At 43.8% G+C, this 258,762-nt stretch overlaps 10 protein-coding genes, 4 long non-coding RNA genes, 11 other non-coding genes and 3 pseudogenes across 43 annotated transcripts; 17 read left to right on the top strand and 11 right to left on the bottom strand.

The window, feature by feature from the left end:
- Nucleotides 1-20,676: 20,676 nt before the first annotated feature.
- Nucleotides 20,677-21,371, bottom strand: LOC101101243 (histone H3-like). The gene has a single exon (XM_023259102.2). The coding sequence runs from the start codon at nucleotides 21,307-21,309 to the stop codon at nucleotides 20,734-20,736; it is 576 nt and encodes a 191-aa protein (XP_023114870.1). The 5' UTR covers nucleotides 21,310-21,371; the 3' UTR covers nucleotides 20,677-20,733.
- Nucleotides 21,372-22,100: 729 nt separating this feature from the next.
- LOC101101494 (histone H2A type 2-A) lies at nucleotides 22,101-22,670 on the bottom strand. The gene has a single exon (XM_003990554.6). The coding sequence runs from the start codon at nucleotides 22,599-22,601 to the stop codon at nucleotides 22,209-22,211; it is 393 nt and encodes a 130-aa protein (XP_003990603.1). The 5' UTR covers nucleotides 22,602-22,670; the 3' UTR covers nucleotides 22,101-22,208.
- Nucleotides 22,671-22,813: 143 nt separating this feature from the next.
- LOC101088681 (histone H2B type 2-E-like) lies at nucleotides 22,814-23,503 on the top strand. The gene has a single exon (XM_019837760.3). The coding sequence runs from the start codon at nucleotides 22,957-22,959 to the stop codon at nucleotides 23,335-23,337; it is 381 nt and encodes a 126-aa protein (XP_019693319.1). The 5' UTR covers nucleotides 22,814-22,956; the 3' UTR covers nucleotides 23,338-23,503.
- Nucleotides 23,504-32,573: 9,070 nt separating this feature from the next.
- LOC101080314 (histone H2B type 2-E) lies at nucleotides 32,574-33,567 on the bottom strand. The gene has a single exon (XM_019839103.3). The coding sequence runs from the start codon at nucleotides 33,426-33,428 to the stop codon at nucleotides 33,048-33,050; it is 381 nt and encodes a 126-aa protein (XP_019694662.3). The 5' UTR covers nucleotides 33,429-33,567; the 3' UTR covers nucleotides 32,574-33,047.
- A 77-nt stretch (nucleotides 33,568-33,644) lies between these two features.
- On the top strand, nucleotides 33,645-34,284 carry LOC111561817 (annotated as a pseudogene).
- A 15,643-nt stretch (nucleotides 34,285-49,927) lies between these two features.
- LOC101088423 (histone H4) lies at nucleotides 49,928-50,353 on the bottom strand. The gene has a single exon (XM_006935068.5). The coding sequence runs from the start codon at nucleotides 50,292-50,294 to the stop codon at nucleotides 49,983-49,985; it is 312 nt and encodes a 103-aa protein (XP_006935130.1). The 5' UTR covers nucleotides 50,295-50,353; the 3' UTR covers nucleotides 49,928-49,982.
- Nucleotides 50,354-59,961: 9,608 nt separating this feature from the next.
- On the top strand, nucleotides 59,962-61,282 carry LOC101100989 (histone H2B type 2-F). Its single transcript, XM_006935069.5, has one exon. The coding sequence runs from the start codon at nucleotides 60,365-60,367 to the stop codon at nucleotides 60,743-60,745; it is 381 nt and encodes a 126-aa protein (XP_006935131.1). The 5' UTR covers nucleotides 59,962-60,364; the 3' UTR covers nucleotides 60,746-61,282.
- Nucleotides 61,283-64,813: 3,531 nt separating this feature from the next.
- LOC111562204 lies at nucleotides 64,814-65,007 on the top strand. The gene has a single exon (XR_002745240.1). It is a non-coding gene; the product is annotated as a U2 spliceosomal RNA (small nuclear RNA).
- Nucleotides 65,008-82,976: 17,969 nt separating this feature from the next.
- FCGR1A (Fc gamma receptor Ia) lies at nucleotides 82,977-109,402 on the bottom strand. The gene is given in 8 exon segments (XM_023259101.2): nucleotides 82,977-83,202; nucleotides 83,205-83,407; nucleotides 84,404-84,688; nucleotides 86,113-86,364; nucleotides 91,279-91,533; nucleotides 92,267-92,287; nucleotides 92,692-92,753; nucleotides 109,263-109,402. Coding segments are annotated over 7 exon segments (1,125 nt in total). The 5' UTR covers nucleotides 92,723-92,753; nucleotides 109,263-109,402; the 3' UTR covers nucleotides 82,977-83,124.
- On the top strand, nucleotides 86,244-87,072 carry LOC109502587. Its single transcript, XR_002161271.2, has 2 exons — nucleotides 86,244-86,386; nucleotides 86,765-87,072. It is a non-coding gene; the product is annotated as an uncharacterized LOC109502587 (long non-coding RNA).
- On the top strand, nucleotides 96,587-97,966 carry LOC123379050. Its single transcript, XR_006583009.1, has 2 exons — nucleotides 96,587-97,241; nucleotides 97,855-97,966. It is a non-coding gene; the product is annotated as an uncharacterized LOC123379050 (long non-coding RNA).
- On the top strand, nucleotides 102,488-102,558 carry TRNAG-CCC. The gene has a single exon. It is a non-coding gene; the product is annotated as a tRNA-Gly (tRNA).
- Nucleotides 108,761-108,832, bottom strand: TRNAE-UUC. The gene has a single exon. It is a non-coding gene; the product is annotated as a tRNA-Glu (tRNA).
- Nucleotides 109,403-109,766: 364 nt separating the features above from the next.
- Nucleotides 109,767-156,891, top strand: LOC101100497 (myomegalin). Of its 9 annotated transcripts, none has more exons than XM_045033432.1 (10): nucleotides 109,773-110,033; nucleotides 136,103-136,250; nucleotides 144,400-144,489; nucleotides 146,661-146,896; nucleotides 147,995-148,046; nucleotides 149,083-149,270; nucleotides 153,716-153,949; nucleotides 155,243-155,374; nucleotides 156,276-156,347; nucleotides 156,660-156,891. In XM_045033432.1, the coding sequence occupies exons 2-10, from the start codon at nucleotides 136,132-136,134 to the stop codon at nucleotides 156,749-156,751; spliced, it is 1,215 nt and encodes a 404-aa protein (XP_044889367.1). In that variant the 5' UTR covers nucleotides 109,773-110,033; nucleotides 136,103-136,131; the 3' UTR covers nucleotides 156,752-156,891. The 9 variants fall into 9 exon arrangements, with proteins under 9 accessions (XP_044889373.1, XP_044889372.1, XP_044889371.1 ...); XM_023259095.2 differs by having other exon boundaries at nucleotides 156,273-156,347; XM_023259094.2 differs by having other exon boundaries at nucleotides 136,033-136,250; nucleotides 156,273-156,347.
- On the top strand, nucleotides 111,959-114,092 carry LOC123379044 (60S ribosomal protein L35a-like). The gene has a single exon (XM_045033444.1). The coding sequence runs from the start codon at nucleotides 113,718-113,720 to the stop codon at nucleotides 114,057-114,059; it is 342 nt and encodes a 113-aa protein (XP_044889379.1). The 5' UTR covers nucleotides 111,959-113,717; the 3' UTR covers nucleotides 114,060-114,092.
- Nucleotides 117,279-117,350, bottom strand: TRNAH-GUG. Its single transcript has one exon. It is a non-coding gene; the product is annotated as a tRNA-His (tRNA).
- On the top strand, nucleotides 118,336-118,409 carry TRNAN-GUU. The gene has a single exon. It is a non-coding gene; the product is annotated as a tRNA-Asn (tRNA).
- Nucleotides 156,892-159,003: 2,112 nt separating the features above from the next.
- Nucleotides 159,004-160,975, bottom strand: LOC101087677 (annotated as a pseudogene).
- Nucleotides 160,976-172,234: 11,259 nt separating this feature from the next.
- On the top strand, nucleotides 172,235-176,183 carry LOC111561816. 4 transcript variants are annotated; one of them, XR_002744713.2, is made up of 3 exons: nucleotides 172,235-172,370; nucleotides 174,105-174,224; nucleotides 175,785-176,183. It is a non-coding gene; the product is annotated as an uncharacterized LOC111561816 (long non-coding RNA). The 4 variants fall into 4 exon arrangements; XR_006583006.1 differs by having other exon boundaries at nucleotides 175,711-175,855; XR_002744715.2 differs by having other exon boundaries at nucleotides 172,242-172,374; nucleotides 174,113-174,224.
- Nucleotides 176,184-189,924: 13,741 nt separating this feature from the next.
- TRNAE-UUC lies at nucleotides 189,925-189,996 on the bottom strand. The gene has a single exon. It is a non-coding gene; the product is annotated as a tRNA-Glu (tRNA).
- A 2,188-nt stretch (nucleotides 189,997-192,184) lies between these two features.
- Nucleotides 192,185-192,257, top strand: TRNAV-CAC. The gene has a single exon. It is a non-coding gene; the product is annotated as a tRNA-Val (tRNA).
- Nucleotides 192,258-194,463: 2,206 nt separating this feature from the next.
- Nucleotides 194,464-195,452, top strand: LOC101100238 (annotated as a pseudogene).
- A 1,408-nt stretch (nucleotides 195,453-196,860) lies between these two features.
- TRNAN-GUU lies at nucleotides 196,861-196,934 on the bottom strand. The gene has a single exon. It is a non-coding gene; the product is annotated as a tRNA-Asn (tRNA).
- Nucleotides 196,935-197,637: 703 nt separating this feature from the next.
- TRNAH-GUG lies at nucleotides 197,638-197,709 on the top strand. Its single transcript has one exon. It is a non-coding gene; the product is annotated as a tRNA-His (tRNA).
- Nucleotides 197,710-201,604: 3,895 nt separating this feature from the next.
- On the top strand, nucleotides 201,605-220,622 carry LOC111561814. Of its 3 annotated transcripts, XR_006583004.1 has the most exons (4): nucleotides 201,605-203,149; nucleotides 215,408-216,497; nucleotides 219,788-219,929; nucleotides 220,488-220,622. It is a non-coding gene; the product is annotated as an uncharacterized LOC111561814 (long non-coding RNA). The 3 variants fall into 3 exon arrangements; XR_006583005.1 differs by lacking the exon at nucleotides 201,605-203,149 and having other exon boundaries at nucleotides 215,148-216,497; nucleotides 219,791-219,929; XR_006583002.1 differs by lacking the exon at nucleotides 201,605-203,149 and having other exon boundaries at nucleotides 215,148-216,497.
- On the top strand, nucleotides 203,218-203,291 carry TRNAN-GUU. The gene has a single exon. It is a non-coding gene; the product is annotated as a tRNA-Asn (tRNA).
- Nucleotides 216,730-216,802, bottom strand: TRNAV-CAC. Its single transcript has one exon. It is a non-coding gene; the product is annotated as a tRNA-Val (tRNA).
- A 5,527-nt stretch (nucleotides 220,623-226,149) lies between the features above and the next one.
- Nucleotides 226,150-252,555, top strand: LOC101087418 (neuroblastoma breakpoint family member 6-like protein). Of its 6 annotated transcripts, none has more exons than XM_019837757.3 (9): nucleotides 226,150-226,583; nucleotides 235,357-235,565; nucleotides 237,474-237,573; nucleotides 239,212-239,447; nucleotides 242,955-243,006; nucleotides 243,954-244,117; nucleotides 245,619-245,774; nucleotides 246,557-246,676; nucleotides 252,083-252,555. In XM_019837757.3, exons 2-9 carry the CDS (start codon nucleotides 235,388-235,390, stop codon nucleotides 252,091-252,093), a joined length of 1,017 nt encoding a protein of 338 aa, XP_019693316.2. In that variant the 5' UTR covers nucleotides 226,150-226,583; nucleotides 235,357-235,387; the 3' UTR covers nucleotides 252,094-252,555. The 6 variants fall into 6 exon arrangements, with proteins under 6 accessions (XP_019693316.2, XP_019693318.2, XP_019693315.2 ...); XM_019837759.3 differs by lacking the exon at nucleotides 226,150-226,583 and adding an exon at nucleotides 234,819-234,980 and having other exon boundaries at nucleotides 245,670-245,774; XM_019837756.3 differs by lacking the exon at nucleotides 226,150-226,583 and adding an exon at nucleotides 234,819-234,980.
- Nucleotides 252,556-258,762: the final 6,207 nt, after the last annotated feature.

Below are 258,762 nucleotides of genomic sequence, written 5' to 3'. Positions count from 1 at the left end.
GCTCACAATACAGGTAATCAGTAATTCTGACACAGAGAGTAGTAAGCCTGAAGGGCAGCTCTGTTTGGGTTTCAGCAAGTGACCCTTAACTGCAAGACTGTCCCTGTGCCTAGGGAGACTAGGTTTCATCATTCATTTCATATGGGCAATGGAAAATCTTTGTCTACTAATTTTGTAAATCTATTAAGTATCTATTGATATTAAGTTCTATAAGAAAGGCTCTCTAGGATCATTCCTCTTCTCTGACTCCTAAGCATTGCTAGATATGATATCATTGATTCATTTTTTCATTCAAAAATTGGTTGAGTGTGTTAGATATCAGGCAATCTGCTGGGCAGTGAGCATACAAGATTCAACAGAATAGAGTGGCTTCTGCCTCCCTGGACTTTTAGTGCCTAGGAGAGAAGTTGGATATTAAACCAGTGACTATAATAAAGTGTGATGAGTGTTAAGTGGGATAAGTGCCGGCACAGATAGTGCAATGGAGGGAGGCCTAACTTGACATTGGTGGGGGCGAGGAAGGCCTCTGGGAGGAGGGGACTTTAGGATGAGGCCTGAGGTGGATGGGAAGGAAGAGTGTTCCAGGCCATGGGTGGCATGGGCAAAGGCCTGGGGGAGAGCAAAAGCCAGCTGGCTCAGAGAAGTAGGAGGAACTTCAAGAAGCAGTTTAGAGGGCAAGTTTAGGTAGCGTTTGGAGGGCAAGGAGGAGAGCACAGTAAAACGAGTTTACACCGGAAGGTAGAGCCCAGACCTTGCCAGATTAGACCAGACATATGGAAACAGACTTTAGAAAACCCCATTAGCTTCTAAGCTAATGTGACTATGGAGACAGGAAGGAGCCAAATGGCAGTGAAAACACAAATGGCAGTGAAAACACAGTCTCAGAGGCCACAGGGTCTATGTCCATTAAAGCACCTTCTGGGGCAGATGGCACCCTGGCCCTCAAATGGGTATCCATTCACTGCAGTGGGGTATCCCTTAACATAGAAATGGCTGCATCAGGCCATCCAGGCCGATACCAGCCACCATGGCGCTCTGAGGAACCATGAGATTTCGAGGGGTCTGTGAGATTCATAATAGGTCAAATGTAAAGATTTGCTAATGCCCAGTGCTGGTTAAGGTTAGAGAAATGGGGTAATCTTATACACTATTAGTGGGAGAAGAATGTGGTGCAAACTTTTTAGTGGGTAATGTAACAATAACTATCACAATTCCCTTTTCATATACGAAACAAAACAAAAATGTCTAAACAAAATCCTCCAAGATACTTATGCAGGGAGGGTAAATAGCAGCTTTTTATTTCTATTTTCTATTTTTTCCTACTTTTTTTATTATTAAAAAATTGTTTTTAAAGTTTATTTTGAGAGAGCGCGCGCATGCGCACAAGCGGGGGAGGGGGGCAAAGAGGGAAGACAGAATCTCACACAAGCTCTGTGCCATCAGCGCACAGCCAGATTCGGAGCTCGTACTCACCAACCAACCACGAGATCATGACCTGAGCCGAAATGGGAGTCAGACACTTAATTGACTGAGCCACCCAGGCACCCCTCTACTTTTTAAAAAGTTTATTTATTTTTATTAAAATTTTTTTAACGTTTTATTTTTGAGACAGGAAGAGACAGAGTATGAACAGGGGAGGGTCAGAGAGAGGGAGACACAGAATCTGAAACAAGCTCCAGGCTCTGAGCTGTCAGCACTCGAACTCATGGACGGTGAGATCATGACCTGAGCCGAAGTCGGCCGCTTAACCGACTGAGCCACCCAGGCGCCCCTATTTATTTATTTTTGAAAGAGAGAGAGAGAGTGTGTGGGTGCGGGAGCCAGGGAGGAGCAGAGACAGAGGAACAGAATTCCAAGCGCAGAGCAAAGTTTGGAAGTCACAAACTGAGATCATGACCTGAACCTAAATCAAAAGACGGCCGCTTAACCGACTGAGCCACCCAGGTGTCCCAACAGCAGCTTTTTATTAAAAGCATATTTTTAATTCTTGATAATTGAGAAATTAAAACATATACACAGAGGGGAAGATACCCATTACCCAACTTCATCAATTACCAACTTAAGACTGTCCTGTATCATTTTGAAGCAGATCACAGACAGCATATTATTTCATCCATAAATATTTCCTTATGTATCTCTAAAAGATAAGGACCACAATACCAAGTCACATCTAAACAAATTAACAATAGTTCCTTAATTCATCAAATATCCAGTTGGTGTTAAACTTAATCTACATGTCACAGCTTTAAAAAAATGCTTGGTTTAAATCTGAATCCAAATAGGTTCTGAACATAATGGTTGGTTGACACGTCTTTCAACTCTAATATATGTTTCCCATCCATCTCTATTTTTTTCTTTTTTCTTTTTTTAATTATTAAAAAATTTTTTTTAATGTTTATTCATTTTTGAGAGAGAGAGAGAGCATGAGCAGGGAAGGGGCAGAGAGAGAGGGAGACACAATCTGAAGCAAGCTCCAGGCCCCCAGCTGTCAGCACAGACCCCGACGCGGGCTTGAACTCACAAACTGTGTGATCATAACCTGAGCCAGAGTCAGACGCTCAACCGACTGAGCCACCCAGGTGCCCCCTTTTTTTCTTTTTTAAATGTTTGTTTATTTTTGAGAGTGAGAGAGAGTGCGTGAGTAGGGGAGGGGTAGAGAGAGAAGGAGACACAGAATCAGAAGCAGGCTCCAGGCTCCGAGCTGTCAGCCCAGAGCCCGACACTGGGCTCGAACCCATGAACTGAGAGATGATGCCCTGAGCTGGAGTCAGACGCTTAATCGCTTGACCGACTGAGCCTCCCCAGGTGCCGCCATCCTTATTTTCGTGTAATTTCTTTGTTAAAGAGACATGGTTGTTTTTCCTGTAGAGTTTTCCAGTTGGGATTTTGCCTATGGCTTCTCTGTGATGTAGTTTGTTGTGATTCTTTGTCCCTTTACGTTTCCTGTAGAAACAGAATAAATGGAGCAGAAGGTGATTAGATTTAGATTCATTTTTGTACTTTCTGGCAAGACTGCTGCACAGGTGGTGCTATTTTTTTTTTTTTCTCTATCAGGAGACACACAATGTGTAGTTGCTCCCCTTTTTGTGACAATAGCTGTTGATGCTTAATGCTTGGATCCTTTAATTCATTAGTGGCTGCAAAATGATATTCTAGCACTCCTCAATTTTATTAGCTGGCAAGCTTCAATAAAGAGAAAGCAGTATTATTTTTAATATTAAACACTCAGAAAGTACTTAACTATCTAATAGGTGAAAAGAGAGTGACAGGATCCCTTTTGATATAAATAAAAAAGTGTATGTATGTATTGGTATGTGTACATGCATACATGAAGGAAACATTTTTCTGGAATTTCATATGATAAAACTCATAATAGTGGCTAGTCATAAGGAGAAGGGTTTGGGTAGCCCAGAAGGAGGATTTTACTTTTTCTTTATATCTTTCAATATTATTTGAATTTTTGATGAATGTATGCTTGAAATCATTGTCAGCAGAGGTTATTTGGACAGTGGGGTTATTGGCCTTAAGGAAAAACAAAAACAAAAACAAAAACCCGGTGCTGTGAGAATATTTTTGGTGAAAATAATGCTTCAAATACCTATCCTAATGCTTGGCATCTAGTAGACCCTCAATTCATCTTCATTAATTCTGAAAAACAGTTTAAAAAATCTTCAAGAGGGGTGCCTGGGTGGCTAGTCAGTTAAGCACCTGACTTAAGCTCAGGTCAAGATCTGTTTGTGGGTTCGAGCCCTGTGTTGGGCTCTGTACTGACAGCTCAGAGCCTTGAGCTGCTTCAGATTCTGCGTCTCCTTCTCTCTCTGCCCCTCCTCTGCTTGCGATCTGTCTCTCTCTCTGTCTCAAAAATAAATAAACGTTAAAATTTTTAAATAAAAAAAATAAATAAAACATCTTCAACAATATAACCAGCACTCAATCTAGACAGCAACAATGGACTCCAAGTGTTCCTGGGACTTGTGTATGGACCTACAGGTCTGGGATTGGGACTCTGCTAGTACAATCACTTAAAAAATCGTGAACATCAACTTTGAAAGAGTTATGCTCTGAAGTGATTTTCCTGACTAGTCAATTTTGCTGCTGAGGCCTCTGTCATAGATTAGGTTCTCAGCCAGGTCAGGAGAGCCAGTCAGGCTCTTTAAGGAGGACTGACTGGGTCATGGAGGGGTGTGAAATCAGGTGATGAGAGTACAGAGGATTGGCCCTGGACAGTTGGCATGGGTTACTGAGCAAGTCAAGAGCAGTATTTGGGGAAGGTTATTCTGACCCTCTTAATCTTTACTCTGACTGAGCCATGCAGGATAAATTGGTGCTCCTAAATGTTACTCTTATTTTTCTGAAATTTGCAAATCACACATAATCTGAGGATCTTTTACTGTATTTGCTGTATATATTTAGTAGAACCACTGCCCTTTTTTCTTATTATTCCTTTGTATGTTTATTTTTTACTCCCTTGCAGACAATCATTCTAATTTTGCTTCTATGTGTTTGTGCAAAAGGTGTATTGCTTTCTATGCATTAAAAATAATTATTCTTGGGGTGCCTGGGTGGCTCAGTGGGTTAGGCATCCAATTTCAGCTCAGGTCACGATCTCGCACTCTGTGAGTTCGAGCCCTGTGTCAGGCTGTGTGCTGACAGCTTGGAGCCTGAAGCCTGCTTCAGATGTTGTATCTCCTTCTCTCTCTGCCCCTCCCCGCTAGCGTGCTCGCTCTTTCTCTCTCTCTCTCTCTCTCTCAAAAATAAACATTAAAAAATTAAAAAAAATTATCCTTGCATACTATATATTGCATTTATATGGTATTTTTGAAATAATAAATTACAGAGATGAATAGATTAATGGTTTCCAGGGAATGGGGGTGAGATGGGAGGTGGTTGGGAAGACACTGGGAAGTTCTTTTGAGATGACTGAATGGGACGGTATCTTGATTGTGGTGGTGGTTACACGAATTTACACATGGAATAAAATTGCATAGAATTACATGCACACACGCACATGAACTCAGGTTAAAAAAACATGTGAGAAGTCATTAAGGTCTGCATATTAGTTAACAGTAATGTACCAATGTCAATTTTCTGGTTTTTGCTATTGCATTGCAGGTATTTAACACACCACCATGGGGAAAGGCTTAGTGAGGGGCACATGGAACTCTTTGTACTGTTTTTGCAACTTCCTGTGAGTCTATTACCATTTCAAAATAAAAACTAAAAAGCTACAGAACATACTTTACTAGTAATTAAATAGATGCAAAGGTAAAATAGAATGTCATATATATTGTTTTCAATAGAAAAATTCTTCTTTGGTGCCAGACAATGTTTTAAACACTTTACACGGATTACCTCATTTAAAAAATTTTTTTTTAACATTTATTCATTTTTTGAGAGACAGAGAGAGAGCACAAGCAGGGGAGAGGCAGAGAAAGGGGGAGACACAGAATCCGAAGCAGGCTCCAGGCTCTGCGCTGTCAGCACAGAGCCCAGTGCAGGGCTTGAACCCATGAAACATAAGATCATGACCTGAGCTGAAGTCGGATGCTTAAACGACTGAGCCACCCAGGCGCCCCTGGATTACCTCATTTTATTCCCCTAATCTAATAACCTAATAACACTATCAGCAGGTAGCATCATTATTTCCATTGTACAGATGTGGAGACAGAACCACTGAGGGGTTAAGTCACATGTCAGTAAGTGGCCAAGCCAAGATTAAAAGTCAGAGTCTCTTTTCAGTCATTATGCTGTACTACTAATGTCAAAGAAGCAAGATATTGAGGCAGCATTTACAGCAGTTAACAATATTGTAAATAACCAAAAATGTAGGAATGCTGAAATAAATATAGGAAAAAAAATCATCCTATCTCAATCAACCTGCAACCAGCACTTAGCTATTTATTGATATCAAGCCATATTTACTGACTAGTTTTCAAAGAGGAAGAACATATACTAGAGAAACAGTGAAGCGTCTCACCAAACAAGGAAAAACTAGAGTTAATAGGTTGTGGGGAAGCATGGACTGTAGAGTTTTGATGGGCTTAAAGCAAAACAGGGCTGTGTGAAAGGATGGACATCAGAATTAGGCTTTGAAGTGTATCCAGGTTCCTGTTTCCTTGGAAACCACAAAGTTAAGATAAAGATGAATGTTGTGTTTAAAAACCTCTTATTGAAGTTTTGTACTTGGGTTGAAAATCAAGGTCTGTGTCAAAGTGATTTAGGTCCTCTTGGCGGGAGGGGGATGTTTCATTCTAGTTGATGTGATTTCAAACTGAAAAGGTTCTGGTAGTCTGTGACTTTTAGAACAGATTTCTCAGTGAATAAGAAAGCAGTAGTCATTCAAAGAAGGGGATCGTGACAATATAGCTGCAGCATGTCCTTGAGACCTATGTTTCCTGCTATTTCTTTGGCTAGCTGTGTCTATTATCCCAGACTGATGAATAGCAGAACACATTTTTACTTTCTCAGTTCTAGTTAATTTCTACTCTCTGAGAATGTATGTAAGTGGGATCGTGTTTTATATCTTATTCTATGTTTTACTTTTCCCCTTCTCTAATCCTATTTTAAAAATTGGCCTTTCCTGCTCATTCATCTCCCACAGAACGCAACCTGTGTCTGTGCTATCCCTGTTGTGATGTGAACATTCAATCTGTTGATTGAACTGCTGCATTAAACTGCATGATGGGCAAAACCACATTTCATCTCCTCACTCTCAGTGACAAACATCCAGGTTTGCTCTAACTCCCCATCACAAAAAGTGCTACAATGAACATTGTTGTACATTTCCCTTATGGACCTAGGTAAGAATATCTTTTAGATAAAAACCCAGGAACAGAACTGCTTATTGGGATCCGTTTATTCTTTTTTTTTTTTTTTAATTTTTTAATGTGTATTTTTGAGAGAGACAGAGATAGAGACAGTGTGAGCAGGGGTGGCGGAGGGGCAGGAAGAGAGGGAGACACAGAACTGCAAGCAGGCTCCAGGTTCTGCACTGTCAGCACAGAGCCGGATGCAGGGTTCGAACTTACGAACTGTGAGATCATGACCCCAGCCAAAGCCTAGCTTAACTGACTGAGCCACCAGGCAAGCCCAGAATCTGTTTATTCTTAACTGAACAAAGAGTACCAAGCTCCCCTCCAGAATGGTTGCCCCAGACTTCCAACACCATGGTATCAGTGCTCCTCTGAGCCTACTTCTAGACCAACCCTTGGGTCATCCAACTTTATGAGTTTTTCTACACTCGCTGGTGTAAAGTGATATCTCATTATTCTTTTCATTTTTGTTTCTTTGATTATTAATCAGTTCAAGCATCTCTACATGAGTTCAATAGCTTTTGTGTTTGTTCTCTTGTATATTGCCTGTTCATATCCTTTGCTCCAACATTGTTTCTAGAATAAAACCTAGCCTCTCCCTAGTTTGGCATGGAGTCCCTGGTACTAAAAGCTCACTTTTTTTTTTTTAAGATTTTTTTTTTAAGTAATCTCTACACCTACATGGGGCTCAAACTCACAACCCTGAGATCAAGAGTTGCATGCTCTATTGACTGAGCCAGAGGCACTCCTAAAGCTCACTTCTTGTCACTGCCCTTTGCCCATGCTACATGTGGCCCCATAAAAGTTCTTCTTTGTTTTCATTGTCTGTTCTGCCTGGATTACACCACCTTCTCCTAGCCCCCAATCTAAACATGCCTCAAAACCTAAATACTCTTTAGAACCCAGCTCAAAATATCACCACCATATTTGCTCAGCTGGAATGGACCTTTTCCTCTCAGCTCCCACAGAGCTCAACCTACATTTCCTTTAGTCATCTACCACGATAAGCCTTCCACTCTAGCTACTGAGGTGGGTATTACCTCCCTACAAAGACAGGCATAGGTTTGTGCAAGCATAGAGAGATTCAGAAGGCATATGCAGAGAAATATTAAGATTTATTAAACATGAGTAAGATGATTTTTACTTTGTTCTTTGTAGTTTCCTGTAGCCAGTGGTTTTTTCCTAACTATAGATTGTAAACCATTAGTGGGTTATGAAATTGATTTACTTGATAGAGGTCATCTTTTTACTTTTCCCTTTTTTTAAGAAGAAGATAGAGTATATCACAAATAGTATCATTTTGTGAAGCTTGTTGCAATTTATATATATATTTTTAATATTTATTTTATTTTTGAGAGAGAGAAAGAGAGAGAGAGACAGAGTGCGAGCAGGGGAGGGTCAGAGAGAGAGGGAGACACAGAATCTGAAGCAGGCTCCACCGCTCTGAGCTATCAGCACAGAGCCTGAAGCGGGGCTCGAACCCATGAAGCGTGAGATCATGACCTGAGCTGAAGTTGAACGCTTAACCGACTAAGCCACCCAGGTGCCCCTTCAATTTATATTCTTGTGTAAAGGCAATGTAAAATGAATTTCTTACTGTGAGTTGAGGTCGAGAGGTTTGTTCTACTGTGCGGAAGGGTCACAGAACATATTCCCCCAATATATGCTCCTTTGGCATATTGATATTTTGAGCTGTAGGCTCAAACAACAATGTAAGGACAGATTTTCTCTGACCCTCCCCTCACTTACCTGCCTCAAGATACAGCCTTCAGAAGGAACTCAGTTGTCATAAGTCCCTTTCCTGGGAGTTTCATCAAGCAGGGAATATTACCCCTTATCAGAGGAGAACTCGACACCACAGTCAGACAAACTTTGTCACAAACTCTCATATCTCCTGTGTATTCTTCTAAGGGCCCATTCATCTTTTAAAAAGGCATTTACTGTCTCCTAAGAGGCCTCCAGTTCCCCTCCTCTTTCACTATTAAGATGGTATTTATGTCTGAATTCTAAGCCACCTTGGGGAGTTAATTATTTTTCCCTGGGTGTCTCCCATGTATACATGAGGTATGCATGCTAATAAACTTCTGTTTACAGGTACCTGGGTGGCTCTGTTGGTTGAGTGTCCAACTTTGGCTCAGGTCACTTTCTCACTGTCTGTGAGTTTCAGCCCCGTGCCAGGCTCTGTGCTGACAGCTCAGAGCCTGGAGCCTGCTTCGGATTCTGTGTCTCCCTCTCTCTCTGCCCCTCCCCTGCTCGCATTCTGTCTCTCTCTCTCAAAAATAAAATAAACATTAAAAAAATATATTAAAATAAATAAATACATAAACTTCTGTTTGATTTTCTTTTGTTAATCTGTCTTTTATTATGGGAGTCTCAGCTAGGAATGCAGAAGGACAGAGGGAAAATTATTTTCTCTTCTCTATAGTACAAATATATATATATATTTAATGTTTATTTATTTTTAAGAGAGAGACAGAGTGTGAGTGGGGGAGGGGCAGAGAGAGAGGGAGACACAGAATCGGAAGCAGGCTCCAGGCTCCGAGCTGTCAGCACAGAGCCTGGTGCGGGGCTTGAACCCACACACTGCAAGATCATGACCTCAGCCAAAGTTGGATGCTTAACGGACTGAGCCACCCAGTTACCTCCCCTACAGTACAAATATTGATATTATTTGTATCTATGTGTAATCACTTTCCCTGGAAAGCTTGAACCTAATACAAAAGAAAAGTAAAACACAAAGCGTAGGCTCAAATTCCATCCTGGTCACTTTTTAGCTGGGTGACCCGTATCCCCAAGGGGCTCATCTTCACCAGAAATTTCCCTATCTGTAAAACAGGAATAAAAAGACCTACTTCCTTTCCAGGGTTATTGTAGAATCAAATGAGAAGACATAAGGGGAAGGCTTTTGTGAGTCACAAAACATCCAGGAACCCAAATATTCTTATTGTCTGGGTCACAGTCTAGAAGAATCTCTAGATGCTACTCCTCTAGATTATGTAATGTACCCATTGTTTCCTGTGAGTCTTTCCACATCCTGATTGTGAGGTTCCCAAGGTAAAGATCTAGGACTTGCACTAGTTAGTGTTTATCAGAATGTTAATGAAATGACTAATAATTATTACTTTATTGCCATGTTGAGATTCTGCCCTAAGTACTTTGCATGGACTGTGTTTATCTCATTTCATCCCTATGGTAATCCTATGAGGTATGTACCTTTCTTGTCACTATTTTACAGATATTCAAACTGCAACATCAAGCCCCGGTTGTAGTAGCTCTGTCTTTTCTCTTCCAGTTTTTCCCAGACAAGTGAATCTGGGGAACAGTTTCCTAGTTGTCCAGTTTGGGCCTTCCCCAGGTCACCAGAGGTATCTAGCCAAGGGCCACAGACGTCTCTGTGTATTGCTCTGAAGGCTGGAGTTTTCTAAGTGGATACACAGCCTCCTCTCTGGCCCCCACACTGTCGGACACAGGGGGTGTGAGTAAAAATGCAAATCTGTTCCTCGTGGTTTATACTCAGGTGTTACTGACAGACAGAAGGGCCTTTTGGAGATGGAAAGTGCAGGGGCACCTAAAAAGAGAAAATTAGGGGAAGTCTGGTTCTGCTTTGAGAAGGCCCTCTAAGAGGCTCTGAGCTCAGAATCTGCAGTGAATAGTGTCCTCCCAAAAGTCATGTCCACCTGGAAGCTCAAAATGTGACCCTATTTAGAAATAAGGTCTTTGCAGATGTAATTAAGGATGTTTAGATGAAATTCTCCTGGATGTAGGATGGAATAAGAGAAAGGAGTAGGAAAAGAAGACATCCAGATGGCCAACAGACAAATGAAAAAATGAAATGAAAAATGAAAAACTGTTCAACATCCCTCATCATCAGGGAAATACAAATTAAAACCAGATGTTGGTGAGGATGCAGAGAAGGAGGATCTCTTTTGCACTGCTGGTGGGAATGCAAACTGGTGCAGCCACTCTGGAAAACAGTATGGAGCTTCCTCAAAAAGTTAAAAATAGAATGACCCTATGACCCAGCAATTGCACTGCTTGGTATTTATCCATGGGATACAGGTGTGCTGTTTCGAAGGGACATATGCACCCCCATGTTTATAGCAGCACTATCAACAATAGCTAAAGTATGGAAAGAGCCCAAATGTCCATCGATGGATGAATGGATAGAGATGTGAGATATATATATATATATATATATATATATATATACACACACATACACACAATGGAGTATTACTCGGCAATCAAAAAGAATGAAATCTTGCCTGTGCAGCTACATGGATGAAACTGGAGGGTATTATGCTAAGAGAAATTAGTCAGAGAAAGACAAATATCATATGACTTCACTCATATGAAGGCTTTAAGATACAAAACAGATGAACATAAGGGAAGGGAAGGGAAGCAAAAATAATATAAAAACAGGGAGGGGGACAAAACATAAGAGGCTCTTAAATGCAAAGAACAAACTGAGGGTTTCTGGAGGGGTTGTGGGTAGGGGGACGGGATAAATGGGTAAGGGGCATTAAGGAGGACACTTGTTGGGATGAGCACTATGGGTGTTACGCATAGGGGATGAATCACTGGAATCTACTCCTGAAATCGTTATTGCACTCTATGCTAACTGACGTAGATGTAAATTTAAAAAATAAATAAATAAAATTAAAAATAAATAAATAAGTAAATAAAAAGAAACAGACATGGGACTCAGGAAAAAAAAGACAGAGAGAGAGAGAGAGAGAAAGGAGCGGGAAAGACACAGGGGAGAAGGCCATATGAAGACACAGGCAGAGATTGGAGATTTTGCTGCCAGAAGCCAAGGAAAGCCAGGAGCCACTTGAAGTTGAAAAAGGTGAGGAAGCCCCGCCCTCTTCCCCCTCCCCCCCCCTCCCCCCCTCCGCCAGGGGAAGCTTTGGAGAAAGCCTGGCCCTGCTGATACTTCGGTACTTTGGATGGACCACTCGTCTCCAGAAATGTGAGAATATGAATTCCTGTTGCTTCAAGCTACCTAGTTTGTGGGAATCTTGGCAGCCCTAGGACCCTAACAGGTTCTAGCAGCAGTTTGGGTGTGAGCTTTCCTCAAAAGCAAGAAGAGCTTGGCCACTGCTACAAGCCCACGGTGAAGGTGAAGCGAGTCTGGGTTCTTCCTGCCCCGCATGGCCTTGGGGAGCCCTACAGAGGCCCAGGTCTGGGAGAGGCCAAGCAGTGTCTGGGAGCGCTCAGCGCCGCTCATGAAGACGGAAGCCTTGAGGAACTCCGGGCCAAGCAGGTCAGGGAGGCTGGTCAGGCTCGTGGAGGAGCCAACCTGTTCACTGTGGAACACCAGGTCTCCCAGACCCCTTTTTCCTCCTCAGCCACATCTTCCTCCACCCCACCCCCACTCCTTTCTGCAAGTACACTTCCTACTCTGCTCCTGATGACACTCAGATCCCCCCTCCCTTCACAAGTTAAAAGAACCTGGCGTCTTTGATGAATGAAAAGGACCGTGTGTATCCTTTTCCTGCTTTAACAAACGACCCCAAATTTATTCTCTTATAGTCTCTAGGTCAAAATCCCAAAATGAGTCTTAAGGGGCGAAAATCAGTGTCAGAAGGACTGATTCCTTCTGGAGGCTCTAGAGAGGGAATCCATTCCTGTCTCTTTCAGCTTCTAGAGGCTGCTAGCCTCTCTTGGCCCCTGGCCTCAGCACTGTCATTACTTTGCCTTCTCCCCATTAGACCTCTTGCCTCTTTCTAATAAGGCCAGTTGTGATGATATTTAGGGCCCACCCAGATAATCCAGGATAAATTTTGCCTCAGGGTCCTGAATTTAATCACAGCTGCAAAGTCCCTTTGCTATATAAAGTAACATATTCACAGGTTGCAGGGATCATGATGTGGACATCTTGGTGGGGGGGGGGGGGCTGTCCAATTTACCACAAATGTGCCCCCCTCCCTAAAGAATCGCCCTTGAAGCACTGATTCCATTGAGGGGATCAGTGGTGGTGAACTCTGCCTTCAGCTAAGGTCACAGAAACAGGCTAGTGGTGGCTTTAGCCATTTGTGGACAAGGGTTACAACCTGTAGGAAGTTCCTTCCAGGGTACAGGCTAGGCCTGCTCCTGACCTGCAAATTCCTGAGAGTTCCCTGAGAGGCGGGTGAGTTGTGGGTGGGATGAGAGTGTGGGTACTGGGTGGTGTGTCCTTTCGAGTAAAGATTCAGAGGCCAAGGTTTTTAGGTCCTTCATGAGGCATTCCCTGACCGTCTAGGCAGTCAGGATGCTGACTTACAGAAATGAATAAGACAAAATGCCCATCCCGAAGGAACTCAGAATCTGATGGGGAAACTGGAAGGATAAACAATACCAGAGGAACTGCTAAAACAGAGGAGAGCATATGCTTGTTAGAACCTGAGGAAAGTGCTGTTGGTCTGAGGAGGAGGAGCAGGGGTGGTGGGGTGGGGGGGCACATGAGGAGAGCATCACAGGGCTGAATTTTACAGACTAAACAGTAAACCTGCAAAGTGGGGGACATACGTGGACAGAAGGAAGGGTTATGCCCAGTCATGGGAGTAGCTGTGAATTGCAGACATTGGGTAGGGAGAGAACAAACTTGTGTCAACAGGGGAATGGCTAATGAGCATCTAATTAAAAGCCAGGGAAGGTTTGCAATTTGGGAATTGTAAGGGTATTTACCTTCATAATTTTGTTTCAACTTTTCTAAATAGCTAATGATAGTCTTACATATTTTCCCTATTGTTTATTTTGGATCAGACGTGGGCTTGTCACTTCATGGGAATTGTTTTCTTTAAACGTCTCCAGACACCACCACTGGGCAGGTACTGTTATCCCCATTTTACAGATGAGGAACTGAGGCCTGGTGAGATGAAGCATCTTGCCAAAGCCTCATAGGTAATAAGAGGCAGAGCCAGGACTCCAACTCAAGTCTGTGGCCTTGCACTTAGCCTCTGCTTCTCTGTACTGATCATGACACATGGGCACGTGTTTCATTTGTGAAGGTAACAGGGTGGAGGAGATGGAGACTGTAAAGCTCAACTCTGGCACAGGGTAGATGTTTTTCTCCACTTGATAGTGGTGGTGACAGGTGGACTGTGGGTAAGCAGATATCAAAGGGTCCGTTGAAGCAGCAAGGCCCTCAACCCTGTACATCATGAACCTCCCATCACGTCCCCGCTCAGCTGCCAGGATGTCCTCTTCACTTGATGTTTTCTGCTTAGGAATTTGAACTTTGGAGTCCTAGCATTTCAGGCGGAATCCTGGGTCATGGCACTCACTAGCTGTGGGAGCTTAGGCAAGATACTTTAAGCTTCCTAGCCTGTAAAATGAGAAAACACCTACCTGCCTTGCAGGGTTGTCGATGATTAAAAGAGAGATGCAGTAGAAAGCATAGTTAGAAGTGACTGAGCCACGGGGCACCTGGGTGGTTCAGTCGGTTAAGTGTCTGACTTCAGCTCAGGTCATGATATCGTGGTTCCTGGGTTCGGACCCCGTGTCAGGCTCTGTGCTGACAGCTCAGAACCAGAAGCCTGTTTCATATTCTGTGTCTTCATTTCTCTCTCTCACAAGAGGGGATTCTGTGTCTCTCTTTCCCCGCTCAGGCTCTCTCTCTCAAAAATAAAATAAACATTAAAAAAAAGTGACTGAGCTTGATGAACATGAGTGGTTATCATCATTTCTGAATGGTGTGCATAATACAGTGCTGTTGCTACCACCTATGCCTCCTTGGGACATATGCTGTCCTGGTGGTCCTCATCTGTCTCCAGCTATCCTCTGTCTCCTGACGTTCCCTTCTTCTACCAGCCCCCTCACTGCTCCTGCTTGCCCAGGGTGCTGCCTCAGCCCTCTTCTCTTCTCCTGGACTTCTGGCTACATCTCATCCAATTCCCTGCCTTCTGTTAGCCCTTATTCCCTTATCCTTTTGCTAAGGGCTTCCCCCCAAAGTATTTCCAGGTGAGCTCATTTACTGAATAGATTAATATTCAGAATTCCTGGTGAATGCGTCCTTCTAGATGGTTAACAGGATTCTCAACATCAATGTCAGAAGGGCCTTTAAGCATCTTCTTGGTTCCAAAAGCAGTTTGCTCTCCCTGAATTCTTCACCTTAGTGAAATCTTCTATCATCTCCTAGTTCCTTGGGTCAAGGACAATCTCCTTTTTCTCTTGCATTCTCCAAATGCCTAAATCACCACATCTTACCAACTTTACCCCCTACAATTCCCTCAAATCCATCACTTCATCTCTGTCCACTCCTAGTTGCTGCTATAGCTGAGGCCACCATCAGCTCTGATTAAAGGACCCAAAGTCCAATGAACAATACCAGCTCCTTGGCTGACAGATTTTCCAACCAGGTTGGACATGAGAAGGCTTTTGAAGAGAACATGAATTGCTTTTAGCCTGACTTTTTTTTTTTCTTTCTGACTGATCTGAAAGTGGGAAATTACTTAAGTACCTAAAACAATTAGATTTTGATGCTGACTTAAAATTTTTTGGTACTAGTTTTTGGTACTAATTTTCACCCTAGTTTCTCAAACCTACAAAGACATTCCAAAAGTTTCCTATTAAGGCCTAGGAAGTTTGGATTTCACAGGATTGTGGCAGGGATGTCAACTTTGTCCTATTGCCAAACAGGTGTCCAAGTTGTCACTAGAATGCCTGTGGCAATTTGCAAATCCCTTGAAGGCACTGGGAAATTCCTCATAGTCCTCCCAGAATATGTTCACAGTGAGAATCAGATTCTGTTGCCCTAGCCCCTTGAGGCAAATCACCAATATGGCAGCTAATAGGTAAGGCAGCAGTGTCCTGCCAAGGCCTGACCCTCTGCTGGGTGAGAAAGACTGGGTCAATAGGCTCCAAATCCTCAGAAAGTGAGTGTGCATACACCTGCTTCCACCGCCTGTGGTTTGCTGGCCGTATGTGAAGACAGGGGGCTCAGTCAGGCTGAATAGAGAACACTTCCATTGTCAAGACCCAGACCTGCTGTTGTGTAGGAGAGCTGAAAGACAGATTTTTAAAAAAATCTTTTGTACACTCTGAGGAATACAGTTTTTTGTTTTTTTTTAATTGCTGTTTTATGTCTTTGCCTTTTTTTTTTTTTCAACGTTTGTTTATTTTTGGGACAGAGAGAGACAGAGCATGAACAGGGGAGGGGCAGAGAGAGAGGGAGACACAGAATTCGGAAACAGGCTCCAGGCTCTGAGCCATCAGCCCAGAGCCGGATGCGGGGCTTGAACTCACGGACCGCGAGATCGTGACCTGGCTGAAGTCGGACGCTTAACCGACTGCGCCACCCAGGCGCCCCAGGAATACAGTTTTAATGATCTATACACAATGCATGAAAAGTGCCCTTATGAAAAAGTGCCCTTTTTCCCTGTACAAGGAGCGTCCTCCAAGTACCCTCACATTTGCCCCAGCGGACTATTTGGGGTAATCAGAAGAGACCCCGCCTCCTTCTGGGTGTCTCTTCCCTTACCCCTAGGCCTAGAATTTTGTTCCCCATCCTCAACCAGGCTAGTTCCTGCTCCTGAGCTTCCCTAAGACGCTCAATAAATAAAAATTCATTTGTTTTATTCAACAAAGAAATGAATATTTATTTGCCACTCTTACAAAATCTCATTTTTTGACTGGACTCAGATGAGAGGTAGAACCTCTTAGAGAAGACAGCCTCTGTCTCTTGGCAGTCTGTTCCTATGGCCTCCTTCATTCTCTTGGCCAAAAGGTTAGCATTTTCTGCAGGCTCTTCCTTATTTGTCTTCATGCACTGCTTGTTCAAAGCAGTACCCCGACGTCTGTGTTGGAGGACACATGGAGTGAGAAGACGCCCAATCTTGGCCGCTCAGGTATGAGATTTCCTACTTTGTTTGGGGACTTTCTCACAACATCCTGGCGGACATCATCTTCCTTAGAGAGATTGGAAACTTTGCAGATTCTGCTAGGTCTTTGGGGCCCCCAGGCGACAAGGCACAGTAGGATCAGTGAGTCCAGGAGTATCCTTCTCCCCGTTTTTTACAATGACCAAGTTGAGAACACTGAGATTGACATCCGCAATGCAAGCCTGAACAGATCTGCGCTTTCTTCCCCCAGAGTCCTTCTGGGTCGGTGGCAGGAAGGCCCTATACTCGGCAGCAGGCAGACACAGCCATGGGTCAAGACGCCCTGCTTCATGGGGAAGCCTTGTTTGTCATTGCCACCACTGATTTGGAACACGTAACCCTTACACTCTTCACCTAGAGCATCAGCAGCAACTTCTGTGACTGTTCGCTTCTCATAAAAGGTACGAAGTTCACGTTCGTCGTCCACTTCAATGAGTTTCTGGCAGCCAGTAGCCAGGAAAGAGTTGTTCAGCTAAGGATGATAAAAGGGGTGGGGTGGGGAGGGAAAAGTCTTAAGAAAACGGCAAAACCACCTACAAAGGTAATTCCATTGCAAAAAGCATTTTATGGAACCCTCAGAAAATGAGCAGAGATCCTGAAATATCGGTTTTACTAGCTAAACGTGTGTACACAGTAACACACAAGCACTACACTAAAAATCAAGCTAATTTTTCCTCCAGCATCGCAGAATGACCCCACAGCAAAGAACCCTCCACTGCTCTATAGCCTATCAGAGCAGGAAGCCCAGTTAGGGGCCACCAACTAGGCAACAAGGCCATATCTCTGAAAGGCAGATTAGTGATGCAGACGAGGTCCATCCTCTGAGGGGCTCACCTTTGACAGGAAACCAGTTAAGACCACCCAGGGAAGGCCACCACTGTCCCGCACCAGTGAGGGGCCAGGTCCTAACTCCCCCAGGCTCTTCCTCCTCTGCTTTCCTATTTTCCTTCCACACCCTGCAATCGTGGATTTGGGGAGCGAGCGCTCCACTTGTTGTGGTGGGAGGAGCACACGTGGGTAGAAACGCGCGGAGAGGGGTGAAGGCAGATCATAGCCATTCCCACTAAGCCAGGAATCCCTGAACTGCCTTAGCCACGGCAGATGCCTGCAGGCTGTTCTCAAATCTCAGGGCCACGGGCAGGTCTTGGGCATCTTTGGTATTTTAGGTTGGTTGAAGCTGATGTAGTATCAGTTTGAGGCATGGGATCCTGAGGAGGAAGGGCTCCGGCATGGAAATCAGGGGTCTGCTGAGCCACTAAGGGCTCTGCCACTCTGGAACGTAATTCTCCCTTTGAAGACTTCAGGCTGCACTTTTGGAAACAAATTTCAACGGACAAGAGATGCAGGCTGCAAAGGGGTCATCCCTGCAGAGCTCCAGGTCACTGCTACTTCTGCTTATAACTAAGTCACAGGGGATCCCATCACGTACTGTTGGTCTGAGCAGGGAATGAGGCCCCGGGCAGAGACCATGGGGCCTGTATTGATTTCCTAGGGCTGCCCTCACAAGATACCAGACTGCCTGGCTTAAACAACAGAAATTTACCGACTCCCAGCTCTAGAGGCTAGAAGTCCAAGATCAAGGGGCACCTGGGTGGCTCAGTTGGTTAAGTGCCAGACTTTGGCTCGGGTCATAATCTCACCGTTTGTGGGTTGGAGACCCGCGTTGGACTCTGCGCTGTATGGAGCCTGCTAGGGATTCTCTCTCTGTACCCCCGCCCCTGGTGCTCTCTCTCTCTCTCAAAATAAATAAATAAAAACTTACAAAAAAACCTTTTTTGTGTGTTAAGAAGTCCAAGATCAAGATGTCATCAGGTTTGGTTTCCTCTGAGGCCTCTCCTTAGCCTGCAGGTGGCTGCCTTCTCACTGTGTCCTCTTATGGTCATCCCTCTGTGCTGTGTCCTGATCTCCTCTTATAAAAAAGACACTACTGGGGCGCCTGGGTGGCGCAGTCGGTTGAGCGTCCGACTTCAGCCAGGTCACGATCGCGTGGTCCGTGAGTTCGAGCCCCGCGTCGCGCTCTGGGCTGATGGCTCAGAGCCTGGAGCCTGTTTCCGATTCTGTGTCTCCCTCTCTCTCTGCCCCTCCCCCGTTCATGCTCTGTCTCTCTCTGTCCCAAAAATAAATAAACGTTGAAAAAAAAAATTAAAAAAAATAAAAATAAAAAAGACACTACTCATATAGGATGAGAGCACATCCTAATGACATTTTAACTTAAATGCCTCTTCAAAGGCCCTATCTCCAAATACAGTCACCTTCTGAGGTACTAGGAGTTAGAGCTTCAACACAGGAATTGCTGGGGGGTGGGGGGTGGGGGGTGGGGGGTGGGGGGGAGGGTGGGGAGGAGAGACACAATTCAGCCGGTCACAGGGCCTATTCTGAAAATCTCTGAGTCTGGGGCTGAAAACTGGGGACCCTCTGGCAGGAGCAGAAAAAGTTTTCTTCCTTCCTTCCTCTCTCTCTTTCTTTCCTCCCCACACTCCTTGCAAAGGGCAAAAGTTTTCAAAAGTTATCTCTGCCTGTTTCTGTTCCCCTCAGTGAATTTTCACCAATCTCTGTGTGAACGAAACCACCAACTCTGGTCTCTTCCGGGTGTACATAAACGACGATCAAGGATAAGAGGTGTCATCTGAGACGCACACAGCCGCTGGTGTTTGAGTTCTTGCTCCTGTAATGCCAGCTTCCCGAGGTCCTGCCCCACTCTTCTAGGTAAACAGACTCATTTCTAAGACCCCGAGAGGCGTGAAGACTTCCATTTCATCTGGTGTAATAAGAGTGGCCCCTCGGAGAGAAACTCAAGCCTCCGCCCGCACAGATGCTGGGGCAGACAGACGTGGGCAAGGAGGGGAAGGGAGCAGGGCGTGCTCTGCCTTCCCTTGGTTCCAGCCGCCCGAGAGCTTGAACTACTGAGCGCCCCCGCGCTGAATAACTCAAGTACCTGCACAAAACTCCTCAAATGTCTCTGCATGTGGGGTTGTCCTCCTGGAAGAATCGCGAGTCTCCTGCTGTGGGCGTGAGCAGGGAAGGATACCGACCAGGCGGAGCTCCCGGGGAGTGGTGTCGTGTTGAGGAGGCCTTTGAATCCCGGTCCATCTTCCCACCGCCGCTGTTTTAGCGAAACCCATAGGACTGTCAGAGCTGAATGCTGGGCCACACAAGCCAGACCCTCTTTGTCCTGTGTGTTCCTGCCCGGAGCTGCCCAATCCTACCTTCTTCCTTAAGGTTCCTTGGCATTCAAAACAAAGGGCGGGGCGGGGCGGGGCGGGGGGAGAAAGGCGGGGTGAGAAAGTGCAGAGCGCGAGACCTCTGGCAACGTCGCTGCGGCGAGCAAGGGAGTTTTGACAAAGTGGGTGAAGGGGATGAATGGCACCCGCTAAGTGTCCCGCTGCCCGGGGCAACCTGGGCGTTACCGACACCCGACGTGCAGGCAGGGTTTGGGAATCCCGACAACGACCTAGCAGAAACCTGGCGGTACCAAGGTGGCGGGTGGCGGATTTGCCCCCTCCCACCAGCCGGAGCGCCGCGCCTCTGGGGGCCACTTCCGGCGGGGGTGTGGAGGCCGCGGGAACACGGCTCCCGCTGGGGAAGAAGCCGGGCCAGCCGAGTCCGGACCGCTCCCTAGGGACTCTTCGTCGTCTCGGCCCGTCCTGGAGCCCAAAGCCCCTCGTCTCCTGTCCCGACAGCTTACAACCCGGGGTCACCGTGGGGCACGTAAGGACACCCCAGGAAGAGAGCACGCATGCCCGCCCCACAGAAGCCGAAGTGGGGGTCCTGGCCGCACCCGAAAAAGGAGCCAACAAACAGGACGGGACGCCCCTGGACTCGGCGCGTGGCCCCGCGAGCTACCTGCCGGGAGATCCTCAGCTTTACCCGGTTCTGGTGCCTCATCCGCGCGGTGTTGGGGGGGGGGGGGGGGTCTGCTTTGTACAGGGGAGGTGGTAGAGTATGAGCGTCGGCCGGGAGAGAGCGAAGACGAGTGGCACAGCTTCTTTCAGGTGCCGTCGTGGGTGGCTCTGAAAAGAGCCTTTGGATGGGATGGAACCTCGAGCCGAGCGCGCACTTTAAGCCCGCTCCCCGCGGATGCGGCGAGCCAGCTGGATGTCCTTGGGCATGATAGTGACGCGCTTGGCGTGGATAGCGCACAGGTTCGTGTCCTCGAACAGCCCCACCAGGTAGGCCTCGCTCGCCTCCTGCAGCGCCATCACGGCCGAGCTCTGGAAGCGCAGGTCCGTCTTGAAGTCCTGCGCGATCTCGCGCACCAGCCGCTGGAACGGCAGCTTGCGGATCAGCAGCTCGGTGGACTTCTGGTAGCGCCGGATCTCCCGCAGGGCCACGGTGCCCGGCCGGTAGCGGTGCGGCTTCTTCACGCCGCCCGTGGCGGGCGCGCTCTTGCGGGCCGCCTTGGTGGCCAGCTGCTTCCGCGGGGCCTTGCCGCCGGTCGACTTGCGGGCGGTCTGCTTTGTACGGGCCATAGCGAACCAAAACACCAACTCACCAGCGCAGCGGCAGCGAGAGTAACGGGGTCTCGGCCCGCCGCCGCACTCTTTATAGGCACCGTCTTCTTCCGATCGGGCGGGGCGATAATTGAAAGTCCCGCGCTGGCTGTCCATTGGCTGTGACGTCACCCGTCCCGGCATCGCTCATTGGCCTGGGCACAATCCTCCCTACCCCGCCCACTCGCCTCGCTTTCTACTTTCCAGTTCGCCAAGTCTTTCTCCTACCTTGTTTTTCCTTTCTTTTCGGCGGGCGGGGAGGGAGGAGGGGGGGGGGGGGCTCATTTTTGAGCTCAACTCTGTCCGAATCTTCCTCCCTGACTCTTTTACCCCTTTGCCGCGCAGTACCCTCTTCCTTCCCTCGCGGGCTCCCCAACTCCACCTCACTCTTCCGTTTGCTCCCCGCCCCCCAAAGCGCCTTGTCCCCTTCTAAGAGCCTCCTCGTTGGTGTGATGGATCTTTTCCCGCCTTGTCGGTACTTTTCGGATGGGAAAGTTGTCGGTCTCACCCCACCCCCTCGCCTCCGGAGCGCAAGATCCCGCCTCCGGGAACCCAAGCGGGGACCTGTCCCTCCGCTGCGAAGACGGCCCCCTCACGGTTACTTGAGACAGCCGGCTCAGCTAAGCCAAGGTCAGGGCCGCCACACTCCCGCAAACTGCCAGCTCCCCTGCCGACTGGGGGTGCACGTGCGTTGGGCAAAGGCCTCACGAGCCCGGGAGTCGCGTACTTGGCACTCACTCCCGAGGGAGGAGCCCGGGGGCCACCCAACAGTACTACTCCTAGCGCAGTCGACCGTGGCTGCGCCCAACGGGCTCTGGCTCCTCTCCCTGCCTTCAAGTCCTAAGTAAGATCTACGAGATGGTTGAGGCGCAAGATTTGAGAGGCCAGGAGCGGCTCGGCGACTACTGGCCAATAGTGGAACGGAGAAGAGTCGCTACTGTGAACAACTCTTTATTTGAGAGGGTGGGTGGCTCTTAAAAGAGCCTTTGATTTCACAGGTACCCCTTTGCCACCAGGGCTGGCTGAGCTTCCGGACGCCGGCCTCACTTGCCCTTTGCCTTGTGGTGGCTCTCCGTCTTCTTGGGGAGCAACACGGCCTGGATGTTGGGCAGCACGCCGCCCTGGGCGATGGTGACTTTGCCCAACAGCTTGTTCAGTTCCTCGTCGTTGCGGATGGCCAGCTGCAGGTGGCGGGGGATGATGCGCGTCTTCTTGTTGTCGCGGGCCGCGTTCCCCGCCAGCTCCAGGATTTCCGCCGTCAGATACTCCAGCACCGCCGCCATGTAGACCGGCGCGCCGGCCCCCACCCGCTCGGCGTAGTTGCCCTTGCGCAGCAGGCGGTGCACTCGGCCCACCGGGAACTGCAGGCCGGCGCGGGACGAGCGCGACTTGGCCTTGGCACGGGCCTTGCCTCCTTGTTTGCCACGGCCAGACATGACGGCAACGCTCACCGCAACAACCTCCCGCTTGACGGCCGAGAATAGTCGCCGCAAACGCCGCCGCTTCAGCCTTTTATAGGCAGAACCCGGATTGTCTACGGGGCACTTTGATTGGCTAAGGCAGATCTTTGTTCTGACGACCAATAGGCCGGCTCGGCCAGAATCCGCTCATTTACATAATCTCGTCCCCCTCGCAGGAGCGCGGCCGAAAACTCGCGAATCGCGACGCAGCGTAACCAGAACCTTAATTTGCGTGGGGCCTCTTTAAGTACCGAGTCGCTTCCGGTAGCCTCGGACCTACGGTGGGGTTTGCGTTCCCGGTGGTCGGCGTCCGTGCCTTGTGTTCGCCGCTATGCCCGAGCCGGCAAAGTCCGCCCCCGCGGCCAAGAAGGGCTCGAAGAAGGCGGTCACCAAAGCCCAGAAGAAAGACGGCAAGAAGCGCAAGCGCAGCCGCAAGGAGAGTTACTCCATCTACGTGTACAAGGTGCTCAAGCAGGTGCACCCCGACACCGGCATCTCCTCCAAGGCCATGGGCATCATGAACTCGTTCGTCAACGACATCTTTGAGCGCATCGCCGGCGAGGCCTCCCGCCTGGCGCATTACAACAAGCGCTCGACCATCACCTCCCGGGAGATCCAGACGGCCGTGCGCCTGCTGCTGCCCGGCGAGCTGGCCAAGCACGCCGTGTCCGAGGGCACCAAGGCCGTCACCAAGTACACCAGCTCCAAGTGAGTCCCTGCCGGGACTCGGCGCTCGCACGGGTCGCCGGCCGCTTGACTCCAAAGGCTCTTTTCAGAGCCACCCACCTTCTCCGGGAAAGACGCTGTTCGTTTTCTCTATTATGGTTCCTAGTTTGCCTTTGGGGTTTTTCTTTTAGTACACTGAATTCTTTTGTGAAGCACAAGTGACCGTTCCTTTTCTTTTTTAGATGATAGAGTAGTTCCTGTATAGTTGGGTAGAAAAACGTAATGGGAAATGGTGTTTTTTGGCTTGTAGAGGACCTCGCTTGAAACTGGCTTTGGTTTTGCTGCGTAGAGTTGAACGTGTGCGTTGCTAAGTCGTTAACGTTGAGAAATGCTGTGTTTGTTTTCATTAACTTATTTATGCCGGATAAGGAAGTTGTCAGGTTAATAAAGGTGCAACCAACTATCTGGTTGGGGTTCCCAATTGGTAAAACGGTGGTGGTACTTCAGTCTTTCCATCATGTGCTTTAGAGTTGTGAACTAAAAAGGATAACTTTTTGTTTTGGTTCTGACAAATTCATTGACTCGGTATCCCTGATTCACGAGCACCTGCTCTTTTTTTTTTTCATTCATGGGAAGATTTAAGCGGATTTTGATACCTAGTAACCGTTAATGCTGGTGCAGATCCTCAAAATTGCCTATTATATGGTCGTGATGAGAATTATTAGAAAAGCTTGTCCAATTTGAAGGCTATTTCCACAGAATGGGTACAACATATGCGTAATTTCTGAAGCAGGAGAGTGTAAAATGCTAGCCGAGTAGAAAGCCCCAATATGGCTGGGAAAGTGAAAAGGAGTTAGATTGGCTTGAGAGTTTGTTCTCGGTGTTTTGGGAACTCTTGGATTGTTTTAGGCAAGGATCTGCACACATGACCTCATTAGCCTTAACGATTACTCTGGGGGCATTGTAAATGCCCCCTCTCTGTAAAGAGAGACTTCATACTATTCATACTTTCCGATCTGTAATAAACTTCTGCCTGCTGCTCCTTACCAAAAAAAAAAAAAAATTACTCTGGTTGCTTAGTGGATCTAGATTCTAGGTTGTCCATAGTAGAAGCAAAAAACCAACTACTAGGCTATATAGCAGTGTTGTGAAGTAGAGCAGTGATTACTAAAGTCTGGTCTCAGATGAGCAGCGTCAGTATTACCTGAGAATCAATCAAAAATGAAAATTTCAGGCCCCAGTAATCAGTGTTAACAGGTCCTCTGGCTGATTCTGATGGTTGCTAAAGTGTGAGAACCACTGGTAGTCTAGACCTGTTGGATTGGAGTACAATGATAATGTGATAGTTAAATATGTTGGAATTAGGATTAGATTTTGGAGGTAAAAGTGATAGGTTTTGGTGAGGAATAAGATGTAGTTAAAAGCAAAACCCCTAAGTTTTTTATTTGAACATCTGGTGCTATTAATGAGGATGAATAATGGGAGGAGGTATGGCTTTTGGGGCACTGAAAAGTGATCTAGAGTTCTGAGTCAAATTTGAGAAGCTTTTAATATTCAGGTGGATATATGGCGTTGGCAATTTGAGAGTGCACGTAGTACTCAGGGAAAAGAACACAAACACAGAGGAATGGGGATGAAGGACTATCACCTTAAAGTATTCTTCCAGACTATTTCTCCTTGACTCCTTAATGTAGTCTTTAAAAAAAAAAATTATTTTTGAGAGAGAAAGACGGAATGTAAGCAGGGGAGGGGCGGAGAGAAAGGGAGACACAGAATCTGAAGCAGGCTCCAGGCTATGAGCTGTCAGCACAGAGCCGCATGGGGGGCTCAAACTCACCAGCTGTGAGATCATGACCTGAGCTGAAGTTGGCCGCCCAACCAACTGAGCCACCGAGGTGCCCAGCTTTAATGTATTCTTGAAAATGTTATTTCTTCTTATGTGTTTGTCATGAAATACAACTTAGTAGTTGATAGTCCTATAATAATATTACTGTAGCATTTATTTTTCTTATTCTGTTTTTCTAATAGTGTCCTGATTTTCTTTTTTTTTTTTTTTAATTTTTTTTTTTAACGTTTATTTATTTTTGAGATAGAGAGAGAGAGAGAGAGAGAGAGACAGAGCGTGAATGGGGGAGGGTCAGAGAGAGGGAGACACAGAATCCGAAACAGGCTCCAGGCTCTGAGCTGTCAGCACAGAGCCCCACGCGGGGCTCAAACTCACGGACCACGAGATCGTGACCGGAGCCGAAGTCGGCCGCTTAACCAACTGAGCCACCCAGGCGCCCCTGCACTTGGGTGATTTTTAAAAAGCTCTCCAAAGTGACTTTAACAGGCAGGGAAATTTGAGAACCACTGCCACACGTGTTTCCCAGACAACAAATCCTACAGGGTTGGCCTGATTGGTTGGAGTGTAATCCCAGCCCCCTTTGCACATTGATTAGTTCAGAAATCTAGACCAATCTGATTAGCACAAACATTTCAGAAATTGAAGTAACTGAGTAAGGGAATGTAGATTGCTTTTATCTTTTGGGAAAGAAGTTTCTTTGAAGGGCAAAGGAAGATGGAGTGCTCTGGGGTGTGAAGGCAAAGAAGAATTGTAGACAACACTAGAAGAAGGAACATCTTCAGGGGAGGATCAGTGTTCTGAGCCACTCCTGGAATTCAGCCAACCTTGGAGCCCTGCTGTGCTTTCGGATATCCGGTTAAGCCTGTTTGTCTGTTGACTCTTGAAATATTTGAGAAATAATAGCACATAATTTCCCAGCATAAAAGATGATAGGCCTTTTGTCCTGAAAGGTCTCAGAGGATAAATAGGGTAGATAAGAAAAAAATAGAGGGGCTCCAACTACATGTTTGGAGTAAGTCTCCAAGTGTTAAATCAGTATGTGACCAGGGCCAAAGGTTAATATTACCATCAAGAAGGAATGTCTGAGATTTAAACAAATCACAGATGTGATTTAAAAACTTAAACAAGGGGCGCCTGGGTGGCTCAGTCGGTTGAGCGTCCGACTTCTGCTCAGGTCATGATCTCACGGCTTGTGAGTTCGAGCCCCGAGTCAGGCTCTGTGCTGACAGCTCAGAGCCTGGAGCCTGTTTCAGATTCTGTGTCTCCCTCTTTCTCTCTGACCCTCCCCCATTCATGCTCTGTCTCTCTCTGTCTCAAAAGTAAATGAACATTAAAAAAAAAATTTTTTTTTAATAAAAATAAAAATATAATTCTATTATTTAAAATTGTAGTATTTGTATTAGTTTTTTAGGGCTGACATAACAAAGTACCATGAACTGAGCGACTTAAAACAACAGAGATTTAACCTGCCATAGCTCTGGAGGCTAGAAATCTGAAGGTGCTGCTAGGGTCCTGTCCCTCTGAAGGCTCTCAAGGAGAATCCTTGCTTATTTTTCACCTTGGGTAGCCTCAGCTATTTTTTGACACGTGACAGCATAACTCTGACTTCTGGCTCAGTTTTCTTCCTGTGTTTCTACATCTTCATAGGGACACTAGTCACATTGGATTAGGGTCCACCCCGATGACCTCATTTTAAATTGATTACAGGCATATGTCATTTTATTGTGCTTTGTAGATACTGCATTTTTTACAAACTGAAGGCTTGCAGCAACACTATATGGAGGAAGTCTGCGCCATTTTCCAACACCATTTATTCACTTAGTGTCTCTGTCACGTTTTGGTAATTTCACAATATTTCAGACTTTCATTATTATATTTGTTATGGTGATTGCGATCAGTGATTACAACTTGCTGAAAGCTCATGTGATAGCATTTTTTGGCAATAAAATGTTGTAATTAAGGTGTATATAAGGGTTGTGTTTTTTTTGACATAATGCTATTGCACACTTAATAAAATACAGTATAGTGTTAACATAACTTTTATATGCACTGGGAAACCAAAAATGTCATTGGACTCGCTTGCGGTAGTCTGGAACCAAACCCACAGGATCTCAGAGACATGCCTGTACATCTCTGCAAAGACCCTATTTCCAAATAAGGCCACTTTCTAAGGCACTGTGGAGTCATATTTCAACATCTTTTCAGGGGACACAATTCAACCCATAACAGCAGTCAACAGCTGTGGTAAGCTGAATATGGCCCCCAAATATGTGCACATCTAAATCCCTAGAATCTGTGAATATTACATGGCAAAGAGGATTTTACTGATATGATTTGGAAATAGGAAAATATCCTCAATTATTTGCGGGAACCCCAAATGTAATCACCAGGGTCCTTATCAGAGTAAAGCAGAAAGCCAAGAAGGGAAGGAAGGTGATAAAAGCAGAGAGAGATTTGAAGATGATGTGATGCTGGCTTTGAAGAGGAAAGAAGGGACCAGGAACAAAAAAAGCCCCCTCTAGAAGCTTTTCAAAAATGTTTGGAAATGGATTCTCTCCCTAGAGCTTTTGGAGAGAGCAGTCTTGGTTTCCACTTGGTGAAACTGATTTTGTACTTCTGACCTCCAGAAATGTAAGAGCATACATGTGTGTGTTTTAAGCCACAAAGTTTTTAATACACTTAGGTGACCTTAAACAACACACTTGAACTGTACGGTTCCATTTGTACACTATTTTCCGATAAATACAGCACAGGGCTCAAAATATATTTTCTCTTCCTTATGATTTTCTTAACATTTTTTCTTTAGCCTACTTTATTATAAGACAATAGTATATAATACATATAGCATACAAAATATGTGTTAATGACTAATGTTATTGGAGAGGATTCCTTCCAGCCAACAGTAGGCTTGGGGGAAATCAAAATTCATTTGCAGATTTTTGACTGCTCAGGGGTCAGTGTCCCAAGATCCTTGTTGTTCAAGGGTCAATTGCAAGTTGTTACATCTGCAAAGACTTTCTAATTAAGCCATAGGAAGTTAATACAACAACTATATTATAGGATATTTTTTGACAATTGGGAGAAATTTGAATATGGATTGTGTATTATTTAATATTAAGTCATTATTAAATGTGTTGTATGTAATAATGGTATGTAATTATATAGGAGAATGTCTTTATTTTTAAGGGAGACATGCTGACATGTTTAAGGAGAAGTGTCAAGATGCCTACAATTTACTTTCAAATTGTTTAGAAAACATGTGTGCATGAAAAGTGATGAAGCAGGGCACCTGGCTGGCTCAGTCCATAAAACATGCAACCCTTGATCTCAGGGTTGTAAGTTTGAGACCCATGTTGGGTGTAGAGATTAATTAAAAATAAAATCTTAAGGGGAGCCTGGGTGGCGCAGTCGGTTAAGCGTCCGACTTCAGCCAGGTCACGATCTCACGGTCCGTGAGTTCGAGCCCCGCGTCGGACTCTGGGCTGATGGCTCAGAGCCTGGAGCCTGTTTCTGATTCTGTGTCTCCCTCTCTCTCTGCCCATCCCCCGTTCATGCTCTGTCTCTCTCTGTCCCAAAAATAAATAAACGTTGAAAAAAAAAATGTAAAAAAAATAAAATCTTTAAAAAAAGGTGATAAAGCAAATGCAGCAAATAGTAACAATTGGTGAATCTAGATGAAGAAATGGTTGAACATCCACAAACTTTTCTATAGGTTTGAATTTCCCCATCCTTCAGAAATTTTTTAAAAGTTACAATTAAAGACTTTAAATACTACAGAAACAGCTTTCATAGACATCCCATTTTGTTTGTGCAGTAAATCTGTTAACTGATACAATTTCTTTAAAAAAATTTTTTTAAATGTTTATTTACTTTTGAAAGAGAGAGAGAGGTGTGAGCAGGGGAGAGGCAGAGAGAGGGAGACACATAATCCAAAGCAGGCTCCAGGCTCTGAGCTGTCTGCACAGAGCCTGGCACAGGGCTCGAACCCACAGTCCGCAAGATCATGACCTGAGCTGAAGTCAGACACTTAACCGACTGAGCCACCCAGGCGCACCCTGATACAATTTCATCATGAATGTGTAAGATTTTTCACCTCATCAAAAGGCTTATGAATGTTTGACGGTGATCATATACTAACCAGAACTTTGAATGTTACCTGTTTATCATACTTGCTATAGTCATTAGTGGTAACGGTGACTTAAGTGATAGCACCAGTCCAAGGATGCTGAAATGACATGGGCTTAGACATTTGGTTATTCTGTCTTCTAATCTGAGGTTGAAAGTGGAGTTGGATAGGGGAATTTAGTCACATCCTGAGACCACAGCTAAGTAACTTTCAGGGAGAAAATGTATCTTGATGTGTTATAGTGATTCTAAGTGCTTTCAAAAATAAAGGGTAGATCATCTACAACAGAGCAAGAGCCAGACTTTATACACCTAACCTCTTTCTCTTCCCTGAACTCCAGATTCTCATGTATCATGTTCCTGTTTGGGAATTTAGTATTTCCTTTTCGATATTTCCACTTGGATAGCTACCGGGAGTCTCACAATTTTTGTCCAAAACAGTACTCTTGGATTTCTCCCTCCAAATCTCTCGTCTCTCATGTCAGTAAATAGCAGCTCTTTCCAAGTGCTCTCACCAAAAACCTTTATTAATCTTTTATTCTTCTCCTGTCATAACATTCAGCTCATCAATTTAAAAATATGTCCAAGATTATCAAATACATTTGAATATATTATCAAATATATTCAAAATGTACCAAAATATATCTTAACTACTTCTCAGATCTCCACTGGTACCACCTCTCTCTCTCCTGAACTACTGCTGTAGCCTCTTTGAAATTCTCCCTGCTTCTACTCTTGTTCTCTTATAGTCTATTTTTTAACATAGCATCCTGGATGAGCTGTAAAAAAAAAAAAAAACATCAAATAATGTCATTACTCTGATCAAACTCTCCAAAGGCACTCCAACTCCTTTGACAAAATCTTTGCCATGGCCTATGAAGCCCCCGTGATCTGTCAACTACCTCTGTGATCTTTTCTCCTCGCAGATATTTCCTTTGTGGACTGTGCTTCAGCCACACTATTGCTTATTGCTTATTCCTTAAACTCTCTAAACTTGTATCTGCCTCAGGGGCTTTGCACTGGATTTTAGAATACACAGTTCTTAGAATACTCTTCTCTAAGATAGCCTATGGCTATCTTACTTTCTTCAGGCCTCTGCTCAAATATTAACAGATCAGACCTATTGTCCACACTCCTTTCCATATTCTGTGGTACTTCATAACACATACATTCCCCTGAATATTATATTATTATGCATTTCTTTCATTTTTTTGTTTTCGGCATCCATTAACTAAAATATAGCTTTATGTGGATAGCGACTTTTCCTTCTCTGTTTACTGCTGCACCCCCAGCATGTTTTATTTATCTGAGGGTGCAAAATGTGTTTTTTCCCCCCTCTCCCTTATTGCAGGAAATTGTGTGCAAAAATACTCCTAGTGGAGCCTGAACAGGATACTTGTTTTGCTTTCACACCTGTAAGTGTAAATTTTGGTGCTAAAGGGAAGTATTGATAGGTAATACAGTTATAATGAGTCACCTCCACTTTTAAGAATTTGCTGTTTTCTGCTTTCCTACCCATATCTGGAGAATCTTCAGAACCAAAGGTGACCACTCCCTCCCCCACATGTAATTACAGTATTTGCCCAACATCCTGTGTGCCTCTTAATATGTTTTCATTATATTCCTACCCTGTAAATGCAAACCTTCCCCTATTTTCTTTTCCCTTCCCCATCTCCATAATTTACCTGAACTTTTCAAGCTTTGGCCTTCTTTCTAATCTCTTGGTAGATCCAAGCAAGACATGTGCAAAAGTAGGGAAATGTTTCCTGAGACCTAAGCATTGGAAAGAAGGGATGGCTTTAGCACAATACTAGGAAATAAGTTACCGTCTTTTAATTGGGCAGGGCAGATAGGACGGTCTGCCAATAATATCTGAGATTTTATGTAGGTACATTAAAAAAGTATATAAGCAGGGGATGAGCTAGGACACTTGCAGTGTGCTTAGTTTTTTTTTCAGAAAGTTTCATTTTTGTGCCTTTTAGTACTTTACTTTTGTTCTCATTTGACCTCTTTAAAATGTGTTTCCAGGGGCGCCTGGGTGGCGCAGTCGGTTAAGCGTCCGACTTCAGCCAGGTCACGATCTCGCGGTCGGTGAGTTCTGAGCCCCGCGTCCGGCTCTGGGCTGATGGCGCAGAGCCTGGAGCCTGTTTCCGATTCTGTGTCTCCTTCTCTCTGTGCCCCTCCCCCGTTCATGCTCTGTCTCCCTCTGTCTCAAAAATAAACGTTGAAAGCAAATTGGCATCACACAAACTTAAAAAAAAGCGAGGGATACCTGTTTAAAAAAAATAAATAAATAAAATGTGTTTCCAAACCTTAATAAAAGTAGAAAGGCAAAGTCTTATGCTATATTTGGTGCCCTAGATTAATGAGAGAAAAAATGAAGCTAGTTTTGTATGTAATATTATGAATAATTATGGGAAAAGACAATTTAGGAAAAATGAAATGTCTGGATGGTAACTGAAAACTGCAGATTGTTACCAAATAACATGGCAACTACATAGCCAATATGTCGGTTATGAAACATGAATCACCTGGTGTGTCCCAGAGGTTCTCACCCCACCAATCACAGTGCCCCAGTGATTTGGGTTCAGTGGAAGTATGTGGGGGTTAAGGGATAAACCCAGATTGATTCAGGCTCTAATGGCCTTTGAACTGTTTTAGGAAACACTGCTTTTAAACATCTAACTCAGAAATGGAGAAGACCTTTTTTATTCTCTAATATTTAGTGCCCCTGTTTTCAGAGAAAAAGAAAATGAACTGCTCTAAGCAAACGGTATTTTTTTATTTTTTAACATTTATTTATTATTGAGAGACAGAGCATGAGCATGGGAGGAGCAGAGAGGGGGAGACACAGAATCTGAAGCAGGCTCCAGGCTGAGTGGTCAGAACAGAGCCCAAGGCTGAACCCCGGCTCACACATCAGATCATGACCTGAGCGGCAGTCAGACGCTTAACCGACTGAGCCACCCAGGTGCCCCTAAGCACACGATATTTTTAAGACCTAAGTAGTTTTAACAATGTTTCTGGACATTTTATGATTAACAGGCCCCGATTCTGGATTTATAAACCCTTTCCTCCTCCCTTATCCAGGTTGGAAAACAGCAAAACTACAACTATGGAGAATGTAGGTTATCAACCTGAGCAAGAAGGGTTTATTATAAATGAGTGGCTTTTGCATTATCTTATTCTGACAGTTTAACGTTTCCAATTTGAGCGGTGTATACGTACCGATTCAGTGTACCTGAAAGAAACACCGAATTGGGGCAAAAAGTGTGTAAACTAAAAATTACTTCAACCACAGAATCAAGATATCGAGGTACCAAGAAAAATTTATTTATGGGTGCTGGGCGTGGTTTCAGAAGTACTGCTTTCCATGTTTACAAACACATTAATTTTCCAAAGAAAAATGCAATTACAATAAACAGATTCAAGCTAATTACCTTACAGCAAACACTCCTTAGCACTAATTTCTATAATCATGAGTATATTTACACGTTGACTGCCACGTATTGCTGACCGCTTCACTGTTAAAACTGAGTTACTTTTGAGAACAAATACACGTACTCTAGCTCTCCACAATGTTAAAAGAATCAGGTCCAATCTTAGAGTCCTTTCTTGTCATCCAAAGGAAAAGGCTGATATTAAAAAGAATAAATAGCATGGAAAAATAACATTTTTAAATAGGGAAAAACCGCTTCTTTCCCCGAGAAGGTGGGTGGCTCTGAAAAGAGCCTTTGGAGTCAAGCGGCCGGCGACCCGTGCGAGCGCCGAGTCCCGGCAGGGACTCACTTGGAGCTGGTGTACTTGGTGACGGCCTTGGTGCCCTCGGACACGGCGTGCTTGGCCAGCTCGCCGGGCAGCAGCAGGCGCACGGCCGTCTGGATCTCCCGGGAGGTGATGGTCGAGCGCTTGTTGTAATGCGCCAGGCGGGAGGCCTCGCCGGCGATGCGCTCAAAGATGTCGTTGACGAACGAGTTCATGATGCCCATGGCCTTGGAGGAGATGCCGGTGTCGGGGTGCACCTGCTTGAGCACCTTGTACACGTAGATGGAGTAACTCTCCTTGCGGCTGCGCTTGCGCTTCTTGCCGTCTTTCTTCTGGGCTTTGGTGACCGCCTTCTTCGAGCCCTTCTTGGCCGCGGGGGCGGACTTTGCCGGCTCGGGCATAGCGGCGAACACAAGGCACGGACGCCGACCACCGGGAACGCAAACCCCACCGTAGGTCCGAGGCTACCGGAAGCGACTCGGTACTTAAAGAGGCCCCACGCAAATTAAGGTTCTGGTTACGCTGCGTCGCGATTCGCGAGTTTTCGGCCGCGCTCCTGCGAGGGGGACGAGATTATGTAAATGAGCGGATTCTGGCCGAGCCGGCCTATTGGTCGTCAGAACAAAGATCTGCCTTAGCCAATCAAAGTGCCCCGTAGACAATCCGGGTTCTGCCTATAAAAGGCTGAAGCGGCGGCGTTTGCGGCGACTATTCTCGGCCGTCAAGCGGGAGGTTGTTGCGGTGAGCGTTGCCGTCATGTCTGGCCGTGGCAAACAAGGAGGCAAGGCCCGTGCCAAGGCCAAGTCGCGCTCGTCCCGCGCCGGCCTGCAGTTCCCGGTGGGCCGAGTGCACCGCCTGCTGCGCAAGGGCAACTACGCCGAGCGGGTGGGGGCCGGCGCGCCGGTCTACATGGCGGCGGTGCTGGAGTATCTGACGGCGGAAATCCTGGAGCTGGCGGGGAACGCGGCCCGCGACAACAAGAAGACGCGCATCATCCCCCGCCACCTGCAGCTGGCCATCCGCAACGACGAGGAACTGAACAAGCTGTTGGGCAAAGTCACCATCGCCCAGGGCGGCGTGCTGCCCAACATCCAGGCCGTGTTGCTCCCCAAGAAGACGGAGAGCCACCACAAGGCAAAGGGCAAGTGAGGCCGGCGTCCGGAAGCTCAGCCAGCCCTGGTGGCAAAGGGGTACCTGTGAAATCAAAGGCTCTTTTAAGAGCCACCCACCCTCTCAAATAAAGAGTTGTTCACAGTAGCGACTCTTCTCCGTTCCACTATTGGCCAGTAGTCGCCGAGCCGCTCCTGGCCTCTCAAATCTTGCGCCTCAACCATCTCGTAGATCTTACTTAGGACTTGAAGGCAGGGAGAGGAGCCAGAGCCCGTTGGGCGCAGCCACGGTCGACTGCGCTAGGAGTAGTACTGTTGGGTGGCCCCCGGGCTCCTCCCTCGGGAGTGAGTGCCAAGTACGCGACTCCCGGGCTCGTGAGGCCTTTGCCCAACGCACGTGCACCCCCAGTCGGCAGGGGAGCTGGCAGTTTGCGGGAGTGTGGCGGCCCTGACCTTGGCTTAGCTGAGCCGGCTGTCTCAAGTAACCGTGAGGGGGCCGTCTTCGCAGCGGAGGGACAGGTCCCCGCTTGGGTTCCCGGAGGCGGGATCTTGCGCTCCGGAGGCGAGGGGGTGGGGTGAGACCGACAACTTTCCCATCCGAAAAGTACCGACAAGGCGGGAAAAGATCCATCACACCAACGAGGAGGCTCTTAGAAGGGGACAAGGCGCTTTGGGGGGCGGGGAGCAAACGGAAGAGTGAGGTGGAGTTGGGGAGCCCGCGAGGGAAGGAAGAGGGTACTGCGCGGCAAAGGGGTAAAAGAGTCAGGGAGGAAGATTCGGACAGAGTTGAGCTCAAAAATGAGCCCCCCCCCCCCTCCTCCCTCCCCGCCCGCCGAAAAGAAAGGAAAAACAAGGTAGGAGAAAGACTTGGCGAACTGGAAAGTAGAAAGCGAGGCGAGTGGGCGGGGTAGGGAGGATTGTGCCCAGGCCAATGAGCGATGCCGGGACGGGTGACGTCACAGCCAATGGACAGCCAGCGCGGGACTTTCAATTATCGCCCCGCCCGATCGGAAGAAGACGGTGCCTATAAAGAGTGCGGCGGCGGGCCGAGACCCCGTTACTCTCGCTGCCGCTGCGCTGGTGAGTTGGTGTTTTGGTTCGCTATGGCCCGTACAAAGCAGACCGCCCGCAAGTCGACCGGCGGCAAGGCCCCGCGGAAGCAGCTGGCCACCAAGGCGGCCCGCAAGAGCGCGCCCGCCACGGGCGGCGTGAAGAAGCCGCACCGCTACCGGCCGGGCACCGTGGCCCTGCGGGAGATCCGGCGCTACCAGAAGTCCACCGAGCTGCTGATCCGCAAGCTGCCGTTCCAGCGGCTGGTGCGCGAGATCGCGCAGGACTTCAAGACGGACCTGCGCTTCCAGAGCTCGGCCGTGATGGCGCTGCAGGAGGCGAGCGAGGCCTACCTGGTGGGGCTGTTCGAGGACACGAACCTGTGCGCTATCCACGCCAAGCGCGTCACTATCATGCCCAAGGACATCCAGCTGGCTCGCCGCATCCGCGGGGAGCGGGCTTAAAGTGCGCGCTCGGCTCGAGGTTCCATCCCATCCAAAGGCTCTTTTCAGAGCCACCCACGACGGCACCTGAAAGAAGCTGTGCCACTCGTCTTCGCTCTCTCCCGGCCGACGCTCATACTCTACCACCTCCCCTGTACAAAGCAGACCCCCCCCCCCCCCCAACACCGCGCGGATGAGGCACCAGAACCGGGTAAAGCTGAGGATCTCCCGGCAGGTAGCTCGCGGGGCCACGCGCCGAGTCCAGGGGCGTCCCGTCCTGTTTGTTGGCTCCTTTTTCGGGTGCGGCCAGGACCCCCACTTCGGCTTCTGTGGGGCGGGCATGCGTGCTCTCTTCCTGGGGTGTCCTTACGTGCCCCACGGTGACCCCGGGTTGTAAGCTGTCGGGACAGGAGACGAGGGGCTTTGGGCTCCAGGACGGGCCGAGACGACGAAGAGTCCCTAGGGAGCGGTCCGGACTCGGCTGGCCCGGCTTCTTCCCCAGCGGGAGCCGTGTTCCCGCGGCCTCCACACCCCCGCCGGAAGTGGCCCCCAGAGGCGCGGCGCTCCGGCTGGTGGGAGGGGGCAAATCCGCCACCCGCCACCTTGGTACCGCCAGGTTTCTGCTAGGTCGTTGTCGGGATTCCCAAACCCTGCCTGCACGTCGGGTGTCGGTAACGCCCAGGTTGCCCCGGGCAGCGGGACACTTAGCGGGTGCCATTCATCCCCTTCACCCACTTTGTCAAAACTCCCTTGCTCGCCGCAGCGACGTTGCCAGAGGTCTCGCGCTCTGCACTTTCTCACCCCGCCTTTCTCCCCCCGCCCCGCCCCGCCCCGCCCTTTGTTTTGAATGCCAAGGAACCTTAAGGAAGAAGGTAGGATTGGGCAGCTCCGGGCAGGAACACACAGGACAAAGAGGGTCTGGCTTGTGTGGCCCAGCATTCAGCTCTGACAGTCCTATGGGTTTCGCTAAAACAGCGGCGGTGGGAAGATGGACCGGGATTCAAAGGCCTCCTCAACACGACACCACTCCCCGGGAGCTCCGCCTGGTCGGTATCCTTCCCTGCTCACGCCCACAGCAGGAGACTCGCGATTCTTCCAGGAGGACAACCCCACATGCAGAGACATTTGAGGAGTTTTGTGCAGGTACTTGAGTTATTCAGCGCGGGGGCGCTCAGTAGTTCAAGCTCTCGGGCGGCTGGAACCAAGGGAAGGCAGAGCACGCCCTGCTCCCTTCCCCTCCTTGCCCACGTCTGTCTGCCCCAGCATCTGTGCGGGCGGAGGCTTGAGTTTCTCTCCGAGGGGCCACTCTTATTACACCAGATGAAATGGAAGTCTTCACGCCTCTCGGGGTCTTAGAAATGAGTCTGTTTACCTAGAAGAGTGGGGCAGGACCTCGGGAAGCTGGCATTACAGGAGCAAGAACTCAAACACCAGCGGCTGTGTGCGTCTCAGATGACACCTCTTATCCTTGATCGTCGTTTATGTACACCCGGAAGAGACCAGAGTTGGTGGTTTCGTTCACACAGAGATTGGTGAAAATTCACTGAGGGGAACAGAAACAGGCAGAGATAACTTTTGAAAACTTTTGCCCTTTGCAAGGAGTGTGGGGAGGAAAGAAAGAGAGAGAGGAAGGAAGGAAGAAAACTTTTTCTGCTCCTGCCAGAGGGTCCCCAGTTTTCAGCCCCAGACTCAGAGATTTTCAGAATAGGCCCTGTGACCGGCTGAATTGTGTCTCTCCTCCCCACCCTCCCCCCCACCCCCCACCCCCCACCCCCCACCCCCCAGCAATTCCTGTGTTGAAGCTCTAACTCCTAGTACCTCAGAAGGTGACTGTATTTGGAGATAGGGCCTTTGAAGAGGCATTTAAGTTAAAATGTCATTAGGATGTGCTCTCATCCTATATGAGTAGTGTCTTTTTTATTTTTATTTTTTTTAATTTTTTTTTTCAACGTTTATTTATTTTTGGGACAGAGAGAGACAGAGCATGAACGGGGGAGGGGCAGAGAGAGAGGGAGACACAGAATCGGAAACAGGCTCCAGGCTCTGAGCCATCAGCCCAGAGCGCGACGCGGGGCTCGAACTCACGGACCACGCGATCGTGACCTGGCTGAAGTCGGACGCTCAACCGACTGCGCCACCCAGGCGCCCCAGTAGTGTCTTTTTTATAAGAGGAGATCAGGACACAGCACAGAGGGATGACCATAAGAGGACACAGTGAGAAGGCAGCCACCTGCAGGCTAAGGAGAGGCCTCAGAGGAAACCAAACCTGATGACATCTTGATCTTGGACTTCTTAACACACAAAAAAGGTTTTTTTGTAAGTTTTTATTTATTTATTTTGAGAGAGAGAGAGAGCACCAGGGGCGGGGGTACAGAGAGAGAATCCCTAGCAGGCTCCATACAGCGCAGAGTCCAACGCGGGTCTCCAACCCACAAACGGTGAGATTATGACCCGAGCCAAAGTCTGGCACTTAACCAACTGAGCCACCCAGGTGCCCCTTGATCTTGGACTTCTAGCCTCTAGAGCTGGGAGTCGGTAAATTTCTGTTGTTTAAGCCAGGCAGTCTGGTATCTTGTGAGGGCAGCCCTAGGAAATCAATACAGGCCCCATGGTCTCTGCCCGGGGCCTCATTCCCTGCTCAGACCAACAGTACGTGATGGGATCCCCTGTGACTTAGTTATAAGCAGAAGTAGCAGTGACCTGGAGCTCTGCAGGGATGACCCCTTTGCAGCCTGCATCTCTTGTCCGTTGAAATTTGTTTCCAAAAGTGCAGCCTGAAGTCTTCAAAGGGAGAATTACGTTCCAGAGTGGCAGAGCCCTTAGTGGCTCAGCAGACCCCTGATTTCCATGCCGGAGCCCTTCCTCCTCAGGATCCCATGCCTCAAACTGATACTACATCAGCTTCAACCAACCTAAAATACCAAAGATGCCCAAGACCTGCCCGTGGCCCTGAGATTTGAGAACAGCCTGCAGGCATCTGCCGTGGCTAAGGCAGTTCAGGGATTCCTGGCTTAGTGGGAATGGCTATGATCTGCCTTCACCCCTCTCCGCGCGTTTCTACCCACGTGTGCTCCTCCCACCACAACAAGTGGAGCGCTCGCTCCCCAAATCCACGATTGCAGGGTGTGGAAGGAAAATAGGAAAGCAGAGGAGGAAGAGCCTGGGGGAGTTAGGACCTGGCCCCTCACTGGTGCGGGACAGTGGTGGCCTTCCCTGGGTGGTCTTAACTGGTTTCCTGTCAAAGGTGAGCCCCTCAGAGGATGGACCTCGTCTGCATCACTAATCTGCCTTTCAGCGCTTCTACACAACAGCAGGTCTGGGTCTTGACAGTCAAAGAGTGCTCCATTCAGGCTGACCGACTGACAGCCTGACCTACTGAAAGGGCTTTCTGGGGTACAATCTGAGGCTCTTGGGTGGCTTGGGCAGCATCTCGGGCCCAGGAGTGGCTGCACAGACCCTGGAACCTGTGATGTTGCTTACAGATGTCAGTCCTTTCTGTCCTGTGTTAGCCTCAATATCACACTGCTTTACTTTAGCAGCCAAAGCAACTCTAGCCTCAACAAGTCTCCCTGTCTGAACCCCAAAGGGAACTTTAGTGGCATTGTTTATACCCAGTCAGGAATAGAATAAAATCCATTTTCCTGTGACTGTAAAAGCCTACCCTCCCAGCAATCTTTCCAATCTTTTTGTTAGGAGAACAGCGCAACCTGGGGACATCAATAGAAGAGAACAATTTATTTTTATTTTTTTTAAGTTTTTTTAAACGTTTATTTATATGAGAGAGAGAGAGAGATTGCAAGCGGGGCAGGGGGAGAGAGGAGAGGGAGACAGAATGTGAAGCAGGCTCCAGGCCCTGAGCTGTCAGCACAGAGCCTGATGCGGGGCTCAAGCTCATGAATTGCGAGATCATGACCTGAGCCAAAGTCCGACGCTTAACAGACTGAGCCACCCAGGTGCCCGAAGAGAACAATTTAAAATGTAAGTTTTCACATTTAATATTTTCTGTACTTAAATCGTTTTCTACCCTCAGATGAGAGTTAAACAATAGTTAAGGACAAGGTAAATAAATGCTCTTTCTGTAATAATTACCTTCTATGTGGATAGCTCGGTTGCAGGAAATGTCTACCCCGAACCTGGGATTTTTAAGAAGTGAAAAACAGTGTCTGTTCAGATTTAAATCTGCCTTAGGGTAGTGGGGGACGGGTATGTGTGTATGGGTAGAGGCAAACGATGAGGTATGGCCCTGTTGACATCACCCTTTGCTTCCTTGGAAGAGGAGTTGGCCTCTCCTGGTCCTCCTTATCCTTCTCCACGTCTGCACCTCCACCTCATGTCCTCCTCTATCTCTGCCAGGCCCATCAATATTCCTGGCCTTGGCTTTGTTTTCCCCTGCAACTCAAGTGAGATCATGGATTCCCTGCCTGCCATATCTCTGCCTCCCTCAAGTGCTCCCGAGTTGGTATCTCCTGCTGAGCCCACCATCCTGAGCTCCACACCAACATTTCTAACTGCCTGGTGGCCAGGTCCTTCTGGATAGGTGCTTCTAACTCAGCATATTTCCAAAAGAGCATCATCTTGCTTCCCAAAGCTATTTTTCTCCTTCCATGTTCCCCATCTTACTGAAAGATACCTTCATCCCCCAGTCTGTTTAGGGCAGAAGAGAAGTTCCTTGATCTGGAAGATTAAGTGTCCAGGCTAGACTCTCTGCCCTGCCACTAGGCTTCCTGTCTGTGTGAGAGCTGTCTCTTTTAAAGAACATTTTTTTTTGAGCCTGTCACTCTCATGCTTTAATTTTTTCCACCTCCTTCCTGTTCCCTTCAGGTTAAAATCCACCTTCTTCTGCATAGTAGTTCAGAGCAATGGAGGTTAATAACTAGTAGGGACTCTGCAGTTAGACAAACCCCAATTTGATGGGCTTGCCCCTATAACAGGTATGTGACTTTAGTAAGTAAATCTCCATAGGCCCCACATGTCCCATTTGTAAAAGGGACAATAGCATCTTGCTAATAGTGTTTTGGGAAATATTAAAAGTGATATTTCCTATAAAGGACCCAGCACCGTGTCTGGTCCAGAACAAACATTCAGTTAATTGTAGCTACGCTGTTAACCGTGATTAAATGGAAAAGATCCCAGGAAGAAGTAATAGACCTCTAGTTGGTGGTGTTTCTCAGAGCCTCCCTGGCTTTCTGGTGCTCCGCCAGCCAAACAAGTGGGTTCTAGCCCCATAGAACATCTGCAGTCCCCAAGTATACGATGTCTTCACACATTCCATTTCTTCTGTCTAGAATTTTTCTGTCCTCCCCCTTTTTGTGGCCCCAAAGAACCCCCACTCGTTCTTCAAGACCCAGCCTTATGTAGCTTCCCCTCCCCCTTCTCTTCTTCGTCCTCACCTCTTTGGGCCCTCGTCTTTGCCTCTCCCTCTTACACCCCTTCCTTACACCCCTTCCTATACTGTACCCTCAACATGAGGCCAGCAGCATTCCTCAGGGGGAAGATCATCTTGTTTTCTCTCTCTTTGGTCCCTGTGGCATTAGCACCCACGCAGTGCCTGGCGTGCCACACGTGGTCAGGCAACGCTTGGCGAGGGGCCTGCTTCATCTGCCCTTTGACTCTTGCCTTATATGAGAGAATTGGGAACAAGAGGCTCTAGCTATTAAGGTCCTTGTAGTCACAGATCAAGAGCAGGTCTGAACTGGACCTCCGCAAAGAACCTCCAGGGTCCTTGCGGGGGGTGTCCTGGAAAATGGGAGCAGGAAACTGCCCACGGGCAGGGTGTCTGGAAAAACTGCTCCTATGATAGTAACTGAGAAGAGTTCACTGAGATACTCCCATAATCTGTTCCTCAAAGCAGATGATCTGGAGCAGAATGTCTGTCTTTATTTCCCCAAGACATCAGATTCAGCCCTGCTGATAGGATTTGTTTGAGATGTGATAGGAGAATGGGGGTGATCAGTGCAGAGAGAGTAAAGTGTACATAGCAGAAGTGGGCAGAGGAGGAAGGATGGCAGAGAAGGGATAGAAAATGAAGTCCAGGGTCCTTGCTGCTACCAACTGGGGCAGAGGCCTGAGGCCTTTGTGGTAGGACCAGGACTCCTACCCCTAACCAGGGAAAGTCTCCAGAGAGAAAAGACTGGGATCTCCATTTCCTCATGTGTAAAGCAGGATCATAATTGTACCCACTTCAGGAATGTTACAAGGATGAAAAGAGACCGTACAGTTCATACAAAATGCTTGGGACAGAGCCTTACATGTGGTCATTAATCAGTATTAATGATATCATTAACATTGACAATGTAAATAGTAGTGGCATTAATGTGAATTGATGTAAGTCCAAGTTACAACCATGTCATAAAACATAAAATTGATGAATAATTTTAAATACGTGACGAGCTTCTAGACTGTGTGGCCCAGGCAGTAATAATATCCAGGTTCCTAGATGGCTGATAGCTCATGTTTCACTCACCTCTCCTCTCATTCCATTTCACAATAACCCTGGGAGGCAGGAAGGGATTTTTTTTTTTTTTTAATTCCTGTTGAATAGTTGATGAAACATAACCTGGTGAAGGAAACACACCTGGGAATGTGGGTCACCCAGCCAGAAAATAGCCTTGAAACTGAGTCTTGTATTTTGCTTTTCTTTTTGTAGTAGATTCAATTCTTCAGAAGAAAAAAGCAATACCTGCGATAATTACATACAGAGAGATACAATATCACTGTATCAGTAGCTCTGATTTCTGCTGACTGCAAGCCACAGTAAGATACAATTTTACAATACTACCTACTGCATATTCACACTCATCTAAAAATCAAAACCAGTTGTACAAAAGGATTTCCCCCCACCACGGGATGCACCCTGATATTTTCAATCTTATTTTGCTTCATTAATAAAAGATACTGGCTCCCATTTTCTTTTTTAATTTTTTTTTTTTTAACATTTATTTATTGTTGAGAGACAGAGAGAGACGGAGTGTGAGCAGGGAAGGGGCAGAGAGAGAGGGAGACAGAATCTAAAGCAAGTTCCAGGCTCTGGGCTGTCAGCACAGAGCCCAATGTGGGGCTCAAACTCACAAACCATGAGATCATGACTGGAGCTGAAGTCAGACACTTAACCGACTGAGCCACCCAGGTGCCCCACTGGTTCCCATTTTCTAAATTGACTTTACCACCTGCTAATGGGTTATAACCTGCAACTGAAAACCACTTGCGATAGAGAAAATTACGAAGAACAAAGTAAAATCGCCACTCAGATGAAAAATTGTTCTTTTGTTGAGCAGGAGTCCCAGCACCTCTCAGACCTGGAAGCATGTGTATGCGCTTACAGAAATGGGAATCCGTTCTTCAGACCGCATAAGAGTACATGCACTAGAATGGAAGGCATGCTCTGGTAGGTGGCAGAAAAGGTGCAGAGGAGTTCTCCGGAAGTTCAGAAGAAAAGGTCACTTCTAACCGCGGGTATCAGGGAACGCTTCCTGTAGGAGAACTCAGGCTGAGGTAGGGAGTCTAACCCAGGCAGGGGAAGCAGAAATAGGAGAACTGTGGATGGTGGCTGGTCCACGGCGTGGGGCCAAGGCCAGGAATGGGAAATGACTTTTCAGTGGTGGGGACTTTGAGGCCAGCTTAATGGGAGTCTTTTTGGGGAGTCAGCATGCCAAAGTGGGGGGGAGGTGCAGATTTTATTCTGTAAACAGTGTAGGAGAAAGGCTTACAAAAGAGGAAGCAAAATATTTAACATACATATGTAGAGATGTCAGAAATATTAGTGATAAGAGAAAAGCAAATTAAAGCAATAGAAGATGTCACTCTACTCTGGATACTCTGGGAAATATTGGAAAGTTGGATAACGCCAAGGCTTAGCAAGGATGGAGGGCCTAGATGGTCGGTGCCCTGCCAGTGGGGTACGGACAGATGAGGGCAGCCATTCTGAAAAGCAGCCTGGTGTTTCTTAGGCCAATTAAGGACACACATGCTAGAAACCAACAATTCTGTTTCTGGATATTTATTTGAAAAATCTCACACAGGTCTATGAGGGCACATGACAAGGATGATGGGACGTCAGAAACAATATGGGCATTAGTACTGGGAGAGTGGATGGAGAAAGTGTGGTGGATTCGCTCCATGGAGGACTGCAGCAGGAGGAAACACATAGGAAGGACACATAGGAAGGACAGATCTTTGGGGCTCAGTTGGTTGAGTGTCCAACTCTTGATTTTGGCTCAGATCATGATCCCTGCATTGTGAGACAGAGTCTTGCATCGGGCTCCACACTCAGTGTGGAGTCTGCTTTAGATTCTCTCTCTGTCCCTCTGCTCCTCTCCCCTGCTCACACACTCTTTCTCTAATTAAAAAAGGAAAAGGGACAGATCTTAAAAACATAGTTCTAAGGGAAATAAGATAATACATGGAATTTGATTTATGGGGTGCCTGAGTGGCTCAGTCGGTTAAGCGTCCGACTTTGGGTCAGGTCATTATCTCATGGTTCAATGGTTCAAGCCCTGTGTTGGGCTCTGTGCTGACAGCTCAGAGCCTGGAGCCTGCTTTGGATTCTGTGTCTCCCTCTCTCTCTGCCCCTCCCCCATGCATGCTGTGTCTTTCAAAACTAAATAAAACATTAAAAAAATAATAAAAATAAATGGAATTTGACTTAAAACAATACTATTTATGTCAATTAAAAATACATTAGGGGCACCTGGGTGGCTCCATTGGTTAAGCAGCTGACTCTTGATTTCCTCTCAGGTCAGGATCTCATGATTTGTGAATTCGAGCTCTGCGTTGACAATGCAGATGCCTGCTTGGAATTCTCTCTCCCTCTTTCTCTGCCCCTCCCACCTCCCAAGTTAATAAATAAACCTAAAAAAATACATTAATATATTTTGCAGTCATGCATAGAAACAAAAAGAAACTTTAAACAGTAGTTTTCTCTGTGGAGTGAAGGGATGTTCAGGAAATGAGGATAAAAGAGAACAAGGGAGGGAAAGTTTTGATATTTTTGAATGTAGAAGATTGCCTGGGCCTGGATGGGGGAACGGACAGAACGAGGTTGTTGTGGCAAAAAGTAATCAAAGATATCTCGAGACCATCCTGCCTGAGTGACTATTGGAGGACCCTGCCATCTTCACAGGAACAGGCAGCCGGGGGCAGGGGTGGGGGGGTGCTGCTGAGGGGTTCACGTCAAGCCACGCTGGGTCAGAGCCGTCACCAGGCAGTGGCAAGTGTCTGTGTCCTTCAGGCAGCTGGGAATGTAGATCTGGAGGTAGGTCTAGAGACCCAGCTGGATTCTCTCATCTGCCCTTAGGAGCTAGAGAAACACTTGGGAGTTCCTGGGAAGAGCTTCCAAAGAGATGGCCCGAAGGACGGGCCTCTTAGGAACATCTATACCAATGAGGGATCTGGTAGGAAATGGAAGCTGGCATAAAGTTTTGTCTCGAAACCAGAGGAAAAATATAATGAGAAAATTAGACCAGATGAGGTCCTTTCCATCATCCACATGGAATGGTTTCATTAAATGAATATGGCAAATGTATTCAAAGATCCTATTATTTGCGATTTGAAAATTTTAAACAAATATTTTAGTAAGATTCAGGAGCACCAGGATGTATCAGAGAATGCCAAGTTATTCAAGCAGCTTAAACATCAGTTTCTTGCTTTGAAAAATAAAGGTATTATTGACTTTGTGGGGTTGTTCTGAAGATTTGAAATGGTACATAGTAGGTATTCAATAGATGGGAACTATTATGCATTCTCTTATTTAAAAATTCAAATCAGGGGCGCCTGGGTGGCTCAGTCGGTTAAGCATCTGACTTCATCTCAGGTCATGATCTCAAGACTCATGAGTTCGAGCCCCGCATCGGGCTCTGTGTGGACAGCTCAGAGCCTGGAGCCTGTTTTGGATTGTGTGTCTCCCACTCTCTGTTCCTCCCCCACTCACACTCTGTCTTTCTCTCCTTCAAAAATAAATAAACATTAAAAAAAAAAGTTTTTTTAATTCAAATCAAACAGAAGTATCTCAATTTAACCCAAATGCCCACGTCAAATTTAAGGGAACCAGGGGCTTCTGTGCCTCTTGTTCTCACCATCTCTTTTTCCGATCTTCCCCAGTCCTGCTGCCACCATTCTTGGCCAGTGTCTCCATAGCTTACAACAGCCTCCTAACTAGTTTCAGTTTCTCATTCTCTGCTCCTTGCAATCCAGCTTGCACCCAAGAGTTCATCCTCAACTTGCTCAGAATCAACACAGATCTGCAAGCTTTATTCCATTGGGTCTAATCTCTGCCTGGTCTCAAGGTTCTCCAAGAGTCAGCTCTTTAGGGTATGCTTAGCTGTGGTATTGTGATGTATAATAAAAAATATATATTTGGTCTTTGTCCCAATTAATCTCTCTCTTTCTATATTATACATATATATATATATATATATATATATATATACACTTCTGTATCAATCTGCCTCATTTTTATTAAAGGATGTATAGTTTTTCATTTAATGGATGTTTCTTTAAGTGTATTTATTTTTTTTTTAGAGAGAGCACCAGCAGGGGAGAGGGGCAGAAAGTGAGCGAGAGAGAGTATCCCAAGTAGGCTCCGCACTGATGAGGGGCTCGATCCCATAAACCGTGAGATCATGACCTGAGTGGAAATCAAGAGTCACTTAACCGACTGAGCCACCCAGGTGCCCCCATTTAATGGATGCTTTTTAATTTATTTACTCAGACTCATGTTAATGGATATTTAGGTGTTTTCCAGATTTTTACCACCAGAAACACAACTGCAATTTATTATCCTTGTGCATATAACTTGGGGGTACATTTTTCAGTAATTTTGATGGCTATTGCTAAACTGTCTTCCAAAAGTTTTGGTACAACCGGCTTCGGACATCAGCAAACTTAAATTTGGCCAGGTTGTTATTTGGGTCTGACTCTCATAGTCCCTCTCAAACATCAGGATGAGAACAAAGTTAGATGCTTCCTGATCTTGCAAACTTTCTTAAAGTAGCAGGTCCTCTCCAGCCCACCAGGGCTAAACTGTGAGCTTATGAGTAAGTTTTCCTCGGCCAGGTTTTGATTTTGGGTTTCTGTTTCTTTCGTTGAGAATCTTTTTCCTTTCTGCTCTTTCTTTGCTACTTTGTTTTTGTGTCTAATGTTTGAGACGTTATTACTATATTTGGTCTTATTGCATTGTGAAGCAGTGGCAAATGAAGGATGTCAACAGGATGTCCTCCTCGGCCCTTTCTCACCCCATTCCAGGTGGGTCCTTGGCTCTGTAGGCTCAGAAATTTCATTTTCTTGTTAGCCTGGGTAGGTGGGCTCTGAGGACCTAGATCCCACTGACAAGACTCTCAAGGGACAAATGCATAAACCCTAATAATAATTATTAATAGGGAGTAGCATTTATTGAGTCAAAGTGCTGCTTTATAAATATGAATACATGTTATCCACATAAAACCCTCACACAGTAGGTGTTCTTTTCCTCTTAAATGCTACCGAGAAAGAAAATGAGCTTCAGAGATTAAGGGATTTCCCACGGTTTCACTGTTAGTAAATGGTGAAGTTCAGATCCTACCCTGAATTGTCTGGCTCTGGAAATCATGCTCTTAATCTCCAACAAGAAACATGATTCGTTCCTTAGCTCCCTGCAGGCAAACCTATACCCAAAGCCAAACTACGGCCAAGAAGTTGGGGAAGAGCATGGAGACAGATGAGCTCAGTGGCTGCCATTACTCAGCCAGGATACTGTCTCACTGTAAAGGCTGCCTTGTTGCAGGAACTGGATATGCTCGCTAGAGTCAGGTTACCACCTGCCCTGGAGGGTACCTGGATGGTCCCAACCCCACGGTTGTGTCTCCTCCCACCCCCCTTGTTTCCAATCTGCCTCCAATCAGCCCTTTTCCGTAATATAGTTGTGGTAAGAAATTACTTTGCCATAGTCATGGCTTCCTACTCTACTACCAGACAAGCAATCCCAGAGGTCACTGAACAGAAAGCCTCATAGGCCAAATGAAGACAAATATATCAAACCACACAGACAATTGAAACTAACAGATAAAACAAGAAGGAGGGGGAAAGTGATGGAGGAGGTTAACACGCTTAGAAGAGGGTGCAGTGATGTTGGAAACACCACTTGGCGTCCAACCCTGGACTTACACAATCTTCTGTCGTGCCTCTGTCTGCAGCACCAGCCTTCTGTACTGGGGCTACACTTAAAAGGTTGACAGCTGAGGACGGGCAAGGAGGCTTACCGGATGGAAGGTGCCTGAAGCTAATTTATGCTCCCAAGATCAGTGAGATAAGGGGCAAGTATGCCTGGCCATAGTTGTGATTCACCAATAACCTGCAGAATAGCTATGGATTTCTCTGTGTGTATGCATGCAGAGGACACATTGGGCCATATCAGGTATTACCAACAGATGGCTGATTTAAGGTTTGAATACTGGGTACCTCATGTACCTCATGAATATTCAACATGGTGTGTATTAGGTCCTTCTACTCGTTCCTATATCTATGTTTACCACACATGCTCTACTTATGTATTTAGTGAAAGATAAAATGGGAACAAGGATCACTATTAAAATCACTGTAAAGAAGGTGCGTAGTTAACAGGTAAAGGATATCTTAGAGAAACTTAAGAAAAAAACATCCATTGGTTACAAAATTCAGTGTTAAAAACGCAAACAATATTTAGGAAAACAAGCTGACTAGTTTTCGTTCATATATCTTCTATGTTTGCCTCAAATGCTTTGAAGAAATAAGCTGTTTTACTTTTTTCCTCCTGTAATATTTTGTACTACAGAAAATTTGCTAGGCTCATTCACCTAGTGTTTTTCTTTTCCCCTTCAAAGAAAGCAAAATGTTAACATTTTGGGAAACAATTTAATTAGGGCCATATCTACTCAGATTTAAATACTTTAGCTTCATTTAATTTTTTTTTTTTTTTTTTTTTAATGTTTATTTTTGAGACAGAGAGAGACAGAGCATGAATGGGGGGAGGGGCAGAGAGAGGGAAACACAGAATCGGAAGCAGGCTCCAGGCTCTGAGCCATCAGCCCAGAGCCCGACGCGGGGCTCGAACTCACGGACCGCGAGATCGTGACCTGGCTGAAGTCGGCGGCTTAACCGACTGCGCCACCCAGGCGCCCCTACTTTAGCTTCATTTAAAGAAACTATGTTATGTAGACCAATGGTTCTCAAACTGAGTATCATACTCACCTGAAGGATTTGTTAAAACACAAATTGCTAGATCTTACCCCCTAGAATTTTTCAGAGTAGATCTGGGGTGGATCCAAGATTTTGCATTTCTAACAAGAAAAAGACACACCTGAATTAACTGTTTCTTGAAGACTTGCTTCCATGATGTTATAGTTTGATCAGCTTTTGTAGAAGCTGACATCTGTATTTTTGCAATGTTTTCACTGAAAGACAGTTGTCTTCCCCCATCCTTGACTCAAACTGTCCCTTGAATATAGCATTGAAAAAAAATTACCCTCAGCAGATAATACGCCAAACTTGCTTTTAGAAACTGCAGTAGTGATCTCATCTGTTCTCATAACCTGGATTTCTCTTGATTTTAAAGTGCTCTTGCACCTTTTGAAGTGAGAATTCAGACTACAAAACATCGTCCGTTGCGAAGAGGGCCCTTCAGCCATCTAGCCCACACCCTCTTGTAGAGGTAGGAAGTGAAACCCAAAATAGAGAATTGAGACTCAACACCACCGGGGGGCCCAACGGACACCTCTAGATTGCAAACCATTGGGCTGCCCGCTCTCCCACTTCTCCGAAGCAAATGTCGTGAGCTAGATAGCTAGTTCTTACCTTCCGCAGCCCAGCCCACCGATCACAATACAGCGCACCCAAAAGCAAACACAAACATTGCTAGATCTGGAGTACAAGACCTTTTAAAATGAATCAAAAAACGGAGCAAGCACACGAAAGGCAGTTTTTAGTGAACGACTTGGGTTTTTTAATTTTTGTTAACGTTTATTCATTTTCGAGAGAGAGAGACAGAGCATGAACGGGGGAGGGGCAGAGAGAGAAAGAGACACAGAATCTGAAACAGGGTTCAGGCTCCGAGCTGTCAGCACAGGGCTCGATGCGGGGCTCGAACTCAGACCGCGAGATCATGATCTGAGCCGAAGTCGGCCGCCCAACCGACTGAGCCACCCAGGCGCCCCATGACTTGGGTTTTCAGGGCTGTTAACACTTTAGGAAAGCCTACCTCTCACGAACTTCCCAAAACCCGACTCTAACCCAACTCTCAAAAACAAAGTTACCAAAGTTCTACCCGAGTGCCCAGCTCTTCCGAAGACCAGATGGTTGGCCCTAAAAAGGGCCGTTGGCAGGATGGATGCAGAAATGAAGCGGCAGCTTAGCCTCCGAAACCATACAGGGTGCGTCCCTGGCGCTTCAGGGCATACACTACGTCCATAGCCGTGACCGTCTTGCGCTTGGCGTGCTCAGTGTAGGTGACTGCATCCCGAATGACGTTTTCCAGGAAAACCTTCAGCACGCCCCGGGTCTCCTCGTAGATGAGGCCGGAGATCCGCTTGACTCCTCCACGCCGGGCAAGGCGCCGAATTGCCGGCTTGGTGATGCCTTGGATGTTGTCTCTCAAAACTTTGCGGTGGCGCTTGGCACCCCCCTTGCCCAAGCCTTTGCCGCCCTTTCCTCTCCCCGACATGGCGAGAATCAAGCTGGAGACACAACCTTCGGTGAGAGTAGGACGGCTTTACCCCCTAATATAACAGAGCACCGGACCAGATTGAGAACAGAAGGCGAGAGGCGGGAAGCCAGCCCTAAATTGTCCCCGCCCCCTCCGCATTGCGTCATTTCTTCTCTGCTAATTTCCTATCCGTCCTTCTGCCCGCTGCACGGCTCCCTCTAATGGCAAGTGGACTCTTAGTTTAAAAAAAAATCTCCCGGCCATAGTCCTTGGGAGAATACAGATCCATCCAACGTGAGGCGTCCGGATGCCGCAGCCGTTTTCGCTTCTCCCTCCGTTTGTGGATTCCCCCAGGGCGTAAAATTTAGGCTAAGGGGAAAGGTCTTTCTGGCGTGAGAAGACCAGAGAAAGACCAAATGGAGTCCAGAGACGAGAAGGAGAAGACGGCGCCAGCGCCTGGTCTAATCCCGACTAGAGGGTCACAGGCTTGTGAGGCATGGTTACATAAAACAGCAACAAAAGCAGTTCCGATCATTTGGCGCACCTGAAAGGTGATGTCAAGCGCAGCCGCTCCTAGGCTGTATGTGGAGGGGGGAAGAGGGAGATCGCCGTAATTTCGGAGTCTAGTCTGTTTTGTTGATATGGGGCATGGAATTTCACCTCACCCAGGTCAGATCCTAGGAGAATCGGTCTTAGAATACTTGCAAGCCTTCTCAAGAAAGTCAGTGAGTGCAACGCACTGTCATTCAAAGCTCTGGCGAAAGAAGCAATATATACAGAAAGAAGACTCCGTTTCCACAGATCGTCTGAAATCAACCCTTGCTTTCAGCCAGAAATCAGTGACCCAACTGTGTTCCCCTTGAGGAGCCAGCAAAGTTGGCTGAATTGGTTTTCTCAAGGGGAAATCTCCTTTTTGAAAGTCCTTACCAGAAACTGCCCTATGAAATTGACAGGGGTCCTTTACTGAAGGCATGTTCGTTACTTTACCAGGGCCTTCTTTTGGAGAATCTATCAGAAGATGTGGTTTCTGCATCAGAAAGAATTGTCTTTTTTTTTTCTAAAGGATGTTTATTATCTTAAGAAGTGTTTATTTTTTTCAGTTTATTTTGAGAGAGGGAGTGCGCAAGCGCCAGCGGTGCACGGGCAGAGAGAGGGAGAGGGAGAATCCCAAACGGGCTTAGCATTGTCAGCGCAGAGCTGGAAGGGGTATTCCATCTCATCAATCTGGAGATCATGACCTGAGCCAAGATGACTGAGCCACCCAGGCACCCCTATCTTAGGAAATCTTATATATATGCCCCTTTTTATCTCTCTTCTGGCTCCAACTACCTTCTATATGCTAATGAATCCCGGTACTGTATCTTTATCAGACTTCTAGGCCCAAGGCATATAGATCCTCCTGGTTGTTCTTTAGTCATTTTAAACTCAGAAATCTCAAAATGATTAAACTTCAAAGCTCAAAGGTGTGACTCTAATGGGGACTGAGGGAATTCATTCTCCTTCTTCCCCAGCCATACACTTTGTTCTCTGCTCATTGAATGGGTTCACCAGGCATCGCTTGTCTAAACCAACACCCTGGGATTCACAATAGATGTTGGTTACAAAAATGAAAGGAATGGGGCGCCTGGGTGGCACAGTCGGTTAAGCGTCCGACTTCAGCCAGGTCACGATCTCGCGGTCCGTGAGTTCAAGCCCCGCGTCAGGCTCTGGGCTAATGGCTCGGAGCCTGGAGCCTGTTTCTGATTCTGTGTCTCCCTCTCTCTCTGCCCCTCCCCCGTTCATGCTCTGTCTCTCCCTGTCCCAAAAATAAATAAAAAACGTTGAAAAAAAAATTTAAAAAAAAAAATGAAAGGAATGTTGAGAAAGAAGATACATTTTTAAAATAGCCTTTTTTCTTTATTTTTTTACAGACAGGCTGTATATTAGTTGAGTTGTGAGCATTCAATTCTAATTTTCCCCATAAATCAAGGATAGCGTCATACTAACATCTGCAGCCTGAACATTAAAAAGAAACAAAACAGGGGCGCTTGGGTGGCTCAGTGGGTTAACCGTCCGACTTCAGCTCATGTCATGATCCCATGCATAGTTCGTGAGTTTGAGCCCGACATCAGGCTCTGTGCTGACATCTCAGAGCCTGGAGCCTGCTTCGGATTCTGTATCTACCTCTCTCTGCCCCTCCCTTGCTCGTGCTCTTTCTCTCAAACATAAAATAAAACATTAAAAAAGTTTTTTTTAATAAAAACAAAACAAGTCATTTCTGTTGAAAATAAATAAATATAACCTTTAAAATTCTTGCACTATGTAGCTTAAATCTCATGAGACTGGTTAATGGAATAAAAATACTTTTCACCTGTATAGCTTTAGAATACTGTGAACATTCCTTGAATCTACTGCATTCCATTGGGATGTGTTGCATTGGAAAAACCAGACATGGTATAAACTTCCTTCTCCCTCTTAGAGTCTGTGGCTGGACTAGGAATTAAGCTCATGTAAGACTGACCAAAAAGGAAAAAAAAGCATACGGATTTTAATATTTTTATGTGTACACAGGAGTCTTCAGAAGGAAAATGAAGACCCAAAAAGGCTGTGAGGCCCAGAAGGTTATACATGCTTCTAAAAACAAGGAACAATAAAATCTGGGAATATGACCAGACAGAGGGGCTTGGGCTACAGACAGTAAGTTGTGGGACAGTGACTGGGAAATACATGGCAGAAACTAATGGTATCTTCTGAACCGCTTCAAACTGAAATCTGCTGTAGAGGAGGCAAAATTTACCTCTTCCCTCTTAGAGTTTTTGGCTGGGCCTGATGATTGACGGAAGACAGATTAACAGGAGAAAAGCATACAAACATATTTACTGTAAGTTCTACTTGACACGGGAGCTCTCATGAGGAAATGAAGATCCAAAGAAGCAGTTAGAGTTGACTGCTTGTATATTGAATTGGACAGAGAGGAGTAAATCATGAAAATGTCACAAGGTGAACGCTTTGGCTAGGGCAGTTCATGGAGGAAAAAGAAGGAGGAAGATCAGGGTTAGTTTAACAAGGTTTGTTTGTGCAGATTTCTCTTGGCTTCAACTCCCTGTCCTTGGTGAAAACAATGTTGTTTTCCTCCTGGTGTATGGAAGACCTTGTCCCTGGGGCGGTGGGGGGCGGTGGGGGGGGGGGGGGTTGGGAATCTCCTGTTTTCAGGAAGGAAATGGAGGTCAGAGGACTTCTCGCACCTGCTGTTTTTCAAGTGCCTTCAGTTCAAAATAATCCTTATGCCAAAGTGACATAATTTAGGGGTGGCATATTCTGTCACTGATGAGGTTCAGGACATGCTGCCCCAAAACATGAAACATTAATATTGAATATTTTAAGTCAGAGAAATTTTGAGAAAAGGACATAAGCAGGAAGGTCACCCTGACCCTTCCCCAAAGCCTTCTTCCCTAAAACAGGTCATAAAAGCCTCTTGTGTCTTCTCTATATGATTAGAGGGACAGATAAGGAAGAAAGGAGCATCTTTATCTCTAAAGACAAAGGGACATACAGAAGAATCTTAACAAACAGGCCTTGCTGCTTCCCCTGGTGTATTAAACTTATCTCACACTCTGTAACCTACTGTATTTCTACATGAGTGCCCACAGTTCATCACACCTAGCATAAAAATATTCAGGTCTGTTTCTTTGGGTCTTCATTTCCTTATGTAGTTTCCTGTGTCACATAAAACCTACGTTAAATAAAACTGTGTGCTCTTCTCCTGTTATTCTGTATTTGTTGGTTTGACTTTCAGACTCAGCCAGGGACCCTAAGAGGACTAAGGAAAACTTTTTGCTCCCCTATGCTACCCTTCACTGTATAGTATAAGCAGTAGTATTAAGGTAAAAAGGGGAAGTGATTTTTTTTCATGTTTATTATTTTTTTTAATTTTTAAAAAATCTTTATATATTTTTGAGATAGAGACAGAGTATGAGCGGGGAGGGGCAGAGAGAGAGGGAGACACAGAATCGGAAGCAGGCTCCAGGCTCCAGGCTCCAGGCTCCAGGCTCCAAGCTGTCAGCACAGTGCCCGACGAGGGGCTCAACTCATGGACAATGAGATCATGACCTGAGCCAAAAAGTCAGATGCTCAACCGACTGAGCCACCCAGGTGCCCCAAAAAAGGGTGGGGGGAGTTTTTATCCAATGAGCAAGATGTTGAAGGAATGAGTTTATCTCAGAATGGGATAAGGAAAGAAGCTCAAAATCCCGTGGCTTCTGAATTTGGTCCAGGGCTACTGACCTCTTAAGATGAAAGAAAATCATTTCACTCATATGTGGAATTTAAAAAACAAGCAAACGTACAAAGAGGGGCACCTGGGTGGCTCAGTTGGGTAAGCGCCAACTCTTGGTTTCAGCTCAGGTCATGATCTCACTGTTCATGGGTTTGAGCCTCAAACCAGGCTCCATGCTGCTGGTGTGGGGCCTGCTTGTGATTCTCCCTCTCCCTCTCTCTCTCTGCCCCTTGCCTGCTCTCATGCACATGCGAGCACACACACACCACTCACTCTCTCTCAGAATAAACTTTAAAAAAAGATGTACAAAGAGAAAAAAAAGAGACAAACCAAAAACAGACCCCTACGTATTTCCTGGAAATCAGAACATACTGTTGGTTTCCAGAGAGGAGGTGGGTGAGGGGTGGGTGATAGGTGAGAGGGATTGAGTACATTTGTCTTGATAAGCACTGAGTAATATATGGAATTGTTGAATCACTATATTGTGTACCTGAAGCTAATATAACATTGTATGTTAAGTACACTGGACTTAAAATTAAAAACTAAAAATCAGGGGCGCCTGGGTGGCTCAGTCAGTTGAGTGTCTAACTTCTGCTCAGGTGGTGATCTGGTGGTTTGTGGGTTTGAGCTCTCTGCTGTCAGCCTGTCAGCACAGAGCCTGCTTTGGATCCTCTGTCCCCCTCTCTCTCTGCCCCTCCCCCACTTGTGCTTGCTTTCAAATTAAATAAAATAAAAAATTGTTAAAAAGATGAAAGGAAATCAGGCACATGGCCTACCCAACCCACAAACCAAAGATTCAGTTTCATCTTGGGGGTATTTGAACCCGTGGGGGTACTTGTAGTCAAAGACTAAACACAAACTGTCTTCCCAGAACATGTAGTTAAAATTTTTTTTTAACGTTTCTTTATTTTTGAGAGAGAAACAGAGGTCAAGCAGGGGAGGGGCAGAGAGAGAGGGAGACACAGAATCAGAAGCAGGTTCCAGGCTCTGAGCTGTGAGCACAGAGCCCGATGAGAGTCTGGAACTCAGGAACAGTGAGATCATGACCTGAGCTGAAGTTGGACACTTAACTGACTGAGCCACCCAGACGCCCCAGGAACGTGTATTTTAATTTAGTCCATTACTTTTGTACTAAAAACAAACACACGCACACACAAAACATTACATTTTTCTTTTACATGTTTATTTCCTGTGGCAAATTTTAGGCTTCTTATGCTATTTCCCCTCTCTCAGTACTACATAATGAAACTTCAGGGCTCAATCTGGAAACTGCAGATTCTTATTATTTCTAGTGAAAGAAACTTCAGAGATATCAGTAGGAGAAAAAGAATCCCCATTTCCCCACAGCTGCAGCAAAGCATGGGTTCTTCTGGCTCGTCAATTTACTTCTGATAGAGTAGTGTGTTGAGAACACTCACAGCAATCACCCCTGCAAGGTCCTTCTACCCAGACCTACCTTCTACTCTGACATGAGACAGATTAACAGAGAAAATAATATTTAATTTGGTATGTACAGGGAAGTCACGCAGACCATCTATGATGGTAGCTCTCATCCTGAAGCAGGCCTTCCATCTAAATTCTCAGGGGCATCTGCGTGGCTCAGGCAGTTAAGCCTCCAGACTTCAGCTCAGGTCATGATCTCAGGATTTGTGAGTTTGAGCTCCACGTCAGGGAGAGCCTGCTTGGGGTTCTCTCTCTTTCTCTCTCTCTGCCCTGCCCCCCCCCCCCCCCCCCCCCCGCCACCTCTCCTTCTCCCTCTCAAAACTAAGCATTTTTTAAATTAAAAAAAAATTGTTTTAAAGAAATTCTTTTCAGGTAAACAGTTTTTCCTGAATCTGCTGGGTTTTGATCACTTTTTAACTTGAAATAATCTTCATGCCAAAGTGGCCCATCTTGGAGTGGTCTGCCTTTGGCATCTGTAAATAACAGATTGTTCTATTCTGAGAAACGCCAGAGGAAGAGGTTTGGAATTTTCTGATTCTCTGTATTATAAAGAGAAAATACACCCATGACTATTGGATTCTATATGAATATACATTGTAGGGGAGCAAAATTTTGCTACCTCCAAATATGTTTCTTTGGTATGTGGATTATTTTAGGCCGATTATTTTTAAGAAGCAGAAGACTCAAGAAGTTTTTCTTTTTGCCTCCCTACTAACTGCATAAGAGAATTTAGATAGAGGACCTGCTCTAGGAGGGGAACTATCACCATAGAGAACTACTGTATAATACGAACTAGGTGTGACAGACAGGGAGGAATTTAGCAAAGTCTAGTTGCTAAAATCCCTTTCTATGCTCCATTGTTTCTATCTGGCCCAGCAAACATTTGTTTACCAAACTTTTACTCATGTTCATCTTCTTGTAATTGTCTTCCTTCTGTTTGCAGTCCCAGACCTCAACCCCTTTGTTAGCTATCGATGGCACATAAGCCTGAACTGCCTGGGGGGCCTCATATTCTTCTATAGTTTTCTCCTGTTAATCTGTCTCATGTCAATTTAATTCTTAGACCAGCCAAAAAACCTTGAGGGGTAGGGCAAAGTTTTTCCTCCCTAACAACAGCTTGAGAATCTTTTTCTTATTTAAATGAACATGGGGGCCAAGAGTACATAGATTGAAAAAGAACACTGCAAAGAAATGTTGACACTTGTGTAGGCTGCTTTGGGCTGTCATCCAAGACTCCCCCCCCCCGCCCCCCCCCCCCTTGGTAGTTTCCTCTTCTGATGGGAATAGTTCAGTGGAGAAGTTTGAGAAACATTGAGTCATTTGATTGCATGATGGGAAAATTCTTCATTGCTTTAAAATGTACCCCAAGGCTGATGAAACTGGAAATCCACTATAATTCCATTCTTTTCCTTTAGAATATTATGCAGGCCTTGTTACTTGTCCAGGACAAGCCATAATTTCTCTGAGACTCAGTTTCCTTATCTGTAAAATGAGGAAAGTAACATCTACTCCACAGAGTTGGGATTAAATGAAGCAGTGTATGCAGAAGAATTTTTAAATACCAAGTAGTGCTCTGTGTTAGTCATTATCACACACTGGCCACAGGAAGGGATAACAGTTGTTCACATCAGTTAACACTTTTGCAAGACATCTTAGGTCTCCCTAGAGCAGATTGTGCTGCTGATGGGAACTCTTGTAGATACAAAGTTTCTAAGTTATTTAGTGTTCAGGAAATCGCCTCAAAATCACTTGCCCCTAGCAGGAAGATGGTAATTCATATTGACACCATAAAGTAAGTTTTAAGCTTCTTGGGCTTGATTTTGTTCACAGGTGTGAGTTACTAAAGGTTTGGATGCAAGGCTTTTTCAATAGAATAAACATACGATTAAAATTTTTATGTTAAGTATTCACCAATTTAAGCATTGGTAACCTTACATCACTTGTTTCATGACATGCAGTTTTCCAAGCAATGCTACAAAGCATATGAAACAACTGAAAAGCAGAGGATCTTCGATTTCTCTATAGAGAATAAAAAAGATGAAACTTTCAGGTGAAACTTTTAGATGAAACTACTTAATTGAAGAAAATATGTTAGTAACTCCGTAATCAACAAGTAATTTGTTTACCTTGAAACTTTATTTTAGCTTTTAATCTGACCGACCAGCAAATTGACTATTTAGAAACTATTCACCATTATAAAGGAGAAAATAACGTTTCTCGTCTTATATTCCCTGATTTAGACGCGTTTCGTCTCTTGGACCTAACTGGCCATTGAGGGGAGGGAGGCGCGTTCCAAGGTGAAAAGGGGGATCAGGTTTAAAGAAAGGGGGAAGGCTCAAGGCTCTACACTGCAAGTCGGTGGTGATCAGCACAGGGCTTCGGCCTAGTTCCGAAGTTGGGTAAAGGTAAATTCAGTCTTTGGTTCTTTCAACTGCATATTGTTTTGTTGAGTCCCAGTCATACTGTAATGCAACTAACGCGCTTAGCAGAGGGTGAGGCGCAAAATGTTACCTGTGGTATTGGAGTTACAGTAACTCAACTAGAAATGTAGACTGAAACCTAGTTCATGGGAAGGCACGCTTTTATTTCGAAGGAACCTGAATCCCAAGCTTGCAAAAACACTTTCAAAACTGCTCTTACAAAAGTGACATCAATTTAAAGGAAAGGCCTAAAAAAAAAAATCTGTGACCGATAAAATTACAGAAAAGTACGGAAAGATGAAGTAATAAGGGAAAGAGATTAGCATTATAATCTACCCGAGTAAAAAAAGGATTGAAATCTAGCCAATGAGATCACAAGTCTGGAAGTTCTTAACCGTTCTGGTCCAATCAAGAGGAGGCTACGTCTATAAATATGACTGCCTAGTACTTCTTGAATAAAGCCAGTAAGGCATCATGGCCCGTACAAAGCAGACCGCCCGCAAGTCGACCGGCGGCAAGGCCCCGCGGAAGCAGCTGGCCACCAAGGCGGCCCGCAAGAGCGCGCCCGCCACGGGCGGCGTGAAGAAGCCGCACCGCTACCGGCCGGGCACCGTGGCCCTGCGGGAGATCCGGCGCTACCAGAAGTCCACCGAGCTGCTGATCCGCAAGCTGCCGTTCCAGCGGCTGGTGCGCGAGATCGCGCAGGACTTCAAGACGGACCTGCGCTTCCAGAGCTCGGCCGTGATGGCGCTGCAGGAGGCGAGCGAGGCCTACCTGGTGGGGCTGTTCGAGGACACGAACCTGTGCGCTATCCACGCCAAGCGCGTCACTATCATGCCCAAGGACATCCAGCTGGCTCGCCGTATCCGCGGGGAGCGGGCTTAAGGCCTGTGCTTTTAAGTGGACCACCTAACGGCTCTTTTCAGAGCCACCCATGTTTTCACGAGGAGTAGCTGTGTCGCCTATCTCACCTGGCGTGGGTGTACTGTTGTGCACTGTTGCTCTGGGTAGAGGGATGAAGGGAAACTCGCACATGGTGGGTAGGAAGACCACAATGTCTGAACTTCGGTCGCCTGACAGGCACTAGAGGGAACAGCTGAAGCTGGGCTTAGATCGCTTTTGTCTAAGCTTTTACATATGTTGAGTTACAGTCTACAGCGTCAGCCTTACTAGTTTGAGGAAAAACTTGCAAGGGGGTGGACTCTGCTCTACTAGTCGTTTGTAACGTTAACGCGCTACTCGTACAAAGCGTTAGCACGAATCTGGATATAGAAACGAAGCGGGAAGGAGGTCGTGTGGGTTTGTGATAACTGCCGAGTTGGGGATTTGGGTTTTCAACTAGATTTTACGGTTAAGACTAAGCTGGATGTAAGTCCTGGTTTGCAAATGGGATCCTTTTTCCTGGTTTATGTGTCTTAAGAGTTGTATGGGTCTAATATCTAATACTCTATTGCATAAGACAGCGCAAACACGAATAGGAATTTGAGGGAAATTCCTGATGGGTTGGGGGTTTTTTTTGTTTGTTTGTTTGTTTTTTGAGATGTTTGTTACTGCTCCGAAACCCAAAGGCAAAACAAACTTCCACAAAGTGTAGGAAGTAAAGTGATGCAAAAATAGAAATGGGCACTTCGGATCTTTTCCGTATGCAAGTACAACTGAAAAGTAATAACCATCCCCAAACACCCCAAACAGGTGAACTATGCTTTTACGTAACTTATTGGTTGGTCTGAAACGGAACATTTCAATTGGCTAAGAAGACTTTTGCTCTGATAGCCATTAAGGAAGCTCTAGCAGAAGCTATTATTTGCATAGACTCCACCCCTGTATGACGACCTTGTTGGAAATTAACCAATAAAAATGCAGTCCTATGCGAGCCTTCATTTGCATACGGGCTCTATAAGTAGCGCGTAACGAAGCCGCTTGAACGTAGTCCGGATCGTTTCCGCTGTGTGGCGTTTCTTCTAGCAAAAATGCCTGATCCAGCGAAGTCGGCTCCCGCTCCCAAGAAGGGCTCTAAGAAAGCTGTTACGAAAGTGCAGAAGAAGGACGGCAAGAAGCGCAAGCGTAGCCGTAAGGAGAGCTATTCCGTCTATGTGTATAAGGTGTTGAAACAGGTTCACCCGGACACCGGCATCTCGTCCAAGGCCATGGGCATCATGAACTCGTTCGTCAACGACATCTTCGAGCGCATCGCGGGTGAAGCCTCTCGCCTGGCGCATTACAACAAGCGCTCGACCATCACGTCCCGGGAGATCCAGACGGCCGTGCGTCTGCTGCTGCCCGGCGAGCTGGCCAAGCACGCCGTGTCCGAGGGCACCAAGGCTGTCACCAAATACACTAGCTCGAAGTAAGGGCGTGCAAAGGACGCAACAGAACAGCTACTTTTACCCCAACGGCTCTTTTCAGAGCCACTTAACTTGTCACAGGAAGCGGCTGTCCACACTTGTTAAACGCTTGGGTGGCTTTTAGGTTGGGTGGGCTTGTGGTCTCATATATTTGGGCATGGGGTTAGGTTACGACTGATCAAGCTTGCCCTGGTTAAGACCTGGAATCTCCTATAGTGCGGTGGTGTCCCCCTAGTGGCACGACTCTTCCTGGTAACAAAACTCGTCCTCAAAATGGTCTCTGCCTACTTCTAGAGGAAACTGAGGTACAGGTAACAGTAAGCAAAGTTGATGCAGTTCTGGGTTTTTTGATTTCTGGCGGTGGGGTGCTGTTCTACTTTATTAACGCTGTATGTCAACACGAAACTTAGGCCAGCTGACGTTTGTTTTCCTTAGTATACAGATAGCTCTCTGTTCCCACTGTTTCTTAATGTTCCAATCTGTAACAAACGCTTCTAGGCGTTTGTCACAAATGGTTTCCAATAAAGTCTGCTTTAGTCTGTTGCCCTTTGTAGTTCTGATCTAGCAATCCTCCCCTCGTTTCCTTCTAGCCCCATACCTCAATCAGGTACAGATTTTTGCCCCCATCCTGTGGGATATGGGATATTTTGTAATACAGACAAATCCTCTCTTGGGAGGAATGCTAACGCATTTATTGGTAAGGGCCAGGGATGCCGGGAAACCTAACCTAATGTACAGGACTGTGCCTACAGCCAAGACTTCGCCTGGCCTGTAACCTCAGTCCTCCTGTGGTATTTGGTAGACCAAGCGCCCAGACTTCCCTTCCATCAGGATTTAATTCTCATTTGGGTCAAACCTTCCCTCAGCCCCACCACCTAGCCCATGTTCTTGCTCTTGGTGAAAGCTGAGAAGAACACAGATTTGCTGTGGTTGCTTACACTCCTCCACAGGAAAACGATCTTCTCCAGGGCAAGGACCTTGTCTTCTGTAACAATATTATAGCTAGGAAGCTATAAAAGCCACTTTGCTGCTTGCTAAGCCCTCCCAGGTGCCTCTCCTTGAATTTCCTGATAGGTTGGAGGTGGGAACTTGGGGAAGTGGTTTTTGGTGTTCTCAGGTGCATTTATTTAAAAAAAAAAAATGCATGATGTGCAAATGGCCACAGTTAGCATATAAAATGGCTTTCTAAAGATCCCTTAGTTCAAAACTTGCATAACCTGGCCAATCTGGCCAGGCTGGTGAATGTTTGCCCAGTAAAACCTACCCTAAGTTAAAGGGAAAAATCTTAGTTTCAGATTCATTTGTCAAGATTTGAAATTAGGCCATTATTGATAAACTTTAAGGAATTGACAAGCTTGCACTTAAAATGAATTTTATAATGTAAGAGTTCAAATTTACATCCAATTAAAGTTACATAAAATGGGCTATATAGGATTTCTTTCTTTCACTGGGAAATGAAGATTTTCTGAGTCATTTTCCCTGGCGAGAGGAATGACTCACTGAGAATTATAATTTCCCAGTGAAAGAAAGGAAATCATTATGCAGCACATTTTATGGTAGGAAAAGTTAAATGAAAAGGCCAGGGTGGTGTGCCTTCTACTCAAACCATCAGAGACCCTATCTGGTCTCCTCCCCTAGGATCCTGAAATCCCAGAGGACTAGTGACCATGTTTTTCATGGTCTTTTGAAGTTGTTAAAGCATTATCAGTTGGCTCACCTGATCAGAAGCTATCATGAGTCACTCAGGACTAAAGGATTAAGCCCCAACTCCTTATCCTGAAACTAAAGGCTTTCTGCCATCTGCCCCAAACTTCCCTTCTTCAGCTGTTCATTTTCCTCAGCTTTCTAGCATAGCCCAAATACTGTACGCACTGTCCTATAGTGCCTCTTAAGGTCCTCTTTGTGCTTTTGTTATGTGGTCCTTCTAAACTGTGGTACTCTGTTGCCCTCTCGACTACTCAAAGGCTGTCAACCTGGCAGTTCTTTAAACTTTTTAAAAATTAAAAAGTTCTTTAAACTTTTTAATTTTTAAAAATATTTTTGAGAGAGTGTGTGTGAGTCCCCGCTCATACAAAGGGAGACACAGAATCGGAAGCAGGTTCCAGGCTCTGAGCTGTCAGCACAGAACCCGACGTGGGGCTCGAACCCACGGAACACAAGATCATGGCCTGAGCTGAAGTCAGACGCTTAACTAACTGAACCACCCAGGTTTTCCACAGTTCTTTAAAATCTTCCTCAAATCTCACTCCTTGAAGCTTTTCCATCCCATTATAGCTCACAGGAAGTCTTTCTCCTTTCAGTGCTTAAGGCTTTATTCCTTGCACAATGAATTTGCAATTAACTGTAACTTTGTGAACTGTGGAGCCCTGTTCCTTACTTTCTTTTTCCTTGTTTTTACATTTTCTTGTGTTTGTCTTCTATTAGAAGACAGGGTCTACTTTCTTTAAAAAATCCTTCTTGGGATCTCTGACAAAAGCTGTTCCAGTGCCCATTATAAAATAGCATCTTGATGAACATTTGTTGACTGATTGCTCAGACCACAGAACACCAGAAAATGGACCTGAAGGTGGTAAGTTCATGTACCCCAATAAGGTTTTTTCTTCTACTTTTTCCTAATGTTTCTTGCTCCTATAACCTGAAACACTTTTATAATAATTACTGACCCAGTTAAAACAACAATTGGAGATTAAAAACTCCTAAGAGGGGCAGATAGAGTACTGCGCTTGATAGCTCCCCTTCATCCAATGTATCTATGTAGCCAAAAGGACAGGATTAGACTGGAGCTTTTTCAGCCTATTTTAGATGTTGCGTTTCCAGTCTTGTAAACAAGGGTGAGGAGGGAGATGCATTCCAGAAGATGAAAAAAGTTTGTGGTCTTAAGATAAGGAGCTTTGGGGTGCCTGGGTGGCTCAGTTGGTTGAGCGTCCTACTTCGGCTCAGGTCATGATCTCGCAGTTTGTGGGTTTGAGCCCCACATCAGGCTCTGTGCTGACCGCTTGCTCAGAGCCTGGAGCCTGCTTCGGATTCTGTGTCTCCTTCTCTCTGCCCCTCCCCCGCTCATGCGTTGTCTCACTGTTTCTCAAAAATGAATAAATGTAAAAAAAAAAAATTTTTTTTTAAAGATAAGGAGCTTTACATATCAGATCCAGTGAGCATTGCAAATGTAGAAATAGTCTCGGTCTGGCTCGGGTCAAATGTCATTAAGCTTGGCTCGTCATGGGGAATCTGGATGGCTCAGGTTCAGTGTCTGACTTCAGCTCAGGTCATGATCTCACGGTTCATGAGTTCGAGCCCGCGTCAGGCTCTGTGCTGACAGCTCAGAGCCTGGAGCCTGCTTCAGATTCTGTGTCTCCCTCTTTCTCTGCCCCAACTCCACTCTGTCTCTCTCTCAAAAATAAATGTTAAAAAAAAAAAAAAAAAGAGATTGGTTAGTCATCATTTTAAGGATTGGTGAATGGATTGTGGTATCTATATAAACTTAAAAGATGACAATTTAACCTTGCCATCATTTTTAGACAAATATCTCATTTTAAAACGATGCATTTCCTAAAAGTGATCTAAGAGTCAACATATTTAAATTTGGATGACTATAATTTAAGCACAGGGCAACAGATGGGAATTAAGATCTATTTGGGGGGCATAAAGTGGGAGTTATCAAAGGATGTCAATCTTTTTTTTTTTTTTTTAACCTTTACACCCCACGTGGGGCTCAAACTCACGAGATCAAGAGTCTCATGCTCTTCTGAGCCAGCCAGACATCTCCAAAGAATGTCAATCTTTAGCAAGGAAGGAACAAGACTGGGGAATTACTAGATATTATTGAAGATTGTTTCCACATTTCGTAACTATTGTTGAGCCACTATATGATTTGGCAAAAATAGAAAACTTGGTAAAATATCCTAGAGCCCGTACTGTCAACATCAACAAACTTCTGAAAAGTAAAAGCAGGGTCGTGTTTTCTTTTCGTGTGTGATCAAATCTCCATATCGAACATGTCAGCAAAGCAGTGAGATGGGTAACAAGATGTAAATACATCTGCTAGAGGGAATTACACTAGTATACAGATAATTATATATCACTTCTCGGCCTTTTGGCTAAGATCAAGTGTAGTATCTCTTCTTATCAGTGTGCAGATAATTATAATTCAAGGCAAAATGTGTTTTTCCCAAAAGAGGGGGAAGAAGGAAATGTTCTCAATTAAGGAGAATGATAGGTTGCATCTGGCTGGAGGGCTCAGGAAAGCTCCATGAGGATCATTTCCATCACCTGTGTAGGTGATGGGGCTCTATAGGTGCCCTCCTTCCCAAGTACACGAGGTTCAGCTGGAATATTGTTTGCAACCGATATATTAAGTATCCTCTGGGATTTTTTTTTTTAAGTTTCAGCTTTATTCAATTTTCACTGCAACCTCTTTCAATTAATCGTCTGATTTTGGTAGATGAAATTCTCCATCATTCTATATTCTGTGACTAGAGGTCATTAATTGTGCACCTCTCATCCGGGTTGTAACATTTTCCTTTCACCTTTAATGTATCTCTTAAATTTTTTTTTTTATTTTCACAGACTATTTTATGTCCTTATATTGAAAAGTTCTGGCTTCTCCTCCTGCTTACAAAACCTTTCAAGTCACATTGTTCTTGGCTCCTAACCCTTCAAACCTGCTGAAGCTTTGTTCACCACAGTGTGGCTTGAGAGAAATTTGACTTTCTTGTTCCCTGTGCGATTAATTTTCTCTTTCTGGGGGTGATGATAATAGGGTGAGTGAATAACAAACCTTTTCTCAATCACCCATGATTTATCAGAAAATATCGTTAACTCAAAATGTGTCAAGTCTCCAACCACACCTTGACACTTGTGCCACTGCCCCATGCCCTAAGCCACCGCCACCTCCCCAGGTGCCCAGGGTGGTTGCAACAGCCTTCTGCCTAGTCTCCTTGCTTTTGCCATCTACCCTCTCTGTTTTCCACAAAACAGCCGGTGTAAACTTCTTGAAACGTGAGTCAGATCCTGTTACTCCCACGCTCTCCTCCCTATCTGAACACCACCCCCTACCACCCTCCCCACCACCCCCTGCACCAACCATGGCTTCGGAGTGAAGGTGGCATCCCTATGATGGCCCACCTACCATGTCTTCCTGCTCTCCCTTTTGTCTGCTCCACTGCACTCCCTGGTCTCTCTGTTCTTACTTGAATACACCCAGGCCGCCTATCTCCGGGCCCTTCACTTGCCATTTCCTCTTCTGGGAAGGCTGTCCCCCCCAGATACTTAGGCGGCTGGCTTCCTCATGTCTTTTGGGTTTCTTCTCAAAGGGTCCCTTACCGTCTTACCAGTGAGGACTTCCTTGACCAGCTTATGTAAGATAAACCCACCTCCTCCTCCGACTTCATAATACTCTCTATTCCTCTACCTTGCTTAATTTTCCTCCATGTATCATCTGAATAATGTGTTTGTTTATTACTGAATCAGAGTCTACTACTCATAAAAACTGCTCTTTGCTTTTTAAAATATTTATATTTTGGGAGAGCACAAGCAGGGGAGGGGGGTAAGAGAGAGGAGGACAGAGGATCTAAAACAGGCTGTGTGCTGACAGGCTGACAGCAGTAAGCCCGACGTGTGGCTCAAACTCACAGACTGCAAGGCCATGACCTGAGCCAAAGTCAGATGCTCAACCAACTGAGCCACCCAGGTGCTCCCTTCATAAAAACTATTCTTACCTGCTTACTGTAACTCCGTGCTTTCTGAGTGCATGGCTTCTCAGTTAAAGGTTAATTTACCAGCTTCTCTTGTATCTAGGTTTGTCCATAAGACAACGTTCTGGGCCAATGAGGGGTGAACGGGCACTCCTGTTCTATATTATTTCAAGTTTGTGCCCTAAGAAGGAATAGGTATGTGTCGCCCTTACCTTTTTTCCCTCTCCTCTGGCTTGGTTGCAAAGATGACGGCAGGCACTGTGACAACCACCTTGGACCCTGAAACAGAAATCTTGTGATAAGGATGACTGAACTACGCTACTAGCTCTGGACTATGACATGAGAGATGAACTTGTATCTTCTTTAAGCCACTGTTTTTGTTTTTGTTTTTGTTTTTTAAAGATTTGTTACAGTAATTTAGGCTGTGCTCTGACCCATTGTCTGACTCTCCTCTTACCTTCCTAGAGTAAGTCCTACGAAGGCAGGTCTTTTTCTTTCTTTCCCTATCCCCATCACTTAGAACTGTATCTGGAATATAGTGGGTGCTCAGTAAATATTTATGGGATGAGCGGATTGATGAGAGAGAAGGGTTGAAAGGGATGGCAGAGCTCCCAGCCTTGGATGTAACAAAAAATGAGTTTGAAATTTTTTCTCTCTGAATCGGGAACAGCACAACACAGAGTGAAGGTCTAGGGGAGGTTGTTAACAAACCATGGTCCACAAAGCAGTTTAGAAGTTTCCCAGTGTAAATTGTTGGATATTTATACTAACCTATACTAGTTCAGAAGCAGTAAGAGGGTGGAAGAAAACTTCCATTTCCTCTACTCTCAATACTTCTGGCCCCCAAATGTGTGGGTTTTCCACACCAAGCAATTCTACCTGGATTTAGCACAGATACCACAGATTATGGGCTCAGTCCCATAAGGCTGCCCCCCACTTCAGACACCAATCACAGTAGTGGGTTCCCAGGTTACTCACACTTCTGTCAGTTTTGGTTACAAATCAGGCGTTCCCACCACCCCCTCATCACATTTGATAAGCTGTTGCAATGACTCTCAGAACTCGGGGAAACATATTTACCAGTTTATTGTAAGGGATCTAGGAAAGGATACAGATGATCAGCCAGATGAAGACAGGGCAAGATCTAGAAGGGTCCCGAGTGCTAGAGTGTCTGTCCCTGTGGAGTTGTGGTGTCCACTCTCTTGAAATGTGGTTTCTGAACCTTACAGTTTAGGGATTTTTACGGAGGCTTTATCAAGTAGACACGATGGGATCATCAGCTCAATCTCCACACCTTCCTCCCCTCGAGGATGGGGGGTGGGGGAGGCTAAACGTTCCAAGCTTCTAATCAAAGTTTCGCCTTTCTGGTGACCAGCCTCCATCCTGAAGCTACCTAGGAGCCCACCAAAAACCATCTCATGAGACAAAAGACACTCCCCATTACCTAGGAAATGCCAAGAGATTTAGGAGCTCTGTGTCAAGAACCCGGGTCAAAGACAAAATACAAGAAAAGATGTTCTTGACACCCTTATTACCCAGAACATTACAAGAGTTTTAGGAGCTCTGTATCAGGAATCCTGTCACAGTCCACTCTCTTGTCTCTAGCCATGGACCCCTTACAGCAAACTGATTATAATAAAGTCAAAGATACTAGCTGAAAAGGCAGCTTCCTGTAGTGATGAGCATTAGCAGTGAGTCCCAGTCCCCCCCCTCCCCCCCAGAACTATATGACCTTGGGAAAGTTTCTTTCCTCCTCTGAACCTCAACTTCTTCCTCTGGGAAATGAGAAAAATAATGGAACCTACCTTCTAGGCTTGTCATGAAGACTGAATGAGATTATGTATTGTATGCACTTAGTAGGGGGGCTGGAACATGGTGAATATTTGATCAGTGTTTCCCTCACTGTGAGTATGGGTAGGAAGGCACTTCCTGCATAAGTACCATTGTACCCCCAAAGCACATTTCCCTTCCTAACAAGCACCACTTTAAGAGATTCCTAGGGATTTGAGAGTCCCTTCCCTAAGGATCTTGCATTGGAGCAATAAGAACTTCTTTTTCTTTCTTTCTTTTTTTTTTTTTTTTTTTAAGTTTACTTCTTTATTTTGAGAGAGAGAGGGAGAGAATCCCAAGCAGTGAGATCATGACCTTAGCCAAAACCAAGAGTTGGATACTTAACCAACTGAGCCACCCAGGAGCCCCAAGAACTCCTTTTTCTAGGAGTTCTAAACCATTACCCAAGAAGGCAATTCAACAATTTACTTGTTGGGCCTTTGATTCTGTAGAACCTTCAAGTGTCTGCTGTGTCCTGATAGGAAAAAAAAAAGCATGCATTAGAAAACAAAAGACCTTATTTATAGTGTCTGTTACTAGTGCTCTATAAAGACCTAAGTTATCTGACAAATATCTTTTTTTTTTTTAATCAGATGATGTTTACAATACCTCCCCTCAATGCTCTCAGGAAAAATGGAATACTTTCATTAAATACTCCCTTGCTATTTCTGATTTCTGAGTTGAAACCTCTGGATTTTGAGAATTTAACATAGGAGTAAGCCAAGTGAATAAAAATGATGTAGGGTACACTATTAGGTAGCACAGAGAAGGACACACCTTATAACAGAAAGGAGAATTGCAAATATTTGGGAAAATTTTTTAATGTTTTTATTTAGTTTTGAGGGGATGAGGGGCAGAGAGAGGGAGACACAGAATCTGAAGCAGGCTCCAGGCTCCGGGCTGTCAGCACAGAGACCAATGCCGGGCTTGAACTCCTGAACCACAAGATCATGACCTGAGCCAAAGCTGGGCGCTCAACCGAGTCACCCAGGAGCCCCAGGAAAAGTTTAAGTTAGAAATTTTAAAATGAGCTTGTGGAACCAGGTTGATGACTTAGGAGTTGATCATTTCTGCTTGTTTAAAGTATTTCACGGGGCGCCTGGGTGGCGCAGTCGGTTAAGCGTCCGACTTCAGCCGGGTCACGATCTCGCGGTCCGTGAGTTCGAGCCCCGCATCAAGCTCTGGGCTGATGGCTCGGAGCCTGGAGCCTGTTTCCGATTCTGTGTCTCCCTCTCTCTCTGGCCCTCCCCCGTTCATGCTCTGTCTCTCTCTGTCCCAAAAATGAATAAAAAACGTTGAAAAAAAAATTAAAAAAAAAAAAAAAGTATTTCACATTTTTCCTCTCAGTATTTTCAAGATGAAACTCTTGTTTTTGCCACCTATTCAGGAACCAAAGTTTTCCCAAGAATATAAGGAAGACTTTCTTATTTTTATTTTAGAGAGAGAGCATGAGTGGGGAGGGGCAGAGGGAGAGAGAGAATCTTAAGCAGGCTCCATGCCCAGTGAGAAGCCGGCCACGGGGGTTCCTGGGATCCGATGACCCTGGGATCATGACCTGAACTGAAATCAAGAGTCAGACATTCAACCTACAGAGCTACCCAGGTGCCACGGAAGACTGTCCTATTTAACTACAGTCCAAGAAATAGTGAACAAGGCAGATGATAGTTCTGAGATCTCAAGGTTTCTTTTCTTTGGCCAACAACACATTATGTAATAGGTGATTTATTTCAGATGATTGTACTAAAATGAGGTACAAGAATCTAGAGAGAATCTCACTATCAACCAATCCAAGGAATTTTGCTTAGATGGCCAAAGCCAGAAACAGAGAGCAGAGGAGGGAACTAACAGGGCTGAAGCAGTTCTCCAGTACTTGACTTTTGAGGACCAAACTTAGATGCTGGCCCACTGTCTCAAGGTAGTAAAGAGGTAGTGGCTTGGGATTGGTTGAGTATTTTGAGAGAGAGATGGAGAGAGTTGGAAATTATCTTGGGACTTGAACAGTCCCAGGACTCCAGAAGAAGGAATCTTGTGGTAAAAAATGGAGAATGCAAATTAGTGAAATGAAGTAAAATAAGGAGCAAATTGTCTCTGTTACTTCACATGATCAAGTGCAGTAATCATAAACTACCAGAAGGTGATTATGGGAGAAATCCATATCGCTCTTTTGACATCCAGGTTTGTAACATTCAGGAGAACAGAATATACCTAAAGACATCCGCTTCATTTTTGTTTTGTTGAAGGCAATGATGTTTGAGCATTGTGTAAGTCTTAGTTTCTAGCTGGTGGAATTCTAATTTTTTAAAATGTTTATTTATTTTTGAGACAGAGACAGAGCGTGAGCAGAGGAGGCACAGAGAGACAGAGAGGGAGACATAGAATCCGAAGCAGGCTCCAGGCTCCGAGCTGTCAGCACAGAGCCCAACGTGGGGCTAGAACTCACGGGCTGCCGAGATCATGACCTGAGCTGAAGTTGGACACTGAACCGACTAAGCCACCCAGGCACCCCTCCTCTGATATCTTTTTAAGTGTTTGAATTATCTTGTTCATAATTTTCTTCACATTACTATCAAGAGGCTGGGCAATAGAAATTATTCCTAAATGAATATCTTTTTTTCAGAAACAGCAAGTATGTGTAGAGAACACAGTTGTGGGATTAGCAGGAAAGTTAACCAAGGTAACATCTGAATTTCAATTCTTGGCCTAGAGAAAAAAAGGTAAGAAAACTTTTTATTTTCTGAGGAAAATAAATGTCTTTCATGGTATCATGACCGGGGGGGTGTATTTAGGCGGGAAAGGGGCATAACAGATAAATCTTTGGACTAATATATGCAAATCATTTATAGTGGGAAAAAGCAGTCTCCAGAATTGGCATATCAAGTGGGCTAAAACTTGTTGAGGATATAGAGGATTTGAAGAACATGGTTAACACAATTAGTCAGAGCTATACTTACACCCACCCCATCTTGTACCCAAAGTAGAAAATGTACATTTTGAAGCCACATAAATACTGATAAAAACTGACCACACGTGAGAAGACATAACCTTAATGAGTGTTGAAAAAGTTGAAACCATAGGGGACACATACACTAATCAATTGCAAAGATATAACTAAAAATATTCTCCTTGATCTATACTTTTGGGAAAAGCACATGGGCTAAGGAGGATATAAAAATAAAAATGATATAATTTTTAGCATCCAATTATAATAACAAAGAGAGCACACTATATTAAAACCTATAAGAAGAGGACAGAGGAAAATTCAGAGCTTTAAAACGCATTTATGAGAAAAGGAGCACTATTAGAAATAACAAAGCAAGATTTTACCTTAAAAGCTAATAAAGGGACAACAAAAGTTGAGTAGGGGAATAAGTTAGGCTCAAAGCAGAAATGAGCAGGGGCACCTGGGTGGCTCAGTTGGTTGAGCATCTGACTTCAGCCTGGTGTGGTCTTGTTGTTCCTGAGTTTGAGTCCTGTGTCAGGCTGTGTGATGACAGCTGAGAACCTGGAGCCTGTTTCAGATTCTGAGTCTGCCCCTCTCCCACTCATGCTCTGCTTTTCTCTCTCTCTCAAAAACAGAAAAAAACATTACAAAAAAATTTTTTTAAGTAGCAGAAATGAATCGAATCAACCATACTTCCTCACTCCCCAAAATAGGATTCATCAATAAAACCAAAATCTGGTTCTTTGAAGGAAAATTAAAGGGTTAACCCTTTGATAATTTAACATTGAAAAAGTACACCAATATGTCAGCAACATTAGATGCAGAAGATATTCTAAGTGCTATGTGTATTTTGATACATATATTTGCAGATGCAGACAAAATATTAGATTTTTAATACAAGTGATCAAAGTTGCCCTAAGAAAGGTATAATGACTAAATAAAAATAGCTGCAGGAGAAATGGAAAAGAGGGGCAACGATGTACTCTTAAAAACAACTCCAGGTCCAGAGAGTTTTACCAGACCTTGAGGGAAGAGACAATATTTATGCAAATTGATCAAGATAATGGAAAAAAAATGAAAAGCCAGCTGCTAATATTATGAGGCAGTGATGGAAACATACTATTAAGATTAAGTGAAATAACCTGTACCAAGCAAATTAAAAAAAAAAAGAGTATTTGGTAAATAAAGTTAACCCATAAAAGTTAGATACTATGAGGCCACAATATAGATTTCACAGTGGAATGAAACGTAATTGGGATAAGAAATTGCAGTTCAAGGAGCTAACCTTGCAGGGTTAAGATTTGAATTCTAGTTTATCAGGCCCAAAGCCTGTGAAATGTCAAGATGTGATTGAATTCAAGTTAGGAAATGATTATTTTCTAAAATAAATACGGAACCTATAAACCCATTGCCAATAAAGCCATTTCTTGCCCTTTCAGAAGAAATGGTCTTCAGTCACAGCCAGACCCCAGAGCTGTTTCACTGGAGATTATGCCACAGCTTCCTCAAGAGGATATTCTCAGAACCACATTTGGGGAGCTTATTTCTCTGGAATGTATAGACCGATTGGCCTTCCTTAGAGATTTTCTGTCTCCATTAACTCACTTAGGTTTGGGAAACTCTCCCTTTAACACATGCTCCCTGTCCACAATTTCTTCTTCTTCTTTTTTTTTTTTTTTTTAATTTTTTAATGTTTATTTATTTTTGACAGAGAGAGAGAGAGAGAGAGAGAGAGAGAGAGACACTCTCTCTCTCTGATTGGGGGAGGGGAAGAGAGAGAGGGAGACACAGAATCTGAAGCAGGCTCCAGGCTCCAAGCTGTCAGCACAGAGCCCGACTTGGGGGCTTGAACTCAAGAACTGTGAGATCATGACCTGAGCCAAAACCGAGTCAGAAGCTTAACCAGCTGAGCCACCCAGGCACCCTGGTAAAGTCAGTATTGTAATGATGTCAGTATCTCTCCCTCACCCTCACTCCCCAAATCTACATATTTATTGCAATCCCACTCCAAATCCGATAATAGTCTTAGGAGAATTTGACATAGTTTAACACTCTTTCTTTCTTGAGACACTTTCTTCTCTGTTTTCCTCTTATCTCATTAGCTATCCCTTGTCAATATCCTCTGCTGCCAAGCCTTCTACATGTTTAAGATTTGGTACATCCCAGGGTTCAGCCTTAGACTCTTTTCTATCTGTACTTTCTGCTTACATTGTCTTTTCTAATCCCATGACTCCAAATACAACATATATATGATGATTCTCAATTTTTTAGCTCTATCCCAGGATTGTTCTCTGAGCACCATTCATATTCCATTGGTTTTTCAAGTTACACTTAAATGTCAAACAGGAATATTAATATGTCCAATACAAAACTTTTGCTTCTTGCTACTCCTCTCTCCTCTATTACAACTTGCTGTTTCCCAGTTAATGGAATCAGTTTATTGCTCAGGCCCAAATCTAGTTTTTCTGACTCCTCTTTGTCCCCACATTCCCCACATTTAATCAATCATAAAGCTGTCGGGGGGGGGGGGAGGAGGACACTTCCTACAAAATATATTCCAAATGTGACCACTTCTCAACACCTCCACTGCTCCCTGTAAATCCAAACTACCATTATCTCCCACCTAAATTCCTAACTGGTTTCCTTGCTTCCACTATTGTGCCGTCCTTACTGTCCCTGGGGTCTGTGTCTAACTGGCCTGGTGGCATTCAGGACTATTGAACACCTTCCAGCCAATTGCCAGCTGTGACTCCATTCCATCTGGTTTTCGGGCAGGTCTGGCTACCTTGGACTTCTGGGATGAAGGTTGGGGAGATTCCTAAATCCAGAAGTCTCTAGGGTTTCTCCCCAGTGTGGTAGCAAGTGATGTGGAAGTGTTGGGGTTCAGAGCAAAAGGTCAAGAAAGAATTCTTGAGACATCTTCAGTGCCAAAAGATAGTTTTATTAAAGCACAGGGACAGGACTCATGTGCATAAAAAGCCGTGCTTGGGGTTGTGAAGAGTGACTGATTATACACTCTCAAGTTGGGAGAGGGCTAGGGATAGCATAAGTCTTAAGGAATTTTGGAAGCAAGGATTCCAGGACCTATGGTTAGGAAAAGGCCATTTATTGCTTTCAATAAAATCTTAGTCATGAGCCCCTTCAGATGTAGATCAGGGGGCCATATGCTTTGAGGATGATTGCTAACATATATCTGGGTGGGGGGTGGCGCAGGGGCAGAGATACAGGGAGTTTCTGAAGGAATTTTTATATGTTAAGGTAGACCTGCAGGATCCTGGAGGGTGGGATAATGTTAGGCCAAGATTGCCTTTTGCCCTTAGCAAAGTATTAACATAGAGGCAGTTGAGTTCCTAGAGGAAGGTCACTCTACCTGTCTCAAGGACTTGCCAATGGACTGTAAGTTATAAGGAAATTTTCTTCTTTTGCCTCTGTTTCTCACATCAGCCAGGAAAGACATAGAATGGGCCCAACTGTTCCTGTTTTACCTCAAACCAGTCGTCCACTTTAGGGATTCCTCTCAAGCTAGGAACACTCTGAGTGTTCTGGAATGGGCCTGAACTCCTGTAGAAGCTCAAATAAGTTTAGGGCTTTCCTTATGGAATCTGGAAGATGAAAAACGACCTCCAACTGACCCACCCTCCTCACAACCAGTTAGTTGCCTGCTCTGCTCCATAACTGTCTCCTCTGGGGTGTCCTACTTAGCTCTGTAAACCCTGGGGATATAGGATGTGCCCAAGAGCTTCTTGGATGGAAGACTTGGAAGGTCCAGCAGACTCTTGGGTATTGTCCCTGCTGAGTCTGAGATGGATGAAAGAACACCTTCCCTCCCTTCCCCAACACCTGCCACCCTCCTCCCTGCCGGCTGCATCAATCTCCTCCAGTGTTCTCCGTCCTGGAAGCTCTAGTGATCCAGGACAGAAAAGGCCTTTGGATGAAGCCCCGTGGTTGCCGAATGCATTTCAGAGGAGCCCTTGAAGAACCTGGGGGCTTACTGCCCACCGCCCAGCGGGTTCTGCCAGCCCAAGCTCCCTTCCTGGCTCTGCTGGGAAAGTCATCTGTGTTTGACTGAACGGCGGTCATTCATTGGCTCCCCACCTGCTCCTTCCCGGGAGCCATCTGCTCCAGCCACCTGGATTCTTGGGTCTCTGGGCAGGTCAACGCCCGCCCCTTCCCGCGGTCTCCCAAGTCCTCCTCTCCGCGGGGTGGCGCCACGCCAAGTCCGTGAGCGGGCGGGTCGCCGCGGCCCCGGAGGAATTTTTCAGCTACGCAGTTCCGGGAAGCCGCCCCGCAACCCCCGCCGTCTGTTGTGCCGCCGTACTTCCTGCCGCTGACGACCGGGCCCAGGCGGGAATCCGGTTCTTGCAGGTACCAGCCCAGAGCAAACAAGTACTTGGCCTTTGGGGGACCGCCCACGAGTTGGGTGCTCTTCTGGGTACCGGGACGAATCGGACACGCGCGACTCCGTGCTCTCCGCCACCTGTTCGCCGCCGCTGCCGCCGACCCACTCGAGAGCTCATTTCTTGCCCCTGTCGGCTCTGGGGAAGCCTTGAGGTCTCTTACCAGGTCTGGCAGGTTGTGGAAAGCGAACGACGAGCCAAAGTAGCAATGTGCACAGGCGGCCACAGGGTGGAGCGAGCGGCCCATACCGCAAGTACTGCCTTGGTCTGTCCATTCAGGAACCGGTTCTAGCCGTTAACTGAATGTAGAGCTTTAAGTAGTATATTCGTGGGGCGCCTGAGTGGCTCAGCTGGTTAAGCCTCCCACTTCGGCTCAGGTCGTGATCTCACAGTTTGTGAATTCGAGCACCCCCCCCCCCCCCCCCGTGAGGCTTTGTGCTGACAGCTCAGAGCCTGGAGCCTGCTTCAGATTCTGTGTCGTCCTCTCTCTCTGCCCCTCCCCTGCTCATGCTCTGTGTCTCTCTCTCCATCAAAAGTAAACACTTAAAAAAAAAAAAAAAGTGTATTCGGGACCTTTAAGATGCTGCTTTACAGTAGAATCTACTAACACATGCCAGTTAGGAACAGGAAATGACTGATGAGTGACAGAAGCAGGTTTGCAACCGAGTGAAAATGTGAACACAGATATACAGTGTGCAGTACTTTTTTTTTTTTTGTAAAAATTAACGAAAAAAAATTCTAAATTGTTCAAGAAAATGTAAAACCAACTTTCTAGGAGCTGTAATGTGATGGGTTAGAGGTAAAAGGTTTCAGCTCTTTTGAAGTCAGGCAGAATATGAAACAGAAACACTATATTGGGTGAATGAACTATTCCCCCTCTCCCTTTACTTAGAATACTGAAAATGCAGGGGGACTGCTCTTTAAAGCTGGTTGACAATTCCCAGAGTGTTTTTATGTATCTTAACTCTATGCGCTAGCGTCTGTGCTGTTTGCACAGTATTTCCAGCTTCTGTAGAATTTTACATCCTCTTTGTGGTTGAATGGAGCTGAGTAACTAGTGCTGACCAGTGAGGTGGAAGTGTCTGAGTCACTTCTGGGCTGGAGCATTGCATTCCTGGTTTGGGATGCTCCATGCTCTCAGCTTCCACACAACTGCTGACAGTGTTCCTGCAAGCCACCCCCCCCCCCCCCCCCCGCCTCCCATCAGCCTCCTGGTTTGACCTTGGTGTGGCATGAATAAATGACCAAACCCTGTTGGCTTCAGGTGCTCAGATTAAGGATTGTTACCTGAACATCTGCCAGCCTATTACACAGCCTGATGCACAGATGAGTAAATCAGGTATAGGGCTGCGCATGAGTTTGTTGCCTAGATGACATAAGGTGCACTATTTCTTACACTCTTTGCCTTGCTCTCAGGACTCTCCCTCCAGAGCTAAACCTTTTTTTTTTTTTTTAATATATGAAATTTATTGTCAAATTGGTTTCCATACAACACCCAGTGCTCATCCCAAAAGATGCCCTCTTCAATGCCCATCACCTACCCTTCCCTCCCTCCCACCCCCCATCAACCCTCAGTTCTCAGTTTTTAAGAGTCTCTTATGCTTTGGCTCTCTCCCACTCTAACCTCTTTTTTTTTTTTTCTTCCCCTCCCCCATGGGTTTCTGTTAAGTTTCTCAGGATCCACATAAGAGTGAAAACATATGGTAGCTGTCTTTCTCTGTATGGCTTATTTCACTTAGCATCACACTCCAGTTCCATCCACGTTGCTACAAAAGGCCATATTTCATTCTTTCTCATTGCCACATAGTACTCCATTGTGTATATAAACCACAATTTCTTTATCCATTCATCAGTTGATGGACATTTAGGCTCTTTCCACAATTTGGCTATTGTTGAGAGTGCTGTTATAAACATTGGGGTACAAGTGCCCCTATGCATCAGTACTCCTGTATCCCTTGGGTAAATTCCTAGTAGTGCTACGGCTGAGTCATAGGGTAGGTGTATTTTTAATTTTTTGAGGAACCTCCACACTGTTTTCCAGAGTGGCTGTACCAGTTTGCATTCCCACCAACAGTGCAAGCGGGTTCCCATTTCTCCACATCCTCTCCAGCATCTATAGTCTCCTGATTTGTTCATTTTGGCCACTCTGACTGGCATGAGGTGATATCTGAGTGTGGTTTTGATTTGTATTTCCCTGATGAGGAGTGACGTTGAGCATCTTTTCATGTGCCTGTTGGCCATCTGGATGTCTTCTTTAGAGAAGTGTCTATTCATGTTTTCTGCCCATTTCTTCACTGGATTATTTGTTTTTTTGGGTGTGGAGTTTGGTGAGCTCTTTATAGATTTTGGGTACTAGCCCTTTGTCTGATCTGTCATTTGCAAATATCTTTTCCCATTCGTTGGTTGCCTTTTAGTTTTGTTGGTTGTTTCCTTTGCTGTGCAGAAGCTTTTTATCTTGATAAGGTCCCAGTAGTTCATTTTTGCTTTTAATTCCCTTGCCTTTGGGGATGTGTCAAGTAAGAAATTGCTGTGGCTGAGGTCAGAGAGGTCTTTTCCTGCTTTCTTCTCTAGTGTTTTGATGGTTTCCTTACACCATGTTTCCTGTCTCACATTCAGGTCCTTTATCCATTTTATTTTTGTGAATGGTGTAAGAAAGTGGTCTAGTTTCATTCTTCTGTTTTTTTTTTTTTTAATAATAAAGAAGAGGCAAGGTCTTTGCGTGAAAAGTGTCATCAATTCTGCTTTACCTCTTACGATACACCAAGATTCAGAACATCTCAACATGGACCAACATATTTATCTCTAATACCTAGCTTTGTCCTTAATACTCATAAGTATAAGAGAGACACAAAAACCTACCACTGGTCTATAGTGCCTCTGTCTCTGGTAAAGAGATTTTTTTTTTTTTTTTTTTTTATCCCCAAGGCAATGAAACGTGATTTGGGATGGGTGTGAAAGATACCTTTCTTTTGCAAACTGGGTGAAGGGTGTGTGGGAAAGAGTATGTGGAAAAGCAGAAGTAGCTTCACACACTTACTGAGGGCATGTCCTTAGGCAGCACAATACAATGGAAGCCCCTGCATGGAAGTTGACAGTTGGGAGCTTGATTCCCTTAAAGCTGTCATCGCCAACGTACCTGCGAGAACACCAGCTTATCCCCGTGGGTGCACACACTCCAGAAAGGCGCTGGTCAGTGAGTAAAGCAATCCATACGTAGGACAGTAGGGGGTGGTGGAGACTCTAGAACAAAGTGCTGCGTGTTTCTTGTTTCATCATTATTGAGTAAAATTCTATTGACCCATTTATTTATTTATTTATTTATTTTTTACATTTATTTATTTTTTGAGAGACAGCCTGAGCAGGGGAGGGGCAGAAAGACAGGGAGACACAGAATCTGAAGCAGACTCCAGGCTCTGAGCTGTCAGCACAGAGCCTGATGCGGGGCTCAAACTCAGGAGCTGCGAGATCATGACCTGAGCGGAAGTCGGACACTCAACTGACTGAGTCACCCAGATGCCCCTCTGTGGATCCATTTCTTGATTTCTGCAACTACAATTTTTAGCAGGCTTGTGTTTTGCTTCTAATGTGAACTAGTGAAATTCCAAAGCCTGACCTTAAAATGGAAGTCTTCATTATTCATAAAAGTACATCTAGAATCACTGAAGATGTTCCCTCTCCTTTACAGGTAGAGGGAGAGAGAACATTTTGCATCATAAACAGCTCAGTTTGATACGGTGTTAAAGGACATTCGCAGGAATATCAAGCTCGTTCTCTTGTCAAAATGGAGACGTGTGCATATTTTTTACTGTTACCAACTTGTTTTGTTCTCCATTAACTATGTCCCAAGGGTGCCTGGGTAGCTTAGTTGGTTAAGTGTCCAGCTCTTGATTTCTGCTCAGGTCATGATCTCAAGGTTCATGAGTTCGAGTCCCACATCGGGCTCCACGCTGACAGCGAGAAGCCTGCTTGAGATTCTCTCTCTCCCTGTCTCTCTGCCCCTCCCCTGCTTGTACTCATAAATAAGTAAATACATACATACATACATACATACATACATACATACATACATAAATAGTCCTTAGAAGTGTTATTGGGACAAATGGGTCTTTTAAGACTCCAAAGACTATAAATTTTGCAATGGTATACAAAATACTCAGACTGGACTCTGGGAACAGATGCTGGACAGAGTTTGGGGTGCAAGATGTTTATTAAGGATGAGCTCCTGTGAAAGGAAGAATGAAGAGGCAGGACTGGGCAGAGGAAGAAATCAGACTGCAATGAAAGCTTGATAGAGCCTAGACCAACCCACTGAGGAGCTCTGGAATAAGTACTGCTCACAAGCCTGTCCTGCTTTGGGCTGAAATGGCCTGTTTTGTTCAGGCAGGAGATGCTGGATGTTCCAGGAAGGGTAGGAATTTGGGGGGGGGGGGGTCTCAGCAGGGGACAATTTGCCTTCTGCTGGGTTTTACATTCGTTTCCCTTCTCTGCCTTTGGGCCCCTCTCCCCAGTTGGATCCAATATTTTCTGTGTGTTTCCAGCACTGGATGGAATAAAAATAGAGTGAGCCCTTAGATAGGGGCAAGTGCTAGGGTCAGGGCACCCAACCCCCATAGGGAAATTGGAGACCTGGGCACCCACCTGGAGAAAGTATTGGGTGGTATCAGGCCATGACCAGACCCAGCACTATGGCTTGGGGAACAGACAGGTAGGTGTCAATTTGGAGCACCCCAAGAACTATTCCTGTCATAGCTATTGACCAGAAATAAGGATAGACTGAAGTGCAAATTGTTTAAATGTTAGACTAGGCAGTTAGGTTCTAACAGGATACCTGGAGGCCAGCAAAGAGGAAGTCATGGTCAGCGTTTGGGAAGGCCAGAGGCCTGTCCTCACAGCACTCCTTAAGAAGCCAGATTAAACCAGACAGGCCCAACAAGGCAGGTGCCAAGACAGGAAACCCCTGGCCAAATAAGGAAGAAGAGAGAAAACCTACCAATTCCACTCCAAATAATGAATAAACCACACCCTTGTTAATAGCTGTTGATAAAAATAGAAACCTGAACGGTGGGAAGTTCTCTCTCTCCCTCCCACTCTCACCTCAAGAGTCTACTTTTGTTCAGGTTTAGGAGTGAATGGTCAAAGAATCCTTGAGACATCTTTGGTGCAAAAAGGTTGTTTTATTATGGTACAGGGACAGGGCCCATGGCAGAAAGCTGCACTGGGGTCGTGAGGAGTTGCTTTCAAGTTGGGAGAGGGTTAGGGATAGCATAAATCTCTGAGGAATTTGGAAGCAAGGTTTCCAGGACCTTGAGGGCTAGCTGCTGTTAGGAAAAGGTCATTTATTACTGTCTAGTAAAAACTCAGTCATGAGACCCTTCAGATGTGTATCAGGGAGCCATATGCTTGGAGGATGATTGCTAACATATGTCTTGGGGGGCGGGGGGCAGAGAGAAAGGAAATTTCCAAAGGAATTTTTACAGGACCCTGGAGGTCGGACTAACATCAGGCTAAGGTTGCCCTTTGTCTCTAGCAAAGTATTAACATCAAGGCAGCTAAGCTCCTTGAGGAAGGTCACTCTGCCTGTCTCAAGTACTTGTCAATGGGCTGTAAGTTGCAAGAAAGTTTAATTTTTTTTTCTTTTGCCTTGTTCTCTACATCACTTTTACTTTAATAAACTTTCCTGCTTGTATCGCTCATTCACTGTGATATGTCTGTCCTCGAATTCTTTCTTGAGACAACCTTTGGTGACATCTTTGGGAGAGGCTGGGTCAAGGCCTCAGGATCCAGGGTTCTCCCCAGCTCACCCAGCAACACAAGAAATTAACTTAATCAAACCAATTATTTAAGCAGTACAAGTGATTAAAAATTGTGACAAAGACACAAGCATGGAAAAATCTGGAGAGGAAGCACAAAAGAGGAGAGTGGGGAAGGACAAGGCTCTTCGTGATGCTTTACTAATGACTATCCCCATTCCAACTTCACCCCAGGCCTTAGCGTCTTTCTGCCATCTTCTTCTCCTAGGGAGCTCTTTCCCTGAAGTTCTATCCACCCTGTGAGGGCTGGCAGAGAGTTCTCTCTGTGAATGTCACTTCTACTTCACTTCCCAATTCCTGAGGCTAGAGTGTCCTACAGGTGGTCCCAGAGGGTCTTTGGGTCTCTTCCCTATGGGATCATTTCCTGCCATCCTCGTTTCTGTTTTCTCAGTCCAAGACACCAAATGATACGTGCAAACTCCTACTGTTATATATGACCATTTCTTTTAATACAAATGTTGGGAGTTGTTGCACATCTATTGAGATGATCATTATCATACCTTGTTCTGAAAGGGAGAACCTTCTCATTGTCCACAGACTAGGGAAGCAGTGGGCTAAGGTGCTCTTCTGTCTAGTCTACTTCACGTGCTGAATTGCAGAAGAGTGCTTCTGAGGTTGTGGCTGGTAAAGGTGAGCCCTGCCTTGTTGAGCCAGGACAGAGGCTAGGCAGGGGTGTGTCCTTGTCTGGCAGATAAACTACATTAAAAACAAAAACAAAAAAATCTAGGATTTGTTGCTAGGTTTGTTTATAGCCCTTTTGTGTTTTTCAAACCTTTAGTAAAGTCTTTTCACATGTTCTAGCTTTATTTCAGAGTAGTGGGAAAATATTTTGCCTCCAAACGAGTGGGAGAGTAGCATATCTTGCAGCTAGGTAGTAATCAGCCAGAAAATCAGAAGGGGAGAGTACAACTCTGGCAGAGAGAGCTGGGCCTTTCCAATGTCAGCGCCCCTCCCCACCTGCAGCCCCTCCTTGCAGTGCCTAGCTGGGAGGTCTGGGTTGAATTTATTAAGGAAAGCCTCTGTTAACAGTTCTTCTGTCTTCCTGTGGGGTGGGGACTGGGACAGGCAGGCAGGGCCCCGGTGTCTCTGGGCAGAGAGGTTATGAGAAAGCCTCATAGGAAAGGACAAAAATAATGTACCCATCTCTCCTGGGGAGGAACGGCCCTGTGGCTCTGCCAGCTGTGTGGGTGCGTCCCCTGCTAGTGTGCTGAAGAGAAAAGCCACCAAACAACCACGCTGACTCCAGGGAGGTGTGAGCGCTCCTGCCATAGTCTCTCAGGAGCCATCTGTGAGTTATATTCCCTTGAGATCTATGCCCTTTTCTCTTCCTGAGATCCATTCTCTCTTTTTCTGCCTCCTTCTCCCTCTCATTCTGTCTTTCTCTGTCTTAATCTCTTGTATACATGTACACACCTTTTCACCCTGTCCCTAGAAATATATTATTGCTCAAACCAGCTAGTAGGATAAGCAGGTTAGACTGCATTTGCAAGTTTTTCAAGATTTCTTTAGAGTAGGCTTCACCTCAAAGCATCCCTGATTACCCAGATTCCAAGTTAATCTCCACTGAAGTCCATTCATTTGTTTGCTTTATTTGAGTGAGTCAGATTATCATGGGACTCACAGTTCAGTGTCTAAAGTTCCGGCTGTTTGTGCCCCAGTGCTTGCCCGGATAAGAAGAGGGAGGGGCTGTCTAGACCCGTGGGCACCCACTGGGCCGCTACTGCTGCCCTCCCTCTAGGGACTTCTGGTGTATCCTTTCTTGCAGCTGTTCTGGTTCCTGACATTTCAGCTCTAAATGTCTTCTAAGTATCTATCTTCTTGAAGGTAGGAAGTTACATTTTTCTTAGGACCAGAGCCCAAAGAGATTTCTAAATTCCACTGTTTCTGTTTTTGAAGTTCCTTATGTATAATCATACAGAGAATGGTGTCCACCAAAAATATCATTCCCACTGACAGATAGAAAAGGACGTGAAACCAAACAGGAGTTGGTGTCTGGAGGCCTGAAAAAGAAAATGACAAAGAGAAGAAATGCTACTTAGAACCCAGAGGAATCTGGCTGAGAGTTCTGCTTGGGGGAGAAAGCTAGCTGACACCTGATATGCCTGTCCCCAGTGGAGGACTGGTCATTTCAGGGGGCAGAGAGGTGCTCTACCTGGGTTATGTGGTGTAACAGACCATGGGCAGCCTCCTCATTACAGCTTAACGGCTAGGGCCCTGTCAGTGGACTTCCTAGTTTCTGACATAAATGCTATTTCTATGCCATTTAATGCTTGAAATAAATTTGGGTTGAAGATAAACTTTTTTCCCCAGAGTCTTTGTTTTGGAGCTCACAGTTTCTGCACCCCAGCCAGATAGAGACACTTGGGCAAGTATTATGTGCAATCCACAAAATCCCCATCTCTCCAATTTACTATGTGAGCTCCTGGAAATAAGAATTGCACCCCAGTGTCTTCATATCCCCATACCATGACAATAGATGGGAAGAACTCAATATATTGCTGATCAGACTTTTGGGGTTGAGGGCAGGAATGAGGGGGGAGGAAGGAGAGAGGAGAGAAAATAGAAAATAAAGAAGGAAAGAAGGAAATAAGTGAAAAAGGAAAGGAAAGGAAAGGAAGTTTATGAGAATAGGGAAGTTATGAATCAAGAGTGGAGGGGTGCCTGGGTGGCTCAATCAGTTAAGTGTCCGACTTCGTCTCAGGGCATGATCTCACAGTCTGTGAGTTCGAGCCCCACCTCAGGCTCTGTGCTGACAGCTCAGAGCCTGGAGTCTGCTTCGGATTCTGTGTCTTCCTCTCCCTCTGCCTGTCCCCTGCTCACACTCTGTCTCTCAAAAATAAACAAACATTAAAAAGAGAGAGAGAGAGAGAGTGGAAAGGCCTGTTCATGGATTTTTCTTGAGTGGGCCATGAAATCCCCTTAAACAGACCTCAGCCCCAAAGGAGAAAAGGGCACATCTTCCTCTGTGCCTGGAAATTCCCCTTATTCTCACTCACCAAGCACTTGAAGTTCCAACTCAGGGCTGCGCTTGACAATACTGCCATCTTCTGTGGTAGCCTCACACCAGTATAGCCCTGAATCTTCTCTTTTAGCAGTTAGTATCTGGTATCCAGAGGATGTGTTCCTGCTCATCAGGGTCTTGCTGCCCGTGTAGAAGGAGAAGTAAAGTTGCAAACCAGGTCTCTGTAGGAGCAACTTTGTTTCACAGCTCAGGTTGACCAGATGCCCCTCCAGGAGTGGTAACGACAAGGATGCTTTTAGCACTGGGGCCAGAAATAGCTCTAAAGAAAAAGTTGATGAGGACAGGGTTGCCTGCTTCAGTGTCAAGGTTCTTTTTACAGAAGATATACCCCCTTCCTTCCTTCTCAGGAACCCTGCTCCTGGAGAATGCATCCATGGACAATCTGTCCCACTTCCAGCAGAAAGGCATTCTTGGGGCTTCCTCATAGATATACTTACAGTTACCAGCTTCCTCATTTTCTACTGGGGAGAATACCTTCACACGGTCCATGCTTCCCTGAATAGCCGTGGTACTGATTATATGACCGTGCCCTTTTGGTAATGGTTGCCCAGGAGTGGACACTGACCCCCACACTAGCCAGTTCAGTGACTCATTGCTTGTGTTACTGCCTCAAAAGATAATCTGGGAAAATCCTCTCTTTCCCATAGGAATGAATTATTTTTCAGACAGAAAACAGTTGCTAGTAGTTAAATGTACTAACATGAAAGAGTTACCATGAAGGCCATGTGCAAGCTGGAACGGAGGAAACTGCTTAGTTAGCAGATAGATGTTCAGAGAGAAGTAAAACCAGAGAGGCTTCAGTGCCCCTGCCAGATAGAAAATGTAATCAAGTCCTAATGTCTTCATGGCTTCCATTTTTTTTTTTTTTTTTTTAATGTTCATTTGTTTTTGACAGAGAGACAGAGCATGAGCAGGGGAGGGGCAGAGAGAGAGGGGGACACAGAATCCGAAGGAGGCTCCAGGCTCTAAGCTGTCAGCACAGAGCCGGACGTGGGGCTCGAACTCACAGACCGCGAGATCATGACCTGAGCTGAAGTCGGACGCTCAACCGACTGAGCCACCCAGGCGCCCCATTCATGGCTTCCATTTCTTTTTTTTTTTTTTAATTTTTTTTTTAACATTTATTTATTTTTGATACAGAGAGAGACAGAGCATGAATGGGGGAGGGTCGGAGAGAGGGAGACACAGAATCTGAAACAGGCTCCAGGCTCTGAGCTGTCAGCACAGAGCCCGACGCGGGGCTCGAACTCACAGACCGTGAGATCATGACCTGAGCCGAAGTCGGACGCTTAACCGACTGAGCCACCCAGGCGCCCCATCATGGCTTCCATTTCTATGGAGATTTTGTGAGACTGCTTTGAGTTATTTTCTAATAACTCTCCCACCCATCTGGAGTGAGTCTCTATTCCTTGCACCTGAAACAAAATTGATGGAATAGATCCTTACTATGCCCTGGCCTTCACTTTAGCTCCTGGGATTACGGATGGGGAGCTGTGGTTTACTGGAAAGAGCAACACACAGACCTAGGAGACTTCAGTTCTGGTCCCGGCCCAGCCACTGGTCATTGCATGGCCTTCAGCGAGGCAGTTGCCTCTCTGGAACTTAGTCTCTTCACTCACAAACTGAAGTGATGATTTATGATGGCCCTTAAAACTACAGCTCTATGACTATTCAGACACATACCTTTCACAGTGATAGAGACTCCTGGTGATGTGTAGCGATGCCTTCCCATGCCTGAGCAGTGATAGATGCCATTGTGACTCAGGCTGGTTTTCAGAATGGTGAATTCAGAATTCTGAGGAGAAAACTTAAAGGCCTTGTCATTTTGGTAGAAAACCACATTGTATACCAGCTTATTCTTCCATCCATGACACCTTAAGGTCAGAGGTTCCCCTTCTGTGAAGACTCTGCTTTGGACCTGGAGTAGTAGCCAATCTGGAAAGTGTAGACCCAAAATGTATGTATACAGTGGCAGAGGTACAAGGAGGCTTTCTTATCTTTTTCTCTTTATAACATTCCAACCTTGTAACTCTGTTGAATTTGAGGCCTGTTGCCCATTCCTTAACTATCTTTAGCTTTGCTGGGAAGAAAAGTCTTTTCCAGCAGTTGTGCACACAGCCCCTTTTATATTCCCTTTCCAGATTTCATAAGTTGGTTGGGACAAAAATAACTTACTCTATGTGGTAAGCAGAATTCTAAGATGAGTCTTAGGATGAGTCACACTCTTGTGTAACTCCCTTGAGTGTGGATAGAACCTGTGACTTTCAACAGAACATAACAAAGGTTGTGGGGAGTCTCTTCCATGATGACGTTGCATTTTATGACTCTGTCTTAGCTGACTGGACCGAGAAGGTCTCCCACTGGCCTTAAAGAAGTGAGCTGCTATGTTGGGAGAGGGCCATAAGGGCAGGGGCCTGCCTCCAGAGCTGAGATCAGCCTCCACCTGACAGCCAGCAAAAAGATGGGGACATCATGTCTACCACATAAGGAACTGAATTCTGCCAATGACCATGTGAGCTTGGAAGAGTTGCAGGAAGGAACACACCCCAGTCAATACCCTGACTGCAGCCTCTGCAGACCACCCAACCAAGCTGTGCTGGGAGCCCTGACCCATGGAAAGATAATAAATGTATGCTATTTTAAGCTGCTGTGTTTGCGGTAATTTGTTACACAGCAATGAAAAACTAATACACTCCAAGTCCTGAGCAAGTTATTAATGGGATCCCAGGTGCTAAGACAAACACACAGAACAGCAAACATATTCAGATGAATATATGCTTCTAAATTGATAGAGGACACATACATCTGTGCAGATCAGTGATAGAGCTGGTAAAAACAAGCCCCACATCCAAGGAGCCTTCCCTTGTGATGCACACCTCTACACACAACTAAAGATGCTTCCTTTTTCTTTCCCTGGGGTAGGTGGTGTGGCTAAATGAGGATGAGGTTCTTAAAGGACAAAAGAGAAGGGACAGTAGTGCTTTTTCCCCCTCCAGAACTTACCTAAGAATGAAAGGCAGACATTCCAGTGCTATATGTAGCATGTTTTTATAGTTTTGGATGCTGCCACAGGGTTTCTAAATATAATCAATACTCTTCCCTCCCTTATTCCCGTTCCCGGCAAAATGGTGCTCAAAGACTATACTGCCCAAACACACCGACCCTTTTGCTTTATACATCCACAGATTTTAATATACCTCCATCAGAAACTGTCAAAAATACTAGTAATGATATAAAATATTCGAATGACACAATTAATAGAGTTGACTTTGTGGATTTATATAGAATGCTATAGCTTAGAGAAAATTCGTGTACTTTCCAAACACACATGCAACAGGTGCAAGCATGGACCACATATTAGGCCACAAGCAACTTTCAACAAATACTAAATACCTGACATCATATTTAACATAAATTCTAACCAAAATGCCATAAAGTTAGAAAACGATAACAGAAGCCACCCTCCTAAAACACTTGTAAATAATTCATAAAGAAAAAGAAAAAAGAATACATGCATACTAATGAAAATTAAAAATATTTAGCCTTAAATGATCATGGGAATATTATATATCAAAATTTGTAGGATGCAGCTTTTGGCAGACATTACCAATTTCCTACTCAGAAGACATTCTCTCCATCCTCATCGCCTTGGAGCAGGTTGGGGACACTCATTCTAAGCCATATAATTAGGATGTAGGTCCTCGGCCAGCTGTATTTTTGTGATCTCACACACAGATTTAAATGAAGTGACTGCGAGCTAGGGTGACTGCAGTTGAATCCTCCACTGCTGATTAACTGTGGCAAAACATTTTTTTAATGTTTATTATTTAATTTTTTTTCAATGTTTATTTATTTTTGGGACAGAGAGAGACAGAGCATGAACGGGGGAGGGGCAGAGAGAGAGGGAGACACAGAATCGGAAACAGGCTCCAGGCTCTGAGCCATCAGCCCAGAGCCGGACGTGGGGCTCAAACTCACGGACCGCGAGATCGTGACCTGGCTGAAGTCGGACGCTTAACCGACTGCGCCACCCAGGCGCCCCTTTAATGTTTATTATTTATTTTTGAGAAAGAGGGACAGAGAGGGCACGAGTGGGGGAGGGGCAGAGAGAGGGAGACAGAGAATCCCAAGCAGGCTCCACGCTGCCAGCTGGAACCCAGGAACCATAAGGTACAGACCTGAGCCGAAATTAAGAGCTGGATGCTTAACTGACTGAGCCACCCAGGTGCCCCTATGGCAAAACATTTTTAAATAGGGTGTAGTGAGCACCAACCCAAAACCCTGATGTATTGTACTACAGGAAATGTAAGAACTTTTTTCACTGAAAAAAGAAAACAACATAGATAGTGAAAGGACAAGCCATAGAGTGGAAGATATTTGCAACACTTGAAAAAGGATTCATATCCAAAATACAGAGCTCCTACAAGTCCATAAGGAAAGACAACAATAAGGAAAAACTGGCAAAAAACCTTGACAGGTACTTTACAAAAGAGGACATCCAAACAGGCAATAAACATGAAGAATGCTCAGTATCATGAGTCATTAGTTTTAATGCAAATTAAAACTACGTGGTAACTGCTGTACATGCAATAGAATGGCTAAAATACACTGAATGTTGATGAGGAGGAGGAGCAACCAGAACTCTCATGCACTGGTGGGGGTGTAATATGCTATAACCACTTTTGAATACTAAAGCTGAATGAATATATGCACATTTTGTGACCTAGCAATTCCACATACGTGTACATATGTGCACCAAAAAACATGCATAAAAATGTTCACAGTGAAGGCATCTGGCTGGCTCAGTCAGTGCAGCGTGCAACTCTTGACCTCAGGGTTGTACGTTTGAGCCTCATGTTGATGTAGAGATTACTTAAAAAAATAAATAAAATCTTTACTCCAAAAATGCCCACAGTGGTGCTATTTATAAGAAGCCCAAACTGGAAACAACCCAAGAATGCATCAATAGCATGAATTAATATGGAATATTGAATAGTAATGAGAACAAATGAATTGCAACTTTACATGTATGAATCTCACAATGAACATGAGAAAAAGCAGCCAAACACAAGAGTACATACCCTACCATATTGTTTTCATTTATACGAAGAAGTTAAAGGACAGGCGAAAACCTATGGTGTTAGAAGTCATCATTGGGGGTAGTGACTAGAAATGGGCAAGAGGGGGGTCTTGGGGCACCTGGGTGGCTCAGTAGGTTAGGCGACCAACTTCAGCTCAGGTCATGATTTCGCAGCTCCTGAGTTTGAGCCCCGCATCGGGCTCTGTGCTGATAGCTCAGAGCCTGGAGCCTGCTTCAGATTCTGTGTCTCCCTCTCTCTGATCCTCCCCCGTTCATGCGCTGTCTCTGTCTCAAAAATAAATAAACATTAAAAAAAAATTTTAAAGAAATGGGCAAGAGGGAGTTTCTATGATTTTGGAAATGTTCTATTGTTCTGTGTGCTGTTTATTTGGTGAAAAGTCACTGAGGCATACACTTAAGGTTTGTTGTATGTGTGTTATACTTCAATAAAAATTTACATTAAAATGTAAGAGATCCATAATATAATAATATGTAATACAATGTTAAAAATGTAAAAGCTATTATTCTCAAGAAGTCACCAATGCTGGGGTTTCTGGAGTCTGTGCAGAGGTAAAGAAAAATGGCCTCTTCCCAGCCCTGCTTCATTTTTTGTCACTTGAACCACGAAACACCACTGCTTCTGCTTGAACTACACACAAAGTCTCTTGCTAAAACAGTTCTGTCGGCTTGCCTCACACCTGTAGCCTGGGATCTGATTCCCAGAGTCCAAAGAGACTCATGAGGAACACCTAGCATTTCCTCTCACATTCCCAGTATTTTAAAACACATTTCCTCCAAAGGCAACCTAGTCCACATTAATCTAATTCTGCCCCCAGCATAAAGTTTTACATTATCAATTACACAGAAGTTTTACCTTAATGGTTTTGATTAACGAAAAAACACATTTGAGTGATCTGTATTGACAATGAAACATTTTGCCCTAGGGAGTATTGCGGTTTCCATTTCTTAACAAATAGAAACCTTTTACAGATTTAAGTGGGTAGTGGGGTTGCCCCCCCTTCTTCTATCCATCGTTGTTTAAAATGCTTCAAGTCTCACAATAATTTCATGCCCAGAATATTATCTTACAGATATTCTATGAAATGTGTCCCAGACTATATGTATAGAGATGTGTATTGCAACATTGCTTGTAAAAACAAAAAACTGGAAACACAGAAGTTTAGTAAAAGGGAGAATGGCTAAATCAGTTACAGCACAGCCATACTGGCAGACATTTGAAAGTTCGTGGCAGATTTCTATTGATTTAAACAGACCTCCAAGGTATTTTAAGTGATGAAAGCAAGTGATAGGACAGTATATAGAGTAGTCTACCAACCACTTTTTTTTTTTTAAGTTTATATATATTAACAGTTTTGTTTCTACAGAAGGTGACTGTGGGAATAGGAGTTTGGGATGGGAAAGAGACTTCACTGTTCATCATTGTTCATTTCTCTGAATTCTTATTTACTATGTGCAGGCAAAACTTTTTCAACAAAGTTACATAATTTTAAATAATAAAACCTTACAGTCTAGGTTTTACTGGAGACACCCTGCTCACAGCTGTCCCAGTTGGTGTGCTGTTGGGGCACAGTTTAAGGACCCTAATGTGATTTTCTGAGTGTCTTGACTTCATTTCACCTGGTAGGCGCATAGACCTGAGACTCATACATACTCCAATAAATCAAACACATACATGTGGCATCCAGAAAGAAGAAAACACAAAGGAAGACCTTGTGATTTCCAGCTCTCCTGTTCCATGCCATACTTACCTCTGTGGATTTCCAGCCGTACTGGGTCACTTGGCACTGAGAGACCTGTCTGGCACCTGTATTCACCAGTGTCACTGATACTGGCAGCAGCGATTCTGTATCTGGGGGTCAAGGTCTGAAGGGCTGTGCCATTGAGAAACCACCGTGTAGAGCTGTTCCCAGGCAAATGGGGTCCCTCACACCATAAGGTTATGTTTTCCTCTTGAAATACACTGACCCATGGAGGCTGCAAGGTGATCACTGCCTTTGTAAGGTCTGCTTGGGGATAAACAACAACAACAAACAAGTGGAACAAAAGGAAAGTCTGAACAATTGGTAAGGTTTTATGGATAGCACAAGGACAAAATATGTATTTAGATGAGATGGAAAAATAAGCAAGTGGGATCCTATAAAAGCCAGCCATTGCAAGTGTCCAGACCCCATGCAGAGAGCTCTGTTCATGTTATTAAATCTGCATCTGGCTGTTGGAGATTTGGGGTTCCTGAGAAATAAATGACTAATTTATTAGTAAACTAAGGCAAGCTGATTGGGGCTGGTTCTCTTATACTCTGGGCTATACTGTCTCTGAGGGTTAATCTCAGGCCTTAATTAGCATCTGCATCAGAAACCAAGGCTCAAACTCCTCATTTCAAAGCCATTGGTACCTGTTTGGTTCTCTCTGAGAAGAAACCACTCAGCTTTTTCCTAAAAGGGACTGGTTTGGGAAAAACCCAGCAGAGCTACTTCTATGTTTTTGCAATTCTGGCCTTTTCCTGTTATTATGTACACACGTAGGCAATTCAGTTCGGAGGTCGAAGCTTTTGCAGAAAATCGTAGAAACCTTAAAACCCAGCATTTTATCAAAATCATACCCTAAATATAGGGGATTTTACATAATTTGTAATTCCCTCTTCTTTCTATCCTCTCCTGATACTCTCTTCTTCAGGATAACAAAACCCATGTGCAGGGATGTGGCAGAGGAAGAGAAATTGAATTTAAGATTACTCACCCGCTTGCGCACCAGCTGGAACTGTAAGAGACCAAAGAACAGGGACATAAATTGGTCAGCGGGAGATGGCAAGGAAGGGAGAATCAAGGAGACAAAACTAACGTAGACTCTGAGGGGCCAGGTTAAGTCTCTTGAGTCTTTCTCTATTCCCTTTCCCCAAATCAGGTGCTAGTGGCATTGAACAGCCTATAGATGGTTATTAATGAGGCTTTATTTTGACATGATGCTTCCAGGCCTAATGTTACCTCAAAGTCTCTCTTCCCATCCTTTTGATATAATAAGCATGAATAAACCATGGAAGCACAAATACGGTTGTCCCCATACTTATGAGTTCTAGCCTATGATACCAAAGGAAGACAAAAAGTCTTGAGTCCCCAAAGCCAGAGCCAGTACCCTTCTAGCTATCCCCTGTAAGCCCAACTTACCCCAAAGAAGCAGAGCCGTCAAGAGCCACATGTTATTTCCAAGCTGATGGGAACAGTGAAGTCTGTAACATGCAAGACATTGAAGAGTTTCTGCTGGAGGCTCTGAAGCCAAGATTAGAAAAGAGGAAGGAAACTGCTTCTTCTGACCACTTTCATCACACTCCTTTTCTGGGAAATACATCCTTAATTCTTGAGTCATTCTCTCCTTGTTCTCAAACTTCTTAGCCTATCTCCCTTAGTTTGAAACTCTGGGTTTGGGGTTTATGAAACTCTCGGAATTCAAGGGAAAGACTAAAGTTTTTATTTATTGATATTCTATTTTGATATTTTATTTATTGATATTCTATTCTGACTGTATTCTCCCTTTACTAATTATTTGAGTCTAAAATATGGCAAATCCTCATTTCTATTTTTATAAATCTTTATTTATTTTTGAGAGAGAGAGAGAGAGAGAGAGAGAGAGAGACAGAGTGCGATCAGGGGAGGGTCAGAGAGAGAGGGAGACACAGAATCCCAAGCAGGCTCCAGGCTCTGAGCTGTCAGCACAGAGCCCAATGCGGGGCCCAAACTCAAGAACCATGAGATCATGACCTGAGCCGAAGTCAGATGCTCAACCGACTGAGCCATCCAGGCACCCCAGCAAACCCTCATTTCTAAAATTGCTCCAAAGACTGGCCAGTGCCTCTAAAACTTTATCATTTGAATCCAGATTATTCTATATCGACCTGTATGTGACCCGTGATGAGTAACTCATTTATAAGAGCTCCCCTACTACAATCCAGCCTCTATTCCTCTGGGAATACGTGCAGGATCAATGTCCCATTTTTATTTTTTTAAAGCCACTCCCTGAGAGACATTATGAATTTGGAGTGTTTATCTTGGCTACATCAAAGAAAATTAACTGTTTAATGTAAATGCTGTAGAGAAGAAAAATAACTCACATACATGAATGCAAATGTCCCTAACAGGGGAGCTTCAGAGTATGGGGAGAAGCTCTATGCTATCAAAATGAGTTGGTTCCTAAGGCAGAGTTGTTTAGATATAGAGGGATTTTTAGGTATTCTATTCAGAAAGAAAGAAAACTAAACAGAAACTAGAATGCGTCCAATGAGTGCAAACACGGACTTGGGTAGCAATCTCACCAACAGAGAATTAAAATGATGACAAATAATGCTGTAGATTCAATTACTGGCCCCAATTTCTCCCCCTTCCTCAATCAGCACTGCCTCCACAGCCCCATGAGAGGCTAAGGATACTTCTTTGACCTTTGACTTTGGCTCATCCACATGACTTTCGGTGCCTAATGAAATGTGGATAGAAACAGCATTGTGTTCATTCTGAAACCCCCTGTGCTTCTGTGATTGTCACAACGAGAACACATTCTGACTAGCCAGCTATGTTGTGAGGCAGAGCTGTCCTGGCCATCATAGCCTGAAGTAGAGTTGCCTAAACTGGCCTGCAAACTTTGAAAAATAAAGGCATACTATTATTTGCCACTGATTTTTTGAGATTATTATAGAGCAATAGCTGACTGACACAATTAAAAGCAAGGAAGAAAGGTCTAGGAAGGACTCAGGGGGTCCCAGTTCACTGAAACACATCCAAAGCCTATATTCATAATTATTACACTATTTTATCTCCAGTTTTCCACTGTGTAGATGTTTCATAATTTCACCACCTCTCTTAATGGGCATGGAGGTTATTTCCAATGTTTTACTGTTATCACCAGCACTGCAATGAATAGTCTAGTACCTATCTTTTATTATTTTCAGAGGACACATTCCTAGAACCAACATTGCTCAGTCCAAAGTATATTTTTTTTCTTTAGATAGATGTTGTCTGATTATCTGCTATCATTATCATCATCATTGCATATATTTATAGACTGTTTATTATGTGCCAGCCAAATATGCTTGCTATATCTTTTCTTATTTAGCCCTCACAATAAACTATGAGTAGACACTCTCATCTCCATTTTGCAAGTGAGGAAACTAGGGGTACCTGGGTGGCTCTGTCAGTTAAGCCTCTGACTCTGGCTCAGGTCCTGATCTCACAGCTCATGAGCCAAAGCCCCATGTTGGGCTCTGTGCTGACAACTCAGAGCCTGGAGCCGGCTTCAGATTCTGTGTCTCTCTTTCTGTTCCTCCTCTACTCACACGGTCTCTTTATTAAAATATATCTCAAAATAAATAAACATTTTTTTAATGAGGAAACTAATTAAATTCTTTTGTGTCTTTTTTATAGATATTCATATGATCTTCTAATGTTTATTTCTTCCTTTCTGATCCTTATATGGTTATGTTTCCATAGGATTTGAGTATATATATATTTTTCAGGAAATAATGCTTTATTTCTTAGTTTGCTAAATCACAAATGGATGTTAAATTTTATTGAATGCTTTTACTCTATAAATTGAGATAATGTGCTTTTTCTCCTTAAATTTGCTAATGTGGCTAATTATATTTATAGATTTACTATTGTTAAAAATACTCTTATATTCCTGGAATGCCTGGGTGGCTCAGTTGGTTGAGCTTCTAACTTTGGCTCAGGTCATAATCTCATGGCTGGTGGGTTTGAGCCCCCTGTCGGGCTCTGTGCCGACAGCTCGGAGCCTGGAGCCTGCCTTGAATTCTGTGTCTCCCTCTCTCTCTGCCCCACCACCCACTTGCACTCTGTCTCTGTCTCTCAAAAATAAATAAACGTTAAAAAAATACTCTTACATTCCTGAGTAAATCTATTCAGCATGATTTATTCTATATTTTTAGATATTAATGAATTTGGTTGCCAGTGATTTGTACTTGAGATTTCTGCATTTACATTCATCATAAATTGCACAAGAAGTTTGTCAACACTATTAGTCTTTTCAAAGAACCAACTTGAGATTTTGTAAATTTACTTACTGTATCTTGATTTTTCTATTTTAATTATTTTTCGTTTGTTTGTTTATTTATTTATTTATTTATTTTTGAGAGAGAGAGAGAGAGAGAGAGAGAGAGAGAGAGAGAGAAAGAATGTGCATGTGTGCGCAAGTGGGAGCAGGGGAGTAACAGAGAGAGAGGAAGAGAGAATCTCAAGCAGGCCCCATGCCCAGTATGGAGCCAACACAGGGCTTGGCTCAGTCTCAGGGCTGTGAGATCATGACCTGAGCTGAAACCAAGAGGCAGGCTTAACTGACTGAGCCACCCAGGCACCCCTGCTCTTATCTTTATTATCTTCTTTCTCCTCCTTTCTTTGGGTTTATTTTGTCCTTTTATTAATTTTAAGTCTCATGCTAAAGCTATTAATTTCAGGCTTCACTTTTTTTATAATTTATTTTTTAATTTTACATCCAAGTTAGTTAGCATATAGTGCAACAATGATTTTAGGAGCAGATTCCTTAATGCCCCTTACCCATTTAGCCCATCCCCCCTTCCCACAACCCCTCCAGTAACCCTCTGTTTGTTCTTTATATTTAAGAGTCTCTTATGTTTTAGTCCCCCTCCCTGTGTTTATATTATTTTTGTTTCCCTTACTTTATGTTCATCTGTTTTGTTTCTTAAAGTCCTTATATGAGTGAAGCCATATGATATTTGTCTTTCTCTAATTTTGCTTAGCATGATACCCTCTAGTTCCATCCATGTAATTGCAAAAGGCAAGATTTCATTCTTTTTGACTGCCAAAATATATATACCACATTGTATATATATACCACATCTTCTTTATCCATTCATCCATCGATGGACATTTGGGCTCTTTCCATACTTTGGCTATTGTTGATAGTGCTGCTACAAACATTGGGGTGCATGCATCCCTTTGAAACAGTATACCTGCATCCCTTGGATAAATACCTAGTAGTGCAATTGCTGGGTTGTAGGGTAGTTCTGTTTTTAACTTTTTGAGGAACCTCCATACTGGGACAATGGCCAGACCATATATAAAAATAGAATTCTGAGCCACAATCTGCAGCAGCCAGCCCTGGAGACCAATCTGTTATTTATACTAACTAGCCCAGGAAGTTAACCTACAAGTCATAGTCAGTCTACAAGTCATAGTTGTAGAAAGTCAAAATGTTGTCTCCAGCAAACAGTTCAAGAAGTCAAACAATAACCCCGGTAACAATTGGCCCCAATTGTGAGATTTGATTAATAAGACAGCTTCCCTAGTTTTTGTTCATGCTTTCAATGAGACCAACCAGAGAAAGCCAAATATGCCCTCCTAACCAACTATATAGGACCCCCTTTCCCACCTACCTACAGCTTCCCCATGTCATAGCACTTGTTCCATCAAGTGCCTACAAGTGACAGGAGTAAAGATTTAAATAAACAGAAGCTGAATCAGTACAAGAAAGTGGTTTTGCTGTCAAATGACTATAAAAGTATAGGATCGACTTAGGATTTCAGGCAAGCAACAGAAAAATTCTCCACTGGTTTTTATCCTAGAGATGCTTTTGGTGATGACCCTACAGCAGGATAATCCTGGGATCCTTTCCAACTGTAAGAATATATTAGACTGAGAGGACCCAAGAAACCTAATTTCTGGCACTCCTGACCATGACAAAGCCCATATAACAGGTCTGTCCATGATTTAATGTTGCATCTGGGAATGGTCATTACCATTCTTTCCTATTTGAATGGTCATCTCATTTCCTGCTTCAAAAATGATATCCCCCAAATATATATCTATATCTGTATAGATATCTATCTATATATCTATCTATAGATATCTATGTATCTATATATATATATATATATATATATATATATCTATAGATATCTACCTATCTATATAGATAGATCTATATATAGGTATCTATATCTATATCTAGCTGGCTTTAGGATTGTAGTCTCAATATTTAGGTGGAAAGTAGTCTCCAGAGACATCAGACACAATTAAGTATATGGATTGGGAATCAGGAAAGGAGGATTGTTCTCTTAGGAGATAGAGAAATTGATAGAACAACTGAAATTATGCCATTCACCCCTCATGTCCTGTGTAGGAGGGAAATTCTTGCCTTACTTGACCCATAGACAGCAGAGAGCCTCCAGCAATAGAGCTACCAAAATGAAACATAAATTTGCTCTGGCTCAAAGCATAGCTGAAGTAGTATTGCATCATAAAATGATCTTCAGACATCAATTTCACTTGTAGTTCCTTACCACTACTCCATTCTGTCTCCTCTCATAGGTTACTTACTGCAAGGAAAATATCACCGTCATTCATCACTAATTCCTCAGAATATTAAGGAATCACCACCACCAATAGTATCACCAATAGTAAAGTTCTGAGAAATTCTGTATTCTGTTGTCATTAAGGAGGTCATTTCTTTTGCATAGAATGTTGAAAGTTTTGATAGTATGCAGATAACATCTTAGATTTGCATTAAGTTGAAATAGTCTGAGGGAAAAAGTGATACAATAAAGCTCCTATAGGAAGCTCCTATAGGAAGCTTCTATAGGAAACGTTCTATACATTAGAATTCCATAACAATGAGTTTTGGTAATATGTTTTTGCTACTGCCTAGAGCATGAAGTTGGTGAAAGGATTTTTCTTTAAGTTTTCATCCTGGTGATAATCTTTATAATTTCTTATATAAAATATGCATGATATACTTTTAGGAGAATCAGTAAAGAATAGAAATAGCATGTAAAAATTCTAAACCATGAGAAGAGGGAAATGGAAAAAGAAAAACAGCATATAGAAGAAAAAACTCCATATAAAAAGTCAAGGAAATTTTAAAATTTATCAGTAATTGGTAATGAAAATATCAGGAGTCCAAACTTATGAAATGCAGCAAAAATAGCAGTAATTACAATAAAAAGAAACTCTTATACTTTTATATTAAGTGTGAGGCTAGCAATCCCTATCAAACTAACTCCAGCATTCTTCACAGAGCTAGAACAAACAACCCTAAAATTTTCATGGAACCAGAAAAGACCCCATCAAACTTCCAACATTGTCCCCCAACCTCCACCCCCTTAGTTTTGTCTTTTCAGAACACCAAAACTGGGGATGGCCATTTCTGTCCTACTTGTTTTGGTATCCCCGAAATTACTGTGTTTCCTATGAATGTAGCAAAGAAACAGAGGTTTGATACGGTCCTGCACTTTCAGCCTTCTGGAGCTGCCATTTTGGACAGAGTAGAGATAAGCTGGACATGCTTCTGCTTTGGCAATTATCCACATTATCACTTGATGTGATTTCATTTGTGAAGAGTGGTCAATCAGGGTGTTCAGCTGTTAACTGAGTGGTCAGCTGTTAAAGTTGGATTGGCTCTAGCACTTCCTAGCACTTCACCCAATCTTCAGTTTCTCTCTCGTTCTGAACAGTTTCTATTCTGCATTCGCTGTGCCCACCTAAGGCAGAAAGTGAATACTCATCTATGTGTAAAGTAACTGTAGCTGTCTGATAAGCAGTTAGAAAAGGCAAATAATTAGCATTCAAAAGGAACTGACTTCTCAGATACTAGGTTCCTGAAGTTAACTTAATGTATGATTTTGACCATTCATGATGTAGTGACTTTTAGAGAGAAATTTCTTTATTGCCCAATTTCTCAACTTTCTGGTCCAATGTAATATATAGGGAGTTCAAGAAAAGTTTATGGAATGGCAATCTAAAGGAGAGAGTAAGACATTCTTTATGTTCCTCAAGTCTCCTCCTACGGATACATTTACATGTATCACGACAACAGAAAATCAGAAGAATACAGGCACGACAAGGAAGGGAAATCTTCTGGCTTTGTTCCAAAACCAATTTCCAAAGAGAGAAACACACCGAAGTTATTCTTCATATTCTAGGAGGTGATGTCATGATATCAGAAGTTCTGCACACAATTGTGACAAGGATATTAGTTCCAAATGATGCATGTCCCAGCAACACACCAGAACTTACTCCATACCCTAGAGGAACAGTTGTGCACCTCATGCTAAGCACTGATCCTTCCATGATCACAGTCCTGTCTCAGTCCCAAGGCAGCATGTCACTGTGTAGACACACTTTTTAATAGTTTTTTGTTCCCCAAAGCTGCCCATTTTATTCTTTTTCTCCCTTTCCTCAAATGACTGCAGTGAGTTGGATCCCTGTCTGTTGGATCCTTGCATAGACCAGACTTGCCTTTGAAGTAAAGATTCAAGTAGAGGTGAATGAATTACTGTGGTGGAGGAAAAAAAGAAAAGAAAAACAGTTATATGTATTGGCCTGCAACCAAAGTTGGCACACTCAGGGGGAAGATGAGAGGCTGGCTGTTGAAGCACCCACATTCTTCAGCTTGTAACACATCCAACATGCGTCCAACACTGGATGAGGTTTCTTCTCTCACAACCCATGGCAGGTCCTTAGACTTCATCTCCTGGGCTTTACAGAAATGGAGCTACCTGTCCATACCTGGACTCGGTGAACACACGGTCCCTGTTACACTAAGCAGCCCATTCTGGAGTTTGATCTTGGATGGATGAGAACCTCAGGTGGGACCTGCTCCTTCTAAAGGATGCAAATTCTCAGCTGAAGAATACAAAATTGTCCCTGTGTGGAGACCCCTGTGCTCCTCGGACACCTCTGAAGCTTGACTGCTAAGAATTTCCAGAAGACCAAGTTTCAGAATGTTTCCTGCAGGGAACTTCCTACAGGGGCCTTTTGGTGGCCTTTAACCCAGCTGTCTGGAAACTGACTTGGTGAAATTGCAAAGTCAGAAAGCCAGGTTTACCAGCACAGTGATGCATTTTGTTCTTGCTTCCTTATTTCCAATCTCTGCCAGAGATTTGTGCTTCTGCAACATGTACATGTGTTTCAAAGCCATTACAAGTCCAGAACCCACCAACTCCAGGGGCTGACCACTACAGTTCTTTACCAACACTTCCTCTGGTCTCCAGGGCTCCAATGACCAAGAGAGGGAGGATTGCTGTTGGTTAGCTACTGTGGTGGGTGATGTGGATTTAGGCTACAGGTATGTCCAGCTTTACATCATGGAGTGATCAGAATGCAATGTGGCAAATGGATTGGAGTAGAGTAGACTGGCTGTAGGAGAGCCAATTATTTTTAACCTACTTATATGAAGGAAGGAAGAGGTGATAGATGGAAGAGTTTAGTAATGAAGTGGCAGTGAGCCTACAGAAAGCCAAATAAATTTAAGCACTATTTATTAATTATACTAGGAACAAATTTCTGTGTTGGAAGGATGAAGAGTTTATCCAAAAAGAATAGCAAGATCTGATTTGGGCAATAGGATGGTTGGGGTGAGGGTAAATGTACTATGCAGGGGCAGGAACAGATTTGGCTGTTGTTTTGATGATTGACTAAAACATTCGAGATAATGCACTACTACATTTTGGGACACACTGTGCCTGGGTCTGATCTTAGAGGTACAGAGGGTGGTGTGTGATGCTGACAGGGAACTCCCTGGTGCCTTGAGTTTTAGCACTTGTGACTCTGAGGTGCATATGAGGCAGTGACTTGTAAATCAGGAGTTGTGAGTTGGAGGTGCAGATCTGTAGTTTCAAAAGAGATGTGGGGGTAAATGTACCCCTGGTTGATGCAGGTGGTAGTTGAAAGCGTGTTGGTCAGAGCCGGTGTGTGTCCTGAGCGTTGGGCAGAGGGCAGAGGGAGCCAAAGCTCTTCAAGGTCGAGGTGATGGTTGTTTTCCTTGTTGAGCTCAAGTTTATGACTCGGCCTCCACCTAGCTTGCCTTCTTCTAGCAAGAGAGGCATCATTGCACCTCTGTGCTCCTGTCCTTCAAAAAGTCATAATGATTCCTAGTCCCAAGGTGTGGAGGAGCTCTCCAGGTTCCTCACTTCAGTTTAATTTCCCCAGGGAAATTTGAAGAAAGAAATCTCTCCGTTATTTGAACTTCAACAAAAGACCACTATATTAATATTTCAACATAAAGTATTTCTTTAAAATAGTCTACTCCTGGGGCGCCTGGGTGGTTCAGTCGGTTAAGCGTCCAACTTCAGATCAGGTCACGATCTCGCGGCCCGTGAGTTTGAGCCCTGCAACCAGGCTCTAGGATGATGGCTCAGAGCCTGGAGCCTGCTTCCGGTTCTGTGCCTCTCTCTCTGCCCCTTCCCGTTCATGCTCTGTCTCTGTCTCAAAAATAAACTTAAAAAAAAAAAAAAAGCTGCTGGGGATTCAACTCAGTTTAAAAAAATAAAATAAAATAGTCTACTCCTCATACAGCTAGTAAATCAAAGCCTATTAACTTGAGAAAGCGGATTCTCCCAACATTAAATGCAAACTTAATACTACTAATCTTTTCATATATATCCATGCTAAGGTTTTATACACCTTAAAAAGCAGACACGTTATAATGATTATAAGACTGATCATTACTCTTTTACAAAAAAAAAAAGCTACAAAGAACTACATGGACTAAAATTTATTTCTTCATTATATCTATCTTGATTCTGTCCTTTTCTCTCTTTTTGGTTACTAATTCTGGTTCTGATTCTTATTTCTTTCCTGGATTGGAATTTTACTTACCTCACCTACAAGTTAGGTTACCTTCCCAAGTAACCAGGTTACCTTCAGGAACCACTCAGACAACAGTTTGAGGTTAATAACTGAAGATTTAGGAACAGAAACAAGGAACCTGGATGAACTTATATTTTTCTATTGGAGTCTGTTATGCAGTTTGAAAGAGCCTTTTTCAGAGTTAAGAATTTGCACAGACAAATCAGATATTTTGATAGTTTTGTCTAAGTTGCCTGTAAAAACCCATAGCTAATAGCTAATAGCTATTAGCCAGCACTTGAAAAAAAACCTCTTATAACTATTGCTAAGTCTTTCTGGACACGCCACCTAAACTTCACCTACACAGTGCAGGAAAGCATTGGTGGTTCAATGGTAGAATTCTCGCCTCCCACGCGGGAGACCCGGGTTCGATTCCCGGCCAATGCAGTAATTTCCTTTATAGTTTATCCCACAAAATTACACCGCACAGGCAAATACGGTCTTTTAGAGTTCTGGGTTGTTACTGCTCCAGTGCTTGGCATTCAGCAATCATTTAGTGAGTCTGACTTTGAAAGTGGGAGTGTCTGGGCGGGGCGGGGCGAAAGGGTTTGCGATTTGGACCTAAGACCACAGTTACTTTCAGCCTTTCCCTTGGAGGCCCCGCAGAACCCAAAAAGCTACCAGGTCACCGATGCCCGTGCTGGGCCTTGGGCTGGCCGCTGGGCCACGTGTCAGCGCAGAGCGAGGATCGAGACACCAAAGTCCCGGGAGGACAATAGCCACAGGGCCCCGCAGACACCCCTGAGCACGAATAAAGGTGGAGGCTGGTGAGGAGGAACTCGCGTGGACCCGAGGGGAGCTGCTGTAAACGTGTAGGTTCACGTCATCAGCCGCCGCCACCTGCGCGCCTCCCGCGGGCGCGTGGCTGTTCCGGCGAGGATGCCGCGTGCCTGGCAGTGCGCCCCAACAGGTGTTAGCCCTTAAAGTAGACTTTTAATTAGGGAAAAAGAACTGAAGACTCTGGGAACGGTTGATCCGGGTTTGTTTTCTACCTCTTGGACGCTCCTTCAAAGGATTCCCATTTGAGGGCACTAAGTGCGTGACTGCGTTGGAGACTGCGGGTGATTAATTTTCATCTAAGAATAGCTTAAAATTTAAGTTTTTAAAATCTATTTTCAAACCAGCAACATTTCACTCTTTAAAAATAAATTTATTCATGTTCAAGGGTTTCCTTATTCTGATATTATTGTTGCATCCACACGACTCCTGAAACAGAATGCTATGGGCACCAGTGACAATCACAACAAAGTTTACTACAATAAGAGGCAAAGCCAACCGATTGGGACCAACACTCTTGATAAGAGTGCGGCCTCGAACAGCCGGGGTACAGAGTTTTTAAAGCCGATCACATCGTTTTATCATTACCTGGGAACAGAACAGAGAAACAGTTCCCAGATGAGTTAGGGACAGTTGCCAGATGAGTTAGAAACAGTTGCTGAATGAGGTGATTATTTTAGACTTTCTGCCTAAATTGCAACCAGTGGATCTCCTTGACCTTGCCTCTGATGCTCTTTTCTTTGAGCTTTTGTTTTCCTTCATAGGTAAAGCCTGATTTACAAGAGTATGAAGCGTGATTTACAAGTGTAAAGCAAGGCTGTTATCTCTTGACATTCAGTGTCAGAACAAAGCTGTTACTTTTCTAGCTACGCGTTAGCCCTACACTACAATTTAACCCTTACATTATGTCTTTGTATGTTTGTTGTAAACTGATGGTGATATTTTAAAGTCCTTTCTTGGCAATATTGTGTTGAAATCATCAGGATGGTTTTACTATTTTGTTTTAACTTGTCTGAGAATCTTTGTCTTTGTCCAATAAACATTGTAATGTGATACATAATTTCTTGTTTTTAAGATTTTTCTCTAAACAGGAATCAGGCCTAGGAGACTTGATTTTATTATAAAAAGGAAAATGATGCATTGCTTATGTGACAAGGCACACAGAAAGGGCTCATCAGGTACCAGGGATTGACCATGGATGATCAACTTCAAAACAACACCACGGTAAAACTATTAGACTTTAAAAATAAAGAAAACATCCTCAGGTGCTCTAGACAAAACTATGAAATAAGTTACAAAAGCAACAGAATTAGATAAGCACTAACATAGAAAGCAAGGCAACAGTGGAGCAGCATTTTCAAGAAACTTCGGTAAAGAAGGGCAAATCACAGATATCCTATCCAGCCAACCTCCTTTTCAGTGCTCGAGGTATAGAATGGTTCTTTTATGGCACTCTGGTGACCCTGTACTTCTCCACATGGGCCACATAGGCAAGGTTCAATGTTGTTTGACCCAAATCTTGGCTGAATATCCCCTTGGAACATGGAAAGATAGGCAGTCTTGTGAGGTGCTACTGTATGGCTATTTCTCACTGATCTCGTGTAGTAGGTTGACTGTCCTGGGGCAAACCATAAGCAGGCAGTTTCACCTGTCTCCCTGGTTCTGGTGAGACCCGGAAATTTCCACCTTGCCTCCACCCCTGTAGGATGCAACTACAAGCTATCAAACTGCTTGACAGCAATATGGAATTAGCTCCTTCACGACAGAGTGAGCCACCACTTGTGTTTTCTTGTCATTTGATCCCTCCAGTATGGTGTCCTGCTATGGGATTATAGATGCGGGGAGCTGACAACATACTACACTTGCTTATGCTGTGTGTCTAAGTAGTAACTACCTCAGTTCATTTAAGATTGTTGTCTCCTTACTGGTCAATTCTACAAAAGTGTGACAAACACAGTCTACTACTGCCTAGGGACTGCTAGACTGCATGATAAATTTGGTGCTAAGTGCAGAGGCAGTAAAGTCCCAGTACTTTCTCGGCGAAAAGACAGAAGGGGGTGCATGGGGATATGAGAAGGCTCCCCAGGATGATCTCCCCTAAGTGGTCATTATGAAAAGGAGAGTAAGGACCTTTTGATAGTCCCCATATGTTGATAGACAATTGGAGGATGAGCAGTGACAAGGAAGGATTGAAAGCAGCCACCTAAATGGTGCTTTAGCTATTACTAAGTTTGTTGAGACTGAGTGGATAACCTCTTAAAACCAAAAGCAAGTATACAGGCTGTGCTTACTTTAGTGGGACTGCTCCCCCATGGCCCCCACTCCATCCCTCTCTACCCCTCACCCTTGACCTCAGGCAATAAGAAGCCTCCTCACTGCTCCAATGGGCCTCACAGAATAGTCACACCTCCTCGCTCTCCCTGAGCTCTTTGTCAAGGAGATAAAATGGTCTCCAGGCTGCTGTGTAACCGGTCAAGTGCAAGTATTCAACTCCTTGGTCTGTGTTCCTATAAGACAGAGTGTGAATTCAACTGACAGAGTTTGGGTAAAACTTCTAAGAAAAAGAAAAAGAAATTAAAGTTAAGAGTATGGCTTCCATACCAAATCAATGTACAGTTGTGCAAATGTTTAATGGAAATCAGTGAGTTGCATGATTATACTATGAATGCTCTTAAAGTATTAATGGGGATTCTTCTGTCCAGGGCACTGTCATGTATTAAAGAAAGTGCTAATGGGACAAACTCCCATTGTAGCAAATGTAGCAAATGGTGACATTTGGCACCAGAGGATGGCTCAAAATTTAGCATGAGTAGCTAAACCCGCTGATGTCCAAAGTTTCACTGTATAAATAATGTCATACTGACTGGCAAGTCAAGAATTTTACTCTCAGTGGCTCTGACTGCAGTGTTATCAGATCTCTGCCAGGAAGAGTGACTGATATACCCCACCAATTTTCAGTAGCTTGCTTGCCAAATGAGGTTTCTTGGGACTATAGAGATAAGTCCTTCGGACAATACTTAATCCCTCTGGCAGCCAAAAGGAAAAACAGCAAAACAAAAAAACTGCTTTTTCCGCACAAAGTAAGGAACTCTTTCTATACAGAAGCCACCACTGTAAAGCTAAACTTGTAAGTCCTAACAAAGTTTGGCCTGTTTGTTTTACGGTAAAAATTGTTCTTCCACTGTCTTCTGTCCTCCATACTTTTTGATGAAAAATCTGCATTATGGATAAAATTTGAAAAGTACAGAAAGAACATTAAAGCAATAATTTCCATTGCCCCCAAACTAAACTCTCCAAAATAAACAGTATTTAATTTATGGTGAGTATAATTTCAAAAGTGATGGAATTAGAGCACTTACTAGTAGTGTTTGGCCAGAGGACCAAAGAATTCCCAAATCTCATTCTGCCAATGACCTAGGTTCCCTGGTGGGTGTGGGGTTCCTGAGGGAGATATGTATACAATGAAAAGCGGCAACATGTATATAATCACAATTTGTTATTGGTAGGGTTTATGCCCCAGTAGAGGGAATCCCAGTAAACTGGTCAATTCAAGGTCTTAGAAGATTTTCCTGCTAAGCACAAAACAACCTTAACCAAACTTCCCCAAATGAATCTGATGCTACAAGTCCTCTGAGAGGAGAGAGCCAGAAAAAAGACAAATAGATGCAGGGTTGGAGGCTCTCCTTGACACCAGCCAGGCGGCAGGTTTTGATGCTCAGATAGAAAAGGGGCAGCAGTAGCCACACCCCTTTGTATAATATTTTAATATAGTGTGTCCTCAACCATCAGACAAGGAAGCTCAGGGGTGCCTGGGTGGCTCAGTTGGTTGAGTGTCCGGCTTCGGCCAGGTCATGATCTCGTGGTTCATGATCTAGCAGTTTGTGGGTTCGAGCCCCACGTCAGGCTCTGTGCTGACAGCTCAGAGCCTGGAGCCTGCTTTGGATTCTGTATCTCCCTCTTTCTCTCCCCTCCCCTGCTCATGCTGTCTCTCTCTGTCTCTCAAAAATAAATAAACGTTAAAAAAGTTAAAAAAAAAAAAAAAGAAAGAAAAGGAAGCTCAGTATCTATCCTAATACGTGAAGAATCAGAGTATTTGCTCCCCCATTGGGTATTAAGGGTTGGGAAAGAGGGAAAAGCAGACAATTTTCCTTTTCCATATGAACCTTCCCTTTACTTTTCTGATGTCATTCCAGTAAGAGAGATATATTAGATAAGTCCTTCAAAAGGCCATTTTCCCCCTATGGTCACTCCTGTATATCATGCTGGGTCAGGAAACGGGCAACCACTGGCTCTAAGGTATGTCATTTTACTATAGCATAGTCTTCTAAAGTATGTGAGAGCATGGTATAAATTCAGTTGATCTCAGGACTACACTAAGAGATCATAACACCTTCCCATTTTACCTCCTTTTTTGAATTATAAATAGCTGCATTATGGTATGTATTACCACCTAGCTGAACATAACTCATCAGGTAATGTTATACAGTGCGCAATACATGACCAGCATAGGCCAACTATATCAATGTGAATAATGTAAGATGTGTAATTTTATTATTAAATCTTATTAATCTTTTTATTATAATTTATATTAATTTATTATTATCATTAAATTTCCTTTAGAGAAATAAAAATATAGAAAAATTACTGATCCAATAAAGCAATTTCCCTCCACTAATATCCTCATAAAACAGATAAAATGGGGGTGCCTGGTTGGCTCAGTTGGAGGAGCAAGAGACTCTTGATCTCAGGATCATCAGTTTGAGCCCACATTTGGGTGTACAAATTACTAAAAATAACAAAATAGACTTTAAAAAATAAGTAAATAAAGATAAAATAAGTCTTATCTTCCTTCAAAAAAATAAAGTGGCCATCAAAATGAAAATTAAATTATTGAAACAACTCTCTGATTTTTAAAAATCTGTTCCGCTTCCAACCACTTTTAGGTCTTCACAAGTTGAAGTGCTCATTTATTTCTGCCAACACTTCCAAAGATGGATTTAGGGACCCTCCTGTGCACAACTTTTCCAAAGTTCCTAAAGGTGAAATGTGCCCATGAAACAGCTCCATACCCACAGAATTTAGAACTGGTGAGACCACGGTAAGCAAAAAGGCAGACTTACATTTTTACTGCGACTAATCTTACCTGGAAGAAAAGGTAAATACCAGAACAGATCAATTTGAGATTCAATTCAAGATATCTGAAATACTCCCAATTCAAGATTTCTGAAATACTTCCAGTTTGTCTCTTGTGGACTTAAAGCCCATGGGGGAAATTGACTATGAAGAGGTTGCTTGATGTAAGTAAAGTTTGAAATTATGTCTAAGGGATTGATAATTTCTAGTGTTAATTTTTTTTTCAACGTTTATTTATTTTTGGGACAGAGAGAGACAGAGCATGAACGGGGGAGGGGCAGAGAGAGAGGGAGACACAGAATCGGAAACAGGCTCCAGGCTCTGAGCCATCAGCCCAGAGCCCGACTCGAACTCACGGACTGCGAGATCGTGACCTGGCTGAAGTCGGACGCTCAACCGACTGCGCCACCCAGGCGCCCCTCTAGTGTTAATTTTAAACGTGGGGGTGAGCGGGGGAAATGAAGCGTCATACAGGTGGGGGCTTATAATTGGTGCTTATAGGGTCGTGGGTAGTGTCATTGATAGTTTGAAATTCACACTCCATTTCACCTAGTAGTTCTGCTTTCTGGCATGTATCCTCAATGAATAGTTAACTCCATTTTCCCGCCAATTTGGGGGAAAATCACAGCAAAACTCCCTGCTCCCCGTGAGGGGGGGCAGCCCAGTAAGAAGAATCCCATTCCCTGACCGGGAATCGAACCCGGGCCGCGGCGGTGAAAGCGCCGAATCCTAGCCACTAGACCACCAGGGAGCTGCCAGCTGCCCCTTTTTAAGAAACACAAGTACTCTCCGCGTTAAGCGGTGGCTATTTCCTGTCTGCTCGCTCTGGGTGACTCGCACCCTCTCAACAATTATCCCCTAAGGCCGTTCCCTCTATAAAAGGTGCCCCACAACAAAGACCTTACACTGTGCGGGACAGCGATCGCACCCCGGGGCCCCGCCAGGTCCACAAGTCGCCCCGTCCCGGCCGCACCTGTGGCCGCGTGTGGACACAAGGTCGCCGCGAAGAGGCGGGAGGGGAGGCGCCCGGACTGAGACTCCGCAGTCCCCAACATCCCCCCAAAGTTTGGGACGCAGCGACAGAGGCGGCGCGGACCGAGACGGCTTTCGAGGCAGGCTCGGCGGCCCTGGACTGGACTTGGGCCCCCCCCCAGCCCGCCGCGCCTGCACTTTCCACCTACTTCGGCTGCTGCTCTGCACGCTCAGGGCCCACACAGAGTGCTCTTCGACGCCGGCCTTCCCCTCACGCCACACGCCCGCTTTGTCCGAAAATCCTGCTGCTGCTTTTGTTAATTGCCGTCTCGGAGCCACACAACCGGCTTGCTGATTCGGGCAAACGACTCTCCCGACACAGGCGGGGAGAATGACGCCATTCGCGACCCCCGCTCCACTAGGACTTCGGGGTTTGGGGCCTTTACCCTCGGGACCCGGGGCTGGGCCGCCGTTGAGGCTTTCTGGGCTCTGCCCGTGAAACTAGCCTTTTCCGGGCCCGGCCTCCAGGGTCCGGGGCAAGGCCGGGGCCCCTCGGCGCGCCGCGCCCTCTCCCTCGGTCTGCCGCGCCTCGCACCCTTGCGTGCGGCCTGCGGATGAGCCCCTCGACGGCGGCGTCGATTCAGTGTGTCCGGCGCCGGCGACGCGCAGCTGCGCGGTGCACGCGGACGCACGCGGCGAACTTGCGACCCCGACCCCGCTGCCCTCGCGGCCCCGCGGGCGTCACCCGCGGGCCGTAACGTCCCAGCCCGACTGAGCTTCCCCGACGCCCCGGAGGGAGGGACCCGGAGGAGAAGGGCAGTCTCCCCTTTCAGCCCTGTCCAGTGTTAGGCTCCCGAACCGTCGTGGAGGAGACAGAAACGGAGAGGTGGAAACAGAGCCGGGGGAGGGAGGAACTCCACGCGACCTTCCTCCTCTGCAAACAGCCCGAAGATGAAATCGGCGTCCCGTAGCTGGTGAAGGTGAGTTCCGTCGGAGGGGGGGGGGGGGGGGGGGGGGGGGGGAGAGGAGCCAAAGCCTTGGCCCGGCTCCCAGTGAGTTCCTTTTGGCCCTTGAACATCTGTCCCTGGGTTTCTTGTGGATTCCAAGGATGCACCTGGCAGGTTTATTTTTAAAGCACGTACTTTAAGATTACTTTAAAATCTTTTGGCGAAGGAAGCAGTGTCTGATGAGTTTTGGATGAGGACTTTCAGGTGTGGGGAAAACTAGCAAAAGCAACTGTGGTTGAGAATCTCACACACCCAGGAATGGCACTTCAGCCAGGTAAGTGTGTCTCTTAGGTTCTGCCCATTTTATTTTAAATGCACTGTTGGTCGAATTTCAGATGAATTTAGGACTTTCATGATTAATATTTTAATGTTAGTAGTTTTTAATTTAAATACACATTTTTAAAGTTACATAAAAAACCCATGAAGCCCGCCATTTTTACAAAAATGAGAAAGAAAGACGATGTATATAAATGAGAAAGCCTCAGAAATGAGGCCTTTAAGTATTGGTTGTTTCCACTAAAGTTTTTTTGTTGTTTGTTTTAGTGGAAAGTTCCTCTTTCCTCAAATCTGACAATTACTACCATACCCCAAATTCCTCTTTCTACAAAATCTGACAATCACTGCAAGACCCAAAATTCAACTTTCTACTTCCAACCTACTCTTCCCTACACCTTTCCTCAGCATCCTCCTCATCTTTTCTAACACAATAAAAGTCAATTCCAAAGTCAGCCTTCAACTTTAACCAACTTTAAAGTTTAACCAACTTTAACACTCAACTATCAGTCCAGTAAGTTAGAGGCCCTCCCTGGGACTTTATCTCCCTACAAAGAACAGAAAATTGCAAACCATTGTATTCGTGGTCATAAATAATAGTCATTGGCCTGGAAAATGAACTTTTTTTCCCCCCAAGAAAAATCTATATTCATGGTTAAGTGTTACAGACATTTTTTTTTTTTTTTCATCAGCTCTAAAGGTAATTGGAGATTTCTTTTTCCTGGGGGCTGTAATAGAGGATCTTTGGCTAAGGGATCAGCCACAATCTGTAAGGGCATATGTCCTACAATGAAAGGAGACAACTTAAGCAGCCACAGATCTTAATTTGCGTGGTGGCTACTTTGGTATGTATACATTTCAAAATTTATTGAGCTGTGTGAAGTCAAACCTGGAAGACTTTAAGACTTACTATTAAGCTGTTTATTACTATAAACAAGATAGTATGGGAGTGGCAGAAGGACACATTATATATAGAAATGGAACTGAATTGAAACACCTAAAATAGACCCACCCTAAAATAGACCCACCCTCTCTGGCCAAATTATTTTCCAAGGACAGATACTAAAGCAATTCAGTGGGGAAAGGAGGATCATTCCGACCAATAGTACTGAAACAACTAGAGATCTACATAGTGAAAAACCCTGCATTCCCTACCTCCCAGTATGCACAAAAGCTAATTTAAATTGGATCATAGACCAAAACATACACACTAAACTGTGAAGTTTTAGAAGAAAGTACATGAGAATCTCCTTATGACCTGGTGGTAAGCAAAGTTTTCCTAAATATTACACAAAAAGATAAGTAAAAAAGAAAAATGACAAATTAGACTTTAATAGTATTGAGTATTAAAATGATAAACTAGACTTTTAAAATATTAAAGTAATATTAGACTAGAGGCTCCTAGGTGGCTCAGTCGATTAAGTGACCTACTCTTGATGTTGGCTCAGGTCATGATCTCACAGTTCATAAGATCAAGCCCTGCATCTGGTTCTGTGCTGACAGAGTAGAGCCTGCTTGGTATTCTCTTTCTCTCTACCCCCCACCCACTCTCTCCTTCTCTAAAAATAGATAAACTTTAAAAATAAACTAACATTAGTCTAATTAAATATTAAATCAGACTTTAACATTAATATTAAAATATTGAATATTAAATTATAAAATAATTAAAATAATAATGTCTTCTCATTAAAAGATAACCATTAAGTGAAAATAAATCGCAGACTAGGAAAAAGTATTCACAAAACATATCTGACAAAGACCCTGTTCCAGAATATAAAATGACCTCCTATAATCAATATTAAAAGCTGAAGCACCCATTTTTAAAATGGGCAAAAGCTTAAATAGACACTTCAGAGAGGAAGATATAAATGGCGAGGAGCATATTAAAGAGTACTCAATATCATTAATTGCCAGGGAAATATATATTAAAACTTCACTGAGATACTTCACCCAGTAGCATGGCTAAAATTATAAAGTCTGAAAACATCCAATCTTGGTGAAGATTTTTAGTGGGAATATGTCATAACCATTTTGGTTTGACAGTTTCTTATACATTTCAACATAAATTTACATAAATATCCCTTTATTCATGTAAATTCTTCACCTAGATATTCTTCCAAGGGAATTGAAAACATATGTCCATACCAAAAAAAAAAAAAAAAAAAATGTATCAAGAATGTTCATAGTGTTTTTTGTTCACAAGAATCCAAACTAGAAACCACTCAAATGTCCATTATCAGGAACTGGTAAACAAATCATAGTATACTCATATAGTGGAACACTATTCAGCAATAAAAAGGCATGAACTATTGATATAAAAAACAGACAGAGGCGCTTGGGTGGCTCAGTTGGTTAAGTGTCTGACTTCAGCTCAGGTCATGATCTCAGGGCTCATGGGTTTGAGCCCTGTATCAGGCCCTGTGCTGACAACTCAGAGCCTGGAGCCTGCTGCAGATTCTGTGTCCCTCTCTTGCTCTGCCCCTCCCCCGATCATGCTCTGTCTCTCTCAAGAATAAACATTAAAAAAAAAATTTCACAGACATCATGCAGAACACAGCAGCATGAGTACTCCATGATTTAATTAAGGTGCAAAATATCAGAATGATGATTTTTGAAAATAGTGCAGAGGATAATGACAATGAGGATGATGATTCTACTAGATAATGACATTATTGATTGAGTAGCTGCTAAATCCAGTCACAGCCAACAATGACAGAATGAAGTAGATTACTCTTATTAGCCCCATTTTACAGCAGAAAGAATTCAGGCACATAAAGTTTAAGTTACTTTACTTAAGCTTTTCCAAGGCCACACAAGGGCTGAATCAGATTTACAAACCAGTGTCTGTGCTCTTAAGCACAGATTGATCAGATCTTTCTTCTCGGCTTTAGGTATTTCTGGTTTTCTCAGATGTAGGGAGGAGAAGAGAGAAGGAAAGAGAGGCAAAAGAAGGAATAAGGGATAGAAACACAAAGATATGTAGTCAGTGAAGAGCAGAGCAGGAAACTATTATGAATATTTTTACATCAAAGGTTTTAAAAATTTCTGGGAGGTTGGTGATCTGCAAACAAGCCAAAGATTCTTAAGCTAAAGTGATTAAATGTTGGGCTGAGGTCAGGAAATGAATCATAGATTCTAGAGCTGCAAACTAAAATATTAAAGCATCTAGGAGAAAATGTAGGAAAATATATTCACAGTCTTGGGTAGGAGAGATGTCTTAGAGTAAGATACCTTAACAGTAAAAGAAAAATAAAGAAATTAAATTTCATCAAAATTAAAAGCTTCTGCTCATCAAAAATCACCATTAGAAAGTAAAAAGGCAAGGCCTTTCTCTTTCTGCCACCTTGGAACCTTTGGAGGCCTGCTGGGAACAGGACTCCTGAAATGACAAATATGTCGGGAAGACTGTGGTCCAAAGCCATTTTTGCTGGCTATAAGCAGGGTCTCCAGAACCAGAGGGAGCATACAGCTCTTCTTAAAACTGAAGGTGTTTATGCTCAGAATGAAACTGAATTCTATCTAGGCAAGAGATATGCTTATATGTACAAAGCAAAGAACAACACAGTGACTCCTGGTGGCAAACTGAATAAAACCAGAGCAATCTGGGGAAAAGTAACTTGTGCTCATGGAAACAATGGCATGGTTCGTGCCAAATTCCGAAGCAACCTTCCTGCTAAAGCCATTGGCCACAGAATCCGTGTGATGCTGTACCCCTCAAGGATTTAAACTAACTGAAAAGTAAATAAATAAAGGTGTAGATTTGTAAAAAATAAAAAAGGAAAGAAAGGAAAGAAAGGAAAGAAAGAAAGAAAGAAAGAAAGAAAGAAAGAAAGAAAGAAAAAAAAAAGTAAAGAGGCAATCCACAGAGTGGGAGAAGATGTTTGCAATATTCTTCTCTGAACACGACTCAGATATTGAATGGGTAGAGAACTTCTAGAAATCAATAATAAAAGCCAAAACATTTAAAAATTAGCAAAACACCAGAATAGTCTTTCTTCACAATATGGACCATAAGTTCTAAATAGGCAAAAGAGATAAGAATCTTGTGCCTGGGTGGCTCAGTCACTTAAGCATCTGACTCTTGGTTTCAGCTCAGGTCACAGTCTCACAGTTCATGGGATTGAGCCCTGCCTCAGGCTCTGCACTGACAGTTGGGGAGCCTGCTTGGGATCCTCTCTCTCCCTGTCTCTCTGCCCCTCCCCAGTGCGCTCTCTCTCTCTCAAAATAAATAAATAATAAAAACGTTTAAAAAAGAAGCCAATATCATTATGTATTAGGGAAGCACAAATTAAAACCACAGTGAGATCCTCACAAGAGTATGCACTCACAAGAATTAGTAAACTTTTAAAATGGGAGAACATCAACCGCTGACAATGTACAGTAACTATATCTTGTTGCTGTTGAAAAGGTAAAATCTCACAGTCATTCCGGAAAACTGGCAGTTTTTAATAAAGTTGAATTTACATCTATCCCATGACCCAGCAATATCACTATGAAATATATACTCAGAAAATGAATGCACAAGTATATGTATAACAGCTTTGTTCACAATAGCCAAAACTAGAAATTATCCAAGTATCCATCAATGGCAGTATGGTCACACAGGAATAACACTCATCAAGAACACCATAATAATATATTCAATAGCATGAATGGATCTCAAAAAATGTTATTATCCTGCATGAAAACAAAAAAAATAGACAGACACACAAAAAAAGTATATTGTGTGAATTTTAAAAATAGTCAACACAAAACTACAGAAATCAGAACCAGAACCGTTTATATCTACTTAATTTTTTGTTGAACCATTTAAAAAAATTTTTTAAGGTTTATTTATTGTTGAGAGACAGAGCATGAGCAGGGGAGGGGCAGAAAGAGAGATACGCAGAATCTGAAGCAGGCTCCAGGCTCTGAGCTGTCAGCACAGAGCCCAACATGGGGCTCAAACTCACAAACCATGAGATCATGACCTGAGCCGAAGTTGGACACTTAACCAACTGAGCCACCCAGGTGCCCCATTTTGCTGAACCATTTTTTTTTAAATTTTTTTTAACGTTTTATTTATTTTTGAGACAGGGAGAGACAGAGCATGAACAGGGGAGGGTCAGAGAGAGGGAGACACAGAATCTGAAACAGGCTCCAGGCTCTGAGCTGTCAGCACAGAGCCCAACGCGGGGCTCAAATTCACGGACCCGTGAGATCATGACCTGAGCCGAAGTCAGACGCTTAACCGACTGAGCCACCCAGGCGCCCCTGCTGAACCATTTTAAAGTTAAGTTATATCATGATCATTGAACCTAAATACTTCAGTATGCAAATTACTTCATTGACTCCGATATTTCTTAATCCAGTCTTTCAGTCCACTTGAGTGGGGTCAGCAAACTTTTTTGTAAAGTGCCTGATAGTAAATATTTTAGGCTTTGCTGACCATATGGTCTCTTTTGCAACTGCTCAACTCTACCGTTGTAACACAAAAGCAGCCACAGATAATACATAAATGAGTAAGTATGGTCGTATTCCAATAAAACTTTGTTTACTAAACAAGTTCTGAGTGGGATTTGGCCAGCAGGCCATAGTTTAATGACCCCTGCACAAAGATCACAGTTGTTTTTCATGCTCAGAATATCACAGCTCATGCCAGGGGGAATTCCTTCAAGCTGGCTATGTCTTTTGTTGTGTTTTTTTAAGATCAGAATAGATTGTTAGTGAATCACTGGTTTCTGATCCAAGCTTTCCCATGCTTACCCTGTAATTCCCCAGCACCATTCCTGGAAAAGGTAATTTCTTTAAGAAATTTTGATTCATTTTTGGAGGGAATGGTATTAAAGATAAAAACATGGACACTATTAATAACCATGGAACTGTGGGTGATTTGCTTTTAAATCAATTCAGTTCTAAAGTAAATTGTAACTGAATGTATATATTTTACATATAGAAAATGTTCATTTAAAAATAATCGTGATTTGGGGCACCTGGCTGTTTCAGTTGGTGGAGCATCTGACTCTGATCTGGGGGTCGTAAGTTCAAGCTCCACATTGGGTATAGAGATAAAACCTTTAAAAATAACAATGATTATGCCTGTTTTGGGCCTTGTAATTCTTCTCGCTGGGACTCAAAATCTTGACTGCCATTTAACAAAGTTGCTTATCTAACTTGTGGCTAAGATGTAAATAAAGTCCTTTCAAAACAACAAAAAGAAATCAGATTTGCTTAAATGAAGGGAAAGTAGGTGGGAATCTTTTGGAAAGGGCTGTGCTGATGTTTCTGGGCTGAGGGAAATTTTGTATAGCTCTTACCTAGGTGTGGATGTGTTTACATAAAAAAATACTAAAGGACACACACACCAATTGCCAGCAGGTTTGCGCTGCGCAGTGATCGCATAACGGCTAGTGCTCTGCCTTGTGGCCGCAGCAACCTGGGCTGCAGTCCCAGTCACGGTATTGTCAGGCGTTTGTCAAAATTCATTGGGCTGTGCGTTTAAGATTTGTGCGTTTTATTCTTTGTGAATTGTACTTCAATATGTACTGTTAGCATAAAAATTGGGTGGGGAATGCCGAGAATGGCATTGAATCTAGGTTTTGTTTATTAGATTTTATTGTAAAATACCTTATCGAATACAAATTGATAAAAAGCTCATTTGTCACAGTGTCTAAAAAGGCCCCATCAACATTTGAAATATTTTAACCAGAAAAACGGTTATGACTACACCGTTACATAAGCGGAAGCTACCGACCGCGCTTTACCTTTTGTGATAGTTCTGCGCAAGCTCAGATATGGGGCATGGTTCTGGAAAACCGAATACCCGACCGCCCTTTCTCCTGCCTGCAAAGTGCTGGAGAGCCACAGCAAACCCCGATCTTAGGCCACAAATAGTGGTGAGGGAATTAAAAGAGAGGCTGGAAGATGTACCAAATTTTGTCAAGGAAAAAAAGGGACACCACATATTGCCGTGACTCGGATTCGAACCGAGGTTGCTGCGGCCACAACGCAGAGTACTAACCACTATACGATCACGGCGCGCCAGAAACCTGTGCCTTCTGAAGTGAAATAAAAAATTCTCATGTCTCAGGATCTGGCCAGTGCATCTCCACAGGTCTCTTTGTGGGGGGGGGGGGGGTCCTCCTTGTGTTCCACAACGCCTCGCCTGCTTCTTTCCCTTCTAAAATTTCCTTTTTGGCCCCGACCCGTTTCCTGCTCCCTCCCCCTGACCCCATCGGCCCCACTAAAGTTGGAACACAGTTGATTTGAGCGCTTGGAGCTCCAGCGGCACAGATGGTGCACTGTAGGCCCCTCCATTGCCCAGCCCATGGGATGTTGCAGGCTTCGAAATCAATTCACCAAACTAAAATCTTTTGAAAAGAATTTCCCCTTTTTAAAAACACTTCTATTTCTGCTCTCAGAGTTCCTCAAAGGACAAAAAGCTTAAAGGCGACAATGTATGGGAATAAACGATGACCAAATGAGAAAAGCAAAAGGCTATTTATACGCCTTGCAAGGGCGTCAGCCATGGTCACTTGCGTTTTAAAAGAAACGAAGGCATCGGGAGCCGTGGGAAAGGTTTATAGTAGAACGGGGGAGACTTAAGGTGTGCCATCTTTGGAAGCTGTTGGCGTAGAAAACTAGGCGGTTAACTAGAAGCTGAACATCCTGAATAACTGGATATTCAGACTCTCCAATGCATTATTAATTCAACAAGTCCTAATTGAGTGTCCTGGGCATTCAGCTTCCCTTGGGATTCGCTCGACTCAGGCTGGGGGTAGAAGAATAGAGGAGGGGTCGCAGTCCCCGGGGTCTCTGGAGGTTCTGGATTCTGTGATTGGTGAGGGGACAGGGCGGGGCTAAGCCATTTGGTTGTGCTAGTTTCAGAATCACTCAATGTACCGGTTTCAAACATGACGAACGACTCGATTTTTCACTCTAATCTTCAGTTTTTCGAGGCTTTGGAGCCTGCCCAATCTCTTGAGTAAGAGATCACTCTATTTTAATGAAACCAAAGTGTAGTGTCTCTGTGGCACAGTCGGTTAGCGCTTTCGGCTGTTAACCAGGAGGTTGGTGGTTCAAGCCCACCCAGGGACATAATGGGTATTTTTACAGCAGCAATTTGGTTCTCTCAGATTCACTCTGGTAAAGGACAAGATACTTGCTTTCCCTTACTTTCAAGTGACATAATGGCCCCTTTCCGCGCTTCCATGACCTCCCAGAAAATCTGCCTGGAAGAGACACTGCATTTCTAAAAACAGGGAACAAGAGAGGCCTGATGCAATCTCTCCTCGAGAGGGTGTGTTCTGGGATGAAGTCATGTTTCTTTGGGCTAGTAGCAAATTTTACATACTTCAATTTTTCAAATGTGTACTAGTGTCTTGCAGGATATGTGTGGGTTTAATAACTGCTCAATAATGCTAGAGTCATTGGCACAAGCACAGACACTCAGATCAATGGAACAGAATAGAGAACCCAGAAATGGACCCACAAACATATGTCCAACTAATCTTTGACAAAGCAGGAAAGAATATCCAATGGAATAAAGACAGTCTCTTCTAGTGGTGCTGGGAAAACTGGACAGTGACATGCAGAAGAATGAACCTGGACGACTTTCTTACACCATACACAAAAACAAACTCAAAATGGATGAAAGACCTCAATGTAAGACAGGAAGCCATCAATATCCTCGAGAAAGCAAGCAAAAAACCTCTTTGATCTTGGCCACAGCAACTTCTTACTCAACACACCTCCAGAGGCAAGGGAAACAAAAGCAAAAATGAACTATTGGGACCTCATCAAAATAAAAATCTTCTGCACAGCAAAGGAAACAATCAGCAAAACTAAAAGGCAACCGACAGAATAGGAGAAGATATTTGCAAATGACATATCAGATAAAGGGTTTGTATCCAAAATCTACAAAGAACTTATCAAACTCAACACCCAAAAACCAAATAATCCAGTGAAGAAATGGGCAAAAGACATAAATAGACACTTCTCCAAAGAAGACATCCAGATGGCCAACCAACACATGAAAAAATGCTCAACATCACTCATCATCAGGGAAATACAAATCAAAACCACAATGAGATACCACCTCACACCTGTCAGCATGGCTAACGTTAACAATTCAGGCAACAACAGATGTTGGCGAGGATGCAGAGAAAGAAGATCTCTTCTGCATTGTTGGTGGGAATGCAAACTGGCGCAGCCACTCTGGAAAACAGTATGGAGGTTCCTCAAAAAACTAAAAACAGAACTACCCTACGACTCAGCAATTGCCCTACTAGGCATTTATCCAAGGGATACAGGTGTGCTGTTTCTAAGGGACACATGCACCCCCATGTTTATAGCAGCACTATCAACAATAGCCAAAGTATGGAAAGAGCCCAAATGTCCATCAATGGATGAATGGATAAAGAAGATGTGGTATATATATATATATACACACACAATGGAGTATTACTCAGCAATCAAAAAGAATGAAATCTTGCCATTTACGACTACATGGATGGAACTAGAGGGTATTATGCTAAGTGAAATTAGAGAAAGACAAAACTCGTATGACTTCACTCGTATGAGGACTTTAAGAAACAAAACAGCTGAACATAAGGGAAGAGAAGCAAAAATAATATAAAAACAGGGAGGGGGACAAAACAGAAGAGACTCATAAATATGGAGAACAAACTGAGGGTTGCTGGAGGGGTTGTGGGAGGGGGGATGGGCTGAATGGGTAAGGGGCACTAAGGAATCTACTCCTGAAATCATTGTTGCACTATATTCTAACTAATTTGGATGTAAATTTTAAAAAATAAAACAAGTTTAAAAAGTGCTAGAGTCATGATCATTATTATTTCCTGCATTATTTTTAATGAAGGCATTTCTTTGTACCAATTACTTAGCCTTTTACATGCTGTTTTTTCAAGTAAATTGGTCTCGTGATAATCTAATAATTCTGCAGTCATCATCCTTGTACTCATATTTTTTGCCACTTGTACAAGTATTTCTATAGGATAGAGTCCTGTAAATGCAATTGCTCTATCATAGTGGTTACAATATATATGTTTCTTAATGTAAATCATAAATCCTGTAAATTTGCCTTCCACTGGAGTGGTACCAATTTATCGTTCATTTTATTTTTCTAACTAGGAGAATTCTTTTCCTCGTACTCTTGCTAGCACAACAAATTTCCATAAATGTATCCATGATAATCTAATAAGGGGAGTGTTGTCCTCTGACTTAACTAAGGCGGAGGTACAAAGATGACATGATGGGCATTAAGCAGTAGGATATCTGCACCTGCTCCTCGACTACACTGCCAAGACATTTTTGTAAAACTGTAATTGATTTCTGTGGTGACCTCGTCAACCAGAGCCAGAGAAGACTGGCCAAGGTGGAGAAAAAACTCACTGGTCCCAAATATTTGTTCCTCTTCCCCTTTCTCTAGAAATAGCAAGGGTGAGGGGCGCCTGGGTGGCGCAGTCGGTTAAGCGTCCGACTTCAGCCGGGTCACGATCTCGCGGTCCCTGAGTTCGAGCCCCGCGTCGGGCTCTGGGCTGATGGCTCAGAGCCTGGAGCCTGTTTCCAATTCTGTGTCTCCCTCTCTCTCTGCCCCTCCCCCGTTCATGCTCTGTCTCTCTCTGTCCCAAAAATAAATAAACGTTAAAAAAAAAAAAAAAAGAAAAAGAAATAGCAAGGGTGAAAGAGTAGGTTGTCTATATTAGTCAGGATTCTCCAGATAAAATGAATCAATATAGAACTAATATAGACAACATACTAATTCATCCTTGGCCCTTCAGATAGATAGACAGGTAAGTGAGACTCATTTTAAGGAACTGGATCACAGGACTATGGAGGCTTTACCCTTGCAAAGTAGGATGGCAGGCTGGAGACCCACAAAAGGCTACAGTTTGGCTCCATAGGCTTTCTGCAGACAAAATTTTCTCTTCTTTCAGAAAGATTAGTCTTTGTCTACTAAGGCCTTGAACTGATTGGATGAAGCCCACTCACATTATGGAGGGCAATCTGCTTTAGTCAAAGTCTACCGATTTACCTGTTAATCTCATCTGAAAACACCTTTACAGGAACATCAAGAATATTGTTTGGCCAAATATCTAGGTGCTGAGACCTAGCTAAATTGACATAAAAAATTAACCATCGCCTCTGCTATATTTTTCCTTAATAGTTTTTGGCACCTATTTCCACAAAAATTCACACACCTGAGACACATCATTGTAGCCAGGAGAATCCTGCACCTGACCGGGGCACCTTGTGTTAGAGGTTGATTTTTCTGTCGAATCTCAGGAGCAGAAATTGAGCTCTATGACTTTTATATACTACTACAAGTAATTCTTGGACAAGTCTTTTTCTCTAGCATTTGTACATTTTCAATCATTTTCTCCCGCCAGTGGTATCAAAGTGGAATTCTGGTTTTGCTTTTATAAAATAAACATCCAGAGATGATCTCTGTTGGGTGGTGGTTCACAAGGATCCACTCTCTGTTAGACAGTAAATGACAGATAATCTAACCTGCAAGTCTTTTTTGATTGGCTATTTGTCCTGAGGGTTTTGGTATTTCCTGGTGTGTGAGTCTGCAGTGCTGAGAATTTGTTCACACCTTATCTAACACTAGATAAAATTCTTTGGACCCCAAAGTCAATGCTATGTATAACAAGAATTATCTCCATGCACAGTAATTCTCCCTAAGAACTCTTAACTTTAATAAATTGCTCTACATAATGGAGATCTTAGAAAAGAAAGTTAACTGAATTTCTGGTATCTGTTAGTCTGTTTTTTTTCTTAGTATATACTGAACTTACTAAATGGTAGAATAATTTCACAACTATTTAAATCAGGCTAGAAAAAGGAGGGAAAAGACATTTATGTCATTACAATTAGACAATTAAATGAACAAATAGGGCTTCTGACAATTATATAAAGCAAGATTTAATAATTTCTAGAACTGTTAACTAGTTCATTCTTTTATTAAGAGAGAGAGAGAAAATCCTTTTACAATGGAATTTTAAAAATGGATAAAATTCAGTGACCACAATGCAAAAGATTCTGAGAGGGTCCTGCTGAACTGAAAAGGGTATCACAAAATTACTAAGATTTTCAGCAATGAGTCTTCTCCAAACACAATTATTTCCTTTTATTTTCCTTGCAAACAATTATTTCCTTTTATTTTCCTCACTGATAAGCATTTTTAATAAATATCATTGCCCCTTTTTCTTTAAATAGTGTTATTGCTTTCTGTAATTAGTTCTTTTAGAATACCCAGTAGTTGTAGGAGTTTTTTCCATTATACAAATATAAACTGCTTTCTAAGAAAACAAATTGGTATAATTTGTTTTCTTCTGGAGGATATAGACAAATTAGGTCTCTAGCAATTTGAAGGACTGCCCAGAGTGGTTTATATAACTTATATGAATTGAAATAATAACTTATATGAATTGAAAATAAGAGAAATTAAGTATTTCAACCAAAAAAAATTTTACGGTTCTTAAATTTTCAGAGAGTACTGGGCTCCTTTCAATTTTCACAGGCAACTGTTTTGTGCTTTTTCTATGTGATTCCCTGACATTATTCTTTTTAAGTAATCAAATGACTTTCCCCTGCTCACCACATCAAAATGCTACCTGGACCATGGTCACGTGGCCATTCTTACTATTATTACTACTACTACAAATTTTTTTTTTTAAAAAGGCAGTCTCTCATATTTTATTAAGAACCTAACATGCTAAGGATCTGATCCAAGATTCTGAATTTCACCAGTTTGTAATGTATGAGAATTTCTATTCTGGCTTGTTGTTCTTAAACTAGAAACATGTGGTGTATAACTTACCACCGACTTTCATTCAAATAACAAAACAGCTCAAGTTTTAGATACTCCACAGATTAGCAAAAATGTGCTACCTAGAGTAGATCAGAGTAGTTAAGTAGTTAGTGTTTACTGGCCAGCCATACAAAAGCTGATTTAAGATTTTGAAGTGAGGATTTTTAAAAAGTTCACCTGTTAGCTAAGGTTGACCAAAGTGATTCTTGAGCCTTATTATCCTATTTAGGCCAAGGCTGACTATAAAATTGGGTATGAAGTGGATTCCATACTTCTTATGATCTCATACTTTTTCTGGTCTTCTTCCACTAATATTCATGTGTTTAAATGTTGGTACAGAACCATTATCCTGTGGTAATATCCAATTGGTGTATCAAAAAGAGCCTGAGGCTCCCATGGTCAAATTGGCTCCATTTGAAACAGAATTTTGACCAAATGGTAGCTCAAAAATTCTGAAAAGGAAAAGATTCAAATCTGGTTTCAAATACAGAGGTTCCAACAGATGGACACTGGCAGAGATAACTTGTCATGTACAGTTTTTAGCTAAACTTTCAATGCTATCCAGAAAACCTCCACATCACTGAAATCGGTTTCCTTCATAACCCAGTGAAATTGCTCCCAGGGCAGATTGCTTAACCTGTCCTTCTAGAGATTCCATAATATCAGCTTATGAAAAGCAAAAGAAAGAAAAAAAGTAAAAAGAGAGAGATCCATTATTCCCTGATTGTGTTTCTTTTCTCTCCTCACACCTATTTTGTTTTAATTAAATTTTCTGGAGGGAGGCTTTACTTAAAGATCAACAGTTCCCTCTCATATGTAAGGGTGAATTATGTACTGATAATTGCCTTGTTCACTTCAGGTGGGAGTGTAATTTGGCACAACAGCTTTGGAAAATTATTTGGCAGTGTCTACTAAAGGCAACTGCAGATATAAGCATAGAAATGGATATAAATATAGATAGGAAAATAGGCATATATGTATATATTCTGTGAACCAACAATGCCAATTTTAGCTAAATAGCCTAGAACCATGCTGCTAACCTGGTAAACACTAGCTGCATAGAGCTGTTGACCACTATGGCTAGTGCCATATGTTGACATGGTAATATTTTGGATTATATTAAGCTAAATTATATTGTTAAAATCATTTCACCTATTTCTTTTTACTTTTTTAATGTGGCTACTAGAAAATGTAAAATTACATTTGTGGCTAGCATTAAACTTCTTTTATATGTATATTTTTTAATTTACATCCAAGTTAGCATATAATGCAACAGTGACTTCAGGGGTAGATTCCTTAGTGCCCCTTACCCATTTAGCCCATCCCCCCTCCCACAGCCCCTCCTGTAACCCTGTTTGTTCTCCATGTTTAAGAATCTCTTCTGTTTTGTCCCCCTCCCTGTTTTTATGTTATTTTTGCTTCCCTTTCCTTGTGTTCATCTGTTCTGTGTCTTAAAGTCCATATATGAGTGAAGTCATATGATTTTTGTCTTTCTCTGACTAATTTCACTTAGCATAATACCCTCTAGTTCCATCCACGTAGTTGCAAATGGTAGCATTAAATTTCTATGGGACAACACTGCTTTAGAGAGAGGTGTGCATATGTTCACCAAAAGACATGTAAATAATGTTTATAATTGCTTTATTCTAAATGACTCTAACGTGGAAACAACTCAAATGTCCAACAACAGCAGACTAAATATATTGTGATGTAGTTATATGATGGAACACACAGCAGTAAAAACTTATGAAAAAACATGGATGTATGTTAACTAGAATTTAAATTTTTAAAAAATGGATGTATCTATACCATAGTTTACAGTGAACAAGTCAGATTATCCCTGCCGCATGAAAAAGGCCCTGGAGTATTTGCTTTCTGATTGCATTTACATGAAAGCAAAGAATAAGGAAAACTATGGTGATAGACATTTAAGGAAGGCTAACCCTGTGGAATGTTGCCTGAGAAGAGGCACGAGGAAGCTTTCCACAGTCTGAAAATATAATGTACCTTAGTCTAGGTAGTGGTTTACTCAGGTGGGTTTACTTTAATTAATAAAGTAACTTTTAACTGCACACTTAGTGTACTTTACATTTGTTCTAAGTAAAAATAATTAAAAGGCTGCTTGATTAACTAAGGTTTGCCAAACTGATACTGAAATTTATTCTCCTAGGTAAGCCTAGGCTAGGATGCAAATTAGGTTCACCTTAGGAAACTAGAAAAAGAACAAATTAAATTGTAGGTAGGCAAAAGAAAAATAATAAACATCAGAGCAGAAGTCAATGAAATTGAAAACAGGAAGACAGAGAAAAGCAACAAAGCTAAAAGCTGGCTCTTTGAAAAGATCAATAAAATTGATAAACCTCCAACCAAGCTACTAACTGATAAAAACAAAAAAGAGAAAAGGTACAAATTATTACTATAAGAAATGAAAGATATGGGGAGTCTGGGTGGCTCAGTCAACTAAGCATCCAACTTCGGATCAGGTCATGATCTTGAGGTTAGTGGTTTGGACCCCCACATTGGACTCTGCACTGACAGCTCATAGCCTGGAGCCTGCTTCAGATTCTTTTGTCTCCCTCTCTCTCTGCCCCTCCCCCACTTGTGTGTTGTTTTTTTCTCTCTCACTCAAGAATAAAAACATAAACATTTAAAAATTTAAAAATGAAATGAAAGAGGCCATCAGTACTGATCCCATGGATGTTAAAAGGGTAATAAAGGAATATTATAAAAAACTCTGTGCCTACAAATGTGATCACTTAGGTGAACTGGACCAATTCCTTGAAAGACACAACCTACCAAACTCACACAAGGAGAAATAGATAATCTGAACAGACATATATCTATTAAGGAAATTGAATCAACAATTAATAACCTCCCAGAACACAAAGTAGGTTCGAAGTATTCCCTGTGACATTTTGGGTGCTCTCATACTTTTGGCTTTCTACTTATTTGACAACATTTTGATGATGGTCTCCCTTTTTTGAGGAAACGTGAGATTCACAGTCCCTTATTTACTACTAATATTTAAATATTTTTATATTAATCTCTGTACATCATATTCTAAGATTGACACACTTCCATGGAAAATTCAGCCCCTGAGCCACTGGAAGACAGGTACAATTTAGTCTTTAAAGTCAGTTCCCAGTCAGTGTATGGTTAATAAACCTGTTTTAATTCTGTGTCTAAACCTCTGCTTCTGCATTCTCCTCCTTGTGCTTCACCTCCCACTTCTGAGAGGTCTTGGAGATCCATTTTGCTTTTGTTTTGCTCCGGGATACCCTTTTGCTCTCAGGACGTAACTTGGGGCATGAAGGGGGGAGATAGCATGTAGAGTCAAAGCCAGAGCTTTTCTGGGCTTAGCCATTTGGCTCCCGTTAAAGGTTGAGGCCTCTCTATCACCATTCAAGTCCTACCACAAAACTTCATCCTTCTGTGTCCTCTAAGGACATTGTTTCTGTGACTTCCATTCTTATACTGCAATCTCATCTGTGCAATAGAGAAATTAGCTTTGCAAAATTCAGTAATTTGATCACCCCAGCGTGGCTCTAGGCTCCTCTGATGGCTGTCTCTGCGCACTCCTCGAGGGAGTGCTTGTGGAGGCTCCTGGGCTCTGCTTCAATGCTAACCCCTCGGCCTCCCCAGAAAAGACCCCTTTCGGGTCCTGACCAGAGACTGATGGAAAATGTTCTCTCTTCTTCCTCTCTAACTGTGAACACTCATTTCAATGTTGTCATACACTGTAGTTCAACATCCATTTTAAATCTCAGAGGACATGAATTTGGGGGCTTTGGCATCTGATGGTTTGGTTTGATCTTGCCACTTCCACTAGCTCTGGCCTGTCAGTCAAATTTTGAGTTTTTACATTCCAGCTTCCTCCTCTGTAACAACAGAGATAACATTTACGTTGAATTGCTGCTACGAGAATTAAATTGCCTATTATACTTTATGCCAATTTACTTTTACTATTTAACTTGCATTTTTAACTATTTTAATATTTTACTATAATCACACTGTTCTGTTTCCTTTGTCTTTATTTTTTCAGTTACATCCTGCTTAAGACGATTCATTCTGGTATTTCAGCTATGGTAGTGACAAAATTAATTTTAAAAAGAATCTTTCCTTAAAAAAAAAGGTGACTCAATATAAAGAAGACATTAGGTTATCAGTGGTAAAGGAACATGGATATGGCCAAATATTAAAGTGTTATTCCATGAAGTTTCAAAAACATGATTTGGGCTCATTTTTATGGGATATCCTCCCTCCCTCTTGTCACTCCAGGCGCACTCCTTCTTGCCCTAAGTCAGGAAGGTGCGAGTTGGCTCAGTTGTCTCCTCCATACAGTCACTTTTTCCTTTGTGCCCCTCAAGGGAACTCTCTGTTCGGACCATTAGGAAATATCAAGGTCCCTAAATACTTCCAGTTGGGAGATGTGATTCCTTCATCCCTAGAACCATGGAGTCTGTTTCTGGGGAGGACTAAATCGTTTTGTTCTTTCTCTTCTTCATTTCGTCCATAGTTGCCAGTGTTAAAAGTAGGCCTTACTTTTAACCTTCTCTTTCTTTTCAACATCAGGGAGGCTGAGCCAGGAGGGGACGGCAAATCTTGGTGAAAGCTTCTCAGTGCGCGCTGGCAGGCTGGCCAAACACGAGGGCTCTGGAGGCAAACTGCCTGGCCCTGAGTGCTGGCCCTCCCCATCACAGGGCTGGGCCCCTTGGAAAGTCAGACCAGCCTTTCAGTGCCTGAGTGTCCTCACCTGCAAGCAGGGGTGCTGATAACCTACACTGTCTCGGGGTTGTTATGGGGACTATATCAGTTATGCTCAGTACAGCACCGAGGAACTGCATGCTGCTCACACGGTGACGCTCGCTCGGAGAAAACTGCCAGTATCATTGTAACTAAGACTTCCGTTTTCACTTCTAACTGCACCACTGCTGACTTTCAGCATTCCCCAGAATAAATGAGGAGTGTTAAATGGTTCACTTGGGCTCTTCTCGTCCGTATTAGTGACCAACACCTGGAAAACTGGTTGCTTGATAATTTCCATGGTGAGTTAACTGATGAGACAGCACAGCAGGTAAATGGATCCAACTTGATCAAATTCTCGGACCTTGGACAGGCGTGATGAGTGTTCAGCTCATGGTAGACAATCTTTTGCACCTGCTTCTAGCAAGAGCTTTTAATAGCCAGTCAGACTTATCCCAAATATAATAAGAAAAGTCCCAACTATGTACCAGTAACCTATTCCTTTTGTTGTTGTTGCTTTTAAGAAATCAAAGTAGGAAAATTTAATTTACCTGGAATTTGTAGATTTCCTCTTTCAGTTATGATGGCGTATCTGCAGTAAACCAGCACAGACACTGAAAACAGTAGATCAAATCTGGTTTAAAGGAATTGTTTGAAGTCTTTGGAAGGCTACCAATGCAACTAGGACACACAGAGCCAGCTCAAGAGAGAGAAAGGGAGAGAGAGAGAAGCTCATTGGAATGAAACTAATTTTCTGCCTTTTCCCCTCAGGCATTGGCCATTTCTTGGCATAGGACCCAGAGACTGAGAAGCTGGGGAGAAGGCAGCTACTAAGAATCAGAAAAAATAGCAGCACTTTAATCCATGAGGAGGGGAAGAGGGAGCCATAGAGGGGGTTGGAGAGATTTGTGGGGCTGTCCAGGTATTCAGACTTGAGGAGTCAAGATCCTGGAGTGCATTGGGATGTGAACCAGATAATTGGAAAGGGTTTGCCCTTGTTAACCTTAAAAATAAAACTGCCAGTGGGGCGCCTGGGTGGCGCAGTCGGTTAAGCGTCCAACTTCAGCCAGGTCACGATCTCGCGGTCCGTGAGTTCGAGCCCCGCGTCAGGCTCTGGGCTGATAGCTCAGAACCTGGAGCCTGCTTCGGATTCTGTGTCTCCCTCTCTCTCTGCCCCTCCCCCGTTCATGCTCTGTCTCTCTCTGTCCCAAAAATAAATAAACGTTTGGAAAAAAAAAATTTTAAAAAAAAAATAAATAAATAAATAAAACTGCCAGTTATTTTACCAGCAAAAAACATGTTTTTTCAAGAACAGTAGAGAATTGCAATAGGTAAGCTATAGCAAAACCATAGGCAAGTCCACTCAACAAAGGAGAAGGGTCTTTTATAAAGTGAAAGGGGAAGTTAGGTAGGTGTTACAAACAAAAAATCTATTGGAGTAAACTGGGGGTTCAAAGTATAGTGGCTTTTCATTGGCTGAGTTGTGACTGTTTCTCATTAGCTGGGCTACTGCTGGGGGAGGAGGAAAGCCTTTCTTCCTCCTGCTGGAATAGTAAAGTAATATCCACTTGCAAGGTCTGTCTCATCCTTTTGGTATGGCAATTTGTGACAGCTCCCCCTACCAAATCTCCCATCTTCACCTTAGCCAGGTTTCAAGTTACTAATTTTCACACCCTCAAGGCATTTGCAAATTCTGCTATAGACAGTCAAGAAGCTATGAAGGCAAGCAGAGTACCGCTGAAAGAAGAGCAGTTTTCAGTGGTACATGGTGCAAAGGAGATAGATATGAATTGAAGTTCAGGTCTCCCCAAAGAGAAGGTACTGCTCAGATGGCAGCCCTAAAGATCTACCACCTAGGAATGTAGACAAAACCAGATATAGGCTGAAACTTCCAAGCAGTGCAAACTGTCAAATAGCTTAATTATGGAATGGATTGAGGTGATCTGCCTCTCTATAATCTCTCCCAAAAAGTAACATTATCCAAAGACTCCATGGTTCTTCATACATCAGGACCATCACTCAATCACATTTTTCAGGCATACAAAGAGATGAACAAGAGGGGGATGGCAGGAAAGCAAACAATAGAGACTGATTCACAACATGATTGAACTATTGGACTTACCAGATAGGAACACTCAAATATATATGTTTTAGGCATTCAAGGACATAGATGACAAAATGGAAACTTACATTTGAGATTAGGAATCTACTGAAAACTCAAATGGAAATCCTAGAACAAAAATATGTGATAACTAATTTTAAAAAGCAACATATGGTTGGGGCAGCTGGGTGGCTCAGTTGGTTAAGTGTCCAACTCTTGATTTTGGCTCAGGTCATGATCTCCCAGTTTGTGGAGTTGAGCCCCACAGCAGGCCCTGCATGGGGCTTCTCACTAAGAGTATGGAGCCTGCCTGGGATTCTCTCTCACCTTCTGTCTCTGCCCTTTATCTGCTGTCTCTCTCTCTCTCTCTCAAAATAAATAAATAAAAACTTAAAAAAAAAAAAAAGTAACATAGTTTTATTTTTTTTTATTTTTTTTATATGAAATTTATTGACAAATTAGTTTCCATACAACACCCAGTGCTCATCCCAAAAGGTGCTCTCCTCAATACCCATCACCCACCCTCTCCTCCCTCCCACCCCCGAAAGTAACATAGTTTTAACAGCAGTTTGGACCCAGTTGAAATATATTAGTAATTGAAATAATAAGTATAAAATACCTAGTTGAAGTATAAAGAGCTAAAAGGAAAGGAACTTCAGAGCTTCAGAGGGGAGAGTTTTTAAAAAGTGTAAGTCATGTTTTTAAAGGGCTAACGTATCTGTATTTGAAGTTTCACGTTAAAGGAGATTGAAATTGGGTTGAAATCAATTTTGTAAAATGTAATGGCCAATTAAAAAATAACTGATGAACTATCAAGCCAAATGTACAAGAAATTCTGTCAACTCCAAACAAAATTAAAGACAAGAGAACTGTATCCAGGCATGTGATTGTAAAACTACTGAAAATCAAAGGCAAACAAAATCTAGAAACACCTGGAAGAAAACAACTCATGTTATATTCATTATTAAAGGGCTAAAATACTATAATTTTCAATCTGCATTTAATCCCTGGCAAAATATCTTGCAAAGTGAAGGTGAAATAAAGGCTTTTCCAGATAAGCAGAATACCTTCAGTAAAGGAAATTCAGAAGATCATTCTTCAGGCAGAAATGATCCCAAGGGAACATGGAAAATGAAAGAAGGAATGAAAAGCAATGGATATGTAAAATATGTGATTAAATCAAATAAATATAACTGTCCCAAGCAAAAATAATGACTGTGTGATTTGAACATATTTTGAAATATAATGAATGATAAAAACTCAAAAGGCAGGAGAGTAAATGGAATTAGTATTAGTAAAGCCCTACTGTTGCCCACTGAACTGGGGAGACCCAGGGCCCTGGGGCCCTGTCCCAGCCAGTCCCAAAGGTGTGAAGGTTCTTGGTCTTGTCTCGAGAAAGAATTTAAGAACAGACATGCAACACAGCAGATGTGCAACACAAGTGGTAATGATTATTAAAGCGAAAAATGCACTCTCAAGATATGAGATATGAGAGCAGGTGAGCTAAAGAAGGAGGGAGGGAGAGGGGTTGTGTTTCTATTTTTTATTGACAGTTGTTAACTAGGGGATGGACTATTGTTGGGGCAGGGATTTCTTAGAAGCAGAGTTTCTCACCTTTTCTTCCTTATTTGGTCAGAGGTTTCCCATCCTGGCACCCACCATCTGGGGCCTGTCTGGTTTGATCTGGCTTCTTGTGGAGTGGCGCCAGGCACGACAGGCCTAGCTGACCATGACTTCCTCTTTGCTGGCTTCCAGATCAGAGCCTAACTTAACTGCCTGCTCTAACACTAGCATAGTTTAGAAAGTACAGAAGTTCTAATTTATATTAGAGTCTTTCATTTAGATTTTACAGAACACATAAAAGTAAAATAATGTGTATCAGAATGAAACTAAACGCTGAACAATTATTTTTATGTAATTCCAACAGTTTAAAAAATATACATAATCTTGTTTTTATGCTAACAATATGTTATTGTGATACAATTTACAAACAACGCACATATATAAAGTGTACAGTTTAATGAATCTCGACAAATGTATACACCCTTGTAACCATTAGCCAGACCAAACTTTATAGAACATTAGCTCAAGAAGTTTCCCTCATGTAAGCTTCCAATCAAAATACCCCAGAGAAGCTACAACTCTTCTGATTCCTATGACTACAACTTAGTTTTGTCTGTTCTGCCTTTTCTGGGACTTCTTGTAACTGGAATCATACATGAGTAACACACAGGAACACTAAAATAGCTATGTTTTAGATATTTAAAAACATCCTTTTGCAGAGGCATCTTTTGCTGAACATACTGTTTCCATGTTATCCATGTTATTGTCAGCATTTGTCATTTGGTCATTTGTATTGCTGAGTAGTGATCCAGAGAGTATAAAACTTTATCAGTTCTGGGGTGCCTGGGTGGCTCAGTCAGTTAAGCTCAGGTCACAATCTCGTACTTTGTGAGTTCAAGCCCTACTTTGGGCTCTGTGCTGACAGCTCAGAACCTGGGGCCTGCTTTGGGTTCTGTGTCTCCCACTGTCTCTGCCCCTTCCCTGCTAGTGCTCTGTCTCTCTCTCACTCTCAAAAAAATGAATAAAACACTAAAAAAAAATTTTTTTAAGTTTATCAGTTCCCCTGTTGGTAGACATTTGGGTTGTTTTTAGTTTTTGCCCAGTATGAATAATACTGCAATAATCATTTTCTGGAATCTTTTTGGATGCATACATTCATTTCTCTTGGGAAATAAATAGGAGTACTATTATTGCTGGATCATAGGGTTAAGTGTATGTTTAACTTTATGAACTCCCCAAAAGCTTTCCAAAGTGGTTGTGCTAGTTTACAGTCCAACTAACACCATACAGCAGTATCATTACACAGTCTACAAGGAGTTGGGGGAGGATTGGGCAACAATAACAACTTTCAAAATTAGTCTTTCCAGACGACCTTTCTTCATATTCTTCCAAATCCTTTGAAGGATGTGTAGAGATGGCCATGGTCACACCAACGGGTTTTGCTACCAGCCTATCTAAGCCTGACAGCAGAGCCATAGTAACCAAGGCAACCCAAGTATTAGGCTCTTAAACCCTCGATGGGAATCTGTCAGTAGTATGGTGCAGCCAACAAGCACCAGCTCTCAAGGTAGCTGTTAAATTCACAGGATTTTGTCATCATTAAAAATTAAAGTATAGGGACACCTGGGTGGCTCAGTTGGTTAAGTGTCCAACTTCAGCTCAGGTCATGATCTTGCAGTTTGTAGTTTTGAGCCCCACATCAGGCTCTGTGCTGACAGCTCAGAGCCTGGAGCTTGCTTCAGATTCTGTGTCTCCCTCTCTCTGCCCATCCCCCGCTTGCACTCTGTCTCTCTCTCAAATATAAATAAACATTAAAAAAAATAGGGGCGCCTGGGTGGCTCAGTCGGTTGGGCGTCCGACTTCAGCTCAGGTCATGATCTCACGTTCGTGAGTTCGAGCCCCGCGTGGGGCTCTGGGCTGATGGCTCAGAGCCTGGAGCCTGCTTCTGATTCTGTGTCTCCCTCTCTCTCTGACCCTCCCCCATTTATGCTCTGTCTCTCTCTGTCTCAAAAATAAATAAACATTAAAAAAAATAATAATAATGAAGTGTTTTAACTTACAATTAAATAAATTATAACAAAAACAAAGTAATAAATATCCAGAACACATCACTTCCTAATTATTTCACAACATTTTACTATTATCTATGCTCTTGGGGTTCTTTATGTGTATTATATATTTTAATTAAATTAATTAAATTAATTTTTTAAATTTAACATAAAATTTGCCATCTTAAAAAAACTTACCATCTTCATCATTTTTAAGTGTACAGTTCAGTGGCATTAAGTGTGTTCACATTATTATGCTACCATCACCACCATCCATCCATAGAACTTTTTTCCTCTTTTAGCAAACCTAAATTCTGTTGCTAGTAAACAATGACTTCCCATTTCCCCCTGCCCAGCCGAATAAACAACATTCCTAAGTTTGAGCCCCACATCCAGCTCCAATGCTGACAGCTCAGGGCCTAGAGTCTGCTTCAGATTCTGTGTCTCCCTTTCTCTGTCTCTCCCCTACTTACACTCTGTCTCTCTTTGTGTGTCTCAAAAATAAATAAACATTAAAAAAATCTTTTTTAATTACTTCCTGTTAAATAAAACCCCCACATGTTCTCCTACTGCAAGTGAAAGAAATTTAACATTGCACTAAGATATATTAATTTTTATGGGGTTAAAAAGTAAGACATCATTATTCTAAATTTATTAGTTATACTTAGTTTTTGGTCACTATTCCCTTGAAAGGATCTAGGGGGTAAAATTTCGACAGTTCCCAAAGAGGAACAGTAAAAATCACTAGAGGCTTTTAAAAATTCATGCATGAAGAGCCACAGAATTGTTTTTATTGAAACTATCTTCAAGAAAGTAAGGGTGTTGGGGCGCCTGGGTGGCTCAGTCGATTGAGCGTCCAACTTCGGCTCAGGTCATGATCTCACGGTCCGTGAGTTCGAGCCCTGCGTCGGGCTCTGTGCTGACAGCTCAGAGCCTCGAGCCTGCTTCCAATTCTGTGTCTCCCACTCTCTCTGACCCTCCCCCATTCATGCTCTGTCTCTCTCTGTCTCAAAAATAAATAAACATTAAAAAAAATTTTTTTTTAAAAAGAAAATAAGTGTGTTGAAAAAAAGATTGTTGTTTGAGGTTTTCTGTGCAAAAGCAAGATTGAACAAAGAGAACATGCTTAGATTTTTCTTTATAAATTGACTGGCTGGGGTGCCTGACTGGCTCAGTTGGTGGAGTGTGCTACCCTTGATCTTGGGGTTGTGAGTTTGAGCTCCATGTTGGGTGTAGAGATTACTTTAAAAAAATTGGTAGTATCAGTAAAAGAGTACCCAGATATTAAAACTGGTTGGTGAGAGAGGTGGTCTCCATTGATAGAGACATCCAGGGAGAAACAAGCAGTTTTGTGTTGAGTATGGCAGGCCTTTAGAAGACAGGGCTTTCTCAGGTTCTGTGGCTACCAACACATTCTAATTCTCTGATTACAATTTGAGACCAGAACCGAGAGTCCTTCCCATGGCACTATTGTTGATGTCCCAGTGACCGGATTTGAGCTCTGGCATTTCAAACTTTGTTTCTGCCTTCATAACTCTCAAAACTTGTGGGTGACAAAAAGCCCTTCTGATTTCTAAAGGAACACTCCCAGGAAACTTTATCTCAACTGTAAGAATCAAAAATACTCAACTCTTACTCCAGTTTAAAGCCCCTTTCGGGCGCCTGGGTGGCTCAGTTGGTTGAGCGTGCGACTTCGGCTCAGGTCATGATCTCACAGTTTGTGGGTTCAAGCCCCGTGTTGGGCTCTGTGCTGACTGCTTGCTCAGAGCCTGGAGCCTGCTTCAGATTCTGTGTCTCCTTCCCTCTCTGCCCCTCCCCTGCTCACGCTTTGTCTCACTCTGTTTCTCAAAAATAAATAAAATGTAAAAAAAAAAAAAAAATTTTTTTTAAAAAGCCCATTTGATTTCATTTGTTTATTTCACTATTTGCTTGTTGGTTGGCTTGTTTGCTTTTTAAAAAAATTTTTTTTAATGTTTATTTATTTTGGAGAGAGACAGAGACAGAATGCGAGTGGGTTAGGGGCAGAGAGAGAGAGAGACACAGAATCTGAAGCAGCTCCAGGCTCCGAGGTGCCAGCACAGAGCCTGACGTGGGGCTCGAACTCAGGAGCTATGAGATCATGACCTGAGCTGAAGTCAGATGCTCAAACAACTGAGCCACCCAGGTGCCCCAGGTTTGTTTGCTTTTCTAAAATACCTCTGGGTCCTGCTCTTCTCCCTCATGGCACCATCTCCCCCTACTTGCTGTATCTTTCCTCCAACCCATGGTCACCAAGGTCCTCATGGCTGAGGGGGAACTCTTCACAGGAGCACATCATAGGTTGCATTATTTACCTCCAGGCAGGTTCCCCACTCCCTTTCTCTGTGCTCATATGGGATCCTCTTTAATGATCCAGCTCTATAAACTATCATTTTGTTTTGATTACTCTAGGCAGCTTTGGAAGAAAGCCTGGCCATTGTGGAGACCCAGACACATTTCTCTTCCATCTTTCCTTTTAAAGGAGGCAGTAAGAGGATTCTTCATGAGAAAATGCTGCAACTGAAAGCTGGAATGCAGCAGCCCCTAGAGAAGGGACCTGCTGAGAAGAGAGTGGGTGAGCAGCAGACTCAGCCAGAGGAGACAGGGTCCTCCGCTGTGTCCCACAGCAGGTAAGAGACTCTTTGTTTAGACACTCCACCGTCAGAATTAAATCATTGCCCTCACGGCAGCTTTCAGGTCTGCATCCAGACTCTGTAACTTAATTATAGGGCTGTCTCTTAAGACCTTCCTGAAAAATCTTTACAGAAAAGCCTATATGGCTTTTAGTATCAATTACTTTATATTATTCAGAGAAATTTGGTTTTATTCTAAATAACAATGCATGTATTCACCAAATATATCACCTTCAAGGATGTTTGGGATTTCATGGAATTCTTCCAGTCATGTGAGTAGCGTCTCTTTTCTGCATTGACAGGGACACCTAAGAATCTCCTGTTCTGTCAGGAGATTTCAGGACAATCAGATTGTCCCTGGTTTCTGGTCTGGCAATTTTAATAAGTTCAATTCTTTTTTTTTTTTTAATTTTTTTTTAACGTTTTATTTATTTTTGAGACAGAGAGAGACAGAGCATGAACAGGGGAGGGTCAGCGAGAGGGAGACACAGAATCTGAAACAGGCTCCAGGCTCCGAGCTGTCAGCACAGAGCCCGACGCAGGGCTCGAACTCACGGACCGCAAGATCATGGCCTGAACCGAAGTCGGCCGCTTAACTGACTAAGCCACCCAGGCGCCCCGATAAGTTCAATTCTTAAAATAAGCTTACAAAATTGTCAAATAATGGCTGGTTGGCTTGACTTGTCAGCGTTTTTAATGGCTGTATGTTTATAGCTTTTCAAAGGCATTAAAATGATATGGAGTTAATGCATTATACATTTACCTGTGAATACCAGTTACTGACATACTACATCATAACTAACTTGCTTAGTGGTTGGAGCACAGATGTAAAGGTGATAAAATTCAGCTTCATGCTCCATTGGGTACTGTCAATATGTACCACTTAAATTTCCCTGACCCAGAGAAGAATGTTAGAGCTAAAATAACCTTAGAGTCACTTAGTCTCATTTCCTCATTTCAGACCTGAGAACATTCAGGCCCAAAGATATGGTTGCTTGATCAAAGTTGCACAATAGCCTTTTTTGCAGAAATAATATTAAAATCTTGGACTCTTAATTCACAAAGCCTATACCTACTTTGTGAAATACATTTAAAAAATCATATTCTCATGATTATTTTCATAAAGTATTTATTTTTAGAGCAGTTTTAAGTTCAGAGCAAAACTGAGTGGAAAGTACAAAGAATTTCCATATATACCCTGTCCCTGCACATGCATAGCCTCCAACCCCACTATCAACATCCTGCACCAAAGTAGTATATTTGTTACAATCCATGAACCTACATCGACACATCATTATCACTGAGAGTCGTAGTAGTTTACATTAGGGTTCATTCTTGGTGGTGTACATTCTTCGGGTTTTGACAAAAGTATAATGATGTGTATTCACCATTATAGAAACATATAGAATGACTGTTCATTGCCCTAAAAATACTCTGTGCTCTGCCTATTCATTCCTTCCTCCTTCCTAATCCCTGGCAGCCACTGATCTTTTTACTGTTTCCATAGTTTTGCCTTTTCCAGAATGTCATAGAGTTGCAAGCATACATTATGTAGCTTTTTCAGATTGGCTTCTTTCATTTAATAATATACAAATTTTGGTTCCTTCATGTCTTTTCATAGTTTGATTGCTCCTTTCTCATTAGTGTTAATAATACTACATTTTTTTCTGGATGTGCCAGTTTATTTATAAATTCACCTACTAAAAGATAAATATCTTGGTTGCTTCCAAGTTTTGGCAATTATGAATAAAGCTGCTATAAGCATTGTGTGCAGATTTTTATGTGGACATAAGGTTTCAACTCATTTGAGTAAATAGTGAGGATACAGTTTCTGGATCATATGGTAATGGTATGTTTAGTTTTGTAAGAAACCACAAAACCATCTTCCAAAGTGGCTGTAGCATACTCAGTCACCAGTGAGTGAGAGGATCTGCTGCTCCACATCCTCACTAGTATTTGGTGTTACCAATGCTCAAGATTTTTACCATTCTAACATGTAGTAGTGTCTCATTGTTATTTTAATTTGTAATTCCATAATGACATAAGATGCTGAGGATTTTTCTTTTACTTATTTGCCATCTGCATATCTTCTTTGATGTCTGTTCAGGTCTTTTGTCCATTATTTGATTGGATTGTTCATTTTCTTGTTGTTGTGTTTGGGGAGTTCTTTGTATAATTTTGACAACAGTCCTTTATCAGATAGGTCGTTTGCAAATATTTTATCCATGTCTGTGATTTGTCTTCTTATTCTCTTGACCATGCATTTTGCAGAGTGAAAGTTTTAAATTATAATCAAGTCCAGATTATTAATTATTTATTTTATGGATTGTGCCTTTTGATATTTGTGTTTATTTTTTTTATTTTTTATTTATTTATTTTTTTCCAACGTTTATTTATTTTTGGGACAGAGAGAGACAGCGCATGAATGGGGGAGGGGCAGAGAGAGGGAGACACAGAATCTGAAACAGGCTCCAGGCTCTGAGCCATCAGCCCAGAGCCTGATGCGGGGCTCGAACTCACGGACCGCGAGATCGTGACCTGGCTGAAGTCGGACGCTTAACCGACTGCGCCACCCAGGCGCCCCAATATTTGTGTTTAAAGAGTCATCACCAAACTCAAGATCAGTTAGACTTTCTGCTTTGTTATCTTCTAGGAGGTTTATATTTTGTGTTTTACATTTAGACCTATATGTATTTTGAGCTAATTTTTGTAAAGAATGTAAAGTCCTGTCTAGGTTCAATTTTTTGCATGTAGGTGTCCAATTGTATAGCACCATTTGTTGAAGGATTATCTTTTCTTCATTGTTCTGCCTTTGTTCCTTTGTCAAAGATCAGTCAACTGTATTTTTGTGGGTCTGTTTCTGGGCTGTTTTGTTCCACTGATTTGTTTATTCTTTCACCAATGTCACACTTTCTGGATTACTTGTACCTTGATCATAAGTCTTGCAGTCGTGGTGTCAGTCCTCTGACTTTGTTCTTCAATATTATGTTGGTTGTTCTGCTTGTTTTGCCTCTCCGTGTAAATTTTAGAATTGGTTTGTCAGTAGCCACAGAATAACTTGCTGGGATTTTGATTTGAATCTTTGGGTGAAGTTGGGAAGAACTGATATCTTGACAATGTTGAGTCTTCCTATCCATAAACACGGAATATCTTTCCATTCATTTAGTGCTTGTTTGATTTCCTTTTATCAGAGCTTTGTCATTTTCCTTATATAGATAGATCTTGTACATATTCTGTTAGAGTTTTACAAAAGTATGTCATTTGGGGGTGCTAAGGTAAATGGTATTGTTTTCAATTTCAAACTTCACTTATTAATTGCTGGTATATAGGAAAGCAACTGATTTTTGTATATTAACCTTGTATTCTGCAACCTGACTTTAATCACTTTCTAGTTCCAAGAGGTTTTTTTTGTCAATCCTTTCAGATTTTCTACATCGACAATTGTGTCACTTGCAAACAAAGACAGTTTTATTTCTTCCTTTCCAATCTGTAAACCTTTTATTTGCTTTTGTTTGTTTGTTTCATTGCATTATCTAGGACTTCCAATATGATGTTTAAAAGGAGTGGTGAGAGGGGACCCCTAACCTTATTTCTGATCCGAGTGGAAAAGCTTCTACTTTCTTACCACTAAGTATGATGCTGGCTGTTTGTTTTTTGTAAATATTCTTTATCAAGCTGAGGAAATTGTTCCTTCTATTCTTAGTTTGCCAAAATTTTTTTTTCTCATTTCATCATGAATGGGTGTTGTATTTTGTCAAATGTTTTTTCTGCATCTATTAATATGATCATATGATTTTTCTTCATTAGCCTGAATTACAGCAATTGATTTTCAGATGTTGAAGTCAGCTCTCCATCTGGAATACATTTCACTTGGTGTGTTACATAATTCATCAAATACATTGTTGTATTCAATTTACTAATGTTTTGCTGGAGATTTTTGTACCAGTGTTCATGAGAGATATTGTTCTGTAAGGTGGTTTTTTTTTTCTTATAATGTCATTGTCTGGTTTTGATAATAGGGTAATGTTAACCTCATACAATGAGTTAGAAAATATCTCCTCTGGTTCTATCTCCTATAGAGAGCCTGTAGAGAATTGGTATAATTGTTTCCTTACATGTTTGGTAGAATTCACTGTGAGCTCATCTGGGCCCAGTGCTTTCTGTTTTGGAAGGTTATTAATTATTGATTCAATGTGTCTAATATACATAGGTCTATTCATATTGTTTATTTATTCTTGTGTGAACTTTGGCAGATTGTGCTTTTCAAGGAATTGGACCATTTCATCTAGGTTATCAGATTTGTGGCCATAGAGTTAGTTGTTCATAGCATTTCTTAATTATCCTTTCAGTGTGCATCAGCTCTAGAGTGATCCTCTCTTTTATTTCTGGTATTAGTAATTTGTGATCTTCTCTCTCTTTTTCCTTTTCTCTAGCCTGCCTAGAGGCTCATTGAGTTTACTGATCTTTTCGAATAACCATATTTTTTAAAAATTACCTAAATAAATTTTGTCATTGTAATAAGTATTATTTATTATTGAGAAACTGGATGGGAATAAATAATAAACCTATAGAATCCAGAATAATAAGTGTATTACAGAAAAAAGGCCTTGCCTTAAAAGTGGAATAGCCTTGTTTATCTCAGAGACCCCTAAAACTCAGAGCAAGAGGATGCATGGTACTGATAAAGAACACTAGAGTGAGAGTTTGGAACCAAAATTTGTAATAATGATCCTTCCACCAACTAATGATGGAAGCTCAGGTGTATTTCTCCTCACTCCAACTTTACTGAGATATTATCAACATATATCAGATACATTTCTTATACTTTGTGAGTCTCAATGTCTTCATCTATAAAATAAGATGAGGCCTTTTCCTGCACTAGTATTGCCCACATCTTGAACTGGGATGTTAAAGGGTTTATTAACTTAGTAATTGCAATCAGGACCAAGTCTTAGCCCCTTGTGCACGTATGTATCTGTGTATGTGTGTGTGCACATGTGTGTGTGTGGTTTTTTTTTAAGCTTATTTAGTTATTTTGAGAAAGAGAGAGAGAGGAGGGGCATAAAGGGAGGGAGAGAGAGAATCCCAAGCAAGCTCCATGCTGTCAGCGCAGAGCCTGATGCGGGCTTGAATTCATGAACTGTGAGATCATGACCTGAGCCAAAACCAAGAGTCAGATGCTTAACCAACTGAGCCACCCAGGCCTCCCCACGTGTGTGTTTTTTGCAAGAGAACACTATGTCAATATTATATCCTGAGGTCTCAGAGTTGAAAGAACAGATGGGAGGAGCATCTTCTTGGTTAGAAAAAGAGAGTAATGAGAGGTGATGAGGGGACCTGGGTAGCTAAAGTTGGTATAAATGAGAAAGTTAGAGGGAGTTGAATGTCAAAAATCTAGAAATAGCAAGATTGAAACCACTAGATCACTAAAATATTAGTTAGAGTTTATTGTGCACGTAAAAGTAGTTTGCCACTGGGAGCTCTCAAACCAACAGTGGAATGAGGCTCAAAGGTATATTGTTATAAGACACCTTATATAGTGAGAATGCATAGGCTATTTATTATTTCCAATGATTGGTTACATCATTAGAGTTTTCCTAATGATTGAGGATTGGTTAAAAGTGACCACCTCATGCCAATTTGGGGGAACAGCTTGAATTTCATCTGTGATTTTCAGAGGCATGTGCAAGAAGTGGTCCAAGGTAATTTTCGCTTGTTTTGCAGAATAAGCTAGGTTTGGATTCAGTAATTTTCCTAATAGCATGACAAAAATATCACGGTCATTATCTATTTTAAAATCTGTACTGTTGTATATGGAAGTCTAATCTCCATTGTCTGAGTCAAACCAAAGTGTGTGATTATAGAGTGAGTCTAGAACATGCCCTAAATTACGTCCAGTACCATGAAAGCTTGCTGTGCATAGACAGATTGCCAACAATGAAGTTTGCAATGATTATGGGCCATCCTTTGGCTTCCAAAGTTCCTCCCAGTACCAGATTAACTGGCTGTAAGTATTAATTGAATGGCCAAGGCATGGATACCAAACCTTTTTGTAAAGCCATTTTCCGGTCATCCAAGCATGTATAGGAGCTGGTTCTAACACAGAGAGTCTTCCTGAGCATTTAAGTGTCTACATAACCAACAATCATTTTGATTAGTAAAGGAAGGTATGCATTGAATGGTAGGCCTTAGTGGGTAGAGAAAATCCCTAACAGAAAAAGGAACATGTGTGTGAATGTTCTGTATTAATTTGTAAAGCAGTAATATCACAGTAATTGTTATAAAAATGAGTCCTGGAAAAAGATAGGGGATCTAACAGAATCTTGTTCTGTGTTCTTTGCCTTGTCTGCTTCAAGGGAAATTTTTTTTTCCTGGAAATCCTTAATGTTAAGTTAGCCATAGGTTGACAAGTCCAAGAGTTGGGGGGGGGGGTTTCTCTTGGATTGAGAGACATGGACCCAAGGTTTAATACCCAGTAATTTAACTAGTGTATGAAAAAACAGAACCTGGTAGAGCCCTTTTCATAGAGGTTCAAGTGTTGTTTTTCATTTATATCTGTTTCAGAATACCCAGTCTCCAGGTTCCAGTGTATGAAGTATAAAGTTTTCACCAGGCACAGAAGGTCTCTAAAAACCTCCTTGACCTGTTGAATATAAGTTTTTGAATATTGTATCAGTACTTTAAAGTCATATTAGAATTTACAAGGGCAGGATGTGCATGGGGCTTTATCATTAAAGGCATGGATTCATAAGGTGTTAATTTATGTTTCCCAAAAGGTGTTGATCTCACTGTCATAAGGCCTAAGGGTAACACTTTAGGCTAAGTGTTCCTATGGTTTCAGTCAATTTTGCCAGTTTTACTCTTAGGATATCATTGGTACATTGAACCTTCCCTAAAGACTGAGGGTGATAGAGACAATGATAGTGTCATAACGTTTGAATAACCTTGTTTAGTTGTTTTATAACCTATCCAGGTAAACTGAGTCCTTTATCACTTGAAATTTCATCTGAGATTCCCCACAGTGGAAAAGGATTTTCTAATAATTTCCTTGCGACTGTGGTGATCATCAGCTTGCCAACATGGGAATCCTTCTACCCATCTAGAAAATAGATATACCATTACAAGTACATAGTGATACCCCACAGAAGGAGAATTTTGAAAAAGTATCAAATGAAAATGTTCAAATGGTCCAGACAGTGGGGGAGCAGCCCCTGGAATTAGGTTAAATGGTTTCTCCCAGGTTATATGATTGACAGGTTAATCATTGAATATAAACCCATCGTGTGAATTTAGAACAATCACCCCACTAATATTTTTTCAGAATTCAAGACATTTGGTCAATTCCATGGTGGGTAGTCACATGAAGCACTTGCAAGAGTAGTGATGGAGGGATTCAGGAGGCACCAGCCAGTCATGTGTACCCTCCCCAAATCCTCTTTTTATGATAAATCTGTATCCTTCTTGGTGCCACTTTTGGTTTTCAGCATCAGATACCATTTTTTGTCTATTACACAGTTGTCTTAAGTAATCTGATGTGGATCTACAGTGGAGTATAGGTTATGGAAATTCAGGAGAATGGCTTTACCAAAAGGTTTAGTATCTGTCCCTTGGCCATTTTATGGCGTTTATTTAAAGTTCTGGTACCTTAGGAATCTCTTGAGTAGGAACCTTAGCATGAAAGTCAGCCATTTGTTTTGGGGGACACCTGTCTGGCTCAGTCGGTGGAACACGTGACTCTTGATCTCAGGGTTGTGAGTGTGAGCCCCACACTGGGTGTAGAGACTACTTGGGAGGAAAAAAAAAAGTTTTTGTTTCCAGAGCATACCACAGTGATGAACTACTCTGAAGATATACCTGCTATTCGTGTAAATATTTGCAGTTTTTTCTTTTGTCAATTCACAGGCTCCAGTGAGAGCCAAACAACTCTGCAGGTAGGGCTGAATTAAATAAAGGAAGGGCTCCTCTTTCTAGTAATTCATGTTGCGTAGTAACAGCATATTTGTCTTGATATTTTCCTTCAGAGTTTTTGGCATAGAGTACTAAATCCAGACAGGCCAATAGGGTTTCTTGTAAATCTAATCTAGGAGTTTGATTTGAGGAGACCAATTCAACAGTTATGAGTCTCTCCTTTGTTTGATAAGGGTAGGAAGGTAGCAAGATTTGAGGAGACGCAGGAAAGAACACTCAGGAGACAGGAGGAGGATCTCACAAGATGTTGTCTACTAGCTGAGAAATGGTATGTATGCTCAGTGTTTGGCAAACTTTCTACAGCATGAGGAACCTATAGATTTATTTCATTTCCTGAACAAGTTTCAAGGAGAATTCCATAATTTTAGCAGATGCAGCTACACCCTTTAAACAATTTGGGTATGCCCTGGCCTTTGGATGCAATTATAAGCTATAATAGGCTACAGGTCTATTTTTTCCTTCATTTCTTGAGTAAGGGCTCCCAAAACTGATTGTTACATTCTTGAACAAACAACGTAAAAGGTTTAGTATAGTGAGGAAGTCCCAATGAAGGAAGATTCGGTAATGCCCATTTAATTTCAGTAAAGGCTTCCTCACGTTTGTTTTCCAAGGAAGAGGTCCTTGGGCATTAATCTTAGTTCATAGAGTAGAGAAGCTAACTAGGAAAGGCTAGGGACCCAGGACTGACAATATTCTGCAAGTCTGAGGGCATTTATATTTCACAGAGCTCCCCAAGTGAGGACAGGATCTTTCTTAGGGGCAAGGGTTTTTTGCATCAGTGGAAAATGCATACGATCCCTGAGAGGACATTTAGGACAGGAACACAGTGAGAGATGAGTGGAAGTTTGTAAGAACTTCTCTTTTCCAGAATTGGAAAAATATTTACTGAGAGCCTCCTTTGTGTTCGGCTGTGTCCATAAGATGACCAAAATACTCCAGGCTCTGAAAGAGCTCTTAGTCTAGGAACCAACATCTGCCTAATGATGTGAGAAATGTTGGTCAGAAATGTGAATAAAGTATAGCATCATTTAGAAGGTTCAAATAGAGTTTGATGCTTCCTGGGGGTGACCTGTCCTGATCGCCATCCTGGCTCTTTCCAATGCCTGGATTAATGTACTAAACCAGTGACTCTGGGCTTCAGGAAAATTTCACCTCCTCGGGAAATAACTAGCACCCATGCTCCCTGTTAGCACAATACAGATTACACTGCCAAGGTCTCCAAGAGAAACTGGTGAAATCAGAAGCCATTGATTCTGCTCTGGCACACCTGCGGAAACCGAGGGGACGTCAGGTTGGTCTGATAAACTCACCATTACCAAAGTAATGATAATATGTCTTTGATAAGTTAAATGCTTTACTGGGATTGCTGTCCTCATCCCAACATTTAAAATAAAGTTTGGCGCGCCTTGGTGACTCAGTCAGTTAAACATCCGACTCTTGATTTCAGCTCGGATCATGATCTCACTGTTAGTTTGAGCCTCACAGTGGGCTCTGCGCTGATGGTGTGGAGCCTGCTTGGGATTCTGTCTCCCTTTCTCTCTGTCCTTCCCTGCTTGCTATCTCTCTCAAAATAAATAAAAATTAACTTAAAGTCAATCCTGACCATATTTCTAAAAAGGCGAAATAGTCCTTTTGCCCTCATTTGCAGATGATGAAACTGAGGCACAAAGTAGTAAAGTGACTTCCCAAGTTTGCAGTGGGAGCATAGAGCATACTGGGGCTACAGTCTAGGCCTGCTGCTTCCTGCTTCATCCGTCCAGCTGTGTTGCCTCCCTCAGGAACAAGATGAACTAAAACCTCCTCTTCTACTCTCCTCTATGACAAATAGTAGTCGTGTTGGGCAGGATATTATGGGATACTAAATTGGTTCAGATCATTTCTTGGAGATCATCTTTCAGATCACTCTTTTGAACCCTACAAGCAAAACACTGCACTAATTAGTTACACCAGAGCATACAGACATGGTAGAATACAGTGGGTAGACTAAAGGAGCTTGAAGATGTCCTAGCAATGGAGCTTAGCTATTTATAGGAAAAACTTAGATAAGTCCATCCTGGTGAGAGAACAAGTGGTCTCTTCTCACATGATGGTTTTCCTTTCGACTTTCCAATTAAAGCCTGACTTTTTTTTACTGTACTGAAATGGTTTATTAAACTGAAGAGATGGATTGGGAACAGATTTTAAAGCAGAACTAGGGAAGAAAAGCTGATTCCATTTTCAGAAGTACAGGCCTGGGGAAAGACACTTTTAGAAGGAGGCTTTCAAACAGAAGAAGGCTTTGTTTTCCTTTCTTCATTCCCTTTGCCACATTCAGGTCCCTAAACACGTGCTAATTCAGTGTAGGGGTTTTGGGGGTGAAATTCTCTAAGTGTCTTCTGCTGAAGTACCACAACCTGTCAGTCACCTCTTTCCTCACTTACTGTTTCTTCCCCTCCTTAGGAAATGCCATTCCTTGATCCAGGATCAGGCTCGAGAGTTGACCCACCTGCGGCAGAAGATGAGAGTGGGGAGAACTTTCTCTTCCCTTCTCATTCAGCATGTCAGGAACACAGTGAAAACCTTTGAGGAGCTCCTCAGCAGCAATAAAATTGACCACTGCATGGAGCAGCGCTTCCGTGAGCAGCTGGCCAAGGGGAGCCAGCTGGCAGAGAGCCTTGCCAGCAAATTCAGCACAGGTAAGCCGGCCCCAGGGCTCAGGAAGACTTTCAGTCCCTCCCAAGGACCAAGGCTCAGACCAGCCCATATCCATCGACAAGTGACTTTTCAATCTGATGTCCCGCTCTGTAGTCACCACTTTGGAAGCATGGTGGAGTCAGGACTGGCTGGTGAGGAGCACTGAGGAGAAGCACACCGGATTGAGGATGCCCAGATGAGGGCCACAGCCCTGCCATCTCTCATGGGATATGGCCACTCGGGCAAAAGGCATCTCTGGCAGGTGATAGCATTTATCTGAAACTAACTGGCAGAAAGGGAGGTAGAACAGGGGCAGCTGGGTGCTGTGAACAGAGCCCCAAACCAGGATCTGAAGACCCTGGCTCTAGCCTGTATGTGTTCATTGCCAGCTCCGGACACGTTCATATTTCTCTTGATTTCTGTTTCCTCACAAAAAAAGTTAGGTCAAATAATACCAGCGTGATTGTCCCAGGGATCAGATCAGCAATATTAATCAGTGCACTTCAAAAACATGATCAAACAACCATGCTGATTTGGGCATAGTTTAGACACTGTATAGACTGGTACCTGGTTGTGGGAACGTTAGTTCAGGTGCCTTTTTCATAGAATGGTCCCTGGAGCACCAAGGACGCATAGGCTTGAGGCCACTGTGTGGGCTCCTGGTGGCAGATGCAGAGGTAGGACAGGGATGTCTGTCACCTCTACAGAGATAGGAGTAGGTTCTGCGTGAAAACTGTGGCCGAGCACACAGAGGCAGGACTGGGAACCAGCTCTGTGGCAGAACTGGGAGACTCTGGTTGGAGTGGTCCAGAGCCACCAGACAAGTAGCTCAAGACCTGTAGGAAAAGAGACATTTAGCTTTTGACTCTGATCCAGGGCAGAGCAAGTAAAGATAATGGCCTTTGTGGTGGGCTCAGGAAAGCCCACCAGACAAGTTCTCCAAAGTCTCGAGCCAATGTCTCCTGAGAAGATTCAGAGTATCTTGGACTGGAACATCAAATAGCCACATCTCATCCCAGAGAAAATTCAGAGTTTGTCTGTAATCTGGGAAATAAGACCTGCTTAAATTATGACTGGTCCTTTTTGAATCTGGTTTTCAGATGACTGCATAAGTGAGAAGAATCAAACAGGACACATGCTGCGGACCCTCAGGTAACTCTAGATTCTCAGGGGCTGTGAAACATAATCTGGTGAAGGATTTATAAGCAGGAGCTCTCACATCCCATAAAAAAACAGATGGCTGATTATCATGTCTCCTTGGTGATGAAGTGGTCTCGTTTCTTTTTTTTTTTTAATTTATTGTTATTTTGGTCCCATTCTCATATTCAATCACCAATTTAGCAATACAGAGCTGCTCTAACCTTAAGAGTCTCCTGTACCCCCGGGGATCAGCTCTGATTTCTCTTAGATCTTTAAAGACCAGACTGAGGGGCGCCTGGGTGGCTCAGTCGGTTGAGCATCCGACTTCGGCTCAGGTCATGATCTCGCGGTCTGTGAGTTCAAGCCCCACGTCGGGCTCTGTGCTGACAGCTCAGAGCCTGGAGCCTGTTTCAGATTCTGTGTCTCCCTCTCTCTCTGACCCGCCCCCGTTCATGCTCTGTCTCTCTCTGTCTCAAAAATAAACGTTAAGAGAAAAAAAAATAATTAATTAATTTTTAAAAAAAGATATTAAAAAAAAAAAAAAAGTAAAGACCAGAGTGAGATTATATCTGGTTTCTTTAAGGGTGACCCAAGAGGTACTGGCACATGATAAATAACTACAAATTTTTCTTGCAAAAAAAGAGATTTATACTCCATGACCATACTTAGGGAAGGAAGTCTAGAAAGTACAAGACACCTAGGAAGCCGCATTGCCTTGGGAAGCAGTTTTAAACAGGCCACTGCAAATACTACTGAGCACATCGTGTTCACAGAGTGCGAACCTCTGGTTGTCTTATGAAGGAACCATGAGTATTATTTAAGGGGCCTAATGGGTCTTCTCTCTTCCTCAGGATGTTTGTGGCCAAGGCACTGGGCAACTGTTGTCCTCCCCTGTCCCCCACTCTCCACCCCCAAACAAATGGTTTGCCTTCTCCTCTGAAGGAACAGTCTCCTTGACTTCTGGGGTTTCTCCCATGGGCTGCCAGATTGCTATAGCTATGTCATTCAGGTGACCTTTATTTTCCCTCTGTCTTTCTTACCCCGCCAGTATCTTAAGGGAGATGCATACAAAGGGTAAAGTGCCAGAAGCTCTAAAGACCAAACAGCAGGCCCAGCCCCAGACTCTGCCCCAGATCCAGTCCAGCAGCCATGCCCAGTCTGCTGCCCATCACTCCTCCAGCAGCACCTCCCTGCTTCATGAAGAGCAAGAAGTACACCCTGCAGTGGCTGTGGCCAGTGAGTACCCAGACAGCATCCTGTTGCTAGGTGCTTGCTCCTTTGTCTACACCAAGAGTAGGTATCTTTGCAGCCAGGCCCTACAGATCCCCTGTGATGTACCTGGTGGGGCACAGGTCTGGGACTCGGTGCCAAGCACAGGCCCCAAGGGTGTCAGGCAGCTCTTCTCCATTCCTAACCCCACACATCATCAGCCACTAGACCTCCTCTGACACATACACGGTCTTGGACTTGAGGGGAGGGGTCATGAGTTGGGAAGGGAAAGGGGCAAATGCTCCCTTATCACTGCAATCCCATCATATCATGTTTCAGGCCATGGGCATGAACATCACTAACATTGGGTCTCTGATCTTGGAATCTCTGGGGTAAACAGTCACAGTTCTTATTTTCTGTTTATTACTAAACATTCTTTATCATTTGTGGATTTATAGATCCCATCCATCATTCTAATAATTCAGCTGTAATGTCCTCTGAACCCTCAGTATCTGGGACGTGTCTCAGGTTCAGGCTGAACCCATCGCCAACTTGCCTCTCCCCAGAATTCCCCAAGGAGGGCACTTGGGTAGCCTCGGTGCGGAGGAGGAGCAGCATACATTTAAAATCCAACCTTCATTTTCTCCTGCTCAGCTTTCTCTTTAATTTTCCTCCTGAGAAAAGCATTTCTGTTTTTAGGGAACTGTATCAATCAAATTCTGGTGTAAATAATACTGAGAAACCAACCTTAGTCTGATTTTTTTTTCCTGAATTGACTGTTTTAAGCAATGAATGAGCCATATTGGGATTTGACCTGATACTATTCCTGTTTCTCATTTTGCCCTGAGGATCAGAGCAGCATAATGTTTCCCCCGGGATTATAGCAACCAAGGAAAGAAAGGAAATTCACATTTATTGAACATCTGGTATGCTCACATAACTAACTACGCATCTTGCCTTTAATTTAATCAGCATAACCATCCCCTCAAGTAGTTGGTGGTGTCCCAGTTTTACAAGGCTGAGGACACTGAGGCTCAGTGAAGTCAGGACACTTACTGAAGAGTGGCCAGCTTGGGATGGCATTCACTGTGAGCCTGACTCAACAGCTCAGACCGTCCACCGCACCGCAGCCTGAGCAGTCAGGGACCAAGCAGGGAGGGCGTCACCTCTTCGCACATATCTTTTGCTGGGTTTCTGGAGCCGGTGTTTTCCCCACTCCACTCTTTCTGACAATGGTGTAGCCTCTGCAGATGAGACAAGTCCCTATGGACATTGCACTTTCGTCCACGGATTTATGAATGAATGAGCTGTCCTTGATGTGTATGTGACATCTTCCAAGGGGCCCAGGGGAGTTTTACCTACATCCTTGAATTCAGTTGCCCAGAGTCACTTGACCCGAACTCAGGGCCACCCTGGGAGACAGCAGAAGGGCAAACACACCTTCCCCCTCACCGACAATTCCCGCCACAACTGGTAGGGAAGGCCACATCTCAAGTGGCCTCATCGCATTGCATCACCCCTATTTTCTGCCACCTTCTTCTCTGAGGGAGATTGAAACCCTTCTTTGTTCCATCTGAAGTCATTATCCTCTCAGAGGGGCATTGGCTTATCACTGCTCCTCCTCTGTTTTTTGGACCAAACTTTGTAGAACAGTTAACAAGCAGTGTGACTGGTGGGGCAGCTTCCCGGTGAGGTGAAACCCTTCTCACTAGAGGCTGCTCCCTGTTGCTTTCTGCGTACAGCATAGGGCATGTTTTCTGTGCATGTGGCGAGGGGAGACTGGGACGTGAAATACTGATCACTGTCACCGATGGACCTGGGACTCCTGTGGCCCTGGTTGAGTGTCAGCTGGTTTTCTAGGGAGGGGACAAAGGAGGTTTGAAAGGGGGTGGGAAAAGAAAAAGAAAAAAGAAAAAATAAATTTAGTTTACATTAAACAGAAGAAAGAGGTTGGGAATCACCTTTTGATTGAGTTCCTACATTGTTGGGCATTGTGTTAAAGACTTAATGGTAGGCTACCTTACGCTTTTTTTTCACAGTGATGCTAATTATAACTGGTTTTATGTAAGACCATACATAATGGAAGGAGAAGACCTACTGGATATTGATTCAAGTGCATAGTTCCTTAGAGGAACTTGACTTGGTTGGAAAACAAGGACTTCACTCCTATCTGCTTAGAGGAGAAACTTGCCAGACAATTTAAGCTATATTTAAGAATTATTTTTACAGTCTTGTGAGCCATTCTGGGTGAGATCCAAATCACCACTTGCCTTCCTCAGAGACCCCCTCAGCCTCAGTAGGCATCCAGAGTAGGAGGCAGGAGGAGTGGGAGCCACCAGGAGCGTCACCCTGTCTCAGTTCTCTGCACAACGGCCATAACCGGAGGCCATTTTCCTTTTCTCTTCCTCCTCCAACAACCCCCAATCGAGAACAGTCTCAGGAAGGATTAGCCACTGTGTCACTGGCAAGGGCATAGACTGTCCAGTGAATATATTACCTGTTCACAGACTAGCAAAATGCTCATCTCCTTAACCTTGTGATTTGTAAGATCTGCAGTGATTTCTGCTACAGAAGGAGACATTTCTGAAGTGCCTCCATAGAGAGAGGCAGGAGAGTGGCCCCTGTACTTTTCCTGTGCATATATTGTGACCCTCAGATAGTACATCTAACCACCGCTTCTTTGTTTTTCCTTTTTTTAAATTCAAGTATAGTTAGCATACAGCGTTATATGAGTTTCAGGTGTACAATATAGTGATTCAAGAATTCAATACATTTCTCAGTGCCAATCATGGTAATGTACTCTTAATCTCATCTATGCCACCATCCTTCACCCACCTCCTCTCTATATTTAAGAGTCTGCTTTTTGTTTATTTCTCTTTTTTTGTTCATTTGTTTTGTTTCTTAAATTTCACATATGAGTGAAATTATATGATATTTGTCTGCTCTGACTGACTTCTTTCACTTAGCATTATATCCTGTAACTCCATCCATGTTGTTGCAAATGGCAAGACTTTGCAACAAAAGGCTGAGTAATATCCCATTATATATAAATACCACATCTTCAAGGCACCTGGGTAGCTCAGTTGGTTAACTGTCTGACTTCAGCTCAGGTCAAGATCTCAGGGTTCGTGGGTTTGAGCCCTGCATCAGGCTCTGTGCTAACAGCTCAGAGCCTGGAGCCTGCTTCAGATTCTGTGTCTCTCTTTCTCTCTCTACCCCTTCCCCCGCTCATGGGTGGACACTTGGGCTGCTTCCATAATTTGGCTGTTGTAAATAATGCAGCAGTAAACATAGGGGTGCATGTATCTTTTCAAGTTAGTGTTTTTGTTTTCTTAGTGTAAATACCAGGTAGTGAAATTATGGGATCATATTGGTAGTTCTACTTTTAATTTTTTGAGGAACCTCCATACTGTTTTCCACAGTGGTTACACCAGTTTGCATTCCCATGAACAGTGCACAAGAGTTCCTTTTTCTCCACATCCTCACTCGCCAACACTTATTTCTTATGTTTTTTGTTTTAACCATTCTGATGAGTGTGAGGTGGTACCTCATTGTGGTTTTGATTTGCATTTCCCTAATAATGAATGATGTTGAGCATCTTTTCATGGGTCTATTGGCCATCTGTATGTCTTTGGGAAAATGTCTATTCATGTTGTCTGTCCATTTTTTATTGGATTGCTTGGGGGGTTTGAGGGTTGAGTTATATAAGTTTTTTATATATTTTGGATATTAACCTCTTATTGGATACATCACTTGCAAAACATTCTCATTCAGTATGTTGTCTTTTTGTTTTGTTGATGGTTTCCTTCACTACACAAAAGCTTTAAATTTTGGGGTAGTCCCAATAGTTTAATCTTGCTTTTGTTTCCCTTCCTTATCATGAAAAATGTTGCTATGGCTGATGTTAGAGAAATGACTGCCTGTGCTTGGGGTGTCTCTCACATCTGCTCTGGTCTGAATTCCATGGATTACTGTATTAGTTTTCTAAGGCTGCTATAACAAAGTATCACAAACTGCATGTTTTAAAACAACAGACATTTGTTTTGCCCACGTTCTAAAGGCTAGAAGTCTGAAATCAAGGTGTCAGCAGGGCTATGCTCCATTTTCCTTACTTCTTCCTAGTTGCTGGTGGTTGCTGGGAGCTTCCCTTGGCTTGTAGAAACATCTCTCTGGTGTCTGCCTCCTGACTCCCTTGTCATGTGGTTTTCTCCCCCCGTGTGACTCTATCCATGTCTCCTCTCCTGTCCTTGTAAGGACATCAGTCATATTGAATGTAGGTCCACGCTAATCCAATATCATCTTGTCCTAAATCATTTCATCTGCAGCAACCCCATTTTCAGATACAGTCACATTCTGTGGTTCCAGGTATGGACATGACTTTGGAGGACACTATTCAACCCAGTATAATTATTTTTAAAACGCTGTATTTCTGACTTCCCATCCATTTCTTCCTCACATTCCTTTCTGGACAGATGTCAGCGCAGCCACTCCTGCTGATTCAGCATCATTGCTCAGCGACCATTCAGATGCCAGATCCACCCAGCCCTCCTATCCTCTGAGTGGCACCACACAACTGAGTGGGACACCAGAACCTGGGTACCATGGCAGCAGTGGCCCATGGGATGAGACGAGGCCTCAGAAAATGAACGCATCTGGGTGCCTCTCTTCCTTCTCCTCATTGTACCGGCCCAACTCCAAGCCTTCTGGTAAACACAAAAGAGTAGATGGTGACAATGGAGCCTATGGATGGGGGCGAACACATTCTTCCTGGGCCCAAGGATTCTTATTCCCCTGTTAGATCCTGGCTCACAGAAGTGGGTGAGATGAAGGGACAGTATCCTGTGGCTCAGCCAGAGAACAAGATTCCAGCCCAGTGCTGGTCCTTTCTAAGTGCATCTCCCATTCCCCTTACCCAGAGATTCACGCTGAGCAGGAGAATCCAGGAAGTCAGGGGCATTCTGAGGTGCTCTACAGACAGGATCAGTTGCCTCGTATTCATATGCTCCCTTTGCCCTGTGCTACAATCTTCTGCGGCCTACATGTAGACTGTTCTTGGAGTTCCCAGCTCAAGCTACCCTGGGGAAGATCTTCCTTCGGTCAAGAGCTATTTATTGTAGGATGGGAGACTATTTCTACAGTTATACACACATGCCCTTTGTATGCAATTACTGAGTCAGTCTTGCCTCTCAAATTTTGCTAGTAGTTTAGAGCCAGGCATCCTGGCACCAGTGACCCAGGGTGCACCCATGGAGAAGAATGGCTTGAAGGAGCTCAGTTTCTGGGACTGAGACAGTGTAACAATAAGACATTTGAAATTCTCAGAAAAACCTGACCCTAAGCAAGATGTCCTAGTGGATGAAGCCTATTCTTGGCCTCTTTCCCCTTCCCTTTGTGCATCCTCTGACTTCTTCAGAGGTGCTCCTTTCTCTCCTATTCCTCCTTCAGGTCCTGATACCTCCCCAGGCCCTTCCTTGTCACTCTTCACCAAAAGTGGTTAAAGGAAAATACTCAGCATCCCTTATTATTCACTGCCTGATTTAATTTCATATGCATTTACTCTAGCCTTTCTATTAGTGGATGGGTGGTAAAGGTTTTCAGTCAGGGATCATCAGGTAGGATAGGTATGAGGTAGAGAGGAGGCCTCTGGACTGTGACCAAAGGAGGTAGACCAACTGGCCAGTCCTGCCTGGAGACCTGTAGCAGTTTCCACCCTTGTTTTCCAGCCCAGGATCCATCTCCCTCAGATGTACTCAGCCTTCATCTGGGAGGAGGCCCTGTGGAGTTTCCTTCCAGAGGGCATCTTGTGTTTGAAAGCCCAGGAGCTCTTTAAACAAAGCTGCCTGGTGCTTCCTGGTGCCCAGGTGAGAGAAGGAAGTTGACAGGAGTACAGGGATGGGCAGGGATCTTGCAGAGAAGTCCTGGGCAGGCTCCATAGCTGCCTGTGAGCAAGTGGCCTTCCTCACCTCCTACCTCTCCCATGTCTTGGTGGGATGCAACAGGGACTGACCTACTGGAAAAGAACCTTGTTGAGATCCAGAACCTGCGCCAGCGCCTGGAGGAGTCCGTCTACATCAACGACCGCCTGCAGGAGAGGCTGGGACACGTGCTCAGCAGTGCCGACCGAGGAAAAAGTAGGAAAGGCCAAAACTGGTTCCGTCCACATCTAGAGTCTCACAAGGGCATTTAGGTTTGCAGTTAAAAAGCACATCAGTGTGCTGTACCCTAGTCTTCCTCACAGTCCACCAGAGAGGGAAGCAGGGCAGGCGCCATTGTCCCTACTCTATAAATGAAGACACTGTCTTGCCCGAGGCAGGGCTGTGTCTCACACCCAGCACTGTCTGACATGATGCCCATTCTTGTGACTCCCTGTACATCCTGGTGCCACACCTGGCTTCTGGCCTGACTGGCAAGTGGTGGAACCAAGACTTGCCATGATGCCCACGTCAGCCGAGGGTGGACCACATCCCACCTTCACGCCACCACCACAGGCTCTGGGTACCACCTGCCACTTCCCATATGCAAATGGCCCATGTTCCTGTGCTTTCCACATGATGCTCTCACTTGGAGACTGGTACTTCCACATCCCTTCTCCCTTGCCAAGCTCAGAAGAATGGCGACCAGGGCCCCTACAACCTCACAGCGGCAGCTGAGTGGTGGGCAAGTCCGTCCCGCAACTGCAGCCACTGTGCATGAGTGTTTGGTCCAGCGTGGTGAGACTCAGCCACATCACAACCGTTTCCCAGTTCAGGCAGCCCCCAGGTTTTCTGCATGGCTGAGCCTGAAACTTTGGTGTATACAGGAAAGTACATCTTTGAGAGCATCTGTTTCCCAGATGTATGACTTTTTTGTTGTTTTTTGTTTTTTTACTCCCTGTGACAGTATCCACCTCTGGCTTCCATGGGTAGAACCCAGAGTCTGTGCCTCAGCTCTGCAACTAGAAAAGGGCCTTTGGGAAAGCAAACTGGAGCCTTCAGGCTGACAGAGGGCAAACCCCAAACTTGGTCACTTTCATGTTCCACCTTTCCACAGCAGTACCCAGTTGCAGAAGCAAGCAGAAGAGGCTGGAGAGTAAAAAAATTGCCCAGCCCCACACGGGCCAAAATTGTAAGTTATTTTCAATTTGGATAAGGCTGCTTCTTATAAGGGCCTGTCTACACATTCCTGGACTCTAAACTCTAGGAGTCACTAGCTCTGGGAAATTCACATTTCATGTATTTGTCCCTTGCTCTGTGCAATAACCAGGGAGTCACTGGCTGCGAACTGGATACCAGCTTGGTGTCTCCCTCCCTCCCTTTCCACTCCAGCTGAGTGTGAATAAGGAAGGAAAGGGATGTCAGTTTCTGTTTGGAGCAGTCAGTGTAGAGAGTTCCCTGAGCCCTTCCTGATGTCATTGCAGCTCTGTCTCTCCTTCCGTAGGCAGTGCCCAGTCAGCTCCAGAGGTCTCCCTGGCCACCCCTCACACATGCGCTCAGAGTCACTCTTGCTGCTCTGCTCAGGACACCTTGTGACATGATGTCTGGAGGGTCCGGAAGAACGTTCTCCAGAACTTTCCCAGCCCTATCAACAGCATTCTTGGGTGTGAACTTGGAGGCATCGACATCACCTTTAAATGAATGGATCAAATTAATAAATTCTTATTTAAAAATTATTGTTTACATATATTTATTGAATTCCTATAAAGAGTAAAATTGTGAGGAAAGAATAAAACCCATAATGGCCAGAAGTTCATAGAAAAGGTTAAAGAAAAAATGAGATTTCGCTATTAGTTACTTAATCTTTTTGCAGAGCATTTCTTTATTATGACAATATATAAAACAAATATAACTTTAAATGTTTATAACTACAACTGTACATTACTAGGACTGCTAGTATTGTTCAGCTTGCTCAAATTTAGGGGAATAGCTTATATGTAATTCTTGAAATTCACTGACCTTCATAAAAATGTGGGATTGAAATGCATGTATACATTTTTCATGTATATAAATTTCACTCTCCTGACTTTATTCCCAGTCTCAGCATTTTCATACATCTTTGGGGAGTTAGCCAAACTCAAGGCCTTTTGTTCCTAAGAGAACTGGCAAGGTTATGTTTGCCAATGGCAACATCCTTAAAAGTTAATAATAATCACTGATCACCAATAGATTTTTTACCTCGTTCCTTCTTTCTTTAGGGCAAACGAGCTTTTACCTGGGCATTCAGTCCAACCCCCAAAGACTGAATATCCTTCAAACACCTCCCTGAAAAGCACTGTAGGGGCACGTGGGTGGCTCAGTTGGTTGAGCGTCTGACTTCAGCTCAGGTCATGATCTCATGGGTTGGTGAGTTCAAGCCCCACATCACTTCGGATCCTCTGTCCGCCCCCCCCCCCCCACCGCCTCTCCCATGCTCATGTTCTCTCTCTCAAAAATAAACATTTAAAAAAATAAAAAAAAAAATTAAAGCACTTTAGCCATTTCCTTTTTTTTTTTTTTTTTTTTACTTTATTTTTTAAATTTACATCCAAGTTAGCATATAGTGCAACAATGATTTCAGGAGTAGATTCCTTAGTGCCCCTTACCCATTTAGCCTCTCCCCCCTCCCACAACCCCTCCAGTAATCCTCTGTTAGTTCTCTATATTTAAGAGTCTTTTATGTTTTGTCTCCCTCCCTGTTTTTATATTATTTTTGCTTCCCTTCCCTTATGTTCATCTGTTTTGTCTCTTAAAGTCCTCATATGAGTGAAGTCATATTTGTCTTTCTCTGACTAATTTCACTTAGCATAATACCCTCTAGCTCCATCCACATAGTTGCAAATGGCAAAATTTCATTCTTTTTGATTGCCAAGTAGTAATACTCCATTGTGTATATGTACCACATCTTTTTTGTCCATTCATCCATCGATGGACATTTGGGCTCTTTCAATACTTTGGCTATTGTCAATAGTGCTGCTATGAACATTGGGGTGCATGTGCATGTGCATGTGCCCCTCTGAAACAACACCTGTATCCCTTGGATAAATGCCTAGTAGTGCAATTGCTGGGTTGTAGGGTAGTTCTATTTTTAGCTTTTTGAGGAACCTCCATACTGTTTTCCAGAGTGGCTGCACCAGTTTGCATTCCCACCAGCAGTGCGAAAGAGATCCTCTTTCTCTGCATCCTCACCAACATCTGTTGTTGCCTGAATTGTTAATGTTAGCCATGCTGATAGGTGTGAGGTGGTATCTCATTATGGTTTTGATTTGTATTTCCCTGATGATGAGTGATGTTGAGCATTTTTTCATGTGTTGGTTGGCCATCTGGATGTCTTCTTTGGAGACGTGTCTATTCGTGTCTTTTGCCCGTTTCTTCACTGGATTATTTGGTTTCTGGGTGTTGCATCTGATAGTTCTTTGAATAGTAAACCCTTTATCTGGTATGTCATTTGCAGATATCTTCTCCCATTCTGTCAGTTGCCTTTTAGTTTTGCTGATTGTTTACATTGCTGTGCAGAAGATTTTTATTTTGATGAGGTCCCACTAGTTCATTTTTGCTTTTGTTTCCCTTGCCTCTGGAGGTGTGTTGAGTAAGAAGTTGCTGCAGCCAAGGTCAAAGAGGTGTTTGCCTGCTTTCTCCTCTAGGATTTTGATGGCTTCCTGTCTTATGTTTAGGTCTTTCATCCATCTTGAGTTTATTTTTGTGTATGGTATAAAAAAGGGGTCCAGGTTCATTCTTCTGCATGTCGCTGTCCAGTTTTCCCAGCACCACTTGCTGAAGAGACTGTCTTTATTCCATTGGATATTCTTTCCTGCTTTGTCAAAGATTAATTGGCCATTTGTGGGTCCATTTCTGGGTTCTCTATTTTGTTCCATTGATCTGAGTGTCTGTTTTTGTGCTATAGCCATTTCCATTTTTATAGTAAGGTGAGGATTGTACCCCTCAATCTGAAAGTCTTTAACCTTGAAGTCATCAATTGTCTCAACTTTTCAAAGGACCTTAAGCTTCGGGAAAGGCCTTGGTTCTCACTGAAGCTGCATTTTCAGCAGCTCAACATGACTCAGGTAAATATGTGCATCTCCCAAAGTATGTATGAAGTCATTGGGCTTCAGGCCTGTGATGTGTACCATCCTGTAGGTGAGCAGGGCATAGCTGGTGACACTGGAGGGCACAACCAGGCCCATGTCTCCTGAGCTCCGGTACAGCTGACAGGACAGCTCACCATTTTCCAGGTAGAACTGGCAAAGGGAATGGCAGAGAGGAGCCATTAAAGGGAGATCTTTTGGATTCCACCCACACAGGATGATTCTTCTGTCATCACAGTTGGTTTTGATTGTGTCAGTCACCTTTTGCAGTTGGTCTACTCCTTGACCAGAATAATCTGAATTCTTATCTTTGTATTTTCCACTGAAAGTTATAAACTGGGCCTAAGTCCCCTTCTTCTCTGTTGCAGAATACTGGCTGTCCAAGAGGTCTCAGGACCCATTTGAGTCCCAGATTTTCACTCCCTTGGAAGACAGTTCCCAAGCGTTTGTGGATCCCTTGATAAACCACAGCAACGCCTCCAAAACACCCTTCTAGGATACAGGTATGGTTGTCAGCAGAGGAAATTCATCCCATGGCCTGGAGTGCACCTGCATACCCAGCACCAGCAGCATGCTGGTACCTGTGTGGTCATCCTTCTGGAGCCCACAGTGCAGGATGTGCTCCATCTGCCCCAAGTACCGCAGCACCCTGTTTGGTGGTGGCCAGAGATCCTGCCCCACTTCCACACAGGTGGGCTGAGACCTTGAGCGCTGCAGGTGAGAGCTGGGGGCCAGTGTGGTGCTGGCACAGCTGCAGGGCCCGGATGGGACCCCAGCAGGGGGCAGTGAGCAAGGTAGTGCGGGCCCTTCCACACCTGTTTTCCCACTGTGTCTGCCGTGACCTCTCTTAGCTATTTCTGTTTCAGACAACTAGACTGCAAAAGCTCAGGGAGTGTTAGAGCTATTGAGAGTGGGACTGTGGGACTCCTTGACCCCATCACGTGCTTAGAAAGAACAGAAAAACTATCACGCATCAAAAGGTAGTAGGATAAAATTTGAAAGTGTTAATGGAGACCATTTGCCAGACCCAGGTGAACTCCAAGAGAACGATGGAGTCATTCAAAGTCATGAAGATCACAAGAGTTGCCTCAAGCCTGGAGAATAGCAATTGTCAAATTTTCAGAATGATGGAAATAATATATTTTAATATCTATAGAAGAGTGAGTTTTGTTTTGATCTTTTGCAAACCAGGAACAAAATGATATTAACTCGATGGTATGTGAGCACATAGAAAAGATGGTCACTGATAACACAAATGGGTTCACCAAGGTAAGCCACGTGACTAAATTAGCAAGTCAGAAGAATTGGCCTCAGAGAGCTGAGCCAGGGAGAAAAATTAGGCCCATGTGCTCTACAATGGTCATGGCCTAACTTGATTTTATTATTTTTTAATGCTTGTTTATTTTTGAGAGAGAGAGCATAGGATGGGGTGCAGAGAGAGGAAGAGAGAGGATACCAAGCAGGCTCCGCACTGTCAGTGCAAAGCCTGATATGGGGCTCGATCTCATGAACTAAATTTAACATTTGATTATTCACATGACCTGAGCCAAAATCAAGAGTCAGAGGCTTAACCGACTGAGCCAGCCAGGCATCCCAAGGATACTACCTTTATCAGGAGTTTATCACAAGGCCACCCGCACTACTTCAGCAGCTCCCTGCAACCCTCACCAATCTCCTACAAACGTACCTGGCACATCCCCTGATGCCTGCATACTAAATTCAGTTTCCTGGAACTCAGCTTTCACTCTTATTTCACTGAACCCAGATAAGTGCAGGGTGACTAGGGGCCATTATGTGTCCCTAGTGAGCACCTCCACCTCAGATACCAATAGTGATCCTCCCTCCACCTTTTCCTTAGATCTTTTTTTTTTTAAGTTTATTTATTTTGAGAGAGCAAGAGCAAGTAGGGGAGGGGCAAAGAGAGGAGAGAAAGAATCCCAAGCAGGCTCCATTCTGTCAGTGCAAAGCCCCACACAGAGCTTGAACCCACAAACCACGAGACCATGCCCTGAGCAGATGGGTCCGACACTTAATAAATAGCCACCCAGGTGCCCCCAGCTTTGCCTTAGATCTTAATGTCAGTGTGGGCGGTGACTGGGCTCACCTTCTTGCTGACAGCTCCCAAGTGCTAAGAAGCCAAATTCTCCTCTTCTTTATCCCCTTCCCAATCTGGGCTCATCAGAGCACTCCGAGGAATTCTGAGAAGGCTCTCAGATCCTCTCAATCCCAGCTTCAAAAGCTCAGACTGAAGGTAGAACAAAAGGAGTGACAGTAGTTTTCATAGAACCGGAAAGAGAAGCGACAGAAGAGCTTGCATTTCCAGGAAGATTGTCCTTTCAGATAAAGCCTCCAAATAAAGTGGCCCTCATTTCATGAGCTGCAAGTGACTAGGGCAAGACAAATGGTACCTACATTTAGAGACTCCAGTATACCTGATCATAGGATACAATCTCAGTCCTCACTGGAGGGGTTATAGAATATAAAGACTGTACTCTGTATTACTTTCCTTAAAAAAATAACAAATCCTGACATCTTAAAAACATCTGGCCCCAAAGATTCAAATCAGATTTCATGGGTCTTCACTGTATTACTTACAGCTGATTGTCTCCACCATCTGTGGTAGGGTCTGGATTGCCACTATTATTCTGTGTTTTGCTTGAGGCAAACAATGTGGGCTCTCAGGTATTTAAGCCAGTCTCAAATTCTTCATCTCCTAACACCCTAATAATAAAATCTGTCTCATCTGGTGGTTGAAAGCATTGTGATAGTCTACAGAAAAATCACCAAATTAATACTGGCAATGCATCTCATACTTGAGATCTCTTGTGTTTGGCAGTGTTTTAAAATTGCAAAATGCTTTTACATGCATTACTGTTCCACTTCTTATGCATCAGTTTTTTGCCATCTCCAATCACTGTGGACTAAATCTTTACTTTCTCGGGAGGGATTTCTCAGACCTTATCCTCTCAGCGTTCCTTCTCAATCCAATCTCCCCTGTCTTCACAAGGATGTGGACATTGCCCTCAGCAATCCAATCTCCTTATGTGGTTAGCTTCTGTTTTGTTTTAATGGAGGGATGTTTGGTTAGGTCTTCCCCTCTCCAGTCTTCTCTCTTTCTCTACTGCAGTGTGAGCCAGCCCTTTGTCTAAGTTACTGTTGGGCACACTCACCTACCATCAAGGCGTGAGCAAGAAACCAAGCCATACTTATCAGAAAAAGGATCATTTTAATCAAGATGCTGTTGACAAGATGGCTTTTCTCACGAGGTCAGCCCAGGGCACAGAGGTGATCACATCTGTGGCTCTTGGGTCCACTTCTTCCTTATTGCCACATGGAGCTCAAAGTGGAGGTTGAGCAAAAGAAATTGGAGTGACAGTAGCTTTCATATTAATGAAACCTTCCGGTTGGAAGGAGACACAACAGTTTTACCATTATTCTTTTTTCTATCCCACATATTTGTCAATCACTAATGCTTTTGTGAGGTCTTACTTCAGGGTTTGGCCATGAGAATTTGCCTTGCAGACCTTCTTAATACATGGAGCTTAATTGACCAAGGGCCCCCGTTGCTAGGCTTTAAAATGGTCTCTGAGGCCACACCTCCCACGCACTGCTCCCTGCCAATAGCTGGGCACAGTGGGGATGCTAAGACAGCCCCATTCCTTGGGCAACACAGGACTCTTTGTTGGCTGACTTTGGCTCATTGACTCCGTGATGAATTTATAAATCGTGGCTGAGTCTTGGGCCCCTCCCCCCAGCCTTCTCTCCTTTTCTCTCGTATTCAGATTTGCTTTGTGGCCTGAAGGCCTTGCCATCCTCCCTGAGTACTTCCTATTTTCTTTCACACAGGTGTTTTCCCTAATAAAGCCCTTGCACATTTAATCCTAGTCAGCATTTGCTTCCTGGAGAATCTAGAATAGGCAGAGCTGGCATCCTGTCAGCCTCTTCCATCTCTGTGTGCTGTGTGCACTTTGAGCTCTGTTTTGTTTCAGATGTAACTGTACTGTTACTTCTCTCTCCTCACCCTGCCTCAGAGCCACAGGAGAGTCTGTTATTAGTAGCACATTTATTACGCCCATAAACACATAAGATGCTGTGTTGATCACCCTTTATTAGCTTATAGTCACCAGGCATACACCCGTGAGCACAGGACATTCAGAGAGAGAACAAAACCAGTAAATCAGAACAAAGTGAAGATATTTCCATCCTTATGAGTCACACAAATGGGAAGGTTTACAGGTTTGGCAGCCATTTGGTTTCCAGACTGAGTGGGGATAAGGCTAGCAGTTGCCACTGCTCTAATCAATCTTAGTGATTGAGTGAAATCAGGCTCTGAATGCTGGACGGGGAGAGCCACTGAAGTGTCATGGATGAGTAAAGGAGAGCCTCTGCCTTCAGGAAGTCCTCACACCAGTGGTAACATGACTTCAAAAACCAAGGAAGCACTGTAAGCATAGTGACAAAAATTGTCTAGGGTACAGTGAGGGCACAAAGGCAGATGGGGTCATTTCTTAGGAAAATAGGAAATATTTCAGAAAGGGGCTAAGCTTGAAAGCTGCAGGGTTCTCTTGACTCGTTCCATATTAGCGCCACAGTTTATTTGGCATGGTTGAAGCATGAGGTGCAATGTGTTGATGGGCAAAGGGGGAGCCATTGCAAACTATAAGGACTTTGCGCTTGAGAACTCTGTGCAGTGGAAAGCTTAAAGGTGCAGGGTGGGAAGAAGTGAGACAGTCGCCTGGGACTGGGACAACTCTGAGGCACAACAAATTCCAGAGTTCTCCTGAGTATCACACCAACCTACTGTCAATGAGACTCTGCCTGAAATCTTTCTTAGTTTCCTCCCTTTGCTTTCCTGCTTCCCTCACTCTATTCCAGATGCTCAGGGAGGACTGTCTCAATAAATCACATGCATGTAAATCCTCACCTCAGGGTCTGCTTTTACTAAACCTGCCCTCAGACACCCCCAATTCCTGACATGTTCATCTGATTCACAAGTGCTCTAACTGAAAGTAAGAGCCCCCATATCTAGGCCTAAAGAGGAACTGTTGGTCAGAGTTCATGGCAATCCTGACCTGGAGTTAGGTTTCTCCTTAGCATTAGGTTCTAGACCTGTGCTGTCGTAGGTCTTCCACGTGCTCCATAGCTGCATCTGATGGCCTCGTTGGAAGCTGTTGTCACCTGGAGGACTTGAGAGTGTGTACTGGAGGGAAGTCAGTCCAGAAATAGATGGAGAGGGCAGGGTTTCAAGACCTGGAGCATCAGATGTCTTAAGTGTCCTTACCTCTGATAGTCTGTCCCTCTTTCCCAGGGAGAGCCAATGAGGGCTTTAACTCTGGGGCTTCAGGGAGAATTATACACACAGGAGAGTTCCCTCCAAGAACGATGGGCAACTGAAGACCAATATTCAAGAGGAGAGCCTCAAGAGGTTCATTCTCAACCACCCAGTGCCAAGAAAATGGAAAAGGGAAGAGGTAGGCTTCCAACACTCCACCTGGGCTCCTATAGGTTCAGCAACTTTTGAGGTCAGAGGGGGCAATGACAGGGAGAAAACTATCTCAGGTGTGCCTGAACCGCCTGTTAAGATGGGTAATTGTGGGTTCAGGGAGAGGAGAGCAATGGAGGAAACAAGAAACAACAGAAGAATGAATGAATGAGTGAATGAATGAACGAATGAATGAGAATTGCTTTGGAAAACACATTCCATATCAAATTTGGGACCAAACTGCAATTCTGCTTAGTTGTACTATTACAATGACCAGGTCACATGCTATTTTGAAGAAGTCAAGGATTGAGACCAGTCCACCATCATCACATCAGCCTACTCCCCACCCGCTACATATCCAGGGAACCATAAAGTATTTATTGCTTTGCAACCTGCTTCTTTAGCTCGTCATAACACTTTTGAAATCCATCCATGTTGTTGAACTATCAGTTAGTAGTTCCTTTTTTTATGGTTGAGTACTGTTCTATTACATGAACATCCCACAATTTGCTCATACTCCGGTTTGTGTCCTTCCACTGTCCATCTCTACCCCCACCTGTCCCCCTCTTTGTCTCCTTACTGCTTGCTCTGTGTACCCTCCTACTGTCATTCTCTTGTACTTTGCCTTTGTTATGTCAATTTTTCAATACAGCAAAATGCAACTCACTTGAATCTTGAAGGCGTGAAAGAGGACTTAGGTACGATTTAGCTTTGGATAAAGGAAGTCCATGGGCCAGTTTTATAAACATGCACAGAGATGCAGGAAGGTGAAACAAGAATTGTTAAGACAGCCATGGCCCTAAGGGAGAGAATAATTTGTTGTCAGAGGCAGAGCATTATCTTCGTGCTATCATGGGAAAGACAGAAGGCGAAGCCAAGGAAAGGGTGAGGTTAAGGAATTTATGTTCTCAATCTTGGCTGCAACTTATATTCACCTGAGGGGTTTTAAAAATGGATATCAAAACTTATCATTAGAAATTCAGATTTATTTGATCTGGGATGGGGCTTGGCATAGAGTTCTAAATTCTCCACAGATGCTTTTAACAAACAGCCAGGAATAAGACTTGCCTAGCACTGTAGATAAGCCAGCTACAAACCGCCCCGCAGTGTGCATCTCATTCACAGCAGAGACTGAAAATCAGGCCCTTTATGCAGTTTGCATTCGCCTCTCAGGGGTGATGGTGAGAGAGCCTGGAACAAGGATCAGTGGAAAAGCAACAGATGAACCATGTCAATAGTGTTTCCTGTACAGATATCCTTCTAGAAGCATGCTCCTTACATTTGCTTGACCACAACTCACAATAAGAAACACATATTACACTGTGATTCAGTTCATACATGTAAATAGTTAAAATTTTGCAAAATTATACTTACCCTTACCATGTGCAATGAACTTTCATAATTTTGTACTAAGTTGATTTCCTAATCCACCCATGAATTGAGAACATAGCTTGAAAAACATGGATTTAAAATGTTTTCTTGAAAGAAAGAAAGAAAGAAAGAAAGAAAGAAAGAAAGAAAGAAAGAAAAAAAGAAAGTTTTCTTTAGGCATATTTTAAAAGAGAACTATGAGGACTTACTTGCCTCAACAATTCTCTAAATAGGAATTGAAACATATGAAAGCATTTTTATCTCTATGCTGTCCTTTATCATGCCATAAGAAACTTAAGAAGAAACCACTGTCTGATGAATAATCCAGAGGATGACAGGAGAGAGAGATGGCTTAAAATGCAACAGCTGAAGTTTTTCATGCTATTCTTAGAATGTTCCTATAGTGTAATGAGATATAAAGTCCCATTGGAGAATATTGATTTCTGGGTAAAAATTTGGTAGACATGGTTTAGGCTAATCCTTTTGCCAATTCTTTTTTGCTTTCTCTGATGATTCCTTTCTCTCCTGAACCTCTCCAAAAGAACACAAGACTTCTGTGAAGGCTTACTCCTTGTCCCCACAAAGGTGACCCACTGCCTCTCATGACTGTTGGCTCCTTCCAGACTGGAGCCTTTCATGTCTCTTCTACCAGACTCTCGTTTCTCACCAAATGGTTGTGTGTCCTTAGCTACTCCCTCAGCCTCCTCCAACCACTGTCCCCTAATCTGTGGATGATGGAACTGGACTTATTTGATCTCTAAAGGCCAACTAAGCGTTTACATTCTTGGGCTCTTTTTTGACCCCTTTCCCTTCTCTTTAAATAGAAAGGAAAATCTAATGAAGAGGTGTGTTCTCTGTAAAATGTAACAGGCTGTTTGGGTTTTTTTGTTTTGTTTTGTTTTGTTTTTTAATATATGAAATTTATTGTCAAATTGGTTTCCATACAACACCCAGTGCTCATCCCAAAAGGTGCCCTCCTCAATACCCATCACCCACCCTCCCCTCCCTCCCACCCCCCATCAACCCTCAGTTTGTTCTCAGTTTTTAACAGTCTCTTATGCTTTGGCTCTCTCCCACTCTAACCTCTTTTTTTTTTTTTTTTCCTTCCCCTCCCCCATGGGTTTCTGTTAAGTTTCTCAGGATCCACATAAGAGTGAAACCATATGGTATCTGTCTTTCTCTGTATGGCTTATTTCACTTAGCATCACACTCTCCAGTTCCATCCACGTTGCTACAAAAGGCCATATTTCATTTTTTCTCATTGCCACGTAGTATTCCATTGTGTATATAAACCACAATTTCTTTATCCATTCATCAGTTGATGGACATTTAGGCTCTTTCCACAATTTGGCTATTGTTGAGAGTGCTGTTATAAACATTGGGGTACAAGTGCCCCTATGCATCAGTACTCCTGTATCCCTTGGATAAATTCCTAGCAGTGCTATTGCTGGGTCATAGGGTAGGTCTATTTTTAATTTTCTGAGGAACCTCCACACTGCTTTCCAGAGCGGCTGCACCAATTTGCATTCCCACCAACAGTGCAAGAGGGTTCCCGTTTCTCCACATCCTCTCCAGCATCTATAGTCTCCTGATTTGTTCATTTTGGCCACTCTGACTGGCGTGAGGTGATACCTGAGTGTGGTTTTGATTTGTATTTCCCTGATAAGGAGCGACGTTGAACATCTTTTCATGTGTAACAGGCTGTTTGTAAATGTGCATATTCAAGATTAAGCACCTCTCTTCCTCCTGCAAAAGGGAGAAGGCCATCACTTTCTTTAGAAAAGAAGGATCTGGAGGGGAACCTGGGTGGCTCAGTCGGTTAAGCGTCTGACTCTTGATTTCGGCTCAGGTCATGATCTCAGGGTCATGGGATCGAGCCCCACATTGGGTTTGGTGCTGAATGTGGAGCCTGCTTAGGATTCTCTGTCTCCTTCTGCCCCTCTACTCCTCCCTCACTCTCTAAAGTTAAAAAATATAAAATAAAAAAAGGGTCTGGAGAGCAAACTGGCAGCTGAGGAAAGAGTGGTAGGGATTTGGCTACCCAGTCTGCAAAAGCTGTGAGCAGGATATCACCAACTCCTGGCAGTGAACATGGAGTCCTGCATCACAGGAGGGAACTTATCCTCGAATTCACCGGTAATGCTTCCCCCTTCCAGGCTGCTGCTCACCACTCAGCCTGTCTTTTTTTTTTTTTTTTTTTTTAATTTTTTAACGTTTATTTATTTTTGTGACAGAGAGAGACAGAGCATGAACAGGGGAGGGTCAGAGAGAGGGAGACACAGAATCTGAAACAGGCTCCAGGCTCTGAGCTGTCAGCACAGAGCCCGACGCGGGGCTCAAACTCACGGACCGTGAGATCATGACCTGAACCGAAGTTGGATGCTTAACCGACCGAGCCACCCAGGCGCCCCACTCAGCCTGTCTTCTACAGCCTCTCACTGTGTTCTTGGTCTTGGTCTTTAGGACTGCATGGCTCTCACTCCAGCCATCAGTAGGATAAAGACTAAAAGACTCTCATTGAGGTTTCTTCCATTTTCTGTCTGCAGATCAAACCTCAGTGGATGCTGCCAGATACTCTAGTCTTGTGAACTGAGACTTCTGGAAGCCAGGCAACAAACAAACACAATCTTACCCTCGAAAGCTTCAGGAAGTAGCAGCCTGGTTAGTCTCTCAACTCTGAGGGCTACCTGTCTCATGAGCAGAATCTGGGCCCTGTCTCTGCAAACCTACAGAGCATCCCAGAAAAAGTCAGTTATGTCCTGGGGTGTGTGGAAAGTTAGGAAGCCATTTCCACTTCTGGATTATCATTAACCAATGCTAAGCAAAATGCACTTAGTCTGCACACATAATTTGTGATCCTGCTTTTTAATGAGGCTTAGGTAAACTTGCACTGGCTGTAGCACAAGCTTTTTACTTTAGCTCCTGTGCTCAAATAATCAACTCAAGGTAAAGAAAACCCTGCCCCTATGACAAATTAGGCAGCCCCTAAATGGGCCCACTGCATTGCTGTCTGGATCCCCTCCAGTACTAGTATGAGAACACTATTGTGTGGTGTTGGAATGCTGGCTAGATGGTGGGAAAACTGGCACAGGGTCAGTGAAGACTGCTTTTAGCCTTCACCTGACCCTGGGGCCGCTCATTTAGATCATTGTCAAGATGGGCTTTGTCTAGACCACCGTAGCCAAGGAAGACTTCAAAGAATGTAAGAGACATACCAAAATACCACAGAAGGGGCGCCTGGGTGGCTCAGTCGGGTGAGCGTCCGACTTCAGCTCAGGTCATGATCTCGTGGTCTGTGGGTTCGAGCCCCACGTCAGGCTCTGTGCTGACAGCGCAGAGCCTGGAGCCTGCTTCAGATTCTGTCTCCCTCTCTCTCTGCCCCTCCCCCACTCATGCGCGCGCGCGCGCGCTCTCTCTCTCTCTCTCTCTGTCAAAAATAAATAAACATTAAAAAAAAAATACCACAGAAGACCTAGAAGGGGCCTCCAATGGAAAATCATACTATTTCATCAGATGACATTTAGTAGAATAGTCATAGTGGCACAGTGGGTTAAGGTCAAAAATTAGAAGCTACATGAGGGCCCATCAATAGGACAAAGGAGAAATAAATCATGGCATATTCCAGCAGTGGGTCCTATAGAGCAATGACGAATGGATGAACCACGCTTGTCATCTGGAGCAGAGTGCTGAAGGTTATGCCTTTGAATGACTACAACCAACCTTGAAGATGAAGGAGGACAGGTCAGAGGAGGAAACAAGGAAAACCTTGAGCTGCTCTACCTGAGTCCTGACGACACCTAGAGCACAGGGACTTCCCAGAGGAGGAGAGCTAGAGAGAGATCATTGGTCCATGGCAGGCCTGGGTCCCAACAGTGGACGTGGTAAAGGGGGCAGGGCTGATCATAAAATAGTTCCTTTAGTTTGTTCTTGGAAATCCAAGATGAAGTCAGGGACACTTTGAGCACTTGGTGGTGGGAAATAAAGGAGTCACATATGGACCCACTTAACAGCAGAGGAAGTTGAGACTACAAAGAAAATGGTGGCAGGGCTGAGAATAAATTGAGGCCTTCTGAACCCAGCTGAGAGGGGTGACAGCTCACAGTCCCCAACAGGCAGCTCCATGGGTACAGCGAGAAGGCCAGTCCTGGAATCGGGCTGCAGGACAGTGAGACCGTGTAGGCAAACCAGGGAGGCTCTGTCTTCCCTGTTGTCCCAGTAGCCTGGGGGAGCACAAGTGGGGAAAGGAAGAAAGTAGAGTTGGACAGCAAAAGAGATGTATGTTTAGAAGCTGCCTGGAAACCATCCTGAAGGGAGTCACTTTGCTCCTCTGCACTTAGCTTCTAGACGCAGCTGCAGGCAAAGACAGAGGATGGCAGAACAGAGCCAAACCACAGTAGTTCGCAGGAGGCTGCACACAACAGACACAAGCAAGAAAGCACCAGACCCAGGTCCTGGGCCTCCCGGATGGGGAAGCCATACTGCTCCTCTGATGGTCTCATATGGACCTTGACAGCAGAAAATGCCATTTGGATCTGAAAAGAGGCGACACTGTATTTAAAAGCATCCCAACCTCTGCTCCAACTCCTTTCCTCTGTTTCCTTCTCTAACTCATCTTCTGCTCTCACACTCCTGTTCTTTGCTCTCTTCTGCCCACCTTTTCCCTTTTTACCCTTTGCAGCTACAGTTTTAGGAGCATTTGCACACTGGACATGAAAATGGCTAGTTCTCCTTGTCTCTCTCTCTCTCTCCCTTTTTTTTCTCTTTTTTTCTCCTTGTCTCTTCAATGAAATGCCAAAAGAAAGATGGAATCCTCAGAATCCTTGATGGGTTGGTCGGGAAGTGGAACTCCAAGGGGACCTGAGTGCCATCAGAAGAGAGCTATTTCTCCGCAGAAGTTCCTATGTTAAAGGATGGGGGCTGGGAGGGAGTGGGAGTCTGACCAACCACTGCCCCAAAGCTGGGGTGTGAGCATTTATGGGCCAGCAGATGTAACATTAAGAGCAAGCCCTTGTCGAATCTCAGAATTTGGCAGCCTAGATGGACACGCTCTCACCCATCACCAAAGAGGGCCTGCTGGCTTACCTTTCCAGCTTAGGGTCAATGCCCCAGCCCTGAGAGCTCAAGTCAAGGACAGTGATCCTGGAGCACTCACAGAAGCACCCAGACCCAGGGAGGGCACACAGGCATCCCCACTCACCCAGTGCTGTATAATAGTCACTTCGAGACTGACCACACATGTAGTACTCTGGACTGTCAAAAATAGAACGTGGATTGTCATTGTCTGTTCTCCTGCAGAAATAGCGTGGTTTTGTTCTCCCCCAGTGATAGCTATCTTGGAAAACCATGTGGTGGATGAGGTTTCCTGAGGATGCTCCTTTTCCTACGTAAGAAAGTAGGAGATAGCTAAACAATCCGATGGGAGGAGCTCAGGTGATCATTCTTCGAGTTGCACAGCTTTGGCCCAGGCATTGACTACTGAGATGAGCAGCTCTCTGGGAAACAGAAACCACGTGGAATGAATTCAACAGATATTGGAGGCTCAACATTCAAAAAGCCAACACCAAATTAACATAGCTAGAAAGAGCAGGAAATAGCTTCCATACCTAGGGCCAGAAAACCAGAAAGAATATATATAAGGGGATTGTAAAGTCCGGACGCTTGGAAGAGAGGCCCCGTGAAGCTGGAACCTGGAGCTGTGAGGTGAAGCTGCCATCTAGCCATTGCTGTTACCTCAGGAAATCAGAGGGGACAAAACCCCCAGAATCAGGACCCAAACCTTTGGGAGGAGGCTCAGTACCTGGCTGATGCTGGCTCCTCAGGAATTCGAAGGAGGGACCCTGCAAAGCTCGCAGCTGAGGAGAAGGGGAAGCCCACCTTTGGTAGAACCTCCAGAGTCTAAACAAGACCCTTGCAGCGCTGAGATCCAGAGGGGACATCGCCACACTGCTGCAAGAGCTCTGAAGAGGCACCTGTTTGCCACCAGGACTCAGAACAGGAGGCACAGGGCTGCTGACGCGGATATCTCTGAAGGGGCACACTGAAAATCCTTCTGGGAATAGGAGGAAAACACTAGAATCTGGGGCCAACTGTAACTACTGGAAACAACTGCCAAGATGAAGCACTATTGCTGAAGTGATGTAGAAAAGGAACAGTGAGCAAACAGGAAGAAGCAAATCCTTCTCATTTTCCTGCCTTCTAGTGCTCCCATTAGCAGACTCAAATGGGAGAGAGCTGGTTTGTAGGTACTCAGGAAATCAGTGTTTGAAGCTGACATACAGTAGCTTCAAATTCATTGTATGTTTATTTACTTTTGAGAGAGAGAGAGAGAAAGAGAGTATGTGAGCAGGGGAGGGGCAGAGAGAGGGAGACACAGAATCTGAAGCAGGCTCCGGTCTCCGAGTTGTCAGCACAGAGCCTGACACGGGGCTCAAACTTATGAATCCTGAGATCATGACCTGAGCTGAAGTCAGATGAGCCAACAGCCACCCAGGCGCCCCAACAGACAGTAGCTTCAAAACCAACACATCTCACATCCTCAACACAGGCTCTCTCCTTTCTTCCCAGAAGTCTTTTCTCTTCTCAAGATCCATAGCTAGCATCTGGTCCTCCCCTAAATTCCTGCATGAACATCACTTCTTATGTTTGAAAAGCTTTGTTTTAAGTCCTCCTCACTGAAGTTTGTTACCCCAACTAGGCCTACTTCTGCCCTTGTGAATAGGTCTCTCTGTTCCTTTTCCTCTGGTTTCAGTGACAATCTTGAGTGAGAGAGGGACTCAAAGGATGAACAGATGCCGATTCTAAAACACAGCCATTTGGGATGTGGCCTGGTCACTAATGGCTGTTGTTTCTAGGATAGGAGTAACTCCAGCATAAGTGACGAAGAGACAAAGTATCAGGGAGCCGGGCTCTGAGTCTCTCTGTCTAAATACCCTCGTAATGCAACCACCACCCACTGGCTCTGAGCCTTAAGCAAACTGACTCATAAAGTCACCTCATCATCAGGGGGATCAGCTGAGCTTAGAGCTGGCAATACTATTTGTAATCGAACATTAAATACAAATGTTAAACGACCGTATGTGATTGCTGATCATCTACTATGCTACTTTTATAATCAAGAATTTCTAATATATTATCCAAAAAAAAAACCATTATTTGCCACCAGAAAAAAAAAAATCAGACCTATATTCTTTCATCTTAAAATGGGAGAGTTTGTGAAGATGGTTTTGGTGTAATTCCGGTATTAATATTCTATCAGATTAAATATAAAGAATATTTTAAAAATCCGAATCTACTTTCAGTTGATAGAATTCAATAGCATGTATACAAAGAGTACTTAAAAAATTGGCAGTCATCATTAAAGGAAGACATTATCTTCTAGGCAGGGGATGTTCCTTAGTATTTAGAGGTAAGTAGTCTGGGTGCAATTTCCTGTGGCACCCTCAAAACCTGAGCACCTGAGCAAATACATTATTTGGCCTCCGTAATCTTCAGCTTCTTTTCTGATAAACTAGATGCAATAATAACACTTCCTCAAAGTTAGTAGGAGGTTTAAATGAGTTAATGTTTAGGGGCACCTGGGTGGCTCAGTCGGTTGAGCATCTGACTTTGGCTCGGGTCATGATCTCATTGTTCACAAGTTCAAGCCCCCCACCAGGCTTGCTACTATCAGCTCAGATCCTCTATATTTCAGATCCTCTATCCCTCTCCCTCTCTCTCTCTGCCCCTCCCCTGCTCATACTCTCTCTCTCAAAAATGAATAAACATTAAAAAAAAATGTCTTTTTCCAACACAATGGCAGGTCCCATTGTTACTGGAGAAGAGAGTTCAGAAATGTGTTTGAGACATTTCACAATGCAATAGCATGGCATAGCTAGATGTGGAGCAGGGTAGAGTAAGGCACAACTTTCAAAAGTGATTTTCCCTCGTCTTTCTGCCTTCGCTTTTTAAAAATCATTTTGCTGCACGTGTGGAGGCACTCAGGATCAAACATGTGGTACCAACAGTCTAGCAGCAGAGCCACAGAGACAGATGGTTACTCCAGGACATCCTCCTCAGTCTCAGGCTTCAACCTCAGTTAGAACGGAGAGACAAGGTGGGTCAGATAAGTCCTTCCCCTGCCACACTTGAGCATCCCTTGACAAGCTCAGTGGCAACATCACTAAACGCCACTCACATGCAGATCATGGGTTACGCCCCAAATACCCAAGGGCCAGATTTTACCATGCTCTATAGAAAGGTCACATTCTTGGACCACATCCAGGGGCTTTGTGGCAACCTCCCTCCAGCAAATCAGTCAAGATTCTTCCTGAGCCCTGTCACGTTCGGTGTATTGGTGACCTGAATAAAAGAATAAAAGAATGTCATCAGATGTGCAGGTCGTCATCAAAATGGGTGACTGCCACTATCTTAAAGGAGATTAATTGTAAAGTGACCTTAGACAGCCAAAATGAAATGTAAAAACAACAAGTATAAGAATAACATCCATGCAAACAAAAAAACAAAGCAAACACAAAAGCATCCCACAGGCAGAAATGGTAGTGGGAAGTGAGACATTAGAAGGTCAAAACTGACCTCAATTTAAATGAAACATCAATATAGCCCACTGTGAGGAAAAGGACAATGGTATTGGAGTATATCAAGAAGAATATCAAAAGTCAGGGGGATAAAACCTTTTACTGGATTAATTAGTCATCATTAAGTAGAATATTACATTTATGTTTTAGTATTTTTTTGAAGAGTGTGAAAATTTAAAAACTGGAGAGGACTCAAAGAAGAAGAAGAAATATCTAAAACTCTCTAATTTTTTTATCGGAGGAAAAAGCCATAAAATCTGTTTTGGTTAAGAGAGAATGAGGGATGACTTTATATCAGTCCTCGAAAATGGAGGGGAGGAGGTGAAAGATATTGTACTTGTATATAGAGGATTGAACAAGCAGTAGTATTGTAGATTTTTTAAGGTGGTTGGTTGGCAGTTTGGGCAGAAAGGTACCAGAAGACTGCAGATGGCTATTAAAATAAGCAAAGCCCAGAGTGTACACTTTTAGAGCCGTTGCATTGGGTGTTGGCTTGGCTAGACAGCCAAAGGAAAGAACCTCCCTGGATAGGAAGCTCTCCTTATATTCTACTTCTATGCTTGTAACGCCAATTAACTGGCAATTTTGTTGGAGCTTGGACTGCAAGCAGTGCCTCAGGCTCTAAGCTCTGGCTGTTGAGGCTCCTGCTCCATAATCAAGCCCTCTTAATTGTCCTGGGTGCTAATGAAGCTTCTGACTACAGATAGGATTCTCCGGAGACTCTATCTCAACAGTAAATATCCTCCTCCCCACCCAATTAAAAACCCATTTGTTTCTATCTTCATTTAATCCATTTTTTCTTTGGTCTCACACTCCTCTGGATGGTCCTCATCCTCCTCTCACAGCATCCTCTGCATAGTTAGTTGATAAGTCCTCCCCATCTGAATAGATGTGACATTAACCATGCCATTGTTCTATCTCCCATGAGGGGTTGCTCTAACGATCTCATGTTCCTCTGGGATCCTCTTTTTTGACCTGACTTTTATCAATCATGATTTCTTTCAGCCCACCGAGGTGGCTTAGCAAAAAGCCTAGAACTATGGAGATCCAGACTAATCTCTGTTCTCTCTTTCACCAAGAGAAGACAATAACAGAAGACTTCATGAAGAAATGATCCATATGAGAGCTGAGATCACCTAACAGAGCAGAAGGAAAAAAAATGGAACGGAAGGAGCCAAAGACCCATACTAGGGAAGCAGTGTTTTCCTTTGTTTCCCAAATCAGGTGGAACGCTCTTTCCTACAAACAGGGACACTACCATTGAAAGACCACCACGAACAAAGGACTTGCCTGCTTCAGCTGAGTCACTCTTACTGCAGTTAGGGCTTTGGGGGTCATCACCTCAAGTTGTTTGCTTAATGGTGGGGTTTTTCCTTTGCATGAAAACCTGGGGAATTTGTCTCAAATGTGGTTTCTCAGGCTCTATACCCAGCTATTTTTTTTAATTCAAGTATAATTAAAGTACAGTATTATGTTAATTGCAGGTGTACGATATAATGATTCAACAATTCTATACATTTCTCAGTGCTCATCACGATAAGTGTACTCTCAATCCCCTTTACCTACTTGACCCATCCCCCCACCCACCATCCCTCTAGCAATTGCCAGTTTGTTCTCTATAGTTAAGAATCTGGGTTTTTGGGGGGCGCCTGGGTGGTTCAGTCAGTTAAGCATCTGACTTTAGCTCAGGTCATGATCTCACAGTCTGTGAGTTCAAGCCCTGCGTCGGGCTCTGTGCTAACAGCTCAGAGCCTGGAGCCTGCTTCAGATTCTATGTCTCCCGCTCTCTCTGCCCCTCCATGCTTGTGATCTATCTCTCTAAAAAATAAATAAAAAATTAAAGAATTTTTTTAAAAAAAGAGTCTTCCTTTTTCTGTTTGTTTTGTTTCCTAAAGTCCACATATGAGTGAAATCATATGGTATTTGTCTTCCTCTGATTTATTGCACTTAGCATTATATCCTGTAGCTCCATCCCATGTTTTTGCAAATGGCAAGATTTTGTTCTTTTTAAGGCTGAGTAATATTCCATTGTATATATATATACCATATCTTTTTTTTTTTTTTGAGAGACAGAGAGAGAGAGAGAAAGCGCAAGAGTCAGGGAGAGGGGTAGAGGCAGAGAATCCTAAGCAGGCTCCACATTCAGTGCTCAGCACAGAGCCACACACAGGGCTCAATCCCATGACCCTGAGATTATGACCTGAGCCGAAAGCAAGAGTCAAATGTTCAACCGATGAACCACCCAGGCACCCCTGTACCACATCTTCTTTCTCCATTCCTCTGTGGATGGACACCTGGGCTGCTTCATAATTTGGCTATTATAAATAGTACTGCAATAAACATAGGGGTGCGTATCTTTTCAAATCAGTGCTTTTGTTTTCTTTGAGTAAATACCCAGTAGTGGAATTATTAGATCATATTGGTAGTTCTATTTTTAAATTTTGAGGAATTTCCATGCTGTTTTCCACAGTAGCTGTACCAGCTTACATTTCCATCAACCACACACTAGGGTTCCTTTTTCTCCACATCCTCCCTCGCCAACCCTTGTTAGTTCTTGTGTTTTTCATTTTAGCCATTCTGACGAGTGTGAGGTGATATCTCATTTTGATTTTGATTTGCATTTCCCTGATAGTGAATGATGTTGAGTATCTTTTCATGTGTCTGTTGGCCATCTTTGGAAAAATGACTATTCATATCCTCTGCCTTTTTTAATTTGATTATTTGGCTTTTTGGTGTTGAGTTGTATAAGTTCTTTATATATTATCAATATTAAGCTCCTTATTGGATACATAATTTGCAAAATATTTTCTCCCATTCAGTAGATTGTCATTTTGTTTTGTTGATGATTTCTTTCACTGCGTAAAAGCTTTTTATTTTGGTGTAGTCCTAATAGTTTAATTTTGCTTTTGTTTCCCTTGCTAAAGGAGACATATCTAGAAAAATATTTCTACATCTGATGTCAAAAGGGGTCACTGCCTATGTTTTCTTCTAGGAATTTTATGGTTTCAAGTCTCACACTTAGGCCTTTAATCCATTTTGAGTTTATTTTTGTACATGGTATAAGAAAGTGGTCCAGTTTCATTCTTTTGCATGTAACTGTCCAATTTTCCCAACACCATTTATTGAAGAGACTGTTTTTTTCCCTTGTATATTCTTGCCTTCTTTGTTGTAGATTACTTGACCATAAGTAAAGCATAAGTTTATTTCTAGATTCTCTATCCTGTTATATTGCTCTATGTGTCTATTTTTATTCCAGTACCATACTATTTTGGTTACTATAGCTTTGTAGTATATCTTGAAATCTGGGATTGCAATACCTCCAATTTTATTCTTTTTCAAAATTGCTTTGGGTATTTGGGGTCTTTTGGGTTCCATAAAAATTTTAGGATTATTTGTTCTAGTTCTGTGAAAAATGTTGTTGGTGTTTTGATAAGGATTACATTAAATCTGTAGATTTCTCTGAGTACTAGAGACATTTTAACAATATTTGTTCTTCCAATCCATGAGCATGGAATTTTTTCCCATTTATTTGTGTCATCTTCAACTTCTTCCATCAACATTTTATAGTTTTTGGAGTACAGGTCTTTTACCTCCTTGGATAAGTTTATTCCTAGGTATTTTTATTCTTTTTGGTGCAACTGTAAATGGAATTTTTTTTCTTCCAAGATTTTATTTAAATTCAAGTTGTTAACATATGGTGTAGTATTGGTTTCAGGAGTAGCATCTAGTGATTCATCACTTACACATCACATCCAGTGCTCATCCCAACAAGTGCCCTCCTTAATGCCTGTCACCGAATTAGCCCATCCCATCACCCATCGCCCCTCCAGCAACCCTCCATTTGTTCTCTATAGTGAAGAGTCTCTTTGGGTTTGCCTCCCTCTCTGTTTTTATCTTATTTTATTTTTCCTTCCCTTCCCCTATGTTCATCCTGTTTTGTTTCTTAAATGCCACATATGAGTGAAGTCATATGTGGAATTATGGCTGATTGACTTATTTCGCTTAGCATACACTCTAGTTTCATCCACATCATTCCAAATGTCAAGATTTCATTCTTTTTGATGACTGAATGTGTGTGTGTGTATATATATATACATATATATACATATATATATATATATATATATATATATATATATATACCACATCTTCTTTATACATTCATCAGTTGATGGAAATTTGGGCTCTTTCCATAATTTGGCTATTGTTGATAGTGCTGCTATAAACACTGGAGTACATGTGCCCCTTAGAATCAGTATTTTTGTTTCCTTTGGATAAATACCTAGTAGTGCAGTTGCTGGGTCATAGGGTAGCTCTATCTTTAACTTTCTGAGGAAGCTTCCACACTATTTTCCAGTGTCATTGCCCAAGTTGTATTCCCACCAACAGTGTAAGAGGAATTGTTTTCTTAATTTTTCTTTCTGCTGCTTCACTATTAGTGTATAGAAATGCAACAGATTGCTGTATATTAATTTTGTATCCTATAACTTTACTGAATTCATTTATGAATTCTGATGGGTTTTTGGTGGAATCTTTAGGGATTTCTATATATAGTATCATGTAATCTGCAAATAGTGAAAATTTTACTCCTTCCTGACCAATTTGGATGGGTTTTATGTCTTTTTCTTGTCTGATTGCTGTGGCTATGACTTCTAGGACTGTGTTGAGTAAAAGCGGTAATAGGGGCGCCTGGGTGGCTCACTCGATTGAACATCTGACTCTTGATTTCAGCTCAGGTCGTGATCCCAGGGTCATAGGATCAAGCCCCACATTGGGCTGCATGCTGAGTGTGGGGCCTGCTTAAGATTCTCTCTCTCTCTCTCTCTCTCTCTCTCTCTCTCTCTCCCTCTCTCTCTCTCTCCCTCTCTCAAAAAAAAAAAAAAAAAAGGTGATAAGACTGGACATCCTTGTCTTGTTCCTGATCTTAGAGGAAAAGCTCTCAGTTTTCACCAATGAGTATAATATTAGCTGTGAGTTTTTCACATATTCCCCCAGATATTTTTAATAAGCACACCAAGAACTATGATGCTGGGATTGGGAGCTTTCTCTACTGACGTTAATTTGAACATCCAGAAACTCTCCTGGTTAATGCTTCCTTCTATTTTATTTTTATTTAATTAAATTTATTTATTTATTTTTCCTTCTCTATTCTTTCTCTATTCCTTCCTGCTCTATGTAAGCAGAATAAGCTCAAAGAGGATAGTGAAGGGGCACCTGGGTGGCTCAGTCGGTTTAATATCCGACTTCAGCTCAGGTCATGGTCTCAGCTCAGCTTAGGTTCATGAGTTTGAGCCCTGCGTCAGACTCTGTGCAGACAGCTCAGAGCCTGGAGCCTGCCTCAGATTCTGTGTGTGTCTCTCTCTTCCCTTCCCCTGCTCACACTCTGTTTCTCTCTCTCTTTCTCTCTCAAAAATAATAAAACCATTTTAAAAAAAGAGGATAGTGAAATCATCCACTAAAGTGTTGCATCCACATGACTCCTGAAACAGAATGCTACGGGCACCAGTGACAGTCACAACAAAGTTTATTACAACGAGAGGCAAGGCCGACTGATCGGGACCAACACTCTTGATAAGAGTGTGGCTCCGAACAGCCGGGGTACAGAGTTTTTAAAGCCGATCACATCGTTTTATCATTATCTGGGAACAGAACAGAGAAACAGTTCCCAGATGAGTTAGAAACAGTTGCCAAATGAGTCAGAAACAGTTATTGAATGAGGTGATTATTTTAGACTTTCTGCCGCTAAGTTGTAACCAGTGGATCTCCTTGACCTTGTCTCTGATGCTCTTTTTTTGAGCTTTTGTTTCCTTCATTGGTAAAGCCTGATTCACAAGAGTATGAAGTATGATTTACAAGAGTGAAAGCAAGGCTGTTATCTTTTGGCCTTCAGTGTCAGAACAAAGTTGTTATTTTTCAAGCTAAGCGTTAGCCTTACACTACAATTTAACCCTTACAAAAGCATATGCGATATGTGATGAAGCTGGTATTCACATCTTAGACTGCTTTTCCCAAGGCTGTGCTTTTATTTCTTCAGCACAGACCCAGGATGGGATTTGTGGACAATATCCGTAAGAGTTAGTTATTCCTGGTAACTGTTACTTATACATTCAACAACTATTTACAACAATGTTTTATCTGGCAGTTTCTTGTGGAGGCACTGGGGAGATTGGATGAACAAGGCAAACAGCGTGCCTGCTCTCAGGAAGATGGTTTCCTGGCACAGGAGCCCAGTATTTTGTAGATAATCACATCAATACATTTTAATTATGACTGTGATAAGTTTTACTTAATACTTGTGTTCCTTCATCCCATTGTGTCAGCCACAACTGAAAATTGACTGAGTGTAAATAATAGGACTATAGAAGTGTGATTTTAAAAATGCCCCAGGAGGGGCCCCTGGGTGGCTCAGTTGGTTAAGTGTCCAACTTTGGCTCAGGTCGTGATCTTGCGGTGTGTGAGTTCGAGCCCTGTGTCAGGCTCTGTGCTGACAGCTCAGAGCCTGGAGCCTGCTCTGGATTCTGTCTCCCTTTCTCTCCACCCCTTCCCCATTCACGCTGTGTCTCTGTCTCTCTCAAAAATAAACATTTTAAAATATGTCCCAGGAAAGGCTCTTTGTTTTAACAGTGGAAATACCTATGTTTGTTCCAAGGTCCCCTGAAATTTAGATGTGGGTTCCTGGGGGGTGTGTTATATCGTTTGGACAGAGAAGCTTGAGGCCAAGGTTTGTGTGGTGATTCTGATGCCATTTAGTGGTGGGGGAGTTTGGGAAGATCTCTTAGTCTCTGGGCCTGTTTCCTCATCAGTAAAATAAGGTTATTGTTCTAGCTCTTCGAGGTCTTCTCCCACTCAGTTTTCTCTGAGTCCGTGGGGAACTATAATGTGTATTAAACATGCCCTGGGAACTGCTGCTGGGACCTGACCTGGGCCCTACGGTGTGTGTTTCCTCTAATAGCCTGAGCTGAGCCAATGCCCTGAGAGTCCAGAGCTGAGAGAGAAAATGGAAGAAAGCAAATTTGGAGGATGAAAATTATCTGAAGAAAGCCAAGATAATGGCAGAGCATGTGGTAGCCAACATGACAAGAATAAAGATGGTCTTCAGGCTGGGTTCAAAAAAATCAGGGAACCCTAAGAAATGCCTGTAGTATCATCGGACTCCTCAAAGAACATCCTAAGTGAAGCAGTGAGAACTAGGAGAGTAACTTACCCAAAGTGAACTTGTTGTAAAGGAAAAACATCCCTGGTGTGTCTCCTCTAGCCTCAGTATTACAACACTAATTTATTTCTGACACCAGATATGTGAGTTTTCCACACGTCAGTAATTCTGCAACACCAGTTGGGTGTCTTACAATTTAACTCAATTCAGACACTGACTAATGGAGTTAGTGTCCGATCCCACAAGAGTTCAGTCCCTTCAGATTGTCTCTTTCCCATTTCAGATACCAATCACCAGTCCAGGTTATTAACCACGCCTCTGGCCCACCAGCTACAACCCAGAGGTTCCCAGAATCCCTTCCTTGGGTTAAGTTAGTTTGCTAGAGTGTCTAACAGAACTTAGGAAAACAGTTTACTTACTAGGTTACTTGTTTATTATTTCAAAATATAACTCAGGAACAACCAGATGGAAGAGATGCATGGGGCAAGGTATATGAAAAGGGGCGCAGAGCTTCCACACGCTCTCTGGGGTTGCCACTCTCCTAACACCTCCCTGTGTTCGCCAGCCTGGAAGCTCTTAGAGCCCTATGGTTCTGGGATTTTTGATGGAGGCTTCATTACGTAGGCATGATTGAGTAAATTATGGGTTATTGGTGATTGAGGCAATTTCCAGGCCCTCTCCCCTCCCTAAGGGTAGGAGGGTAGGACTGAAAGTTCCAACCTTCTAATCACAGTTAGTTCCACTGGCAACCAGTCCTCATCCTTAGGGGCTTTCCAAAAGTCGCTCCATTAACATAAATTCAGGTGTGGTTGAAAGAGGCTTGTTGTGAATAACAAAAAACACCTTGGAAAACTTAGAAGTATTGGGCTAATTCTTCAAAAAACATAAGCTAGCAAAACTGAACCAAGATGAAATAGACAATCTGAAAATCCTATAAAGATTGAAGAATTGAATTTGTTTGTTTTCTTTTTTTAAGTAGGCTCCACACCCAGCACAGAGCCCAACATGAGGCTTAAACTCATGACATGATGCTGAGATCAAGGCCAGAGCCAAAATCAAGAACTGGATGCTTAACCAAATGAGCCACCCAGGCATCCCTGAAGAATTGAATTTGTAATTAAATAACTCCCCATAAACAAGTCTCCCAGCCCAGATGGTTTCACCAGAAAAGTCTATGAAACATTTAAAGAAGAAGTAACATGAATTTTGATGAGGGGGCGTGAAGCAAACCGAGGACAAAGCAGAAGCTAACACCCCCCACGCACACTCCCCCTCCCCCGCCACACACTAGGTGGGACAGGTATGATATTCCTTGGACTCTCCTGGCTATCCAAAAACAGGAAATGACAAAAAACTGGTAAGAGTCTCCACCAGTTTACCAGAAAAAGGCAATCCCATCAATAGCCTAAAGTCCAGGAACTCCCTACAGTCTTAATGTTAATGCTTTGCTAGAGGGAAAAACAACCTTAGCTTGACAACAGCAAGGCCTCCAATAAGTCTTTAGCATGTGAAAGTATCTCTTGAAACCCCCTCTTGACTTCATCTCCCCACACTCCATAAAAGGGTCGCCCCCATACTTATAGCGCAGCTCTGCCTGCCCAAGGGTGCTGTCCCCATGCTTTAATAAATCACCTTTTTGCACCAAAGGTGTCTTCAAGAATTATTTATTGGCCGTCAGCTCTGAATCCCATGAACCGCCCCCATCACCCCAAAACTTCATCAATTTTACACAATCTGAAATATACAAGAAGAAGGAACACTTTCCAACTCATTTTATGAGTCTACCATTACCCTGATACCTAAACCAGGCAAAGATAGTACAAAAGAATACTATAAACCAATAGTCCTCATGAACTTAAATGCAAAAATTATCAGCAAAATATTAGCAGATTGAATCCGGCAATGTATAAAAAAAAGTATACACCATGACAAAGTGGGATTTATTCCAAGTGTGCAAGGTTGGCTTAACACTAAAAAATTAATTGATATAGTTTATGGTGTCTGTCTTTCAATCGGATGGGGGCCCCCAAGTGTGGGGTGACCATCAGGTGGTGTGGTAGAGCCCCTCCCTAAGGAATGTGGTGGAGGCCTTCTCAAAACAAAGGAAGGCAACACGCAATTTGGCCCAATGAACTCCTATACACATATGCATAACTCTAACAGACTCTGCAACTTGGACTGTGTCCAATCAGACTCTATGTGTCACCATATACAGGAGACAAAGAAGTCGAAATTGCATAAAAGCCCCACTGCACTTGAGGCTCTGCTTTTTTGGGGTCTTAGCCCACTGAGCCTGTGGTGGCATGAATAAAACTGCTTCCTGGAAAGAAGAGCCTCCATGTCCCATCTCTGTGTGAAAATCCTGCTACAGTGGAAGCTGGTGGCTTGAGCGGTGAAAAGATTCACCCAAGGCAGAGCGAAGGAGAGAAGTTTATTGAATACACCATAAGGGGGCTACAGACAGGTCAGCAGAGTGTCTGCAATGAGGCAGTGGGTGGGGGCTGTGTTTAAATGTGGAAGGTGAGGAGTATGAGTAAGTAAGGCATTTCCTCTTTTTTTTTTTGAACTGTGCCTGGTTGTAAGTAGCCCATTGGTTAGTCAGGGCCTATGGATATGTTGAGATGAGTTGCCCGGTGGTGGGCCTGTCTGTATTCAGCCAGAGAGTCACTGAGGGCTCTTTCTACATTCCATTGCTCACGCACACCTGTTGTCTAAAAGCGGCTTCTACATATTTCACTATATCAACAGGCTAAAGAAGACACAACATACTATTACACCAACTGATGCAGAAAGAGTATGCAACAGAATCCAATACCCATTCATGAATAAAACTCTCAGATAAATAGGACAAGAGAGGCAGTTCCTCAATTTAATAAAAACTATTTACAAAAAACCTACAGCTAACATTATACTTGGTGGTGAAAGACTGAATGCTTTTCCCCAAAGATTAGGAACAAGAAAATGATGTCTATTCTCATGACTTTAATCAATATCATACTGCAAGTTCTGGCCACTGCAGTAAGGCAAGAATAAAGAAAAGGCATACAGATTAGTAAGGAAGAAATAAAACTAACCCTATTTGCAGATGACATTACTGTCTATGTAGACAATTCCAAGGAAAAAAAAGAAACCCAGAACTAATAAATGAGTTCAGCAAGATTGCAGGATACAAGATCAACATACAAAAATCAACTGAATTTCTATACACTAACAATGAGTACTTGGGAATTATTTAATTGAATTTAATTGAAGTTGAAAACCAATATAATTTACAATTGCTCCAAAGAAAATGAATTACTAAGGTATAAATCTAACAAAGCAAATAAAGGATTTGTGTGCTTAAAATGACAAGATCCTGATGAAAGAAATAAAAAAGACCTAAATAAATGGAGAGATATACTCTGTCCATGTTTGGACATCTCAAGATATTAAAGATGTCAACTCTCCCCAAACTGACCTATAGGTTTAGTGCAATTCCTATCAAAATCCCAGCAAAAATTTTTGGAGACATAGATAAGCTTGTTATAAAACTTACAAGGAAGTAACAGACTCTCAAACAGCTAATATAATCTTGAAAAAGAAGAATAAAGTGAGAGGAATCACTCTACCTGAAATTAAGGGTTATTATACATAGTAAGCAATACAGTGTGGTGTTGGTGAAAGCATAGATATATCAATGGAACAGAATAGAGAACCCACAAAATAGACCCACACGCGTATGTTCAACAGATTTTTTTTATAAAGGTGCAAAAGCAATCCCATGGAGGAAGGATAGCCTTTTTCAGCAAGTGATACTGGAGCAATTGGACATTGATAGGCAAAAAAAAAAAAAAAAAAAAAATGAGCTTCAACTTAAAACTGTTCGGGATTTAGGACTAGGCAAAGAGTTACAGCACCAAATATTGGCACCAAAAGCATGATCCATTAAAGGAAAGATTGATAGATTGGACCACATCAAAATTAAAAACCATTGCTCTACAAGACTTTGTTAAGAGAATGAAAAGACAAGGAGAAAATATTTGCAAACCATATATCCACGAAAGACTAGTATCTAGAATATAAAAAGAATTTTGGGGCGCCTGGATGGCTCAGTCGGTTAAGCATCCAACTCCGGCTCAGGTGGTCATGATCTCACAGATCATGAGTTTGAGCCCCGCATCAGGCTCTGTGCTGACAGCTCAGAGCCTGGAGCCTGCTTCTGATTGTGTCTCTCTCTCTGCCCCTCCCCAACTCATGCTCTGTCTCTTCGGTCTCAGAAATAAATAAACATAAAAAAAAAAAAAAAAAAAAAAAAAACTCACCAGTAAAGTAACAACCCAATTAGAAAATTAACAAAGATATAAACTGATATTTCCCCTGAAAGGATATAAAGACTGCAAATAAGCACGTGACAAGCCATTACATCACTAGCCATTAGGCAAATGCAAATTAAAACTGCAATGAGATATCATTCCACATATCTGAAATGGCTAAAGTTAAAAATACCAAATACCGCTATAAAGAATTTCATTATATGCTCCTATAAAATTGTTAAATGCTGCTTAAATATGTAGTTAGCTACTCTGTGCTTCCTAGTAAAGGTAAATCTCATGACAGTCAGATGTTCAAACTCTAAACTTGCTTCATTCTGATTTTCACTGATCAACCATAATGATAATGATAATGATAATCCTTAATGATAATGATAATCAACCATAATGATAATCCTTATATAATTTTTTTGGCAATTAAACATAACCAATAATAGCTACCGTAAAGTAATATTATGGCACAATTTTCAAATATTCTCTTATAAACTCATCTTTTACTATTAGAGCATTCTACTCAGATGACTCTGGCATGATCATGCTCTATGGCTAAAGGTCTGAGAGTGTTAATTTTTAGCTGTATAAATAGCATCTTTCCTTGAGGGAACCTATCTTTCCTTCATTCCTTCATTCCTTCCTCTATGATTGTGAATTTGTTAAGGATTTGTGGTTATTGTGACTCAAGTCAGACCTATGTTCACTAGACCTAAAATATTTCTGTTTATACAGATCAAGTAAAATTCTAATAGGTTACCCATCTATTTCAGATCTGGGGACACTGATGAGTTCATGATAAAGAGTGGTAAGCCATTCTGATTAGTGCTTCAGGTCTGCTACCCGTTGTATTAGCTGTGACCACTTTTTCTTTAGAGATTTATCATTGTCATGTGACCCTCTCAACGCCATCTTTCCATTATCCCCACTAATTTCAGGAATCACAGTTCAATGGCAGCAGCTCCCACTGTCCTTCAAGAAATAGCCACTACAGAGTCCTTTGAAGATGCAGAGACAGCCCTCTTGAATATATTTCTCACAACCTTGTTGAAAGTAGTGTGTTCTTCTCGACCTTTCCAGAGAATATAGATAGGGGTGAGTGAGCTTGTCTTACATGATAAATCCTCTCTAGTATCCTGATCTCCCTAAGCTTTTGGATACTTTCCTCTGTTAATATACCAAAGAAGTTCTGGCGTTTAAACTTCATTTACAATAGGCCACTTTTGGTGCAAGTTTTCGGTCAACCAAGCAAGTGAACAGTGAAAGCCTCTTGAGTAAATGCTTTGCTACTGCATGCCATGAACTGACAGTATTCCCTGACATCAGGGTCCTTAATACCTTCAAATCTAAACAGGTCTAAGACCCCATAGCAGATAATCCAGAACACATTCTCAGAACCCATACCTAAGCTCATATTCTTCCAGGACCACTTCACTTATTATAACTCAGTTCTAACCGAGGATGTCACTACAACAATGTTAAACACAATAGAACAATGGCACCTCACAAAGAAATAAGACTGGGAACTTCAGCAAATTGCATCTCTGCTACCATGTGACTTTCTCACGCCTACACACATACACACATGCACATACACACACACAACTTACTCCCTCCTGACCATTTGTTGGATCAGGCATATACACTGATAAGTTATTCAACAAAATAAGACAAGATTTGAACCACCTGGTAGGCCTCAGTGTCCTGTCTTACTTGCTTCACCATCCTTCTACTTTCCTCTCATCAGATTCTCAGTTATTCCTGCCCCTGGAGTATGTCCTTCAAGCTTGTGGCCCTTAAGCTTGTGGGATATTGTTTACATTTATTCCCTGGCTAGAAATCAACTCAAAGGATAGCATTCATTGTCAATCCCAGGGCTTTCTTGTAGAAAAAAAATGCTTAGAAAAGTAATGCTTGAATATTTGCTTTTCCTCCAAAGAAAAAACCTGAAGTGACACTGCTGATGTCTGTGAAGTTAGCTGTGAAGTTAGCTGTGGGAAGCATGCTAAAAACTGAAGCTCTTGCATTCACCATGGGGCTAAGGAGAAACAGCAGTAAAAATTGGTTGGAAGAAAGCTTCTGCGTCCACAAGACACCTCACTTCAAGCAAGGGGAAGTAAAATTTAACTGGGTTCTGGTGTCTTCTCAGTTTGCAGATGGGATTTGCAGAATCTTTCATTCTGAGGGAGGTAAGGAACAAGTTAGGGGAGGACAGTTGGCCTGCCAGGCTAGCCCTGAAATCACTTAACTAACAGGGATTCTCACAGGCCCCCAAATGTGTTCCATGATATGACTTCCCTAGTCACGTCTCCAAGGTCCAAAGCCTCCCCAGACTTACAGAGTTAGAGGACCCTGGACGGGCATAGGATGAAACACCAACAGCTAGTTGTAGCAAGAAACACCAACCATAGCTAGTTCTATGTTCCAGAGTATGGCACAAAGACTTCAGGGTCACCTGTCCCTTGGACTATAAACTCAGTGCTTGGTGGCATAAACCCACTTAGCATCAAAGGCTTCCTTTTGAGTTTTTTCAGGTAGATTCCTTACACTGTTGGGTTTTGCTATCATTTGATCAGTGATCTCATTCTCGTTGCTTTTATCATTTAAATCAGATAACAAAAAACTCTAATGAGTGGAGTATTGGTGGACTTAACTGAAATATTTTCATGTGGAGCTCTAGAAATAAAGATAGAATTTGTCTGCAAAGTTGTTTTCTTGGATTGCCAGAATTTGGCTCTTTGTAACTGTGTATGCTTTCTTAGAAGGCAGGCTTGGTATGCTCAAACCCGGTTTTCAACTCTTCTTGCCCCCTTCAGCCAGCTTGAATCTATTTCCAGGGTTCTTTGGAGTCCAAGGATGCAAATGAGGTCTCTTATATTTCTTGCATTTTCAAGCAAGGTCCTTCAGAAAAGAATAAAGTTTTTCAAAGAAAATAATTTTTACTCAGTTTCTGAAAGGATTTTTTTTTCCATTCAAATATAACTAACAGTGTTATTATTAGTTTCATTTTTCACATGTAAGGCAACTTCTCCACTGTAGTGGCTCCTCACCCCTTCCTGAATACAGAGCTTTCTGCTGTGTCAAATTTAGGGCATGTGATACGCAAAATTCATATGCATAATATACCAGGAGCAAAGTCTTCAGAAAGAACTGAGACAGCTTCAGACAAATGAGAGCTCAGCTCTCCAGAGGCCCCTGCTTTGGGGCTTTATTGCCTCTCCCCTGGAAGTAAGGGCCCAGGATTTTCACATCCTGGATTCAGAATCCCACATCTCAGGCGGGACTCCTGATTTTGATCAAAGCACAAATTGAAAGTTTTTATCCCTTGGACCTTGGAGCTTCTGGAAGCTGCAGAAACTGGGGGACTTGCACAGCTGTGAGGCATGAGAGAGCTCCTTGCAAGCCAAGAGCAGTGGGACTCCCCACCTCCCCCTTGTCTTTCCCTTTCATTCCTCTCAAGCTGCAAGGCTCCTCTCTTGCCTTTCTTTCAGAAATAGAGGGCCCTTTGCTTTCTGTCATTTTTTAAAATTCTATTTGACCAAATCTTTCAATGTTTATTTATTTTTGAGAGAGATGGAGAGAGCGAGGCAGTGTGCAAGCGGGGGAGGAGCAGAGAGAGGGAAACACAGAATCCGAAGCAGGCTCCAGGCTCTGAACTGCCAGCAGAGCCTGGAGACAGCCTGGACCCGGAGGCCTGCCCCTGCCCGCCCCCCACGTGGGGATGAAGATCCAGATTCGTGCATGTAGAACCATTAAAAAATGGTCTTCCCTGACCGGGAATCGAACCCGGGCCGCGGCGGTGAAAGCGCCGAATCCTAGCCACTAGACCACCAGGGAGCTGCCAGCCGCTTCTTTTTAAGAAGCATGAGTACTCTCCGCGTTAAGCGGTGGCTACTTCCCGTCTGTTTGCTCTGGGTGACGCGCACCCCTCTCAGTAATTGTCCCCTAAGGCCGTTCCCTCTATAAAAAATGCCCCACAACAAAGACAGCGGTTGCGCCCCGGGGCCCCGCCAGGTCCACAAGTCGCCCCGTCCAGGCCGCACCCGTGGCTGCGTGTGGACACAAGGTCGCCGCGAAGAGGCGGGGAGGGGAGGCGCCCGGAGTGAGACCCCGCAGTCCCCAACATCCCCCCAAAGTTTGGGACGCAGCGACAGAGGCGGCGCGGACCGAGACGGCTTTCGAGGCAGGCTCCGCAGCCCTGGACTGGACTCGGGTCCCGCCCCCCCCCCCCCCCCCCACCGACCCCGGCCCCCCAGCCACACGCCGCACGCCCGCTTTGTCCGAAAATCCTGCTGCTGCTTTTGTTAATTGCCGTCTCGGAGCCACACAACCGGCTTGCTGATTCGGGCAAACGACTCTCCCGACACAGGCGGGAGATCAGTTTAACGCTGGCACCTTGGCTCCCTCATCCCTAAGTCTAGGGATCGTGGGTTTGAGCCGCCGTTGTTCTTTTTCGGGGGGAGTGGTGTTGCGGGGGGGAGTGAGGGGGCGGCTCTGTCCCTCTTCCAGGCCTGTCCTCGAGGGCAAGGGGTTAGGGCCGGGGCCCCTCAGCGTAGTTCCTCTTGCGGGGTGTGGAATCCCACGTGCCTTCCGTTTCAGCCAACAGAGAGGCTCCAAGGACCGCTCGACTGGGTTTACGGGAACCCAGCTGATCCAAGTGTATTAGTTTGTGGTTCTCCAGCCCCGACTGCACGTCTTGCTCCTGGAGGGGAAGGTTCAAATACTCCTTCCTCCTGTCCACGTACAACCACAGAGGGTCCGGACACGACAGAAAGACAGTGAATCCTCTCCCCTGGCTGGGGGTGGTAGGAGAAAAATAGAATTTGGAGGGAAGGAAAGGGGGGAGGGTGACCTAAAGAAATTCAATGATGGAAAGCTACTTTGAAGGCCACATCTTTTGGAAGCAGGTCCTCCGGTTGCTGGTGACGATGGTGCATCCCTAACTGCATTTTGAGCCAAAGCAGAACAAAGCAGAGCACTGTGGGCTGGTGTCCAGTGAGTATGCTGCCCGCACTTCCTTCGGGTTGGAGCACTTGAACTTTGAGCGAGAAGGCCACGCAGTAACCATTGCACTAAGATCAACCGCTGGAGAAAATGGCATATTCTTCGCCAAACTTCTTAAGCTGTACTTCTAAAGGAAAAAGAGAAAAGGGGAGAGGGACAAGAAAGAAAAGCAAAGAAAGAAAGAACATTAGTCTTTCCCAGCATTGGTCGGCTAGCATTTTGCTGTGAGGTGAGCTTGAAAACCCCTCCAGGCACATGCTTTCTGTGAAAACCACCTTTACCTCTTGACCTGTCCTAGGTTAAAAATCACATTCCTTGACCTGTTGAACGGGAAAATTATAAAAGGCAAATAAAAGAAGTGTCAGGTATTGTGAAAGGTAAAACAAAACTGTTCTTCAAAACGAATCTCAAGAGGGATGAGGAGGAAATCGAATAATCATGAAATCTGCGTGCACTGTCCCTGGCTCCTGAAAAGATTTATACTTACTCTATGTGGTCTTCGAACGAATTCATTCCAGGCCGGGAATCGTGGATTGGCCTGTATTCGTGTTCGATATTTTAAAACAGCCAAATGTCCTAAGATGTGGCCTTTGCTACGGTACTGACTAAAACACACAGGCATGATTAAAATATTGGACTAAAGGAGCCGAGTAGAATAAGCGATGGCGGCAGGAATCGGAAGGACCCCTCTGCCAGGAGGGCCGCGGTGCGGCGCAGAGCCAAAGGGCTGGCGGAGGAAGAGCGTGCACCCGACGTCTGCCCTGGGGCCCCTCGTCCTGGAGGCGGACACCCTGCGTTCGGTGCGGTTCCCGAGGCCAGGCTGCTGAGGGCGCCAGGGTCCCGTCCCCAGGGGAGGCGCGGGGTCCTTTGCCGGGACCGCTCCGGGGGCGCGGGCTCCTCGCCCGCAGGGGCGCGGCTGCTTTCAGGGCCTTGGGCAGTTCAAGCGAAGTCGGCGGGCCCAACGGGTGTGGCTCAAATGCCGCTTTTGGGGGTTAGAGCGGGAGACCCAGCCGCCTGCCTCGTTTCCGTAGTGTAGTGGTTATCACGTTCGCCTCACACGCGAAAGGTCCCCGGTTCGAAACCGGGCGGAAACAACTTCCTTTTACGACCCCCTCCTCCACACTCCCCCCCCCCCCCCCCCCCACGTATATCTATTGTCCTTTAAAACGCAGAAAGAACGATGGCTTGAGCCAAGGCGGCCTCGGCGGGCGCTGTTGCGTTTCCATTTAGAAAACTAACACACAAAAAAAACAACACAAGCAAGGCCGGAGTCCCACCGCCACCTGAAAGCTTTCTCAGCACTCGACTACCAGGCCTGGTCGCTGTGTGTCTGCTCCCAGTCACCTTGGAGAGCAGGCCACACCCTTGACTGTGCCCCAGGACAAAACTCAGAAAAATTTATAGGAATACCAAAGTAGCCAGTATCCAAGAAGGTACACTGTGACAATGTCTGCCAGGCATGCAAGAGGCAGAAAAACAAAACCCAAAGGCGAATAAGCAATTGAAACTGAACGAGAGCTGACAAGATGTTAAAACTAGCAGAGAAGACTTTAAAATAGATACTATGTGTTACATATGCCCAAAGAGTTAAGTTGGAAATGTGGAACATACACAAATGACCAGGATCAAAGTTAAAGGAGGAAACTATAACATCTGAGTTAATAAATTCACCAGATGGAATTAAGAGCATATTAGACATTGTGTAAAAAAATATTAGGGAACATAAAGCCATGAACAATGGAAATATCCAAAGTGAAACGAAAAGAAAAAAAAAAACTTTTTTTTTAAAGGTTTTTTTTTTTTTCCTTAACGTTTGTTTATTATTGAGAGAGACACAGCAGGAGCATGGGAGGGGCAGAGAGAGGAGGAGACACAGGATCCGAAGCAGGCTCCAGGCTCAGCTGTCAGCACAGAGCCAGACGCGGGGCTGGACCTCACAAACCGCGAGATCATGACTTAGAGCCCAAGTCCGACGCTCAACCGACTGAGCCACCCAGGCGCTCCCAGAAAGCTTTTAACTTAACATAGCATCAGTGAATAGTAGGGCAACTTTAAAAGGCCTAATATATGAGTGATTGGAATCCCTGAAAAGACTGCAGGAGAAAATTTTTTGAAGTAAAAATGTTTGAAGAAGCAATGAGAAAAATTTCCAATCATAATGAAAAATTTAATTTAATATTCTTTATGTTTTATTTCTTTTTGAGAGAGAGAGAGAAAGAGTGTGAGTGGGGGAGCGGCAGAGAGAGAGGGAGACACAGAATCCGAAGCAGGCTCCAGGCTCTGAGCTGTCAGCACAGAGCCTGATGAGGGGCTGGAACCCACGGAGGGCAAGATTATGACCGGAGCCCAAGTCAGAGGCTTAACTGAGCCATGTAGGCGCCCCTCAGTCATAATGAAAATTATAAGCTCACCCACCCAAGGAGCCAAATGGATACAATGAAAGAACACAAGGACTATTTAAAAACTCACACCAAGTTACATCAAAACTAAATTGCTCAAATCCATGGGGGGGGGGGGTGGGTACCTTTAAAGCAGCCAGAGGAAAAAAGACATGGTACTATGAAAATTCGTTAAGGGAAACCTTACTGAAATGTAGTGGGGAGGTTCAAGGGGGGGGGGGGGCTCTCATGCCTTACCATTTGTTCTCAGTTCCAAATCCAACTGTAAAAGGTGGACCTTGTAGGAAGACACTACTTTTGCTACCCTGCAGAAAGATGAGAGGCTTTTCTCATCTCTTCTCATTTTCTCATTCATTGGCAACAGCCCAGCCAATGAAACAGTCACAACTCAGCCAATGGGAAGCCCCTATACTTAAAACTCCTAGTTTGAGCCAAAGTAGTTATTTATAATAGTCTTCCCAACTTCCCACTTTCCTGTATAAAAGAGCATACCTCTCTTTTGTTCTGTGCACTTGTCTATGGGTTTGCTTTAGCTTGCTTGTCTGGGATTGTAATTCTCTGCTATTCCTGAACAAACTGATCTTTTGCTGGTAAAACAACTGGCAATTTTGTTTTAAGGTTAAGGTACATACAGAAAAAAATAAAGATGATGTCAGACTTCTCATCAGAACCAGCACAAATGATAAGACAGTTGAGGGCATTCTGGCGCGGAGTTGGGCGGCATTGGGCACAGCTAGCGGGTCGGGCGCGGAGAGGGGGTGCAGCTCGGTTCCCCACCCCCACCCCTCCCCCTCAGGCGCGAGCCCCACCCCTCCGCCCGCCAGGCCGACCTGGCTGAACTATCCCCTGCAGCGCGAGCCCGGGGCGGCTCCGGGCGCCCCCCAGCAGACCTCCCCCCACCATGGGCAGCCAGAGCTCCAAGGCTCCCCGGGGGCGACGTGACCGCCTAGGAGGCAGCAGGCGCTTCCCCTGCTAAGGCCAACAGATGGAGAATGACCACGTGAAAAGCAATGGAGACTTCTCCCCAAGGGTGAAGGGGAATTGCCCCCCATGAACGGAACAGAGGAAGCAGCCGGGGCCACTGGCGATGCCATCGAGCCAGCATCCCCTAGCCAGGGCGGTGAGGTCAAGGCGGATGTCCCCGCCAAGGAGACCCCCGAGAAGAAGAAGAAATTTTCTTTCAAGAAGGCTTTCAAATTGAGTGGTCTGTCCTTCAAGAGAAATCGGAAGGAGGGTAGGGGTGATTCTTCTGCCTCCTCACCCACAGAGGAAGAGCAGGAGCAGGGGGAGATCGGTGCCTGCGGCGAGGAAGGCACAGCCCAGGAAGGGAAGGCTGTTGCTGCCCCGGAGGGCCAGGAGCCCCAGGCCAAGGGGGCAGAGGCTAGTGCTGCCTCCAAGAGAGGAGACACCAAAGAAGAGGCAGGGGCCCAGGCTGCAGGGCCATCCACTCCCTCTGGGCGGGAGAGTGGCCCTACACCCTCCAGCCAGCAGAATGAGTAGCTGGGTGGGGGCAGGTGGGTGATCTCTAAGCTGCAAAAACTGTGCTGTCCTTGTAAGGTCACTGCCTGGACCAGGTCCCCTGACTGCCTTCCTGTGTCCAGAAAGGAAGGGGCTGTTGCTCCCTCCCAGCCACATTCCCTCTCCTTTTCCCTCCTGTGGATTCTCCCATCATCCATTTGGCCTTCCTCTTAAGGCCAGTTGAAGGTGGTCCCTTGCAGTTTCCCAAGTTAGGTTAGTGATGTGAAATGCTCCTGCTCCTGGCCTTACCTGTCCTGTCCCCACCCCTGCAGAAGGCAATTGCTGGTTTTCTTCCCCAATTCTTTTCCAAGTAGAAAAGACATTTTCCCTATTTCCCAAATCCCTGAGCCAGATGTGGGGTGCCTACACCCTCAAACCCTGAGTGTCCAGCCTCCCCCTCCCCCACCCCACCCCTGTTGAGTTTTTAGCCTCTTGTTCTGTGCCTAGTGGCACCTGGGCTGGGGAGGACACTGCCCCTGTCTAGGTTTTTATAAATGTCTTACTCAAATTCAAACCTCCAGCTTGTGAATCGACTGTGTCTCTTTTTTGACTTGGTAAGCAAGTATTAGGCTTTGGGGGGAGGGGGAGGTCTATAATGTAAAACAACTTCTTGTTGTCTTTTTTCCCCCTCCCATTGTTGTAAATAACTTTTAATGGCCAAACCCTAGATTTGTACTTTTTTTTTTCTAACTGTTAAAAACATTCTCTTCCACCTGGTTTTACTGTAACATTTGGAAAAGGAATAAATGTCCCTTTAGAAAAAAAAAAAAAAAGAGTTGAGCAACATCTTTAAAGGATGGGGGAGGAATTCAACGGTGGAATTCTTCGCCTCCCCCCCCCCAAAGTCTTTCAAAAATGAAAGTGACTAATGACATTTACAGACATACAAATGCTGAAAGACTTCATCACCAACAGATTCACATTGCAAGAAATGTTTAAAAAGTCCTCTGGGAAGGACACTGATACTAGATGGGAATCTGTATGTACCCAAGGAGATAAAGAACAACAGAAAGGATATTTCCATGGGAAAATATAGGATTTTTTTCTTATTACTTAAATCCCTAATACCAAGAGACAGATTAAACAAAGGTAATGACAATAGATTGTGAGGTTTATAACATACACAAAGTAAAATGCATGACAAAACTAGCATAAAGGCTGGCAGAGGAGAAATGTGAAGAGATATGAGATCACTTAAAGGCAACTGTGGTAAGTTACAGATGTATATGCTATGAAGCCCAAAGCAGTAGCTGAAATAACAAAAGAGAGAGTTATAGCTAATAAACCATCAAAGGAGAAAAAGTGGAATCCTATAAAAACCATGTAAAGACTAAAGACTATGATAGAACAATTGCATTCTACCATGTAGATGTGTATACAAGTATTGACTGGATATGACAGCAGTATTATTTATAATAGTAAAAGCATAAAACCAAATTAATTTTGGTAACTATATGGAAATTAAAATTTGGTAACTATATGGAAAGGCTTAAATAAATACTAGTACAAGCAAAGAAGCCTCGTTGTTGAAACGAACTCAGGGTAACGATGTTTACTCTTGAGGATTCCTGGTGACCTCTTTTCCTCCCGAGGTCTTTGAGGATCCGTGATGATCTTGACTTAGGTCCTTCTGTTGTGCACAAGACGAGTATGGACAGGAGGGCAATAGAGGAGTTTCTCTGCAGAGGAGTTTCTCTGCCTTTAGGGGAGGGGATGGACAAGATAGAAAGAAACGACTTTCACGATCTAAAAAAAAAAAAAAAAAAAACAACGACGGGTGCGTCCCTGGGTGGGCTCGAACCACCAACCTTTCGGTTAACAGCCGAACGCGCTAACCGATTGCGCCACAGAGACCCGTGGAAGCACACGTTTTCATAGAACAGAGAGCAAGCACTCACGCAACGCTAGGGGGAGCCAACCGCCTTTTCCGGACAGCACTGCAGGCTCCAAAGCCTCGGAAAATCAGAGAAGAGTTGCGATGCGATGCAGTGTTCGTCCCGTTTGAAACCCGTGCGTTGGGCGATTCCAACGGCAGAAGGCAGCCAGCTGAACAGCCTCCCCCACACCTTGTTCCACGCTCGCGTCAGATACCAGAGCCCCCCAGAGACGCCCAGGGCTGCGACTCCCCGAGCCTGATGCAAGAGGTGCCCAAGAGAAGCTGAACGCCTGGTGGGTTCTCGTGATGGCTCCTCGGGTTGTGCCGTCTTCACCCGCCCATCTGTGCTGATGATGCTCGGCTCAGCCGCGGTCGGTGGCGTGGGAGCCGGAGTGAGAGGTGGGGGCATCAAAAGGAGAAACGTATGGAGGAGGGAAAGAAACGGGGGAGGCATGGACACCGCAAAGATACCCCACAGAGGCCTGTGCACACGCACAGGCTGGGCTGGATGCAGGGGAGATGATAAATGAATTCGAATGGGGAGGGGGAAAACGAAGGCAAGACACGAGGGAACAGCACGAGTACCTGCAGTTATCCAACAACAAAGCAGCACAGTAACTGGAATGAATTTCATCCCATTTGTCAGAGCAAGAACTGAGTTCACCGCCGGCAGAGTGGCGCGCCGTGATCGTATAGTGGTTAGTACTCTGCGTTGTGGCCGCAGCAACCTCGGTTCGAATCCGAGTCACGGCAAGGTTTTCCATTTTACTTTGTGTTTGAAACCACACGGGCCGCTCTCCTTACCTGCACGCAAAGAGCCACACTTTTCGCAGGCCACCACCAAGTGCAATACGGTCAGGAGGAAGGAAAAAACAAACAATAGTGCACTAAGCTCTATGCAGCGCTGTCCCAGAGAAACTCTGGACGCGCTCCACATCTCCCAATTTAACAGAAAATATCTAAAGATGAAGTGAAAGCTCTCAATGATCCCTGTATGTAGCTTCCACTAAGGAAATGGTCTAGTCTTATGGAGAGTTGTTTTAGTTGTTTTTTCTTTTCTTTTTCTTTTTTTGGTTTGTTTTGTTTTTTGGTGGAACTATTTCAAACATTAGCGAGACTGCTGTACACAAAAAGAACAGATTTTAAAGAGTTTGCAATACACTCCAAACTGGTCGTGGTCTACGTTGTAGTCTCCAACGTTGGATAGTCAATTTTATCCTAAAAAGGAAATTAGTAATGTGTATTCACGGAACAAAATGTCCAAATCATTAATGGACAGCTATTTAAATATTGAAATGTTTAATCACACCAGGATCGAGACAAATTTTCTCTCATCCAAGCATGGCCCTTTGATACACTTTCCAGGTAATGCCTATCCATCCTTGCTATTTTAGGGATGTCTACCCCCACAGATTAGGCTTGTCCTTTCTTCAAATTCACATGAATGAATATACACTTTTTCTAACTAACCATTATCAAGCAACATCATGTTTTTTATATGTGTTATTGCATTTGTCACACTTTCATTCTGGTGTTAATGATAATGGTGTAATGATAAGTATACCAGCGTAAAACTAAAGACCAATGACAGATACTTAAGTAATTTCAATATACTGTACTTGGGGAAAGGCTGGTAAAAATGTCATTCTACTAGTAATTTGTGGATATGTGAATACGTGTCCGTTAAAGGAAAGGGAGTCATGGACAAAAACAAATCTGCAAGAAAAGCAAGACCACCATTCTTCTTTCCTGGAGGTGTTAGAATGGAGGAGTGGGGAGGACGGTGAGGCAAGTTGGGGGAAAGTGGGATTTTTTATTGCCACTGGAGAGTGCGTCCTTCTCCATCATTCCTCCGCTCTCCAAGGCCCCGCGAGGGCTGCACGCGCCGACGGAAGCGACGCCGAGAAGTGGCCCGGGGCGCAGAGTCCGGGCTTCGGTTGGACCGCTTGCCAGGTGTCTCTTCTGGGTAAGTGCGACCCCCACAGGATATTCCAGCTCTTCCCTGGGGTGCGGTGGGAGAGACGCTGACTTGGCCAGCTCCGGGCGCCGCAGGCTCTGGCAGCTCAAGGAGAAGCAAGGATTCCGGGCTCGAGCCGGGCCCCTCGACGGGCTGGGCCGTGAGAACCAGCGCGGGAACCGGTTGCCTCCGACCGCAGTTCCTCTCTCCTCCCGTTGTTACAAAAGGTTGCTCCGCAAGCATGGGAGAGGCGACGGGTCCTTTCCGCGGGGGGTGCGGGTAGGGGTGGGGATGGGGGGCGGCGGGAGACGGCGGGGAGAGGACGGGGAGGACGGAGAGGGCGGCTTCCTGTCCCCAAGGACACAGCGGGAGTGGGAGAGAAGCAGCGGGAAGGAGAAGCCGGGTGAGAGACGAGGAACCATGGCCAGCCGGGGCAGGAAGACAAAGGGCGCGCTGGCCCCGGGAGCCTCCGTGCGAAGACAGGTTTCTGGCCTCCTTGCTCCTGGAAGGGGTGCCTCCTTCCGACTTGGTTCCAAAGGGAATGTGGTGCTGGAGCGGAGGCCCTCCGGTGACGCCCCGCGTGCTTTCCCACCAGCGGACGCCGTGTGGCCTTTGTCCTGCTGGCCTGCGAGGAGCTCCCAGCCTGGTGCTGAGCTCGCTGGGCCAGATCCTGGCGCCGGAGCTCCCGCAGACAGGGCGGGCTGCAGGGAAAGAGCAGGTGTAGCTCTGGCACCTTTTGGACAGACCGGGGGTGTGGTGCAAGAAGCAGTTACAAGCATGCACTTCCGTCGCGAAAGAGGAGATCCAGGAAGACGAAGGTGCAGACCCGATTTCCCAAGCAGGGCTGAAAGCGACGCCAGGAGGGAGAATCGCGCCTGACCCACCCAGCCTCGGTGTTCCCGCACAGACACCAGCATCAAAGAGGCCTTGGGCTCCTGGGGCTTAGAGCCGTGAACCTGGCGCGCAAAGGCACCTTATGACGTGGGCGTGCGGTAGCTGCAAATGCTTGTCGTTAAGGTCTGGAGTAGGAGAGATACGGAATTGGTAGAGTTGTCAATCCTGGGGGATGTTGGATCCACCCCGGGACCTTCTGGAATTGATGCTGGATAGATTGTGCGTCAGGTCCCTGTCCAGGAGGAGTGAGGAAGGGGAATGTGTGAAGGAGGTTGTTCAAATATGACAAGTGTAAGTGTGTGTGTGTGTGCGTGCGTGCGCGCGCATGATAGGCTCTCAGGGCTTTTTAAATGCCATCTAAAAAATATAAAATCAGGGTGCTTGGGTGGCTCAATCGGTTGGGCGTCTGACTTCTGCTCAGGTAATGATCTCACAGTTCCGGAGTTCGAACCCAGGGTAGGGCTCTGCGCTGACAGCTCAGAGCCTGGAACCTGCTTGGAATTCCCACTCTCTCTGCCTCTCCCCTGCTGGCACCCTGTCTCTCTCTCAAAAAAAAAAAAAAATTATTTAATAAAAAAATAGAATAGAATGCCATCTAAAGGAAGCCAAATATTATGGGAGAATCACTCACTGGAGATAGCCTTGGGAAGACTGTAATTCAGAAAATACCTGTGCAGGTTATCTATGCAGACTTTCACTAGATCCAGTAAACAGCCCTTGCAACCAGGGGCAAACTGCGTTGTAGAGATTTCCAAAAGAGTCATTTTCACTCAGCACTTGACAGGTTTGAAGGATAATTTCTGAATCTTCCTGTGAACATGGAGTATTGCTAACACCATCATCCCAAGTCCCTAATAGATTCTCTTAAGAGCATTTTAGAAGTATTTTCTATTCCTTGTCATTGATAGCTCCTAAGACTATTTTGATTTTGAGAAGAACATATCACAGATTTTTAAATTGTGACTAAAATTCTAGAGCTCATAGAGAATTTGGGAGAATATATTCACAATATTTGGTACAAAGATTTCTTACAGAACATAAAAAGGCATAAATATAAACAAAAAATAAAGCTAAAAAAATTTCACCCAAATTAAACACTTATACTCATGAGAAATCACCATATGAAAGTCAAGTCACAAATTGAGAAAATATATTAGTCACATTATTACTTTAAAATGTCTCAGAGGTGCCTGGGTGGCTCAGTCTGTTAAGCCTTTCAAATTCTAGATTTCAGCTTGGGTGGCGATCTCATGCTTCATGAGATCAAATCCCACATAGGACTCTCAGCTCAGAGCCTGCTTGGGATTCTTTCCCTCTCTGCCCCTCCCCTTCTGTCCCTATAAATAAATAAATAAATAAATAAATAAAATGTCTCAATTATTTTTATAAATCAGTGGTAAAAAACTAAACCAAATAAAAATAGGTAAAATATTTGGATAGTCTTTCCTCAGAAAGTAAGATATCTTAATGACCAAAAGTTATCAGAAATATTCCAGATATTTTTACTCCTTTGGGAAATACAATTAAAATATAAGGAGATATAACATTCTACACCCTCCAGCATGGCTGTATTTAACATAATTAATACACCAAATGCTGATAAGAATGTAGAGCAATTGCAACTGTAGTTGCTGGTTCAAAATCATTCTAGAGGACTATTGACAATCTCTTTTTTTTTTTAATTTTTTATTTTGGAGAGAGAGAGAGAGAGATACAGAGTATGAGTGGGGCAGGGGCAGAGAGAGACACAGAATCTGAGGCAGGCTGAGCTCTCTCAGCACAGAGCCTGACCTAAGGCTGGAACTTGCAAACCATGAGATCATGACCTGAGCCAAAATCAGAGGCTTAACTGACTGAGCCGCCCAGGAGCCCCAGTGATTTCTAATAAAGTTAAACTCCATGACCCAGCAACTGCAGTACTTCTATGAATGTACAAGTACACAGAAAGTCCGGCACAGACTATGCATCAAAACACTAAGAATATTCATCAATAGCACTAATTAATACTAAATAACACCAAAGTTACTCCAATAATACCCAAATCAAGAAGTGATGTACATAACGGTATGGACATATTTAATGAACATAATGTTGCATGAAAAAAAGACAAATGCAAAAAAATACGCATTTATTTGTTTGAATTTCAAGAACAAGCAATTGTAACCTATAGGAAATAGACCTCCAAGTGATAATTAACTAAGTGAGATAGGTCTGAATTGCCTGGAAAGGGGATCAGTGTACACTTTTGGGATCATGGCAATTTTTTTGTAACTTGATTTGGGTGATGATTTCATTTGCCCACATTCAACAAAGTGTACACTAAAGATTTGTGATTTTTACTCTATGTGAACTATAGTTCAGTAATTTACTGTTCCCATAAAAACTAGTAATGAATGGCAGATGAAGACAAGCTGAGGTAGACCAGGACCGCTTGTTGGCATTTTATTAAACTCGAAAACTCGTTCTCGTTTAGTGTAAGCCCCTCCCCACCCCCTCCGCCACACACACACAGATATTTGAAATATCTTTACCAGAAAAAAAGGCTATGACCGCACTATTTTGTTAGTGGAGGCTACAGGCAAGCCTCCCTGAAGGCGGTATTTCACCTTTGGGATGTTTTCTGCTGGGTAGTGAGACGAGGAAACTCCCAAAGTTTCGCTTTGGCTGGCGGCCTGCCAGTTCGTGCACCGTGGCATTTACTCCTCCTTTGGCCGCGTGGCTCTGTGGGGTCAGCCGTGTACTCTGCACTCAAGTATGCTGTGCTCCAACTGCTGCTAACTCTGGCACTGGGATGACGAGCAACCCAAAAAGATGGGTCAGACACTACTCTGCCTTTACCGGGTTTGAACTTGCAGCCACAAACGCCCTAACCACTGCACAGTGACCATGCACCACAGGCCTGCGGGCCGCCACTGCCAGATACCTACAGTTTGTTCTTACGTAAACATATTCACACTTCCTTTGCCCTTTTATTCTTGGACACCTACAGATGTTCGTGCTGTCCTCTTTCACGCTCTTCTCCGTTTCTCCCTCCCCATTCTGTTCCACAAAACAATTTTCCCATCTCCCGTCCGGGCAGGTCTCTCCGTCTCGTCCATACTTCTCCTTTCCACTTTTCGTGTTTTCCCCTGATCTCCTTCCCACCTCCTCCTGGTCCCGCCCCCCATAACCTTCCCTTTAATTTTCTGGTTCCCGCCACAGCAACAAACAGTCCGGCTGGCTGCCCTTGTTTCTGCCTTCGGAATCGCCCAAGGCAAGGATTTCAAACGCGAGGAACTAGCCGCGTCGACTCGTCCTCCCGGGTTTTCGAGGCTTTGGAACCTGCACAGTGGTCCTGCCGAGGTGGGTGGCTCTTCCCGCGTGGAGTGCATGCTCATTCTTTATTGGGATGAAAAGCCAGACTTGAGCGGGTCTCTGTGGCGCAATCGGTTAGCGCATTCGGCTGTTAACCGAAAGGTTGGTGGTTCGAGCCCACCCAGGGACGTAATGTTTGGGCTTGAAAAGCCTTTGTCCTGTGATCTCCTTCCCTTTAAGAAGGAGAAGACCTCACTTATATTACCATTCTACGTCTGGAGCACTTCGGGGTCCTGTGCACCTCGGGATCCTTTATGCGAAGGTCATCCCAGATCCTGGGAAGAGCTATTTAAAGCATATGTATGAAAAAGCAAGAACAAGCAGAGCTGTCTTCGGCTTCACTTTCCATAGAAGTTTCTTCTATCGTTTGTACTAGTGTTTAACACTCTGTGTGCTTTTGAAATTAATTTGGTTCTATATTTTTAACATTACAAATAATGCTGTAGTCTTCATTCCTGTCGACATATCTTTGACCACTTGTACAGGTATTTCCATAGAGTCCTGGAAAAGCAATTACTCTACCACAGTTTTTACATGATTCCATTTTCTCTCCTTTGTTGTCTTGTTTTTTGTTTGTTTGTTTGTTTAATTTTTTTTCAACGTTTATTTATTTTTGGGACAGAGAGAGACAGAGCATGAACGGGGGAGGGGCAGAGAGAGAGGGAGACACAGAATCGGAAACAGGCTCCAGGCTCTGGACTCACGGACTGCGAGATCGTGACCTGGCTGAAGTCGGACGCTTAACCGACTGCGCCACCCAGGCGCCCCTGTGGTCTTGTTATAAATCTTTTTTTGTTATTTCAGTGACTGCTTTGGGCTTCATAGCATATACATGTGTAACTTACCAGTCTCCCTCCAGTTGATCCCATGCCTCTTCCCATTTCTCCCCTGCTCACCTTTATGCTATTGTTGCCATGCTTTTTACTTTACATATGTTATAAAATCCACAATCCATTGTTATACTTTTGCCGAAACTGTCATGTTGTTTTTTTTTTTTAATTCTTTTAATGTTTATTTTTGAGAGAGGGAGAAAGAGAGTGTGAGCAGGGGAGGGGCAGAGAGAGAGGGAGACAAAGAATCTGAAGCACGCACCAGGCTCTGAGCTGTCAGAGGCAGGTCTCAAATTCACAAGCAGTGAGATCATGTCCTGAGCTGAAGTCAAGCCCTTAACTGACTGAGCCACCCAGAGGTCCCTTAAACTGTCATGTTTTTAAACAGATTTAAATAATAACAAATCTTATAAAATTTCCCATACAGATATAATTTCTGTTGTCCTTCATCCCTTCGGTACTCCGGATTTCCATGTGGTATCATTGTCCTTCTTCCTGGAGGAGTCCTCCTGGTGATGTAGCCTTTTAGCATTTTTATGTCTATAAATGTCATTATTCACCTTCATTTTTGAAAGAACTTGATGGCGGGCAGGCATAGAATTCCACATTCCATTAGGGGGAAACCCTAGTCCTTTAAAGATGTTTTCTGGGGGCACCTGGGTGGCTCAGTCCATTAAGCATCTGACTTGGGCTCAGGTTATGATCTCACTGCTCTTGGATTTGAGCCCCAAGAGCTCTGTGCTGACAGCTCGGAGCCTGGAGCCTGCTTTGGATTCTGTGTCGCCCTCTCTCTGCCCCCTCTCCACTCGTTCTCTGACTCAAAAATATAAACCTTAAAGATGTTTTCTATATTCTCACTCATGCTGGTTCTGATAAGAGCTCTGACCTTTATTTTTGTTTCCGTATGGACCATGTCTTTTTCCTCTGGCTGCTTTGGAGATTTAATCTTTTTCAGTGGATTTGAGCAATTTAATTATGATATGGTTTTATGTGGTTTTCTTCATGTTTCTTGTGCTCAGGGTTCATTTAACTCCCTGGATCTTTTCAGGAACTCCCATTATTCATGTTTTAGGACTTTTAAAGTTGCCCTACTATTCACTGATGCTATGTTCATTAAAAAAAAAATTGTTTTTACTCTGAGTTTCATTTTGCATATCTTCAAATGTTCATATCTTTATGTTCCTAATCTTTTTTTCTGCAGTGTCTAGTCTGATAATTACATTTGGTGAATTTATTATTTCAGGTGTAGATTTATTTAGTTTCTATCTCTAAGGTTTCATTCTGGCCATTTGTATATGTTCCACATTTCTACTTAACTCTTTGGACATATACAAGTGATAATAACTGTCCTAAAGTCATCTCTGATCATTTTAACATCGTGTAAATTCTGGTTCAGTTTCAATTGACTGATTATTCTCTTTATGGGTCACGTTTTTACATGCCTGGCATTGTTTGATTGGATCGCAGACATTGTCAAAGTTTAGCTTCTTGGGTCCTGGCTATTTTGGTATTTCTATACATCTTCTTGATTGTTATTCTGGGGTATAGTTAAGTGACTTATAAACTGATCCTGTTGGATCTTGCTTTTAGGATTTTTTAGGTGGTTCAGGAACAGTGTTCATTCTAGGACTGATTATTTCTTACTACTGAAGCAGAACAAATTATGCATAGTTCCAGTCTACCTAGTGGGAACAGGCACTCTTTCCTGCCCTATGGGAATGCCAGGCCCTGTTCCATAATCTTTTCATATGTTTCTTCCCGTGACCTCAGATAGTTTCTTCACAAGCATGAGCTCACTGATCAGGGACTGATCTCATGATCCACAGAGTCCTGGAGATGGAATTCCTGACTTCCCTCTCTGCCCAGCCGTCTCCTCACTGGTATTGTGTCCCATGAACTCTGGCTGTTTCTCCTCAGACCTCAGCTTCATCTCCTCAATACAGTCTCTTTGACTGCCTCCGATCCCTTCCTGTACCACATCTGGAAACGATTTTGCACCTGACAGTGTAAGCTGGGACAACCATAGGTCTCACCTCTTTCTTTCCCATCTCTTGGGGGTTGCTATCCTTTGTTGCCTGATTTCCAGGATCTTGAAAACCATAATTTCATGTATATTATCTGTTCTTGTGTTTGTTTTATTTTCAAATGAGGCTAAATCTGGTTTCTGTTACTTCCCCTCTGCTAGAAGCCAAAGGCTTCTCTATATTTTCTTAGTTTGACTTTAGTAAGAGTTGCACCGATTTATGTTCCGATATATTTTTCAAACTCAGTGAGAGGGCCTTTTTCTTCATACTTTTGCCTGCACAACAAACTTTCTATACATCTGATTGTATAGTAGGGGAGTGGTGCCTTCCTGACTTAATAAGAGAGGTACAACAGAAAGACATGTGGACGTTATCCAGAGATACACTGTTGCATATGTTCAGCAGCTAAACTTCCAAGATATTTAGAAAGTCTTCCAATAAACTGCATGCAGAGAAGAGTGACTAGAGTAATCTCTCTGATAATTTCCTGCCAAGCAGTTTATCCAGTAGGACAAAAAACTGACTGTTCCCAGACATATGATCCTCCTCCCCTTTCTTTATAAATTGTATTTTTGCCTTTATTTGGATGCAAACAATCTAATAACTGTTTCCCCTCCTGTAGAAGGGTGAATTAGCATGTGGGCGACTAACTTCACATTTTTCCTTGCCAGTGTTTGGTTGTTTCTGCAAAAATTATCCCATTTATACAACTCATCAGAGCCAATAGAATTTGGTACCTGACAATGCATCTGTGTAGACAAGGATCTTTCAGCCCATATTCCATTGGTCCTTCTGTTGAATCTCATCAGTAAAAATGAAAGCTTTGGCTTTTACACACTCAGTCAGGTCCTTGGATTTAATGTCTATTTATCTGTCTACCTAACTATCTTATTTGTACATTGTTGATGTTCCCTTCCATCAGTAACATCAGTGTGGATGGTTTGGGTTTTTTATTTTGTTTTTTTGTTTTTTTTTTTGTTTTTTGTTTTAAGTAGGCTCCATGCCCAGTGTGGGGCTTGAACTCACAACCCTGAGATTAAGAGTCACTTGCTTTACAAACTGAGCCAGCCAGGTGCCCATGGTTTGGGTTTTCATATCGTGAAATGAACTTCTTATGATAAACGTGTTTGTTACTTGACAGAGATCCATCTCTGCTAGGTGACAGATGACAAATGTGGCCAATATGACTTCCCCCAAGGCAGTTACCTATCTATGTGCCATTGACATGTCCACATTAGTCTTGGGTATTTTACTGATTTATAACACAACTATATTTTCTAGGATTTCATTCTTTCTGCAGCCAGACCTAAAATCAGCCATTTCTCAAAATCCCTGGGTCATTACAGGGGGTAATGATTTTTATTTTTATTTTTTATTTTATTTATTTTTTAATTTTTTTAAATGTTTATTTATCTTTGGGAGACAGAGAGACAGAGGGCAAGCAGGGGAGGGACAGAGAGAGAGGGAGACACAGACTCTGAAGCAGGCTCCAGGCTCCCAGCTGTCAGCACAGAGCCCGACGTGGGGCATGAACCCACAAAGCGCAGGATCATGACCTGGGCCGAAGTCAGACATTCAACCGATTGAGGCACCCAGGCGCCCCAATGATTTTTAGAACCCAAGATCTGAATGGCAGCTGTTCTCACTGATACTGTGGTGTCAATGCCTCTCAGCAATAAAGACAAGAGACCCTACAGATATCTCTGATTCCAAACCATTACCACACAGTTCTTTCTTCCTTTCCCATGACATATTTTTGCTTCTCTCACAGTGAGAACACTGATTCCCACAGTATCAGCATATTTGCTCATTTGTTGTCTTATAGTAAATTCAAAAGAGTTTGAGTTTCAGAATTGGTCCACAATATAATTGCCAACAAAAAAAATTCAGTTTAAGTATGAGATTTCTTTAAAATCTCTACAAAGCACTCCATTAGCAGTGAATTGGTAAAACATAGAGTTTTCCTGTGATGAAAATCACCCACTTGAATCTAGAGCACTTTAGATTGACAGACAAAATTACACCTATTATTCAGCTACTATTATCTCTAGTACTCTAACCTAAAGAGAAGGTTCTACAAAGATAGGAGGGATTGGGAGAGAGAGTTGTTGATCTTTCCCCATAGGAATAAAATGAAAGGGGAGGAGGAAGCAGGGCCTCAAGGCTCTAGATACCATGAGCTAGGCGGTTGGACAACTGTAGACCAAACACCTAATTGTGTGAATTTGTCAGAGTTCTGAAACCTTTCAAACTTCTTGTTGTGTGTAATTTTTGGCCACCCTTCACACATTCACCGACATAAACATACATCGATTTCCATACCGTGGATACTAATAGCACTAGGTAATGTAGTAGAGGTCCAATTCCTTTATCAGCAAAGTAGGGGTCAGAAGTGTTCAGAACCAGAATTCTGTGGTTCTTTAAGGAGTAATACAGCACATAGTTCTTACATCATATACCCCTCCAGTGGGGTCTGGGGCAGTACCCCATAATCAAACATATTTATATTCTTACTGTGAAATGAATGTATATTCTCACACAGTGGCCAACTGAAGTCTTCAAATAGCCTCGTCAGCTCAGGAGGTAAACATGGGGCTCCTCTCTCTCCTCCCCTCTATGCATCCTCATTCTCACCAATGTTTAAGTTTTTCTTCAAAATGTCTTTCATCCTGGGACTGCAAGCTGGTGCACCCACTCTGGAAAACAGTATGGAGGTTCCTCAAAAAACTAAAAATAGAACTACCCTACAACCCAGCAATTGCACTACTAGGCATTTATCCAAGGGATACAGGTGTGCTGTTTCAAAGGGACACACGCACCCCCATGTTTATAGCAGCCAAAGTACGGAAAGAGCCCAAATGTCCATCGATGGATGAATGGATAAAGAAGATGTGGTATATACATATACAGTGGAGTATTACTTGGCAATAAAAAAGAATGAAATCTTGCCATGTGCAACTACAAGGATGGAACTAGAGGGTATGATGTTAAATGAAATTAGTCAGAGAAAGGCAAAAATCATATGACTTCACTTATATGAGGACTTTAAGAGACAAAACAGATGAATGTAAGGGAAGGGAAACAAAAATAATATAAAAACAGGGAGGGGGACATAAGAGATTCTTAAATATGGAAAACAAACAGGGTTGCTGGAGGGGTTGTGGGAGGGGGGATGGGCTAAATGGGTAAGAGGTACTAAGGAATCTACTCTTGAAATCATTGTTGGAGCGCCTTGGTGGCTCAGTCAGTTAAGCGTCTGACTTCGGCTCAGGTCATGATCTCACAGCTTGTGGGTTTGAGCCCCACCTCAGGCTCTGTGCTGACAGCTCAGAGCCTGGAGCCTGCTTCAGATTCTGTGTCTCCCTCTCTCTCTCTCTCTGCCCCTCCCCCACTCACACTCTCTCTCTCTCTCTCTGCCCCTCCCCCACTCACACTCTCTCTCTCTCTCTCTCTCTCTCTCAAAAATAAATAAAACATTAAAAAAAATTTAAAAAAAAAGAAATCATTGTTGCTCTATATGCTAGATATATGCTATATATCTAACTTGGATGTAAATTTAAAAAAATAAAAAATAAAATAAAATGTCTTTCATGCATCTTTTACACTTAGTCATCCAGATAGTCCCTTATATCAGTCTCATCATTCATGTCTGCACTCTCCTAATTACTTTCTCTGATTCTAGCATCTCCACACTATCAAATGCCTTATCTTATTACCCAAAAGTTCTATTTTCATCATGTCCCCACTCTGTTTATGAAAACTTACTCTCCACCATCTGCTATACAAACTCGAAACTCCTCGCCCTGCCTTTGTAGTCCTTCTAACTTGTGACTTCTCTTTCTTATCCAATATTAATTCCCAGAACTCTCTTATACAAATCCTTCCCTAGAGTCAGGCTGGCCCCTTCCTGACCCCAATCCTGGACCAGGTACCCTCTACACAAGCATATGTCTTGGCCTGGTGTGCCCTCCAGATTTCCTCAAGGCACAGTTAACTAATCATTTTTCCTCAGTAATTCAGGACACTTGATAAGATCTTATGATAATTCAGGTTAAGGTGAGTGTAAAATCCTCTTAAACTAACAAACCTATTTGGTGAAGAAATTGTCAAGCACAGGAAAAAAGGATCTTAGAGTTGAAATGATTGAAAGAGGCAACTGGTGCAAGAATCTTTATATATACATATATATATATATATATATTTTAATGATTATTTATTTTGAGAGAGACAGAGACACAGTGTGAGTGTGGGAGGGGCAAATAGAGGGAGACACAGAATCCCAAGCAGGCTGTCAGCACAGAGCTAGACACGGGGCTTGAACTCATAAACCGCAAGATCATGACCTGAGCAGAAGTTAGACACTTAACCGACTGAGCCGCCCAGGGCCCCTGCAAGAGTCTTTTCGACTATTGACACATCATGTAGTTTCTGCTCAAATGTCTTGTGAGGAGAGCTCATTCGCTCACATCAGACATTCTATCTGGTGGTTAGGAAAGTACCTATATGTTTGGCCAACACCTGGTATCCTGCACTTTAACCTCCCTTGATACAACCACTATAAAGTTGGCCTCCCTCCAGCCAGTCTAGTTGACTCCAATATTTTGCCACATTGCATTCTGAGTGACCCTTCTACCCCCTAAATCTACATACCTGCAGCCCAACTCCATTTAGTGTCCCTGTATTCCTTCTCTAAAATGGCTGATACCTTATGATCTATATCCCGACATGCTCATCATCTTAGTCTCTTGCCAGTTCTCAGATCTCCACGTGTTGGTCACTCTCACACTTCTAGGCACATGCTTCCCTCTATGGGGAACCGTCTCTCCCCGCCTCCTCTTCATTGTTCTGATTCATTCTCATTTTTCAAATCTCATTCCAGAAGTCATTTCCTTTGAAAGATTTTTCTGACCCTCTAAACTGACTTAGATGCCCTCTGATGTATTTATTTACATTTTGACATTAAGAATTCCCTAATGAAATAACTGTCTACTTGTCCTTATTTTCCAAAATATTGGAAGTTCCTAGAAAGCCAAGTGTGTGTGTAAGTACCTAATATATCCTCAAGACCTAGCTTTAAAGAATGGATAAATGAATAAGAGAATAATTCTCTGTCTCTTTCTCTGAGACACACAGGAAAAGGAATTTAGCAGGACAGACAGGAGAAGCAGTCTACAAAGTAGAGAGATCCTAGCAGAACAGTTAGGAAGGATAGAGAATAAAATCAGCATAAATAAAATTTTGCTTGGAAATAAGATAAAAACAGTCCTGAATGGCTCTTTAGGGCTAAGAATAAGAGATAATAGGTGGGAAATATACAGACAAGAGAGGGAAAGAGTAGAAATAAAATTTCATCTCTGTTCCCCTAAAGTATCATTCCATAGTTATCAGCCTCTTCTTTATCCCCCATCCAACCCCTGTTGAAACCATTAGGCATGGTTCACATACTGAACATGACAGCCAGTGGAACTTCTTTGTCAAACCCAATAATCAAAGGGACCTAGTTGGAAGTTACATCATTTTATATTGGATTTCTACTCCAAAGGCATAGTTTAGGTCTCCCTGTGATTCCGTCAATTGGAGGAGAAGTCAAGAAGCATATGATACATTGGTAAGACTCTGAACTTTAGAAACAGATGTAAGGGGAAGAATTTTTGGCACTCTAAGATTAAGAAAATTCACTGGACATTATAACCATACCTGGTTCACAGAGTAAATCCATACTGCATGTTTTTCTATGATAGCTAATTTTTGTTTCTCCAAAAGTCTTATAAGCCATCTCCTCCCAACATTATCTTAAGGTCCAGGGATCAAAGCTCTGGACTAGAAATTCAGAAGCAAAGTTCAAATCTCAGTGGGACAAGAATCAGAAAGTAAGTAAAGGAACCAGCTTAGATATTCCAACATACATCTGGGAATTCTTACCCAACAAGGGTTGCAACATGAAATCATGCCTAGGTCACTTAGACTTGGCAAAAGACAAAAGCTTCTGGGGTGCCTGGGTGGCTCAGACTGTTAAGCAGCTGACTTCAGCTCAGGTATGATCTCACAGTTTACAAGTTTGAGCCCTGCGCTGGCCCTGTGCTGACAGCTCAGAGCCTGGAGGCTGCTTCAGATTCTGTGTCTCTATCTTCCCCTCCCCTGCTCACTCTCTCTCTCTCTCAAAAATAAATTAAAAAACATTTTTAAAAAATTAAAAATAAGACAAAAAATTCTTTAGGGAATTGCTTCCCTGGAAAGGAATGATAGTTGTGTTTATTCAATCCTTCTGTTCTACCTCTAAACCTGCCTGCCCCACAAGAGCTCCCACACCAAGGTAACCACCAGCTGTAGACCTCAAAATTGGATCCTGGGATCCTGTGAAAGTAGATGGGGTTGTGTCCAGCTGTGTGACTTGTCTTTGGTGTGGGTTTCTAACTTTAGCCAGACTTATGAACATGCAGAGGTGGAGAAATCAAAGAAATCATAAGATCTCTATGTGGAAACAAAGGGACACTAGGAATAAATTACTTGAGAGTAATGCCCACTCAAGGGAAGGATAGAAGAATAGGATGAAAACAGGTTGAATGAATGACTGCAGGGAATAATCCCTAGGTAGAAGTGAATCACTACTTACTAGGCTAAGAGCCATGGGGATGTGCAACCAAAATTCAGCCCTTTTATCCATCACAAATTTCACAATAGGATTGCTGAAGTCTGCTTCCAACAGCTTCTGGAAGTCAAGGAGCCTGAACATAAAAATTCTATCAATTGGGGCCTTCTATCCTATACTGGAAGCCTGGCCCAGGGACTGGATTGCAAACCCAGCTGTTGATCCTCTAGGATATCCGCTAGCGTAGACTTATGGTCACCAGTTCTTCCAAAAAGGTGTTCAGGACCCAGCGACAATTCAGGAGGCTGAACATTAAGGAATGTGCCCAAGTTGCTAAAGAAAATCTGCGTGATACTCTTGCCAGGTGACCTGGGAGACCCTGAGGCTCCCACCTGGCCCGTCCCAAACAGGTTGGCAAAGGTTCTTGGTCTTGTCGTGAGATAGACGTGCAACACAGCATAGTAGGGACACAAGTAGTAAAGTTTATTACTCTTGGGATAGAGAGCAGGGAAGCAGGAGGGAGAGGGAGGTGGGGAGAGAGAAGTTCAGAGAAGTTGGGGTTTAGGTTTCTATCTTTTATTGACAGTTGTGAACGAGGGGGTAGAATGTTCATTACTTGGGGTGGGGATAGCTTGGAAGCAGGAGTTCTCATCTTTTTTTCTTTATTTTGCCAGGGATTTCCAACCTACTTCATCAGCTATCTTGGGCCTGTCTGGTTGGATATAGCTTTTTGTGGCTTTGTTTTAGAGTGCTGCCAGGAAGGGCCTATGACTTTCCTGACCTCTGGTCTGGCTCTGATCTCCTCATTGTTTGCCTCCAGACATCCTCTTGGAACCTAACCAGCTGCCTGTAACAATACTTGTACTTTCTATTTTGATGTCTCTTGTGAGTCTCTGGAAAAGACCAAATATTGAATGATTCCTCTTTTAATCTCCTTTGTTTTAGAGACAAAGAGCAAATAGTGAAACTTCACTTCGAGATTTCCTTTATCATACCTTTGGCCATGAAGGGAAGCCAGTTCGGTGCAAAGCAGTCTGACTACATTATGGATAGACCTAAGACAATTACACCTGTTAAAAAGAAAAACACAGGCCCAAGATAGTGTCACTTGTCCCCAGGACAACCAACCAAGACTTAATTGCAGTTTCTGCCTCTCCAAGAGTAGAATTTGAAGCCAATAGGGGCACCTGAGTGGCTAAACTGGTCATGATCTCACGGTTTGGGAGTTGGTCTGTGAGTCTGAGCCCTGCTGAGGGCTCAGAGCCTGGAGCCTGCTTTGGATTCTGTGTCTCCCTCTCTCTCTCTCTGCCCCCACCCCCCACCCCCCACTCATTCTCCCTTCCTCTCTCTCGAGTAAATAAACATTAAAAAAAAACTTTAGAATTTTAGGCCAATAAATCTGGAACTTTCTGGTCAGCATCAATGAGTTAATCTGTCACCTGGGCCCTCTCCTTTCCCTAAAGGAAGATGAAGTAATCCACCTAATTAGAATCCTAGCTACTCCCCCTAAGGAAAGACTACCCAGTCTGAAACATCCTTTCTTTTCTTTTGCTTAATACCGTGTTGTCCCATTCTCTTTCCTATAAAAACCTTGCAAAGCTCCCCTCTACTTGTTAGCTGGGATATTGCCCGATTCATGAATTACTTAAAGCCAATTAGACCTTCAGATTTTGTTTTTTAACACAACTCTACTCAATGTAATACTTTTTTGCCCTCTGCCTTTGTCTAAGAATCATATTTAGTTCTTTCGTGCTCAGCTTGGTACAGGTTTGTACTGCTCTTAATATTTAGCCCTTTTCTAATATCCTATTGTAACTGAAATTTACTTTTATAACAACCTGAGAAGACTTGAAGCCATTATAATTAGCAGTGTGTAGTCTTGTGTTGGGGATTCCTGACCCAGTTGGTTTCATTTCTATATCATGTATTAAAATTTTTTTTCCTTATGTTTTTCACTAGACTGGTTTACATAGATACAATTTTCTGTTTTCCTATAGCATTTAAGAAAACTCCATTTTCCTGATATATTTCCCAATATATTTCTGGGTCCTGGGTACATAAGACCAGGCATTCTGTGCCTTAGTTCAGGAAAAAATTAACATGGGCACTCTAAGCAAGGTTCTTTCATACTTGTCTTTCAGTTAGTTTCTGCTTCCCCACACCCTTTCCCTTGTCCACCTCTGGTGGCTTACACTCTCAGGGATTTACTGAAAGTCTTTTCATCACACTTTCTCTTTGCATATGTAAATAAGATTGTGTTGTTGAAAAACACATATAGTATCCTTGAGTGAGTGTTGGGTTCTTTAGTTCGGTAACATACAAAAATATATACTTTTAATTGGTATGCATATGGAAATATTGACTCTGGAAATCCTTGGCTTGAGATCCAGGTACAGATTTAGATATCTTTACCTTGGCTTTGTCAAGGAAATAAACTTCTGCAATTTTGCTATGGAGTCAAGGGAAATTGAGCTGTACCCTTAGGCAATACTTCAGATACACAATCTTTTTATCCAGTGTGAGCCTATGGAGAAGATTCAGGCGCTAGAAGATAAACAAAGGGAATTTTATGGCATTTCCTGATATAAAGTCCAACCTGAATTGGGTATTGCTGTTTCCGGGGGTGGGGGGAACGTGGTAACACCCTGGCCTCCTCTTCAACGTGCTTATGAGAAGACAAATGAGTACTGGCTCATAGATAGTGGTGAGTAGTAACTGTACTTTTTCTCATGGTTCCTGAGAATCACAGGTACAGCTAGTCCTTCCCAATTTCCCAATCCCTTGCCTTTTTTCCTTCTGTTAGGAGGATTAACATTGAAGAAAAGGAAGCTGTTTCCACCTTATTTCGAACCACGGAATTTTCGCGTGTGAGGCGAACTTGATAACCACTTCACTATGGAAACCAGTCAGCCTGGCTTCCTGCTCTAACCCTGAAAACCATCGGTCCTGCCACTGCTGTTAAGCCCGAGTCTGTTTGGTTGAAAGGCGGGACGAAGTCAAGTCCCAGGTTCTCTTTAAAGGAAAACGCTTGAAGTGAGACCTTGGGTTTCTGAGGTGAATAGAGGGGAGCCGCTGGCCTGGCTTCTCATCCCAGCTCTCCTCTCCCAGCCTGGCCATTACAAGGACCCGGACTCCTGACCTCCCGTATTTTAGGGGCTCAGTGCACAGCCACTTCGGCACGCGTCCCTGGGTGCACACCAGACTTTGGGGGATGAAAAGGTAAATCCACCGATCCGATCCCGGGGAATCCACCCACACAGGATCCCTGCTTTGGCCCCTGCAGATGAAAACCCTGAAAGTCAAGGTGACATTTCCCAGGCGGACAGAGCACAAGCGGAGGCGATTCCCAGCGGCGCGGGGCTGAATGCAGCCGCACAAGGCTCCCAGCCCTTGCCCTGCTGCTCACCACCTCTTCCAGCCTCAGCGACCCCTTGGGCCCTGACCACAAGGTGACTGGCCTGTGCCACACTCTAGTCCAGCTGGAGCCGTGTGTGTTGCAGAGCCAAGGCCGTGCTCTCTTTCTGAGCCTCGTTTGCTGATGGGTAAGGTGCGGACTCGGCTCTCAGCGGGAGGGGAGGGGCGGAGTCCCTCTACTTGGCGACTTCCGAAGTAGCTCCAGAGCTGTCCCGATGACGGCACGGGGACGGGCTCCTTTGGTGTCCCCATGGGCTCATTAGGTGGAGCCTGAAACTCCTCACCTACGCGTCTTTGGCTCGGGTCCCAGGTGCAGCTGGTTTGTGTTCTTTGCGTTCTGTCAGGCAAATAAATACACCTGTTGCGCAAGTGTGCCGCCCAGGGAAGAACGTGCTGCTTTTCAGAGCCACGGTCGCTGTGAGCCCGTGGGGCAGACGGAGGCGCCAGATGAGCAGGTCAGCGGATGCGTGGAAGTAGAGGTAACCTGAAGTGGGCCTCGTCCTGCGTGCCCTTGTTGGAGTGACTAAGTGGGTGTGGCCCGCTCTCCAAGGTGACTGGGAGCAGACACACAGCGGCCAGGCCTGGTGGTCGAGTGCTGAGAAGGCTTTCAGGTGGCGGTGGGACTCCGGCCCTCGTTCTTTTTGCGGTTTAAAGGACAATAGATGGGGGGGGGGGGGGGGGGGTTGGGGGGGGGTAGTGGTAAAAGGAAGCTGTTTCCGCCCGGTTTCGAACCGGGGACCTTTCGCGTGTGAGGCGAACGTGATAACCACTACACTACGGAAACGAGGCAGGCGGCCTGGTCTCCGGCTCTAACCCCCAAAAGCGGCATTTCGGCCACAACTATCCGCCCCGCCGACTTCGCTCGAACCGCCCAAGGCCCTGGAAACAGCCACGACCCTGCGGGCGAGGAGCCCGTGCCCCCGAAGCGGCCCCGGCAAAGGACCCCGCGCCGCCCCGACCCCCGCCCCTCGCCCCCGAGGACGGGACCCTAGGGCCCTCAGCAGCCTGGCCTCGGGGATCGCACCGAACGCAGGGCGTCCGCCTCCAGGACGAGGGGCCCTGGGGCAGACGTCGGGTGCGCGCTCTTCCTCCGCCAGCCCGTTGGCTCTGCGCCGCCCCGCGGCCCTCCCGGCAGAGCGGAGTCTCTTTGGTGTCCTCTGGGCGAAGGGGGTCCCTCGGGCTCCTGCCTGCGCTGCTTTAAAGCCACTGACAGGAGGTCCGCGGCCAACGCGCTCCAGTGAAATCTAGGTCACGGACCAGAGGGATGAAAAGGAAGAGCCAGAAACCGAGTTGAGTGGCATCGAGCGGAAGAGTGGCAGAGCCACGACTGGGGAGGGAAGGTCTCTTCCTACCTGGCGTTTTGAGTGATTCTTGGGTGGGCTGCCTTGGAGTCTCCCGAATAGGCTGGTGTTGAGACTCGGTGTGACCACAGCCACTTTCAGGGGGGCCTTCAGCACTGGGAACAAAGTGAAGACGAAAAGCCTAGAAAAAGAGGTATTTTTAAAGCGGTTTCCTCTCTCCCTCCCGCATCGGAGTGTGTACGGTATTACTGCGTGATCTTGACTGCACTGTAATTTAGCACAACGACTTTCCTAATATTTGGCAGTTTCTCATACAGTGAAAAACCTGACCTGCCCCGTTACCTAGGAATATTGCTATTCACTCCCCCAGAAAAGTGAATGCCAACATCCAAAGAGGCTTCTACACCAACGTTCGTGCAACATCATTCATATTAGGCAAAACCGGATACAACCCAAATGCCCGTCAACAGAGGTGATACACAAACCCTTGTATATGTTTAGAATGGATTAAGTACTCTGTAGTAAAAACATCCAAACTATGGTTTAGGTGGTAATACGGATAAGCCCCTCGCATAGTTATATGTACCTATCTAGTACTCCTGGGTGATTCCATTTCCAGGAAGTATTAGCAGAGAAGAGTGGTTCCCTCTTTGAAATAATTTGCCAGGAAACTTCCCGGGTTGATGGATATGTTGCATATATTAGTCTGGCTGTTAGTACAAGCATTTACACGTTTATCACATTATTGCACTGTATACTTGGAATACCTTAGCTCCACTTACCCTCCTCATTTTTGAGTTATGGGCATTATTTTATTTCAAAATACATTTTATCTATTTATTTTTGACAGAGACAGTGACAGTGCGTGAGCAGGGGAGGAGCAGAGAGAGACAGAAACACAGAATCTGAAGCAGGCTCCAGGCTCTGAGCTGTCAGCACAGAGCCCAACGCGGGGCTCAAACTCGTGAACTATGACATCATGACCAGAGCCAAAGTGGGACGCTTGACCAACTGAGCCACCCAGGCGCCCCTCAACATACATTTTAAAAACATAGGCATTATTACCATTGCTCAGAGAGTCCTATTTATTTGACTTAGCCACATATTTTACCTATTCATTGCCCTTCCTTCCTTCCTTCCTTCCTTCCTTCCTTCCTTCCTTCCGCACAGTTCCCCTGTGACCTGTGCAGTTACTTCTGCCTGAAGAGTTACCTTTTGCACTTTGCATTTCTTTTTCATTAGCTTATGTGGAAAGGTCTTCACTTCACTCACCCTTGAAAGATACTGGGTCGGGGACAGCACGCGGTGGCTGGAAATCTTACTGCTCTGGCCCTTCATTGAGGTCTTGTTCTTCATGTTTTTGCTGAGATTTCAGCTCCCAATCTTTGGATGAGGTCATAGGAGTGTCCCCTCCTCCCCACACCCCAATCTGGGTGCTGCTGTGATTGTTTTCAGCTGCTCTTGGTTGTTCAGCAGTTTAGGGGTGTGACCTTCTTGTCCTTACCTGGCTTGCAGTGCACCGAACTTCTTGCACATGTGGTTGGAGAGACCATCATGATTTTTCTTTGATTCTCCATGATATAGTTTCTGCCCCACTTTCTGGTCCTCCAACCCCTGAGACGTTAATTACACACGTGTTAGGACTTCATGACATGGCTCATTATCTTTGTTATGCTCTTAATAGTTCTTCCTTTTGGCTCTGTATGCTTCAGTCTGGAGAGTTTCTTTCTACTTACAAATTTCGAGGTTAATACTCTCTCTACCATTGAGTCCAAGCTGCAGTTAAACTGACCTGCTGACTTTTTTAAAATGCCAACTATTACATATATTTAATTTTCATGTGATTTTAAAACTAGATTCTATTTCTCTGATGAAATATTTTATCTTGTCATCTATTTTCTGAACAGCTGAATCATACCACTTTACCTTTTTTTCCCTAACTTTTAAGTAATATATTTTTTCAAGTTTCAATTTATTTATTTTGAGAGAGAGAGAGCGAGACAGAACAAGCTCTCGGGGCAGAGGAAGAGGAAGAGGGAGAGAATCCCAAGCAGGTTCTGCCCCATAGATCTCACCAACCTTAAGATCATGACCTGAGCCTCAGCCAAAATCAAGGCAGATGCTTAACCGATGGAGCTACGCAAGTGCCCCTGATTTTTAAGTAATTTAAAGAAATTTTATTCAAGTGACCTGCACACCCAACGTGGGGCTCAAACTCACAACCCAGAGAGATCAAGAGTCACGTGCTCTACCCACCGAGCCAGCCAGGCTCCCCTAAAACCTACCGCTTTGAGTTCTTATCTGAGAACTCAAGGTCTCAAGAGGCAATTTCTACGGTTTGCCTTCTTTCTCTTGCTTCTCTTCCTTTACAATCCTAGAATATTGTGATTGAATGATGAACCCGTGGTGTGAAGGACAGCCAGGTTGGAGATGTTGTTTCTCTGAAGATCTTTCACCTTCTCCCCCAGCAGGCAGCAGAGGGGCGCATCACCTCTAATCCTTGACGAAGCTGATTTGCAGCTGGTTCGCCCTCAGGGAAAGCCTCAATCTACAGCTAGTTTGCTCACACTGCTGTGCTGCAGACGTCCGGGGCTCCTACCTGCGACCTTGGTATGTTTCCTTGGGCCCTTCCTCTTCCATGAATCCTGAGCTTCAGTTTTTATCCCCTAAGCACCATGGTAGTGCTGCAAATTCCACTCTCTTTCAGCCACACTCTGCTGGCCTTCCAAGCCCCTTCGATGCACATGGCTTAATTTGCAAATGTATTGTGGGGAACTTCTGTACCAAGCACCCAGCTCACTTAACCCATTCCAGGATCTTGGCTGCTCAAGTCTGAATCCTTGGACAGTTCCATATGTCCTTCCTCTTCCCCCCCCCACCCCCCGGCCCCCCAACTTCTCTGTCCAGACCTATGAGATCACTTAGCATGTTGTTTTCTCTGACTCTTAGTAGCTTCCCTCTCTCCAGTTTCTCAGTCTCCTGTTCCTGCCAAGAACTGGCAAATGCCCTGAGGGGATAACGCAGAAAATTAGTCTCATTCCATTGAGTTTCTCTTCTCTCTCATCTCTCCCCTTGAGCTGAAGGACTGGTGGGTCCTATCTGCATTGATAGTTCTCCAAATCTTCAAGCAGAATTCCTTCCATTCAAACTTCATTCATTTCTTTTCAGGGCGAATGCTGTTCTGCTACAAATACTCCATCATCACTGAAAGGTGAAATCTACAATTTCCAGATAAATCACATTTTCTTCCTCCTGTTTTTCTTAAAATAAGGTGGGGGGGGGTCACTGGTGCATAGCTGAAGTTTTCTTTTAATACCCCCCGGGTAAGTCTGACTGGATATCAAAAGCTCTTGCTAGAAGCACGGGCAAAAGATTGTCTACCTGGAGCTGAACACTCATCACGCCTGTCCAAGGTCCGAGAATTTGATCAAGTTGGATCCAGTTTCCTGCTGCACTGTCCCGTCAGTTAACTCACCATGGAAATTATCAAGCGACCAGTTTTCCAGGTGCTGGTCACTGATACAGAGGCGAAGAGCCTGTTCATTGCCAGTGCCTTCAGAGAGATCGCGGGCTCTGATACCCTGGACCTGAGCCACATAGGGTCCTTAGGAAGCTCAAGGCCTGGTGGGCTCCCATGATGGCTCTTTCTGTCACTCTGCCCTCACCCAGTGAGCGAGTTTGCCCACCCTTCCAAGAGGCCTGTGTAGATGTGTTGCTTTGGTTCCTATGTGTAGCACGGGAGCTCCAGGGGCAGGGGTCGTTCTGAAGGTCCGTCTTGTTGCCCCTCCCTGAGAACAGAGTCTGACACTCACCAGAGTCTGATACCAGGAAGTTCTGTTAAGACTTGTTGAATACATTGTTGTCTGTAGCTTTTAGCCACATGAAGAACCCTGAGAATGGAAAAGAAAAGTTTTTCAAAGCCCAAAGTTCTTTGTAAAAAGCTTTTATCCAGGTTGACTCCTCAGCCTCCCCAGCAGCAGGCAATAGGAAAGGCCTACAGTGGACCCTCTGCCCAGGAGGCCCCTGCCCCCTTTAGGAGAGTTGTGTCGCATTGTGGTAGGTGGTGTGGACCCCTGAGGGTGGGGCAAATCAGTGGGGGGTGGGGAGGGGGGGAAGGGGGTGTTTGGAAAAGGGCAGTGAGAGCTCCTAGGAGGTCTTGTGTCGGGACAGAAGCCGGATCCAGAGAGGTGGGAATTGTTTTTGTTATATAACAGAATAGGGAAGGAGGGTCTGAGCTGGGGTGGGAGAGAAAGGAGGGAGGAGGGGGTGGGGGAGAGAGACCCAGAGGGAGGAAGAGATGGGGAGGGGATGAAAGAATTTATACTTACATCCCTCCCTCACTTGCCCTCTCCTTCTCCCTTTTCTTCCCATCCCAACAGCTGAGGAATCCTGATGTAGGGAAATTTAAGAACACCCAACTAATGTATGCTCAAGAGGGCAAGCTCTATGTTGTAAAGATGGTTTGCCCTGGAGGGTAGGGGGTGGGTGACATAGATAAAAGGGATTAAGAACACTCTTGTCATGATGAGCACTGAGTAATGTATAGAAATGTTGAATCATTATACTGTACACGTGAAACTAATATAAGACTAATTAATATAGATTTCAATTAAAAAAAAAGAAACAATGGTTCTGCCCTTGTGTGGCTTTGGCTAAACACACTTCAAGTGTCTCCCTTCTTTGTTCTATAAAATGGGACTAATTAAGAGCATTTTACTTCATTCTATTATCAGATGTGTTTTGACTTAGTTACTATTGGATCAGTCATGTTAAAAGCAGAATCATGAGTATTACTGTCATTATCCTCCTAATCTTTTGACAGCCACTATCCTTATTTATTTCACAAATATGTTTTGCTCCTTCTAGAAATTACTGTAAATGGGATCACAGGGTATGTATGCTTATGTCTACTTGCTTCTCTCTATGTAATGTCTTTGAATTTTATCCATTTCATTGAGTAGATCAGCTTTTCATTCCTTTTTATTGCTGAGAAGGATTCTCAGCATAATTGCATAAATATTTCACAATTTCTTTACCATTCTCCTGATGATGGATATTTGGGTTGTTTCCAATTTGAGCTGTTACGAATAAAGCTGCTATGAACATTCTCATTACAAGTGGGTTTTTTTCTTTTTTTTTTAAATTTATTCACTTTTTGAGAGAGAGAGAGAGAGAGAGAGAGAGAGAGAGAGAGAGAGAGAATATGAATGAGCAGGGGAAGGACAGAGAGAGAGGAAGACACATAATCCGAAGCAGGCTCCAGGCTCTGAGGGGTCAGCACAGAGCCCAACTCAGGGCTCAAACTCACAAACAGTGAGATCATGACCTGAGCCAAAGTCGGTCGCTTAACCAACTGAGCCACCCAGGCACCCCCAAGTGTTTTTGTAGACACTTTTCCACCCCATTTCTTTTGGATAAATACCTAAGGGAGGATTTGATGGAACCAAAGAGGGAGAGGTGTATGTTTAATTTCATAAGAAACTGACAAAATGTTTCCCAAAGTGGTTGCACCATTATAGTCATGCCAACAATGTATGAGAGTTCTGGTTGTTGACAAAAATTCCTTGACAGAACTGTCAGGGTCCTCTAAACTCTCTTCTCAAGCGGGCCCTGACCTTCAGCCTTCGGAGTTTGTCTTTGCATTGTCCAATTTTAGCAAGAATCCTGCTAAGTCATTTTAACCAGAACCCCCTCCATGATATCTGGTCAGGTTCCTTGTCCTCCGTCCTGGGAGGCCTGATGACTTTGGCAGGCCTTCAGCAAGAGCCCCTTGGGCTGGTTTAGCCAGAATCTCCCCCCCTTACCCCTGAGGTTTCCTCTTAGTAAATGTTCACTCATTAACCCTCTCTCTGGTCCTGCTCTGGGCTATATGTTCCCACTCTCTCTTGTTGTATTCAGAGCTGAGCTTGGTCTCTCCTACTACAAAACCCCATTTTAGTAGTCCTCCTTAATAAAGCCTACATTACGGTTCTTTAACACAAGTCATGTATGATTTTTTATTTTGTTTATTCTACTGAGTGTAATAAAATCTCAATGTGGTTTTAATTTCCATTTTCTTAGTTTAGGGGCACCTGGGTGGCTCAGTCAGTTAAGTGTCTGACTTTGGCTCAGGTGATGATCTCATGGCTTGGGAGTTCAGGCCTTGCATCGGGCTCTGTGCTGACAGTTCAGAGCCTGGAGCCTGCTTTGATTCTGTCTCCCTCCCTGTCTGCCCCTCCCCTGCTCTTTTTCTGTCTCTCAAAAATAAATAAACGTTAAAAATTTGAAGAAAAAAAAGTTTGCTTAGAAGAGTTTATGGTAAGTCTTAAAGTCAGGTAGTGTAAGTTTGCCAGTTTTGTACTTTTTTTTTTTACACAGCTCAATAAAATTTGAAATATGCATATGTATACACACATCTATATGTACATATATGATATTTCAAATTTTATTTATATATGTACGTGTGTGTGTGTGTGTGTGTATATATATATATAAAATCATCACACAAATCAAAGAATGCTTTACTCTGCTCCTCTCACTTCAATATTGTATCTGTGTCCTTACATGTACTGGTTGATCATATGGCTAAAGATACTCTTCTGTATTCTCTGAAGAGAATAAATCTTCAGTTGTCTGCAAAGATAATGGAGAGACCCAATGTCTACAAAATTTAGCATTTCCTCTAGATTGTTTCTTGAAATAAAAGTTAGTTCATTTTCAAGGCCTTTAAATTACTTCTGATCATGGGGGCCTGGGTGGCTAAGTCATTGAGTGTCTGGCTCTTGGTTTCGGCTCAGGTCACAATCTCATGGTTTGTGAGTTTGAGCTCCAAGTTGGGTTCTGTGGGGACCGTGCAGAGTCTGCTTGGAATTCTCTTTCCCTCTTTCTTTGCCCCTGCCCTGCTCCTGCTCTCTCTCGTGCGCACTCTCTCTCACAGTAAATAAAAACATATCATTTCTGATCATGAAAAATAATGTGTTAAGTTTTCTGCTTCATTCTAGGGACAGTCTGTTTTTATTTTCTTATTTGAGAGAGCGCACTCCTATGACCTGGGGACAGGGGCAGTGGGAGAGAGAAACTCAAGCAGGCTCCATCCTTAGTGCAGAAGCTGATCCCACAACCCCTGGGATTAGGACCTGAGTCCAAACCAAGCATCTAACACTCATCAGCCCAGTCCGCCCCCCAAGTGAGCCACCCAGGTGCGTTTGAGGAGAAAGAATCTTATGGGGAGTCCCATTTGCTAGGCCGACTGTCAAACATGAGCAAATTGGCAACTCCAGGATAGCTGACTTTTTTTTTTTTTTCTTTTTGGCGTATGAAAGAAGATAGGGGAGAGGCTTAGATACTGTATGGGAGATACAATATGGAGAAGAATAGGCTGGAACCAGTAAACTGATTTTAGGGTTTGGCCATGGATGTCAGATTTGGGATAAAAAGAGGTTATGAATAAGGAAAAACTTTAATAGAGAAACATCAGAATTTAAAGGCTTTGATGCTTTATCATTGATTCTTCTTTGCCATCTGTGTAAAAATAGCAAAAGGTGTACTCAATGTACTAGATCTATACATGTCTCTAGATCTTTGAATGTTTATTTTGAGAGAGAGATGGAGAGAGAATCCCAAGCAGGTCTGCACTGATGCGGGGCTCAGACCCCCAGAACCATGAGATCATGACCTACATGGAAACCAAAGGTCTTACACTTAACCAACTGAGCCACCCAGACGCACAGATATTTTCCGAATGCATATTTAAATAAGTTCCTCAATTCATTGAAAGTAAGATAGGCCCAAGTAGGAGTCAAACCTACCTGGCTGAAGTGCCTCTAGGTGTGTGACATTCTCAACTGTAGTTGCTGTGGCCTCTCCCAATGGGATGGAGGCCCTTAAACGTGGGGCGACCCAATGTAGGGGGGGGGAGGTGGTCAGTGTTGTTGGCAGTGAAAGCATTCACATGAGGCAAAACAAAGAAAATAGAAGTTTATTGAATACACTGCAAGGGAGCTACAGATAGATCAGCAAAGCAGACTGTCTGCAGTGAGGCAGTGGGTGGGAGCTGTATTTAAAGGGGGAAGGTGAGGAGTTTGCGAAAGTATGGCATTTTCCCTTTTTTGGGAACTGTGCCTGGTTTTAAGTAGCCTATTGGTTAGTTAGGGCCTATGGGTATTTTGAGATGGGTTGCCTGGTGGGCCTGACTGTATTCAGCCAGAGAGTCGCTGTGGGCCCTTTCTACATTCCACTGCTCACGCCTGTTGTCTAAAAGCGGCCTCTAACAATTGCTTTTGCTAGTTTTCCCAACACCTGAAAGTCCTCATCCAAAACTCATCAGACACTGCTTCCTTCGCCAAAAGATTTTAAAGTAATCTTAAAGTACGTGCTTTAAAAATAAACCTGCCAGGTGCATCCTTGGAATCCACAAGAAACCCAGGGACAGACGTTCAAGGGCCAAAAGGAACTCACTTGGGAGCCGGGCCAAGACTTTGGCTACCCCCCCCCCCCCCCCCCAGACGGAACTCACCTTCACCAGCTACGGGACGCCGATTTCATTTTCGGGCTGTTTGCAGAGGAGGAAAGTCGCGTGGAGTTCCTCCCTCCCCTGGGCTCTGTTTCCACCTCTCCGTTTCTGTCTCCTCCACGACGGTTCGGGAGCCTAACACTGGACAGGGCTGAAAGGGGAGACTGCCCTTCTCCTCCGCGTCCCTCCCTCCCGGGCGTCGGGGCAGCTCAGTCGGGCCGGGACGTTAGGGCCCGCGGGTGACGCCCGCGGGGCCGCGAGGGCAGCGGGGGCGGGGTCGCAAGTTCGCCGCGTGCGTCCGCGTGCACCGCGCAGCTGCGCGTCGCCCGCCCCAGACACTGAATCGACGCCGCGGTCGGGGGGCTCTTCCGCAGGCCGCACGCAAGGGTGCGGGGCGCGGCAGAGGGAGAGAGAGGGCGCGGCGCGCCGAGAGGGCCCGGCCTTGCCCCTGACCCTGGAGGCCGGGCCCGGAAAAGGCTAGTTTGACGGGCAGAGCCCAGAAAGCCTCAACGGCGGCCCAGCCCCGGGTCCCGAGGGTAAAGGCCCCAAACGCCGAAGTCCTAGTGGAGCGGGGGTCGCGAATGGCGTCATTCTCCCCGCCTGTGTCGGGAGAGTCGTTTGCCCGAATCAGCAAGCCGGTTGTGTGGCTCCGAGACGGCAATTAACAAAAGCAGCAGCAGGATTTTCGGACAAAGCGGGCGTGTGGCGTGAGGGGAAGGCCGGCGTCGAAGAGCACTCTGTGTGGGCCCTGAGCGTGCAGAGCAGCAGCCGAAGTAGGTGGAAAGTGCAGGGGCGGCGGGCTGGGAGGGACCCGAGTGCAGTCTAGGGGCACGGCGCCTGCCTCGAAAGCCGTCTCAGTCCGCGCCACTTCCGTTGCTGCGTCCCTTGTCTTTCGGAATCATTTGGGGGATGTTAGGGACCCCAGGGTCTAAGGCCGGGAGCCTCCCCTAGGCAACCTCGTCCACTCTTTGCTGAGGAAAAGAGTCGATGAAAACTGGCTTAAACAAACCAGGTGACTCCAAGAGCCTTCCTTTTCCAGAGTCTCCTCCAAAGCTCCAGAGCCAGTGATAGTCATGGCCTTCCCCCAAGTGCTGCTAATATGTAAGCATTAAAAATGAGCCACGTACCAAAAGTCTTACTTAGATGGGGCACCTGGGTGGCTCAGCCGGTTCAGCGTGGGAGTCTTGATTGTGACTTGGGTCCTAATCTCAGGGTTCACTGGAGTGAGTTCCCCTGGTGGTCTCTGTGCTGGCCGTGCCGAGCCTGCTTGGGATTCTCTTTCTCTTTCTCTGTTCGTCCCTTGCATTTGTGCGCGCTTTCTTTAAAATAGTAAATAAACATTGGAAAAAAAGGTCTTGCTTGGGGGAGTGTAAAATAAACATGATTTTCTTGTACAGGCTGCTCTCCACTTGGGGCTCATTCTTGTCCTTAATTTTGCCAGGACCACCGAAGTCTAGGGCCTACTCGCACAGAAAAGTCTGAGGCCCCTCTCTGTAGCTTCCCTCATGTCCATGCCAATTCCTCCACACAACCTTTCCTTGGGCTGCTAATGTCTCCCCAGCCACGAGGGTGTCTGCTGGGCCCCACAGCCTCTCTCCTTCCTGGACTTCCCATTTCTTGATAGTCACTCCATAGGGAGACACTGCTCAGTGGTCAGCCCAGCCCAAGATCCAGCATGCTAATCAGTGACCGGATGACACTATATTCCAGATATTTGCCAGCAGAAAAAAAGTAACAATGGCTTTGGTTTCAAGTATTCAAAAGGACCCACCATACTAACCTGTCCTTTCAAAGACAGAGCTCTAAAAAATCCCTTGTTTAGACCTCAGTGTGTTTTGCTCTGGAATTAACCTAAGGGGGTATAGTTGCCCTTTTTTCTTTTTAGCATTGCCTCCTGAGACCCTCAACCCTGTAATAACTTGTGCTGCTAGTGCAATAGATAATCCAACAGAGAGAACACTGGACACATAAAAGTGCAAGGAAAACCCTCCTTTGACTGGGAATGGAACCCAGACCTCCCGCATAGAAGGCCAGAATTCTACTAGTGAACCACTGATGCTTGTTTCACAATTGCTGGAGTAGGTCTAATCAGAAAGAGTGTCTGGAAGGACTTTGAAAAAGCAATTCTAAAATAGCTTTACACATCAGTTCTCTCTGGAAAACAGAGGTAGCATATAGAAAATACCTGTAGCAAAGGCTGTCCTGGGGGGATTTCTGTAAGGCAGCACTGTAAAGTAAAGTAATGGCACTCAAATCAAAATATCTGATTTGAAAGAGCCTAATTCTGGGGGTGGGGAGGAAATCTCTTTCCAAGTAGATTAATAGACTTCTAGAAAAGCATCAGAAAGTAGGTCACCTGGTTGGCTCAGTTGGTGGAGCATGTGATTCTTGGTCTTGGGATTGTGAGTTTGAGCTCCATGTTGGGTGTGGAGATTACTTAAAAATAAAATCTTAAAAAAAAAAAATCAGCTCTTGTGTCTGGTCCTTAAGCTAGTGTAGACCTAGGGAAAGTTAATTCCCTCCCTGGCTAAAGCTATCTCTTTGCCTTCTCATTGCTGAGTGCCTCCCAAACCCTTTCCTCCCATTTTTTCACGTTCTTCACCCAGTGAAGGTTCAGGAGGCTGGATCTTTGGGTATGTGCTGAGTTACTGAGGAAAATCTGGGTGGTAACTGAGTTCCTCACCTCTGAAGCTTCTTTTGAGTGTTTAGAGAAGACCAAGGATCAAATAACCCTGCTTTTAAGCTGTGAAGTTTTGCAGAGACCTATATAGGATGAATAAAAGTGAAAATTCCAAGATTTCTTTCCTTCATGACACCCTCTTGGCCAGAGAAGGTGGCCAGGGAAAAACAATTTGATGTTTCCTGTAGATGCTAAAATATTGTTTCTTCAACCAGTTTAAAAACTTTCCCCTCCCCTCTGTCTTTAAGAGTCATATTTTCACTTTTTTGCTTACAATTAGCCTGGTACAGATTGTACTGTTCTTAATATGTAGTCTTTTTCTGTCTAACACACTGCTGTAGCTGAAATTTACTTTTACATCCACTTTGAGGGGATTTGGATCCATTATAATTGGTTGTATTTAGTGTTGGTTGGAGATTGCTGAGGTTGTTTTCACTTCCACTACCTCTGTGTGATTTCTGTCCTTAATAATTTCTCCTTGCCTATTTTAACTGGTCTGTTTCGAAAGAATTTTGTTTTCCTATTGCATTTTTTGAAATTTCATGTCACTGATTAGTTCATGGATTTCATAGATCCCAGGTACAGAGGATAAAGCTAACTTTGTTCCTTAATTCAGGACACTTGATGGTGGGTGCCCTGAGCAATGAATGCCCTTTCCTCCTTGTTGTCTTTCATTATTTTTTTGGTTCATCCCACTCCCATCCCCCCCCCCCCCCCAGCACATACTCTAAGGAGTTTAGTATATGTCCTTTAATTCTAACTTCTCTTTGCATATTTAAATGTGTGTGTCTTTAAAAAAATATGTGGTCCTCTCTTTAGGGGGGATTGGCTTAGAACCACTTTAAATGTGGATTGGCTCATTCAAAATCCATTTCACCTTCCTTCTAGTTGAAGAGTTTAGAAAACTAAGAATCATACTTCTCAGACTTATTTGCAGGTTGGGTTCTGGGTAGAAATTATGTTCTACCGATTAGATGCACTCATGTGTTTTTGGCAAAAGTGAGGAGAGGCAATCTTCCTATTGCTGTTGCTGATGGCAAGCAAGGTTATGGAACCATGACTCTTTAGAGATACTCGTGGCTGGCAGCCTTATTCTCATGGCTAGTCACCAATTTAGAGTGTGTGTGAGGCAGTGGTATTGGCAGCAGTCAAAACTTCCTGACTCCTAGGCAGCAGGTAGGAAAGGCATTGAATTTCATGTACCAGTGCTTCCACCTGTGTTCTACTTTGCCAGCCCTTCCAAGGTGAAACCAATAGTTTTCTGATAACGTATTTCCTTTTAAATTTTTTTTTCAACGTTTATTTATTTTTGGGACAAAGAGAGACAGAGCATGAACGGGGGAGGGGCAGAGAGAGAGGGAGACACAGAATCGGAAACAGGCTCCAGGCTCCGAGCCATCAGCCCAGAGCCTGACGCGGGGCTCGAACTCACGGACCACGAGATTGTGACCTGGCTGAAGTCGGACACTTAACCGACTGCGCCACCCAGGCGCCCCTGATAACGTATTTCCTAAACTGAGCTCTGATTCAATAGGATTATTCCATAAATATTTTTTCTATTTCCTAATTCTTCCTATTAGCACTGTTTTCAATATTTAGTTCATCATATCCATCTGCCGCATAGAATACTGTGGCATGTCTCTACCATGTTTATTATCTATTCCCACATTTACAGACATCTAGTTTGTTCCCACCTCCTGGACACTACCAGCTAAAAAGATCTTTCCTATCCATGTCTCATCATGGAATCAGGCAACACTTTCTCTATGGTATACACAGAAGGGTAGGATGGCTGGAGAACACTTACATGTGTTCCAAATGGTGACACTAGTTTACTTCCCAAGTATAGAAAAATATACAGCAACACATATGGTGGCTGAAGACCAAGTTTGTGCTTTGTCTGAGTCTTACTCCTGGAAGATAAATTCCCAAAAGTTTGCACCACCCTAACATGTTGGTTCCCAATCATCAAGGTCCTGAAGGCATCTGGACCACACTGATCAAAGGAGTTAATCAACCAAGAGCAGTCCTCTCTCCCTTGGCCATTAGGACCATACTGACCCTGAGAGGTGATGGGAGAAGATTTGCAGGGCCCAACCTCCAGGGACAGGGTTCAGTTGAGGCAGTGGGCACTATACTTGTGTTAGCTTTGAAACATGGATTCATAATGAAAGAACCAAGCAGCCTCTGCCTGTGCTCAGAAATTAGGAAGTAACAACTCTGGTGTGCCTGACCTTCTGGCTTCTGAATTAATTCAAATCTGTTCTGTAGCAGCTGGAATAAAGACCACTAAAGATTCCTCTTAGGAAGTTCCTGGAGGAAATGTCCTAGAACTTGGTCTTAGAGGAATTCTTAGTAGTCATGTCTCCAAGGTGCCATTGGAGCATGGAGACCTTTGTTCAGGGGCAATTTTGGATTGCAGACGTCAGCTGGGAATTTCTAGCCTCTTTCAGTGTAGTTCTCTTCCAATTGGTTCTTTCCAGACCAACCTCCAAAAACAGAAGGGCTCTCAGTGTAGTTGGGAGCTATGGGGTCACTGAATCTTGAACCTGAACTATTGGGAATGTTATGAACTATGCAAGCAACCTTGAATTCAAACCATTGATAGTCCAGTGGCAGTAGTTGTGGCTTCATGTACCCAGGTTTGATTCCTGGCCAATGTGTGTGTTTGCTGTTGACCCTAACACAGTTCATTTGCTGCCCTTGCAGAGCATCTGTGGGACTCTCTTGTGCATGCAAGATTAGAACAGTAATCCTTTTTACTACCTCTGCTGGACTGTTTATTTTACTAAACAGGACTGTTTACTAGATTTGTAAATCTAGTCTACGCAGAGATCTAGCATCTAGAAGCTGTCAAACAACAACAAAAAGGGAACCTGGCAATTATTTTGGAATAAAAGATATTCAAGAGTTTGTCTAAACCATAGGTTGACAGCTTTGGGGGCCAAACTGTGATTCTGGAAGGATTAGAGCTTGGCCTGAAGTATAACAACCACTCCTCCAGGTTGTATCTTCCAAGATGGGAGGTTAAGTTCTGGTGTGTTTCTGTAGTGTAAAACATTTAGAAATAATATCCTTGCCACATTTGCCTACAACTCCAAGTGATCTAGAGAAAGTGTCATCATTTAACTTTGATTTGCATGCTGGGCCTCCGGCTGGCCACCTGGTAGCTTCTCACTATGCAGTAGGGATGCAGTAACTGAACCTCCAGGAAGGAGAGTAGCTCTAGGGTGGGCCAGATACCCCAATAATACTAAAGACGTTACAGGTCCAGGGAAGGGCAAGCCTTTTAGGCAGTAATCCATATATTGCTGACAGGAAGCTGTGAGGAGTGTGCTTGGGCCTTGTAGGCAGGTGAAATTCAGTCTAAATCAGGAGGCTGTGGCTTCCAATAAAGCCAGCTGCCCTGTGCTCAGCCCCCTCAGTGGTGCCATTTGGCTCCAGAGAGCCATAGCACATGCAAAAAAGGAGAAAAGGCTGAATGAAGCACTGGCAGTTATTCCTAAATCTAGACAGATATAGTAATGTGCAAGTACAAAGCAGAAAAGAAGGATGCACGGAGACAGTGAGAATCTGTCTGACTCTGTATAGCACATACTATAAATGTATTTTAAAAAATTATCAACTTGCGGGGGGCGGGGGGCGCCTGGGTGGCTTAGTCGGTTGAGCATCCGACTTTGGCTCGGGTCATGATCTGGCAGTTCATGGGTTCCAGCCCCGCATCGGGCTCTGTGCTCATAGCTCAGAGCCTGGAGCCTGCTTCAGATTCTGTGTCTCTCTCTCTCTCTTCCCCTCCTCTGCTTGCACTCTGTCTCTCTCTCTCTCTCTCAAAAATAAATAAGCATTAAAAACAATTTTTTTTAAATCATCAGCTTATGTTTGTAGGTAGCATTAATTATGAAGCTGTAGGACTGAGGATTTGGTTTCTGTGCCTGTGGCCCCTTCCATCTTCAAAGGCAGCAATGAAGAGTTTCTCCCTTGTTGAATCCCTGACAAGCTTTGAATCTCTCTGACCTCTAGACACAGATTTAAAGAGTTCATGTAATTATGTCAGTCCACCTGGATAAGAACCCCCAATTAAGGACAACTTAATTACATCTGCAAAATCTCTTTTGCCATATAACATAGCATAATTATGCAAATAGCAATCATAAGAAAGTTGGAATGACTAAACTAGTACCAGACAAAAAAGACAGGAGACTTTAAAACAAAAAATGCTAGGAGAGATAAAGAGTGACGTTTTATAATGATATAGAGCCTAATCCATCAGGAAGTTATACTACTAATAAAAACATTTGCCTCTAACAGAGTCCCAAAGTACAGGAAGCAAAAACTGACAGAATCAAGGGAGAAATAGGCAATTGAACAGTAATAGTTGGAGACCTCAATACCACACTTTCAATAATGGGTAGAAGATCCAGGCAGAAGACCAACAAGGAAATAGAAGATTTAAATAACATGACCTAACCGCCATCTATACAACACTCTACCCAATAACCACAGAATAATACAATTTCTCTCAACTGCACTTTGAACAGTCTCCAGGATCGACATGCACTAAGTCATAAGAGAAGCCTCAATACATTTAAAAGGACTGAAGTCACTTTGAGACATCTCACAAACCAAGACTATCACATAGCCTAGTTGCAAGTGGGCAAGTGGGATGGGTAGTCTGTCTGGTCTTCTTTCACTTGGTCATGAGTGTTCAGTGACACAGATGGAGGTGGCCATGGTCACGCATGTGTGGGCCACTAGCCTGGGAAAGCAAAGTAGCTAAAGGGAAGAGACGGATACTCCAGAGAAGTTTCTCTAGTGTCAGGCTCACAAAACCAGGAAGAAAATGATCTGTAGGAAATAAGGAGGTGTCAAAGGATCACTTTCTCTCTTACCTGTGTGGCTCTTTAAAACCTTAGCCTCAGGGCACCTGGGTGGCTCAGTAGGTTGAGCATAGGACTTTGGCTCAGGTCATGGTCTCTCAGTCTGTGAGTTGGAGCCCCGTGTCGGGCTCTGTGCTGACAGCTCAGAGCCTGGAGTCTGTTTTGGATTTTGTGTCTCCCTCTCTCTCTGACCCTTCCCCGTTCGTGCTGTCTGTCTCAAAAATAAATAAATGTTAATAAATAAATAAATAAATAAATAAATAAATAAATAAATAAATAAATAAAAATAAAACCTTAGCCTCTGTGTCACTAAATCTCATTGTACAGGAATGATGTGGACCACCAGTAACCACCATTGACCTATCACCTTGATTTTTACCATGCTCTGAGAATACAACCGCAAGTCAACAGATATGGGTCAACACAAACAATCAGTCAGTGTTCTACAAAAACGGCTCTGGACATGAAGAATAACATCAGTTTATAAGTCAGCCCAAGGTGGCCACAACATGCATTCAAAGACATATACAAAAACTCTTTCAGTGACTTTGACAAGTGGGAAAGATACCCTGTGGAGCTAGAATGAAATTCATAAGTGACAATCCCAAAATATGTATATAGAGTGGTTCCTGGGTGGCTCAGTTGTCTGACTCTTGGTTTCGGCTCAGGTCATGATCTTATGGTTTGTGAGTTCAAGCCCCTCAATGGGCTCTGTGCTGACAGCACGGAGCCTGCTTGGGATTCTGTCTCCCTGTTTTTCTGCCCCTCCCCTGCTTGCTCCCTATTTCTCTCTCTTTCAAAAATAATTTTTAAAAACCCAACAAAATAGGTATATTAAGATTATGACACAAAGCAATCCATACATACAGGAAGAGGGTGGAGCTAGGAAGAAGGATGTCAAACTTGACTTCAAGTTTAATGCAAAGCCAATAAGCTTCCTCAGTGAAGGAAAAGAAGCAAACATAAGCCTGTGGCAAGAAGAAAATTCAGATACAGGATAGAAATCCTTATAAATTAATTATTCACACATTGAGTTATACTCAGAAATTTTTCCTATAATATTAAACCGGTGTGGAATAAAACTAGAGAAGCAAAAAGAACACCAAGACTATCTAAAAGTTTTAAATTTTTCATGAAGGAAAAGTGAAGTGACTTCAGGACAGTCCTTAAGATAATGAAAGATTTTGGGAAAATATTGATTCCTTCATATTTTCTGTGCACTTACAAGAATAAACAATGAAAAATATCCTTAAATTTTAGAAAGAGCTAAGTCTGTGGTATCAGTACATGGCCACACAAATACTGAAAATGGCTGCTGGGTGGTGGTCCCCACTGGTGGTGACCTTCAGAACAGACCAGGTGATCTTATATATCAGTATGGCCTCAGCAATTGGAAGACTGGGGCTCCTAAGATTCCATGACACTCCCTACTTTCCAGTTCTGTTATTGTGACTCCAGACAGTTGCCCGGCAGGCTGGATGCTTCCTCTGGCACTCTTATCAGAGCCTAAGCTGTGCATGGTAGCCTTGGCTCTGAGCTCTGCTATCTTATGCCTTATTTTTGTGGTCGAGAATTCTTAGAGTTGTGGAATGCTGACAGAGTTTAGCCCCAAAGTAAGTATGAATTACATCTGCATACTTTAGCGTGTTAAGTCCATTTTTCCCCTTAATGAAACTTTGAGGTATAATTTACATACTATAAAACTCACCTATTAGAGTTGTACAGTACAATGATTTCTAAGAAAATTTTTAAAGTTTATTTTGAGAAGAAGGGGCAGAGAGAGAAGGAGAGAGAGAATCTCAAGCAGGCTCTGCACTGCAGGGCTTGAACTCAACAAACTGTGAGATCATGACCGGAGCTAAAACTAAGAGTTGGATGTTTAACCAACTGAGCCACCCAGGTCTGCGTGTAGTAATTTACCAGCAGTGCAACTGTCACCATAACCTATTCACTTGTTTATGATTATTTGTTTGGGCTTCTGCTTCCTAGGTTCTGGCTCTACTTCTGCCACAGCTGCAGCATGGCAGAATCTCTCACCACTTTCTCTGATCCGAGGACAGAAATGAGCATCCTGGAAACCAACCAGTACTTGCGCTCCCAGCTGGCAAAAACCAAACAGAGCTTCCGAGACCTCACAGAGAAATTCCTCACATCCAAGGCTACTGCTTACTCCCTGGCCAATCAGCTGCAGAAATACAGTAAGCCCAGTGTGGTCACAGTCACCAGAGTGACTGCCCATCTTCCCTCTGAGAAACTAAACACTCCCCAAACTTTATTCTTCTCTCTCCATCAAAATAAATCTCATCCTGACTATACTCCTGGAAAAGTAGAAGTGGATATGTTACTCTCAATTTGCAGAAGATGGAAACACTGAGGCACAAAGGAATGAAGTTTATAGTGAGAGGGTAGGAAGGCATAGAGGCTAAACTGTGGGTTCAGGCATTAAACTGTCTTTTCTCTCTCAGGAACATGTATCAGACTCTATAAACATATAGTAACACTGTTGGCTTAAATATCTCAGGATTCAGTTCCAACTTTTTCTAAGTACCCGTTTGCAAAGCACTGTGCTAGCCATACTAGCGTAATAGTGTAATAGCATACCCTCCCTGTCTTATGGGAGCTTAAAGCTGTTTCCCACTCAACCAGATACCTGGAGATGAGAACATCAATAGCAAACACCGAGGGAAGTTCTGATGCCTGGAGCCAGATTCTTTTCCCACGTAAGTTCCAGGAAGCCGCCCCTTACACTCTGTGAGATTGAACGTATTTCCAGGAAAATCAGAGACTCTATAACACCTTTTTGATCTCTCCCTTGAATATGAACTTTGCAGACAACAAGCTGGTCCAGGATCTGGGCTTTGAGATGCAGGGCCAAAATGAGAATGAGGCTAAGTGGTGAGGCCTCCAGTCCAGCAGACCAGGTCTGTGTAGGAGCTGGCCCTTCCCTCTCCATGCTCAGCTTTCACATTTGGAAATCCTTGGACAGTCTCACACGTGTTTGTCATAGGGTTGGGGGGTAGCAGTGGGAAGCTGTAGTGGCTGAAGGAAACATGATGGAAGTGAGGACACATGAGAGACAGGAACAGTAGAGGAGGATGCTTGCTGACATTGAAGTTGAGTTTGCTTTCAAATTCCTACAATTTTTCAGTAAATCAGTAGAGGATGAAATTTGCTTATCCAACTTACATGGAGAAAAAAATTTAAAAAAAGCCTACTTATTAAAGAAGAAAAAGATGAGCTTTGGGGTGTGGAAGAATAAAGGGCTTTTTTTCTACATCACTTATTATAAAATCACAATTGTAGGACAAATATTTTGGAGCTAGTAAAGAGATCTTGCCCTAGATCTTAGTGTAAAGATAATACAGTACAGTGATTATGAGCATGTACCCTGGGGCCAGACTTCTGGGTCCAAATCCAAGTTATCCTTTTTGTGCCTCAGTTTTCTCACCTGTGATGGTAGTAAGAATATTTGCCTTTGCAGTTAGTTGTGATGATTACATGATAATTCTCAAAAACCTAGGACAGTGCAATGGCAAGCACCGTGTATTCTCTCCCTCTAACCTAACACAACACCTGTTTGCATTTGAACATACGTCTTTCAGATTTTTTCCCCTCCATATACATTTTACACCCTTGTATCCAGATAAACTTTTAAATTTTTGAACTATTGAGGGAATTATTGAAACTCTCAACGTGGGAGAACCATCAGTCCGACAATCTTCGGAGACATCCTAAACACAGGAAATCACTACTTCATGCCCCAGGTTAATGGTTTATTTCAGAGGCTACCAAGCTTGGTAAAATGGCCCAAGATTTGGAGTCAGACCTCAGGGGATGTGAATTCCTCAGGGATTGTCTCATTCCAGTTGAATCCAGTTGAGCAAGTTACCTGCCCATGAGCTTCTCTTTCCCCATATCTAAGATGGGGAGCAATCAAATGCCATGTAGCCTGGGAGATTGAGGAATGAAATGTGGAAATCCCAGCAGAGAGCCTGGTAATGGGGTTACATTTGTCCTTGGGGTGGACCCTGCCTCCTCGTGTGAAGGCAGTGACCAGAGCAGCGTGTCCAGCTTTCCACTGAGGCAGGTGTGTCTGTTTTTTTCAGAGAGTGAAGAGCACAAAGCCCTCATTGAATCTGTGCTAGAGGAGGGAGCGAGGTTTGAGGGAGCGCTGGTAGAGAAGAGGAGCCCGGCTGCAAGGCTGGGGTAAGGAGATGCCTGTGCGGGAGGGTGTGAATTACGGTCTTAAGTGGGCCTTGCGGGCTGCTAGTATAGAGAGCGCATGTGCAAGGAGAAGGGCAGGAGAGTACCTGGCAGGCACAGAACCAGACAAAGACAACCGGCGGGGTTGTGAGAATGGGTGGGAGAACAGTCTGGTCTCTGGGGTTCTCTCTTAAATAGCATAAGAATAAAATGGAGACAGATGCCTGGGATGGAATACTAGCAATGTGGCTTCCAGCTGGGTGGCCTTGTGCAAATTCACTCAGCTTTCCTGCATTTCAGTTACCTCAGCTACCTCACCTGCAAAATAAAAATACCAACGGTATCTACCTCAGAGGGTTATGAAGATGAGACACATGATTACAGGTTAAAACCATGTCCTATGCATATGAAGCTCTCAACAAATATTTTCTGTAATCATTATACTTTTATTTTTTACGGGAGTGGTAGTTGTCATTAATGGACTAACATTTTCTACCATGAGAGAGATTTTCCCAAGTTTTCCAAAGTGCCTTTTTCATGATAAAAATGTTTCTCCTTCTCAACTTTGATTTTTTTTCTAAGTCCCATACTATGTGGAGTACTAACTGGTAGGGCTGTTGGGCAGATAGATAATCAAGCAGTCTGGGAAAATGAATTATTAATGTGCTGAGGACTAGCCTTGTCCATCCTCAGATTGTTTCAAATATAGGGGAGATTGTGGGATTCCAGATGTCTTTTAACCCTTTGTTGAAAGGGAATCTGAGAAGCTCAAATGTATAAAACTTCCTAAAGCAGAGATACTTGATTGAAGAAGGCATAGGTCTGGAGCCTCTGTTGCTCCCTAGTCTATGCCTTCACCAACTCTGACACTTTTTAAGAGCTCTATGGAATAGAATTTGAAAGACAATCTGTAGAATATAATTTAGTAGACAGCAGGGAGGAGATTCAGGCATCAGATGAGGTAGACCTAAATATCTAGTCCAGCTTTAGGATTATGTGGTTCTAAGTATTAACCGAATGCCTACTTGTGTGTGTACACTCTGTTGGGTACTGTAAGTTGGGTACTACATGGCACTGTCTCTAGCCTCGCAGAGCTCACACTTTTAGATTGGAATCTGTGCATAATATTTGTATAATAATTAGAAAATGGTGAAAACCCACTTAGAGTGATGTAATTGTTACTCAGAACTTTATTTACTCTTAAGTGCCTCCTTACTGATTATTACTCCTTTTCACGTCACTCAAAAGAATGTTATCCTTCTTGACCTTTACATTGATTTTCCTTTTCATCCTTTGAATTGACACCACACGTACCCATCCAACACTTCCGTATCTGGTTTGTGCGTGTTGCGTGCAACTTTCTGTATAATGCTAGATAGTATATATTCCATGGAAATGGATGTGGGCTGAATTGAGGAACTAAAGGGGCATCTTTTCAAAGCAAAGCTAATAAAACAACAAACAAACCCAATGCTGTTTCCTCATTCCCTCTGCCACAGGCAGGCCAAGTCACATGACTTGTATAAGAATTCAAGTTGGGGAATTCCTTAGGGGCATTCTAAGAGATGTCTCTGTTGAAACTCCCACAACCTATCGTTCACTACATGCACTGTTATATTTTACTTTTCTTTCCTACCTTAGGAAACATGATACCCTAATTCAGGCTCACGCCCGAGAACTGACCCACTTACGACAGAAGATACGAGAAGGGAAAGGTGTCTGTTCTCTTTTCATTCAGCATACGAAGAGCATAGTCAAGTCTTTTGAGGGCCTCCTCAGGAGTGCTGACATTCCCTACTACCAGGGACAGAGATTCTGTGAGCAGCTGGCCCAAGGAAGCCAGCTGGCAGAGAGCCTTGCCAGCAAACTCATCACTGGTAAGTTGGCTTACGGGTTCTGGAGACCCTTAGCTCCTCCCAAGGTACTAGCCTCACATAAGTCTCCATGCTTCCACATGACTCTAAGAGTGACATTTTAGCCAGTTGTCCAGCTGTTTTGTGTCCTCAGCCTATTGATAGTGATGCTATTAGGTAGAACTACCTAGGGGCACTCACCTGGGCCCAAGGTGAGCCCCCACAGACATTTCTTTCTTTTAAGGATAATTGATTTACACTGAATTGGCCCACTGTAGTGTCAGTTCTGTGAGCTTTGAGAAATCCATACAGTGCTGTAAGCACTGCCACGATCAAGATGTAGAGCAGTCCCATCACCACTCACAGTTCCTTTGTGCCTCTGTGTAGTCAGCCATTGTGCCCAACCCCAGTTACTGGCAATCACTGGATCTGTTTTCTGTCCCTACAGATTTTCCATCTCCAGAATGTATCAGTAGTTGGTTTCCTTTTTTACTGTTAAGTACTGTGCCGTTATACGGATGTACCACTTTTATTTATCCATTCATCCACTGAAGAACATTTGGATTATTTCCAGTCTGGGGCTATTATGAATAATAGCTCTAAAGATTCACCTGCAGGTTTTGGTGTGAAAATATGTGGGGTTTTTTTAATGTTTGTTTCTTTATCTTGAGAGAGAATGAGTGGGGGAGAGGGGCAGAGGGAGAGGTAGGGACAGAGAGAGAGAGAGAGAATCCCAAGCACAGAGTGTGGAGCCTCACTTGGGGCTCGATTCCATGACTGTGAGATCATAACCTGAGCAGAAACCAAGAATTGGACACTTAACCAACTGAGCCACCCAGGAGCCCCTCACTTCACTTGGGTAAATATCTAGGAGTAGGATTGCTGGGTCATGTGGTAAATGCACGTTTAACCTAGAAGAAACTGCTACACTGGTTTCCAATGTGGCTATACCATTTCAGATCCCATTGGCAATGTGTAAAAGTTACAGCTGTTCCCCAATATTAACTTTTGATATTTTCAGGTTGTTGTTCTTTTGCTTTTTGTCTTTTTAGCAATTGTAATAAGTGTGGGGAGGGCATAGCATTGTGGTTTAAAACAGATTTTTCTTTTAATGTTTATTCATTTTTCTTGAGAGACAGAGCACAAGTGGGAGTGGGGCAGAGAGAGAGGGAGACACAGAATCTGAAGCAGGCTCCAGGCTCTGAGTTGTCAGCACAGAGCCTGATGCGGGGCTCGAACTCATGAACCGTGAGATCATGATCTGAGCCAATGTCAGATACTTAACCGACCGAGCCACCCAGGCAATGGTGACTAATAATGATGACTAATGGTGACTAATAATGATGACTAATAATTTTGAGGTTCTTTTCATATGCCTGTTGACTCTCCTTGTATCTTTGGTGAACCAAGTATTCATATTTTGTCATTTAAAATTGATTTGTTTGTTTTATTATTATCAAGTCTTGAGGGTTCTTTGCATTTCTGGATACAGGTACTTTATGAGATATTTAACTTGCAAATATTTTCTCCCAGTTTTTGGCTTATCTTTTCATTCTCCTAACGTATCTTTCAGAAAGCAGAATTTCTTAATTTTATGAAGTACAACTTATGGATCATGCTTTTGTAGTTATATCTAAGAACACTCTACCTAAAAATAAGGTTCTTTGCTTTTCCATATAAATTTTACAATCAGCTTGCCATTATCTGTAAACAACAACAAACTCCTTCTGGGATTTTGAGTCACATTGCTTTCAATCTATGAAAAGTTTGAGAAGAATTGATATTCTTATTAATATTGAGTTTTCTAATGATCATAGTACCTTATCAGGTTGAGGAAGTTCCCTTTCTGTTTTTGTTTCTTTTATTCATATTTGAATGAACAAACGAATCTTTTTTTATTTTATGATAGTAACTGCTGACAACAGAGGAAAAAAATTATGTCTCCTAATGCAAACATGAGTAGGCATGGTCCAGCCAAGAAATGTTTCCAACTTATTTGAGGAAGTTCCTTTTTATTCCTTATTTTCTGAGTAGATGTTTAATTCTGTCAAATGATTTTTATTCATTAGTGAAATGATAATGTTTTTATTATGTTGAGTACTTTTATAGGGTCCTCTGGATGTTTTGAATATTGTATTGTAAGACCCTGGGTCCTGTTAAAATCTTCTGGAATTGTTTTTTTAGCAGGCAATCAACCCCATTAGGTTCAGACCAAATTCTGCCTCACCTTCTACAGGTAGTATCCAATGTCAAATCAGTGTTCATTGCCTTTGATATGCTGTTTCAGTCAGTCTAGCAAATACATTCCTTAGGTTTCTTCTGGACTAGTTGCTGGTTTGTGTGGTAATTCAGTTTTCTCATCCTTTGCCATGATTCCTTGGGTGTATTCCACACATATTCTGGGGATGAGCCCTGGGACTTTTATCAGCTCATAGACAGTTTTCCAGACTCTCTTCTCTCTGGTATTTCTCCCATACTTTCCAGTTTCCCAGGGTCCCTTTTCCCAGTTCCTCTGTTCAGAAAGAGTGAGTTCTCTCAGAGATTTCTCTTCTCACAGTGTTTTGCTTTTCTTTCTTTCTTTTCTTTTCTTTTTTTTTTTTTTTTAAGTTTATTTATTCTGAGAGACAGAGAGTGCACAAGGGCCGGGGAGGGGCAGAGAGAGAGAGAAAGAGAGAGAGAGAATCCCAAGCAGGCTCTGCACTGTCAGCATGGAGCCTGACTCTGGGGGACAGGGGTAGGGAGGGTGGGAGGGTGGTCTGGAACCCACGAACCATGAGATCATGCCCTGAGCCAAAGTCAAGAGTCAGAGATGCTTTAACTGACTGAGCCACCCAGATGCCCCCTCACTGTATTGCAGTTCTGAATGACTGGGGCTACTTTAAGAGCAAGGAGGCAAGAAAATTGAGAAATAGAAAATAAGAGGGGGCACTTTTCACACTTTTCAGGCAAGAGATCCCGGTTTCCTAGTTCTTTTGATCAGAGAGCTAGATTCTCTTTTGTGGTTTAAGGTTTAGGCAGTTCTGCAACTGGGCTGGTCTCTAAGCTGGGTCAGGAAAGAGGAAAAAGAAAAAAAGAGAAGTTTCTCTTCATGTTCTCCACTCGCTGACATGCACAGGTGCCTTTGTCCAGTCATTGGGTTGGAAGGGTTAGGTGGTTTCTCCAGAAGTTTTTGCTCCTTAGAGACTGCAGTAAGTTCTTTATGAAAGCCTAATAGGACACACAACCGCAGTTTAGCCATCTGCTATGGGGCAAAAATGAACGTTACAACTGGAGAAGTCCAGAAGGCAACTGAACAAGTATTCCAAGCACTGGTGAAAAGCAGACATTTTAAACTTTTTGCCTTGACTTGGTAGCAGATGCCATGGTGATTATTCACCACACCAGGATACAGTCCTAAGCCTTCTCTGCCAGAGCATTCTAAACAAACATGTAGAGTATTACGTCCCTGATCATATAGGCCCTAATATTTGTAATGTGTGAAATGGGATCTGCTCAATTTCTGACTAGCTGTTTCTGTTTTTTGGTTCTCAGAAAATCACAATGATAAGAAGGATGAAGATAGACAGGAGCCACTGGCACCCAGGTAACTGAAGGACAAAAGGGCTGATAATGGAATGGTGAAGTATAGGGAAGATTCCAGAAGCAAGTGACCAAGAGGCCAAAGTCCCAGATCTGGGGGAAAAAAACCAAAACCACTAATTGTACCTATTTCATTCATTCATCATATAGTGATGTGTCCTTTTATTTTTTTTAATTTATTTTTAATGTTTATTTATTTTTGAGAGAGAGAGAGAGAGAGAGAGAGAGCAAGCAGGGGAGGGGCAGAGAGAGAGGGAGACACAGAATCCAAAGCAGGCTCCAGACTCTGAGCTGTCAGCACAGAGCCAGACATGAGGCTCGGGCTCACACACCGTGAGATCATGACCTGAGCTGAAATCAGACGCTTAACCAACTGAGCCACTCAGGTGCCCCAATGATGTGCCCTTTTAAACAATGTTGTCTGTTCATGGTAAGTTCTTGTATTGGTTACCATTTCTTAGTAATTCATCAAGTTTTGTTAGCTAAAGTCAGTCTAACATAAAGATAAACTAGCCAGAGATCCCTGGTGTCTGTGTTCTAAAAACGTGTATGGTAAAAAAAAAAAAAAAAAAAAAATCAAAGTGAGACATTGTCTCAGGAGCCAGCATTCAGTGGACGACTTCCTACGATAGTAAACAAAATTTGTCCGCAGCATTTTAAAACCAATATTCTAGGTCTCTGTGTGTCATAAGTGCCTTTTAGAATAGTTGAGTCTACTTCCTCATCCACATGTTATGAGGTCAGTACACTGAGCACCTGCTGCCCCCTTCTATCCCAGTTCTAGGCTCATGAACCCATCAAAGTGGATTGCTATGCTTTCTCTCTCATCCAGATGGCCTCTTTGCTTTTTGGTGTGGCTTCCAGGAGCTTCAGACGGGACCAGCTGCGAAGCTGTGGTTCCAGGTTGCCGCAGTTTAATCTCCTGTCTTACCTCCCTGCCATCCTCCCCAGGCTCAGCAGGGGGCTCCAGGAGGAAGAAGTGAATGAAGCCCTGGAAGCCTCACTAGATGAACAGTATTTGACTCATTCCAGTTGCCATGACTCTCACCAGCTTCCCCGCAGCAGTTCCTTCCTGCTTGACATGCAGGAAGCCAGCTCTGCTGTGGAAGTCACCAGTGAGTACTTCCATTATAAAGAGAATAAAGGAACACAAGACTGGAGAATAAAGCTCCAATAGTTTCTACATGCTTACCACCTTGGTTTAGGCTGAGTGAGACCATCTAGTAGGCAGGCCCTAAAGATTAACCTTGAAAAAGCTATCAGGCTGGACGTGCAGCTCGGACTAAGTTTCAAATACAGGTCCTTGGTGGGTCAGGTAATTTGTTGCATTGTTCGTGGTCCACACCTCATCTCAGTCACTCTGTCCCCCACTGGCATCTGCAAGCTAATGGAGTCTAGGCAAGCCAGATTGGAGAATGGAGAGATGATGGTGGACTGTGTGCCACTATTTCAGCATGTGCACAGAATCTAACAGACCTCCTCTAAGACGAAGCAACTTACCTTTCTGGGAATGTTCTTGCTGATTATAGTTCCTGAAGAGTGTCCCTTAAGCTTTTCTAGCTGAGAAATACTGGCAGCGCTGCCCATATTTTTGGAGGTACGGTTATCATGATTGCAGTCCCCATCTCCCCTCAGATGGCTTGCTTCCTCATAAGGTTCCATCTTAGTACCAGAGCATCAAGTGGTTTCCCTAAAGACAAGGCTCAGCTCTTGGCAACCCTTGGGTAAGTGGCCAGGGTTCCCATCCTATGTGTAGCACCATTTTTAAATAATGTCTGTGGGTTTAGTCTCTGTACTGTAATCTAATCTAAAACCAACAGCCAGCCTATCTACTGAAGAAAAGGCTGGGTCTAGCAGCCATGCCACAAGCATGCCCCTTTTCTAAAAAAGCCCCACCTAGCCAGTGTAGCTCCTCCAGGCATGTAAGAGCCCCTCGGGATAGCGGCCTCATGGGTGTGTGTAGATTAAAGCCTCAACCTTCATTTCCTTCCCCCCCCCTTTTTTTTTTTGACTATTTGACTTTCCTTTGGGGATAAAAGTTTGGATTATTAGAGAACTATATGTCTTATGTCTTCTTGTAGGCATGAGAAAGAGACTATATTAATTCACTCACTGTTAACTGAGTTTTTTAATAGTGATATAAGCCATGTCAGGCTTTGTCTTTTTGCCAGTGGTGGGTGCCTTTTCTTACTCAGGCAATCCCCTTACAAAGGCTTCCTCATTCCCATTTCACTTTGAGATGTAGTGGGAGGTTGTCTTCTATTAATGACGTTCAGACACAAATCATGTGGGAGAGATATTTAGTAGAGACATTCCTTAGTACCCAAAAGTCTTATATAAGAGGGGCCACACCTTTCCCAGTACTAGATAAGCCCTACTCTGAGGGCTGATTCCATATTTTACCACCTTATATCAACCTCCTTTATACTTCCCATATCCTTGTATGGGAGGTGGCCCTGTGGAGTTTGCTTAGCACTGGGTCATGCTTTGTTTGAAGGCCTGCAGGCTCCTACAGGAGGTTCCCAGGTATTTCCTGATGAAAGCGGAAGTTGGCAGAAGAATGGTGCAAGGCAGGGATCTTGCTGAGAGGCCCTTGGCCACCCCATTAGTGATAAGGATTCTCCATCTTCTACCTCATTCCCTGTCCTGGTGGAATGGCTGCAGAAGATGAGATCCAGAACCTGTACCAGCACCTGAGGGAAATTCTTTTCATCAATGCCTGCCTTCAAGAAAAGCTGGAACATCATCTCAGCATTTCTGACCAAGGAAACGGTAGGGGAGGCCCAAGTCTGTCTGCTTCTGGCAATATGTATCTTTCTAAGGACTTGTAATGTGTTGCAGGGCTTCACAGGTTTCAAGAACTTGACATGCTTTATACTTCACTTATTCTTACAAATGGCCCAACTAAGGAGAATAGGGCAGGTATTAACATTCCTACTTTTTAGATGAGTAAATAGGCTCAGATAGAGGTTTGCCCCAAGACTGAGCTGTCCCTCCATCTTAAGAGTTATCTGACCTCCAAAAGCCTTCTTGTGACTCCTAAGCTGTACACTTTCTGCTGCTCTTCTCCTCTTGTGCAGTCATTCAGTAGAACCCAGGTTGCTGAGCACCTCATTCAGCAGAGTAAGGGTCTCTGCTGCTGTCATCCTTACCCCCCTCCCTAATGTCTTGGTTACTCTTCATTGTTCTCAAGGTTGTTCTTCTACACACATCTTTCTCTTACATTGCACTCACGCAGAGGCCATCATTTCCCAGTCTCAGGCTGGGCCAGAACAGTGACTGGGCCTCTTTCCATATCAAAGGAGCAACTATTTAATGAGAAAAGTCTCCTTCATAATTTCAGCCGTTGGGTGTGATAATACAAATGAATGAGCTGGCATTTGTTCAGGGCCTGGTGAAAATTAAGCATCTGCCCCATAATGCTGAAGTTCCAACCTTTGAGTCCCCAGAGGTTTCTCCTGGGCTGAGACAGAAGGGGAAAAGGAATTGCAGAAAGCATTATCTTAAGCAAATGTGTGGAACTTGCCTAAACTGCTAATTATTTCCTGCAATAGGATATACTTCTGACTTCTACAGGGAGAGCTTGGACTCCCTTGCCCAGCTGTACAATGAAAACAGAGATATCAGGAAAGAAAGTCTGAGCCTTCTGGCTCACCTGAATCGTATTTCCAGAGGTAAGTGGTCAAAAACCACAAGAGGAGGTCACTCTCAGAGCTTTCTTTTCTCGTGCCTTACCCAGCTATAGAAACAAAAGATGATGGGGAGGCCACAGCTACCCAAAGCCTCTTGACTCATAATTCTCATAGTTTTTCTCAATATAGTGAGGGCTACCTCCTAGATGCTCCCTCTACAGGTCCCCAGACTCTAGGCTCCAGGAATGAATAGCTCTGGGAAATTCACCTTTCAGGTACAAACCACACCTCACTAATGCAAGGCTTAGAAGAAAAGAACAGTCCTCAGAGGTGAGAAGACATAAGAGAATACTTATTTTGATTGAGTAAAATTTGCCAAAATTAGATAAACTCTGTCTTAGAATGCTGAAAGAGCAAGGAAACAGAATTTAGATTCTAAGTCAGTAGTCTTTGAGGAAGTATGAGGACCAGAAAGGTGCCATAAGCCTAAAAGAGCAAAACCCCAATTTTCAAACTGATGATAATAAAAGTACTAAAAAATTGAAATAAGTATAGCTCATATTGGTAATAAAAGACAAACTTGTATTTTGTATAAAGAAAATAAAATATTGGTGCAAAATACAAACTATCTATTGCACTCAAACAATAATATTCCAGTCACCTTATGGTTTCCAACTCTTACCATTGAGGAGAAAAGCATAACCAAACCAAATTACCTTCAGATTGACAAAAATATTTACAAATCTGCAAAATACCTTCAGCCTATCCCCTATACACCAGGGTCAGTATTTTTTGAGTTTTTGCTGTGTGCAATGCCCACCTCAGTAGATATCCCTGCCAAATCTATTAGGGGCCAGTTTAGGTCACCTAAGATTCCTTTTACCTTTTCATGCCTGTGCTGCTTTTTTCCAAGGACTCTTCTGAATAGGATTGTCCTCGGATTACTAGAACCACTTGGCTGATGACTTAGAGAACTGGAAGGACCTGGGAGTTTCTCTCAATCCCACAGCACCCATTGACCCTACCTGTAAATCATTTACCCATGATTGACAGGTCCAGGCATAGGAAAGCCTAGCTACTTGACATGAGGGGGCCTTTGTGGTGAATTAGCTTTGGAAAAAGGAAATGCAGAGGCGAGGTTTGTAAAAGGCCCAGGTAGATAAACAGAAGGAAACTTTTCCCTTGGAAATCCAATTGAGAAAGAGAGAGATTCACCTGAGACCATAAGAAGGAAGATTAAAATCTTTAGGTCCAATGGGAAAGAAGCCATGGTAGGACAACTAGAGAGAAACAAAGAGAACCATGGGAAATAGGGCAGGTCTCCTAAGTAGCTTTAAATCACGTTGTCATTATAAGAACCTGGTTTTGCCTAACACAAATGCCTAGCTACCATACTAGAGATTCTGATTAAAATGGTTTCATGTGTGTTTGGGATATTAGTTTTCAAAAGCTCCTAGGTGATTCAAATACGTGGCTACCAAAGGGAAGGACCGTCAGTCTACCACGGTCACCCAATACAGAAGTATCCCAGATGTACAGTTTCTTAGGAAAGCCGAACACTAGTCATTGATGGGATTTGCAAATTCCTCTCTCAACAGGCTTGTTTGTATAGCATGGAAAAAAGAGAAGAGGTAGATATATAGATTAGACCTGTAACCAGTCTATCTAGAGCAGTTTCTCGGATTTTTCTGATCACAAGACACAATAAAAAACAATTCTTTGTGATCCAGTGTCATGTTAAAAAAAAAAAAAAGCCCTTACTGTATGTAATGGGTCTTATCTAGTATTTTCCTTCCTGATTCTTTAAAGTCTGTAGTAAAGTCTACAGTGTTGACTTGACAACCTACTAATGGTTACCAGTTGCAATTTGAAAAATTTTGCTTTTGATTAGTCTTTTCATTAAGCAAAATCCTAAAAGAGAGTACTGGGGGGGAATTTTTCCTCTACCTACTTAGGTTTGAATGGTCCAGGGACCTTGAATTAACTAACAATAGATAAACATGAGAAAAGACAAGGTTCAGTTACACATGCATGTGGTAATTGCTTAGTAATTAATAATTCCCAGAACACCCAGAGGTAGAAATTTATGTACCAATTTAACAAAGGGCTTCACTGGAAAGGTATGGAAAACTCTATTGAACTTTTTGAATTTTTTTTTTCAACGTTTATTTATTTTTTGGGGGACAGAGAGAGACAGAGCATGAACGGGGGAGGGGCAGAGAGAGAGGGAGGGAGACACAGAATCGGAAACAGGCTCCAGGCTCTGAGCCATCAGCCCAGAGCCCGACGCGGGGCTGGAACTCACGGACCGGGAGATCGTCGGACACTTAACCGACTGCGCCACCCAGGCGCCCCTCTATTGAACTTTTTGATTCTCTTGGTAATGGACAGTCTCCATGGCCGCTGAATTCCCAGGAAACTCCCTTGGAAGTAGGGTTTCATGTGGCACCTGTATTTTTGGTATGTTCTGCTCTAGTCAGATAAAGGAAAATCAGATAAGATTTGAGGGGTTTTTTTAGTGGTTTTGTTTGTTTGTTTGTTTGTTTTGAGAGAGAGAGGGCGCATGCACGTGTGCGCAAGCGGGGGAGGGGCAGAGAAAGAGGGAGACAAAGGACCTGAAGTGGGCTTTGCAATGACAGCAGAGAGCCTGATGTGGAGCTCTGAATACAGAATACAGAGTGTAGGGACGTACCTGGGTGGCTCAGTCAGTTGGGCGTCCAGCTTTAGCTCAGGTCATGATCTCACAATTTGTGAGTTTGAGCCCCACGTCTGGCTCTGTGCTGACAGCTTGAAGCCTGGAGCCTGCTTTGGATTCTGTCTCTCTCAAAAATAAATAACCATTTTTAAAAAATTAGAAAAAAAGAAAATACGGAGTATAAATGGCTCAGTCCAAGGTTTAACTTTGCTCTTTATTTGCTAATTTTCCCTTTTCTCTTTCTGATTTCTTTCTTTCTCTCTAGTCTCTTTACAAGAATACTTAAATGAAACTTTCTATAAAGCCTTATTCCTGTCCTAAACATGGTACTCAATAGACTGTAGAGCCTGTTACCTTTTTCCAGATTGGAGCCTTTCTTCTCCCTTTTCTTAAATTTAGAGATTTAGTGAAAAGGCTTGAGGCATGGATTTTAGCCTCAGGTCTTTCATTTATAGGTCCTGTGGCTTTAGCTAATACTAATAGCTAAAGTAGTTAGCTATTTCCTCAATGGCCAGAGGTAGAAGTTACCTACTAGGAGATAGCACCAGATTCCACAGGTTAGGGGTTTAGTCCTGTGCGACTGCACTCCTCTGACCCCCACTCCAGATGCTAGTAGCAAATCCAGGTTGTCACCTGTACATCTGACTGACTAGAAATCAGAGTTGACTGAGAACCCCCTCCTAGGGTTTAATTTGCTACAGTGGCTCACAGGACTTAGAGAAATATTTTACTTACTAGATTACTGGTTTATTTTATGTTTTTCAAATTATTTATTTAAGTAATCTCTGTGCTCAGTGTGGGGCTCAAACTCATGACCCCGAGATCAAGAGTTACGTGCTCTACGGACTGAGCCAACCAGGCGCTCTGATTACTGGTTTAAAAGTACTGGGGTTCAGGGCGCCTGGGTGGTGCAGTTGGTTAAGCGTCCGACTTCAGCCAGGTCACGATCTCGCGGTCTGTAAGTTCGAGCCCTGCATCAGGCTCTGGGCTGATGGCTCAGAGCCTGGAGCCTGTTTCCGATTCTGTGTCTCCCTCTCTCTCTGCCCCTCGCCCATTCATGCTCTGTCTCTCTCTCCCCCAAAAATAAATAAACGTTGAAAAAAAAATTAAAAAAAAAGTACTGGGGTTCAATACTTTTTGAGTATTGGGGTTTGGAGTATTGGGGTTCAGAGCCAATGGCCAACAAAGAATTCTTGAGACCTCTCCAGTGCAAAAAGGTGATTTTATTAAAGCACGAGGACAGGACCAGAGGAGCTGCACTGGGACTGTGAAGAGCAACTGGTTATTACTTGGGAGTTGGGGAAGGTAAAAACAAGGAAAGTTTCCAAAAGGACTTTCATATGTTTTTTTAATTTTTTTTATTTTTTAATGTTTATTTTTGAGAGAGAGACAGAACACGAGTGGGGCAGGGGCAGACAGGGGGAGACACAGAATCCAAAGCAGGCTCCAGGCTCTGAGCAGAGCCTGATGTAGGACTTGAACTCATGAACTGTGAGATCATGACCTGAGCTGAAGTCTGACGCTGAACTGACTGAGCCACCCAGGCACCCCAGAAAGGACTTTCATGTGCTAAAGAAGACTCACAGGAACTTGGAGCCCTAGCTGTTGTCAAGCTAAGGTTATTTTCCCTCTAGCAAAGCATTAACATTAAGACAGTAGGGAGTTCCTGGAGGAGTGTCACACTCTGCCAGCCTCAAGTATTTATCAGTGGGCTGCAGGTATAAGGAAATTTAATTTTATTTATACTTCTTTCTACCTTTGTTTCCCACATCAGATATAACTCAGGAAGCACGTGGCAGGGCTTGGGGAAAGGGTGCAGACCTTCCATTCTATCTCTGGGAGCTTCACTCTCCTAGCACCCCTATGTGTTCACCAGCCTACAAGCTCTCTAAATCCCCATCCTTTTGGGTTTTTAATGGAGGCTTCGTAACAGAGGCATGATTGATTAAATCCTTGGCTGTTGATGGTTGAACTCCATCTTTAGCCCCTCTCTCATCCCCAGAGGTCAGGGGGGATGAGACAACCCTCCTGTCACATGGTCGGTTCCCTTGGTAATCAACCTCCATCCTTCTGGCACTTTCTAAAGGTCGCCGTATTAATATATCAAAAGACTAATTCCAAGCGGTTTAGGAGTTCTGCCAGAAACTGAGACAAAGACCAAATTTACATTTCTTATTATAAACCACAGTATTACAGATGGTGTCTGAGGACCCTGCACATTCTGGGACTCTTCCTTTCGCACCGCCCTCCTATTTAAAAAAAAAAAAAAAGACATGTATTTAGGAGCAAGATTTCCATGCAAAATAACCTCTCATTTGTAGAACTGACTGCTTCTGACGGTACATATTTGAAGCAAGGCACATCTTTTGGAAGGTGTGAAAGGTCTTCATTTTTCTCCAGAAGAGTAGAATGGAGAGTAAACTGATCCTGAGGGGGGAGGTGGTATGGATCTGGCTAACCCACTGGCAGCAGCATTGAGTGGGGCTCTCAGCACTATGAGGCGGTGGGGCCTTGTGTTCCACGTCACAGGGCAGTGGTTTATATCGGAATACTTGTCCTAGTTTGTCCTAGAACACTAGTCTGCTAGTACAACTCTTTCCAGACTGTAGTTTCCGACCATGGCTTCTCCACCAACTGCATTCAGGTTGCACATGGCCTCTTTTCTTCCTTAGCTGTCACTTCAGCCTCTGGTATCAGCAGAACCAATAGAAGATTCTCATTTTAACTTAGCTTTTTCCCCCCTTCTGTTTCAGGTAAGAACTAGGAGTGGAAATATGAAAAGTTCTTATTTCAACAAAGCTCAGTCATGAACATCATTCCCCCATTGATGAGAAAAACTAAAACAACAAAACAGTGAAAGCCCCAAATCTGAAAGCGAGAGGACTCCACCTCTAAGAATCAGATTTCTCAGCCACTTTGGGTTTTTACTCCCAACGGATAGTTTCCAGAAATCACAGCCCTTCAGCCTGCAAATTTGATAACTACGTAAGAGACACCAATACCTAGATTCACAGATAATCTCGAGATGCCCTAATCCTCTCCTCTCCCCACCCCCATTCTGTGGACAACTGGAGTCAGCAGCAGCTGGAAGAAAATGTGAAGGATTTGGGTCAAGAGTAAGTCAGAATGACGTTGCAGACTATTCATCAGCTCTTCTGCACATGGCCATTTTCCTTGAAAGATGAAGATTCAGAAATCTCAGAGAATAGAATTTATTTTATATACATTCTGTTGCCTGTCATTTTTTTTTAACAAATCAAAATCACAAAACTGTCTCCAGCTAAAAGGAAACTCAGTATGTCCACTATATTTACATCCCAGAGTGATATCAACAAAGTCCAGGTGCATCACTTCATTCCAAAATTAAATGTTATTGAGGGGCGCCTGGCTGGCTCAGTCCAAAGAGTGTACGATTCTTGATTTTGGGGTCCTGAGTTCGAGCACCCTGTTGGGTGTGTAGAGGTTACTTAAAATATTAAAAATTTAAAGGTTATTGAGTACCTGGTGTTAGGTACAAAAACTACATCGTGTTTCACACTCTGGGAACTGAGATAACTCAGGCAAAAATTCTGCCTTCACAGGCATCTGTAAAGTCTGTAAGTAGAGCAGCAGTCTCACATGCCTAATTGTTGGGGACCCAAAGAAACGATGGTATAATCTCTGCCAGAGAAGGATCCTGAGAGTTTGCTGTTCACCCTTATATTTCCCGTACAGGTCTAGCAGAAGTTCCATCCTAGAGGTCTCTGTTTAGAATACACAGGGAGAAACAGAGTATCTACATGGAACTGGTAGGTTTCAGATAACTCCGCTCTCATTTGGGCTTTTGTTTGTTTTTCCTGAAAAATTCCTTATATTTGAAAATAAGTACCCATTGACTTGTCTTTTGCAAGCAGCTATAAAAGCAGGACATCTTATTCTGAAGCTTTGAAACACATAAAGTAGCCTTAAACTTACTAGATTTCCAGGCTAGAAGGCTGATTTGTGTAAGAAGGACAAACCCTGGGTGGCAGTGTCACAGATCAGGAATTCTACGTTCTCTCTTATCCGGCAAGAGAACGAATGCAGAAATGAAAACGAGAGAGGCAAATGTCTGGGAGGAGACAAGAGCCCCAAACGGGGATTTCCTCTCTGTATTGAGCTCTCAAGATTTTACATGTGGTGAATGTGCAGAAAGAAACCATCACATAGTAACCATTAACCTGTGTTACATGTAAGAAGCAAAGGGTCTGGGGGGCAAGTGGCATTTGAAGTTGTGATCAAAGCACAATAAGATACTAGTGCCAGATGGAAAGTAGTTTCCTGTAGGGGATATAACTAATTAGCCGTCTTCTTTACGATTGATGAAGCATGCAGCTTTAAGGATAGCAAGTTACTCGTGATCCCATTATAATATCTCACCAGCTAACCTTGGGTGCTTTGGCCTGTGGAGGCGGCTTTCCACCCTAAGCCTTTTTAACCCATTTATCTAGGTGTAAGGAATTCTTGAACTTCCTTCCCATGTGGCAGGAAAGGATCCTTTAGATAGGTGTGTACAGCAGACTAGTGACTTACATTTTCTTGTACTAGTAGGTAGTATTGAGGACTGTCACACCCTTCTGTAAGGGGGAGTCCAGGACTCAGCCGTTCAGTCTCCCATGTTTTACAGTCCATTTCCTTTAAAACTATTCACATTGAAACATTTCAAACCTACAGAAAAGTTGGAAGAATACAACTAACACCTGTATTCTGTTCATCTGAATTCAACAATTAACATTCATTTGCTTTTTCTGTCTACATGCACCCATACCTGCATTCCTATTGCTTTAGTAAATGTAAGCCCACTTCGCGCCTAAATACTTCGGCATGTATTTCCTGATATTAAGGGCATTATCCTATACAACAATAATACAATTCAATTATCAAATCTAAGTACAATATTAATCCAGTAATGTTACCTAATATATGCTGCAGATATAATTTTCCCTTTGTTTAAAAAATGTTCTATCTATATAAACATGTATGTGTATACATACAGATGCATTTAACATCTGTGTCTATATCATGTAAATATGAGAGAGAGATTAAGGATTAAGAGTGTGTATTGTGGTACTGATATTTCCCCAGGATCTAATTAAAGCTCCTAAATTGCACTTCCATCCTTACTACCTGGAACTGTCCCCCGATGTCTTTGTTTTTGTTGTTTTGTTTTTTTTTTTTATTTTTTTAAATTTACATCCAAATTAGTTAGCATATAGTGCAACAATGATTTCAGGAGTAGATTCCTTAGTGCCCCTTCCCCATTTAGCCCATCCCCCCTCCCACAACCCCTCCAGTAACCCTCAGTATCTTCTCCATATTTATGAGTCTTCTGTTTTGTCCCCCTCCCTGTTTTTGTATTTTTGTTTCCCTTCCCTTATGTGTTCATCTGTTTTGTCTCTTAAAGTCCTCATATGAGTAAAGTCATATGATTTTTGTCTTTCTCTAATTTCACTTAGCATAATACCCTCCAGTTCCATCCACATAGTAGCAAATGGCAAGATTTCATTCTTTTTGATTGCCAAGTAATACTCCACTGTATATATATATACCACTTCTTCTTTATCCATTCATCCATCAATGGACATTTGGGCTCTTTCCATATTTTGGCTGCTATAAACATGGGGGTACATGTGTCCCTTTGAAACAGCACACCTGTATCCCTTGGATAAATGCCTAGTAGTGCAATTGCTGGGTCGTAGGGTAGTTCTATTTTTAGTTTTTTGAGGAACCTCCATACTGTTTTCCAGAATGGCTGCACCAGCTTGCATTCCCATGTTTTTGTTGTTTCTGATGGCATTCCATTTTTGAAGAGGACAGCCTAGTTATCTTGTTCAATATCCTACCTTCTGATCAAACAACATTTCTGAAAAGAACAACACATTAAGTATTTATGTTTTCTATAGCATCTTGTCCAGAAGTAAGCTAAGAACAAAGCAACAAAATGTGAATACTCTTACAGAGGAAATATGAAAGGAAATGCATCTGCCAGCAGGGTGAGCACTCTGTGTTGTGGCAGCAGTAACCTCGGCTCCGATCCAAAACGTAGCTTCTGGTGTCTGTCTGAACAGCAACTGACTCATCTTTCAGTTCGCTTTCAATCCCCAGCACTGGCTGTGACCCTGTTTTGCCACCAGGGATTTACCACTGACTCGTGGTCAGAAGGGAAGGAAAACCCACCCACAGTAAACACTCCTAGAGCCAGGTGTGTGGGAAACCTGGCTGTGCTCCACGTCTGCGCATGTGCAGAAGCTATTACAAAATGCTTCCTCTCAGGGAGTCTTGTCTGTCATTTCCGTTGATGAAATGGTGCTGTTGTAGCTGTTTTTCTGGTTGAGATATTTAAAATTATGGGGGCTTTTTAGGAGAAATGAGGATGAGCTTCGCGTGTTTTAATTAAAATCCAAACTCCTTGCCATAGGTCTCTATGTCTCCATTCCCCATCAATATGGACACTGTTTTGTTTTGGGGGTTTTTTTTGATATCTATTTTTGAGAGAGGGAGAGCGAGCACAGGCGGGCAAGGGGCAGAGAGAAAGGGAGACACAGAATCTGAGGCAGGCTCCAAGCTGTCAGCACAGAGCTCATCGTGGGGCTCAAACTCACACGAACTGTGAGATCATGACCTGAGCTGAAGTCGGACGCTTAACTGACTAAGCTACCCAGGCACCCTATATAGGTACTAGTTCTAACACCATTTATTGAAACTATTTCCTTCCCTCATTAACTATTTTTTATGAAAACCAGTTGACCAAGTAGATGTCAATTTCAGGGCTCTCAGTTCAGCCTATTTGTGTACCCTGCTGCCACTAGCACATTGCCTCGCCTACCATAACTTCTCGTAAGTCCTAAATCAGGTAGCACAAGTCCTCTAGTTCTGCTCTTCTTTTTCAACAGCTCAACTCTGAAAAAATGTAAAACTCTATGTAACAGTCACACAGATTAAGATGTGCTGGCATTTCATTCCTCTCATTTCAGTGTAGGACACATGCCCTCCTATGCACTGGTTGACTCTCGTGGTCAAAGATTCTCTATCGGACCCTCTGGGAAGAATAAATCTGTTGTCTGCAGTCTGAGGAAGAGGCTAAGTGTCTACAACACTCAGCAGAGTCTGGATTTTTCCTGAACAAAAAAAATTTAGATCACTTTTCTGGCCTTTGATTTTAGGAACCGTTTACTATGAAATAAAGCCTTGTTATTTACACTTTTTCTTTCTAGGAACATAGGGGCCTACGGAAGATCTCTAATTGGCTAACCTGAGTGTGAGATCTGATGTTGCAAATTGGAGATTTAAGAAAAGACTTGACTTTTGGGGCGCCTGGGTGTCTCAGTTGACTAAGCGTCCAACTTCGGCTCAGGTCATGATCTCATGGTTCGTGGGTGCTGACAGCTCAGAGCCTGGAGCCTGCTTCAGATTCTGTGTCTCCCTTTCTCTCTGCCCTTCCACCTCTTGTGCTCTCTCTCTCTCTCAAATATAAAGATGCATTAAAAAATTTTAAAAAAAAAGAGACAATGTTTTTCTAAATATAAGAGGATGAAAGAGAGGCAAACATGCTGAGTGGAAAGAATAGTCTGGAATCAAAACACTAACGTTAGGATTTGGCACTGAATGTCAGATTTTGAGAAAGTGAGAGACTAGGAAAGAAAAAAAGATCTAGGAAAAAGATCTTTTCCTTAGTGGAAACAACAGATAATTAGGGTCCCTTTTATGACAGTGTTCATTTGCTAATATATAATTCTTCTTTTCCATCTTTGTAAATGTGATACTGTTGAGCTTAGTGTGTTATATGTTTTTCTGGAATGTATATGTTTATTATTTTTTAAGTAAGCTGTACACCCAACATGGGACTTGAACTCATGACCTTGAGATCGAGAGTGCCAGGCCCTACTGACTGTTAGTCAGGTGCCCCTGGAATGTATATTTTTAAAAAATGACTATTATATTTCAAATACTCATCTGTGAACCTCCTAACCTCATACATGGCCCTATCTACTGTACATTGAGAGTAAAATGGGTCCCACCTGGGGATGTACCTGGGAAAGTGCAATTAAAATTAAGGAGAGGGGTTGTGAGGGTATCAAGAATGATAGCTTTCCTTAATGTAGCAGTTTTCCTACTTCCTTCACACCTGATCTTCCCTTCCTTCCTCCCTCTCTTCCTCCCTTCAAAAGTTTAAGTAATTGCTACACTCACCCCAGGGCTCGAACTTGACCTGGAGATCAAGAATCACATGCTCCTTCAACTGAGCCATCCAGGGGCCTCCTTTCTTCTTTAAGTAAGGGCAAATGAAAAAAGTATTCAGTTGCACCCTTGGAATCCATAGAAATCCTGGCTAAGGAAGTTCAAGGCAAGATTGGGGATTGCCTACTCACTGGTAGCCTGACCAAGGTTGTCTGTCTGTTTACTTTGGCAAGGAGACTCAACTCACTTTCACCAGACATGGGAAGACAGGGATCCAGATGAGGTTGATTTATGGTAACTTTAGGTCCTGAAATCTCACAGGCTTTCTTCCCTTCCTAACAGGAGGGAATGGCTGCCTTTCTTTCTGGCCAGGACTCTTTTGGGGCCCCTTGTGGACATGTCCGAGGTAGCAGCTGGCTTCTCCTATGTGTCTCTCCCAATCTGGTTGTTTTGAATGACCAGAAGTGACCCACGACATAACTCCCTGCCTGTGGGACCGAAAGGCTCTGGAGAGCAGCGCAAGCCACAGAGACTACAATCAGCGAGGTTGCTGATCATTCACTTGCTCCCTGGGTTTCAGGTAAAGAACAAAGTGCTATCTCTGTATCTTCTCTGCAGGCTAAACTGAAAGAAGTGTGAGGTTCCAAAAGGGTCATGAAGAACCTTGCTGAGGGGCGCCTGGGTGGCGCAGTCGGTTAAGCGTCCGACTTCAGCCAGGTCACAATCTCACGGTCCGTGAGTTCGAGCCCCGCATCAGGCTCTGGGCTGATGGCTCAGAGCCTGGAGCCTGTTTCCGATTCTGTGTCTCCCTCTCTCTCTGCCCCTCCCCCGTTCATGCTCTGTCTCTCTCTGTCCCAAAAATAAATAAACGTTGAAAAAAAAAATTAAAAAAAAAAAAAAAAGAACCTTGCTGAGTTGACTCAAACTCCAGCCTGGCCTGGAAGGCCAGGCTTGAATGAGGCTGATTTTAGGATAAAAGCAAAGAAAAGGAGCAAAGGTAGCATAGCCCGAAGATGCTGAGACTAAAGTCTCAAATCTTAATCTCTGAATGAGCTCAGGGCCAAGACTTGAATCAGTTTCCCGCATTTATGAAGAAGGTTATTAACCCCAATTCAGACAAGGGGCAGGAGTTTATCAGTGGTTCTTAATAGAGGGTCATCTTGCCCAGCCCCGCCCCTTTTCCCACTAGGACATTTGGCAATGTCTAGAAACTTTGGATTATCACGACTTGAGGATG

This window comes from Felis catus, chromosome C1 (genome assembly GCF_018350175.1).
Source record: "Felis catus isolate Fca126 chromosome C1, F.catus_Fca126_mat1.0, whole genome shotgun sequence".
Taxonomy (NCBI): Eukaryota; Metazoa; Chordata; class Mammalia; order Carnivora; family Felidae; genus Felis; species Felis catus.
This window is presented reverse-complemented; position numbering and strand designations above follow the sequence as displayed.

Excerpts from the sequence above, each read along its gene's own strand:
- LOC101101243 (XM_023259102.2), bottom strand. The coding sequence starts at position 21,309 with ATGCCGGGACGGGTGACGTCACAGCCAATGGACAGCCAGCGCGGGACT.
- LOC101101494 (XM_003990554.6), bottom strand. The coding sequence starts at position 22,601 with ATGTCTGGCCGTGGCAAACAAGGAGGCAAGGCCCGTGCCAAGGCCAAG.
- LOC101088681 (XM_019837760.3), top strand. The coding sequence starts at position 22,957 with ATGCCCGAGCCGGCAAAGTCCGCCCCCGCGGCCAAGAAGGGCTCGAAG.
- LOC101080314 (XM_019839103.3), bottom strand. The coding sequence starts at position 33,428 with ATGCCCGAGCCGGCAAAGTCCGCCCCCGCGGCCAAGAAGGGCTCGAAG.
- LOC101088423 (XM_006935068.5), bottom strand. The coding sequence starts at position 50,294 with ATGTCGGGGAGAGGAAAGGGCGGCAAAGGCTTGGGCAAGGGGGGTGCC.
- LOC101100989 (XM_006935069.5), top strand. The coding sequence starts at position 60,365 with ATGCCTGATCCAGCGAAGTCGGCTCCCGCTCCCAAGAAGGGCTCTAAG.
- LOC123379044 (XM_045033444.1), top strand. The coding sequence starts at position 113,718 with ATGACAAATATGTCGGGAAGACTGTGGTCCAAAGCCATTTTTGCTGGC.
- LOC101100497 (XM_023259095.2), top strand. The coding sequence starts at position 136,132 with ATGCTGCAACTGAAAGCTGGAATGCAGCAGCCCCTAGAGAAGGGACCT. Across the intron at positions 149,271-153,715 it reads CCCTGCAGTGGCTGTGGCCA|ATGTCAGCGCAGCCACTCCT; the intron begins GTGAGTACCCAG and ends CTTTCTGGACAG. Across the intron at positions 156,348-156,659 it reads GCCCCACACGGGCCAAAATT|GCAGTGCCCAGTCAGCTCCA; the intron begins GTAAGTTATTTT and ends CTCCTTCCGTAG.
- LOC101087418 (XM_019837757.3), top strand. The coding sequence starts at position 235,388 with ATGGCAGAATCTCTCACCACTTTCTCTGATCCGAGGACAGAAATGAGC. Across the intron at positions 243,007-243,953 it reads CAGGAGCCACTGGCACCCAG|GCTCAGCAGGGGGCTCCAGG; the intron begins GTAACTGAAGGA and ends CATCCTCCCCAG. Across the intron at positions 245,775-246,556 it reads CATTTCTGACCAAGGAAACG|GATATACTTCTGACTTCTAC; the intron begins GTAGGGGAGGCC and ends TTCCTGCAATAG.